The sequence below is a fragment of the Lissotriton helveticus genome, chromosome 9, assembly GCF_964261635.1.
Source record: "Lissotriton helveticus chromosome 9, aLisHel1.1, whole genome shotgun sequence".
Lineage (NCBI taxonomy): Eukaryota > Metazoa > Chordata > Amphibia > Caudata > Salamandridae > Lissotriton > Lissotriton helveticus.
Window position 1 is genome coordinate 600,850,751 of NC_136070.1, and position 288,358 is coordinate 601,139,108.

The 288,358-nt window shown below is 44.3% G+C and overlaps 2 protein-coding genes across 4 annotated transcripts; one reads left to right on the forward strand and one right to left on the reverse strand.

The window, feature by feature from the left end:
* Window positions 1-13,973: 13,973 nt before the first annotated feature.
* On the reverse strand, window positions 13,974-90,028 carry LOC144781659 (uncharacterized). 3 transcript variants are annotated; one of them, XM_078660626.1, is made up of 9 exons: window positions 89,813-90,001; window positions 61,011-61,095; window positions 59,833-59,936; window positions 58,433-58,714; window positions 55,370-55,786; window positions 54,993-55,049; window positions 48,931-49,026; window positions 14,913-15,311; window positions 13,974-14,811 (listed from the first exon to the last, which is right to left on the reverse strand). In XM_078660626.1, exons 4-9 carry the CDS (start codon window positions 58,698-58,700, stop codon window positions 14,219-14,221), a joined length of 1,830 nt encoding a protein of 609 aa, XP_078516752.1. In that variant the 5' UTR covers window positions 58,701-58,714; window positions 59,833-59,936; window positions 61,011-61,095; window positions 89,813-90,001; the 3' UTR covers window positions 13,974-14,218. The 3 variants fall into 3 exon arrangements, with proteins under 3 accessions (XP_078516752.1, XP_078516751.1, XP_078516753.1); XM_078660625.1 differs by lacking the exon at window positions 59,833-59,936 and having other exon boundaries at window positions 89,813-90,028; XM_078660627.1 differs by lacking the exons at window positions 59,833-59,936; window positions 61,011-61,095; window positions 89,813-90,001 and having other exon boundaries at window positions 55,370-55,882; window positions 58,433-58,564.
* Window positions 90,029-90,194: 166 nt separating this feature from the next.
* On the forward strand, window positions 90,195-224,345 carry LOC144781660 (uncharacterized). Its single transcript, XM_078660628.1, has 7 exons — window positions 90,195-90,351; window positions 92,206-92,332; window positions 111,744-111,848; window positions 173,438-173,554; window positions 217,916-218,023; window positions 218,246-218,344; window positions 222,106-224,345. The coding sequence occupies exons 1-7, from the start codon at window positions 90,328-90,330 to the stop codon at window positions 222,768-222,770; spliced, it is 1,245 nt and encodes a 414-aa protein (XP_078516754.1). The 5' UTR covers window positions 90,195-90,327; the 3' UTR covers window positions 222,771-224,345.
* Window positions 224,346-288,358: the final 64,013 nt, after the last annotated feature.

Consider the following 288,358-nt stretch of genomic DNA (forward strand, 5'->3'; position numbering starts at 1 on the left):
TATCTTCCTTTACTCCCATTCAACTAATCGTTTAATGTTGGAAATGTCCAGACACCGGAAGTAAACACTGATAGCCACTCCTTTTAAATTCAGGCAACTTATGTCCTATTGTACCACTGAAGCTGAGATGTGAAGCCAAGCACACCTGTTTTTGTAAAGGTATAAAAGTATATCTTTGTGATCAAGCCTGTTAAATGATATCTGTCCTTGACCTGTCCAGATTCTTGGTCTTCATTTTAAAAGACATAATTTAATCTCCCAAAACCATGTGATAATGTGTTATACTCAAATTATAAAATAGAAAAAGAGGAATGCTCTGCACTGCAGTTTGACCTGAAAATCACTGCAGAAAATGCATATCCACCCTTCATTGATACAAGAGAGAAAAATACAGTGCTGGTTACAGACTTGAAGTGCAGTCAAAGTAGTGTAAGAGTTCTACTCCATCCTGCAGCTACTTTGAGGAACTGTCTTCCTGAGCAAAGGTGGAATATGTTATCTTCCCGGACCTCCACAAGTAAGCCAAAATCATGGATAGTCTTGTCCAGTCTACACATCGGCCAAGTGAGGCACAGATGTCCTCAGATTCTTGTGACTCTATAAAGATAGCAGGAGAGTGGGATTAAAAATGGCCATGCTCACGTTTTGAATTCAACTTCAGTACAAAAGTCAGTGCTTATATTGCAACCCCACGGTGAGGATATAATGTGGTGTGTATAAGAAATATACATAGCAGGCTGTATGAGAGCAACCAAAGAAGGCCCACTGTTGACTGGTCAGATACTACAAAACCAAATATCTCCTTAAATGTACTTGTCTTGCCATTGGGTAGAGTAAGCCAAGTGCAAGTCTTACCCTAGGGAAATTTCAGAAGAAAAATACAGTGTAACTATCACACAAATATAAAGACACTGGGAGAAATCCTTACTAAAGAGGTCTATTAAAACCAATGATATCCTATGGGAAATGATGAAAACGTAAGAGCCATGTATAATAATTGCAATGGATCTTCCTACTGAAAGGGCCAAAACAAGGCAGACTCCTGGGTGCATGTGGTTGAGCAGATTATGCATTTCTCGCAGATAACAAAGTTACCTTTAAACGTAAATGTTCTTATGGACCTCACTCCTCCCTACTGGTGCTCTAGCACAACCAAAGAGTAACAAATCAATTTTGGGGAAGTGTCATGTAGTCTATCTATGTGTTGTAGCTACTCACTGCCTATGGTAACATCCTGCACACTTTCACATGAACCACTGGGTTCTCCTCTGGTATATGTGTATGCCAAAAATAATGATAATTCAAATTGTTTTCATTTGTATCAATATTCTTTGTTTATTCTTTCTTTTTCATTCGTTTGAATCCTTATGTTTTCAAAACAATCCTGTATCTCATCTCCCATTTACCCAATGCATTTCGGGTCTATGGTGACCCTTCTTCGGGGGTCTCTAATAAAGAAAATCAAGAAAAGGTCGCAATCAGCCCTTAAACTGAAATTACATTAATGCATAGTACACTGCGTTTATACAATGTGAACAAACATCTATAGTTCACCAAATAACCTGTATATACCATCACAGTCATTATAGGGTCACCATAGACCCGAAATGCATTGGGTAAATGGGAGATGAGATACAGGATTGTTTTGAAAACATAAGGATTCAAACGAATGAAAAAGAAAGAATAAACAAAGAATATTGATACAAATGAAAACAATTTGAATTATCATTATTTTTGGCATACACATATACCAGAGGAGAACCCAGTGGTTCATGTGAAAGTGTGCAGGATGTTACCATAGGCATCGGGACCCCCCGGTGTCTCACTTTTTGCAAGACATTGATAAAAGTGGTTGTAGACTTAACCACTACAGGTAGCAGTGCACAACAACGAAGGAGTTTGAAGTAAGAATAAGTCAAGTAAAAGAGTGCTGGACGGACCCTATCACGGTAGCTACTCACTGATCATCTCTCAATAATCAGTATAACTGCAGTTTATATTATGTACCGCTCCTGCCCATATGTACGGCATTTATGTTTGAAATATCAAAATGCAAAATAAATAAATAAACCAGTTAGTTCGTCCACACATGGGGGCTTATGGTAGAGAACTGCAGAAATTAAAAAGCTTACCCTGGGTTGGAGCATCTCAAAGGCCACTGATGTTGCGTCTTTTCCGCACAGTCGCTGGAGCTTTGTTCTAGTCCGCCAATGGATCTCTCAGTTTTCCTGAGCGACAACACTTCACTGCTGGCTATGTCTGGCTGACTACATACCATTCATAGCAATCCAGAAGGGGACTTTCAATCCAGCAAACCTTGATGGGCTTTTCTGAGTATATGCCAAGATGATTAACATTCAGATTTCCTTTTCATAATTATTGTCAGCCAAGAGGATATTGGTTGACCTGGCTGGTTTAGTGTCTTGAGGTAACACATTGTAGCCTTCGATAAAAGCATAATGTAGCAACTAAACCATTTTTAGATTAAGTTGTTTCATACAAAATGACAAATATTTGCATTTTGTTTTATTTCACCCTTGCCACTAGGTAATATAGCAATATACATGTAGAAGAATTCAGAGGTTACCGGACACACTGGCCTGGAAAGAGAAGAGAAAAAACAAACAAGTGTACTAGAGAGAAGGGGGAAGGGGAGATAGCTCGGTAGGTGTGCATGTGTCCATATACTTCCATACTTCCAAGGGTTAGCAAGATAGCACAAGGGGTAAATGGGAAAAAATTAACACGTCTGGACAAGCTACTTTAAAAGTAGACCCATGATTTGGAACTGTTCTAAAACATTGCCAAGGGTGAGATTAAAAAAAATATACACATCCTTTGGTACAGAAAACGGGACTTGGCTAATGTCAGGCCATTATTCTTATTACCAGTGTTGTTATTGTACTGGGTGAAACATTTTGTCAATTTAAACTGATGCACATCAGATCGGAGGCAAAAAACATATAGGCCACAGTCATGATGGCTGACAAGATGGCAGATGCAGCGGGACTGCAGTGAGCGCCACCAGTCAATACAGAATTCTGTACTAATACTGCATTCCACAGCACCATCAACATATATCCTGTGCCGTAAGATGATGCAGCATTCTTTCCTGTCCTTAGTGGCACTATATTTGCCCTGAAAACCACATCCTGAGAAGCCATAGCAATGGCAGCCATGGTGCCATCTTGCCTGGCCTGAGATGTAGACACTGGTGGCATCCAAGGCTGCTGTGTTACTGATGCTGAATCACAGGGGAGTCTTACAGGCTCCCTTAGTGTGGAGTCCAAGAAGCCAGGAGTGGAGCTTTTGCAGAGGCGGTGGAGTGAGAGGTGACATTTGGCCACTGTTGGGCTGGAGCTCCTACCTTGAGGCTGTTCGAGAACTAATGGAGCGCCTGGCTGGGGGGCCGTACACCAAAGCTGGACGCACGTAGTAGAGCCCTCTAGAGGGGGGGCACACAGGTTTCCCATACCATCACTGCCACCAGAGACTGCACCAAGACTTACAATGGATACAAAGCAGGGAAGAAAGGCCACGTTGTTGTCAAGAACAGTAAGGTGATTATATTTCCAGGCTATGCAATGGTTGTGTAAAATCTGCACCCACACTTTTTGGCAGTGAAACTCACACTGGAAATTGAATGCTTTCTATGCTGCTCTTTCTGGCAAGACTAAAGGCGTGCAGGCAGGTTGGAAAGCACTCCTTTTCACTGGCCCAAAAGTAGTCCAGGTCTCAATGAAGCAACAAAGAGATGGCTCGAGCAGCATGGGGATGGCCAATCTGGACCATGAAAGGAGCAGTCCCAAGAGTCACCGCCACAGGAATGAATATCTTTCCATAGCATCATAAATCACCTAGTGAACATCACACCGTAGTTAAGCATTTTGGATAGTGTCCTATCAATGTGAAACCAAAATTTGAGAAAGCATGGGCAATTAATAAACATGTCAACCGTCCACTGGTTCTACTGAACACCATGGGCATCTGGTGTGTGTTAAAAATTTACATTGAATAATTTATCCGCAGTATAATGCAATAAATCACTTTCAACTGTTGCAATTTTAAATTAACACATTTAAATGTTATATGTCCATTCTGAATGCCTTTAACATATCCTGTTCACTTACTGAATTATCCAAGTTCTCTGACTATTTTTAGGCAATCTTATTTAGCCCATCAAATAATTGACTGTAGGTACAATATAATCTCCTTATACCCATCATCTTATTGTGCTCCTGTAATATTTCCAATAAAGGTATTGCCTATATTAGAAATTCCAGTGTTATTAAATTAGTCCCTTATTTGCATTTACATATAGAAATGGTGCCTAATTAGTGAATACCCCTCATATAAATCAAGAAACTAGCAGAATATCCCTTTTTTAGGTCTTGCCTACGCAGCGCACGTGCGCTGATTAGGAGACCTTTAGCAGTCGTGCATCTATTTTTCAAAGCACATACTCGTGCTTGTGGCGGCATACGCCTTGCGGGAGTGCGCAGCGGCGCGCCACAAGCACTAGTATGTGCTTTGAAAAAGAGTACACTGCGCACGCACGCATACATGCACGCACTGCATTGCTTTTATATATCAGCCTTATATCCAAAGAGCACACTGCACGCGCACCCATACACGCAAGCACGCACCACATTGCTTTTAAATATCAGCCTTATATCCGCATTGTTTTTAAATATCAGCACCACTCCCGGGCAATAAATATCAGCATTATTGAATGTGCTTTTAAATATACGCATTTCTTACAATTATCATCCTTAGTTATTCACTTGTGCAAGGGCCATTAACTCTGTAGTTCGCGCACTCTGTACAATTTTTTTTTTGTTTGAATTCTCCCACAGGGAAAAGTAACATTAGCTGTGTACTTTGACATTTAAGCATTAGTTATTCACTCGTGCACTCATTTTCTTTTACTGGGACAAGCACACGTGTGGGGTGCACGGCTCTCTCTCTCTTTTTTTTAAATTAGCCATTCACGCACGCAACACTCCCGGACAAGAAATCTCAGCATTAGCGAATGTGCTTTAACATTTCCGCATTGCTTACAAATATTAGTCTTATATCGCACCTTTCCCATCCCACCGACCACCTCTCTGAGTTGCTGCTCCCCATTCCCCCACCCCTCCCAGCCATCCTTCATTGCACACACACCCTTGGTCCGTCTTTTCATTGTTTCTGACCTCATCATAGTTGTAGACTACTGTGCAACATCAGTCGTCTATTTTAATTTTATTAGGTTCAAGAGACTGCAAAATGCTTGGCATCTTGAAAGTGGACTAGCGTGGACACCAGTGCCTATTTGATGTGGCATGGGAGTTCTTCATATGTTTGTGCGCCTTATTCACACCTTCATTTTGCTGGATTTGTTTCAGCTCTATTAGACAATAGTTTGCTTTTCTTTCACTTAATTCGCATCTTGAAGCAGGATTCTGAAGTCACACATTATGCACTTCGATGTTTCATGGGTCCACTGGTTTAACTGGTATTTTCATTGTGCCTGTATTACTCCCTCACGTCCCCCATAATAAACACGCTCATGAGTCCTGCCTGCCTACGCTGTGGCCCTCACCTAATTAATACCTAGTCCCTACCCCTTACATACATTATTTCATAGACTCTCCCCCACACACAAAGTTAAAATATGTTCTTGTACTCAAGCCACGTGCTACATTTTGTTAGTTACCCATTTCACTGTATTGCATTGTTTATAATTTTATCTGGGTACAAGTGCCGTGTAAAATATTGCAAGTGAGCCAAACGTTTAGAGTGTGGTCGGAGGGGGCATCTTGAGGGCAACGTCCTAGAAACATGCTGTATGCTTCTATTTTTTTCTCGCTCTAAATCAAAATGTTAAATGGATTACCAAACATGCACGCACTGCATTGCTTTTAAATATTAGCCTTAGATATTCATTTGTGCACAAGTCTCTTTTTTTTTATTAGCCAATAGGTCTCGCCTTTGGGACCTTATAATTATTTAGTTATGCAGCACAATATCATTGGTACAACAGCATCAACTGTTGAATGGCTAAACACTTATAAGGTCCCAAAGGCGAGACCTATTGGCTATGCCAATGCTTGTTTATAAGTTGTACTGTACTAATTACATCTTACATTGCCGAGATACAGCAATCAGAATCATAAAAATTGTCAGGGAACGAAGAACACCCCCACAATGGAGTGTAGACGTTGATTCTGGGAATTTTAAAGGTATGGCATAAGGCTTTCCAGATCGCATATGCAAATCTAACTAATTTGAATTATAACCTTTTTGTAATAGCTAGCATCAAAATATTTGAGAAACGTACTGCCTACAGAAAGTTCTAAACCCATCTGGTACATTTTAAAGTCGATTAAATTTAACAATATTAAATAGTATATTTTTTGTAACACTGATGCTCAGAAATAGGACTTGAAAGCTGTCAGTGCCCCCCTTTTAACGTGTGGCATTGAAGAAATCTAATCACCTTTTATGGTGCCATATGTATGAAAATGTCACTTTGCGATTCTCAAATAGCGATTTTTTGCGAATCGCTATTTGAGAATCGCAAAACGCTATGCAAATTGCGATTCGCAATTAAGGGATACCTCCCCATTCATTTCTCTGGGCCAAGAGGCCCATAGGAATGAATGGGAAGACATTCTCAATTTGCGATTCCCAATTAGAGAATCGCAAATTGAGAATGAAATTTCAAGGGTGCCAGGGTGTCAAGAGGACACCCTGCTGCACCCCTAAAATGAGCATGGGTGCAGATGTGTCACACATACATGCCCTAAGGGCATGTATGTGAGTCACATGGCACTTTGAAAAACTCAAAACAGTGCATTTTTCAAAGAAATCGCAAATTACCACCAACTTGAAGTTGGTGGTAATTTGCGATTCCTTAAGTCCAAATTGCACTTTTTCTGTGCTTCTTACATTGCATTTAAGGAATCGCAATTTGAGATTCCTTAAATGCAATCGCAAAATAGGGAATCGCAAAATCTACGATTCCTTATTTTGCGAGGGGTATTTTGTGTCATACATTGGACACTGCTGATTTGCGATCGCAAAACTGCCTTCATACATATGGCCCATGATCTTTAATAAATCCATAACAACTGTCCAATAGCGGATTCAAGTTTCACCGAAACATCAAGAGATCATCTTGATAACAATGAACGGCTGTTATTCCATTCAATAATTTGTTAATCCGTCTCTGTAAAGAGATTGCCGGTATCTGCCTAATTAGCATTCTCTGGAAATTAAACGCTCAATGGGAGTGATGAAAGTGGTCAACTTTTGTGAAATAACATCCAAATCTATCTGATGTAAGGCTGAAGTTAAATGAAGCTTTGTAAAATACTTGGCCCCAACAGGTGTGCAGACTATTTTGTAAATGTTATGAGGAGGGTATCTATCTACAACCAACTCTCAATTCAAAGCTCTGAGATCTACACATAGACAAATGTCATAATTTGACACCTTGGTGACCACTATAGGCACAAACCTATCAGTGGCCTCTACGGGTTCTATTATCCACACAGTAGTCAGCCGCAGGAAATCACTGCTTAGAATCTCTTGCACGCTCACTGGAGCAGGCCTCACTTTAGCAAACAGGCACAGCATATTTTTACTTTATCTTGTGTTTGTAAAAAGTAAGTCGCCCAAACTCTGTTTCAAAATCAGTATTATGGTACTCAACTTCCTGAACCTGCACTTGAGGATTGGCATCTGGATTTAAATAGTTTCTGATGAGGCCATCCTATCAAATCATCACCTTTAGTATGGCACATGCACTTTACCAATCTTATATCTATCACCTAGCTTGAAACAGGCATTAAAATATCCCAACATCTTTAAAGGAATTCCGCCATACCTACCTGGTTAGACATCTGTCTTATATAATGTAACCTTCCCTTTGAAGTTCTTCTCAACCGTATAATTTGAAAGTATCGTTAGATGTTGCCTGGAATAAAACCTCATGAGAACTTCAACAGCTTCAGCCCTCACAGAATCACGTGAGCGGTCTCTAGCCACACCATCAATTTGAAACACTATTTCATGTAAAACTTCTTTCACATTGTAGTGTTGTTCCCTCTTGGATTTGTTTCTATGACATTCCTAAAAATGTGCATTTTTCCTGCATAAATTACAATATGCATGCAAAGCAGGACAATCTTTTGCATTGGGTTTATGGCCCTGCCTCCACAACGAGAACGCTCTCCTGTGAAACTACTTTTGTTTTCTCTAGCATAAGACCTCTTTTACATCTCACATACTGCGTATTCTACTATGTCTGATAGATGATTTGCTTACTATTATCACTATTCAACTCATTCTCACACTTAACCATTCATTCTACTTTTTTGGTTACTGCAATGACTTACTTTAGAGGTGGTTGATCTTTCATCCTTAGTTCCTCCCTTTTCTTGTCACTAACACACTTGTAGCACACATTGGTCCCTTATCCTTTTCTCAGTAGAGCCTCCAAATTTTCTTTAGCTAGTTATATATTCCTCGACAGATTTGTCTAATCCTAAAGTGATAACTTTTTTTATATTCCTAACTTGTGGAAGATAATATTTATCCACTTTGACTATGGAAGTCCCATAGTCATTTCAGGTTCCCTTTTCTTCTGGATTTCAAGTAGGTAATGTTTCTAAGACTATTGGCCCACTTAGACAATGCAGTAGTATTTAAGTTCTGCACTTAGGTTGGTTCCACAAACGCTAGTGTAAATGATAAATATGTTTTCCATTTGCTCCTTCTTATGAAGGGTTTCCCAGGGCTGGTTAAAAAATGGTGGAGGTGTCAAATTCTGCATCTTTCACAGTTATAATTTGTGTGAGAAAAGTGGATTATTAGTTGTGGTGGTTGTGAGACCTCACAAAGTAATAATGTCACTAATCAGTATCAGGTCCAATTAGATTTCATTAATTCAAACCTTAACTCAGCCTTGGGTAGCTGTGGCACAGAGCAGCCAGGCTTAACTCAAAGGACCAATGGTACAGCATTTATCAGTACCAAAACAGTCAATAAGTAAGAAACACAACACAATAAAAACCCCGATCCAATTTATGATAATGGAATAGATTTGAATCTTTAAATAGACAGCAACACCATAACAATCAGATGAAGGAAATCAGAGTTATGATTTTGTAGGCTTTTCATAAATCACTGCTTTTCACTCCAAAAAGTTTGGAAAAGTTTTAAGAAGCTGGCAAATCACATCGTTTCACTCATAGCAGTAGTCTATGAGTCTCGAATGCAAGCGTCTGGGGCAAAGTCAAAGTTTCAGACCAACTGCAGTCGTGTTTGGATGTGGGCGCCAGGTTGTTCCCGACCAAGATTTTACCTTCAAATGTTCTGGTACTTTCTGTTGCCTGCCTGTGCTAGCGGGATTCCTGCAACTGGAGTCTAGCCTTGGGTTCCACATCAATGGATTGGCGAAATCAAGGGATCCCGTGAAAGCCTGGTTTCACAATGGCGTTTGAGGCTACCCACACACCAGCATGTAGCAGTAAACTTGGAGTCTCAGACTGTGTGTTCAAAAAACGCTATCCTTGGCTTTGGCTTACAATTTGAAGTCCTGTGGTGAGTACACTCTAGCACTAGCCAAGGGTCCAGGACCTGAGATGATCTCTTGAGGGCTAGTACTCGATTTCTTAGATACACCAGCAGAGTAGGACAAAATGGTGACCTGGGAACTGTGCAGGTGCAGGGCCTCTTTAGCTCTTGTGTCTCTTAAGCTTAATAGGAGACTAGCGCTTGGAGTCCACTCACTGGTCTATGACAGGAGTGGGAGCAGGCCAGCCCTTGAGGTCTCTCTTCACAGGTTCAACAGCAGGAGCAGCCTTTCTCTTTCTGAAGACCTGTCTTGCTTCAGTAGGTGCAGTCTTCTTTGGTTCTGCTTTGTTTCTGGGGGTCTAAAGTTTCAGCAGGTGCAGTTCTTCTGTTCTTTCCAAATGGAGCAGAGTTCTGAGAATGGAGGCCAGGGGGGGGCACTTTTTTGCCAATTTCGAGTTTTGAAGACTCACAAGCCAATAAGGCTACACTTTGTACCGGAAAACTCTACCAAATTTTACATAATTTTTGGTCAGGTTAGCAATAAACAATCCCACAGTGCATCTCTCTAGCCCAAACCCAAGAATTGTGACCTTTATTCACTGGGACAGCCTGAGATGTGTCCAGTATAATGAGCCACCCTCCTGGTTTTCCCCATCTGCAGGAGATGTCAGCTGGACTACCTAAACAAAGGAACAGGCAGGCTAACGCGTGACTCACATTTGCCTTCAAGAGGCGTTAACCCCTTTGAAACTGGGCCATCTATGGCAACTGGCCTTGGGCGATTCTGGCAAAAGGAGGTCACACCTCCTCCCTCAAGCAGATCTTTTGTTCCCCTTCTTGGTAGTGCCTCACACCTCTTAATAGGAGGGCAGCAGGCTGTCTCGGATGACAGCTGCTTCAGTTAATCAGAAATGGCTACTAGAAGTTTGGGGCAAGAAATTGGTGACTTTCTAAAGTCACCTTTGTATTAAAAACTATCTTAAATCCGAACTCTGTACTAAGTTGGGCGTAATGTAACGATTCATTTGATACCTTGAAGTACCAAGTTTGGTGGTCCAAATGTTAGCATAGTGCGTGGGATAGTGAAACTCTATATTAGCCAATGGGGCCACAGATGTCACTGTCAGGACATGAAAAGTATGAAAGGAACATGTCCTCTTTAATATTTAGCACCCTGCCTCGTGGGATACTAAGACCTTCCCTAAGGGTGGCAGATAAATATTTAATAAAGAAGTTTCTACATTGGCCAAAGAGTTGATTTTGCCTTGCTGGGTTGGTGGTTTAAAAGCTGCCCGACTAGGCTGGAGTGGCAGATCTAGAACCACTTTTTCACTGCAGCAGTGGCACAATTAGGTGCTACATTCCACTAGTGATTTTTAACTTACTATCCAAAGGTACACTTTGAACCATATAAAAAAGGACTCACAGGTAAGTTAAATATGCTGGTCTAGTATTAGCCAATTGCCTGTATGCTTTGAGGAATCAGAGCAGACGCATTGGGGCCTGGTCAGCAGGGCCCACTGTATGTCAGATTGAAAAACCAGCAGCATCAACCCAAACATTTGTGGGTGATCAGAGAGCTTAACTAAAAAAGAAAATGTAATTCTCTAAAGTAAGCTGTGGAAGGATAGAAGCCAGCCAATCACAAGGCTGGTAAAGTACTTATTCATCAGGGGAGGGACAAACACAAGATAGACAAGCTGAGACACGGAAGGCATTGAATAAGAAGCAAGAAAATGAGCGAGAATAGCGCAGAGCAATTGCAAATTGTAAGGAGTTTACAGAACTGTACTTAGATAACAGATTGCCACACTTTCAAAATTTGTTTAAAAATACTGTAGTTGTATCATTAAAAAGCTGGAAAAGCAGTTATTGCTGCCATAGCACTTGTTCTAATCGTGAACAGGAATTAACAACATGCAGCAATGAGGCCGTTCTGTGACTAGAGTAAAAGGAGTCAACACATGAAGGCAGGATTCATTTGCATTGAAAAAAGAGGAAAGGAGTAGATTTACAGAAACTGAGTGTACCTATTACAGCAGAGGAAGACTTCTGGGGCTATAAATTTAGAACATAGGTCATCACAATCTAGACCGATTGCAGCACCACTACAGATATATGATCAGAAGGTGGTTGGTTCGGCTCTTAAGGGGGCCGAAATCTGGGGATTTGACAATATGGAGAGCCTGCTTCTTGCAGAGAATAAATTCTTAAGATCACTTTGCTCACTTCCCCAGAGTATACGCTTACTCCCCTACGACTAGATCTGGGCAGAACTACAATTATTGATAAAGCGAGACTTCAACCTCTTCTATTTTGGCTTCGCATTAAAAAAACACCTGAGCTGGTCCATTATGCGACTGCCACCGAGGAGATTCTTAAGCTGGATCGCTTTAACAAAATTGCTTGGTTCCGTAATGTCAAAACATTGCGGTTTGAAATAGGCTTGGGGAACCTTTGGGAAGAAAAAGATCTTAGCTTACTACCTAGTAGAGAGTGGGTTAAGTCTTATTATTGTAAATGGGTGGCAGAGAGAACAGTCACACAAGTGAAAGGAGGTCGATTTACGATAAAGTTCATGGAGTTTAAGATGTTTGGTGGGTACTAACCCTATATAGACTTTATCACTGTCCCGCAAGAGAGGAAGCTATTTATTCAATTTAGATTTGGATGTCTCGCCTTAAATTCTTTTACTGCATCATGGAATAGGGGCTGCCAAGTGAAAACTATTAGTTGCCCATGTTGTCTTGAAATAGAGAAGACAACTAAGCATATTGTCTTTGCATGCCCTCTATATAAAAACCCAGGATCTATATGGCTAGCCCCTGTCTGCAGACAACTAGGAACTCATAGTCACCTAGAGGCACTACGTATCCTCAGGACAGATACAAGGCTACTAATAGTATGTGCAATGGCCAAATTCCTGGGGAGGTTTTGGTTCATTAGGAGGCAGAAGCTAAAATGAATTGAGCATATCATCTGATTAAGTATTACTTTTCATAAAGTGTTTAGTTTGTACATGATGTCTTATGATCATGGTATTTTATGACTCATATACAATCTACAGAGAACTGAGCTACTCTGCACTTCCAACAATTATGCATCAGCACTTTTTGTATTTTCTATGTGTTTTTAGCTTGTATGGTTTTAATACCTTGGAAACCAGTTCTTTTAATTTGTTTATATTCCTTAATGGCTCTGGTTTTAATATGGTTGTTGTTGTATGAATAATATCATCTACTTTGGCTAACAATTTTATCATGTAAAATTTTGTTTTATTTACCATACTTTTGTACGCCTATGCACTTTGATGGTCTTAACGACCGAATAAAGTGATGAGTGAACCCATTCAACATGACCTCAGAACAAATTCTGGCTGCCTATCAACTGGAGGAGCAATGTATCCTTTTTTTATTTTTAAACAGATATTATGATCAATGTGTCCTTACCATGCTTGTTCGGACATGACGACATTGGAACGCTTAAGTAATCCTCATCTAGATAAATGATTATCTGCTACATTTGTGTGCTACAGATTCCTTCTAAGGGGTTTCCGCAAAGGCAACAGGTACACCCCAAAAAAGTTAGCCTTATTTTTGCAGGAAGTGACTGGAATGCCACACATTTTCTAATAATTAACAGAGCACTGAGTATGGTAACAACAGCGTTTTACGGAGTTGCATCTTCCCTAAAATTCGTTGGGGGCTAGAATAGCAATTATGTACTCATTGTGCCCCCCACAATCCCATGACCATATCTTCCACAACTAGAATTTCTTAAAAATACAGATGATCTGCATGTTGATTGCGCACTGTTAAGCCAAGTTCCCTGAGTCTGCTACATTAAGCAGAACAGTAATATCCTTTGCAAAAGGCAATATGAAATGAGCTAGATTTTCCGCGATACTAAGTTAACTGTCACTTATTTGCTGTGTACTAAAGTGCACAGTGCACAGATAAAGCTATTAAGTTCACCAACGTTACGTCAGCTGACATTGCTTGCCTAGTGAAACTGTGGTTGTTCACTCCAACCTGCATCCCTAAATTGGGTAGACACAAGATTCAGCAATGGTAATGTCGAGACAAAAAGAACATCAAGAGGGAATTCAGACTGCAGAACAGCAGATTTTAAGCCTTCAGGTATTAGAACCCATGATGTACACGTCAGGAAAAGGTTGTCATGCTATGGTCATGTATTATATGTTCCATACTGTGGCTATGATGTACAAACCACAAAAAGTTAGCCGTATCCTGGTCATGCATTGCATGTTCCGTAATGTGGCTATCCTATGAAATATACCAAAACCTCGAGTTATTGTACAAAATATAGGGATTGAGGGTGAAAATGACGACACAGGAAGTGCAAAAAGAGGTTTTGCTCAGTAATAAAAGAAGAGAAGTCCATTGTGATTTTGTGGAACAATTTGTTTATCTACATGTTGCTATGAATACAAATGTTCTTTGTTTCTTACCACTGCTACATCACTGTTTGAAGGATAGAAAACAATAAGATATCATTTTGTTGGCAAAGCAAGGTTTCAAAGATATACATATGTTACCTTTCTGCTTTTAAATGTGTGCATGCAATACATTATTAAAAAAAAAATAAAAAAAATTAAGAAGCCCTGTCAAATGACAGAATCCTGCCAACCACCTTAGGAATTACTAGAATATTTTTTTCTGTTTTCACTGAAAGCCTCATTGAGTTGTGGTTGTTGGCTATGGCCTTGGCGTGGCTGAGAAATGGAGAATGGAGGCACATTCAATGCAACTCCGCTAGAAGAAGGCACATAGTCAGCAACCTCTTCTAGTTCACACTGATTTTTGGACTTTATTATTTCAATGATTCCACCAATAGCTTGGGCATTACTTCTGCAGGCCTCAAGTAAAGTATTATGCAGGGTATCTGTTTTCACGGAGTGTTTTTCCACTGCAGCTGCCATGGCCCCTACAGCATTTGAAAGACGCCGGACTTCGAAACATAATGCAGCGTTACTTCTCCGTGTCATGGCGCTATGTCTACTGATTCTGTGGTTTAAAGACTCCATCAAATCACACTGTCTTTGAGTCATTGTGAGCAACTGTGCCTCGGTGTCTAAGGGAGGATAAAGTTCATTTCTTGGTGCAGTAGGGCACGCCAAAGGAACTTCATCAAAGACATTTGTGTCCGTCTCTGCCACGTTTGGCACTGCGCTTTGTTCCTCAGTATCGTCCTCTTCCAAAAAATCAGCATCCGATTGTTGTTCGTCTGAAAAATGAAGAAGTGTATGTATGTCAAAAAACATGCTTCCATTGTATGTCTATCATAGGCAACACTACAGAATGGGAAGACACATGTACATAACTCACCTCTGGCGTCAGCCGTGGTGTCTACTCCATCGGTGCCTTCATTAGCACCCACTTCCATTGTGGCCAAGACCTTTTCTTGGATAGAACTGAATTCCAGTCCTTGGGGTGAAATACCACATGCGCCTCTGCTATGGTCTGTGGCCTGTGTAATTTTGTCCTTTATTCTTCTTTTTAAATCATACCATTTCTTCTTGCAGTCTTCTTTATTCCTTCTCACTGCTGCAACCGAATTGACTTGTGCTAGTATTCTGCTCCATATTTTATTTTTCACAGATATCGGTGTTCGGTGTGACTGTATACCAAAGAGCTGGGACTCATTTGGTATGATTGCATCTACCAGCACTTCCAGCTCTCGTCCAGTGAACTTAGCCTTCCTCTTCCGATCGGCCATGTTGACCCCTGTATGGGAGATAGCACGATACAGCATTTGGAATACATTATGGATTTATAAATTCACATACTCCAAAATATGTTGCTTACGCATAAACACAATTGTCATACAGATCTCATTAGCAATACTCTAGATACAATTATGTAAAAGGGATTCAACAATCACTTTATTAACATTAATCTCAATTACCTATCATATATTTAAATGGCATATCATCTGACTCTGGAACCAGTGGTGCTGGCACAGTTTTTAGAGTGGGGGTTCTCAACAATAATGACACCTCACTGAAGGCTGTGGGATACTTGACCGAGCGTCTTTGAAGATACATCAAATTCAAACATTTGAAGGTCCTTTTATTGTTCATTGTTTTTCTACACTCTTGCAAGTTTTCTGGGGGTGCCGAGGCATTTCCCATACACCTACTTTCAGCACCACTGGCTGCAACAAGATTCCAGTGGGTAACATTCGAACTAACTGATGTAGGAAGCTGGCTCTCTATATAGTGCACTTAAAAGAAATACACGGTGCGAGGAGTCCAGTGAGACTCCAATTGGCTGACAGAGGCAAAAGTAGATAATACTAACGCTCTATTTGTGGTAGTGTGGGCGAGAACGTAGGCTTATCAGAGGGTAGTGCTAAGTATTTGTTGAACTCAGAGACAATAATGAGACACACACTCAAAGAATAAATACAAGACCAAATTAGAAAAATAACAATTTGTTTTATATATATTTTCGAACCAGGGTATACATTCAGATGTAAGTACTGTATTTCTTATGAATTCTCAAAATTAAGCAAACAGTTTACCGTTGTGCGCAAGTATACACCATACAGTTCTATGGCAAGAAAAAGCAGGTAGGTAAAGCGCACTGAACAGACAGTTGTAGGCATTCACATTCTGGGTTTAGGGTAGCAGGAAGCCAAGGTTCAATGTCCTACCAACAGGTCGAAGGGTGAGGCCTAAATTCTGCCAGGAGCAGAGCGCAGGTGGAGTTGGTAGCTGGTCGCAGAAGGCCGGCCCTCTAAAAACAGGCTCCACAAGGGGACTTGCAAGCAAGTCTGAGAGCTCCCAAATGGGGGCTATGGTCGCAACGAACTTAGAGACAAGGGAGCACAGCCGGTTTGTCTTGACCCAGGCTAGGCTGGCGGGGTGCAGAGCAGGTACGATGGCCAGCCCTGGTGCGTAAAGGAGCTCCTCGCGGTCAGCGGCACCAGCTGGTGGGGGCAAATTCAGGACTGCTGGGCTACTCTTGAAGCGGGTCTCAGGGGTTGTGATGACTCTCGCCTGCTGCTGGGCTCTGGTACAGTTGGAGTCCCTGGTTGCAGAGTGTCCGGTACCCTAGGGATTGGTACTGCACGGCTCTGGTCGGTCCTGGTGCCTCCACACTCAAGGGGGACACAGATCTGACCTTCCAGAACCTGAGTACCTCTTCCTGGTCGGTTGCTACGCCGGTCGGGCTGGGGAGCAGCAAGTCGGTGGACTGGACTTTGGGCTTTCAGTGCCTGCAGTCTGCAGGAAAGTAGCTCCTCTACTCCGTGGGAGATCCTGGGCAGTTTGCAAAGGCTGGCAGTCCTCTGGGGTTCTTAGAGGCCAAACAGCAGCAGGTCGAGACAGTTCACCTTGACTGTCGAGCCTTGTCGAGACATCAAGTGGCAGGCAGGGGTTTGCGCCAACCCTTTCCAGTAGGCACTTAGTTCTCAGGTTCATAAATCCAACACTGGCATCAGTGCAGGTTTATTAAGACGAGCTGTTTGGTACCAAACATCTTGGTGTACAGTGAAGGCATCTAGGAACTGAGAAACTCATAATGACGAGTGTCCAGTCCATGTACTCATTATGGCTTCCCTGTTTACTTGTCTAAGAATGGACGTAGTACATATAGGTCTACACATGGGATATAGTAGACCTACAAGTCAGATCTCGGTTACTCTGCATCAAACATCAGTTTGTAAGCAATACACCCAGGCTATGGAACTCCCTCTCCCCTGAACTCCGAGGGCAACCTTCATTCGCCTTGTTTCGCAAAGCATTGAAAACCTGGCTCTTTTCCGAAGTGTATTTGTAAAGAGTCCTCACTGGTGTGTATACATTATTTGATCTGCCTAGGCGCCTTGGGCTAAGTTGCGCGTTAAAAGACTCCCTTCATTCATTCATTCATACACGCATCTTTATGTGGCACACAAGAACATCATTCACTTAGTTCTCAGATTTTTCCCCTCTCGTGTGTACGTGCAGACTGTCAGAGCACTTGCAAGAAGAGACTTGTTCCACCATTTCCCACCATTTTCAAAAAGTTCAGAGTTGAAAAAAATGATGCAAATTTAAAGTCTTTATTCCCCGAAAAATATGAACTGCCAAAGATGCCCCTTCAACAGCTTTGCGCCTAACCCTCAATTAAGTAAACGCATACTATTTTTGCAGTTTGCATTCCAGCTAGAGGTACTGGAGTGGTGGAGGCTCCTCCTCCAACTACCAAAAAGAGGCCAGCCCAACCTAGACTTTGTTGCGTCAGGGTAGATTTGCCACTGAAAGGGTTTCTGCTGACTTAGGTGAAAATGCACAATTTCGACCAGTCTGTCCTACGGTAACCTGGCAGGCGGTCCCTTGCCCAATGCCACGCTGGTGGTTCCTCGCAGTTAGACAAAACTAGCAGAAGCGCCAACCTAAATAGGGCGGGTAATCTAGTCTCACAGTCTAAGTAGTACTGTGGTGGCTGGACTGCTGCAAATCTGAAAAGATCGCTGAGCTTCCTCCCAATTGAATGGCTAAAACCAAAAGTAGGTGACTGGTTGGTATGGGTGGGGCATGGGGAATATGCTGATCTATGTCAACTGCCCCAGTACTCCGCAACACCAAGCAAGGGGCATACACAAACTATCTCAGAAGAAACAAATTATGGTTTAGTCAAACATTACACTTAACTAAACCTAAATGAGAGCCTCAGAATCATAACCCGAACTTAAGAATAATGAAATATTTAAATGTCTACACCACTGAATATTTTCTGACACATCAAATTCACACCCAGTATTAAAGCATGCCCCCAAAGCGCTTTCTTGTCCTGTTTTACACAAAGTGGTCTAAGAAGGCATCTGTATGTCTACTCATGCTTAAATGGCTACTTTTCACCTCGAAAAACTTTAAATGTCCTAGATTCATTAAGTGCCTTGGAATTCCTAACTCTACTACCTTCATCCTAATGGCCAGCCCACTTTTTTCTGTTGTGTTTCATAGCCGAAGTTGAGGAAAACAAGTGTCTGTTCACTCCCCATATATTCTGCCTTTTAAGGCTTGTTGTCAATCATTTGGATTTTTCAGTGTCACTTTGACTGTACATCCATTTTGTTTACTCCCTCAGGACCCCACTTTGGTTTCTTAAGAAAATCTTGATGTCTGATGAAACAGAGCAAAGAGGAGAGGGAAGGGGCCCCACCCATCAGCAAAGAAGCACATTTTGTCTACGAGGTAGACTTCAGGTCTCCTTATTCAGGAGTAGTCATACCACAGACTACAGACATTTTCAAGATTCTCCACTGAGTATTCTTGGGTTTACAGCACATTCCAAAATTAGTTTGGATTGTTTCCTAGCTCTTCCTCTCTATCCAAATGAGATTTTCCACAGAAGTTTCCAAAGTGGTCTCTTTCATTGTAAACAGTCAGTGGTACGCCTTCAACCTACTCCTCTACTGGTGTGATTTAAATCATATCTTCCTTCATCTGGTGGATTTTATCAATTGTGTCAGAGACTTTTCCACATTGGTGAGTTTAATGAAGCCAATTTAGCTTTCCTTTTGGCATCCTACCATTGTGTGCACTGCAAAGTTGAGTGCTGGTTGAAAATATGTATAGATCTCCGTTTTGTGTGTGACGTTTGAGTCATTATGTCGCAGGAATTTGTAATTTTCTATGCACAGTGGCTCACTCACAACAGTCCACCGCCCCTCCATGTTGACCAGCTGCATACATTTTCAGCTCGTCTCGGACTGAAGAGTGTAGTTAATGGCTGCAAAGATTCCTGCCTCATTGCTGGACTGTGAGATCACCATTTCTTACTTATCACAGCAGAAGCAGAGAAGCAAAGAGACCTACCTCTGTGCTTAGAGCTCCTTACTTCCTGGCCCATAGTTAAATCAGTTCTGGCACTGATGAGCTCGATCACATTGTTTCCTGCCTCTTCCCATCATAGATAGATTGTAAACCCACCATTGTATTCCGATTGTGCTACTTTGGTGCAGAAGGGAAAGTGAAGAGAGGAAGTGAGCAGTTCTAGGGCTTCCAGCTCCCTACTCCCCAGTGCCTAGTTAATTGGCGCTGCTGCTAGACTGTTTAACTGTCAGCAATGGGCACTGCCAGATTCACACATATCTCCTAGACAAGAGTGTCTCTATCAAGCGGGTCTAAGAAAGCAGCTCCAGTAACTGCAGACATAACATTGCTGATTGAATCAGGCACAGCCCATAAACCACTGACTGCCCCACCTTGGAAAATTGTCAATAGTTACTTTTAATTCCTACAAAACCTGTTTCTGTTACTATTAATACCGATAGAGTTCAGACACCTGCATTGCAAAGGAGTCCGAATGCACCACATACACGGGGTTACTGATGAAGGCAAAGGAAAAGACTGATTCTATGACTACCAGATTTTATGACGCCTACCCTTTTTTGTCACAGGATTTAACATTATTCTCTACATTGATGTCCAGTGGCATGCACCGAAGTCCTTAATGGAGCTCGTAGATGTCAGATCGACCGCTTTTTCTTCCTTCTATATTTGACCTTGGCTCTGAAAGTAAAATCTTTGACTGCTGCTGGGTCTAGCACTGCATCACCGACTGGTAGAGGCTATAGCTGAACCTTTAAGGCAGTACTGCTGGTATTATTGTAACTGGGAAGGACTCAATGCAAGAATTGCAACCAAGTGGACTACAGACCTATGTTAATAATAAATAGGATGAAGCTACTATTATTGCCTATGCCTCATTGACACACAATGTCCACAAGGTTACTCTCTGGCGCCTCCCAATTTTTTAAATCATAACGATGTACTATTGCAGCAAGATGCAGGCATGACATCTCATAAGATCCATTCAGAGTTTATATTTAATAAGCTTGTATTAGAATCTCCAGATGCTCCGACTGATTTTATAATTGCCATAGCAAAATACAAGATGTTGAGTTCCTGGCTGCAAGTCCAATTATTTCCACCTAAGAATGTTGATTCTACAGTCATGCCAACCAAGGTGCAGTGTGAAGTTAAACAACAAATCCTTCTGTTAATGCAGCACATAGTAAACAGAGAAGTGTGCTGGAAAATCTGATCTTTTCTTTCACAACAAATTTCAAAACTAGATGAGCAGAGAACTAGGAAACTAGAACAGGAACTAAAATGATAAGAAAACAAATATAAATTATTTATTCTAGATGGATTTTAATATTGGATACTTTGAAGTTAAACAATTTGAAGAACGTCTGTCTTTTGGTTTTGAAAGGTGTGATACATACAAATTCAGATTTAGATTATATGGCACATAATCAGGATCTATGAGTGGTACATTTATTTTTACCAAGGCCTTAAGGTTTGACGTTTTGGTGGGAGGAATACGGTCTCTCTACAAATGGCTAATAAGGAAGAATTTAGAAGAACTGACAAATGTTATGAAAATATCTCTTATGTCAGGAGCGAATAGCTAAACTAAAGCTTCCTTAAAGATATGCAAAGTGTTGGCTTACAGGTTTGGAAAAAGTCTGCAGGGTTGCCTTATTGAAATGACCCTTGCAGCTGAAGGTTAGTATTAAAGTTCAGCCCCGCAGCAAAATATTTTTTAAGATATCTATCACACCTGTCACATTGGGTTACTGAACAAAATGTGCTACCAGTACCACACACATGCTTTAGAAAGCTTAATTTCACATCACACGATGTTAACCAGAGCAGCTATGGGGAAGAACTCACTACTGTACTATGTCTTCATGAATTAGACACCAGTTCTGAAGAGGGTGTCGGGCAGATATTGTGAAACAAACTGAAGAACTTCAATCTGATTTATAAGCTCCTATCCAAACAATGTACAAGAAAAATTGAGTGGCTGTCAAACTAAAAGAAAACGTCCTCTAAAATAGTTAGTTCTACTGGCTGTACTGGCACCATTGTTGTTTAACCTGTGCCTGGAATACATTGATGTCCAGTTATGCAAGGTAAATAGATATTCGCTTTGTATTGGAGCCGACTCTTTACCATACTTGTATAATTGTCACATATCCAGGTTGGCCTCCAGCACGGTTTAGATGTGCCTTCCAGTCTTTGTATTTCCAAAAGAATGATAACAACTGCTTGGACATAGTGTATTATATTTGCCCCGCCCCCTCTAAGCTCCTCCCCTCCCCCACCGGGAAATATTCAGCTTTCAAAGATTTTGGTCTTATGTTGGTCTTAAATGAAAGATCCATTGCAATGCCAGGAAAGCAATTTAGTTTCAAAAGACCGTAACCATTTCAACAAGCATTCAAGTGGGCTTTCATAGCAGCCCTTCAAACTGACCTATTAAGAAATATAACCCTTGTTTTGGACAAACAGAGATTTTGAGTGGTCTAGTGAAAGGAAGTCCCATTTGAACAAGCCAATAGGGAAAGTGACTCTATTGGTCGTATGTCTAAATCCAAGCTCCAAGGTAAGAACTGTGAAACAATCGCATGGCAAAATCTCTTTCAAACATGTATTGCTCACTTAATGTGATTCACAGGCTAGTTCGACCATATTATACCTGGACACCTTTTAACATGACACCTACATTTAGAGGCAGTGGAGCAGGCAGAAAGAGAGCAAGAACAGTGGCCATATCGTTTTTGGATGCAAAGAAAGTATTTGACTTGATGATCTCGAAGCATCTGATGGTGTATAAAACAAAACAGTTCCACAATACAGTTGGCCAGGCTACTTTAATAACTGTAGATTGGAAGCAGCCTGGAAAAGTATTTATTCAAATATTTCAAATGCATTCAAAGATGGCCGAGTTGGTTTCACATTTATCTATGGCAGCCATCTTTGAATGCATTTGTAATATTTTAAAAAATCCATTTAAATATGGCCGAGGAAAATGCACATGCATCTGTGGCAGCCATCTTTGAATGGATTTTGTTGAAATGATACAAACCCACTACTTGGTGCCCACCACAGAGGCATGCACATGTACACTCGCAGGTGGACATCCTAAAGAGAACTCCAAAAAGTTTTTAGGATGGACGCCTGCTGACAGTACAGCAGACACCAAAAAGATGTCAAGCATTGGCAAAGCCAATTGGTAGCACCTATGCAAGAGCGTTTGGCTTTGCCAATATGTGTTAGCCATGCTGTACAGCAGCTTGGCAGGTGTTCAGCATGTGTAAAAGTTAAAGCGTAAAGGAGCGTGGTTAGAGTGTCCTAGAGTAGAGTGTCATGGAGTAGAGTGGGGTGTTACTGAGTGGCATAGAGAGTCATGAAGTGATGTAGAGTACAGTTTTTCCCCCCCCAGAGTTTTATGTTGAGTAGTGTGGAGTGTCATGAGTGGAGTGGCATAGAGTGTTGTAGAGTGATTAGAGTATCACAGAGTGAACAAGTGTATAGTGAGAAGATTGTCGTAGAGTTGAATGGTGTAGACTGGAGTAGAGTGCCAGACTGGAGCACAGTGTTGCAGAGTGGAGTGGCACAGTGTTGTTGAGTGGTGTAGAGCAGAGAGGCCTGGAGGGTATTGCGTAGTGTGGAGTAGAGTGCTGTGGAGTAGAGTGCTGTAAAGTAGAGTGGCGTAGAGCGGAGTACATTGTCGTAGAGTGGAATGGCATAGAATGAAGTAGTGTAGTAGAGTGGAATGGCGCAGAGTGTCAGAGTGAAGTGGCGTGAAGTGTCGTACTGGAGTGTCGTACAGTGGAGTAGTGTATCATAGGATAGAATGGAGTAAAGTGGAATAGAGTTGCATGGAGTGCCATAGAGTGGACTAGGGATGTAGAGTTACATAGAGCGGAGTAGAGTGCTGTTGAGTGGTGGCATAGAGCGGAGTAGAGAGTGAGCCCAAGAGTGGAGTAGAATTTAATGGAATAGAGCGTCATAGAGTGCCTTGTTGTAGAGTGGAATAAAGTGACCTAAAGTGAAGTGAAGTAAAGTACAAAGGTATAGAGTACATTGGCATAGAGTGCAGTGGCGTAGCGTGCATTGGTTTTCGTTAAAGTGGTGTAGAGTGCATTGGAGTAGAGTGGCGTAGAGTGCAGTGGCATAGAGTAGATTGTTTCAGAGTAGAGTGAAGTGGTGCAGGGTAAAGTGGAGTGATGCCGGATAGAGTGCAGAGGTGTAGAGTAGAGAGGCGTAGAGTGCAATGGCATGGAGTGCAGTAGTGCAGAATAGATCAGAGTGGCGTAGAGGGCATTGATGAAGAGATGAGGGGTGCAGAGTATATTGCAGTGGCACTGAGTGCAGTGGTGCAGAGTAGCGGAGGGTTCAATAGCGGAGGGTTCAGTGGCGGAGAGTGCAGTCTTGCACAGTAGAGTGTCTTAGAGGGCAGTGGTGTAGAGAGCATTGGTGTAGACTGCTGTGGTGTAGAGTGCTGCAGAGCAGAGGGCTGTAGAGAGTAGTGGCATACAGTACGGTGGTGCAGAGTATAATAGAGTGGTGTAGAGTGCAGTGACGTTGAGCGCAATGATGTAGAGTGGTGCAGTGTGCAGTGGCATAGAATGCAGTGGCGTAGAGTGTTTCAGAGGAGAGTACAGTTGTGTAGAGTGCAGTGATGCAGAGTAGTTGGCATAGAGTGCATTGGTTTTGAGTAAAATGGTGTAGAGTATGTTGGGTAGATGGCAGTGGTTTTATAATAGAGTGGCGTAGAGCGCAGTGGCGTAGAGTAGATTGTTTCAAAGTAAAGTGATATTGCATAGAGTGGAGTGGTGCAGAGTAGAGTGGAGTGGAGTGGCTTAGAGTAGTGGCGTAGAGTTCACTGGCATAGAGTAGGGTGGCCTTGACTGGAATGGTGTAGAGTGCAGTGGCGAATAGTACAGTGGTGAATAAATTAAAGTGCTTTGGCATAGAGCAGACTGGTAGAGAACAGAAGTGTTAAGTGCAGTGGCATAGAGTATAGTGTTGTAGAGTAGAATAGAGAGGCTTAGAATTCAGTGACCTAGAGTGCAGTAATGTGTAGTACAGTGGCACAGTGTGCAATGCCATAGAATGCAGTCGTTTAGAGCGTTACATAGTAGAGTGGCGTACAGTACAATGGCGCAGAGTGAATTTTGAGTGCAGTTGTGCAGAAAGCCGAGTGCAGTGGCGTAGAGTAGATTGTTTCAGAGTAAAGTGAAGCAGTGTAGAGTGCAGCAGCATAGAATAGAGTGTCGTAGAGTGCATTGGTGCAGAGTAGATTAGAGTGGCTTAGAGTGGATAGGCACAGAGGGCAGTGGCGTGGAGTGGAGCGGTGCAGAGTAGAGTATAGGTGGCGTAAAGTAGATTGGTACAGAGTAAACTGCATGGCAAGGAGTCCAGTGGTACAGAGTAGAGTGATGTAGAGAGCAGTGGCATAGAGTAGAACAGAGGAGCCTAGAGTGCAGTGACGTAGAGTACAATCATATAGAACGTTATGGGGAAGAACATTGCAGAGTAGAGTATAGTAGCTCAGAGTGCAGTGGTGCAGAGAAGATTAGCATACAGTGCAGTGGTGTAGAGTGTATTGTTTTTGAGTAAAGTGGTGTAGAGTTCATTGGCACAGGGTGCAGTGGTTATAGTACAGAGCAGTGGCTTAGAGTAGAGTGGTACAGAGTAGAGCAAAGTGGAGTGGTGGAGCGTAGATTGCTATGGCATAGAGTGGAGTTGCACAGAGTAGATTGTGTCAGAGTAGAGTGAAGTGGCGCAGAGTGGAATGGTGCACGGTAGGGGGAGTGGTGCAGGGTAGAGTACCGATGCATAGAGTGCAATGGTGTAGAGTGCAGTGGTGAAGAGTAGATTAGAGTTGTGTAGAGTGGATGGCAGAGTGCACTGGCAGAGTTGAGTGGAACAGAGTGCGTTGGCATGTAGTGCAGTGGCATAAAGTGCAGGCTTGCAGAGTAGAGTGGCAGAGTGGTGTGGTATAGGATAGAGTGGGGTGGTGAAGAGTGCAGAGGTGCAGTAGATCAGTGAGGTAGAGTGCATTGGTGTAGTGATGCAGAGTAGAGAGGCATTAAGTGATGTGGCGTAGAGTTAATGGTGCAGAGTAGAATGCAGTGATGCAGTGTGGAGGCGTGTAGTGGAGTCAAGTAGAGTGCAGTGGTGGGGTGTGGACTGGTGCAGAGTACAGGGCAGTGGGGTAAAGTGGAGTATGCATGGTGTGGTAGCACCCAACCATTCCAGACAACACGTCTTCAATTGAAATGGCCATTACATTTGCACAGCAAACACAAGGAGACAATGACGGAGCGCTGAAACTTTTCAGACACTCACCCCATTCACTATTAGATCTGGGTTGACTCCATCATCATTCTTTAGCTCACTTCGCCGTCCCAGTTCAGACCCAGCCACAAGCAAATAGGGGCCAATTCATATTTACCGACTCTTAAATACCGAATTTTACCGATTCGGTATTTAAGAGTCGGTAAATATAAAGGGGGGAGATGTAGGTATTACAGAATCTGTAAATACCGAATCTTTAAGATTCGGTATTTACCGATTCTGTAAATACCGAATCGGTATTGCCCATTGATTCCTATGGGCTTCAATGGGCAATACCGATTCTGTAATTACAGAATCGGTAAATACCGATTTTAGCAAGGGTTCAGGGGGTGTCACTTTGACACCCTCTAGCACCCCAAAGACGGGCATGTTTGCCATGTGGCACACAGACATGCCCTAAGGGCATGTCTGTCTGTCACATGGCTAGGTGTGCATGCACACATGTGCATGCACACCTGGAATCGGTATTTTGCCACCCAATTGGATTGGGTGGTAAAATACCGATTCTGTAAGGCCTTAGGGACTCTGAAGAGTCCCACCTACATCTGGAAGGTACAGAATCGGTAAAAATACCGATTCGGTATTTTACAGATTCTGTAAATTTACCGATTCGGTAAATTTACAGAATCTGTCAAATCTGGCCCCCTCCATCTCAAGATGCCAAATACCGGTCGGAAACGGCTGAATTCGGCCGTTTCCGACCGGTATTTGCCACCTACATCGGGCCCCAAGTCTTGACCCTGTTCCTCATGGGAACTGTTCAGTCCGAATTGCCAAGCCAGCCGAAGCGAGTGATGCCAAAGGTCAGTTGGCTGACCTTCTGTTCACAGCACAGGGCCACAACAGTTGAAAAAGCCTGCTGGGGCAGGTTGGTAGCCCAGAATCTTCACACTGCTGCCAACCTCTACTGTGCAGCACCAGAGACCACGACCCAACACTCAAAGCTGCACCTGCGGCCGCTGGACTGGGAGAGTTGTCAAAGTGCAGCTTCATCGCCCAGAAGACGAGTTATCACCATAGAAAGCCTTGCTGTGACCGGTATACCGGGCGACTGGTAGCACAGTGGTGACTGGACTTCGAGGGAAGTCGACCCCGTGGTGAAGACTACCTCACTCCCTCCATTGACCGAGTGATAGCTGCAGGAAGACGCCATTGACTGCATCGCATCTACAGCACCCTTAAGGATCTTCAGCATCCTGTATCACTTGAATCAGGGCCATTTCCACAGGAACCTACAGGGAAAGGGATAAAGGTGTGCCTGGAACTTACTGAAGACTGCTTCTTACACCAAGGTAATTGTTTCCGAGGACCTGGCTGGTCCCCCTGCCAGAGCTGGCTTTCCAAATTAACTCTAACTGACTGCAATACAAATAGTTAAAGTTTTTGCTCAAAAAGTTTTTAAGAGTCAAAATTGTTACATTTGCCAATGCTTTTTCGCACTTGAGTAAATTGTGCGTATTTACTGTACTTTGTAAAATCTATTTCTCTGGAGGCCTTTGGTGGATATTTTTCGTTGTGGTGTAAAAAAAATACATAAAAATAGAGACCAACCCCAGATGCATCAAGCATCCATTTTGCGATTCCTTATTAGCAAAAAAATAAGGAATCGCTAATAAGGAATAGCAAAATGTTATGCAAGAAGAACTCGCTCAAAAAATAGTGATTTCTTAAAATTCCTTAATTGCGACTCGCAATTAAGGAATACCTCCCCATTCATTCCTATGGGCCTAGAGGCCCATAGGAATGAATGGGAAGACATTCTCAATTTGCGAATCGCAATCAGCGAATCGTAAATTGAGAATGCAATTTCAAGGGTGCAGCGGTGTCCAAAGGACATCCTGTTGCACCCCTGAAATTGATCTGTGCACATACGTTGCGCACACACATGCCACGCAATTAGTTGATGTACATTTGAATCCGGAACTATGGTGCTCTTACAAGATGATTCATCATATGTCGATGATCTATATAGCACACAAATGGAGACATACAGAAACATCTTTGAACGGTAGATTAAATAATCAACACTTATGCTAAGCAAGACATAACTTTCAAAAACTGAAAATAGCATATCTAAATGTCATCTTTTTGGGCTACAAATTATCCACAAAGGGGAAATGGTTGATGCCTGACCTGCTAGAAAAACGTGCAATGGTAAAACCTTCAAACACAGTTCGCAAACTTCAAGTCCTAATGGGATTTTTGAGTTTTGGGTGCATGTACATTGGTTATTAAGTGCAAAGAACCAGCTAATGCCCACCTTCTTAGATAGTAACAAAGGGGAGTTTGGTCCTGGGACAGAGGGTCAGCTGGACCTTATAATACTGAAAAACAGAAGCAATGCTGGCCCTCAAGGTGATTTTACCTCGTAATGTATGAGAATACAAACAAGGGAAAAACCTTTTGTTTGTATGGGTTATTTTATTTAAACCCTTTCTGTCAATTTTTAATCATTTTGAAAAACATTTCATGGGTAAGAAAAAACACTAGTGACAAACATTTACAATATTTACAACTATCATACATACGAAATATCATACAATAATCACAGAATAACATACATACAAATGAATCCACAATTATATACAAGCTTCTCTAACAAGAGAAAACAATAATTCGACCATCACAAATAATTAATCTTTGCGAAGATTCAAATCATTAGAATGGCCCACCAGGGTCAAAGAACAGAAACAGGCAACAGAAATTTAAATTGAAACTCTTCAATCAGTTAAGTTTGAGAAATAACTCAAAGCTTTACTACATCAAAAATTGCCTATTTGCCGTTTTGCCGACACGTTTCGAATCTGGATGCAATCTCAGATTCTCTTCAGGGCTCTGTCAATGTGGTATTCTACAAAAAGAAAGGAAGCTTGCTTTAACCACCATTCTTTAAAAAATTGAGTACCCCCTCAGGACAGAAAGTCACAGGGTTTTACCTTTTCGTGTGGATAACGCGGTCCCGCGGTCCAATTATTCAAATGAGATAGGGCTTTTGATTAGGCAGAAATTCTGTTGAAAGAATATGTGAATGGGAATCGGTTACCAGGCCATTCAGAGACACACCAATAGCATGGTTCCACTACTGTAAAGCACACGAGTCATACCTTTAAGCTGTAGAGCACGGGGACGCTACTATTTCATTTCGCACTGTAAATCCCCCTCTGACAAATCAGTGACGCTGCCGCCTGAAAAGCAACAGACAAAGGCTGTACTTAACACTAGTTTACCGAATATTTGCGGGATTAGAATTACTTTAAATCGCGCATACCTGAAAGCTCTAAGTATGGAGCAAAGGAAGGTTGATGAACCGGTCCCGAGGATCCTTGGCTGTCGTGCGGGGAACAGGCTGGGGAACAGGCTGGCGTTGCCTCCGCGGCGTGCCACAGGGCGTGCTTCAATCGCGCTAGTTTCTAAAAGAATTATCTAAAATTATTTTGCGCAAAAACGCCGTGTTTTCTTTGCCATAGTTTAAGGACATGCTTACACCCACCTTGCTTTCCAACTGATGGACCAGGAAATACGAACTCATTGGTGGAAAACCACGTGAGGTTCCTACATCATAGCAAGCCCGCCGCTCGGCATTGTGGTCTCTGTAGTTCCTCAGGCATGCAAAGGCTATTACAGGCGAGAAATCTCTGACAGAGAGTTGAGCCCCGTTTGGGTGCTATTGAATTTAAGTATCAAATATGCTTCTTTCTTTAGTAGCATTTGATCATTATTTGCACCCACAGTAGGTGAAGTCAGATTAAACAGCACAGTCCACTTGAACTCATTTTCCCCATGACTGTGATCAATGAAATGTTGAACAAGGGGCGCTGTGAGCACTTTTTCTTAATGCGTGACCTATGTTGCGTCATGCGTGTATTGGCTTGTTGATTTGTCTTGCCTATATAAATTTTAGGACAAGGACAGATGATGGCATAAACAACATTTTTGGTTCTGCAGTTAGTGAAATTCGAGTGCGTCCACATTGTGGTAGTGTGGCGGAAAATTTTCCCTTCAATGGTTGTATCACACGCGACACAATTCCCACATCTGTGGTGACCCTCAATTGGTTTGAGACCCCATTGAGATAATAGGTCGCTTCTCGGTTTTGATGTTCTGATGTCTGCGCGCACTAGTTGCTGGCCAATATTCTGGTTTTTTCTAAAAGCGAATATTGGACGAGGGAATGGTATTCCTATATCATCTAGCAAATGCCAGTGTTTAAGAACCATCTGTCTTATTTTATGGGTTTCTGCACAAAATGTAGTGACGCAAACCAAACTCTCAAGTTCACGTTTATTTTTTGTCTCAAAGAGACATTCTCTAGGTGTATAACGCGCCCTCTTAAAGGAATGTTTCAGTAATTTCTTGGGGTAACCCCGTTGCCCCAATTCATCACAGAAGGTTTGGCCATGTTGCCCAAACTGTTCAACTTCTGAGCAATTTCTCCGAATCTGGAGGAGTTGCCCATATGGCAGGTTCGCCCTCAAATTTCTCGGATGCGAACTGCCATAGTGAAGGATGGTATTTTTATCCGTTGTCTTCTTGAATAATGATGATTTCAGAGTACCTCCCACATTACTTATCTCTACATCCCAAAAAGTCATTTTGACATTACTTGAATCAAGTGAGAACTGTATGTCGTGATGTCTTGAATTTATCCATTGGTGAAAGTTACTCAAGTCGGTGTGGCTCCCCTGCCACAGGAGCCACACGTCGTCGATGTAACGGTACCAATGCAGTATGTTTCGTGAATAAGGGTTATTTGTCTCTATGAACTTTTTTTCATATTCAGCCATATAAAGTACGGCCATCTCCGGAGCATAAGGGCACCCCATCGCGGTGCCCTTAACCTGCATGAAAAAATCGTCATTGAAGCGGAAATAATTCTTTTTAAGAGTTATTTCAGCCAGTCTTAGTATGAAGGATGTGGGGACTTTATGAGGTCTCTCTCTGGAGTCAAGGTAAAGTTCGATCACCTCTAACGCTTCTTCCTGCGGAATTTGAGTATAGAGGGACGTCACATCCATTGTCACCATTAGTTGTGATGTGTCATCAAACAAAGTGCCCTCTACTTTTAGCAGAAAATCCGTGGTGTCCCGTAGATAAGCCTTAACTTTAGTCACAAACGGCTTCAAAAAGAAATCCACAAATTTGGACAAAGGCTCAAGGCACGAATCGCACCCCGAAACGATCGATCGTCCGGGGGGATCGGACAGGTTTTTATGTATTTTAGGCAAAAAATATGCCACCGGAGTTCTGGGGAATTTTTTAATTAAAAAATCAGTTTCTTTAGGGCCCAAGAAACCACTTTCTTTGCCATTTTGAACAACATCAGCGATCAGGGATTGAATTTGTTGTAAAGGGTCTTCCCTCAGTTTGCGGTACCATTCCTGATTATTAACATGTGAACCTCCTTCAGCTAAATATTTGTCCCTTGGCCAAATGACAACAGCACCGCCCTTGTCGGCCTGCTTTATTACCAATGAGGGATCTTCCTTGAGATTTTTTAAGGCTGTCCGTTGTCCCTTAGTGATATTAGGTTTAACAAATTTCTGCTGATGTTCTAACTTATTGATGGATGACAAAAGAATTTGTTCAAATGCAAGTACTTGCTTTGGTATGTTCTGAGTAGGTAAAAAAGTGGATTTATTCCTGAGGCCCGTGGTCTCCATGTTATTATATGGAGGCTGGTTGGCAAAAAAGACTTTGAGTCGGATCTTGCGACAGAATTCTAACGTTTTTAACTTTAATTTAGTAAAGTCTATACGTCTAGTAGGAACAAATTTTAGCCCCAAATTCAATACTGACTCCTCGTCTTTTGACAATGTCCGAGCAGATAAATTAACTACGGTAGACGGGCTTTCTACGACTTGTAGAAGTTCCTCCGGGTTCGCATTTCCCATTGTGGTTTGAATCTTACTTTTTGCTGCTGGCCTTTCTCTAAAAAAGGAGTTTGTTTTTTATTAATCCCACCTCTTGAGTCCGAGCCAGATGACTCAGAGGACGAGGTTTCTGAGAAGGTTTTATACCTGTTTCTTGATCTTCCTTGAAAGTTGGAAAGAGCTCCTCGAGATTCTGGTTGGGAGTAGAAATCGTCTTTAAGGAAGGGATAAGCCCTTTCTAATGTAAAGGATTTGGAGTCCCTTTCGTACTGTGCTGACTTACTAGTGATTGTATTGTCTTTGAAAGATTGTATCTCTTTATCAATTTTCTCTAAAAGAGCTTTAGAGTCTGTAACCACTTGGCTGTCTCTGATGGCCGTTGTGAGTTCTTCAATTTCTTCTAGTTCCTTAGCACATAGTCTCTGGGCAGTTTCTATGGTATGGACCATAAGGTCCCTGCTGCACTTAGTATTTATACAGCTAAAGCCCTTTTTGTAGTCTACATCATCAGTAAAAATGACCGGGACATTTTTCACCTGAAGACCCCAAGGGATGGTCCCACCCCTTAGGTGCTTCAGGAGAAAATGGCCGTGTAGTTCCGTACGAATCTGTTTTTTACGGAGTCTAGTTAATTTCTCAGTTTCGTTCTGCTGCTGGGCTGAAGAGCTCAGAGTGACTTCTGCAAAGGGGGATGTGGCTAACAAATTCTTAATGTGGTTTTCAGAGAAAGACAAAGGGTCCTTCTCGCCCATTACTTTGGAGAGACAGAGATGTCTTTCCAGGCCGCGAGCCAAGAATAACTCACAACACGGAAGATTCAATGCCCTTAAAACTCTCGCGAGTATGCACTCGCTCTAGAATTTGTAACAAAGGGGAGTTTGGTCCTGGGACAGAGGGTCAGCTGGACCTTATAATACTGAAAAACAGAAGCAATGCTGGCCCTCAAGGTGATTTTACCTCGTAATTTATGAGAATACAAACAAGGGAAAAACCTTTTGTTTGTATGGGTTATTTTATTTAAACCCTTTCTGTCAATTTTTAATCATTTTGAAAAACATTTCATGGGTAAGAAAAAACACTAGTGACAAACATTTACAATATTTACAACTATCATACATACGAAATATCATACAATAATCACAGAATAACATACATACAAATGAATCCACAATTATATACAAGCTTCTCTAACAAGAGAAAACAATAATTCGACCATCACAAATAATTAATCTTTGCGAAGATTCAAATCATTAGAATGCCCCACCAGGGTCAAAGAACAGAAACAGGCAACAGAAATTTAAATTGAAACTCTTCAATCAGTTAAGTTTGAGAAATAACTCAAAGCTTTACTACATCAAAAATTGCCTATTTGCCGTTTTGCCGACGCGTTTCGAATCTGGATGCAATCTCAGATTCTCTTCAGGGCTCTGTCAATGTGGTATTCTACAAAAAGAAAGGAAGCTTGCTTTAACCACCATTCTTTAAAAAATTGAGTACCCCCTCAGGACAGAAAGTCACAGGGTTTTACCTTTTCGTGTGGATAACGCGGTCCCGCGGTCCAATTATTCAAATGAGATAGGGCTTTTGATTAGGCAGAAATTCTGTTGAAAGAATATGTGAATGGGAATCGGTTACCAGGCCATTCAGAGACACACCAATAGCGTGGTTCCACTACTGTAAAGCACACGAGTCATACCTTTAAGCTGTAGAGCACGGGGACGCTACTATTTCATTTCGCACTGTAAATCCCCCTCTGACAAATCAGTGACGCTGCCGCCTGAAAAGCAACAGACAAAGGCTGTACTTAACACTAGTTTACCGAATATTTGCGGGATTAGAATTACTTTCAATCGCGCATACCTGAAAGCTCTAAGTATGGAGCAAAGGAAGGTTGATGAACCGGTCCCGAGGATCCTTGGCTGTCGTGCGGGGAACAGGCTGGGGAACAGGCTGGCGTTGCCTCCGCGGCGTGCCACAGGGCGTGCTTCAATCGCGCTAGTTTCTAAAAGAATTATCTAAAATTATTTTGCGCAAAAACGCCGTGTTTTCTTTGCCATAGTTTAAGGACATGCTTACACCCACCTTGCTTTCCAACTGATGGACCAGGAAATGCGAACTCATTGGTGGAAAACCACCATGTGAGGTTCCTACATCATAGCAAGCCCGCCGCTCGGCATTGTGGTCTCTGTAGTTCCTCAGGCATGCAAAGGCTATTACAGGCGAGAAATCTCTGACAGAGAGTTGAGCCCCGTTTGGGTGCTATTGAATTTAAGTATCAAATATGCTTCTTTCTTTAGTAGCATTCGATCATTATTTGCACCCACAGTAGGTGAAGTCAGATTAAACAGCACAGTCCACTTGAACTCATTTTCCCCATGACTGTGATCAATGAAATGTTGAACAAGGGGCGCTGTGAGCACTTTGTTCTTAATGCGTGACCTATGTTGCGTCATGCGTGTATTGGCTTGTTGATTTGTCTTGCCTATATAAATTTTAGGACAAGGACAGATGATGGCATAAACAACATTTTTGGTTCTGCAGTTAGTGAAATTCGAGTGCGTCCACATTGTGGTAGTGTGGCGGAAAATTTTCCCTTCAATGGTTGTATCACACGCGACACAATTCCCACATCTGTGGTGACCCTCAATTGGTTTGAGACCCCATTGAGATAATAGGTCGCTTCTCGGTTTTGATGTTCTGATGTCTGCGCGCACTAGTTGCTGGCCAATATTCTGGTTTTTTCTAAAAGCGAATATTGGACGAGGGAATGGTATTCCTATATCATCTAGCAAATGCCAGTGTTTAAGAACCATCTGTCTTATTTTATGGGTTTCTGCACAAAATGTAGTGACGCAAACCAAACTCTCAAGTTCACGTTTATTTTTTGTCTCAAAGAGACATTCTCTAGGTGTATAACGCGCCCTCTTAAAGGAATGTTTCAGTAATTTCTTGGGGTAACCCCGTTGCCCCAATTCATCACAGAAGTTTTGGCCATGTTGCTCAAACTGTTCAACTTCTGAGCAATTTCTCCGAATCCGGAGGAGTTGCCCATATGGCAGGTTCGCCCTCAAATTTCTCGGATGCGAACTGCCATAGTGAAGGATGGTATTTTTATCCGTTGTCTTCTTGAATAATGATGATTTCAGAGTACCTCCCACATTACTTATCTCTACATCCAAAAAAGTCATTTTGACATTACTTGAATCAAGTGAGAACTGTATGTCGTGATGTCTTGAATTTATCCATTGGTGAAAGTTACTCAAGTCGGTGTGGCTCCCCTGCCACAGGAGCCACACGTCGTCGATGTAACGGTACCAATGCAGTATGTTTCGTGAATAAGGGTTATTTGTCTCTATGAACTTTTTTTCATATTCAGCCATATAAAGTACGGCCATCTCCGGAGCATAAGGGCACCCCATCGCGGTGCCCTTAACCTGCATGAAAAAATCGTCATTGAAGCGGAAATAATTCTTTTTAAGAGTTATTTCAGCCAGTCTTAGTATGAAGGATGTGGGGACTTTATGAGGTCTCTCTCTGGAGTCAAGGTAAAGTTCGATCACCTCTAACGCTTCTTCCTGCGGAATTTGAGTATAGAGGGACGTCACATCCATTGTCACCATTAGTTGTGATGTGTCATCAAACAAAGTGCCCTCTACTTTTAGCAGAAAATCCATGGTGTCCCGTAGATAAGCCTTAACTTTAGTCACAAACGGCTTCAAAAAGAAATCCACAAATTTGGACAAAGGCTCAAGGCACGAATCGCACCCCGAAACGATCGATCGTCCGGGGGGATCGGACAGGTTTTTATGTATTTTAGGCAAAAAATATGCCACCGGAGTTCTGGGGAATTTTTTAATTAAAAAATCAGTTTCTTTAGGGCCCAAGAAACCACTTTCTTTGCCATTTTGAACAACATCAGCGATCAGGGATTGAATTTGTTGTAAAGGGTCTTCCCTCAGTTTGCGGTACCATTCCTGATTATTAACATGTGAACCTCCTTCAGCTAAATATGTCCCTTGGCCAAATGACAACAGCACCGCCCTTGTCGGCCTGCTTTATTACCAATGAGGGATCTTCCTTGAGATTTTTTAAGGCTGTCCGTTGTCCCTTAGTGATATTAGGTTTAACAAATTTCTGCTGATGTTCTAACTTATTGATGGATGACAAAAGAATTTGTTCAAATGCAAGTACTTGCTTTGGTATGTTCTGAGTAGGTAAAAAAGTGGATTTATTCCTGAGGCCCGTGGTCTCCATGTTATTATATGGAGGCTGGTTGGCAAAAAAGACTTTGAGTCGGATCTTGCGACAGAATTCTAACGTTTCTAACTTTAATTTAGTAAAGTCTATACGTCTAGTAGGAACAAATTTTAGCCCCAAATTCAATACTGACTCCTCGTCTTTTGACAATGTCCGAGCAGATAAATTAACTACGGTAGACGGGCTTTCTACGACTTGTAGAAGTTCCTCCGGGTTCGCATTTCCCATTGTGGTTTGAATCTTACTTTTTGCTGCTGGCCTTTCTCTAAAAAAGGAGTTTGTTTTTTATTAATCCCACCTCTTGAGTCCGAGCCAGATGACTCAGAGGACGAGGTTTCTGAGAAGGTTTTATACCTGTTTCTTGATCTTCCTTGAAAGTTGGAAAGAGCTCCTCGAGATTCTGGTTGGGAGTAGAAATCGTCTTTAAGGAAGGGATAAGCCCTTTCTAATGTAAAGGATTTGGAGTCCCTTTCGTACTGTGCTGACTTACTAGTGATTGTATTGTCTTTGAAAGATTGTATCTCTTTATCAATTTTCTCTAAAAGAGCTTTAGAGTCTGTAACCACTTGGCTGTCGCTGATGGCCGTAGTGAGTTCTTCAATTTCTTCTAGTTCCTTAGCACATAGTCTCTGGGCAGTTTCTATGGTATGGACCATAAGGTCCCTGCTGCACTTAGTATTTATACAGCTAAAGCCCTTTTTGTAGTCTACATCATCAGTAAAAATGACCGGGACATTTTTCACCTGAAGACCCCAAGGGATGGTCCCACCCCTTAGGTGCTTCAGGAGAAAATGGCCGTGTAGTTCCGTACGAATCTGTTTTTTACGGAGTCTAGTTAATTTCTCAGTTTCGTTCTGCTGCTGGGCTGAAGAGCTCAGAGTGACTTCTGCAAAGGGGGATGTGGCTAACAAATTCTTAATGTGGTTTTCAGAGAAAGACAAAGTGTCCTTCTCGCCCATTACTTTGGAGAGACAGAGATATCTTTCCAGGCCGCGAGCCAAGAATAACTCACAACACGGAAGATTCAATGCCCTTAAAACTCTCGCGAGTATGCACTCGCTCTAGAATTTGTAACAAAGGGGAGTTTGGTCCTGGGACAGAGGGTCAGCTGGACCTTATAATACTGAAAAACAGAAGCAATGCTGGCCCTCAAGGTGATTTTACCTCGTAATTTATGAGAATACAAACAAGGGAAAAACCTTTTGTTTGTATGGGTTATTTTATTTAAACCCTTTCTGTCAATTTTTAATCATTTTGAAAAACATTTCATGGGTAAGAAAAAACACTAGTGACAAACATTTACAATATTTACAACTATCATACATACGAAATATCATACAATAATCACAGAATAACATACATACAAATGAATCCACAATTATATACAAGCTTCTCTAACAAGAGAAAACAATAATTCGACCATCACAAATAATTAATCTTTGCGAAGATTCAAATCATTAGAATGCCCCACCAGGGTCAAAGAACAGAAACAGGCAACAGAAATTTAAATTGAAACTCTTCAATCAGTTAAGTTTGAGAAATAGCTCAAAGCTTTACTACATCAAAAATTGCCTATTTGCCGTTTTGCCGACGCGTTTCGAATCTGGATGCAATCTCAGATTCTCTTCAGGGCTCTGTCAATGTGGTATTCTACAAAAAGAAAGGAAGCTTGCTTTAACCACCATTCTTTAAAAAATTGAGTACCCCCTCAGGACAGAAAGTCACAGGGTTTTACCTTTTCGTGTGGATAACGCGGTCCCGCGGTCCAATTATTCAAATGAGATAGGGCTTTTGATTAGGCAGAAATTCTGTTGAAAGAATATGTGAATGGGAATCGGTTACCAGGCCATTCAGAGACACACCAATAGCGTGGTTCCACTACTGTAAAGCACACGAGTCATACCTTTAAGCTGTAGAGCACGGGGACGCTACTATTTCATTTCGCACTGTAAATCCCCCTCTGACAAATCAGTGACGCTGCCGCCTGAAAAGCAACAGACAAAGGCTGTACTTAACACTAGTTTACCGAATATTTGCGGGATTAGAATTACTTTCAATCGCGCATACCTGAAAGCTCTAAGTATGGAGCAAAGGAAGGTTGATGAACCGGTCCCGAGGATCCTTGGCTGTCGTGCGGGGAACAGGCTGGGGAACAGGCTGGCGTTGCCTCCGCGCACTGTAAATCCCCCTCTGACAAATCAGTGACGCTGCCGCCTGAAAAGCAACAGACAAAGGCTGTACTTAACACTAGTTTACCGAATATTTGCGGGATTAGAATTACATTCAATCGCGCATACCTGAAAGCTCTAAGTATGGAGCAAAGGAAGGTTGATGAACCGGTCCCGAGGATCCTTGGCTGTCGTGCGGGGAACAGGCTGGGGAACAGGCTGGCGTTGCCTCCGCGGAGGCAACGCCAGCCTGTTCCCCAGCCTGTTCCCCGCACGACAGCCAAGGATCCTCGGGACCGGTTCATCAACCTTCCTTTGCTCCATACTTAGAGCTTTCAGGTATGGGCGATTGAAAGTAATTCTAATCCCGCAAATATTCGGTAAACTAGTGTTAAGTACAGCCTTTGTCTGTTGCTTTTCAGGCGGCAGCGTCACTGATTTGTCAGAGGGGGATTTACAGTGCGAAATGAAATAGTAGCGTCCCCGTGCTCTACAGCTTAAAGGTATGACTCGTGTGCTTTACAGTAGTGGAACCACGCTATTGGTGTGTCTCTGAATGGCCTGGTAACCGATTCCCATTCACATATTCTTTCAACAGAATTTCTGCCTAATCAAAAGCCCTATCTCATTTGAATAATTGGACCGCGGGACCGCGTTATCCACACGAAAAGGTAAAACCCTGTGACTTTCTGTCCTGAGGGGGTACTCAATTTTTTAAAGAATGGTGGTTAAAGCAAGCTTCCTTTCTTTTTGTAGAATACCACATTGACAGAGCCCTGAAGAGAATCTGAGATTGCATCCAGATTCGAAACGCGTCGGCAAAACGGCAAATAGGCAATTTTTGATGTAGTAAAGCTTTGAGTTATTTCTCAAACTTAACTGATTGAAGAGTTTCAATTTAAATTTCTGTTGCCTGTTTCTGTTCTTTGACCCTGGTGGGGCATTCTAATGATTTGAATCTTCGCAAAGATTAATTATTTGTGATGGTCGAATTATTGTTTTCTCTTGTTAGAGAAGCTTGTATATAATTGTGGATTCATTTGTATGTATGTTATTCTGTGATTATTGTATGATATTTCGTATGTATGATAGTTGTAAATATTGTAAATGTTGTCACTAGTGTTTTTTCTTACCCATGAAATGTTTTTCAAAATGATAAAAAATTGACAGAAAGGGTTTAAATAAAATAACCCATACAAACAAAAGGTTTTTCCCTTGTTTGTATTCTCATAAATTACGAGGTAAAATCACCTTGAGGGCCAGCATTGCTTCTGTTTTTCAGTATTATAAGGTCCAGCTGACCCTCTGTCCCAGGACCAAACTCCCCTTTGTTACAAATTCTAGAGCGAGTGCATACTCGCGAGAGTTTTAAGGGCATTGAATCTTCCGTGTTGTGAGTTATTCTTGGCTCGCGGCCTGGAAAGACATCTCTGTCTCTCCAAAGTAATGGGCGAGAAGGACCCTTTGTCTTTCTCTGAAAACCACATTAAGAATTTGTTAGCCACATCCCCCTTTGCAGAAGTCACTCTGAGCTCTTCAGCCCAGCAGCAGAACGAAACTGAGAAATTAACTAGACTCCGTAAAAAACAGATTCGTACGGAACTACACGGCCATTTTCTCCTGAAGCACCTAAGGGGTGGGACCATCCCTTGGGGTCTTCAGGTGAAAAATGTCCCGGTCATTTTTACTGATGATGTAGACTACAAAAAGGGCTTTAGCTGTATAAATACTAAGTGCAGCAGGGACCTTATGGTCCATACCATAGAAACTGCCCAGAGACTATGTGCTAAGGAACTAGAAGAAATTGAAGAACTCACTACGGCCATCAGCGACAGCCAAGTGGTTACAGACTCTAAAGCTCTTTTAGAGAAAATTGATAAAGAGATACAATCTTTCAAAGACAATACAATCACTAGTAAGTCAGCACAGTACGAAAGGGACTCCAAATCCTTTACATTAGAAAGGGCTTATCCCTTCCTTAAAGACGATTTCTACTCCCAACCAGAATCTCGAGGAGCTCTTTCCAACTTTCAAGGAAGATCAAGAAACAGGTATAAAACCTTCTCAGAAACCTCGTCCTCTGAGTCATCTGGCTCGGACTCAAGAGGTGGGATTAATAAAAAACAGACTCCTTTTTTAGAGAAAGGCCAGCAGCAAAAAGTAAGATTCAAACCACAATGGGAAATGCGAACCCGGAGGAACTTCTACAAGTCGTAGAAAGCCCGTCTACCGTAGTTAATTTATCTGCTCGGACATTGTCAAAAGACGAGGAGTCAGTATTGAATTTGGGGCTAAAATTTGTTCCTACTAGACTATAGACTTTACTAAATTAAAGTTAGAAACGTTAGAATTCTGTCGCAAGATCCGACTCAAAGTCTTTTTTGCCCACCAGCCTCCATATAATAACATGGAGACCACGGGCCTCAGGAATAAATCCACTTTTTTACCTACTCAGAACATACCAAAGCAAGTACTTGCATTTGAACAAATTCTTTTGTCATCCATCAATAAGTTAGAACATCAGCAGAAATTTGTTAAACCTAATATCACTAAGGGACAACGGACAGCCTTAAAAAATCTCAAGGAAGATCCCTCATTGGTAATAAAGCAGGCCGACAAGGGCGGTGCTGTTGTCATTTGGCCAAGGGACATATTTAGCTGAAGGAGGTTCACATGTTAATAATCAGGAATGGTACCGCAAACTGAGGGAAGACCCTTTACAACAAATTCAATCCCTGATCGCTGATGTTGTTCAAAATGGCAAAGAAAGTGGTTTCTTGGGCCCTAAAGAAACTGATTTTTTAATTAAAAAATTCCCCAGAACTCCGGTGGCATATTTTTTGCCTAAAATACATAAAAACCTGTCCGATCCCCCCGGACGATCGATCGTTTCGGGGTGCGATTCGTGCCTTGAGCCTTTGTCCAAATTTGTGGATTTCTTTTTGAAGCCGTTTGTGACTAAAGTTAAGGCTTATCTACGGGACACCATGGATTTTCTGCTAAAAGTAGAGGGCACTTTGTTTGATGACACATCACAACTAATGGTGACAATGGATGTGACGTCCCTCTATACTCAAATTCCGCAGGAAGAAGCGTTAGAGGTGATCGAACTTTACCTTGACTCCAGAGAGAGACCTCATAAAGTCCCCACATCCTTCATACTAAGACTGGCTGAAATAACTCTTAAAAAGAATTATTTCCGCTTCAATGACGATTTTTTCATGCAGGTTAAGGGCACCGCGATGGGGTGCCCTTATGCTCCGGAGATGGCCGTACTTTATATGGCTGAATATGAAAAAAAGTTCATAGAGACAAATAACCCTTATTCACGAAACATACTGCATTGGTACCGTTACATCGACGACGTGTGGCTCCTGTGGCAGGGGAGCCACACCGACTTGAGTAACTTTTACCAATGGATAAATTCAAGACATCACGACATACAGTTCTCACTTGATTCAAGTAATGTCAAAATGACTTTTTTGGATGTAGAGATAAGTAATGTGGGAGGTACTCTGAAATCATCATTATTCAAGAAGACAACGGATAAAAATACCATCCTTCACTATGGCAGTTCGCATCCGAGAAATTTGAGGGCGAACCTGCCATATGGGCAACTCCTCCGGATTCGGAGAAATTGCTCAGAAGTTGAACAGTTTGAGCAACATGGCCAAAACTTCTGTGATGAATTGGGGCAACGGGGTTACCCCAAGAAATTACTGAAACATTCCTTTAAGAGGGCGCGTTATACACCTAGAGAATGTCTCTTTGAGACAAAAAATAAACGTGAACTTGAGAGTTTGGTTTGCGTCACTACATTTTGTGCAGAAACCCATAAAATAAGACAGATGGTTCTTAAACACTGGCATTTGCTAGATGATATAGGAATACCATTCCCTCGTCCAATATTCGCTTTTAGAAAAAACCAGAATATTGGCCAGCAACTAGTGCGCGCAGACATCAGAACATCAAAACCGAGAAGCGACCTATTATCTCAATGGGGTCTCAAACCAATTGAGGGTCACCACAGATGTGGGAATTGTGTCGCGTGTGATACAACCATTGAAGGGAAAATTTTCCGCCACACTACCACAATGTGGACGCACTCGAATTTCACTAACTGCAGAACCAAAAATGTTGTTTATGCCATCATCTGTCCTTGTCCTAAAATTTATATAGGCAAGACAAATCAACAAGCCAATACACGCATGACGCAACATAGGTCACGCATTAAGAACAAAGTGCTCACAGCGCCCCTTGTTCAACATTTCATTGATCACAGTCATGGGGAAAATGAGTTCAAGTGGACTGTGCTGTTTAATCTGACTTCACCTACTGTGGGTGCAAATAATGATCAAATGCTACTAAAGAAAGAAGCATATTTGATACTTAAATTCAATAGCACCCAAACGGGGCTCAACTCTCTGTCAGAGATTTCTCGCCTGTAATAGCCTTTGCATGCCTGAGGAACTACAGAGACCACAATGCCGAGCGGCGGGCTTGCTATGATGTAGGAACCTCACATGGTGGTTTTCCACCAATGAGTTCGCATTTCCTGGTCCATCAGTTGGAAAGCAAGGTGGGTGTAAGCATGTCCTTAAACTATGGCAAAGAAAACACGGCGTTTTTGCGCAAAATAATTTTAGATAATTCTTTTAGAAACTAGCGCGATTGAAGCACGCCCTGTGGCACGCCGCGGAGGCAACGCCAGCCTGTTCCCCAGCCTGTTCCCCGCACGACAGCCAAGGATCCTCGGGACCGGTTCATCAACCTTCCTTTGCTCCATACTTAGAGCTTTCAGGTATGCGCGATTGAAAGTAATTCTAATCCCGCAAATATTCGGTAAACTAGTGTTAAGTACAGCCTTTGTCTGTTGCTTTTCAGGCGGCAGCGTCACTGATTTGTCAGAGGGGGATTTACAGTGCGAAATGAAATAGTAGCGTCCCCGTGCTCTACAGCTTAAAGGTATGACTCGTGTGCTTTACAGTAGTGGAACCACGCTATTGGTGTGTCTCTGAATGGCCTGGTAACCGATTCCCATTCACATATTCTTTCAACAGAATTTCTGCCTAATCAAAAGCCCTATCTCATTTGAATAATTGGACCGCGGGACCGCGTTATCCACACGAAAAGGTAAAACCCTGTGACTTTCTGTCCTGAGGGGGTACTCAATTTTTTAAAGAATGGTGGTTAAAGCAAGCTTCCTTTCTTTTTGTAGAATACCACATTGACAGAGCCCTGAAGAGAATCTGAGATTGCATCCAGATTCGAAACGCGTCGGCAAAACGGCAAATAGGCAATTTTTGATGTAGTAAAGCTTTGAGTTATTTCTCAAACTTAACTGATTGAAGAGTTTCAATTTAAATTTCTGTTGCCTGTTTCTGTTCTTTGACCCTGGTGGGGCATTCTAATGATTTGAATCTTCGCAAAGATTAATTATTTGTGATGGTCGAATTATTGTTTTCTCTTGTTAGAGAAGCTTGTATATAATTGTGGATTCATTTGTATGTATGTTATTCTGTGATTATTGTATGATATTTCGTATGTATGATAGTTGTAAATATTGTAAATGTTTGTCACTAGTGTTTTTTCTTACCCATGAAATGTTTTTCAAAATGATTAAAAATTGACAGAAAGGGTTTAAATAAAATAACCCATACAAACAAAAGGTTTTTCCCTTGTTTGTATTCTCATAAATTACGAGGTAAAATCACCTTGAGGGCCAGCATTGCTTCTGTTTTTCAGTATTATAAGGTCCAGCTGACCCTCTGTCCCAGGACCAAACTCCCCTTTGTTACAAATTCTAGAGCGAGTGCATACTCGCGAGAGTTTTAAGGGCATTGAATCTTCCGTGTTGTGAGTTATTCTTGGCTCGCGGCCTGGAAAGACATCTCTGTCTCTCCAAAGTAATGGGCGAGAAGGACCCTTTGTCTTTCTCTGAAAACCACATTAAGAATTTGTTAGCCACATCCCCCTTTGCAGAAGTCACTCTGAGCTCTTCAGCCCAGCAGCAGAACGAAACTGAGAAATTAACTAGACTCCGTAAAAAACAGATTCGTACGGAACTACACGGCCATTTTCTCCTGAAGCACCTAAGGGGTGGGACCATCCCTTGGGGTCTTCAGGTGAAAAATGTCCCGGTCATTTTTACTGATGATGTAGACTACAAAAAGGGCTTTAGCTGTATAAATACTAAGTGCAGCAGGGACCTTATGGTCCATACCATAGAAACTGCCCAGAGACTATGTGCTAAGGAACTAGAAGAAATTGAAGAACTCACTACGGCCATCAGAGACAGCCAAGTGGTTACAGACTCTAAAGCTCTTTTAGAGAAAATTGATAAAGAGATACAATCTTTCAAAGACAATACAATCACTAGTAAGTCAGCACAGTACGAAAGGGACTCCAAATCCTTTACATTAGAAAGGGCTTATCCCTTCCTTAAAGACGATTTCTACTCCCAACCAGAATCTCGAGGAGCTCTTTCCAACTTTCAAGGAAGATCAAGAAACAGGTATAAAACCTTCTCAGAAACCTCGTCCTCTGAGTCATCTGGCTCGGACTCAAGAGGTGGGATTAATAAAAAACAAACTCCTTTTTTAGAGAAAGGCCAGCAGCAAAAAGTAAGATTCAAACCACAATGGGAAATGCGAACCCGGAGGAACTTCTACAAGTCGTAGAAAGCCCGTCTACCGTAGTTAATTTATCTGCTCGGACATTGTCAAAAGACGAGGAGTCAGTATTGAATTTGGGGCTAAAATTTGTTCCTACTAGACGTATAGACTTTACTAAATTAAAGTTAGAAACGTTAGAATTCTGTCGCAAGATCCGACTCAAAGTCTTTTTTGCCAACCAGCCTCCATATAATAACATGGAGACCACGGGCCTCAGGAATAAATCCACTTTTTTACCTACTCAGAACATACCAAAGCAAGTACTTGCATTTGAACAAATTCTTTTGTCATCCATCAATAAGTTAGAACATCAGCAGAAATTTGTTAAACCTAATATCACTAAGGGACAACGGACAGCCTTAAAAAATCTCAAGGAAGATCCCTCATTGGTAATAAAGCAGGCCGACAAGGGCGGTGCTGTTGTCATTTGGCCAAGGGACAAATATTTAGCTGAAGGAGGTTCACATGTTAATAATCAGGAATGGTACCGCAAACTGAGGGAAGACCCTTTACAACAAATTCAATCCCTGATCGCTGATGTTGTTCAAAATGGCAAAGAAAGTGGTTTCTTGGGCCCTAAAGAAACTGATTTTTTAATTAAAAAATTCCCCAGAACTCCGGTGGCATATTTTTTGCCTAAAATACATAAAAACCTGTCCGATCCCCCCGGACGATCGATCGTTTCGGGGTGCGATTCGTGCCTTGAGCCTTTGTCCAAATTTGTGGATTTCTTTTTGAAGCCGTTTGTGACTACAGTTAAGGCTTATCTACGGGACACCACGGATTTTCTGCTAAAAGTAGAGGGCACTTTGTTTGATGACACATCACAACTAATGGTGACAATGGGTGTGACGTCCCTCTATACTCAAATTCCGCAGGAAGAAGCGTTAGAGGTGATCGAACTTTACCTTGACTCCAGAGAGAGACCTCATAAAGTCCACACATCCTTCATACTAAGACTGGCTGAAATAACTCTTAAAAAGAATTATTTCCGCTTCAATGACGATTTTTTCATGCAGGTTAAGGGCACCGCGATGGGGTGCCCTTATGCTCCGGAGATGGCCGTACTTTATATGGCTGAATATGAAAAAAAGTTCATAGAAACAAATAACCCTTATTCACGAAACATACTGCATTGGTACCGTTACATCGACGACGTGTGGCTCCTGTGGCAGGGGAGCCACACCGACTTGAGTAACTTTCACCAATGGATAAATTCAAGACATCACGACATACAGTTCTCACTTGATTCAAGTAATGTCAAAATGACTTTTTTGGATGTAGAGATAAGTAATGTGGGAGGTACTCTGAAATCATCATTATTCAAGAAGACAACGGATAAAAATACCATCCTTCACTATGGCAGTTCGCATCCGAGAAATTTGAGGGCGAACCTGCCATATGGGCAACTCCTCCGGATTCGGAGAAATTGCTCAGAAGTTGAACAGTTTGAGCAACATGGCCAAACCTTCTGTGATGAATTGGGGCAACGGGGTTACCCCAAGAAATTACTGAAACATTCCTTTAAGAGGGCGCGTTATACACCTAGAGAATGTCTCTTTGAGACAAAAAATAAACGTGAACTTGAGAGTTTGGTTTGCGTCACTACATTTTGTGCAGAAACCCATAAAATAAGACAGATGGTTCTTAAACACTGGCATTTGCTAGATGATATAGGAATACCATTCCCTCGTCCAATATTCGCTTTTAGAAAAAACCAGAATATTGGCCAGCAACTAGTGCGCGCAGACATCAGAACATCAAAACCGAGAAGCGACCTATTATCTCAATGGGGTCTCAAACCAATTGAGGGTCACCACAGATGTGGGAATTGTGTCGCGTGTGATACAACCATTGAAGGGAAAATTTTCCGCCACACTACCACAATGTAGACGCACTCGAATTTCACTAACTGCAGAACCAAAAATGTTGTTTATGCCATCATCTGTCCTTGTCCTAAAATTTATATAGGCAAGACAAATCAACAAGCCAATACACGCATGACGCAACATAGGTCACGCATTAAGAACAAAGTGCTCACAGCGCCCCTTGTTCAACATTTCATTGATCACAGTCATGGGGAAAATGAGTTCAAGTGGACTGTGCTGTTTAATCTGACTTCACCTACTGTGGGTGCAAATAATGATCAAATGCTACTAAAGAAAGAAGCATATTTGATACTTAAATTCAATAGCACCCAAACGGGGCTCAACTCTCTGTCAGAGATTTCTCGCCTGTAATAGCCTTTGCATGCCTGAGGAACTACAGAGACCACAATGCCGAGCGGCGGGCTTGCTATGATGTAGGAACCTCACATGGTGGTTTTCCACCAATGAGTTCGCATTTCCTGGTCCATCAGTTGGAAAGCAAGGTGGGTGTAAGCATGTCCTTAAACTATGGCAAAGAACACAGCGTTTTTGCGCAAAATAATTTTAGATAATTCTTTTAGAAACTAGCGCGATTGAAGCACGCCCTGTGGCACGCCGCGGAGGCAACGCCAGCCTGTTCCCCAGCCTGTTCCCCGCACGACAGCCAAGGATCCTCGGGACCGGTTCATCAACCTTCCTTTGCTCCATACTTAGAGCTTTCAGGTATGCGCGATTGAAAGTAATTCTAATCCCGCAAATATTCGGTAAACTAGTGTTAAGTACAGCCTTTGTCTGTTGCTTTTCAGGCGGCAGCGTCACTGATTTGTCAGAGGGGGATTTACAGTGCGAAATGAAATAGTAGCGTCCCCGTGCTCTACAGCTTAAAGGTATGACTCGTGTGCTTTACAGTAGTGGAACCACGCTATTGGTGTGTCTCTGAATGGCCTGGTAACCGATTCCCATTCACATATTCTTTCAACAGAATTTCTGCCTAATCAAAAGCCCTATCTCATTTGAATAATTGGACCGCGGGACCGCGTTATCCACACGAAAAGGTAAAACCCTGTGACTTTCTGTCCTGAGGGGGTACTCAATTTTTTAAAGAATGGTGGTTAAAGCAAGCTTCCTTTCTTTTTGTAGAATACCACATTGACAGAGCCCTGAAGAGAATCTGAGATTGCATCCAGATTCGAAACGCGTCGGCAAAACGGCAAATAGGCAATTTTTGATGTAGTAAAGCTTTGAGTTATTTCTCAAACTTAACTGATTGAAGAGTTTCAATTTAAATTTCTGTTGCCTGTTTCTGTTCTTTGACCCTGGTGGGGCATTCTAATGATTTGAATCTTCGCAAAGATTAATTATTTGTGATGGTCGAATTATTGTTTTCTCTTGTTAGAGAAGCTTGTATATAATTGTGGATTCATTTGTATGTATGTTATTCTGTGATTATTGTATGATATTTCGTATGTATGATAGTTGTAAATATTGTAAATGTTTGTCACTAGTGTTTTTTCTTACCCATGAAATGTTTTTCAAAATGATTAAAAATTGACAGAAAGGGTTTAAATAAAATAACCCATACAAACAAAAGGTTTTTCCCTTGTTTGTATTCTCATAAATTACGAGGTAAAATCACCTTGAGGGCCAGCATTGCTTCTGTTTTTCACCTTCTTAGATAGGGCATGAACAGAGGAATGCACAACATTTTTAAAGGAATTGCAGGTTGACATGCTAGAAGCAAAATATTTGGCAAACTAAGAATAAATAACTCACTGTGGTTATACGGGTATTTACCTGTATATTTAGTCTCACACACATCCTTTAAAGTGAGGAACAGCAGCCATGTTTTCAGCTGCTCTTCTGCATCAGCAATAAGCAGTGGCAAAGCCAAAGGCCAGCTAACAATTTGCCAATGATGGTTTATTTTTTGTTTTCTTACCTTGCATGCCATTGTCATTTAACTTGTGGGTCTTTTGGCCTTATGCCATTGGCAAATGGTACAGTAAACTGATATGATATCTGGGCCTCATAATAAAGATGAGACAAAACACCAACAACCTCATTGTGGTCAAATAAAGCACCATAATCAATAAGCATATCCATCTGCAAACAACATGTCACTACATTACAAACACTTTCTTGGTGACACAAAGCTGGAAGAACAAACAAGAAATTCAGAAAATGATAAGATGTAAAAGATTTGCTTGGCCTCCTTCCTCCATTCTTCATTAATTGGTTTACTGTTCTTTACAGGAGATTGTAAATAATCAAGAGGCATGTTACAAGCAGAGTACAACCCAATGAATTAGCTTAAATACATTTAAACTTTATCTAAGGACAATGGCAATTACTAACCTGTGTGTCTCTTCTTGCGCCAAGGCTCAGCCAGGAAATTGGTATATTCTTCATGCCTACCATTTAGCGAAAACATAGATCTGATAACAGGATCACCTGATATAAAACAATAATGAGAATCCATAAACTGATTAAAATACACTACTAAAGAAATACAAAAATAAATGAATGTTCAAGTGAAATATGTTAGCTCAACTGACTACTTCTTACATTTGCAAACATGTTTAGTTCTCATGTTTGACATAAGATATTTCCATTTGTATTTAACTTTTGTCTGACCTTGTTGTTTGTTCATTTTTGTCATTTAAAGAAAGACCATGTGCAACCGCTCCATCAATAACTTAAATTAAGATGTAAAATGGTGACTGACCCAGTGTAGACATTTCTGTTTTTTGCGTTCTTTAAATATTTAGTTTTGCATCTACATAGAGTGTTTACGAGGTTCTGGATATGGTGCGTAAGTTAGAAGTCTGGACAGAGACAGGGTTCGAAATGTAACCCTAATTGTCTCATAGGGGAAAACGTATTCATCTGCTTCAGATTCTGATTAGCACTCACTATACCTCCAGAGCTACAATGGGAGGGACTTGGAATATATTACAAAATGTTACACATCCTGCAGAAAGTAAGTGGCAATACATTAAAATGTACTAGGGCCTAGGGGTATGAAGAACTGTTGATAACTGTAGGATATTCACCGGTCCATGCCCTGACATCTTGGACATGTATTATACGTATCAATCATCAGTTGGAACTCTAGTCTCTATGAATGAATAGATAACTATCGCCTATGTCAGAACACTTTAATACAAGGCGCAAATCATGGACAAGCACAGTTCAACACACCTGATTAACTGACCCCTGTCTGTAAGTGGTATGAGCCTGCAACTGCACTTTGAAATTGTTTGGAGTGGGGGATGACCTACTCAAAAACACTGCCATTCTTATTGGACATACCCATAAGTAAATGTCTGTCATTAAATTCTGAAAACCTTTTGGGGGTGGGTGCCTGGGATTGTGGGCATCATGTAATTGTTTTTCTCTGCCTGTTTTTTCTGCTGGCCTTCTCTGCCCTATTATAATGGTTTGGAAAAAGGCAATGGAGATTGTAGAAAACCCAAAACTGTGTAGTAGAGAATCACTATTGGAGGATGACACAGTGTTGTTTTTTAGAACGTAAGACTTTTGCAGAGCCTTACCAGGGATGGCACACTACAGGGCTTCTTTAATGAGGACACATGGTTCACTTGCCTACCATTGGATAGGGCAGTTCCATGTGAAGCTTGAGCCAGTGTCATGTGACAAAGATTTCGACTAGGTGAACAAGATTTTATTGGAGGTTAACACTACTCTCTGATTGTGGCACACACTGAAGGCCCTTACTGGGGACATCACATTGAAACCAGATGCTTGGTTTACTTGCTTACCTCTGGGCACGCAGCAAATCATGATCCCTGAACTATTATCACTTAACACAAAGTTTTGAGGTTCAGATTTTGGAAATTCTAAACCATAGCCCTGTTAGATGAATACAAATACAGTAATGCTAGCCTACTACAATGCAAATGCATGACATTTGAATAAGTCTTCCTCGCGTAATATTGGATGAGAGGAGAGCTGCATCTCTGATTACCACAGCTGCCCCTAGACACAGGTACAAAGTCACTTCCAAATTCCATCATCACCGCTCCCCCCAACCAATAGCCTTTAGGGACTATAAAGCTCATTAATCTCAATTGCTCTGTTAGAAGAAAGGTATTTTGAGAGGCATGGCCGCTACTGTTTTCTGGTCCTAATGTTTAAGCACCTGACCTAACCTGCCCAATCAACCACACATCTGCCTGGAGTGTCACTGGAAATTCCTACTTGGCAATTGGTAACCTTTTAAGGTCAGGGCACTATCCATTGCATACCATCCAGCATCCATGGCAAAAGCCTTAGGAGAAGATAGACATTTCACTACCACTGGAGCAATGTGATAGGTGTGAAAGTGACCTCGTCCCAAAACCACTTCCTAATGGCCTTTTCACAAGCAGATTTTTAGCAACTCAAAACCTACCACTAAGAGGATTGCTTACTATGAGGGAGAAGAGTGGATGTGTTCCGAGAACTGGCTGCGCTCGTCAGGACAGGCGAACTGTCATAGAAAGCTGTTGATGGCCATGTTGTGCCATCTTCAGCCTGGGAGAGCAAGGCATGTCACATATGGCACTGTGTGAGCAAAGTTGCGGTAGAGTCCAGAGCAGAAGGAATTGAAGATAGCAGAGAAGTGGAATTTGCAAGATAGTGGGACTGTCCCTGCCATGAATACTGTACCATACAGAGATCCAGTTCTAGTGATGATGAATGGGAGCTGGAAGGCCACGTGTACCAGATCGGAGAGATGAATAGCTTCTGTTTAAAAGATGGAGAGAAGCCCTTATGCAACATGGTTTCAGCATACATGTGGGTTTAGGGTGATTTAGACCTATGGAACAAAAATATATACCAAAGTACAGAAGAAAGCTCAGTGGGAAATAATACAGAGATAATGCTTTGAGTAATGGGAGATCTGCCGGGCCACAGATAATCTGAATATAAAGGAACAGTGTACATGCTGTTCGTTATTTGAGAGATGCCTGAACGTAGACACCCAGGAGTAGCGCATCATACTATACATCTGTACACAGTATTTAGTCGCAGTAACTAAAGAGAAGACAAGGAAATGTAAAGGCCTTCACTGGAATGACACAATCACTTATATTGTGCATGCCAGAAGAGTGGGGTGCTGTGGATATTTTCTGGAGCCTGCCAGGAGGCATTCTGATAAATCTGGATTGATCTACTGTGAAGGAAAAGTTTTTGAAAGAAGCCCTAAAGCATCAACTGTAGAGACTGCAACATTGAGCTGTCAATATCAGTGACTGCAATATTGAGCTGCATCAGAATCATCTATCTTAAAACACAATGAATAAGAAAAGAGTTCTACTGGAAACTAGAAACTAAGACAGGCAGAAGAAAAGGCAGATTAAATATAGATGGGCATTTCCTTTAGCACATATGTTCCACTTTGATCCTAACAACTACACTGTTATGACTCCCTGGAGAAGAGAAGGCAATATTAGGTTACTAATACAAGTTTGGAGGAGTAGATAGATGAAGAAATGTCATAAGTCAAGAACAGAAAAGGACGGGAGCAGGTTCAAAACAACAGGAGAATAGGCAATAAAATAGAACACAACTGATGAATCTTTAGTGGAGTGCTATTCTAGTTTACCTAATCAGGTGGTTGTGTCTCTCCTTTGAACTGAACATTGGTCTTCATTCTTTCCTGACAACTTGTTAATTGGACATATACACTGGGGGAGGGAGGGGAGATAGACATATAGGGTGTTTCTATTTCCCTCTCTGAAGGATGAGTTACTAAAGTTAGATATTATGGTTCTGCCATGTTTTGTTATTGAGTTTGTGATAGGGAAGAGTCTGACCCGGGGAAAGAACTTTCAAGCATACCAGAATGTTATGTCTACTGAGGTAAGACAAATAAGCTGGGTGAAAGGGAAAGCACTTGCTTACCCAACCACTGTTCCTACTACCAACGGTGTGTTTCTTAATTTGAAATATTAGGGGACTAAGGGCAATTAGTAACGAGCTTATTTGTGTATGCAAAAGGTGTGAATCGCTACATTTTGACGTTTGTAAATGCGAAAGTTTTTTATTCATGTATCAAAAAGGCATTCGCCCCACTATTTTAGGGTTTAGAAATTTAAGCGAAAATTGCTACTCCAAATTGGAAATCGTATCTTTCGATTTCCTATAATGGAATCACTATTGTTATGTATCAAACATTTGCAAATTGCGCAAAATGCCTGCTTTGCACATGCAATTTACTACCAACTCGAATCATCTCGCTCCCTACGTCATTGCGAGATGAGGATGAGGATGAGGTACTGGCAGGTTTGCAGAAAAGGAGGAAATGACAGGAGCGCATATTTAGAATTTGGATTACTATGTTTGATCAAAAAGAGGAGGAAATCTTTGAGAAGTACAGATTAAGTAGTGCCCTTATCTAATATTCAATTGCTGAAATGAATCCTCGGCTAGAGCGAAACACTTGCAAAACAAATTCCATCCCCACCCCTGTGCAGGTATTATCTTCACTGCACCCCATACCCCTCTTAGCCTCATGAAGCTACCAGGTTGTAGCTGGTCGGGTTTCCCCAAAGGGAGCTTTCATGTTTTTTCCAAGTATTTCTTGATGCATTGCTCATTAAGATTAATGATGACATTACATTTCCCAATACAGCACAGAAATGTTAATTTACAAAATTAACTTTTTATCACATAGGTCAATTCCCACGTCATAGGCTGTATTTATGGACACATGTTCCAAAATGTCCTTCATTAGAGATGGGGTACATATTTACAAATCATAAACATACTCATTCATTCAACATTCAAGTGGTGTGCAGTGCCTCTAATATGATTTCTGATATAGTGGCCAGATTCCCAGGAAGCACACATGATTCTTTCAATGTTCCCAATAGTGGACTTTACACATGCCTGCTTAGAGTAGAATTTGGTGAAGGATATTTACTTGGTAAATATTTTTCTATTTGTCTTAGTACATAGTGGAGATGTAGTTCTAATTTGTCACAACACTAATTGTGTAAAAACTTTATTGTAGGCGGCAGAACTTATGCTTTGCGCTCCTTTATTTTAAAACCTTATATGAACTCTGCTTCTGAAAGTGAGAGCCGCTACAATGCTATATATCAATCAACAAGAAATGTGATAGAGAGGACTTTTGGACTACTGAAATGCTTTAGAGATCTTCACATGGATGGTGGAGTACTCCAATACAGACCAGACGTCTGCTGCAAAATTGTAGCAACATGGCTATACGCCACAGCATTGCCACATCTCGGGGAATACCCCTATTCCTTCCGATCCAGAGTCGGATGAAAAGGAGCAAACAATCCAACCTCATCACCCTACAGATGACTCAAGGGCAGAAGATGGCAGAGAACAACGTTCAGAGACTACACAAATATTTTTTAAAGTTAGAAAATAATGAGTTAGGGCTGTAAATTATAATGATCTTCTTATTACCTTTACTACCGGTAAATTGTTTTAAATTGTCATCAAACATTCAGTGCCAAAGCGACGTTGCCATCGTTGACAATACAAATGTATTTATATTTTAGCAATATGAACTTTAAACACTAAACCATGGTCAAACTACTTCTTTCTTCCTCTCACTCCACTCAACCTTTCGGTGTGCTCAGCAGTTTGACTTTGGGAGCTCTCTCTATAAGTACTTTGTCTGTGATTACAACACAAATTCATAACTTCGGGGGCAGTAATGCTACTTAGGTTGGATAACTCCTCACTTCCCCCTCCACCGGATGCTGAGATGTGTCCTGTTTGTATGTTTTCAATAGCACTAGTGACTTGTACTAAACCACATGCTACATATCTACTGCAATGTGCCATCTCAACCTGCATGTTTACTGTGCAGCAAAAGAAGGTTGCTATAGCAATTGTCAGCCAAGGCACAGATCTTGTGAAACCATCCTATCTGCCTATGAGTTGATGATGGTGACGTTGGAGCGTTAGTTTATCATGTTGCACTTCTGTGTATAATACTTTACCAGCATTTATAATTTTCATATAATTTTTAGCAGCAGCTTTTTGCCCCCAAACACTAGTATTTAGCTGCTTTATGTCATCCTTAATTTCTGAAATGTTTTTTTCATCAACACTGTGTACTTACTGACTTAAACTTTTACATTACAGGCACTCCACCAATAAAACCAGACACTTTCAAACAAAGCAGTATTTTCTACTTCCTCAGAAGCCCTTATAACACCAACTTTATGCCTTCTGATGGCATTGTGTCAGCTTGGAAGAAAGGACGGATGCCATTGTTTAGATGCTGTGGCATAATGAGTTGTAGGCATGTCTGTTGTTACACACTCATTTTGGCCCTCTAAATCAGGGAGTGGAGACGCTGTTGCTCTGCTGCCTGGGTGGTGCAGTTGTTGTGGGTGTGGGAGTTGGGATGTTATCATCCTGCATACCTGGCTGATAGTCCTGAATTTCTTCCTGTTCACTTTCATCAGTAATTGTAGGTACATCTGTGAGATATATGATAATTATTTTAGTTCACTTAAATTTTGTTTAATACATTTATTTCAAGTATTTATTAAAAAAACTTTTTACATCTATTATCAAGTACTTTGATGACATTTTGTATCTCCTTTAGATAAGATTACCAAATGTTTCATTTGAATACTCTGTCTATATTGTTAAACCTCCAACTACAACTCCCATAATGCATCAGTAAGGTAATATTAATTTGTGAACTGACATGGTTTTAAGTTTCGAAGTAAATATACATTTCTAAGAGTAAAAAATATCTAAAACGTGATTATATATTAAAAAATTACAGCCTTACCTTTGGAGGTACTGGGTGTGGCAGAGGTATCAATGTCGGAGACCCAAACAATATTTTCTGGCTGAAACGTAGCCTCAATCATGTCTTCGAGAGGGGTAGATGGTGGCTGTGTGGATTTTTCTCCGTCTGTTACCCGTGGCTCTGCAAGTTTGCTAGCCACCTTTTCTTTGGTACGTGAGCGCAGATCGTACCAGCGCTTGCGAATTTCTTCGAAAGTGCGCTGTGTCACACCAACCGCACTGATCTTGGCCTGAATGTCCTTCCAAATTCTTCTCTTCTCATTTTCTGGAACTTGCAGCGAGCTCTTTCCAAAAAGCTCACTATGGTGTGCAACACACTCTTCGATGAGCACCTCAAGTTCTTTATCGCTGAATTTCAGCTTCCTCTTGCGCCCTTCTGCATCCTTAGCATTGCCATCTGTGGACATGTTGACCAGATTGTACAAAAACAGCCTCCAAACAAGGTCACAGTTGCTCTGTTGAGACAGCCTGCCTTCCTATGTGAACCTGGGTTCTGAAAACAGCAAAGGAAGACTCACTTCCTCATTGTAAGGTCATCATGCTGCTCCAGAAAAAAGCATTTGCAAATATGTGATTAATTATTTAGAGAATTGCTTTTTGGTAATCACAAACTTGCAAATGTGAATTCTAAGGAATTTCAACATCAAAGGCTAACTCTGATACATTAGGAACTGTAATTTTCAAATTGCTATTCAATACAAATCGCAATGTTTTGGAAATAGCAATTACTAATCTTGATCGACATGACCCTAAATTCACCAAATAAGCACCATAAAATATGGTGGGTACTTTTGTTGGATTCATGGACAGTGATATGACATAATCAGCTTATGGCCCACAGATTGTAGCAAACCCAGTTCTATGCATCTTCTAAACAAGAGGAATAATGGATATGATTTATCAAGACCCAGCTTTTCAAATAGAAGAAATAATAAAAAAATAAAGAGTCCAGGTATGTGATCCTAATAAGCCAACTAGAAGGCAGAGAATTAACCTAATGTTCTCAATTGCTTTGAATTCTATTCAAGAGAGTCCTATTCTCTCTTATAAAGATTATAAGACGGAAAGTAATGGGGAAGCAGCATGGATGGGGGATTTTAACACTGCGCAACCATTCATTTTGATAAGTACCCAACAGCTAAGTATCTATGTGGAGGACTGTCACATTCATTAGGCTAAGCATTCTCCCGGATGGGTCTTCTTAATTTTGGAGAAATACTCCCCATAATGACAAATAATATATTTTCTGTTCAAGTCTCTGTAAATCATACTCTAGATAAGATATTATTTGGAGCTTGAATGTTCTACTGAAGGTGTCAGATAGGGTAGATTCAGATATAATTGCGATTTCAAACCACGCTTCAGTTATACGAAACTGTGCCTTTATAGGTCTACCTAGAACAACACAAAGAAAATGCTTTGACCAAAATGTTCTCAAAGACAGAGTATAGGGGGAGAAAATGAAGAAACAAAATAGAGGAATATCTATTTAAGCTTGACAAAAAAAGGCTAGAGGCCAACTTAATTTGGCAGGGCAACACCATAAAGGACTCAGGCTCTTAAGTTAACAACACTGAGAGGGCAAATTGACTTATTACTTAAGGAAAGGTGAGAGAGTGTCATTTTTAACAATGCTTCGACAAAAAGGAGAACTCTTAGCTATTAGATTGAGGCTACCCAAGGACACAACACAGATATCCAATGTGGCAAACTCGAAGGGCTCACTAATTATTTAAAGGAAAGAAGTGGGAGTTCAATGCTTTTCAAGAGGATATACCAAGGGAGCAACCAACTACAATAATATATCATCCTTTCTGGTACAATACGAATGAGAAAGCCTTGAGCAGGCTATTATGGAAGAGGAAGTAGTGGATGTTATTAAAAAAAGTACCTACCCAATAAGGCCTCAGGCTTGCATGTGTCGAATTACACTTTATTAAAGACGCAGAACTCTTTTAAGGAGATGGGGTCAATTACACACTTTGTGTATGACACAAACATATTTTGCTTAGCTACTGATGTTACTCTTCTTTGCTAACACTCTCCTGTATAAAACAGTACTCCAAGGAGTAAAGGACTGGGGGTATGCTATCTTTACATATAACAAGTTTCTAAATTCCTAGTTTGTTTCCCCACAAAATACATCTGTTTGTGGATGATACTTTGACGCTAGGGAATCCGGAAAAATATATTTCTAAATTATTAGAGATTCTGAGTATGTTACTCTTTCGTGATTCAAATTTAATCTTGAGAAATCTGAGATGGTGAGTATCTGGCGTTAGCCAGGATCATGGAATATCCCCCTTTAAATGGGCAAGAGAGAAAACATCTGGGGATATTATATAATGCCAACATCACAGGGGTAATATAAAGCAAGTTCTCTATCACTACTAGCTGACAGCAAAGACGACCTCTAGATGTGCTGTATATTACTTAACTGTTAGTTTGGCAGACAACAGCAGTAACATTAACATCCTTCCCAGATAATATATGATTTCAAGCTCACTATTCCAAATCACATTTATAAATGGGATTTATTTATATGGGGTGGTAAGAAACCCAAAATCTCAAACAAACGTGTAGTAAAAGAGGAGAGGACGGACTCAGTCTACCCAGTACAGAAAGCTATAGTAGACCTGCCAAACTACATTCTGCATTTGAATGTTTATTAACAGCCTCACAAAAACATTAGTGCATTATGGAACAGACACCACTTAGCCACAGGATCAGGGATCTCTTGAATCTACTACAGAAGCAGTGGCTTATGTATCAGATATTCTAGTGGACATATGGTAAAGACTATCAAAACACCAGGGGATCACCTCCTTCCCGTCTCTTTTTATACCTATGCATAATAACAGGTAAAGTACAGATTTGTGGGAAAAGACCTTAAATAGCCTAACTCTAGAATGTGAGAGCAATAGAAAAAGAATAAAGGTCTGTTCTCCTAATAGAAAGCAGCAAAATAAAGGGAATACGAAATGTTTCACCAGAATTGCGATAAAAGTGCTGGGCTGTGCACATTCAAATCAACCCTACTTACCATTGTGGCTACTGATCCTTCTTCTTTTCTCCAAGTGTTGTTGGTCTGCAAAATGTGTTTTCTTTTCTTTTATGCTGTATGCAATACCTGTGGAGGGGCTGATGTTTTGAAAGTCTTCAGAGCCTTGATCGGTCTTGAAACAGGGTTCCTCCTCTTTTTTAATGCTGAGTGTAGTATCTGTGGGCCAGCTGTTGTCTTTTTTCACCATATCCAGATTGGCCATGAAATATTCCTCTTCTTCTTTTATTATAATTTGAATGTCTGTCATGAAATCCAGGTTTTCTGTTGTTGGAAAAATACAAAATATATACACATAAAATAAATGTTTGTATCGCTCATACAGAAACCTTTTCTGTAATGCACCAATGTTCGCCTTTGGCAACATTAGGCATGTGAACTTAAACCCTCCTGCACAAAATTTGTAACTTAGGGCCTCATTACGATGGCAGTGGGACTGGCACCGTCAGGCTGCCGGTGGCGGACCCACCGCTATCAGACCATGCAAGACTGCCCCCACATTAGGTTTCGGTTGGATGGTCTGGGCGGAGAGACCCCTGTTGGACGCTCCGTAATCCCTACAATGGTGGCAGTGCCTTGTCAGGCACCGTAGTAGGGATAACAATGCCAGTTTCCACCAGCCGTTTCATGGTGGTTACCCCGCCATGAAAAGGCTGACAGAAAGTGACTTGGGAGCCCCTCGTGGGGCCCCCCCTTTTACCCCTGGCCCTACGATATGGGCCCTGGGAGGGACCTATGGTGCCCCCTACATATCCCTGCATTAATAGTGCAGGTATATGTGCAATGTGTTTATTTTGTACTGCGGCAGCACACGCTGCAATACAAAATATACAGACAGCGACCGCCTTCAAGGCGGTCACATTCTAATCCCTATAGTGGGACTGCCGACAGCCAGTCGGGCGGTCGCATTTCCGACAGGATGGCGGTTGGACAAAATTCCGACAGCCATCATAATGAGGCCCTAAATTAAGTATAAAGTGACATCTAAAACCTAACCAAAGATGTCTGAAGCAAACTTTACTACAGCCTTAAATTAACTTTGATTAAGTGAATAAAGTGACTTAGGGAAAAAAGTTGAAGATTTGTTCAGAAAAGTGATCTTTAAGTCATTTTCCAATTGTTACTCGGGGGGGGGGGCACATTTTAACTCATTTAGGGACAGAAAATGTAATTGCCATTCCATAGATTTAAAAGGTAGATACACCACAAATGTAACTGCCTAAGCTCTATACAAAGAAAAGTTTTCTTAAAAAATAACTTAACACAATGCCGATTCAAAAGACTAAGTAGAGACCTAAGCGGTCTATAGGATGACAAACATTGTAAAACAGTAATGTATTTAAGAAAAAGCTTTGACAGACACAGACAAGAAAATCCCATACCTTCATCACTGTAGGATCAAATTCTTATTCTGTGAAATCCTTTTAGATGTTACCAAAGTATAGGAAAAAGGAGGCCCTTTTAAGTGTAGTTCTCTTACTGTTTCCTAAAAATAAATGATACTTTCAACTGAGGTGCCTGACTTAAAGTGGATGGAGAAAATACTATGAGTCTAGATTGCCCAAGGTGGTTGCCTAAGAAACACTATTATTTCAGATCTTTCTGGTAATGCAATTTTCAGCACGTTGCACAGTTTTAAGATCTTCAGTTTCCCCAAATCTAAGCTTTATTTTGTGTCACCTGTCTGACTTATTGTAATGAGTGGTTACTGGATAGCATGAATCAACTTTAGTAATTGCCCTGGAATATATACATGCAGGAAGGCATTCTTGTTTGTATTCTGTTTATTCAGAAACCGGTCCATTAAAAACAATAAAAAATACGAAGTGAATAAGAAACTGCAATATAATTTTTTTTATAATTAGCCAAAGTATCATACATACAACCCAAGGCACTTCATAAGTACACCAAATGTTATTAGAAAATCATTCTCAAGAATCTTTGCCTCCCCTCCATTAATCACCAAGTTTTAACTATCTACTCCTATGACTCCATGTCTTCCACATGTAATTCACTGCACAAAATTGAACTAATATAATGCTAGTCTCTAGATACGTAAAGTTTCTGAGAACAGTTATTTAGGCTAAGACTTCCTCAAACAAGATACTCAGCAGTTGATGAAACTTATAATCCTAAAGTGACTTAACCCTGCTATACATCTTTTCATTCATAGCATTTTCAGCACGTACAACACAAACAAAAACATACACCTGACTGGATAATTCGGTCTGATGTTCTGACTTCATGGTTAACACTGCATTACAATATTTATCCACTGCATTACAATATTTATCATGACAATATTCTTGGTAAAAGTCATATATTGGTGGGTTTTTGTAACTGTGGAACAAATAAATGTGAGATACTAGCATTATTTGAACATTTCTCCTTTGAGGGTTGAGAAGAACCTCTTTTTTTTTTACCTCATCACACACTCTTCTTCCTTCAGAATGTACCATTCAGAAGCTGATGGATGAGTGCTGTGTACATTCCATGTAAACATTAATTATCCATTTGACAAACCTGCATTTCTAACAATGTAGGTGCATTGCTAACTTACCCGAAGAGGGATCGATGCTAACTTCTCCGTTTGAAGGGCGATGATCCATTACATTTAAACTTGTGAACTGTCACAAAAACATATCCTACAGGAAAAAAAAACAAATTCCAATAGAGGTGTTAGAATTTGTATTCTTGGACTTTGAGAAATCAAACTTAAGCTTTTCCATGTTGTTGGAACTATTTGCAAAATAGCTATTTTTTCCACATTTTAATGATCAATATTGAAAGGTAAGAGTGCTCTGCCTGAGAACATTTCTGTCTCTACAACCACCTATGATTGTAAGCTGCTGTTACACTTATGGATACTATGAAAGCAAGAATTAGCAAAGCCATTAAGTCTGGGTTTAATGTGCTTAATCAGGCAGCATCAGCGCTTGAGGGCGAGAGGCAGGGTTTGATCTATCAGAAAGTATAGAGAGGCTTATGGTTGTAAACTAGTCCCCCATGCAGGTCAAAGCAAGCACTTTACTTGAGGCTGTAGCATACTTTCAAATATCCATTAGTATTAGGTAAGAGATGAATACTGCGAGTCAAGACATGATTGACCAATGCTAAAGCCAAGTGCTGAATAAGGTTGGTTGAAGAAGGCAATAGATGAAAGGGGCTGATCCAAAGCACACTCTATTGTTAGCAATAAGTCTCTTTGACAGCTATGCTACTAAAATTACGACCTAACCTAAAAATGTAGATGATACCAAAACATATAACTGTATAGTATAGGTATAGTGAAAAGTAATATTAATCTTGGAAAAAGTTTGAAAAATGATTTTTAAGTTCAATATTATTGTAAATGAATTTTATATATGTATTTTAAATGTAGAATGAAAGAAAAAATGCTATAGCAAGACTAACTTAATGTTTAAATAAATCTTCAATTAATGTAAATACAGTAAATACAAATTGTATTTCTCAAGGTTAAATTAAACACTAAAATCCCATCCAAAGTAAAATAAATATTATGCATTGATTATTGAAAGTGATTTAATTTGTAGAATTCATTCAAAGTAATTTGGTTGCATTTAATAAAATGTATTGTTATATTAATGTTTAAGTTCGAAAAAGGTTATTAAAATGGTTTACAATTAAATGATAAACATGCACTATTTTAAATCTTTTTTAACACTAACTTATACTTATTTATAATTTTTTACTATTTTAAATAAATGTGATTAAATAAAAATTATTTTCTATGGGGTTTTATTTTAAATGCTTACCTCAATAAATTTCCATGGGGCTAGGAGTGGGGGTGTTGCAGGAGCCGTAGTTGGCTATGCATGGTGCTGGACTTCCTACTATTTTTTTTTCAGTAGTAACTCACACTTGTAAGTTTGGCTCCACCCTTTTGACATTTTACACCTGAGTAACTTCACAGTAAAGTTATTCAAAAAGTGTAAAAGTAGAGTTAAACATGTAAAGTGCTCACAATCGTAAGTTAACATTATGTCTAGCCCGGTTCGTATTTATCAGGTAGAGTTCTTCTTTTGTCTCCAAGACAAAAACAGAAGGAGGCTTGGATCCTTTGAGTGAATGCTGTTTAGCTCATATTCGACTTTTGCAATTGTACATAACCCATCAGGTGTGGGGAAATGTATGTAGTGTGCTGTGCACTGCTTAATATTTATAATGCTATATGATGTTATAAAGTTCCATCTTTTCCAAATCTGCCAACAGAATTTTGCTGTTAGGTAGGCTTTTCCAGAGGCCCAAAAGTGGTCGTCGGGTTACACAATTATGTCTTCAACACTAGCAACACTATCAGAGTGTTTAAAAAAGTGCCCACATTTATATGATTTTGCATGTGTGGACATTCATTACCATCTTGCATCCCTTGGGCTGTCAATTGCCAGTTTCAACTTACAGAAGAATGGGTGAGCAATATGCTACTTAACGTTTTCCAGTGAATAAATTACATGCTGAAACCTTAGACAGAAAAGCACAGAAGACTAAACTGTAGACCATTCTCAGAAATATACCATGAGTGCAATGATTTAAGTGTGCACTGCATTGTCAAGTTATTACATCTGCACCATGGACCAGCCAGACCATCATCAGCAAGAACGCCTTCATAATTTCCACTAATCTGAAGTCAGCCAAGATTGGTGAGCCTAGCAGTTAAAATGGGTCAAGAATCAGATTGCACTTTTCTCCTGGACGGGCAAGGAAGTTGCCTACTTGCAGTAGACACCAGTTTTTTAGGTTTTGACTGGCCATGCGCTTTGCGCATGTGCCAAAAAAACCTCTTGAGTTGTGTGTGTGGGTCGGGATACGCCCCCTCCTCCGATTGGCTAGCTCCATAAACGGAGGCTAGCCATTGGACGAGGGGCCTGTCCGTCAATGCCGGATCAGATTCGGGGGCGTTCCCGAGATTCTTTGGCTTTTGCCGACGTCACGCGACGTCAGCCAAAAGCCGGGAACGCCCCCGAATCTGTCCCGGCATTGAGCCGGCACCCGCCTTCCGATGCAGCATTTTCATTGTTACTATAAGCTTGTTTATTTTATACGTTTTAGCGTTGTGGACATTAAAAAGGACTGAAATGATGTACATATATGTGAATATCCGTTTTAGAGTTAGGTCCTTTGCTGGATGTGTTTTATTTCATGGGAGTAAAGTATACCGAATTCACGCTGGTTTCTCTTTATTTTAATGAGGCGAAAACAGACTAATTTGTGCGGTGATAAATGTCCCAGCGGCGAGCATGCTACTTTTTTTTATTTAATGACAGCCTCATTAGATGAAGTTATTTATTTAGAGCTTCCCATGTGTTACCTATTATAGGGCACCGACCCCCACTGTGAAACCACTAACTTTCCACTTTCCGACCAGAAAAGTGCACCCGGGATCACAGCATCGCCTAATTGTGCACTTCCCGCGGCAGCGAAAGGCCACGAGGCAGCAATATTGTGCTACTGAACACTGCCTGACCCGCTGGGCATTGACAAACATTGCATGCGTATTAACACGAGGAATAAAAAGGTCTGCTTACTACAGAACAAAGGGAATATTTCAAGTAGATAAACTTCCAAATAAGGTAGGAATCGTAAGCTGATAGTTAAAAAAAATGTTTATGCTGTCGCACTTTGAAACTTCCTGCTCACCTTTTAATAAAATTTCGTAACGAACATCAGGCAAACAAAGGAACCGAGAGTGGATTTTAAGGCGTGCAGATTCAGAGTCAGAGTGCAGATTCAGAGTCAGAGTGCAGATTCAGAGTGCGAGTGCAGAGTGCGAGTGCAGAGTGCAGAGTGCAGAGTGCGAGTGCAGACTGATAGTGCAGACTGATAGTGCAGACTGATAGTGCAGACTGATAGTGCAGACTGATAGTGCAGACTGATAGTGCAGACTGATAGTGCAGACTGAGAGTGCAGATTGAGAGTGCAGATTGAGAGTGCAGATTCAGAGTGCAGATTCAGAGTGCAGATTCAGAGTGCAGAGTGGAGATTCAGAGTGCAGATTCAGAGTGCAGAGTGGAGATTCAGAGTGCAGATTCAGAGTGCAGAGTGGAGATTCAGAGTGCAGATTCAGAGTGCAGAGTGGAGATTCAGAGTGCAGATTCAGAGTGCAGAGTGCAGATTCAGAGTGCAGATTCAGAGTGCAGAGTGGAGATTCAGAGTGCAGATTCAGAGTGCAGAGTGCAGATTCAGAGTGCAGATTCAGAGTGCAGAGTGGAGATTCAGAGTGCAGATTCAGAGTGCAGAGTGGAGATTCAGAGTGCAGATTCAGAGTGCAGAGTGGAGATTCAGAGTGCAGATTCAGAGTGCAGAGTGGAGATTCAGAGTTCAGAGTGCAGAGTGCAGATTCAGAGTGCAGATTCAAGATTCAGAGTGCAGAGTGCAGATTCAGAGTGCAAAGTGCAGATTCAGAGTGCAGAGTGCAGATTCAGAGTGCAGATTCAAGATTCAGAGTGCAGATTCAAGATTCAGAGTGCAGATTCAAGATTCAAAGTGCAGATTCAGAGTGCAGAGTGCAGATTCAGAGTGCAGAGTGCAGATTCAGAGTGCAGAGTGCAGATTCAGAGTGCAGATTCAGAGTGCAGATTCAGCCCTGTGTGTGGTGAGGAGGGCCCCTCAGTGTTTCACATGCTTCTACGGAGGTTTAGGGACCTTGTTGCTTCACTGCTGATTGGGCTCTGAGACGACCATCCTGCCTAGTTACCTGTTGTGAATGGGTATAAACAATAAACGTCCGATTATGGTGCCGGTTGGACCTATCCCCCCCTCAAGAACACAAAGAACCTACTGACATTTTCTACCTGAAATAGACCATCTAATTTGGAAAGACCACCCTGTGTCCTTCCTGATTTTATTTTCACCCAGTCACTAATCTCAAACTTATACTCCTTTCTCTCCATGCTCACATTTGTCCCCTTGCCTCCTACACCATTTCAACCTTTCAGCCATGCATGGACCAATTTAGTACCAGGTAAGCATCACACATCTATTGAAATGGGGGTCGCAGTGTGTAGGGCTTGCAGTGTGTGGGGGGGTCGCAGTGTGTGGGGGGCTCTGTGTGGGTGTGTGTGGAGGGCTCCGTGTGGGTGTGTGTGTGGGGGGGCTTTGTGTGGCTGTGTGTGTGGGGGGCTCTGTGTGGGTGTGTGTGTGGGGGGCTCTGTGTGTTGTGTGGGGGGGCTCTGTGTGTGTGTGGGGGGCTCTCTGTGGGTGTTTGTGTGTGTCATTTGCGAGAGATAAAGCTAGTTGCATTGTAAATGACAATGCCATTTATTTATGTTTTAAAAAAACACATAAATAAAAATAATGTCAAGAGCAATGCCAATAGCTCTAACTTTAACAAAGGCAAAACCATTGCATTGTAAATGCTTGTTTGTAACCTCCACGCAGCTCTAGGATTAAAAGTTATGTGAGCAGAGCACATGACTAGTTTCTTAACACCAGTGTGCTGGTTGATCATAATAATGCTCTCCTTTTGGTGTTACTAACTTTTGAAGGTCCTAAAAATAAGGTGGCTTATCAATTAAACTAGCAAAGCTTGATATTTTCCTATAACTTTAACTGCTGTGGTCCATTTTGCTCAACCAATGATTTTTTTTTACATATTGTAGGCTTCTTCTGCAATCATACTTGTTTCTTCAAGAGGAACCACGTGAGGCTGACCTTAAATAACGTTCATGCTATGGGTTTTATCAATTGGTTCATGGCACAAACACTCATAAACCTAGTTTTACAGACAACAATCTTTATTTCATATATGTATATGTAGCTGTGAGGTTCTAGTATTGCATGTTTTTTGGTAATGAGATACCATGGTAATGCTTACTTTATTATTTGACAAATGTGTATTCTGCAGGGATAGCAATATAATGTACATCTTTACCTCTACATGTGCCTTCTAAAACTTTGGCTAAAACAAAACACTAAAAGAAGAGAAAGCCAGCTGTGTTGGGTTCACAAGTTCATTGTGCTTGCAGAGATCTCAATTGCAAGGCTCACTGATGGAGACGGACAGATGTTTTACATGGGCCTGGGATGTGAATGTCTCTTCCTGATCACTTCCCCCAGACCTGGTCTCTGAACTATACTTGTTCGCTAAGGTAGCAGAAGAAATTTGGACAGCTAGGTAGGGTAAATGGTATGTATATATTTTGTAAGCATGACTGTGCTATGATGAAGGTTTCTGTAGCTTGCAGTTTGTTTGGTAAACTTAGAAAGGTAACAACTAGTCTTTTGAGGCTAGGCATGGACATTGACAGTGGCAAATTAACTCTCCTTTCAATCGTGCTTACTCTGAGGACAAACACTATTGCTAGAAAACTTCACCAGCGACCTAGAAAGGAGTCTTGTAATTTTCTGGGCCTCTGCCCTGAAATTGCATTAGCTTCTGCTAGTTAACTCTTCTCCTGTCTTTTTGCGACATTATTTTAGTTATTTTCATGATGGGTGCTGCATGGAAACCTAGGGCCAGATGTAGGAAGGCCATTTACCCCAACTATTAGTTGGTGGTAAATAAGGAATACCTTAGACAATGCAAATCAATGCATTTTCAACTGTGCCATGTGGCAGACATACATGCCCTTAGGGCATGCATGTGTGCCACATGTGCACACAAGCACTAATCAGGGGTGCAACAGGGTGTCAAAGTGACACCCTGCCACCCTTGACTCTTTCCCTATTTTACCGAATCGGTATTTACCGATTCGGTAATTGCCATTCATTCCTATGGGCCTCCAGGCCCATAGGAATGAATGGCAATTAACGAATCGATTACCGAATCTTAACGATTTGGTAATTTTCACCGATTTTTTATCTACATAGCAATTACCGTTTCGAAAATACCGAATCTGTAAAATTCAGTATTTTGGAATCGGTAATTTACAATTACCTACATCTAGCCCCTAGTAGTTTTAGCTTAGATTTATAATTAATTTGCTAACAGCAGTACACTTAACCGTTGATCGTCTGTCCACTCTTCCAAGTCACTTTCTAATGACTGTAGCTGCATACTTTGTACTATTCCTTATTGTTTATTGCTAGTTGAGATAGTGTGAAGGTGCTCCCTTGACCCAATTGTTATATGTGTAATGTGCATAATGTAGACCAATAAGGAATATTAATAGTATAGAGAATGTATCTGTTTATTTAACAGGATCCTATTAGCTCAAAGTGATTCAATGATCACTGCAAGATGGTTGCTATGAGATGCCTTCCAACAGTCCTAAATAGAGAATATACTTCGGATTTACGTCTCTGTTCGAGTTTTTATTTGATGCCTCTGAATGTCGACACATCACAGCCATTTGCCCCACTTTTGCATACCTTGTTCCCACTGATGGAGAACATTGCAGGTGGGGTGCTTTTCCTCGTTTTTTTTTTGTTTGAATATTTTTTATTAACATTTCTTAAGCAATGGCAATTGTATACAGTACACAGAGTGATATAAAGCAGTTGAAAAACGTCAAGTAGGCATTAGTCTACAGTTATGATCACTTCGCACTGGCTTTATGAGTATGTCATCCAGCAATGAGTTGCCCATAACCTTCCGGAGAGTGAATGCATGTCATATGGGTGCCACAGATTGACGGATGGGGCCGCGTATGGCCTGTCTCCCACCACTGTTTGCATGCGGCGATATCTGTGGTCGGTACTAGCATTTCGAAGGGCATGATAAAGAACTGAAGAGTGGGTCTGTTTTTGTGCTTCGGTGTGATGTGCCTCCCGGGTATGTACCGCTGCCCATATACTGCCTGTTATACCTGTCCTATAGCAGTTGTGAGGGTACTGAGCGAGGAGGCGAGAGGGGGGGGGAAGAGGGAGGGGAGGGAGAGACAGCGCAGTCGGCGTCGCGCCCCTGGGAAGCATCCACGTCTGTGTGTGTTGGGTCCTTGATCAGGAGTCGCCGCATTCCCTTCCGTCACTGTCGCCAGTTAGGTGGGCATGTCACTCAGCGCCAATAGGCACAAGGTGAGAGGGAGGCGCCGGGCGCGAAGGGTGTCCGTTTGTTCCCATGGCTGCGGACTATTCCGGCAGTATGTCTAATTTAATTGATCCCTTGTGCTTGACTAGCCTGTTGGAAGGATTTCAGCGCGGCCTCCCAGAGGTGCGCAATCGGGAATTTTCTCAGTCCCATTGTTTCCTCTCGGCACAACACCGTTCCCTCCGCTACCGCCCAGTTAGTGAATGAGGTGTACCAGTGTCGGACATGCGGGGGTTCGTTGTGTTTCCAGCGCTTAGTGAGTAGATGTTTGACTGTGACAAGGCCCAGGTCCCAGAACCGTGCCGACACCTTGTTCAGTTTGGTCCTTTTGTAAAGTCCTAAAATACAAGCCTCCCAGGTGTGTGGTATTTCAACATCTGTGCACTGTGTCAGCAGTGATGTGATCATGTCCCAGTATGTCTGGATGTTGGGGCATAGCCAGAGCATATGTAACAGGTCTGCTCCAATTAGGGAACAACGCTGGCACGCAGCGTTGGTGACTGAGAAGTATCTGTTAATCCTGTCAGGTGTCAGGTACGCGCGGTGTAAGATATAGAACTGTATAATTTTGAAACGGGAGGTGCGTGGGACATTGACTGGGCCTAGCAGCACCATTGCCCATTCTTTATCCTTCCAGGCCCGCCCCCTGTCCGTCTCCCATTTGTCTCTTAGTTGTCGGGTTGAGTGTTGTGCGTGTTCCTGTAGGGCGCGTGCCAGCCAGTGTACCACGTGAGTGCCATTGCCCATGACATGGAGGTATTGCATGAATTGATGCATTGGCAGCTCCTCGGTAATATCGCCCCAGGCGTTCGTTAGCGTCCGTACCATGGCGGCGTGGGTCAGAAATTGACCAGCTGGTAAGCCTGTGTCCGTCGTGAGCGTGGCAAAGGTTAGCAAAGTGCCATCGGCATAGAGGTCCCCCAATGTCTCCACGTCAGCCTGTGTCCATCTCTCCAGCAAAGCCTCCGTCATTACTTCATCTCCTCTGGGGGTGCCCAGTAAGGGGAGCGCTGGGGCATAGGGTTTCACTGCTCGGGTCAGTTTCAAGCAGTGTAGGAAGCACTTGTGCGCTACCATTATGTGTAGCTGCGTGGGGCGTGGGACTTTTGCCAGTGGGTGGAACAACATACATATCTGTGTGTGGGTCCAGCGAGTGGAGTCTGTGGCTGTATCGTCCAGGTTCCTGCCACTGAGCCATCCCGTTACCCATTGTAGCTGTGTTGCCAGATAGTACAATTCCAGGTTGGGGACCGCCAGTCCCCCTGCCTCAGTTGTCATGCACAGCTTCGTCAATGCCACATGGGGCCTGCCCGTATTCCAGATGAGGTCGCGAAGCAGGGGTTCTAAGTCTCGGAACACCTTGGTCGGGACGTATTTCGGGATATTAGCGTAGTAATATAGCAATCGTGGTAGGACTATCATTTTCGTTAGCGCCACTCAGCTTGGCACATTCAGGGGAAGGGTCTTTCAGAAGGTTACCTGCGCGCGTAATGAGGATATTGCCCTAATCAAGTTCCCATCCAGTATATCCGTCGGATTCCTATATATGTGGATTCCTAGATACCGGAACGTTGTGGGATACCAATTGAATCTCTCGCCCCCTAGTCTGATGTCGCATTCAGGTGTCTCCGGACTGAATGAATATGCGCCCGACTTAGTCCAATTGATTCGTAAGCCCGACATGTCCTCAAAGGTCTGGAAGATTGTGGCCAGAGATCTCGGGATATCGGTCAGATCCTTAATGTATAGAAGCAGGTCGTCTGCATAAAGCGAGACTGCATGTATGCCGTCTGCCATCGGGATTCCCCACTCCTCCCCGCTCGTTCTCAAGATCTCAGCCAGAGGCTCCATAGCCATGGAGAATAACAATGGGGACAGGGGGCAACCCTGCCTGGTGCCCCTTCGCACCCGTATGGCATCCGAGAGGAGTCTGCCCGTGCGTACGCGGACAGTCGGTTTTTGGTACAACAATTTAACCATATCTGTGTATTCATCGCCCAGGTCGTACCTTTCCATGACTGCTGCAAGGTTGGGCCACTCTACCGAGTCAAAGGCCTTCTCGAGGTCCAGTACCAGGCACCCCGACCGCGGCCACTGACTGATAGCGTATTTCTGCACGCGAAACAGCCTGCGAATGTTATGTGAGGTGCTGCGCATGGGGACAAAACCGTTTTGGTCTTGGTGCACTAATGTTGGTACCAAGGGGGCCAGCCTCTGGGCTAAGGTGGAGGCGAGTATTTTGTAGTCCGTGTTTAAGAGGGCCAACGGGCGATAGGAGCCCATTTGTGTGGCGTCTTTGCCAGGCTTGAGGATAGAGATAAGGTTAGCTTTGTTTTGTGTGCGGGGGAGGGAGGAGTCTTCCGTGGCTGCTGCGTATACTTTCAGTACCGCAGGTATAACAACTTCTGCGCAGGCCTTATAATATTCGGCGGGTAGCCCGTCTGGGCCGGGTGCTTTGCCATTAGACAAATTGAAAATGGCCGTGTGCAGCTGCAGCTCCTCAGCCGTTAACGGAGCACCAAGGTCGTCCTGTTGTGTGGTAGTCAGTTGTGGGAGCTGTACGTCCGAGAGGTAGTTCACTATAGTTTCTCGGGAGACCCGCAGACGGGAGTTGTATAGCAATTCGTAGTGTCGTGTGAAGGCTTCGTGAATTGTCTTTGCGTGTATACCATCCCACCCTCGTCAGTGTTGATCGCTGACACCAGCTGCGCCCTATCCTCCCGCTTGATTAACCATGCGAGTAGTTTGCCTGGTTTATCGCCGAGGTGGTGCGTGCTGAGTGAGCTGCATAGTTAAGGGCGCGAAGCCGCTCCAGGAGTCGCGCATGTTCCTCGCGCGTCTGTTGCAATGTGTCATCTGCGCCACTAATTGCATCCTGCTCTCGCTGAACCAGCGCGGATTCCACTTGCGCCAAGTCACTTTCTATCTTTTTCTGCATGTGGCCTTGTGTGCCCAAACAATGCCCTCTAATCACGACTTTGAAGGCGTCCCACTATATCTGGGGGGAGGACACCGTGCCCGCGTTGTCCTCAAAATATTGCGCTGTTTGTGTAAGAAGAGAGTCTCGGAATGTGGCATCGTGCAGTAGGGTCGGTTGGAGCCTCCATGTGGGGATGGGGGGGATGTGGATGCTCCCATGTTATATCTAAAATGTGTGGGTTGTGGTCAGAGCGAGTGCGTCCCATATATATCTCGCGTCGACAACCAAGGGCAGCAGTTCCGTCGACACCATGTACCTGTCCAGCCGCATGTGTAGGTTATGCGCCCCCGAGTAGTATGAGTACACCTTAGCCGCAGGGTTGCGTGTGCGCCATGCGTCATGTAGGTCCCATTGCGTGGCCCAGGCAGTCAGCGCTTTTATGGCCCCGTGTGTAGGCGTGCCATGTTGGGGTGGGGAGGAGCGGTCCAGGTGTGCATCTAGGACGCAGTTGTAATCACCCCCCAAAATCCTTGGGATACCATGCCAGGGTGCTAGTGTTAGTGAGAGCCGTGTCAGGAAATCGCCTTGCTCAGTATTCGGAGAATATAAGGAGCCCAGCACCACTGGTTGGCCATCCAGTTTGCCCTGGATCACCACAAACCTGCCATCAGGGTCTATCTGTGTTTGTGTCATCGTCAGAGGGGTCCCAGGTCGAACCCACAGGAGAGCACCGCAGGCAAATGAGGAGTACTCCGTGGTTGGTTATCACCGTAACGGACGCTAGACGCCAGCAGTATTTACTCTCGTCCTTCACCAGTTTTTCTAAACTTGACTCGTGTAATCGACATCACGCTGTCCCTAAAACTAGCAAGTGCAGTAGAAAATAATCCCGCTCTACATCGACTGGGCGATCTACCTCGAACTATCGTTTTGGTAGTGAACATTGTTTCTTTGGAATTATAGGAGATTCCACTTTTTACATTTTATCGATATAAACGTTGTCATAATCATTGGCACTTCCCGTCTGTTTACACGCTCTTTTGACTCGAGCCGTGTTTCAACAAATAGGTGTCCTAATTTGTGACCACAGTCACTTATATGAAGGCGATTTCAACACTGATTAAGGACCGCATTTGTCTTCATGAAAATCCTGCTGTATGAGTCATAGGTCCCTTACATATCGAGTAAGAGATCCAGGACAGATGTACTTTTTTCCTTGTTTTAAAAATTTGTGTGGCTCCTTAAGAAGGCGTTGTCTTATACGCCGAAACGCGCATCGAACATATTTTCTTGCCACTTCTTCTTTTTTAATATTAATTTCCCCATTGATTATTGTTGTTTCGTGTCATTATCTTAGTTTATTTTTACTGTGTATTTGAAACTGTGATGAACAATTTTTATCTGATAAATATGTGTATAATGTATTGTTGTTTAATAAGTAGCATATGATTTTATTTGCATTTGCCTCTATGTCCTCCTCCTCCTCTTACTAGCTCCCTTGTTTTTATTATAATTGCCTAGGAATCGTTGCACATTTGTTTATTTCCCTGTCCTAAGAATTGTTATCTCTATTCAGGGGGTCCTTGTTTTTCACATATGAGTACTCCGTGGCGTACAGTTGCCCGCGCCACCTGTGGTGTAATGTACGTACTTCGGCTTTATTTAGGTGCGTCTCTTGTAAGAGTGCAATCTGTATTCGATGACGTTTTAGATAGGAATATATTTGATATCTACGGGATGGTGTGTACATGCCTCTAACGTTCCAGGTACAAATTGTTATCCCAGCCATGTGTGGTGTCTAAGCAAGTCCTGTCCCTCCCCCCTCCCCGCCCCCAAACCCAAGCAGTGTAGCACTAGCAGGCAGTCTTCATGAACGCATTTTGAAGATAAATACAATAACACAACTGACCAGAAAAGGCCTAAACAGTGAATAATACCAAAAGGTCGGTTGCAGAACATGCTGCCGTCCAAATTCTCAAAAGAGACAAGAAACCTTATAAGTCTTGGGGGTGTTAGGCATTAAGCGTAAGTCTTTGAGTAAAGGATATCATGCAATCAGAGGGGGGTTGTCTTCCCCGCCCCGGGCTGTAGTGGAGAGGTCACAGGTTGCAGGCAGTCTCTGTGGCATCATAGCCGAGGTTCATTTAAGTGTGTCTAATGAGCGTGGGACCTCAGAAGGAGGGGGTCGTGCCAGGGTAAATGTTTCCGGCAGAGCCAGCCCTCCGCCTGCCGAAAGTCCGTTGGGGTGGATGGGGGGAGGGTGGCAGGTGTATGAGGTATCGACAGTGTTCAATGTCTGAGGTTGTTACTCACTGCGTCATGACGTCACCGCCTCCCCATGCCAAGAGAGTCTTTGCGATCTCCATCGACCCATCTCACCCACGCTTATGCAAGTCTTGGAGTTGTAGGGTAGGCAGAGTCCGTCCCTCATCTGTGGGGGGGGGGGAGATTGTCATTTTCATCAGTTGAGTAGATCCGCTGTTTGCGGTGTGACATCTGGCGGGTCCGTGGACAGTTGGGAGTCCGATATTCCATATATAGCCTCATCGTCGCTCGGGAATGCTCGTGGGCTGGTGTTGAGAGCAAAGGACGGAGTCGGGGAGCTGCTGATTTCTGTGACTTTGCGAAGTGCATCTTGTTGCTCCTGTAGTACCATATCTGTGGGCGGGGAGTGAGTCATCACCTCCTGTGTGTGACGGGGCGTGGGCGATTTGTGCCTGCGGCGTCGCCTCGATCCGTGGGAGCGAGGTATGGTAACTGTCCCTTTTTTATTTTTTATTTTTTTTTATTTTTAAAAACCTTTATTTGTATCCTTAAAGAGTACACCGCTATTCAGCCAACAACCCGGAGGCAGGCAGCATAGGTTTCATCTGAACACAGCAAGTTATCGATTCGTGTACACTGTCGCAGATAATTGACTCATTACTCTTATTCAACAATTAACAATAACATACGTGAGAGATTATCACAAGTCAGCATACTCAGTTTCGCTTAATTGTCCCTAAGTCCTGTTGCCCGCAGTCTCTGGTACTATGCATGGAGCCTTTCCCTTCACCCCCCCATCTCTTCATCAATAGGTGCCCCAATTTCTACCCTCAGTCGCTCTCATCACCCCCTGAACGTGCTAGCCAGCCAGTGGAGAAGTGTGGCTCACTGGTTAGAGGAGGCAGACCTGGAAGCAGAGGTCAGCCCGGGACCAGGGTTCAATTCCCGGCTCGGCGGGGTCTTGAGTCCTAAAATGTCCATGGACTCGACAATTCTCGCTCCGGTGCCTACTCGATTCACGGGTTCACACTCTGCGACTCTGGGCAATAGCTTGCTTAATCTCCACAACGGCCCCTCGCGGTGGGATGCCTGGCTTTCACCTTGCGGATACCCTGCCGGGGTTATCTCACAGGGGAATACCAGGACGGGTTCCCTAAGCAAGCGCTTAGAAACCGCTCAGTGATTTGCGCTATATAAATTCCTGTACATTTACATTTACATTGGTTGCCAGATATCGGCGGGCCTAGAGCGGAGTGGCATCAATTCCCAATACGCCGACAGCTGGTCTTTGCAGTACATTGCAGATTTTATCCAACCAGATATCATAGGCGGGGACTTCTGTTTCCATTTAAGTGCTATCTGTCGTTTGGCAAGTAGGAGCAATAGTGCCACCAGCTTTCTGGACGTGCCCGGCACAGGCAGCACAAATCCCAGTAGCCCCACAAGTGGGTCGAGGCCCATGGGTATATCCACCATCTGACCTATATTACGAAAAACGTTCTCCCAGTATGTGCGTATTTGGCCACAGTCCCAAGACAAGTGGAAGAATGTAGCCTCACTCTCACCACATCTCCAGCAAGAGGCATCAGCCGTCAGTCCCATCCGAACCAGTTGTATGGGTGTGCGGTACGTTCTGTGCAAATAATTAAAGTGTATGAGCCTCAGCCTGTAGTTGGGCGATAGGTGTTCTAGTTGCGTGCAACAAAACGTCCATTGTTTGTCCGATATATTGATACCCGCCTCCCTCTCCCAGGCCATCCTCGAGTCAGTGTGAAGGACAGGTGTCGCGTTTTGCGTAGCCCTGTAGATCCTCGTTATCAATTTATGCGAGGAGGCATTCGATAGGACATCCTCCAATGCCGCTAGTGTCGGCGGGGCCTCCGGGAAGACCGGGTATCTACGCTTGCACGCAGCCCGCAGTTGGTAATATAGTAAGAGCTCCGAAGCCGTCGGGTTCGTGGATTCAGTCATGTCTTGTAGCGCTATAAAATTGTCATCCGGGTATAGATCGCCCGCCACCTTCAGGCCTCTCTCACTCGCCCTGCGGACTATTGCCGCGTCCGTGAGCGGTTCCAGTAGGGGGTTGCCGTCTAGTGGCATGCTCGGTGCATACAGCTCGCTCACGCCCGCACGTTTGGCAATACCCGCCCATGCCCAGCGCACCACTTCCACAGTGTCGACATCCTCATGGGATCGTTTATACTTTTTGTACACCGCCGTCCTGAGGGGGCAGGGGGTTGCCACGTCCGTCTCTATGGCCACGTGTGGCTGGTACGGGATCGGGTGGTGCCAGTATTATAGATACTGGGCCTGCGCACTATACGCATAAAGCTCAAAGTCTGGCGCAGCCAGACCCCCTTGGCGGAACGGGAGAGTAAGGAGGTTCCAGGCCACTCTAGGTTGCCTACCTGCCCAGACCAGTTCTATGATCGCAGACCGAAGCCTGCAAAAAAACTGCCATCGTTAGCGGCAGGGGTATATTTATGAATAGATATAGAAATTTGGGGACCACCACCATTTTTGCGATAGCAATGCGACCCGTCAGCGAAAGCGGGAGCGTCTTCCACTTTTTAACTTTGCCCTCTAGCCAGTCCATCGCCACGCCAAAATTTGATAGCCAGATGTCATGGATAGTGCGGCTCACTCTAATTCCCAAGTATTTGACGTCCTCCATGACCCAGTCAATCGAAAATTCAGTATGGCACTTGACCGTGCTGTCTGTTAGTGGTAACATGGTTGACTTCGACCAGTTAATATTGATCCCAGTGAGGCCGCTATATCTAAGCACCTCCCTCATCAGTGGGTCAAAATTCACCTCCGGATCCATCATATAAATTGTAACGTCGTCCGCGTACAGGGAGATAAGCAGACCGCGCGACGTGAAGCCGATGCTTCTCTGGGCATGGTGTTGCCGCATTCGTGCCGCAAGCGGTTCAGTAGCCATGGCAAATAGTAAGGGAGAGAGCGGACATCCCTGCCTCGTCCCTCTCGTAATCTGGATAGAGTCTGAAGTTTGACCGTTCACTCGCACCCTTGCAGTCGGGCTATTATATAGAATGCCTATGCGCCTAGCAAACAGTGGGCTAAATCCCATTCGGGTAAATAGGGCGTGCAGGAACTTCCATTCGAGGGAGTCGAATGCTTTAGTCGCATCGAGTAGCGCAGCAGCGGCCTTCACCTTGGGGTCCAGATAGTGGAGTAACCCGAACAGAACTCTCAGGTTATGCGATGTGGATCTCTCTAGGACGAAACCCGACTGGTCTGAAAGTGCTATTTGTGGCAGCATATACTTGAGCCGGTCCGCCAACAATTTCGCATAAATCTTGGCGTCTACGTTGATGAGCGAAAGGGGACGGTAGGAGTCTGGCTCGGTGGGGTCCTTTCCAGGCTTGAGTAGGGTAATGATCAATGCCTCACGCATTGATTGCGGAAGTATCTCCGTTTCAACCATCTCCTCGAAGACCTTGTATAGTCTAGGTACCAAGATATCGGCATACTCCTTGTAGAATTCTGACGTCAAACCGTCTGGTCCTGGTGCTTTACCAGGCGGCATACTTGCTATTATTGCCCGTATGTCCTCGTGTGAGAACGGTAGGTCCATGTACTGTCTGGCCCCATTGTTAAACCAAGCCAGAGCGTTGGGTCTAGATAGTCTGTAAGTGTTTGGTCGTCCGGCGTGATCTTGGACGTGTAGAGTGTGCGGTAGTAGTCAGTCATGACCTTGAGGATGGCCTGGGGTTCCCTCACCATGTCCCCTCCCTCATCTCTTAGTTCCAGTACATAGGTCGCTCCCTTTGGTGTTCTAAGCATGTTGGCCAGTGTCCTGCCTGCCCTGTCTCCCTTCCCGTATCTGCGGGCCTGACCATCTTTCGCTAGGAAGGCCACCTCCCTGTCTGCCTCTTCCTGGTATTGCGTGAGTTTCTCGCAAAACTCGGCCTTGACCCTGTCTGTAGGTGCCTCCTGGAGTATTGCCTCGAGCGCTGCCAATTCTGTTTCTAATGTTTGTAAGGTGCCCCTAATGGAACGGAGTACCCCTGTTTTTAGTGACATGCAGCATCCCCTCGTCACCACTTTACATGCCTCCCAGAGTGTGCCTGGGGAGTCCACCGAGCCCTCATTTAGTTCAAAGTATTCCTCCAGTTTTTCCCTCAATTCCTGCGTGAATACCTGGTCTCGAAGCGCCCGGGAGGGGAATCTCCAGCTGAAGGGCTGGATGTACTGCGCTGGGGTGGATAGTGTGAGACAGACTGGCGCATGGTCAGAGAGTGACCTTGGCAGGTGTGTCACATCAGTCGTGAGTGTGTGGACATCCCCGGATAGCAGCCAGTAGTCCAGTCTAGACCACGCGGCTCTATGCATTGTTAGACATGTGCCCTCTCGTGCCCCTGGGTGCAGTACCCTCCATGAGTCGACTAGCTTAGCTTCAGAAATTATGTCCCAGAGCGTTGCCGCCGCCTTGGGGTGATGTTCCCTGGTCGTTCCCTGTCTGTCTAATGTATCTGATAGTACCACATTGTAATCACCTCCCCACACAACCGCGGCGTGCCCTCGGGCCTGTATTTTGTACCAAAGGTCACTATAGAACTCAGGGTTGTCATCATTTGGTCCATACACATTCACCAATATCATCCGCATGCCACAGAAATTCCCCACCAGTAATATATACCTCCCCTCAGCATCCAGTACCACCTCAGATGTTGTCCAGTGGAGGCCTCTCCTAACCAGGATCGCCACCCCATGAGAGTAGTTAGAGTAGTGTGCATGTATAACCTCCCCCCACCTGCTATGTCGGAGCTGCGCATTAGCATTAGCAGTTAGGTGGGTCTCTTGCAGAAAACATATGTCTATAGCCTTCCGCAGCAAGAAGGCCTGGACCAGCCTGACCTTTCGTCTGTCATTCAATCCGCGCACATTCCAGGTTAACAGTTTAATGGGAGCCATATCTGCATTGACAAGTTGGTAATTTTACTCCATGCGGCTTTTTATACTTCAGGACAGAGTACAATCCAGTGCGATCAGTCACCTGACACCTCCGGTCAACAAGTGACCACCGGGGCCAAGTGTGTTCAACTGTGTTAGCATTCGCTGCATGTGTCTCCACGCTTTCAACAAAACAAAAAGCAACAGTGCAATTCAATCTCAAACCCCCCCAACGCCCTCCCGCTCCAACCCCCCAATCAGGTCGTGCAGTTCCATCCCCCCCCTCCCACCCAGACATCAAGCACCCTGTAGGGCATCTCAAAAGTACCAGTCCAGTGGGAATCATCCCTCGGGGAACGCGGGTCGTACGCTCACTAACCCTGTACTTTTGCCAGGGCGACCGAGCGCCAGCCTGACAGTGATCCCGCAAGGACCTCCCCCCGCTCCCCATAAGCAACTACATAGGTCCACTAATCTGTACAGGGAAGGTTAGCAGTGTCTCAATTCGGCAGCCGGCCCTTCCGGCTTCCACATCGTTGTTTGCACCGCAGATAAGTCGAAGTCCATATCTCTGTCATTCAATGTCACTCAGTCCGGTTTGCGCTTCCGATTCGCCGGGTGGGGACTGATTTTTCTGGTCCCGTGACAGTTGCTTCGCATATTTCAACGCTGCCTTAGCGTCCACAAAAAAGGAAGGTTTGCCCGGACCCTGCACCCTCAGTTTAGCAGGGTAGATTAGTGAATATTTGGTTCCAATTTGCTGGAATATCTTCTTGGACGGAACAAATTCTCTCCTTGCTGCCTGGACCTGCATGGTGAAGTCCGGGAAGATCGATATGTGATTGCCCTGATACTGAAGATCTTTCATATCCCTCGCCATGCGCAGAATGGTATCTCGGTCCCTATAATTCAGGATGCGCGCTATTATTGCTCTTGGCAGTGCGCCCGGCTTGGGCTGGGGGCCCAATGTCCTGTGCGCCCTTTCGACCAGGAACATGGGAGAGAGGCCCGTCCCGAAGAGTTCCGTCATCATGGTCTCAACATATACTTCCATTTTAACGATATTGGTCGATTCCGCCACACCCGTGATGCGGACGTTGTTGCGTCTCGAGCGGGCCTCCAAATCCTCGTTCTTTTGCTGGATCAGCGTCAGGACCTTATCCATGCCGCGTAATTTCCTTTCCATGGCGGTGTGACCCTCCTCCGTTTCGGTCACACGCGTTTCCAGCACATCCACTCTACCGTCCTGTTTGTCCATCCGCCTGGTCAGGCTGTCCATGCGGGCTGCCAAGTCGTCCATCTTGTGATCTATCCCTTGGAGACTCGTTTTCAGTTCCTGAAACATGGACTTTATTTCGTGATCTTCGGCTGCCTCGTGTCAGGTTTCCCCATCGTGTCTGCCAACCGCGCCAGGGGGAGCTTAAGTTTCACCGCAGGTCACTAGCAAGGGCAGACGCGGTTCACCAAGCCTCCCCTCGTCGTCCGGGGGAACAGTAGCCAGAGATTTAGCGCCAATCCAACCCTTCTCCAACGCCTCTGCAGGGTTACACAGTGGAAATGGTCGACGATTCAGCGGTGCAGGGTCGATTCAACCCCCGGCGGTCCCACTTGCAGATAGGCCGTGTCTGTGGGATAGCGCACTGGGGCTTCCGCAGCACAAAATGGCGTCCTGCGCCTCTACACTTTGTCCCGTCCCACTGTTTTCGATGGCCAGGACTGAGGCTCCGACACTGTCTGCTTCCCGCCTCCGCGGGCGAACTGTATCCCCAGGGGGCGGCGGGCGGGTTAGTAGTCTTTTTAGGGTCCCGGTTATGTGCAGTCTCCGCTGGCACTAAGTACGGCCGCCTGCCCTGCCACTATGTCGGGCTCTGCACCCAGACGATAATACTGGCACGATCAATCTGGGCCCGTCAGGTTTTATTCCCGCATCCAGCCTTCCCCGTTATAAACCTCACCGGGCCGGCCGCCGAGCGGACCGTCAGAGCTGCCTCCTGGCCGCTCGTCTACTTTTTGTGCCTCCGCCTCGGGACAGTCCCGCCCGGTATCTCCTCTCCGGATCTGTGAAGCGCGCAGTCCCGCACCACGATATCTCTCGCAGCCTGGTCCGCGATTGTGGCGCTCACGCTCCGACCCCTTGCGTCCGGCGCCCGATACCCTCTTCGCCTCGCCGCTCTCGTCTGGGCCCGGACTCACGCGAGGTCCCGGCTTCCGTTGTGTCACCAGGCCGCCACTCCGCTCGTAGGTAATCCGCCTGAAGAGGAGTCAGGCTCTCCGTCCACGCTGATTTTTCACCACCGGCAAGCCTCCCTGTAACATGCAGTACTTCTGAGGGGGAAAGGTCCGGGGCATCACATCAGGTTAATGAATAAATTGCGGATTTATGTGCTCGGTCGGCGGAGCTGCGGGATCAAGCAGCCATTCCGCCTCGCGTCCAAGCCACGCCCCCATGGTAACTGTCCCTTGTGTTCGCCTGGGTGCCTCACTCACCCCTCCATCCAGCCAGGCTTCGACTTCCTCTGGACGTGTGAAGAAGTGAGTCTTGTCTTGTGCTACCACTCTCAGTTTGGCGGGGAAGAGTAAGGAGTACTTGAGGTCCGCCTGCCGCAGCCGTCGTTTTACATCAAGGAAGGAGTGTCTTTGACGCTGCACCTGAACTGTATAGTCGGGGAAAAGCATTATTTTGGCGTTTTCAATTTGGATTTCTCCGAGCTTCCTCGTTTCCCATAATATTGCGTCTCTGTCTCTATAATTAAGGACGCGGAGGAGCAGTGGCCTGGGATTGGATCCTGTCGAGAGTGGTCTCGTAGGTATTCGGTGTGCTCGTTCCACCACAAAATGCGGCGACAGCGTGCTTTCCGGGAGAATAGTCCTCAGCCACTCTTCTACACTGTGCGTGGGGTCTGACCCTTCCCATTTTTCCGGCACACCCACGATTCTGACGTTGTTTCTTCGTGCCCGTCCCTCTGCGTCCTCAGCACGATCTTCTAGGAACTCTACTCTGTTCAGGAGATCTTGGATGTGCTTGTCCGCCTGCTGTACCCGGGGTCCCATGTCAGCCACCGTTCCCTCCAATGATTTGGTGCGGTCCGCTAGTTTTCTGTGGTCAGCTCTGAGGTGGTTGAGATCAATCGCCACACTGTCTATTTTAGTCTCTAGTGATGTACGAGTTTGTTGGAGGGATTCTTCCAGGCGTTCCATAACAGCTAGCACATTGTCCAGTTTTGACGTCACTTGGTCAGTATTCATTTTAGCAGTTGTTTTGTCCAATGTCCCCTTCGCTGGTGCACCTCCAGTGCCAGTGCGTGTCTTCACGCCCCCAGACATGGGCAAGGTGGCAGACAGCGGCGGTTGGCGCAGCCTAGCCGGTGCGGGCCGCCAGGGAACGTCTCAGCCAGTAGGCAGGATCCGTGATCTGTGAGCCACTGTAAGAACGGCCGGTGCCCCCGCCGCGGGCGGCGTCCGCTCACCTCACCCCCAATGTCACACGAGTTCGCTGACCAGGGATAGCTGGTAGGGGCGTGTAGTTGTTGCGAAGCCCCCACGGGGCAGTGCAGGTTTGTTTGGTGCGACTCTCCAGTTCCCTCTCACCCCCTCCGAGGGGGGGGGGGGGTGCAACGCTCTCCCAATCTCCTCGTCGCCCTTAATGCAGTATCTGCCACATCGGGGCTACCGCGGCCGTCCGTGCAAGGGGACCCCCCTCCTGAGCGGCGAAGGGTGTCTGGGACGGGTGGGTAGTGGTGCACCTTGTTCGCGGCGCTTCCAGTGCCTCTCTGCCGAGTGCGTCAGCTTTTCGCGCCTCAGCCCCGGGATCCCCAAGCAAATCAGCGTCCTCCTCACTGTGGGCTCCCACCGATGGCTCCGCCCGCGTTGTTCTCCCCCCGGCCGTGTCCAGGGAGGCCCCGCATCTGCTCACCGTGTCTGGTCATCAGCGCGGCCCGGTCACCCCTGTCCTCCGGCCAGGCGCGTCTCCTCAGCCCCGTCTAGTCTCGCCATCAGGTAGTCGGAGTTTCGCTGGCCTCCAGCCTCCGTTCGGGTCTTGCTCTGGGGTGGGCGTAGAGAGGAGTCGCAAGTCGCAGGGTCGCTGTGCCTCGGAGCTGCGAGGGTGTAGGGGCCTTCGGCCAGTTGCTGGCGCCGATCATCAGGCTGGCCCGTGGTGCGCAGTGTAGGCCGCGTGGTTAGGCCTAGTGGGCGAGTGCGGACCGCTGCCTCGCTTAAGTCCTCCTGCCAGGTTTGCAGCGTGCGACTCGGCTGCAGTTCGCCGATCCCTGCCGGAGCGGTCCTGAAGTCACGATCGGTCCCAAACTTGGTCAAATGGTGGAGGAGGGTATGCTGTCGCTCCGCCTGCTGTCTTGACCCGTGAAGGATAAGATGGACGGAGAACTGGCCCCGGGTAGGGGAGCTCGGATCGGAGCTCTACCCTTCTGCTTCCGATGCCATTGCGTGCCAAGCCACGCCCCCCCGTGGGGTGCTTTTCCTCATTGCACCACTCAGGCAGTTAATTGCCTGCTGGTTGCTCTATTACAACTGTCCAGTCCCTGCTCCCTAAAAACCTGTCTTGAATTAACCTGTCCACTCTAGTCACACCAACAGGCTGTCACACTATGGAAGTGTCCCATTCGTAACCAGAAGCTTTCCTCTAATTTGATGCATCAGGTGCGCTATAGTCAAATGCCATAAATGAAAGAGGGGTCCAAATGGAAAAGGGAACCTCATCACTCCATTCCTTGCAACCACACTGTATCAAAAAGTTTCATTGTTTTTGATCCCTCTCAATACCCCATCCATGATCACCCTGATAATCAAACTGTTTGTCAAATTCAATTTTCACATTGTTGTGAAGAGGTGTAAAGTGACAGAGTTTAGGAGTCAATGGGTTGTGAATGAAACTGCGGTTGCAAACTATTAAAGAGAAATACCATTCAAACCTGCCAGTGTTTAATGGTATAGAGTATTGTGATGTAGATGGTGACACACACATAACAACATGATGTCATAAAGAAAAGAATAAACAATATTAAAGGCATGTTTGAACACCCTTGTTTGTAATTGTTTTTTAATGGGGCTAAGTTATAATTAGGCAAGGGAATGACAGATTGTGTCTGGGGCCACAGAAATAGTTTTTGATACCAAGTGGACGTTCTAACATTGGGGAACTTGTCTCAGAAGGTGCTGTAGGAGGGCAAGCAACATGTGGGGGAGTATAAATGGAATTTATCAGCAAAAAAGAAGAGGGAACCTGGTTGAGTACAGTCCTGTATTTAATAGCTGGAAAAAAAATCACATTGAGGGATTTGGTAAGAATTTCTAAAGGGGACAGATTTGAGTTACGACCACTCACTCCCTCTGCATCTGCCCCTAGTTAATATGTCCTTATGTTGCTGGTTAATGAGTTAAGATATTATAATGGAGCGTAGTGGAATACCATCTTTGAGAGTGATGATTTAGACAAATTTGGAGAAGACAGTATTATAATTTGTTGCACATGTGAAAAATATATCACTATTGATAAGTGTATCAGACTTTGATGCACAGAGCAGCAGAAGGTTGGTGTAAGGCTTGCAGAACCAGTGTATGGCTAAAGTGTACACAAATAACAGACAGAGTTTACGTTTGCTGGTAAGGAGTGGTATTTATACACAATAAACCCGTATTTTATTTAGAATTAGGCTTTTAAATTCATAGTAAAGTTTCTGGTCAAAAACAGATTGCACATGTATTCTGGGCTTGTTTATTTTCACTTTTGTTATGCATAACTTGATTGAATCTAAACAACATCAATTGCCCTCTCACCTAAACATAACTAAAAGTCGTGCAAGATTTGCTATGAATAGGCAGAAGTAAATAAAAGAGCTCTGGAAAACTAAAATAGAACACTAGTCGTTATAGCTTGCTTAATAATTTGTGCATGTGGGGTTTCTAAGTGTGGGTTACAAAAACGATGCCCTTTTTATGCAGTTTTGTTTTAAATACACATGAGAATGAATTAAAGAATACTTCCCCAGGAGTTGCAAGAAGAGTACCAGATGAAACAAAGAGTGGATCAGAGGTAGCAGCTTGTACTTTTGGCAATCACTAAATTACCTCCATGTCTAAGAAGTGAGCCCGTTTCTATGCAGGCCAGTACCAACCAGACTCACACACAGAGAAGTGTTATTTGACGGGATATTGTAGAGAACCAGAGGAAAAATCGGGGCTACATCTGCAAGGAATGTCTTGCGGAAAGAACAGAACTTGCAGTATTGACGTTTACTGGTAAAGTGATGCAAGCACATGCACTTTCTCCTCTGAAATTTGTGGAGAACTGGAACTTGTGTGTAACAGGGATAATACTAATAGATATATCTAGGTCAGTGGAATTTGGGGGAGTGGTCCTGAAATATTCTGACCATGACAACAGCATATTCAATTAGAATACACGGTCTGTCAAGAGGAAATGGGTGAGATTGACTGGCAGAGTAGAGGCTTTGGTTTGTCATGACGGCTATATTTGGAAAAATACGTAAAATCTTGAAGTCCTTCATATGAATGCTATGATTGTATGTTGTATGGTAAGAGCTTAATAGCTGGTAAAAGTTGGCTACGTTGAGAACATGCTATGCAAATTTATCTATAGGAAAATATGTAGCCTGGAGGCAAAAGGTACCAAACTCAGTGTGATAGATCAGAAGTTTGAGTGGTTGTTGCAGTGATCTATGTGTAACAACTTTCAGGTCACAGGTTCCTAGTCCAGTAATATAACTGGCTGCCATGGTCCGGCGCCAATTGGAACATTCCAACCCAAACTGCCAAGCCTGGTTACCTCCAGATGGGAACAGAAGCTCCACGTGGGAACTTCTCAGACTGCTTCAAATCACGGCTCCGCCACTCCATGAGTGTGGGGTATATCTACTCGAACCATCAGACTCTCAGCTGCTCCACCAGGGAGTTTTGACCTTTCTGCCACTATCCTGGCCATATCCTTGGAAACCCTTCCTTTTTGGGAGCTATCACCCTTGCTCCATAGCTAGTAACACCCGCAGTGACCAGTCTTCTACTTTCTGGGTCCTCCATTTCCACGTACGGATGAAGCTTTATTTCCCGCCTGAAAATTGAATAGCTATAATCTGGGCTAACTACACCCACAAGAGATTTCCATTCACGAAAAGTGGAGTACCTTACATCAGATTATTTAAACAACGCCTACTTCTGTAGTTCCTGAACGAGGATTACAGCTGACCCAACTACGTCACTGTCCTTCCCTGTCGCCTACAAGCAGCACCTGGCATTCTGTTTTGTCCTCCCATAAATCATTAAAAATACAGACTAGATCTACCACCTCTGCAACGATAAAAACCTGTGGCAACGATAAAAACCTGTGGCACTCCTGATGAAGGCACCCTCAGTGCTGAAACGCGCGTCGAGAACCTATTCCACACAGCCACTTTGTACTAGTCCTTGTTTTTATAATTGTCTTTAGTATCATAAATTTTGTATTCGAGAATGTTCAGACCAAACTGTTTACTAAAATTATCATAATTGACCATGCATGTATGATATTGAGTATGCAACAGATTGTGTATCTGACAATTTTTCTAAATGCATACCTTTTTTAATAAAAATATGAATAAAATGAAATTCTATGTTTTAGCAAACTTAATCTTTTTTACACTGAGTTCATAATCATCAACTGTTTTTTGATGTACACTATGTTAATGTAATATGTATTGATTGAACTGCCTAGGAATCCTTTTTTGCAATTGTGGGAACAGAAGCTACCCCAGATAAGATTTGGCCTTATTGGTCCTTTTCTATCCAAGCGAGTCTCATTTCGTGTTATCGGTAGGCCAAGACATGGGTCCTGTGCTCACTGTACCAGAAAGATAAAATGTGCCACAAGGGTAAAATGTGCATCTCTTGATGAGGCTCAACAAAATCGAAACTGCTAGTAAGGACCTGGCAAGGCATAGAAGTTCAGGCTAGACTATTTCTATTGGTGAAGTATCAAGGTCAACATGCATATGACTGTTTTTATTTCCTGCATTTTATGTATATCGTTTTCATTTATTGTCAATAGCTTTAATTAACTTCGCAGATTTATTTTGCATTTATATACTGAGCAGAAACAGATTGAGCTGCGTGTCTCACAGTCTTTGTGAAGAACATTGATTCATACCTGCTTTGTACAGTTGACAACTGTAGCATGGCAAAAGGTGTTCCAAAAATGACCTCTGTGTAACACTGAGGACCATTTGCACAATGGTAAAAGCCCAATTTGCAGAATAGGGCCGTTTCAGTCTGCAAAAATGCTTTCTCATATGTACAAAACACAAATTGTGATTCTGAAACTTTTTACCGAATCACAATTTGTGTTTCATGATTTGGTATTTGGAAGGGGTGTGTTTAGGTGTCCCTTCCGTATACTGAATACCAGTGCCATATATGAATGTTTTGTGACCAAATTATGGTAGCAAACCATTCATTTTTTACTTACACCTCAAGGATGGTGGTAACCATTTGCGAATTGGAAAGGATCCCCACAGGACCCCTTGCCCTTTAAGAATGTTAAACAAATATTTTTAAAGAGCAGGCAGTGGTCCTCCTCCTAACAAAATTAAACTTCATTGTTTCATTTTATTTTTTGAAACACATCCCATTGCCCTTTAATGAAAACGCCCTGCATTAAGATAATATATACTTATTACTTTATTAAAAAGCAAACACAGACATGATCGCCTGTTGACCCCAGCAGGGCATCATCCCTGTAATGCCTGCAATTCCTATTGGTTTGCAAACTGTAACCTACCTCATTAATATTCATGCGGTAGTTCTATTTGAAACCTCATTAACGCCTTAACTGCGGTGTTTTTTCCACCGCGGTGCGGGCGTTTTAAAGGGTGGGCGGGACTGCGTCAGCCGTCGGCAGCACTGGGGAGGGAGCCAACGGTAGGGGTTAAGATTAGCTAAATGAAACACAATGTGTTCCATACATTAAAAATAGCAATTTCTTATTCGTGATTCGCAGAAAATCACAATAAGGTAATCGCTATTCCTAAAACGTGTACATATGGCTCTAAGACACTGAAAATATCGTCCAGTCCTTCTCTCTCAAATACTTCACTGTACACCCTCGTGAAAGGGTTGTCCTTGCTGCTGCATGTTGGCTTTCCAATGTAACTGAGCAGCCATTACCCCATATATCTGTTGTTGTTTCAGGTAACTGAAAAACACATCAGTGTTCACATCATCCAAACAGGGTGTAAGGGGGCAAAATGGCACAAGTGGGTATTTGCCTTGGGGTTGTAGTGTAAGAAGATCATATGCCATGTCTGGCTTTCATGAAAAAGTAACAACAAAGGTAGAGAACCGCTGCTCACCAAGGTAATTTAAAAGTTCAACGTAGGTAAAATAATAAATCCAGGTCCTGGGAATGCGAGATGTTCACCTCCTGTCCTTGAGGCGCTGAGTATTGAATGCCAATAGAATCACCTTACCCAGTGTAAAGTAAAACCTCGGATTCGCCAAATGCGATAGGCTCACAGTATTCGGAAGTATTCAAGATAATCAGTAAGTAAGTTTGTTAAACGATAAGTTTTATTTGTAGACAGGTATTCAATTCATATTAGCTTCACATGTTGAATAAGTAGGATATATTATCCAAGTGCAAACTTGTATCCATCATGGTAACAAATATCCATAGCAAGTAATGCAGTATTTCAAATGCACATGCGTCCCCAATGCATTTCGAGCAAGCTGCTTTTCGCATATTGACGACCATTTGGTCTCGTTTATTGCGATGCTCAGTCCTGTACAGCGTTTTGCATCTCAGATTTTGCTTTGTTTTCCTCTTAGAATATTCCCCTTAACGAACTTACCTACTGAATATCTTGAATACCTCCGAATAATGCGAGCCTATCGCATTTGGCGAATCCGAGGTTTTACTTTACACTGCGTAAGGTGATTCTATTGGCTTTCATGAAAAAGTGACAATTTGTCACACACTGAAATTTGGAGCATTGCAAAAGGAGACAAGCATCAGCAGACATGATGAAAATAAGAGTAACGTATCTGAAGGTTGCTGCATAATTATTTCATTAGGTACATTTACAACTACATTTAGACAACTATGGCGCGGTCTTCCAAATTAAATTAAAGTTTGCAATGGCTTTGGTATGCGCTGGAGTGTGAAACAGAAAGAGAGACAATGAGGTTGAAAGAAACTCGATTTGGCTTCGAGAGATGCGCACACAAATATGCAAGAGCAACGCCAAAGCGGCAGGGGCAGAAATCATGGGCTGTGAGGGACGTGAAGATTACGTCACGGGGCTGGAGAAAACCACGAAAGGTTAAAGATAATAGCGCAAGGGCAATACAGGGGTTGTTGTGTAGGAGAGAGAGATTACAATAAATGAAGAGCTATCTCATGGGATGAAGAAAAGACTGTCTACCCATGAAGGGATGGATAAGAAGGTATTGTAGGAAACTAGAAAGAGGAGGAAGATGGATTGGGTAACTGAAAGGGATGGAAGAGAGACAACATATGAATTCTGTGAGAGACTATGGTCTGGAATGCAAGCGGTGCAGTGTTAAACATTATGAAGCAGCAACCATCATGTCAAAACATTTTAATGAAACCTTAAAGAACAAAGCGTGTCACTCATCTCACAAAAAGTGTCACACATAGGGGCAGTGAAATGTCACACAGAGGTACTACAAACGGATGAATGCTGCAAATGCCCCTCAGCATCCAAATATTACCAGATCAGACAAACGTCTCCCCCAGCCATTGGTAAGTGGGAGGGAGAAAGAGGATCTAAAGGAGTGCGTAACATGCTCATTATCAGTTGCTCCCTTATCCCTCCAGCCCCCCACCCACCTTTGCTCTCTCTATCTCACTCAGTTCACGACTAACGAGAAAGAAAGTAAAACCTCTTCCTCCCAGGCGAGGACTTTCTCCAATTTTGCACAAGTCAAAGAAAGGAAAAAAAGTACATCAGCAGAGGCGTGAAAATTCAGCAGGAGACCACTCCTCACTCAAATACACATACTTCGGCAAAACAATGAAATACTTAAAAATGCATTGCACTCACAGCCATCAATGAGCCTTCAAGTACCTCGCGTTATTTCATGCATACATAAGAAAGAGATTATATTCTGCTAGACGAACTTCAAATTAGGATAAAGTTCTTCACAAATTCACCAAACGTTTTAGACAATAACAGTGGCGAGTAAGGACCATTGGGACAGCTGGTATCTTAGATTTTTTTTTAAACCTTAAATTTACCACAAGTACCTTTTGGTGCAAAATTGGACTGATCGAGCTCCGGTTGCGCGCGAGTCGCCGATTACCGGTGCATGCTCACGGAGCGAGCCTTAGCCAAGTCATAGCCATGCTTAGAACAGCGACACTGATCTCGTGCAGTAAAACGGGGTCTTTCTCTGAATCCCGGCTCCCCGGAAGTAAAAGACAAATCATTTTATTGTGCTGCTGACTTTGACTATCCCAGAGCAGGTGCTTCTTTCCGCCGGATCTTACGTTTTAAAGTGTCTCTACTGCTAAGCATGTCCCGATCAATGAGATACATGTCCTTTTTGCGTTGTCTCAATAGCGGGACTCTCGTACAGTGTGACTGGTGAGCAGTGTCTCCCCACTGCGCGTGCGCAGACAGACAGGTTAGAGATAACTTGAACAGATTTTACATTACTCTGGTCTACTGTAGGCCAGTAGTCACAAGATCTAAGCTGCCTCCTCTGTGTATAGTCAATTCAGTGTATAATCTTTGACCTGGAAAGGATAGTCAGCACAGCATGTTTCAGCAGGAGCCTGATACGGTGAGTACTTGGTTATTAACTTTTTATAGCGCTTTTTTCATACATATACTCGGAAATGGTGCCACTGCCTTTCGTGGTGGTCAAACTGCCGCTATAAATAAACGATACTATAGAACACGTACTATCACGATGTAGAGGTTTTCCATTAAAGTTTTCATGTGTGACATAACAACAGAGATTAGACCTCAAGTTCTCTTTGACTCACACGGACCCTAGGGGTGGAAAGGTTTAAGTGGACGGTGAAAAAGGACATATGATCTTTTTTTTGGGAGTATATAACCATCTTTCTTGGCTCAAAAAAATGCTCCCAGGTCCTCGCATCTCAGATGTGAGTAGCTTAGCTTTTACAATCTCTTATTTTGGTCTTTCATTTACAATGGGGAACTCAAACGTGCACTTACACATATAGAGAAGAAACCAATGCTCGGTTTATGGCATTAGTTGTGCAAGTGCAATATAAATGAATTAAAATCAAATTCAAATATCCTTCAACTTTCTCATTAGAGCCTTCCTTTTTTAATCAGATGGGAGATTTTTATAAAGTACAGCGGAGTTTTTAGACTGCTTAGTTTGTGTAAAGGGTGGTAGTTTATATGTCCTGTTTTTCTAGATCCCATATATCTATTTGTGGGTATAAGCGCTCATACAAGAAACCTGAGCAACAACCGAACATGGGTAGTACCTCAGGATTCGACAAAACCGTACTAAGGACTATTAATATTTTCTTCATGCAGGCAGTTTGGCAAAATATTGAGGCAAGGAGAAAACTACAGAGAAATCCATAAGACGAGTACTGCTACTGGAAAACTCCTAAAAAGATCAACTAAGAAGAAAGAAAAGAAACTTGTGTGTCTGGCAACATTCTGACTACTAACTTATGAGTTAAGGAGATCATTAGAAGGAATTGCCATAAGCGGAGTACAGTGGAATACGACCTCAAAAAACACTCTTTGCATTAATCTTAAAGAAGAAACAGTGACAGCACATCTACCAAAAACAATACTAGTGCCTTACTAACCTCTTCCACAAATTTGGAAACTTGCACCATTAAAAGGACCCCAGCAATTGTACATTTTGAGATCAAACACTGGCAGAAAAATGATTTGTGTTCCATTGCCAAACTTCAATAGTTGGAGCATAAAAACACTGCTAATGCAATTGTTTGCCATTGCATCCTTTTCTATAAAGGAAAGGCCTCTCAAGAAACCAGAGAGAGAATAATGGAACAAAAATCACAAATGTGATGTAACATGGTAAATGCGCTGTTGACGAAACATATCCAAGACCATCAACATATTGAAAGACTCAGGTGGATAATTCTATAAACAATAAAAGACATGTCTTGGTAGTTCGGGCTGGACTGTTCCCATGAGTCACAGGGTCGAGACTGATTTGCATATGGCTGGGTCTGAACTGGAGTAGCGAAGTGATGATGGATTAAACTCAGATCGGGGGTGAGTGTCTGAAAAGTTTCAGCACTCCGTCCATCATCTCCTTGTGTTTGCTATTAACAATAAAATACCATCGGAAGAGTTAGCAAAGACAAAAACGTAATTAAAAACAGATTCTTATCGACACTGCGATTTAAAGCAGCTGAGACAGCTTTATATGAACCACATGGTTGCAGAATTTTCAAGTTACTGTGCGTTCTTTTTATAGACTACTCCTGTCTGTCTTTTCCTCTCTATCTCTCTTTGTCCTGCTACACCTTTGCGAATAGAATATATGCACCAACAGCCACAACGTTAAAAGCAGCATTTTAAAGACAATTGAATTTAATGACCATTCCATGTTAAGCATTTTGTTTTGATGATCTAAGCTCTTGAGTATGTAATGTGTAACTTTGTATTCCAGGTTCCATTTACATTACATGATGTCTCCACCTATTTCTCTATGGAGGAGTGGAAGCTTTTACACGAATGGCAGAAAGAACTTTACAAGAGTGTCATGAGCGAAATTCACCAAGCCTTGATCTCACTTGGTAAGTTTACAATGTTTTTGTGGGTTTTGAATGTGTCAAAATGCATTTCTGACATCAATTCAAAGTTAAACTGTTTGTAAATTATTCATCTATTTTTGCACTCTTTTCTGTTTTTCATTACCATTTTGTGGTGTGCATACAATGTGACTGTAGGTGAGTTTTCGCATGCGAACCTTAAAAACACATTGAATGGATCAGTCACCAGGCTGTGACTTCAGGTTTTATATGGTGTTAGAACTGGGGGTCTCTAGTTGGCAGAGGTAGGTACCACTGTCCAAATAGGGACCCTTGCTTCTAGTCAGGGTAAGGAGGAAACACTCTTTAGATAACCTCTGCTCACCCCCTTGGTAGCTTGGCTCAAGCAGTCAGGCTTATCCAAAAGCAATGTGTAAAGTATTTGTACCAACACTCACAGTAACACAGTGAAAACACCACAAACTGACTCCACAACAGTTTAGAAAAATAAAGGTCTTTAATCTAAACTACACAAGACCAAAACAACAAAAATCTGACATACGCATTTCAAGAATATGGTTGCAAAAGAGTTCTTAAGGTTGCGATAAAATAATCCACAGTTGCGTGAAAAGTTCACAGTTGCGTCACGTTTAGCCAACAGTACCTTTTAAATGCGACAAAGTTCCAAAGCAGAAGCTGGTGCGGTGGAAAACAAGCGCTGCGTTGCTCCTAAGACCCTGGGGAGGCGATGCAACAACCCCGCTGCAGCAGCGGGCGTGTTGCGACAAATCCGGTCTGTATGGGGAGGAAGGCGGAATTGTATGGATTCCGGTGCGTAGGTTCCGTAGGAAGTTTTCTCTCGCAAAGGCACGATGCGATGATCTTTGGAGTTGCGACGATCTCCGGGGCGACGATGCGCGGACCAGCGGTGATCTCTCTCTCTCGCAGCTCCTCGATGCGATGGCTTCTGCGATGACACTCGCAGTGACGTGATGCAGTCTGCAAGCAAGCGGTGCGGCGATCTCACTCAGCGACGACAGGCTCTGCGACGACACTCGCAGCGATGGTAGTCTTCCCGCACCGGTCTGGTGCGTCCCGCAAACGAAGGATGCGACGGCTCTGGCAGCGGCAACAGGCGCTGCGACGATCTCGGCCTTCGTAGAGGCGGGAATTTCCTCGCACTGTCGGGGATGCGCTCCGCAAGCGAGCAATGCGACAAAACTTTCAGAAAGTCTTTAAAAGCTTGGTTTCCAGCTTTCCAACACAGGTACAACTTCTAGAGGCACACACATGGGCCACACACTCCAGGAAGGACAGAACTCTCTCAGTAGAGTTCAGGGAAGCTGGGGGTGAAGTCCTTTTGTTCCTGGGACTTCAGAATAGGGAGCCAGCTCTTCTCAGGCGCTTGGGGATTTCTTCAAGACAGGCGACACAGCACAAAGCAAAGTCCTTCCCCTCTCCTTGGCAGCAAAGCAAAAGCAGGTCAGTCCAGCAGAGCAACAGCAGGACAGTCTTCCTTCTTCAGTTTCAGCTTTCTCCTTGGCAGAGGTTCCTTCTTGATTCCAGGATGATCTAATTTGCTGTAGTCTGGGGTCCTGTACTTATACCCCTAAACGTCTTTGTTCCCTTTGTGCAGGAGGGCACTGAGCCCGGTCTGAACCAGGTCTAGGTGTTCCTTGAGCACTTTGTTTTCCTGGCTTCTCCTTTCCTTTCAGAGTGCAGAGCAGATAGGTGGAGCCAGCATTATGGGCGGAAAGCACCGCCCTGGAGCACTTTGTTGACATGCACCGCCCTGGAGCACTTTGTTGACATGATTCCTTCTCTCCTTTCACAGTGCAGGGCAGAGACATCAGACGCACCACAGGGGGTGGAGCCAGCACTGTGTGGGGGCCGGCACAGTCCTATTCAGGTCCCAGGTGCAACTCCTCCCTCCCATCTAGATGCAGATCTCTCTGTTCACCACTGGGCGGACTCATTCTGTTTCCTGGAATCCCCAAGCCCTGTCACTCACAAACAGACAGTCAATTCACAAACAGGCCAAGGCACACAGAAAGGTCAGACAAGAGAACAACCACTTTCTAAAAAGTGCTGTTCTCAAACACAGGATTTAAAAAACACCTTTCCTAAAAGATGTGCTATTAAATTCTGAGTTCAGGGATACCAGACTTTTATGTCCTATTTTGCTCCTATGGGAAGATATGCAGGTAACCACTGTACACAGCATTCCCCATGATAGCCTATGGGCAAGATAACCTTACAATAGTGAAAAACGAAAATGGCTGTAATTCACTACCAGAGCATGTCACCTGTACTAGTACCTGCTCTACCTTTCACATACACTCAAACATGCCCAGGGGGGTACCTTGGGCCTTCCATAGGGGTGTCCAATGTGTACAAAAAGGGACGGGTTAGGCCTGGTCAGTGGGGACAATGGCCAGGTTGATATGGCAGTTCACAGACTGCACACAGGCACTGCGGTGGCAGGCCTGAGACACCATTTTAGGGCTACTCATGTGGGTGGCACAATCAGTGCTGCAGGCCCACTAGTAGCATCTGAATCACAAGCCCTGGCACCCTCAAGGCACTTTACTAGGGACTTCCTGGTAAAACAAATATGCCAATCCTGGATAACCAACCACAATAACAATTTACACAGAGAGCATATCACTTTAGCACTGATCAGCAGTGGTAAAGTGCCAAGAGTCCTATTGCCAACAGCCACAGGTCAGAAAAAATAAGGGAGGAAGAAGCAAAAAGTTTGGGGATAACCCTGCAAAAAGGGCCATTTCCAGCATATGGCTACTGTATCTTTTATGATCCTGAAAGTGTTACATATTGTGCAACATGCTAAGAACAGATATCTTTAAATAGGTTTAAGAATCAGTCACTTATTTGTAGTGGGACAGATACAATGTTTTATACACCAGGGCCATATCATGATTAAGTAAGCAAGTGTATATACCGAAACAATTGTTCAAAGAGGACCCATTCTTGGATACATACTTTGTTATTTAGTAGGTAATTGGGCTTTTCCTAAAACTCATTAAATGTAAACAACATACCACTTGCCCTTCTTTATCCAGTGATGGTTTTAAGTCAATACAAATACATAATTTCATACGTTTTGGCAGCGATAGACATCTCATGTCATTATATCAATCAGTGTGAAGTACTCACTTGTGATCACCCGGTGCAAAGGTGAAGAAAGATTGATGCAGTGTGTATGTACAGCAACAAATGACCGAGACTCTTTAGTGAGTAGTCAGCAAAAAACTTTTCTATATTACAGTCACTTAGAGTTGATCTAATCTTTAGGCTGTCTCAGGTCTCTTCATCAGGGTGTCAAAGGTGTTGCAACCTTAAGCCTTGCATTATAAACTCCAGTTGTCCACTCAACTTGAGCTTGGCCATCTCCATTATATGCATCCTACATCTCTCTCTGTCCTCCAGCTCCTCTGGGGACAGACGTTTGGCAGAAACACTGCTACCTGCGGGGGAAGGTGCTCTCCTCCCTCCTGGACCCATGGCCCTTCCCGCTGCACATCTGCATTCTCATCCCCTTCCTCATTCTCAGGGGTATTCATTGCTTCTACCCAGGCCCTCAGCGCCTTGTAGAACTCCTCCTTCCCGGTGCACCCAATAATGGAAACATTGTACCTCTTGCAGAAGTGCTTCAGCTGCTTTACATTGTAGCATTCCAGTTTCTCCTCTTCCCAATCAAAATCAACAGAGGCTATGGATTCTGCTTTTTCCATGATGGTTAAAACTTGGCAGTTCTTTGCAAAAATAGAAAATTCTAGTAAAACAATCTACCAAAAAGTATGTGGTCGCGTTTTGGTCTGCACTCACTAGTAGTGTTAACCAATCACTGTATATGAGTCACAAATGCAAGTCCAAATCCTCACCGCTGACCACCAATGATAGATTTGGGGGTCTCTAGTTGGCATAGGAAGATACCTGCGACATATAGGGACCCTTGTGTCTAGTCAGGGTAAGGGGGTACACTCCTAAAATAACCCCTGCTCACCCCCTGGGTAGCTTGGCACGAGCAGACATGCTTATCTCATAGGCAGTGTGTAAAGCATTTGTGAACACATACAGTAACCCAGTGACAACACTACAGATGGACACCACACAATTGTGTATTAAAAATAAGTATTCTTTATATAGATTTAACACAAGACCAAAAAAAAAAAAAAACACTATACTGTACTTAAAATGGTACAATTAGCTTAGTTCTCTTTAGATCTTAAAATGCGACACTTTGAGTCAATGTACCTTTGGATGCGTAACGCTATACAGTGAAAGTGTTGCAGGGAAGTTGATGCCTCGGTTCCTGGCTCGCAGGAACGGTGATGCGTCGGTTTCTTACTACGCTTCTGTGTCGGTGTGGCTAGCAACGCCGTGATGCGATGAAGGTCCGGTGTGATGAAACAAAGATGGCATCTTCTTCTTGATGCGGCACGCTTCTCCAGTGTTGCACGTTGTCTCGACTCGATGCGACAGCTGCAGCAGCGACACCCTTGTTCAGCGATGCGGCGGCCTTAGCGGCGACACACTTCTCCCACAATGCGAGACACTTCCACTCGATGCGACAGCTGCAGCGGCGACACCCTTGTTCAGTGATGCGACGACAGTGACTGCGATGGCGGCACGCTTCTCCGTGGATGCAAGATGCTTCTACGGTGCAAGGCGACAGCTACAGCGGTGACACCCTTGTTCAGTGATGCAACGGCAGCGGCTACGACAGCGACACGCTTTTTCGATGTTGCGAGACGTTTCTTATGATGCGGTGCAATGCGACAGCTACAGCGGCGTAATCCTTGATGCGACAGCAGCGGGTTCAACGGCGACACGCTTCTTCTTTGTGAGTTGCGCTTCCAGCTCCTTGCGACACGCAATACCTCAGAAGGCCCAAAACAGCTGCAGGCACTTCCAGATAACTCTTGGGGAGCTGGTGGCTGAAGTCCGTTGTCCCTAAGACTTCAGCAGGAGGCACGCTCTTCTCTCAAGCCCTTGGAGATCCTTACAAGTTGATGAAAGTACACAAAGTCCCTTTCTCCTTTCTTTGGCAGTCAGGCAACCACTGCAGGCCAATCCCCCAAGCAGCACTTCAGCTTAGGGATAGTCTCTCCTCAGTTTCTTCTGGTTCCCCTCCTCAGCAAAGGTTTCTTCTTGTTGTCTAAACGTGATCTAATACTCTGGGGTGTGGGTCCCCTCTTTTATACACTGTTGATATAACTCCTTCTTTCCGTTCACAGTGCAGGGCAGAGACATCAGACGCACCACAGGAGGTGGAGCCAGCATTATGGAGGGAAGGCACAGCCCTATTCAGGTCCCAGGTGCAACTCCTCCCTCCCATCTAGATGCAGATCTCTCTATTCACCACTGGACTGACTCATCCTGTCTCCTGGAATCCCCCAGCCCCTGTCACTCAAACTCCAGACAAGGAATACACAACCTAGCAGAGGCAGACTTGGATAGTTAGACAAGAAAATACCTACTTTCTAAAAGTAGTCTTTTCAAACACAGAATGTTAAAATCAACTTCACTAAAAGATGTATTTTATCATTTTGAGTTCAGGCATACTAAACTCGAATTTCTACCATGTTCCCTGAGTCAGTTAGGATTATAAGATGTAATACTCAAACTGCCCATTCTGACCTATGGGGAATAGGTAGCGTTGCAATAGTGAAAAACTAAAATGGCTGTAATTCACTATTAGGACATGTCACGCACATCAGGGCTTGTCCTACCTTATACTTACAATGCACCCTGCCCTTGGGCCTACCATAGGGGTAACTGACATGAAGAAAAGGGAAGGTTTAGGGACTGGCAAGTGGGTACACTTGCCCAGTCAGCATGGCAGTGCCAGACTGCACACGGGCTCTGCAATGGCAGGCCTTAGACACACTTTTACAGGCTGCTTCTGTGGGTGGCACAAACAGTGCTGCAAGCCCACCTACAGCATTTGGTTTACAAGCCCTGGGCACACTCAGTGCACTGTACTAGGGTCTGACTGGTAAACCAAACCAGCCAATTATGGAATCACTAATTAATACATCAATTTACCATAGGGAAAGCATATGCACTTTAGCATTGATCACCAGTGGTAAAGTGCCCAGAGTCATAAAACCAACAAAACCAGGTCAGACAAAATAGAGGAGGAAGGCAAAATGTTCAGGGTTGACCCTGCAAAAAGGGCCAAGTCCAACAGGTGTTATTTATTGTACACAATAAATAATGTACCCCGTGGTATCATTCTTTATCTTATTCGATAAATAACACCTAACTCGTAATCTGGGTCTGGGTGTTTGCAGCACTAAATTTATAAGTAATCAAATGCTTTACATGTAGTGTGGTTTGGGAACAGAATAGTGGTGCTTTGTGTTTCTGAGCTGCGCTTTCTGCATTGCTACCATTTAGAATTTGTTGCACACATGGCTGCACAGCTCCCTACAGCATCTATGTACACTTCACTGCAGTCTTGGTACGGTCTGTTGTACACAGTCTTTTAATAATAAATCTAAGTCCAGATTTTATTGAACAGCTAATAAATACCACTGTTGAAAGTAAACTAAAGATGCCTACTAAAACTATACAGTTAAAATCTATAAGTATTGTATACATTGAATGCCAAAGGAAAACATAGCCTAAAAACAGAAGCAAAATTGAAATTAGTTAATTAATTGAGTCTTAATTCCTATAACTGAATAACTGACAGAATTTTAAAAGCAGTTAACATGTATCGCAATATGCAACAATTCTGCTTAGAAACTCCTGAAGACCTTCCTGTTCCCTTAACATCTAACTGCTGTACTGTGATGACTCTGCTCCTAGCGCTGGAAGGCCACAGGTAGCCATGCGCTCGATAAATGTAAATGCATTCATTCATTATAAATTCTTAAAAATAAAACTAACCCCTTCCAATTTCCTTATGAGCAACTTTAAAATTGTACTAAACCTTCTTTATACAGTAGCAGGTTTCAAAATTCTTACATGTCCCAAACCAGAGTTAAATGTTAATACTTCTGCAGGAAAGTAGGATCTGCTTCTTATGGTTACCCCCACTTCTTGCTTGATGTTGAACTGTTTTTGACTAGTCTGACTGGGATCCTGCTAATCAGGACCGCAGTCTATTTGCTCTCTCCCTAGAATGTATTGACATATGCTTAGGTACACTCCAGATTGGATACTGGGGTACCCTTATAAGTCCCTAGTATATATGTGTTAGAAGTAGGGTCTCTAGTTGGCAGGGCTTTGTACCCTAGCCCAAGTAGGGACCACCGGTTCTGTCAGGGCGGGTCTCAAAGTATCCTAGACCACCCTCCTGCTAGCTTGGCGTAGAGCAGGTAGGCTTAGCTCAAGAGGCAATGTGTAAAGTATTTGTGTAACACCTACCCACCATAACACAGTGAAACACCACAAAGAGACACTACACCAGTTAATTATAAAAGTAAAAATATCTTTATCTCAAGTTTCAGGCAAGATCAACAATCAGGTAAATCCAGTTTTAGGCAAGATCAAATCACAGGAAGTTCACATGTGCCAAGAGCTTTTTTCTGACAGTGTTCTTTGTGAGGGGAATTAATCTAGCAAACTCTGGCAGTTTCTTTTAGGCAAAACATTTGTTCAATTATCAGTTCAGCTTGGGCTTAAGACGAGGAAAGAAAAATATGTGCCTGGACAGTCAGAACTAGTGTTCTTGTAAAGGGGGTCCAGCCCCGAAGTCAGTAAAATGTCCCTGGTGCCACAGGGGTTAAACTCCTGGCGTTAATGCTCCTCCGCTATGCCCACAGTAAGAATGCAGTCGCAAAGGGGGCCACGCTGGCGGTACAATTAGCCCCGCTGTGCTTACAGTGAGAATGCGACCTATATTGATAGTAACATACCTTCGTTGTGCCCGCAGCACGAATGCGGCCGGAAAAGAAAGTCAGGCTCTTCTGGGCACACCCCTGCTCTCAGATACTGCCCTACACAGACTCCGGCAGTCCCGCTATCAGGTCAAGCCAGTCACCGCTGCCCGCTGCCACCTACTTCACCCACACAGCAGCTTAGCTCGCAATGCTTACCGTACCTAGGGCCGGCGCTGGCTCGGGGCTTCACTCGGCTTCGGTATTGCCCGGGGAGACTGAACGCCTCCTCACTTCCGCACGACTTCCTCAGTATCCGCGCAGCGAGCCCCCTGTTGCTAGGCAATGTCCCACGCTGGCTCCAATCCCAGCGCGGCGCTGCCTCTGACGTCACAGGGATAACCTCAAAACACAATGCGGTTGAGTGCCTGGGCCCGCCTCGGTGATCTTGGCTAAGCAGCATTTCAATTCACAGCACCTTCCTGCCACAGTGCTCCCCACCGCGATCAGGTCCCAGGCAGCGGCGGTGCTTCCTGCCACACAGCGCTTCACTCCTTCTCTCAGGGCTACACATCGCGCTCAGGTCCCGGGCGGCTGCGATGATTTCAGGGCCACAATGCTTTCCTTCCACAGCGTTTTGCAGTGCCTTAGGGTCCGTGGGCGGCGGCGGTGATGTTTTCAGGATTACATCGCTGCAGGGGCAGTTTATAAGAACAGATCGTTGCTGTCCTTGTTGTTCCTTTTCGCAGTAAGGCAGTTCCACCACGTTGCAGGTACAGTCCTTGGTTGCCATTCTCGTGATTCCCCAGTAACCAGGGGGAGGCAGTCAAAGAGGGAAAATAATAGTCGAGACACACTGGAGATGTTATTCCTGGTTCCCCTCTGGCAGCGCAAGATCAGCAGGCAGGCCGGGCAACTCGGTTAACTTGGGGCAGAAGTTCCTGGGAGCAGTCAGCCTCAGCTGTGTAGCAGTCCTCCTGGCGCAGCAGTCTTCACTCCAGCAGAGATTCTTCCTGGTCCAGTAGAGTAACAATGATGAGTGGCCAGGACCCTCCCTTTTATAACCTAAAGTCTAGTTACTAGAAGGGGGCAGAAGTTTATGGAATGGTCTAGGGGGTAGGAGTTTCTGGAAGGGTCTAGTGAGCTCCTGGATGTTCCCTGCCTTCCTTGACCTGGCTGTCTACAGTGACGAAAGGCAGGTCCGTTAAGGCTACGGTGGGGCAGCCAGTCATAGCCCATCAAGTGGAGAAGGTGTGAATCAACACTTCCTCCTCACAGCCCAAGCAGGCTATCAGTGTGCAGATGGGAGGGGGGAGTCTGCAGTGCCCAGACTAAGTGTAGGCAGAAAAATGTCCACTTTTCCTAAAAGTGGGATTTCTACAGTAGTAGTGCCCAAACCCTATATATCATTGGAAAGGGTTCCCTGCCACGATTCCAACTAGACCAAACATGACACACTTATTAGGTCCCAGAGGAGGGGTAAAAATTACTATTCCCTCTCCATTGAGTGCAACAGTAGGGAAAGTGCTGGATAGCATAGGGGTAAAAATGACTATACTCACTCCAATGAGTGCAACAGTAGGGAAAGCGCTGGATAGCGGAGGGGTAAATATTACTATTCCAACTCCAGTAAGTGCAACAGTAGGGAAAGCGTTGGATAGCGGAGGGGTACAAATTACTATTCCCACTCCAGTGAGTGCAACAGTAGGGAAAGAGTTGGATAGCGTAGGGGTAAAAAATACTATTCCCACTCCAGTGAGTGCAATAGTAGGGAAAGAGTTGGATAGCGGAGGGGTAAAAATTACTATTCCCACTTCAGTGAGTGCAACAGTAGGGAAAGCGTTGGGCATCGGAGGGGTAAAAATACTAATCCCACTCCAGTGAGTGCAACAGTAGGGAAAGCGCTGGATCCCAAAACAATAAAAAACAAAACCATCAACATTTTTATTAAATAAAATTTCCAATATTAGCATGATTAATATATAAATTTAAATATATTATTATTAACAAAGATAATAAAAAAAAATAATTACACATTATTTAACACTGTAAAATCCACAACACACACCTACAATTACCTACACAATTAATTTTAATAATTACTAATTAATTAATGAAAATAAATGTATTATTTTTTATTAATTAATCAATAAACAATTAATTACTTACCACCTTTCACACCATTTACACATATAAACACCAAAACGCACACCTAAAATTAATTACACAATTACAATTAATAATGACTAATTAATTAATGGTAATTAATTTAAAATTATCTAATAATTAATAAATAAATAATTACTTACCACCCTTCACACAATTTACACATGTAAACACCACAAAACACACTTAAAATCAATTAAACAATTAACCTAATTATTTATTAATTGACTAATTGAAAATAATTAACCACTAATTATTAAACTATTAATAATTATTCAATTAACATATTCATTATTCAATACATTTGATAAAATTAAATTATTTCCCACCCTATTCCCCTATAAACCCACAACCCGCTACGGAACTAAAAACGCAGAATTAAACTTAAAATAAATTAATAACTAGTAAAACTCTAAAGCATATAATAAAATGACAAACAATTCTCATTAAAAATACAAAATTCCATAAAATTAGTAATAAATTGATATTTTAGTAAACTATATTTTTGTAAACTATATTTTTGTAAACGATATTTATTACAAAGATATTTATGGAATCGATATTACTTACCTGTCAGTCGTTATTCTTGTCAACTATATGTTTGTTGTCGATATTTCTTCTCCACGATATTTTTGTGGCGATATTTCTGACTCACGATATTTTTGCGGCGATATTTCTACTCTGCACCATCATCAGTGATGTCATGTTTGAGGTCACTAATGTCATGTTTGAGGTTTGAGCCACTCCATGGCTTGTGTAGCATATCATAATTGGTGACCTTTTGTGGTTTTTAGGATTTGCTTTAGAATCATGATGGCACTGTTTTTTTCCAGTTTTATTTATAACATACATTGTGTTGTGAGTAAAGGAACCATAACTTACTTTCAGCAAAGGCATTTCAGTGTGAATGTTTGGGGTATACTTATGATACACTAAAGGATGTGAACTGATGCTGAAGTTCCACCACTGGGTTTACTTTACTAAAGAACTGCCACATTTCTTGCAGAATCGTTACACACTGTCAAAGTTATTAGTATATATAATGTTTGTTTTGCCCCCCTCCTCCTGCTGGATCTGCATGAAACTTGATTTAGCAAGAGTCAGCTAAGCATTCCATACCACATTCTACTGGGTATGCTACGCCCTGGCAATACTGTGCCCACTACTCACGGCCTTTGACACTACTGCATGTCTATTTGCAAGTACACAATTGTAGATGAAGGTTCATTGACACCGCCAGGAGTGAGCTTGGTGGAATGCCAGCACATATGAGAGGGCATTCCTTCCTGAAACGTGTTGCACTCCTACAAGTTCGCATGCAGTACTTTACATCTACTGAAAACAACTGTACAGGAACGTGCAAATCAATGTGCAATATTTTTTTTTTGCCTGGATGGCCTTGTTCCTACCATGCATAACAATAACAAAGCTTTTCGTAAGCATCCATGTGCTTTGTATTACTGATCTTTTGTTTAAATGAAAGAATCTGCATTCAAAGGTTGTCCCTTTAAAGTAGTCTATGAAATATGCTCTTTGCGCTCCAACGTGGTCACCCATAAAATATCAGACAGCACAGTACTGTTCATCCCACAATACACTTTTCCCATGATAAAATACAGGATGTGTGAGTGTACCCCCAGAGCACACCTGTGCTTCAAAAAGTTCGCCCTGCAGTTGTGTTATGGCCTGCGTGACTCGCTCTTAAAGTCCATGAGCTAGACGGTCTCATCCTCCAGTTTCAACAAGCATTGGCAAAGTCAATAGGTTTTGCCACTTCAAGGTCTATTGTCTTTGTCAATGTTTTTTTGTTCATTTAGCCATGTTGTACAGCAGCACAGCTGTCGTGCAGCATGGATGGAAGTAAAAAAAAAAAAGTGCTATGATGGGTTTAACACTGGTCACATCATAACATATTTTCTTTAACTTTCAACCATGCTGCCCAGCCAACAGCTGCGGTTCTGTACAACATGACAAAAAAAAATATTGACAACACCAAAAACCTAAACCTGTGAGAGAGGTATTTGGCTTTGTCAAATTTTTTTGGGTAGAGGGATGGGAGTGGCAGGCAAACCCGGAAGGGGCGGGATGGTTAGTGGGGGCAAGCAACAAAGCACCCGGGCGCCGCAGGTCAAATAAAATAAAAAAATTGAAAGTAAACTGAGGGAAAAAAGCATTGACGCAGCCAGCACTATGATGCAGCCAGCACTGGTCGTGGCATAGCATTTTCATCTTGTTAATGCAGGTTTGTTGGGCCAACACAAGTGACAGTGGGAGGAGGGCGGGGGAGGCTAAGAACACATTGGACAGCAGGGGAGGAGACACCAAGACGAGACAGCAGGAGCTAGGCGGGAGGGTCAATCAACATGAGAGACAGTGGGAAGAGGACAGGAGGAGGACTGCAACCCCACAGCCTTTGGGAGGGGACAAGTAACATCATGGAGAGCAGGAGAGATGGGAAAAGCATCATAATGTGGGAGGGGGTGGGAGGGACAATAGAAGCAACTCAACCCTTGAAGGGTTAAAGCAACACAACACAGGAGGTGGGTGGTAGGGATGCGGCAACAGCAACAATGCTGGAGGTGTGCGAGGCAAGCAACAATGACAGACAAGCAATGACAGTGGGACAAGCAAGGACGACAAACAAGCAAGTAAAAGTAAAGAAAGTACCTCCGAAATTGTGAGCAGTTGAAGGACTCGCAGTGGAATAAGGGAACAGTACTCATGCCAAGCTCCGGAGGAAGGACAAACACATGAAGAAGTGATGCCAGCACGCGTTGATCAAGGAGAAGCAAGAAAATGAAAGTGACAATAAAGCCAATCAATGCAAAGCAATTGGGGGGTCTCTACAGCGATTTTGGGGCATTTGGACACTTGCCTGCATACTTCCTGGTCACAGGGGGAGACGCTGGGCTGGTTCCCTGGGCTGCACGCCCGCCGCTCGACCACCACGCGGCAGGGGAACTACAGCCCCCAGCATCCTCGGCGGTGACACGCCCAACACCACGCACGGCGCTTAAAGAGCGGAGGTCCCTGCAAGGCGAGCGGGGGTCTCTACAGCGATTTTGGGGCATTTGGACACTTGCCTGCATACTGCCTGGTCACAGGGGGAGACGCTGGGCTGGTTCCCTGGGCTGCACGCCCGCCGCTCGACCACCACGCGGCAGGGGAACTACAGCCCCCAGCATCCTCGGCGGTGACACGCCCAACACCACGCACGGCGCTTAAAGAGCGGAGGTCCCTGCAAGGCGAGCGGGGGTCTCTACAGCGATTTTGGGGCATTTGGACACTTGCCTGCATACTGCCTGGTCACAGGGGGAGACGCTGGGCTGGTTCCCTGGGCTGCACGCCCGCCGCTCGACCACCACGCGGCAGGGGAACTACAGCCCCCAGCATCCTCGGCGGTGACACGCCCAACACCACGCACGGCGCTTAAAGAGCGGAAGTCCCTCCCGCCTCGCGGGACGCGCGCGGGCGACGCCGGGCGGAGCCCGGGCAGAGGGCGGGCCGTCTGTGGCCGTCTAGGGACGAAGAGGGACGGGACGGTCCCCCCCCTAAAGTCTCCAATTTTAAGATGGGTAAGCTCAAACTCCAAACGGCACTTACTGGTGGGGCTGGCAAATCGAAGGTCCCCCGTAAAGCGCTGGGCTCATCTAGCATTATGTCCTATCTCACATCTGCTGTGGGGAAATTGAACCAGGAGATTGCAGCAACAGAACGTGAACTGGGGCTAGACATACCTCTACTGGATAACCCGGTGCCCCCACTGTCTGGGAGACAAGCTATACCTTTAGAGCCTACTGTCCAGATCATCACCACCAAGGATCTGACATTACTACCCCAATGTTCTGCAATGGCCCCTGATGAACTTAACTCGCTGGGCACTGCTGATTTCCCAAGTTGTGCACAAGACCCTGTAACTACAGTTACTAAGCATAGCAAAAAGCGCCTAAAGAGACCAAATAGGTTCTTTACGCAGCCAGCTCCTAGATTACGCTATGCGCCTAGGAGACTTGAAAAAGGCATTAGAGACTTGATTGAAAAAGTGTTCGCAGACAAAATTGAAAGTACCCTTGTACAAATAGCTAATGACATTGTAGAGACATTGAAAGACTGTGTCTCGGAAATAGTGGGGAAATGTGATAGGTTAAGCACGCTAGTATGTCAAAAAGTACCTGATTGTGCAACATTGCCTCCTCCGGCCACGCTTGCCCCTATTGTCCAATGTGACCCTTCTATGGATGGGATTGAGTCAGCCACCCTGCCTGTTCCAATCTCCCCCCCAATTCCCCTTAAAGTAGTAAATCCAAAAACTACCACCAATTTGCCCGGGCACACTAATCCTTCACCGTCGATTATTGTGGGGGATAAGGTTAACACTGTAGTCGGGCAAACCAATGTATATTCAAGTGAACATTTACAGGGATTAAGGAGACCGCGGGGGAAGCCCCGTACTAATCTACCACCCGAGGCAACCCCCTTTGTTGCCGTCCTTGTAAATGTTCCACACTTGAACCCGGGGTAGGTGGAGTCTCAGCATACCCTATTAGCAAATATAAAAGCATGGTGTGATGAAAATTGCTCAGGGCCAAGGGATATATCCACCCATATCACCATGGGGAGACGAGTAGACTGGTTGGGGTACACGTTAAAAAATCTTCCTGGTGATTGCATTATTGTTAATTTTAACAGACCCCTTGAGGCTGCCCGCTTATTTTGGGATGCAACAGATATAAAGGTTGGAAGAATACGAGCTGTCCCGCTTGGTTATTTTTATCCACGCCCTATCGTCCCCAATTTACTATCAGGAAACGAGAAGCAACAAGGAGCTACTAGAGGGGACATTGGTCTGTCAGCTTGGGCTTTGCAAACACCAAATCTTACGTTTAATCATATTGTACCCACCAGACCCATAGATAGGCCTAGTCTGGAATTAACAAATAGATTTACTGCTTTGTCTCACTTAGAGGCAAATGATTGACTCCCTGGGGATGTTGTTGATTTAGAACAGACTCATTGTATCACCACCAGTGCTAGGGAAAATAGGGAGACTGTTAAAATGGCAAGCTGGAATATTGCAGGTCTCCGTTCGAAAAGAGACGATGCAATATGGTTGGAACAATTAAAGGGCTATGAGGTAGTAGCACTTCAAGAAACCTGGGATAGGGAATGTAATTTTTGGTTGGATGGATATTCCTCTTATTTTAAAGCTGCCCAGGGTTCCAGTTCGGGGAGAGATCAAGGCGGGCTCATGATTCTGATCTCTGTTAAACATAGGGGAGTCGCGCAACTTGTAAGCACAACATCCCATAACATTTTGGCCTGCGAAATAGCGTTACCTAACAAAGTTAAAATCCTCTATGTCAATTTCTATAATGCCCCTCATGGTACGCACTGTAATGCAAATATTTGCGACTTAGCAAAATTTTTAACCACTTATAAGGAGAGTCAAACTACTTTTTTTCATCTGATTTTGTTTGGTGATTTTAATATACATTTGTGTCAGCTAAACTGTCAATATGGGGTGTATGCAGATATGGACTACCTCCCTCACCCTCACTTTGAACATTCTATTAAGGGGGCTGCACTAGAAGAATTATTGGCAGATGTCGATCTATCTGAACCAGAGTTCATCGACATCAATGACCGGGTAGCCACATTTAGTGCAAGGGATGCAAATACCATCATAGACTATATATTCATATCAACAGGTTTGCTACAGAATGTAATTTTTTATAATGCTGTGCAAACAACTTTTAGTGACCACAACCTAGTGGTTTTGGAATTATGTGATAAAAACTTAGCAATACTATCCGTAAATACAAGGACTGCTCCGCGTATGGAGTTAGTTGCTAAAGATCAGGGGAGACGGGTCAAGTGGAGTAATATTATCCCTGAAGACTTTTTTTCTAAACTTACCGAGGAGGTGGGAGATGAAATTAACACCTGTATGGACCCGCTTAGGTTCGGGGGTGATATTATTACTTCCTTTGAAACTATCTGCCAGCGAGTATCGTCGAATTTAACATCTAAGACGAAACCCAAGGAACAAAAGCTGCATAGGTGGTTCAATAAAAAATGCTCTAAGGCTCACAAAGATCTACTGGCAGAATTAAAAAGGTCTCCCCGGGATAAACAAGTAGTGGCCAGATTACGGAAAGACTATAAAATCATAGTAGAATCCCGTAAGAAGGAGATCAAGGAAAATGCTTGGGTCTCGCTTTATGATAGGGCCACTCTGAGGGATAGCACCAAATTTTGGGAAATTGTTAATACACCACTGTTCAGCGATAAGGATAACTCCCCTCTGGAACTGAATATATCGGAAAAGGAATGGCTGAACCACTTTGAAAAGATTTATGGTAGTAACATCCAGATAGAACCGTTTGTACCAGCAGCAAGTGAGCCACTAGTGTTACCTTTGAGATTCACCATTAAAGAAGTCCAAAAGGCTATAGAGGACACAACTGCGCACAAAGCCCCGGGCCCTGATGGGGTACCAGCAGACATGTACAAATCCAACTCTACTACATGGTCAATTGTTCTCGCTAATATCTTTAATATAGCTAGTATCAACAAAAGTAGATTGCCTAAAACCTGGTCACGGTCTATAATAGTCCCAATTTTTAAGAAGGGCCAGAGAGGGGACGCAAGATGTTATAGACCGATATCATTGTTGGATTCGTCCTTTAAAATACTAGGGAAGGTGATCCTAGCTAAAATCTCTACATGGGCAGCCAACAATGACATCTTGTGCGATGCACAGTATGGTTTCTAGACCAGGCAGAGGCACTGAAGATCAGTGCCTCAATTTACATCTAATAATCAGCAAATATACCGTGGCCCAACAGGGATCAATCTACTTGGCATTTATGGACTTGTCCACAGCTTTTGACCTAGTCAATAGGTCAAAGCTGTGGACCATGCTGCTGGATATGGGGTTGGACCAGGCTTTGGTACACTTCCTGGCCGATCTGCATAGAGATTTGACTGCGGCCATACGCATGTCGCAGGACGGAAAGTGCACGGCCGATTTTAAGTCCGGTAGGGGAGTACGCCAGGGCTGTATTTTGGCCCCAATGTTATTTTCATTATATATTAATTCTTTGGGTGCTAATTTGACTGCAACAACTGCTGATGTACCGTGCAATGGGGGGTACCCCATTGCCAGTCCTACTGTATGCCGATGATACAGTATTACTGGCAAGGACACCCATAGGCTTACAACGTCTTTTAAACTCCTTTGGGAATTTTATGCGAAATCTAGACCTTGTGATTAACGTAGATAAATCGCATGTGATGTTCGTTGGGAAAGGCAGAAACAAGATTAAGACCCTCTCTTGTAATGACTCAGTAATATCAAAAGTAAAAATCTTTACATACCTTGGGGTAGTGTTTGATGACCTGGGTAGCTGGGTTCCCCAAGTTACCAATAAAAGAGTGGCAGTAAAAAGATCATCGGCCGCTATCCTAGGCTTTGCGAAAAGACTGGGGGGGAAACCCCCTGAGGCAATTTTGGCGTTATATAGAGCCAAAACAATAGCCATAGCCAGGTATGGGGCATCAATCTGGGGCTATAAAGATTTAACTGTGTTACAGAGAGAGGAAAATACATTTTTACGATCCCTCCTGGGCCTCCCCCAATCCACATCATCTTTTGCGGTTCATTCTGAGCTGGGAATGGGATATATCATGGACATCCTAAATATGGCACCGCTTTTATTATGGATTAGAACCTGGCTTAATGCCAAACTTACACTGAATCATAAGATTCTTATTGATTGTCTGGGGCGGGACAAAGTGGCTGATATCAAATGGCTGGCTTATATTAAAAAAATTTCAGCACTTTTAGGTCGACCCGAACTATACTCAGTCCCGGAAAATTTGAATAAAGAAGACATCAACTGGGTTAAACTGAACTTTATCAAGATCAGAGAAATGGAAAGAGAGTCGACTGAAATCGCAAAACCCACAGTAAGGTCACATTTCATGTTGATTACTTCAATATCAGTGCAACCATATCTGACTATTGTCACACGCCCATATCATCGCTGGTTGCTAACCAAATTTAGATTTAATCAGGCACATTTTTTGCTGGGTGTTTATGAGAAATGGTGCGCCCCAATGGATAATGTGCCATGTGAATGTGACAACTTCTCTGATCAGGACTTGATACATTTTACATTCTTTTGCCCCTTCTTTTCGGAAGGTAGGGCAAAATATATCAAGCCCCTCTTAAGAGAAAGGGGTTTTTTACAGTTAAAACCTGCGTTGTTGTTCCTTCAATTAATGGAAAATCATCAGGTCATGTTCTGTGTAGCGAATTTTTTAATTGCATCAATTCGCGCTAGGCGAAAGAGATTTCAGACGAGTATAGTTGATTGTTTACCTTGTGTCTGATATTATTATTAAATTTCCAGGTTCTGATTCATCTTATATAAGTCCTATAATGAATTGTGAAATATTGTTGAACTTTGGTGTAACTCCTGTGTGCTACATAACCCCTATGTATTGCTAATGAATTTTAACTGTACAGTTATTAACAGCTCTGTTTGATGTTTTTATGTATTTGCACGGTATACTTTTATGACTTTTATGACTTTTATGATTTTTATTTAATCGAATAAAGTATGTTTTGACTTGACTTGACAATCGGCTGGCTCTTAAGCCCCATGAAAGCTAACAAAATGTATTGCAAGTGACAGAGCGTGCGCTGTCTCAGGCAAGACCTAAAGAAACAAATTTGATAAACTGTGCTGCTCCGTGAACTACAACTCATGAGCAACCCTTTTCTTTATGTGATCGCTAGGTGATCTCTGTAACTTCTAAAATTTGGGAGACTGTTTTGATTTTTTTAGGTTTGCTTGGCTTTCATGCAGTAAGGCAGGTTCATATAAGCAAGTGAACAAAATACGTTTTTATTATTTTAAAATATTATAGGTCATTAGTTCGAAGTCCAAATATGATGCCAGCCAGATGTTACAAAATAAAGGTAATTTTACGAAGTTACACAAAGAATTCTGAGGCACAAGAATTTGTAATAATGATGTGGGTAGAGTACAAATTAAGAAATCATACTGTACATTGTCTCTGTACAATGCATGATGTTTAACCTCTATTAATAATTATTTTCTGTTGTGCATTTCTTTGTCCATTGGTTGCCATTATGGTATTACTTCATTGAGTACCTTTTCTGTGTTTATTGTGGTACTGCTGTGTACACTGCTTTCTTGCCGGCATTACTCTGCAAGGATCCCAAGTTGGAGATCAGTTGATTTGCTGTATGGCAATTTACTTTAATGCCCCTGTTGATTTCCATTTTTGTAATACAACTTGTTCCTCTGTCTCACATGGTGCTGCATTGTAACACTACTGTTGTCATAGGTCATTTCACAAGGCACTGACAATATGTTATTTTAATCTCTTTGCTCTGATAACAGGTCCTCTTATTGTTACCACTGTGTTTTCATTAAGAGCCAAAGAGAAGGCGTACTTGTGCCCTGTGACAGACCCAACGACATCAGACATTAGTAATCATTCTTCAGGTGAGTGAGAAATCGAAAAGCGTGCTATGGACATGTGACTGTGAATGTTGTATCAAATGTCTCTCCATACTGCTGCAGCCTGTCTCTTTCTCTAGCATTGTACCTTCTATGTACTCTAGTAATTTTAGAACACAGCACTCAAAAGTTCTTCGGCATGGCATAAGTGACAGGAGTGTGCATACTTTATATCACACTACACAGTAGGGTGGCCAAATTTCCTTAATCACTTCACAGGAGACTTTGCGTGTGCCGGGATACATTGCATGCTCGGACACATCAGAAGATTCTTTGGTGATCTGATAGAGGATGTGGAGTCACATAGTGTGTTTGTGGGGTTTAAATCTTTAACCCTCTCATCTTAAGCTTATCAAGTCTGATTACTGTGTTATACCATATTTGAGTTTCAGTCCCCTTAGTGCCTCTTGGAGTAAGCCTTCACTGCTCACTGTAAGGAAGCGGGCCATTAGTTGTGTGGCCTGTACAAGTAATGGGTCCACAATCTCCCTCACTGAGAACTCCCAGTGGTATCGCTTGACTCTCACAGGGTAGCAAAGCAGAGCAGTCCAAGGCCTACTCGGGGGAGTTGGTGTGGGCTAGTCATCACCATCCGCTGGCACAGATAACAACACTCAATAAATGACTGTCCATTGTATGTTTTTTTTTTAGAAAAGGAAAAGTACATGTATTGCACACACACTGCTTAATTCTACACTAATTCTACAAAATATATGCAAGGCTGGAGGAAATAACATTGGCAACATTACATTTTACCCCAAACATCACAGTACTCCCCCCTTCATGGACAATTCTGCACATAACCATACAGGGGGGTGTCACTTTACATCAGGTCAATGTTACCATACTAAAAAAACAGAATCACAAGTCATAATATCTTGTTCCATCACTGACATCAGTGATAATATTACATCTGCAATCATTATAAGCGATGAAGCATGCAATCATGTGCGCAGATTACAATTCTTAAGTCATTGCAGCCTTTCAAGAATAACCATTACTGTCATCAATAACAACACCCTTAAATAAAACATTGCCAATAACACTTTTAACTAAAGCAAAAATTAAGCATTGTACATACACTTTTAAATAAAGCCTGGTACAAATGTGAACCATGTGCCTCTGTGTTTGTGAGCAACCTTAGACCACATGAACTGCAGCCGCAGAACCAGGCTCAAGAAGCTGCTGCACTTCTAGGTGTTATAGAGAAAAAGCTTCAAACTTCAGAGTGCTTAAAAAGACTTGTAAAGCCTAGGGTGGGCAATACTTTTGACCTGGCGTACATAGGGTCAGTTTTTCAATGCAAACGTTTTTTTGGAGGAGCTGCTGCACTCTTGCAGCACCCCACGCTTTGTATAGCGCATGGCTACCCGGTGGCATCCCAGCGCTAGCAGAGGCAGCAGACAGATCACAGCAGCTTAGTAGGTGGGGTTTTGAAAGAACCGTGTTTTCAAAAGTTTACGGAGGGACAGGAGGTTTGACTCTGAACTTAGATGGAGGGGGAGAGCGTTCCACAGCTTGGTAGCAGTATAATGGAAGGACCGCCCACCACTTCTCATCCTTTTCATTTTAGAGACAGAGGCTAAATAGAGGTTGGTTGAATGTAGGTATCTGTTAGGACGATAGGGGGAGATGATGGAACAGATGATGGGAGGGCCTTTCTTCCAGAAGGACTTATGAGCAATGCATAAGGACTTGCATTTTCTTCTTTCCATAATTGGGAGCCAGCGCAAGGTCTTCAGGGCAGGTCTTGCAGAGTGGCTGTTGGGAATTTTAAGCAGCATACATGCTGCTCAGTTCTGAATAACTTGCAATTTGTTAGTGGTAGGCCCTGGGATTCTTAGATACAGAGCATTTCTGTAATAGAGGCGGGAGAGGATCAAGGCTTGGACCATGAGTCTCGTTGCTGAGAAGGGGAAGAGCGGGAGGACTTTGCAGAGCATTCGTAGAATGCCACAGCAGTAAGTGGCTAGTTTTGTTGCCTGCTGATCAAATGTGAGTGCCTGATCTAACCACATGCCCAGACTTTTATCTGTTTTTTGGATGTGGGCGGGGAGCCAAGACAGCATGGCCATGCTCATCCAATGTCAAAAATAGGTAAATTACCCAGCAGCATAATCTCCGTCTTGTCTCCATTCAATTTGAGAAAGGAGGATTCCATCCATTTAGCAACTCTTTCAAGGCAAGGGCCTAGGCAGGACGAGGTGCCTTCTGGGTGATTGAAGGCCACCACTAATTGGGTGTGATCGGCGTAGGTGACAATTTCAATCCAGAAAGGGAGTACAATCTGTGCCAGGGGGCTCATATAAACATTAAACAGAGTCGGGCTGAGGGACAAGCCCTGAGGGACGCAGCAGCTAAGTGAGGTACATTTTGAAATGTTGTTTCCTTCAAAGACTTGGAAGTTTCTATCCTCAAGGAAGGACTGGAGCCAGGTAATAACACCGCCCGATAATCCTATGTAGGTATCAAGGACCCCCTGGTAAGGATAGACTCCTGGGTCAGGGAAAACAATTTTTTGTGTAAAGGTATATGCCCAGGCAGACTTACAGTACAAGAAACTGGCTATTTAAAAGAACATATTATATAAACATCAAACAAGAAATTAGTGCAATGGACTGTAATGATATCAAAAAATAATTTTTAATTCCGATATTTAAAAAGGATAGATACATATAGATCTGTACACAAGATATACACAATAAAAACTAATGATTCTTTGTGTGACACATCATAAGAAATCATGGCAATTTGATAATAAAAGATTTTTTGGGGTATCTCTGTTTTTGAAGAGTTGGGCTGTGTATGTCAACGCGTTTCGACAATATCTTTTGTCTTCATCAGGACAAATGAATATTCAGCCACTTTTTCTAAACGAAATAAAACATTGTTTTAGATAATCCAACATTCCTTAGCCTGTGGATCAAGATTTCATAGTTGACTGTGTCGAAGGCGGCACTGAGGTCCAAAAGGATGATAGCTGTCGATCTACCTTGGTCAAACATCTTTTTGGACTTGTCTACCACTGCCAATAAAGCAGTTTCGGTCCCATGTTGGGGCTCCTGCCATCATGGGGCCACAACAGTGACTTAAAACTTGGGCATAGTCGAACCCTGCAAGGCATTATGACACTCTCCCTGTTGGGAGTGTGAATAGCTAATGAGTAGCTATGGCCGCATTCCATTGCTGTTGCAGCATGAGCTTGCGGCTTTCCTATAGCCATTTATTTTTTTATTCCGGCGGGGTGTCTGGTCCCACCTGGGCACCTCGCGTGGCTTACTTGGTTATAGGTAGCTGGCAGCCACCCCCAGCTGCCCTGGCTGGCTTACCACCCAATCTGCATCTCATTAGCTGCTGCAGGACCTGGCTGCTCTTCTCTCCTATGACCGCTTCATGGGGGCAGGGAGTTTTGCTAGGGGTGTCTGCCGGTTCCACCCAGACACGAGCACGGTGTGTGGGGCAGGCCCACCACAGCTGAGCGAACTGCACTCCCCTGGATCTTTGGGGGCCTGGAGATGTGGACCTGTGTTCTCCTCCCCGTCTCGGGTGAATGTGACGGTGCTACCCGTCCCCGTCTCCATTGGGGGCCCAGAGTTGGAGTCTCTGGCCTTTTTCTTGCTTCTTGGGGTAGGGCACAATGGCGCTCCCCCAGCTTCTGTTGGTGGTGAGGGACCAGAGAATGGGTTCCGGGTGCCCCAGGTGCAAAAACTTGCCTGGGGGTTGGGATCCCTGTGCCTCTTCAGCTCTGGAGCCGGTTGGCTCTTGCATGCCTTGTCTCACATTTATCAATTCAAAGCTCCTTGTGTCAACCCCCAGTTCTTGGCCCATACAAGGGTTTAGAAACCTCCACTCCTCGCTGACATCACTGACAGGACCTTTCCCACCATAACTTCAAAAAGGAGGCCCCTCCTGTGTTGGCTTCAGAGGTCTGGGCTCAGTCCTTTGTTCCGTGAGCCTGCCTGCCCCATCACTGGTTCAGTGTGACAGCTAATTTATGGATGCATATTTTCTTCTCCACCCCTTCCTCCTCAGGTGCTGAGTGAAGCACTGTTAATTGCTCCCTTTGTGTGGAGAGGCATTTCTTCCTGCTGCTGCAGAGCAATGTAATTAACTTGACCTTACAGGGTGACAAAAGGCCGGGCTCTGATCCTGAGCTGAGCCAGATAAATATGACAATTCTAGATGACCCAAAGGTATACAGATACCTTCTAGGAACTTGCAGATTTGATCTTGGTGCATATCTTTTTCCCTAATTCGATAGCTCGCTGGACTATGTAGGCCAAAAGGGAGTGAAACCGCACTCCAAGATTTCCCCCTATTTATATGATAAAGTGACACTGCAGACAAGACAGTAAACCACACTGACTTTCCCTGTGAGTGTCCACTAATATTATAATGCCTACCCAGGCTAATATTTAACAGTGCAGTCACTTCTGCACCAGGCTATCTGTGCGCAGTTACCAGACTGCGTGTGATGGTAGTCTCCCAAACGCAGCCCTCACTCATGTACAAAGGCAGGCACTGACGATAGACACGCGCAGTCCATTTACTTTGTGTTTACCATGGGTGAGTCACCAATTGTGAGGCTTACCCACTGTAAAAAGTCCAAAATGAAAATCCCAGCAAATGAAAGGGGCAGAACCTATTTTGTTACACTCGCTATTGGCATCTTTGGAGAGCCTACTGTGGTATCTTCCTCCCCGGGGGGAAGTCTTGCCACACCTTTTCACCCTCGCCCCTGCATTCACCTTGGAACGCACCGCCAGTGACATCATTTAGAATGTCACAGCTGTGAAGGTTCCAGGGTGAGCGCCGAGGCAGATAACAGCTTGAGGAGCGTTTGAGTCAGCTGTGGCTGGGGTCGTTTCGTTCCTACACAACCTATAAAAATAAACGCCAACTTTATTTCACTTTCCATCGATGTCCTTCAAGTTATTCCACATGCCACACTGGCGACGAGGACGGGATGCGGGCGAAAAAGGAATGAAAGGAGACCCCAACACGCAAAGAAGTAGCACACGAGGCTGAACCATCAGCAGTAAAAACTCAACAGCACCATGCACACCTAATTCTTCCTTTTTCTGATTATATAACAATAATTGAGTGGACTTAGAAATAGGCACAATACAGGTTGCTGCAAGTGTTATAAAGCCATCTTGACAGGGCCCCGAACATGAGGAGATATTTACTGGGGTCATCAGGTTCCATCTCTCGACATAGCATCTAATTCTGCCATTACCACTTTACCCAAAAAAACACTGAACAGTGGCATAACAAAAGCCCCCGCAGCCCCCACCCACGGTGCGGGACGGGGTGAGCTCCATGTACATTGCAGGGGAGCCCCCTCATGTTTCGTTACGCCGCTGACGCTGAACTATAAATTTGCTCAGGTCCCAGAGTACAGTGATATTTCACTAGACAGGTAGCCCCTTGGCTTTTCGCACAGAATCACTGCCACCATGGTTGTAGTTTATTGGGCTAGTACAAAACTTTACAGCAATGTTTGATCTTGGGCAAAACCATACTCTCAATGTGCATAAGTCCCCTGATAATATTTTTGCCGTTCAATGGCTGCATTGTGCTGGACCCATCCTGTGCTGCAGCTTTCCCCCCAGACATGCATCTCTTTCACAGTACCTAAATGGCTGAAATTGTGTTTTGTGTACACCCAACCAGGTGGCTTTAGTTGTCCAATCAGGCAGCTAGCAGTGAGCAGCAAAAAGTAGCACATTTGGCGCTACCCACTACTTTAGTGCAGGCAACAGGACAGGCCACCCAAATACAGGAGAAACCTGCAAAAACACGAACAACAGGATGGCTGGTCACCCTATAAACGCAGCAGAGGGGTATTATTTTACTTACATGAACTGTACTATTAAAGGTTGAGTTTGATGTAATGATACCATACAGCCTTTTCTTAATTGATGTCTGGAAGTCTTGGTGCTTCCTCCTAGCTGTGTTAATGGGAGATGCTCACAATGGCCCAGAAGCCAAGCCAGACAACGCCCTTCTTGTTTTAATGTTCACTTCAAAGGAGTGCACTGGCATGTTTCACATGAAGTAAATGGCCACATCACAATTCCAGTTACATAGCACTCTCCCATTCCATTTCTCTGCAGGAACAATAATGCTTGACTAAGCCATGTCATCACAAAACTTTATATTCCTCTGACACCTTCAATAGGGACAGTTGGAAACACCCCCACAACACCCTGGTCTTACTTGGCAAACAGCTGCTTCTGCCATCAGGACACTTACAGGAAAATCTCTGCAACTTCACAAAGCTTGCAACTTCACAAAGCTTACAATGCTCCTTGCAGGACTTTAAAAACACGCTTCGAGCTCACTCACCTCAACTTTTTTCCTTCCTTGCTCATAATAGTACTTACTTTCTTCCTTGAATCCTCTGAAACTACACTGAGTCCTATTCTTCAACCTTTCCTAGCACAGACCATTGAACTAGTCCCTTTCAAGCAAGTCAAACCCCAATTCATCAGGTGATATGGCCACTTTGTTGTTTTCGTCCTGACAGATCGTTTACTGGACTTTCTCTAGCAGTGGAGTCAATTTTGCATGGATTTTCAGACCCTCTTCTTTCACAATTTGATTGGGGAAGGACACAATTGTCAACTGTTCTTTTTGTGCCACTATTTTCCTTCTTATGCTTAAAGTGGAATCCAGTGCTGTTATAATAAGCTATGTGAATTCTGTTAGTGGCCGGAATCCAAACTCATTTATAAACACGGTCATGCTAAGATAATGTTCTCTGTAACGTATCAGGAGCTATGAGTCTTTTAACTTTTCTACATACCGTACGCATATAGAGGCTTTATGGATTTTGTGTCTTTTTACTTCAGTCTGTGCCCTCATTCATGAAACATTTGTTCACGATGAGGTAACACCGAAACAGGGAGGTATGCTTAACTCATTAAGTATGGCTAATGTATATGACGTTACAATGCATGTCTTTACAACATAGTTTTTACATCGCAACTACCATTACAACGCATGATTTTGCAACGCATGCCATTACAAAGCATTTTTAGAAACTACCATTACAATGCATACCATTACAACACATAATACTTTTGGGGCAACCGTGGGGTAAGTGTTGGATAGTGTAGGGGTAAAAATTACTATTCTCACTCCAGTGAGTGCAACAGTAGGGCAAGTGTTGGATAGTGTAGGGGTAAAACTTCCTATTCCCTCTCCAGTGAGTGCAACAGAAGGGTAAATGTTCTATTGTGTAGGGGTAAAAATACTATCCCCTTGTACCCCAAAACCCATACCCACCCTAAAACTAAAAAGTCCCCATTAATTACCTTATAATGCGTTGTGATGGCATGCGTTGTAATGGTATTAGTTGTAATGGCATATGTTGTAGTGACATGCGTTGTAATGGCATGCGATGTAAAGGCAGCTGCATTGTAGCAACTGAGTTGTAAAGGTAGTGCGTTGTAATGACTGCATTGTAATGTTTTTTTCCTGTTTTTGTGTAGCAAAAACCTAGCTATAAAGCAATAGATCATTGTATAAATTGAGGCAAACAGTCAAATAGGGACCTATTATTTATTAGCAGTAGGGTGTTGTGAGCTTTGCGATGGGAATAGACTCACAGAGACAGGTACTGTGGGTAACGCAGGCTTTATTTTCAAAATACGTCTGCGATGTATCAGTTTGCGATAGTAGGGAAGAGGTATTTCAGCGGCAGCCTCTGTGGCGGAACGCCGCTCTCTGCGTCTTTCCGGTCCGGTTCCTCTTCTTTCCCGAGGGCTTCTGGGACTGGTAGTCCGGTCCTCTGCTCTGGCGCCTTCCAGCTCGAAAAACAGAGATATGGGCAGTTTTAGTCCTCGTGTATAAATTTACAGTGAGTAGGGAGGGGAGTGATGGTCACACGTGCAGAAGCACACCACAAAATCCTAGGTGCCGGTACAGTGCAGATAGGGGTGGGGTTTAGTGCAAAGGATGCCGTGTGCGTTTTCAGGATGGTTTGTTCCACCTACGTCCAACCCAACCCGAAAAGCGAGATCGTACCTGTACAAGCCACACTTCCCTTGAAGTGTGGCTGGGCGAAGAGCCTTCCCGTTGGCCTCCTGGCGTGCAGCTGTAGTCGTCGTCTCTCGCTCCTGGCTCGCCTCCAGCCGCCTCCTCCTCCTCGATGGTCCGGGCTCCTCCGCCGTCCCTGGTCTCCGCTCCGGTTTCTCCTCTAGTTATCCTCAGCTCCTCAGCTCTCGTACTGCTCTCCGCTCCGTCACTCTTCTCCACGTCTCCTATACCGCCTACTCCTCCGGGTGATGAACACCCCTGTGTGTGGTCAAGGCTGGATTTTACCTCTGTCTCGTGGGCGTGCCCCGGTTCCAGTTCCGCCCAGTTAAAGAAACAGTGTTCTTCCCTTAGGTCAGTCTCGGGTCGGTGGGGGATGTGATCGTCTTCCTTCCAGTGTTCCGGTTGCTGTGTGAAAGCAACAGGGTTTCGTTCACATGTGGGTGGTTCATGTCTTGTTGTATCGGGTCTTCCGAGTCCCCCTCGTCACAGGTGTTTTTTATGTAGTGAACCTTTTGCTAAGCTAAATCAAACTAAAATATTGTTTTCCACTATATGGATCAGGCCATCCAGCCTACGCATGTGCAGCCAGGGGGAAGGAGTGCAATAGGGGTGTATTTGTAATTCACTTACAGAAGGCAGACTTTTGCTTGTTTGATTCTTAGGTGTAGTAGGCAAATTTCCGGTACATATAAGAAGGTCGTAGTATGTTTTAATTGTGAAGTTCTGGGAGTTTCTTTGTCTTTTTATAAGTTTTTATCAAACATTATGAAGACATGGCATGATGATTGGAATTGATCATATGCCAGGAACAGATGTACTATTCTGTGTCACCTTATTTGTGATCCTTGTGTAATGTATAAGTCCAACAGAGGTCTCTAGAATACACAAATATCACAATATATCATAGGACAACTATATAATATCACAACGTTTCAAACAGGATAAGCAGTCCAATATACCTTGTATTAGATAGTAAAGCAACAACAGTGCAGGAGTGATACCGTCCTTAATCAGGATTCAGCCTTAACACGTAAGAACGTAGTGGGTGCCAAATGCCTTGTGGTCGAGCAACCAGTAGTAATGTTGCAGCATATATACCTGAAAGTTTTGGGATTTATGCAATTACCTCAACCAATTGTTTGTTGGGCACTTTTCATATGGGAGGGCATATTTACAAGCCCTTTTGTGTCGCTCTTGCACCATGCAACGTGGTGCAATAATGACCCAACTTCAGGATGAGATTTATGAAGCCATGCAAGTCCACCTTGTGTGGTCCTGAGTGGCTTCATAAATCTTGAGTAAGGAATGCACTGCAAATCGCTGCATTTCAATACTGTGCACCCGGGTAGCGTTTCCATTGGTTTTCCATGGGTGTTCCCATGCAACCCATGTGGTGTTTGAGGCAGTCCTAGATTTACCAGAAATGGTAAACCTGGGAACGCGCCAAAAGGGTGCACTTCCCCAGGTGAGGCGTAATGAGGACTAATCTTTATTTCTCCTCATTTTTTCCTCTTTCTGTGTGTGCTGCAGAATGCAGCACACACAGAAAGAGGAAAAAGCCTCAGGGGATTGTTTTTGTACAAGAAGGTGCTCCTTCCTGCACAAAAAGCAATCCTCCTTACAATGCAGGCACCCTTGCACCATGGTGCAAGGGTGCCTGCATTGGCATTAGGCAACCAAAAGGGCGCCTGCGTAGAGGATAAGGCAGTAATGTATTATATTGATTTAAATACGGTGCATTCCTGCCCGTTCCCTGTCACGCAGTGCATTGCAGAAAGGTGAATTGCTGCACTGCACTGCATGACTTGGCTATAAGTATAGCTATGAGTGTAGTGACCATGATTTTGCCTTATTGAGGTTTGTTATAGCTCCAGTACAATGAGTATCACAATGAAAGTGTACTCTACTCAAACCTGTGAATCAATGCAATTATTATATCCTCTATTCATGCAAGTATCAATTTGGCAAGTAGGCATCTTGAAACTATTCCTGTTGTAAAGCTTTCAGTGTACATTCTTCACTCTATATTGTAGGTCACTAGAATTTATAGAATGTCTAACATTTCTTTTAATTCAGTTTACGTTGTCCTTGTTTGTCTTTAATTTAAAGCAGTGGTTGTAAACCTTTTGACATCTGAGGAACCCCACATAGTTCATTACAGGAACCCAGGGACCCCCTCTTAATCATTATTGAAATCCCGGGAGCCCCCTGAGTCATTAGTAGAAGCTGGGTACCCTGGCATAAGCATTTTTGATGATTTGAACCACAAAACAATGCATCAAAAATACAGAAATAAGCAATCATCAAAAATACACAAATGCTGAAATATTACATTTAATTCAGAAGCAAAATTTGAATAAAAACTCAAAATGGTATTCCTAATATTAAGGTTGGAGAGTTTCTAGATTCATTTGATGTCACTTATCGTCCATACTATATTCTGTTTGATGCACTTACACTGCTACAACTAATCAATTTGAGAATACTAACTTAATTTTTAGCCTCCAATTGCTTCACATTTACAAAATGCTGTAACATTTTCAAGTGCACGTTTTCCTTAAATTTTTATATACACTTTATCAATCTGTTAATATTATTTAACTGTATTAGATTTAAATTTGTTTTATTGGGGCCAAGGGTCAGGCATTACAGACACATTAAATCACATCATTATGCATTTATATCAGACCACTTGATCAATTTTTAAATGTAACTCCTCTACCCCCTTCCACTTGCTCTCCCCCTTCCGGGTACCTAAGCAGCAATCTGTTGACCAAATGAGAAAAAAAAGGAGAGGGTCTGGTGTAGTATTATATCACACTGTCCGCCCCCCATAGAGGTCACTCCATCTGCGCTTTAAGGCAGAGCAGCCACAAATACCTAGGACAAGTGAGTTCCGTGAATTCCTTGAGAGGAGTCGGAGGAACATCTTCCATAGTTCCTGATATGCGTCACTGCGTTGCTCCAGAGTCAAAGAAAATCTTTCCGTCCCCAAAATATGCCACAACCTATGCAAGCAATGTAATCGTGTCGGAGCTCTTTCAGTCCCCCATGGATCCAATATGGACTGATGTGCCGCACCCAGTGCCAGGGCTATGTGCCTGCCTCGTTGAGATTGCAGCAGGAACGTAAGCTGGTTAGGGAGACCCAGAACTATATCAGAGGGAAACCTAGGTAGTTGGGTATCAAAATGTGTGTCAATATCAAGCAGTACCTCCTCCCAAATTTGAATCAACTTGGTGCACTCCCAGAGAATGTGTTGCAACATTCTCCAGGAATCACATCCCCTCCAGCACCTATCACTTCTTTCTTGGTTCATCCGATGTAGTCTCTCAGGAGTCAGGTAACGGTATAAAAAGATTTTCAGTGCTGTCTCTATACTGCCAGTGTTTGATGCAGTGTGTCCTGCTCGGTAAAAAATATCAAGCCACTCTTTTGTGGATAACTGTCTACCCACCTCTTGCTCCCACCGGAGCTGTGAGGGTGACTTCAGATCAGCTTCCCCTTCCTGTAATATCCCATATTATTCTGTGATTAAGCTCCTGTCTATGTCCTTGCGTAGCAACCATCTCTCGAAATGGGTTAGAGGTCGTTGTGTCGCCTCTCGGACCACAAATTGCATTAGCCAGTGCCTAATCTGATTGTACCAAACTCTCTCCTCCAGGAATTGCTAATTCTACCTGCATATAATCAAAGGGTAGGGGCCGTCCTCATCGAAGAAGTGACCCGCTGACGAAACTCTGGGCTCTGCCGGACCTTGACCGAACCAGCATCCAGGCCTGGGGTAAAGTACCCATTTCCCACCACTGGAGTGAGGGGGGAAAGGAAAGATGTCACCCCTTTTCATCTCGCCACCACGTCCCAAGACTGCAGAGTGGGCGAAGCTACCAATGATAGATAAAGATTTGGTGGGCAACGGGAGTGCACCAAGAAGGGAACCTTCCACAGGTCTGTTCCTGCTAAGGCCCCGTCCATAAATAATCGCAGTTTTTCGGACTGTGGTCGCGACCACTCCACCAAGTACCAAAGCTGGGCGGCCTGATAATAATGGAGCAAACACGAGATCCCCAGGCCACCTCTCGAAGGCAAACACCAGCTCTTGTCTCGGCTCATCCTGGGGCGCATAGCAGCCCAAACGAATTGCAACAGATGAAGCATCTCCTTTGGGGGCTGCAGTGGGAGGGTCTGGAACAGATACAAGATTTGGGTAAAATCGTCATTGTTAAGGTGCTATCTGTCCCAGCCAGGACGGCGGGTACAACCTCCAGCGCTCTGAATCCGCTTTCACCCTTTGCAACAGGTCATGATAGTTCAACACCGACACCTCCTCTATTGTCTGGCCAATCTGCAGGCCCAAGTATGAGATGGGTTGCGAAGCTCACTTAATTGATTATTACATTTTTAGGTCTCGCGACCTATCGATGCGCGCATGCGCATCGAGCGGAGCGAGAATTCAAGCGGCGAAAACATCATGAAACCACCAGCTTTTTGCTGGCGTTTTCATGGCGTTTTCTTGCCGTTCATGTGAACCACGTGAGCAACATGCACGCGCATTCACGGCCAGGGCTTCTCCTCCCCTAATTATTCATGGCCGGCCGCAGGCCGGCCGTACTTTCACTTTCCCGCTTCTCCTCCCCTAATTATTCATTCCCTGCCGCTCACAGCACATCAAAGGGCTTCGCCCAGCCTGCGCTCTGCATTCTCTCCCCAGCCAGCTTCCCCCAGGCCGTGTTCCCTCATCCCTTGCAACTTGTCGTGTTTTTGAGATAATCACTTGGATGGAAGTGAACCACAGGCTTTTTCATTTACTTGTATTTTAATTCCATTCTTCTAGGCAGTTCTTAAGTTCTAAAAGTATACGTGCCAGGCCTAAGAAGTCTACCACCTGCTGCCGAGTGTCAGAGATTGCTAGTTAGTTACCATGTTAGTTTTTTATTCCACCTTGTGCGTCTGTCATCCCCTCCCTACTCTCTCTGACGCTTTATCTCACTCTTCCAGTTTGTTTTTCATCCCTCCTTATTCACTCTGCACTGCTGTCCGCCTCCTTCCATTCTCTCTTCTCCCTTTTCTGCCGCCTTCTCTCTTGCTCTGGGTCACAGTCCGATAAAATAACAAATAGTTACGTTCCAGCCCTCAGAAATGATCGCCGTAAGCCCCACCTATAACCTCCTGCTCAAATTGAACACTGATGTAGTGCTTACTACCCCTGACGAGGCAGCAAAGCACTTTATGCCAAGGTTAGTGTATGTGGGCTTTGTGTTCTCATTCTGTGGCATTTCGGAAAGGTACATCGTTTTAACTGGCGGTGTCATTTTGTTTGACGGCATTATCGCCTATGCGCCGAGGGATGTTTTCCAGCTGCCGCCAATTTTATGTGGTGAAATAGGGCATTTTGCGCAATTCACTTTTGCTAACTACAAATGATTTTACGAACGACTGCAATCCATGTCCTAACTAAACTTGATATTTAGTTAATCAGTGATGCGTTTCCGTGCCCGAGTCACCGCTTTGATCCGTTACTCCTTTGAGCGTGAAACCGGTCCGTTGTGTTCCACCTCCGGCCGCTCGGCTCTCGTGACGTGCACACAAGTGTTTTTGCACAGTTGCACATTCCTAAGTCATGAATGGTTCACACGCGTGTGCTTCCGGCTCACCGCCCCTCCAGTGACGAAACAGAAAATTCCCAAACACGGTGAGCTGGTAGGCGGGGGTGGGAGTGACTGACATTTATGACTCGCTTCTTCCAAGAAAACCGGCGCCCAGGTGTCATCGCAGCTTAGCTTTCATCTCAGTGTGTTACCTCTTTCAAAAGAAGAAGAAACAAGCATTGGCATTGCCAATAGGTCTCGCTTGTGGGACCTTATAAGTATTTAGTTTTGCAGCACAATATCCTTGTTGCATAATAGGATATTGTGCTGCAAAACTAAATACTTATAAGGTCCCCAAGCGAGACCTATTGGCAATGCCAATGCTTGTTTAAGCAGTTGCTGACCCACTGTGTAGGCTTTGTTGACCTCTAGGGTTCCCCAGACCACAGGTTAAGAACAACTACGTAAGAATTAATTGATTTGTTTCCAGTTTTTCTTGTTTATGCTAAATATATGTCTGCCTTGGTATGCTTGGCTTTACCAAATCATTTTGCACTGCCTATTAGGTTACTAATATAAAGAGAAAGAGAGTATCCCCTTTGATACCAAGGGAACAGGGTAAATATTATCAACAAACACAGAGGTTCCCTTGATTTTCTGTACTACTGGAATCTAACTTCACTATAAATATCCAAAGAGATTCAATAGATGTCTGATAAGGATTTTGATCATCCAGTTTCTCACTCACTCACACTTCCCCCATCTCAAGTGGAACCACAGGAACGTCCACAACGCGGAGTAATTGTTTGCCCATAATTGAAAAAGGAAAACCTTATACCCGATGTACAACTTTACATTTTAGAGATAATGAGAAAAGGCTGTCCTTAATCACCTTCACAGTAACAACTAGGGTGAATGGTGACTAAGATCAAGAATTGTTTTTAATTGTCCTGAGGAAGGTGGTGCGCACAGCAGGATCCACCGAAACGCGTCGACTTGGATTCATTTGAGTGTTTTAATAATGTGTTGTAAAAGTCTATATTGACTTGGATTTATTTGAGTGTTTTAATAACATGTTGCAAAAAAGTTTGGATTATAGTGTATAAATATACACTCCAAATCGGACGATGTAGGGTCATCTAATTGTGCACACTAAAGAACAATCCTATAATTCATCGAGAACTGGTTGCGCTCTACCAACTACAGAGGCATCGTCCTACCCCTAGACATGAAATACAAACTGAAAAAGGTCTGGGACGCTATATCTTGATCCAAAATATATGATTATAATTATCCAAATATTTTGTACAACAATCTTTATATGAACATCATGCATCAAAAAGACGATTCTTCAGAAGGATCTTGAGTTCTTGATTTTCTTTTTATTGTGCGTTCTTCTCGGTCATAACATAAACTACAGACTTCTATGTGAATTGATACTACAGCCAACAGCCGACGCGTTTCGTCGGGAAACAACCTTTACAACGCAACTTTTACAACGAACTACCATTACAACGAAATTTTTACAACGCAAAAACCATTACAACGCATGTATTTACAACGCATTTTTTTACAATGCAGGTACCTTTACAACGCATACCATTACAACGTAAGTATTGGTAAGTATATAATTATATTTTAAATTTTATATGTTTGGTTTTTTTTAGGGGTATTTTTAGGGTTCAGGGTCAGTTTTCAGTTTTTGGGTAAAGGGGTATTTTTAGGGTTCAGGGTCAGTTTTCAGTTTTTGGGTAAAGGGGTATTTTTAGGGTTCAGGGTCAGTTTTCAGTTTTTGGGTAAAGGGGTATTTTTAGAGTTCAGGGTCAGTTTTCAGTTTTTGGGTAAAGGGGTATTTTTAGGGTTCAGGGTCAGTTTTTAGTTTTTGGGTAAAGGGGTATTTTTAGGGTTCAGGGTCAGTTTTCAGTTTTTGGGTAAAGGGGTATTTTTAGGGTTCAGGGTCAGTTTTCAGTTTTTGGGTAAAGGGGTATTTTTAGGGTTCAGGGTCGGTTTTCAGTTTTTGGGTAAAGGGGTATTTTTAGGGTTCAGGGCCAGTTTTGGTTTTTTGGGTAAAGGGGTATTTTTAGGGTTCAGGGTCAGTTTTGGGTTTTTGGGTAAAGGGGTATTTTTAGGGTTCAGGGTGAGTTTTGGGTTTTTGGGCAAAGGGATATTTTTAGGGTTAAGGGTAAGTTTTGGGTTTTTGGGTAAAGGGGTATTTTTAGGGTTCAGGGTCAGTTTTGGGTTTTTGGGTAAAGGGGTATTTTTAGGGTTCAGGGTCAGTTTTGGGTTTTTGGGTAAAGGGGTATTTTTAGGGTTCAGGGTCAGTTTTGGGTTTTTGGGTAAAGGGGTATTTTTAGGGTTCAGGGTCAGTTTTGGGTTTTTGGGTAAAGGGGTATTTTTAGGGTTCAGAGTCAGTTTTGGGTTTTTGGGTAAAGGGGTATTTTTAGGGTTCAGAGTCAGTTTTGGGTTTTTGGGTAAAGGGGTATTTTTAGGGTTCAGGGTCAGTTTTGGGTTTTTGGGTAAAGGGGTATTTTTTTAATTATTATAATATTTATTTATTATTATTAATATTATTATTATTATTTATTAAATATAATATATTATTTATATACAGGGTAAAAATTAAATACAATTAAATTTAAATTACATTAAATTAAATTGATTACATTAAATAAAATTAATTAAATTAAATAAAATTAATTAAATTAAATTAAATTAAATTATATTAATTTTAATAAATTTACATAAAAAAAATATTATAAAATTACCAATATTTACGTTGTAATGGTATGCGTTGTAAAGGTATTTTCGTTGTAAATACATGCGTTGTAATGGTACTTCGTTGTAATGGATCCTGCGTTGTAAAAACTGCGTTGTAATGGTAGGCGTTGTAAAAGTATGCGTTGTAACGTCATACATCCGTTTCGTCCTAAGGCTAGGACGTCATCAGGGCTGCGAATACAGAAAAAATATATATACATGATCTGCTAATCATAAATATATGCTTTATCTGACACATTAGTCTAAATTCCCTATTAGCATTAAGAAACAACCTATGACCATAAGTAACTAAGTTTATTCCAACACCAACATGTCTTAATCACCAAAATTGACTATAGGTATATTACATTCCTCCAATCACCACCCCTAGGCACAGAAAGGAGGCTGTGAGACAACAATTATACATGTTCACAATTTATATGATACATTTTTTTACATGGTCCTAATTACATTCTGAGATCCTGGGTGAGGCAACTTGTTCATGGCTTTCACCTCCCATCCACTCTGACCAAGTCTATAGGTTAGTTCCCTGTTAGTTAGCTCACCTTGTAAACTAGATCGTAGTTTCCTTGTGTGTACTCAAACTTTCATATTCCTGAACTTGAACTTGAATCCTCAAAGACTTTAAAATGGTGAGTGACGTAGATGTCCAATCTAGAAACATAATGTCACTTGCTATTAATGGAATTCTCCTAATAATGCTCAGAACCTCTAGGGTCAACTAATCCCAGTTGATCATATTATTTACTACAAAGGAAAAGATGGGGACCACTATATAAACCTCCATCATTGTCTATACTTGCAATGGTAGACTATTGTTTTATCACTCCAAGATTATTTCTTCTACTTTCTGATCATATGTCTTCTCATTCCAATACACGTAATTCTGTAACTCTGAGGGCAAATGAGGAAGAGAAAGTCCCTCTTGAATTATGGTCTGCCGAGCAAGTAATCCTGACAGACTATCAAATGTGAAATCACGTAAGAAAGTGAAAAAATACCTTTGAAATTATATCATCCTCACTTTATTTCGCTATCGCTGTTCCCAAAACCATGTGAAAATTCTAATCTTTCTCCGTTATCTTCTCTGGTATTGCCTAATGAAAAAAGAGAATATCCCTTAGCATCTTTTCTAATTCCCCAAAGAAGCTGAGCATAGAAATTCAATAAACGATCCATTCCGCACTCACCGCTCAACAAATATCCAATTCGTCACCGCATTCGCCTCCCGGGTCCGATAAATCCCGAGTGCGATCTAAGTTTTAGGTACAGTCATATTTCAAGTGGTGGCTAACCAATCACCGCGGGTTCCTGTTCTCGGGTAAATAAACATGTAACACCTGCGTAGCCTCTCAGCTTTCTATCTGGTCCGCTATCTATATTGTTTCCGGTTTGAGACAGCTATTTACTATCATTCCTCGGGCCGCTATGCAGCCCCATTCTTTTTTTTTTTTTTTTTTTTTTTTGGCTACCAATCATCTTTTTTTTATTGAGGAATATACAAAATGTACACATTTATAATACAGTAGTCTTAAGAAAACATCATACAATAAAGAACAAAATCACACTAATAGAATATGATTCAGCAAGAGTAGCTTGTTTTGGAATGCTTATTAGAACATTGGACTGTTTTGTTTTTTTTTGTTTGTTTTTTTTTAAAACCTTTATTAGCGTCAAAAGGATATACAAGTCTAGGCCTACAACCAAGTCGGCCGGCCTGAATACGTAAAGCAAGCAAAGGTTCCAAGGCAAACATTACAGAGTCAATCAGCAAGAAGCATAGGCAATACAATCGTAAAAAGGGGAGAATATACCTAGGAACCAAAGGGCCAAGACACAGGAGCAAAAAAGGTTAATTTTATAATATGGGGATAAGGCGTACGACAGGCTCACTTTCAATGTAGAGACGTACGAGGTCCCAGAACCAGCCTCAGTGACAATAAGGGGGTTTGGGGCCGCAATACAGGAAAGGCAACACAATGCACACAAGAAGATCACAACAATGTCGTTCCAGCAGTGTTCTCTGTATGTCGTGAGGGATTGAGACGTCCATTGTGAAGCAATAGGACTAAAATCAGGATGCCCCTATTGATATCAGGACCAAAGTAATCCCTCCAAAAATGCTTCCAAGTATGGAGTGTCTGAAAGCTGGAATTACTCCGAAGATGATCTGAAATGTGGTTAAGAGACCTGATCCAAGTCGCTTAAATAAGTGTACGATCCTTCTCATATCAGATATGTTAAAGATACGATGAACCATTTCTCTGAAATGGGTTGGGAAGTTCATACGGACTTGGGCCTGTATCTCTGCTGAAGACATTGCAACCTGGAGATCAAATTCTCTTGGGCTGAAGTTAATGCCACATTTTGTTGAAACAACATGCCTTACAGTCTACTCAGCTAATCACACCTTATACTGGAAACATTTAGTGAAGGCCACAGTGGTGCCTCCCTAACTGTACGAGCCAGGTGAAACACTACTTGCTTACAGCAAGCAACCTTGAAGTTTACTGTAACTAGATATGCAATGCCTGGCGCCATCCTGTAACAGGCTAGATCATTCAGCATTAAATAACTCCCATTCAAGAGCTACTCAAAAACTGGATGAATAACTGCAGCTGGGGAGCCTTTCAAGTAGCAAGATAAGTTTGCTCTGAACTCATTATCCGCTCCTTTAAGCCAACCTAATTGCGCTTAAAGCCTTCTCACAGTCTGTACCACTTAAGAAAATAAGAAAACTTCAGTATCCTTATTTCTGCACCTAAAGCTAAACGTAACTCTCAGGTTTCCTGTATGTACCCTTCACCCAACGCTTTATACCTGCCTGCTTGGATGTATCTAAGGCAGTATTGGAACTGGAATATCGTGATTGGCAGTGTGATATAGCCATGAATTAACCATCCTGTAGACGGTGACTCTGCTTCTGTAAAAGGTAATTTCTCAAATTTTTCAATGAACAGCATGGTGTACATTGCATCTCAATTGTCTGTCAGTCAGATTATAAGCCGAGAACAAATTTGTGCCGTTAATGTACCGCCATGGCCTGTGGCCAGAACGCAGTGACTATGGTGTCCAGCTCAAAAGCAAAATGGAGCGCAATTGACATTGCCCATGTTTTAGAATAAACAACTCTTGTTCCATTGTGTCCATAGCTGAGGACACAATGTTTCCCAGTGAATAAATACGTGAAGAAAGTGAGGTCATACCATTGTCTACCACAGCCAACGCTTTTTCTAGGTTAATTCTATCAATCTCACGTAATCCCTCGACAGCATCCTGTTGGGAGACTTTCCACTGTTCATTGTAGATGGCATACAAGAAGTGTTTTTTATGCAGTTTCTTGGGGCCTAGCAAAAAAAAAAAAATTCCCTAAGATCCATGTTTTCTGATAGAAGGGACAAGTGTTGTTTCACCTGTAATAATATTGAGGTTTTTAGCCATTCTAGGCACAACTTCCCAACACTATGAGAAGTTACTACCCCAGGTTGTTTGTGTGTACATAGCGTGGGTCAGACCTATGGATACTAAACCTTCATGTGGTACCCTTGAATCTTGATTGACACCTATTTGTGTCGATAGGCCAAACCAACAATTCCTTTCAATTGGGAGCTGAGGAATTGTATGTTCCATTCTGTATCATTACACCTAGCATCTCCTCACTTATCAGTGTGTCATTTAATATACCTTCAATAGGTGTGGACAAGGGAATGCATGGTGTTTTCAGGTCTTTTATTTTTGTAAACCCGTAGCAGGTAGTCTGTTGTACTGTTCTGTTCAGGAATATTATCTGTAATGGTATGAGGCAAGCTCTAAATAACGCCTCTGTTCCCTGAATCTGCCAATGTTTCGTACCCCAGATGGATTTTGTGTCTGTCGTGTCCCTCCAATAGTTGAAACCTTGTATAGACACTTGGGAGATAAAAGGTGCTGAATATATGAGCTTGGTGTTTGTCAGCGTAATTTTCTTTGCAGTTGCATTCGTCTGTACTAGCTTATAGTAGTATGACATTGGGTTTGATTTATTGAGCCCTGAAAAGTATGCAAATTTCTGGGCGGATGTGGCAAAACTACCTTTTAGTGGTGTCGGGCAATGTTCCCATTGATTGTAAGTGTTAACAGTGCGTGGGATACTAGCTCTGTGCAAAAAGTGATGACCATAATGGTGGTAACAATACATACTGTCGAAGTTATGCGTATCTTTGTAATATTCCCTGTAGGAAAATGCAGCAGATTGTTATAAATCTGAGAGCACAGTATTTTCATTCTAAATGTCCCAATCATCAGAGAGTATACTCGAGGTAATAAAATCATTCAATGAAAATGTAAATACATGTGGAATTTTCAAATGTTCAGTAGGATCAAATACATCATATGAAACTCTATCCCATCCGGTACTGGAACTGCTGTAATGTTCACTATGGACAGGTCTCGCTGTTCACGGTGTGATGATGTATGAGATTTCAAGACCAAGTTCACAGGTTGTACTGCAGAGGGTTGTGAGAGGTAATGCCCATTTAGTAGTAGGAAAAAGACAGTTACTAAATCAATCCAAATTACCAGGAACAGGATCCTTAATGCAAACTAAAAGATGCAACCAATGGGACACAAAGTAAGTCTTTATCAGCCAGAGATAGAATTGTCGAACTTTCTCGTTTTTGAAACTGGGTGGCTGTTGCTCAGTTTCACTTGGATCTGAAAAAAAGTAATCAAAGTTGATGAAGTAGCCAGATGCAGTGCGATCTATCTTTGGTAGCTCAGCGGGGTTTGTAGAACTGACAGTTGCTTCTTGTGAAGGCACATTGATGTAGATGTCATTATTGGGCCAAATTGCAATTAGCGTTTACTTTATATTTGGCGTTTTTCATCTTCAACTGGTGTAATTTGTGCACCGTTGTGTCCTACTCCTGCATCTTGCGCAGTGGAGGCTTGGAAAGTTATTAGTCGTTTCCATCTGAACCTCCTGTATAGTAGCGAGAGGAGATCTGTGGCTACTCAGAAATCCACATGGACTGCTGTTGAGAATCGGCCACAAAGTGTGGTTTAATGAGATCAATGGAGACAAATCTTTTTTCTTTTTTGCCTGCAAGAGGCAGAAAAAGTACTGTTTTTGTTCTTTGAACTGCCAGAACAGGTACAGGTGTTTTGTAGGATGGCCCAAACTCCTTCTTGTCCATGATCTTTCCCCAACGTTTCGGAACCAGACAGGTCTTGCTGGAACTGGTTTCACTTCCCCAATGGCAGTGTGTTTTACTTGGACGTTGCTTTGTAATGCCCGGAATTCTTTGAGTTCCTGTAAAACAGCCAAATGATCATTAAATTCAAATGGGTTTACATCCGCCACTGTGCTGGCACTATCAAGGTCAGGTACCCACATTCTTGTCACAAACAGGATCTAATAGGGGTACGTCCTCCCAAGGAACTTCTTGGCATAATGTTTAGTGCCCTCTGGACCCCATATAGGTGATTGACCCAACTACCGCCTGCACCTAATACCCTTGCTGTTACGGATTGCTTTAGGTCCCGGTTTTTCCTCTCCACCACCATATTTCCGTCAGGAAGGTGGAGGGAGGAGTATCACAAGGCCATGTCCATACTTTCCTTGGCTTCCTTGTAAGTCTGTCAGCTAAACGCAGGGACACAGTCAGAATGTAACATGCTAATTGCGTATGTCCAGATGAAGACTTGCAAATCCTTTATAACAGTTCGAGTGTCAGCTGAGCGCTGAGGCCAAACCCATCGAAATCTAGAGCATGAATCCACTGCCACCAAGATGTACCTGTAAGCCCAGTCTGAATTTAAGGGATCGCATTAATCCAAATAGACACATGCGAGATGTCTGTCTGCAATGAGTAATGGTGTTTGTGGTGGCAGATGTTGCACTTTAGGATATAACCCATGGTTTGTTTAGACAAACCTGGCCACCCGAATCGCCACTTCAGTAATGAAATTGTAGCAGTGACTCCTGCGTGTGCTGAGCCCAGACCTTCGTTTGCTGCTAGTATTAAATCTAATCTGCGACCCATGTTTGGTATAACTCTATTCCCCACTCCTGAAATGTGAGCATACAGGGGGGATATTCTCAAGAACGTGTGATAACCATCGCAAAATTAACTTAACGCAACTCTTCATATCGCAGTCTATCACAGGAAAACAACGCTGTGTTAACTCAGTATTCACAACACGGAGGTACCATGCGATAGGCCCACGATAATGCGTCAAATGTCCGTGATAAAGTCAACGCTACGCCGCAAAAACGCGAAACACCAACGCAAAAAAAGTTGCGATGAGGCCACTCGCGAAACAAAAATCCATGAAAAGCACATACAGGCCTGCAACTCACACACGTCAGGCTGGAAAAATCACCATAAAAGAAGAAAAAAAACAGACAAACAAATGGCAAACAACAGTGAAGCACAATGGATGTTGCAGTAGGAAGTACAGAGGAAAACCAGAACCCCACAAGCCCCCCGGAGGACCAGCCTGGTACCTCGGGGTCAGGGAAGGGCAAGGAGAAGAAGAGTAGGAAGAAGCGCTTCAGTCCGCTGGAAAACAGGATCCTGATAATGGAGGTGGTAGAACACCATCAACAACTGTTCGTCACCTCCACTGTGTCATTGGCAACAAAAAATGGACTATGGCAGTCCATTGTGGACAAGGTGAATGCAGTCATGGTGCTGACAAGGACAATGGAAGAGGTCAAGAGGTGCTGAAATGATGTTAAGCACAAAACCAAGCTGACCCTCGCCAACATCCGGAAGGCAGCAATGCAGACTGGAAGTGGGAGTTCTGTGCCACAGGAGGAGCTGGACGAAATGGAGGAAATGTTGTTCACAGTCATCAGTGGGAAGACGGTGGCAGGAGTTGGGGGACCGGACACTGACCGGGGGAAGATGGGCACAATGGCACACATGCACAATCAAGTACAGGATATCTGCAGACAAACCATGCCCCAGACCACCAACTCCCACCCAGAGACCAATGTACCCAAGTATGCAACTTCTTAGCACCGTATAAGCAAAGAAGTCAAAGGCACACCGAATGTAAGGGAGAAGGGGCAGCAAAATCATAGCTGATGTGCCCCTGCCACACAGTGCTGGAGACAGAACACCACCACCCACACGTGAGGCACATGAAACTGCAGAGGACGAAGATGCGGATGAATCTGCCATCGTGGAAAGAAGGACGCAGTAGCTTGTCTCACCGCCATAGGGCCTGTTTTGCTTGGTTTTGGCCTCTGCATCATCACCTTACACTGTCCCCTGATACACTCTGCGACACTCAACTTGGACCTCGACATGGACTGCCATATTCTGTTTGGTCACCAATGACACAGCAATCAGACTGCGGACTGAACTCTTCCTCTTCCTTTGGACTTGTCATTCCCTGAAGGACTCTGGCTGGCCCTCCACGGGCCAACATTGTAAAGTGGGGGTTGCATGGCCCTGTACTGCTCCAGATGCAACACTCCAATGAATGTGCATAAAACATTCACAATCACACAGAAATGTCATGTGGGTCTTCCAAGTGTGGAAGTATGGATGAATTTAGGCTCAGTGATTTCCCCTTACGTCTATGTTGCTCATGTTGTGGGACTTGGGTCATGGGGTGACACATTGCCGAATGTGGTCTGGGTGGCGCCGACACAACAGCGGGGACAGGCGCATTAGTTACTTCCTTGTTCAGCCCAGTACGTAACCACACCCAGAGCCCTGGGTTCATTGTTTACACCGTTACGCTGAACTGGCACACGCCAGGCCAGCCCACTCTGCTTACGCTTACAGGGGGGAAACGACAACGGTACATGTGCCAGGTCTCCCCGGGAGTGATCTGCTGAGCACAGGTTAGTTGTCAGCATGCCACAGCCACTCCCTCATGGCTGGTTTACACCCACACCACACCCATCCAGCACACGCGTCACAGGACATGTGACCCTGCCAATAAAAAGGGCCGGGCGCACGTGGTGGATGCCATTCCCACTATCTATCTGGGTGCATCTGTGTGTTGTACATGTAGGCATGAGGGCCTAGTGCCCTGCAACGTCACATTACCAGGGCTGGAGGTGACATGCTGTCATCCGCACCACGATACACAATCATACAGGGTCCATGATGTTTGGAGCACAGACTTGGTGGCGCCGGATACACTGCTTCCGGCAGAGGCACACCGCCACGGGATGGTGACTTTCGGTGCACTGAGGTAGCGGCACCTGAAGTGCTGAGCGGGTGTGCAGCCTCCAATGATGCCCCGTCTTGGCGGTCCGGACTGGTGTCGATCGATGTGAGCCCTGCTAGACCGCAGTGTAGACCTGAGTCAGCGGGCAGTGCGTGCCCACTGCCATGACCTGGCGGGTCACAGAGTTAGTGGCACCTGAAGGGCTGAGCGGGTGCACAGCCTGCGATGATGCCCCATGCACTGGTATGTCCTCTGCCATAGCTAAATCAAGACCCAGAATCAAATGTGAGACCTGGTGGCCCGCAGAGCGGGGCTGCATGATGTGGAGGGTGCCATGTTTGCGGGCCCCGGGCTCGGGGCTTGCACGGGCACGTGGTGGACCTCATTGTGACACGCCGGTGGCGGAAGGTGAGCAGTGAGGCCTAGGTGCGCAGGGGTGGGCATGCACCGCTGGTCGGTTGGTGGGGCTGGGGTACAGTTGCCTGGGTGTGCAGGGGCGGGCATGCACCGCTGGGCGGGGGGAGGGGCTGGGGTGCAGCTGCCTGGGTGTGCAGTGGTGGGCATGCACCGCTGGGTGGCAGGAAGGGCTGGGGTGCAGCTGACTGTGTGCGCAGGGGCGTACAGGCGATGATGTTGTGTGCAATTGTATGTACTTTGCCATTCATATATCTGGACTCTGTTTTAGATGACGTATCTGTTTCAGATGTGGGACCTGGTATACTGCACTACATACCGGCATGTGGTTGGAGACACACCGGTGTCAGCAGGTGAGCAGTGAGGCCTGGGTGTGCAGTGTCAGCACTCTCTCTCCCTGTCTTTCTCTTCTTTTATGTGTGTCTCTCACCCCCTCTCTTTCTGTCTTTCTCTCTCTCCCCCACTCTTTCAGTCTTTCTCGCTCTCCCCATCTATTAACGTCTTTCTCTCTCTCCCCCTCGTTCTCTCTCTCTGTATCTCTCACTCTCCTTCGCTCTCTCTCTTTGCTTTGATGTGCGCAAGACACACCTTCTCATCATGATTTTTGTCTTGCAGGCTGTGATCTACAGATTGTCCCGAGGAGAGCCACCATGTGTCTTCATTTCTTTTCTGTGTTTATTTGAATACATTTTCATTTGTTAATTCGAAGATGAATATGTGATGCTCATTTTTGTGACAACACGTGCATGTCACCAAATGTGATTGTGCGTCATCAGGCGGAATTTTTGGTACATGATTCCGTGTAGTTGATGTGGCATGTATTTGACCGGGTTGGGGGTGGGGTGGGGTGGGGTGTCCTGGGGGTGGTGGTGGTGGGTGTTGTGGCCCTGTTGTGGCTCCCAGCTGCATGATCAGTAGCTCCATGGCATCTGTTGTACTTCTGGTGTGGCTGTGGACTGGGCTCCCTTTTCTGGTGCAGGCTGTCGTCCGACTTTACACTAGGTCAGAGCAGGTGTTACTTTCCTGCTGCTAACGCGCCTTATCGCATGTTTTGTGATCTTAGTGGTGTTGTCGCGGCTTTTAAACAGGAAGGCCTCCTCTGCATCTCATTAACGATAGTTACCGGGGTCATGTGTGGCGATATTTTTTGCGGCTGCTATCACAGGTAAACTGGTGATATGGGCTGTTAGCACCAGCTTTTGAATGGGGAGATAAATTTATCGCGACTTTGGCTGCAATAAAGTGCCGATAACTCGGCGATAGCTCCTTGAAAATATGCCCTAGGGTGTTTTGTGCATCAAATTTATAGGAGTATTTGGAAAGCCCTTTGGAACAGCGGAGCCATTTTTCGAGGCGTTGACAGCTATCAGTATGTCTCCGTCTATCCTTGTGCTAGAACCAGTGATTGCAGCAATGGCAGCAGTTCGCACTGTCCCCTTGGCAGCTTCATTAGCCAGTGAATTCCCTTCAAAGAGTATGCCAACACGCGGGTGACTCGAGGTGTGAATAACTTGAGCCCGTGGCAGGCATGCTTTCAGCTTTGCCACTTGTTCCCATAACAATATATGCTTAATTGTACAACCCTTGGAATCTCAAAATCCATTCTGGCCCCAGTCATGAAGATATTCATTGTAAAACTGCACACAGTAAAATGAATCGCGCACTATCAGTGTGGGGAATTTCCAATCTGTATACTGTAGTGCCAGTATCAGGACTTTTAGTTCTGCCAGCAGTGCGGTACAATCTCCTAGAGATTGTGTAGTCGTATTGCTGGGATGGAACTTACCGTCCCACATACGGCCCTTCACTATAGCACATGGTGCGCTATACTGCTGTTTACTTCCAATGGCAGGCTGAGCAGAACCATCAGTGTAAATGATGTATTCATATTTCCTAGAGACAAGTTTTCATTCAGGAGAGGGTATTCTTGTTCGTACTGAAGGAACGCTTGTGTTTTTAATATAGGATCATATTTGTAGATTACATCTGTTGCAGTGAGAGAATTAGCCCATTGTATCCATTGTGGATGCAGTGCTTACTCATTTGGAATGCTCCCTTTAGTATCAGCTTCTAAAGTTGGTACCGGGGTTACAACAATAATGCGTTTCCCCTGTGCTAGTGCTCTTTATCGCACTGCTGTCAGTTTTTTTCCTGTGGCTGCAAATCGCATTTCTGCATGTGTGTATAAATAAGATTTGTATGCAATTGGGACTGTCTAACCTTTGTTGAAAGTGATGTATGTATATTCTGATAAGCCCGGGACTACCCAGATCACCAAGTTGGTAGAATTCACACGTGTGAGTCATTGTTTGATGCTATCATGTCAGCCTGAACTCCACGTAGTGTATCTGTATGTTTCTGTGTCCAATGATGTGCTATGAAATCAGGTCTGATTAAGTCGAAGAAAGGTTTTACCTTTTCTGCGTAATCCAGAATGTATGTTCTGACAAAATTCAGAAATCCTAAAAAGGATTGCAAAGTTTTTAGATTCTTTGGAGGTTGGAGCAGTGCACACTTTTCTAAAACATTGGCTGCCAGGCTCTTGCCTTCACTTGACAACTCATATCCCAAAAACAGGACATTGAGGTGTGCAATTTTTGATTTCTTGAAATAAAATTTGTAGCCCAAATTGGCGAATCCCACTATTTTGTTGTTTACTCTGTACAAGTATTCAAGTAATTCATCCTCCGTCAGATAGATATCATCTACATAGGACACTGCCTCATCGTCACATGTTTGTAATATTTTTGGCACTCTTGCTGAGAATAGCCCCGGGCTGTTCTTATATCCTTGGGGCAAATGACGGAAGTGACGTTTAGTGCCAAGGGCAGAAAATGTTATAAAATATCTGCTTTCTGAAGCTATATTTAACAAATGCCTTTCGCCTGACCACGACGACGGCAAGTGCAAGGCCTGTGCACAGTTCCGCTCGAAGAAGACTCTCAAGCTTCGGCGCGCAGTGCGCATGGAAGCTAGACAAGCGGCCCCGGATCCGGAAAACATCTTCGGCGACCAAGATGAAGAGGACCAGGGTCATCATCTTCAGATCTCCCCACCCGAGACGGAGGTCGAGGCGGATCCGGTAGACGACGACGGAGTCGTGGGTCAAGGCCTTGAATACGTCGACGAGGTAGGGGACGACGAAGAGATTTATGGGGCCGCGGCAGATAGCTCAGGGGACGAGCTCTGCCCCGAAGGTTTCGAGGATACCGACCGGGTCACGGGATCGCCTGTAGGCCTTACCCACGACCCCATGCCGCAAGCCACAGCCCCGCCTTCTGGCCCGGCCACGGACTTACTTGCTGAGCAGCCTGTATCGAAACCGAAACCGAAAGCATCGGGATCGACTCCATCTAAAATGGCCGACCCGAAAACGAAACTGAAACTTAAGGACTCAAGCGTCCCTAAGATGGCTGCCGTGCCAGCGAAAACGACTGTACCCGCTAATCCATCGACTCCGTCGACCTCCGGTCCGCAAAAGTCGAAGAAGTCCGTCGATTCCGCTGCTGCTCATTCGAAATCGACGCCGGAGGAGGGGTCCTCTAAAAATGATGGTCGGCACGGATCAACATCGGCGCCGCCGTCCAAGCCCGCAAAGGCCGGCTCCACGGAGTCTACGCAGGCGCACGGATCGAAGACTGGCACGTCTGCGCACCGGTCCCAGGACTCGGGGTCGGTGACAGCGGGTTCCGCGTCGAAAGCCCACAAGGCCCACAAAGACGTCGGATCCGAAGGAAAGGTCAAAACATCCTCGTCGGCTCCAAAACCAACTGAGAGTGAGGCGTCCCTCGTCGCCGCATCACTACAGCGAATTAGGGAGAAGGCCTCTGCTCCGTCGGCTCCGATTTCGTCGCCGAAGGCACAAACGGACAATCCAGCGAAGCCTTCTGGCAAACTTCTCTTTGTTTTGCCGCCAAAGGAGGCGCCGAAAGCCTTTTCCACCAAATCTACACCGAAAAAGACGGTTTCTTCAACGGCTGGCCCACTTCCACGTCGGGTACTCGAATCAGAGGATGATTCAGAGCAGTTCATCGACGCAGACACCGGCAAATTGACCCTCTATAAGAGGAAAATAACTTCAGAGTCAGTGGACTCATATGTCATCCCACTGAAAAAGAAAAGGGTGCCCCTTGATGCTTCAGGCCTCACGGAACCAATCCTGCCTCCTCCAAGACGGAGCCCTACTCCCTCACCAGAACACTCTGCGGGTGAGGGGTATGATGAGGATGAGCAATACAATTTCCCTATCAATGAACCTGATGCACAACCGGATTCATATGATGACACTGGTGACCAGGGCACCCAAAATGTGGGGCAGGACCCGCAGCTTTTTAATGCACGTGCATCCCCAACTGAGGATTCAGCGGGTTTTCATGCGCTACTTGAGAGGGCAGCGGCCAATCATGATGTGGACATGCATGCTGACCCGATAGAAGAAGACTTCCTTTTCGACACATTCTCAGTCTCTGAAAGGACAGTAAAAACGCTGCCTATGCTTAAGGGAGTCCTCAAGCATGCGGGGGATATCTTTAAGGAGCCTACCAGGGCACGAGTGGTCAATCCACGCATTGAAAAAAAGTACAGACCTGCACCTGCGGACCCCGCATACATTCGGGGACAGTTGCCACTGGACTCTCTTGTGGTCGCCAATGCCAGGAAACGTGCCAACTCCCAGACAACGGGTGAAGCTCCTCCCCCGGATAAGGAGTCCAAAGTGCTAGAGGCAGGGGGCAAAAGAGTAGCTGCGCAGGCCGCAAACTTTTGGCGCATTGCCAATACACAGGCACTCTTAGCACGTTACGATTGGGCGCATTACGACACCCTAGAACAGGTTATACAACACCTGCCTCCAAAGTTCCAAGAAGGCACCAAACTGCTTATTGAGGAGGGGAAGCTAATCTCAAACGCAGCCATCAAGTGTGCACTTGACGCCGCAGACACAGCTGCTAGAGCTATCAACACTAGCGTTATGCTGAGACGACAGGCGTGGCTCCGCATCTCGGGGTTTAAACCAGATATTCAGACAACCATTCTTAATCAGCCAGTCAATCCTGATAGTCTGTTTGGTCCAGATGTTGACACCACCCTAGAAAAAATAAAAAAAGACACAGAAACTGCTAAGTCCATGGGGGCCCTCCAGTCGCAACAGTTTCGTGGCAACAATTTTCGTCGCTCAGGTGCACGTGGAGTCACCAGAGGACAAATGGGTCAACAATCTCAGTTCTCAAAAGGTGGAGCACAATCCTCGTTCCAAAAGCAGAACAAGGGAGGTTACAGAAATAACAGCAACAGAGGTCGCGGCAGAGGAAACAACAGCTCCCGCTCCTCTACCCCAAGCAAACAGTGACTCTCCGTCACTGCCCCCCGACCACTTAACACCTGTCGGGGGGAGACTGCAGCAGTTCCTGCCCGTCTGGAGAAACATCACCACAGACAGGTGGGTGCGACAACTAGTCCAGTATGGTTATTGCCTAGAGTTGAAATCCACTCCACCCAACATCCCGCCAAGGCAAAGGCCTATGTCCGCAGAGCACTTGCTCTTATTGCAGCAGGAAGTAGTGGTGATGCTGCAAAAAGGAGCAATCGAGCTCGTGCCGGTGAGAGAGGAAGGCACAGGGGTGTATTCCCTGTACTTCCTTATTCCAAAGAAGGACGGATCTCTCAGACCCATTCTAGATCTACGCCCCCTCAACCTGTACATACTGTCAGAACATTTCCACATGCTTACACTGCAGCAGATTCTTCCCTTGCTAAACCAAGGGGACTTCTTGGCAACCTTAGATCTCAAGGATGCTTATTTCCACATTCCACTACACCCGTCCCACAGGAAATACCTCAGGTTCACTATTCAAGGCAAGCATTACCAGTTCAAGGTCTTACCCTTTGGAGTCATCACAGCCCCAAGGGTGTTTACCAAGTGTCTGGCGACAGTAGCAGCGCACCTCAGGAGGCAGAACATCCATGTCTACCCCTACCTCGACGACTGGCTCGTGCAAGCCAAGTCGGAACGACAGTGCGCCGCGGACATGTCGACTACAATTCACCTTCTTCACAATCTGGGTTTCTCGCTGAACTACCCAAAGTCGCATCTACAACCAGCACATGTCCGGCAGTTCCTAGGTGCGACAATCAACACCCTGACGGCCATGGCTCAGCCAAACCAGGTCAGGATAGACAGCATGCAGTCTCTGATCCAAAAGTTCAGACCACACCACTCGCTTCCGGCGAGAGTATTCATGCAGTTGATAGGCATGATGGCCTCCTGCATCTTCATAGTCCCTCACGCACGGTTACATATGCGCCCGCTCCAGGAGTGCTTAGCGAATCAGTGGACACAGGCTCAGGGGCAATTGACAGACCTAGTGTTGGTTACCAGTCGGGCATACGACTCTCTGCATTGGTGGACTCCACACAACCTTTGCAAAGGCCGACTGTTCCAAGAGCCTGTGCCGCAGATTATCCTGACGACGGACGCATCTCTCCAGGGATGGGGAGCTCATCTGCTCACTTACACAGTGCAGGGACTATGGACGACGCAGCAGCAAAAGATGCACATCAACTATCTAGAACTGATGGCAATCTTCATGGCGATCAAGTCCTTCATTGTACATCTGTGCAACAAGGTAGTGTTAGTCCGGACGGACAACATAACTGCGATGTACTACATTCAAAAGCAGGGAGGCACCCACTCGCCACAGCTGTCTCATCTGGCTCAGAGCATGTGGAAGTGGGCCATTCAGAGGAACATTTTCCTCATGGCAGAACACCTCCCAGGGAAGGACAACCAGATGGCGGATCTGCTCAGCAGGTACAGCCATCAAATGCACGAGTGGGAGATACACCCATCTGTCCTCCACCCGTACTTCCAACAGTGGGGTCATCCGGAGATAGACCTGTTTGCCACAAAAGAAAACGCAAAATGCCAACACTTTGCCGCCAGGTTCCCTCACCCACAGTCGCAGGGGAATGCGATATGGATGAACTGGTCAGGCAAATTTGCGTACGCTTTTCCGCCAGCCCCTCTGATACCGCTGGTCGCAAGAAAGCTAAGGCAGCACGCGATGACTCTCATCCTAGTTGCTCCAACGTGGGCGCGCCAGGCTTGGTACACCACGTTCCTCGAACTCTCAGTGGTGCCGCATCAAAGACTGCGCCTCACGCCCAGTCTTTTGACGCAGAACCATGGAGAAATTCAGCATCCAGATCCGCAACAGCTCAACCTGGCGATCTGGCTCCTGAAGTCCTAGAGTTTGGATACCTTAACCTACCTCCAGAATGCATGAACATCATCAAGGAGGCAAGGAAGCCAACTACCAGAGCATGCTATGCTGCAAAATGGAAGCGTTTTGTCATTTACTGTACGGCCAATGACATCAACCCGCTAGATGCATCTATCCCCAACATCATTTGCTATCTGTTGCATCTTTACAAGTGCAATCTAGCGTACACTTCCATTCGGATACATCTATCCGCCATAGCGGCTTATCTTCAAAACAGGCAGCATCTCTCTGTCTTCAGAGTGCCCGCCATTAAAGCCTTCCTTGAAGGTCTGAAACGAGTCATTCCCCCAAGAACTCCGCCAGCTCCGGTGTGGAACCTCAATGTCGTTCTCACCAGACTGATGGGACCGCCATTTGAGCCACTGCACTCGTGTGAACTCCAGTTCCTTACGTGGAAAGTAGCTTTCCTGGTAGCTATTACGTCTCTGAGGCGTGTCAGTGAGCTGCAAGCGCTCACAATCCAAGAGCCATTCATTCAAATTCATCCAAATAGGGTAGTGCTACGCACTAACCCCAAATTCCTTCCGAAGGTGGTGTCACAGTTTCATCTCAACCAAACTATTGACTTGCCAGCATTCTTTCAAAACCCGCAGACGGTGGCAGAAAGAATGCTCCATACCTTAGATGTACGGAGGGCGTTGATGTACTACATAGACAGAACACAACCCTTTAGAAAGACAAAACAACTTTTTGTTGCCTTCGCACCACAACACAAAGGCAACCCTATTTCCAAAGCAGGGATAGCCAGATGGATTGTTAAGTGCATCCAGATATGTTATCAAAAGGCCAAGCGCACTTTAACAATACCCCCAAGGGCGCACTCCACACGCAAACTGGGGGCATCCATGGCTTTCCTAGGGAACATTCCTTTAGAGGATATTTGCAGAGCAGCCACGTGGGTTACACCACACACCTTTACAAAACACTACTGTGTTGATGTGCATTCCAAGCAGCAAGCTGCTGTAGGACAGGCTGTTCTCAAAACACTTTTTCAGGTTTCTGCAGCTGGCACGGGCAACCGCCGCTGATGGAGGGACTGCTATGTATTCTATGCTAAGATATAAATTTAGCAGCCCACATGCCTCGAACTGAATATGCTACTTACCAGTATGCATCTGTTCTTGGCATGTAGGGCTGCTAACATTCATATCGCCCGCCCTCCTCCCCGGTGCCTGTCGCAGCTGCAGATATACTATTGTATTTATTCATTAGCATGGACATCCTTTACACTTTTCACTCCATCTCCTGCCACAATGGCGAAAAACAATCTGGGGATGGAGCCGATGCCCATGCGTACTGTAGTCCAGGGGAGGAGCCACCTATCTCAGGATACTTCGAAGACTCTTCCAGGACAACAATGTGCGATCATCCGGACCCAACACTAGGCGGCGATCTAATGCTAAGATATGAATGTTAGCAGCCCTACATGCCAAGAACAGATGCATACTGGTAAGTAGCATATTCATTGTTTTGTATTTCTTCCGCACAGTGTTATTCATTAATGCAGCACTGTGTGCGTTTTGTACTGCAAATGTTCGTGTACATGTGTTTAAATGTCGGTAATCCAAAACTAGACAATATGAATTGTCAGGTTTCATTACGGGAAACAAAGGATTAATCATTGGGGCAGTGAAAGTCTCAATCACACCTTGGTATTCAAGTTGGTCTAAGATTTCTTTGACCTGTCTTTTGCATCATTTTTAATAGGGTATTATCTCTTTGGATTTGGAGTTAATTTTAATGGAATTTCGTGGTGTTTAGACTCCATGTCCCACCCTACATGGTTGTGGTATCATGCCAGAGCTAACGTCCACTCCTCTCCGTATGAATGTTTTAAAGATTGTGGAACGAGGTCAGAGAAAGTAGGCAAAATTATGCTTTCCCCTTTTAGGCAATCCATCACAAACTCAGGCAGCCAATCTTTTGCTGCTAACAGGATGTCCTATCCATATGTTAAGTTCTCCCAAAAGAGTCCTTAAACCTTTCTTGAGATGTCCCCCTCTATTTGTTGGGTAATTTCATATAGTCTATGTGTGACAGTAACTCTGGTATCAGGTGTTTCCACCGTGATAGGTTCATTCAATACTGCTGTCACCAGAAAATCCTTCAGGTTCTGGCGAACTATTGTTACTTCTGCCACGTTGTCTAGCATCGTGTTACTTCTGCCGTGTTGTCTAGCATCGTCATAGCCGTTCCCCTTTCAGAAGTTCTCAGTAACCTGGGCATGTCTAATTTTTAAGCCACTACTTTCTTCTTTTTGAATTGAGGTTTTGCTTTAGTTTGTTCTTCCTGTTTGATAATGTAATCTGAAGTACGATGTGTTTCCCTTTTTATCTTTGGTCGATCTTCAGTCTTTTGTTCTATTATCGCCCGACCCTCTCTGGGTATTTTGATAAACCCTAGAAGGAACGAAAGGAACGTGAATCAGTGTCCTGATACATATCAGTTTCCCTTATGTTATCACGATTCCTAAGGTTATACCTCTTTTCAGAGGACTCTCATTGGGGAGACCCACTCCTTGATCATGAATTCTTTTCTGTATTGTTATTTCTTGATTGTTTGTTCTCCCACTTATTTTTAGAAGAAGAGAGTGCTTGCTTTGAGTTGTCCTTATCGGGACTACACGCCATTTGTGGTATCCCTGCTTTGGCTCCCAAATAATTTCTACCTAATGCAGCATAGGTTTCTTCGATAATTTTTGGCAACTCTTGCTCCTTATTTATTGGTGCTATTTCCCTTTGGCGGCTGTGTATGGCCACTGCTGCTACCTCCCTCTTTATGTTGCTCAGCATGATTGCAGAGACTTGGGCAAAATTACTCATCAATTTCATCCCCAAGTAAAGGGCAGGTCCTGCCCTGTACTCATTCTGTATCTGTTTCAATACATCAGGATTAACTGCTATGGAAGGGGTACTGTGTACTCTGATGTATACAGCAGCAAAGATTGTTCTCCAAGTGGAACAATCCTCGATTGAGGGAACCATCCCCATTGGCAAGCAAATTGTTAGCAGTCTATGTTTTTCCTTCTGACCCATTAGGGAAATACTGCTTCCAGCTGTACAACTTTTTGTGCTCTTCTGAACAGAATTTGCTCCTGTTTGGAAGGTATTGTCCCTATTACTGATTTCAGTGTCTGTGGGCTAAATGTTGGTGTTGCTTAATGTGGACCAGCTGGAGCATTTCTCATAGGTTGGACTGTCAATGTTCACATGACAAACTCGACAATGTGTCTATATAGCCTGACTATATCGTTGTATATTGTACAGACTTCATCCACTGGTAGTGATCTATCTCAGGTTGTGGAGTGTATGTCACTAAGACCGGCCAGGTTGCCCCTTCGATGCTGAGTGGACCGAGTTTCACGATAGATGTTGTGTGTGGGAGGGCGCCTTTAAACCAGTTTCTGTGGTGCTGGTAAGTTAAGGGGACTTCAATGTTTTCGTATGGGATTATTCTTCCGGTGGTTCAACTACAACATATGTGTGAAACAATTTAGTCTGCTGATTTGCAGGTGGGAACTGAACCCTAGAATAGAATACCTCTGATCTGAACACCTCGTGTGCCTCAATCACAAAGGTAACACAGCCACCTGTTGCTGATACACTGTGTTCTAATAATTTCATAGTTACTGCATGCCTACAGTTTTCTGTAATGTTAAGAGCATTTGCAAATTCGTCTTTCCCGAACCTCCACCGCTACTCCTAGGGTCAGTCATTTTTAAAGGCAAAAGTTAAGAGCTAGGCTTTTTGCACAATGTGGGAATCTTAATCCTTACAAGCTTGCTTAAACCTTCAGCCAGCTGAGGCAGATCTCCCTTCCCACTTCAGATATCTCTGAAAAGTGTGAGCAGGGCTTTCTGAGTAAGCATGACTGAACTACTCAGATGTTCAGTGTTAATATAAGAACCAAACCAACATGGGTGGCGCCATGTCGTATAGTTCCTAGGAATCCCCAGGACCTGCACGATTTGGATGACCTAAAATGAGGGTTTGGTGTCCAACTCGCTTCCAGACACCCTCACAGGATATGTCAGCCGTTAGGCCAGCTAGCCCTACAGTGCCACTACCACCTCCCGTATCTTACAGTGGTGTAGGTAGTTTCTGGCAACCACTGAACTTGACAACCCTGATTCATTAGGGATCGTGGGAAACAGTACAGTACTTTTTGCTCGGTCACTCATGCTTGCTTATTCTCAGAAAGTACACAAGAGGGCAATCTGGACATTTCAATAAGTATTTACTGGTCCAGCATTAGTCTTGTGTAAAACATTTGCTGTGACAATCAGGAGACAGAAGCATACGAAAGAAATTGCAAGAACTAATATGGTAAATAGTATATACATTTCTACCATACTGCTAAAAAGATGAGCATATACTGTTCAGATAAAATAGTAGCATTTTCATAATCCTATAATGCGGGCCATAAGTAATTTGCCTAAGTGTACCTAACCTAGAAATGTAGGTGTAGCATGTATATATGTATAGATATATATATATGTATGCATCTTGCCAAGAATCCCCTAGGGAAGAGCCAGCCCCCTCACCTGATGGTTACCAATGAAGGACCCCGTCTCTGCTTCGAGGATGACACCCCGCAAGGGTGCCAATTTGTTGTAAGACAAATCTTACCATGTTTAAAGGAGAGAGCACAATCACTTTAGCTCTGGTTAGCAGTGGTAACGTGTGCAGAGTTCTAAAAGCCAACACAAATGGGTTTCAGAAAACAGGAGAGGCGAAGTCAAAAAGTTTATGGGTGACCCTGCAGAGAGGGTCAGGCCCAACAAGTATGATTAGAATATTATGTAATAAGTGATAAAGTATAGGAAGTTGTAGAGGGAAAGTAAATGTTGACGATATTAGTCTGTAGATGCCTTATTGGTTCAAATGTCTATGGAAAACAAACAGATGAAACTGTTAAGATTATGAAAGCTAGATCTTTACAGTAGAGATCATTTTAGCAGGAAAGAGGAAGCAGTGTCCCATTTCTCTCAACAGAATTTATAAAGTTTCAAAACATAGCTGTAATGGCATGCATGTATTTTATATTTATAAATCAACAGATATATAACCCATTATTACTAAGAAAGTTTTTATGAAGGATATTGTATTTTACAGTTGTGTCATGCAAATGTGTCTTGTATGAGGTATAGCTTATGTGCGATTTAAAAAAAACATTTTATTTTTATCTATAAGACATTATTAATTGGAAACATATTACATATAAATCTGAGCATCATGGCATACAGGTTGTTTTTTCCTTTCTTTCTTGTCCTCTTACCTTTGGAAAGGATTTAGAAAATCAAACATGGGGTCCCAGTTCGTTTTCGGATTTTGTCGTTTGTCTCCATACCCGACAAACCAATACATTGATACTACGATTCTTTCACATCAGGCTTATTACGTCCAGCTATAATCTTGCAATCTGTAATCTGGCGAGAACAACAGTGGCAATGAAAATACCCTTGAATCTTTCTGGAATTAGTTCAGAATACCCTAGCAATATTACTTCAGGCGACATCACAATTTCTATTTTTATCAGCTGGCCAAGCTACCGTTCCACCTGTTGCCAATAAATCTGTACAGCCTGGCATGTAATAAACATGTGGACTGTGTTAGCATTGTCAGGATGACATCTAACACTTTTTGAATCAGCTTTATATCCACATTTATGCAACCTATCCACCATATAGTAAATATCCTGAATAAATTAATAATGTTGAATTTTAAGCCTAGAAACATTTTAAAGTTTGTAACTTATTTGTTGTGGTGCATGATGGCGACCGTATTGACGGTCGTGTAAGCCCAAGCTTCCGGACGTATACCCCACTGTGTTTGGCGCCGCATGTTGTCAACAGAATGAATCCAATGTAGAAATTAAAGAAACGAAAAGCGGTACCTGTAGCTGCTTACAAAGCGACAAAACAACAAATCGAATCCTTCCGGTGGAACGGTATGCTCTGGTCTGCCTACCGTGCTGTAGCGGTCCAGCGGCTGCTAGAGTTGGTGCGGCGGTCTTCCGGATTCACGTTTGCCAGAAGACTGTGGAGTGTAGGCGGGTCGGCCGATTGACATCCTCAATTCTAATGCCTCCAAAGGCTGGGCGCTGCAAGACTCGGACCCCCACGGAAGCTGGAGGATCCGGACAGCAACCATAATGACCCGATTGCGGAGGGGGGAAAAGATACCATGCGGCTGGAGGCAAGCGGTAAGAGAACTATGCCTTCTTTATTTTTAAAAGGGAAAATGAAGAAGCAACTCCCCTTTGCGCATACAAGCCCTGGCAAAGGAATGGGACAGAACTGTAAAATGAGGGAAAGCTTTAATACTGACGCAGGGCTTAAAGAGGTTCATCTACAGAAAGACGATTTAACAGGGGCATACCTGGCAAGTTGAATGAGGCGGGAAAGGATCTAAACACATTTGCTAAAACAGAGACCGATATTAATCTTGAAAACATAGAGATGAAACAAAACATAGCAGAGGCTCCTGGTGAAGATCTCTTGGTTGTATGCGATACAATGAATGCGCAGGTGCATCAAGCCCCAAATCAGGATATTGTAAGAGTTAAAGAAAATTTAAGCAGTCAAAAGGAGATAAAAGAGATTGAATCTGGGACCAATCGTTTTTCTCTTTCCGACCCATCAGGCGGTTCCGAAGATGAGCTCGAATTAACCTCCCACTCAAGACGAAAGAGGGGTTCTCCTAATAGCAGCCATAGTGATCTCAGTAACTTCTTTCAGGATGATTGAGGGACAGATTTGCCAGGCACGCCGGATAGCAGTCCAAGAACAGTGCGGAAGAGAGGCGGGTCGGGTACAAGCCCTAAAATCACTGAAAACATAGAGGCTATGCAATGGGACTATTCCTTCTTAGCTGAGTCTGGAGCCGCAGGTGTGACCACTGGAATGTTGCACAGTGAAAAGGCCTTGGAGAAGGTCGGGGTAATTTCACTAGTGATCATATATCAAAGTATAGTGGCCCATAGAAAGAAGACGTGTGTGGAAAGTCAGTGTACTCAAGGGGCATGTCGAAAACTCCAGAATTTGGTTCGCAAGTTAGCCAAATTGTGCACTGAGTTTGCAGAAAGATTTAACGAGGCTGAAACGCGCATTTCTAATCTGGAGAATGAACTAGCGGCACAGAAGGCAAACACAGAAACAATGCGCACATCGAAGGATGAGACTCTCTGGAAGCTGACAGACCTTGAAAATCGGTTTCGCCGCAATAATCTACGGATCCTGAACATTCCTGAGGGTGCAGAACGATTAGATGCGAGAAAATTGATCAGCGAGCTATTTACTGAGGCTTTTCCAGGTCTACCGCAATGGGATTTGAACCGGAAGCTCCAGAGAGCGCAAAGATTCCCCTTCACCCAGCGTGTCAGACCTTGACAAAACACAGCCAGACCTAGGGCTATTTATCAATTAACAACTTTTTGGCCTGAGAGGCAGTTTATGATTTAGCACGCCCGATCAAAAGAAATCAGGGAGGGGGATGGAATTTTTTGTGGGCCCAGATTACTGCCCCCTGACTGTTGAGAAAAGATGCTAACTACGGCAACTCATCCCCCCATTCCAAGGCCAAGGGGCACATTCCTATCTGCTGAATCCAGCCAAGCTGAAGGTTATATTTAAGAAACAACCCCAATTTCTTACTGCAGAAATGCCAGCTAAAGAATATCTGCAATCCCTGTAAGAGGGGATCGGATTTGCAGGACTTGGTGAAATATGGTGAGGACAAAGTAGAAGGACTCTTTTCTTTCCTGTTCTTTTTATTTTTTTAACAGGGTGGGCCGTGGCTTCTTTGAGTTTTTTGTGCTTTTTTTCTTCTCTATTTATTCATATATGCATACCTCTTATGAGCCTGTTTGCCTCCTATACAGCACTAGGCTTATGATCGGGCTCTCGCACTAAAGGAGAAAAATAAATAGGGGGGAGAACAAAACAAAAAAAAAAGGGGGAATGAAGAATGATATATTGTTTTTTCAGGGGGTATAGCATCCGGGGGGGGCAGGAGCTTGATCTATCTCTGGGACCTTTAGACTCAAAGCCTCGTTTCAGGGTAAGGGAGGGGGAGGTGCAGGGATTCGGATGAAGCCCTGTGCGGGAAGGTTGGCTGGGTGGGTGGGGAGGATGGGAGACACCTGGAGGTGGGGGGGTAGAGATAAAACAATCCATGATAGTGTACAAATAGAAAGTGGAAAGCATAAACAAACCATGCACGTGGTCTTAGACAGGCTATAAACATTGACATTTGTTTGGGGATAGGAATAGGCTCCCAGGATTACGAATCTGCTGTTTTAATGTATGTGGGCTCAATAACCATGGGAATAGGCAACAGGTGGCTGCAGAGCTGCGGGTGCTCCAACCAGACCTAGTCTGTATACAAGAAACCCATATACCATGGGGTAAAAGAAAACTATTGGCTGAACTGGGACTGTCAACATTGATATGCACATAGCAAACTACAACAACTCGGGGGTTGCAGTATTGCCCAAAAAAATTATACAGGGGACAGGATGAGCACTGGGGGATAAACAGGGGCGATGAGTCATCGTGGAATGTACTATAGGGAATACTAGATGCTCTGTCTGCTCAGTATATGGTTCCAACGTTGATGAGGCAGAAGTGTTTGAATGTCGAATTAGCAACGTGGCCAACTCCTCTGATTTTGTGTGGGGACTTTAATATACATACCGAGCCTCAGGGATTGTTATTGGATATCAAAAGCTATAAAGGCAGGAAACCCAAAGTTTCAAGGCCCTTCAGCATTTTGTCTCGGATCACAGGTTGGTTGATGTCTGGGCTACCTTACGTAGCTCCGACCCAGGGTTCACATTTTACTCGTACCCTCAACAGAAGTTAGTAAGGCTAGATTATTTATTTTTATGAACAGCGTTACTGGCAGATGCGGATATATATGTATTTCCTAGGATTATGGCTGATCATGGACTTTTGGAATATCTATGCGCTCAATGCAAGTAACAAAGGCTAGATCTTTCTCATTTGATAGGAAGCTTTTGTTGGACGAAACATATGTTGCGCACATGGAAGAGTGGATTAGCCAATTCTTAGCTATCAATCACAGCTCTACAGCGGCTGGCTTTGTTTGGGATGCCCTAAATGCAGGATTTAGGGGAGAAACCCTCAGCTATGGGTTACACAAGCAGAAACAGCTGAAATTGGCAACTCAGGAGCTGTATGCGAGGCTTATAACAGCTGAAGAAAATCTTATGTTGGGGATATATGCACATGACAATATTGTTTCACTTCAAACAGAAGTTGCACGTTGTAAAGCCAAAATCAACCTCCATAGGAGTAAAGAAATAGCCATTAAGCATACTTTGAGTAAAAAACAGAGCTACGAGTATGGGGAAGCCGCAGGGCGCTGTTTGGCGCAAAGGCTTCAGGCAAGAGAAGCAGCTCCGACAATTGTGGCCTTGACTGATTCTCAAGGCAATCCGGTGGAAACCCCTACTGGGATCCTCAATATTTTCTTTGATTTTTTCAAGGGGCTGTACACTGGAGATAGCTATTATACGCTGAAAGGTGAGGCCCTACTGCAAAATATTAATAGCGGAACTTTGAACTCCCAAGACATAGAAGGGCTAGAGTCACCTATAACTATGGAAGTGTTGGAGATGGCCATTAATAACTTGGCTAGCGGCAAAGCGACGTGACTCAACAAACTGCCTCTAAAAGTATATAAAACCTTCTTTGAAGTGTTGAAAGTGGATCTGTTGTTCACTTTTCAACTGGCTCAGATAGGCGTCCTCCCCGCGTCATGGGATGAGGCAAATATAATTGTTGTTAAAAAAAAGATAAACCACCCGATCTTCCGGGTTCTTATCGACCCATATTACTATTATATTGCAGTGTCAAAATCTGTGCCAAAATCCTAGCGACCCGATTGGCGGAAGTGGTAACCCCTTTAGTATCAATTCGGCAACATGGGTTCATACCCGAATGGGGTACAGTTAATCATATTAATAGGGTAATAACCCTTTTAGATGTAGCCAACATCAAGGGCAGCAAATTTTGGCTGATTTTATTAGAGGCTGAAAATGCATTTGATCGGGTCGCATGGGATTTTTTATAGGCAGTTTTATTACGAATTGGATTTCGACAAGGTTTTATTAAAGCTATTCAGGTTCTATATCTCCAGCCGACGGTTAAACTCTGTATGATGGGCTTGGAATCAGACCTCGTACTCATCACCAGAGGTGCAAGACAGGGGTGCCCCTGCTCCCCATTATTGTTTTCATGATATATCAATCCCTTTTTAGACATGGTAGAGCAGAGACCCAGGATCGAATCAGTAATATGCATGCAAGAGCAATATCGTGTACTCGCGTATGCACACGACGTTTTGGTTGTCACACCAAATTCTCTCGCCGCCATGCTTGAGATAGAACAGTTGGCACTGGAATTTGGTACAGCCTCCGGTTACAAACTTAATGTGTCCAAAACATAAATTTTGTGCATGAATCAAGACTGCAATAACTACCCAAGGATTATGAATGAGGTATCATATTTAGGTGTTAAACTCAGGACATGTTTAAAAACATTAGTGGAGGTTAACTGGGGGTGAATTGTAAGGGCAGTGAGGCAACAATTACATCGTTGTGAATGCTTGCATCTCTCATTGGTGGGTCGCTGTAATGTTCTTAAAATGCTGGTTTTACATAGGGTTTTATATTTTTTTCGATCAGTTCTGCTAGAAATCACCTGTGCCCAACTACAGCTGCTTCAATCAATCTGTGTTAAGTTTTTATGGGCCCAAGGGAAGTCACCCAGAGCCATGCGTTTTATGACATTACCTCGTGAGAAGGGTAGCTGGGCAGTTCCTGATATTATGTTATATTATTACGCCTGTATTCTGCAAAATATGAGAGTTCTACTACTGGTGAAGAGGTGTTTAATATAGCAGAATCTCCATCTATCTACCAAATGCTTTCAGGTACGGATGCCAAGAGCTGTCTATTTGTGATGCTGGAGCTCAGCTAATACAAAAAAAACAGGTCCAAGGTGTTAAACACCGCTTATAAGGTCTGGAAGGCCGTTTGGAGATGATATCAATTTGAAAAGGTATCCTATTATACTCCAATGTCTGCGACTGGGTTATTACCCTCTATATTCTGGGATAGAACTATAGACAGATGGAGGAGTAAGGGAGTGGTTTAAATTGGAGACCTATATGTTAATAGGAACATGGCATCTTACACTATGCTATTTGACAAATATCAGTTACCTAGATCCAAATTCATTACGTTTTTACAAATCTGTGACTTTTTGTGTAAAATTCGACAATCCCATTGTTGAAGCTGTCAGGAAGAAGGCCCGCACAGGCACTCTATATTAATTACTACTAGATACTCAGACGGATTATCTGAATGTACAGAATCTTAAATGGGATAATAGGTTAGGGTGTCAGGGCACTCAAGTGGAATATTCTATTGACTTAGCAGGGAGGCTATTTATGTCTGCTAATTTACTATCTCAACATTATAAGACAGTGTTTAATCTCTATTATACCCCTGCCAAAATGCTAAAATGGGCAGGGGTATTAATGGGAAGTTTTTTCGTTGTGGTAGGGAGGATTCTGATATAGTTCACATATTTTATTCATGTGGACAATTGAGGAGTTTTTTTGAGCATCTAAAGAAATTTCTTTCCGAAATAACGGGGGATTGGTAAAAATATCTGCCTCTTATATGCTCCTGGGGATAGACGAAAATGTAAGGAGCGAGCAGCTGGCATATAAGTCTAGGTATTTAATCTTTTTAGCCACCGCCAAAGCTAGATTATGTATTGCCTCTATGTGGTTGCAGAAGGATGTTCTGACTTTTGAGATGTGGAGAGCCATATTTTTTGCTATTTTTAACTTAGAATGCAGTTTATATGCTCTAAAAGGGTCAAGAAAAAGAAAACTGGGTATGTAAATATGGGGTCCTGTGATTGATTATATGAAGGATTGAATATTTATTAACCCTCTATGAACTTTTTACTATAGTTAAGAACTACTTATGACTTCCGGGACGATTGATTCACACATTTTGGAATATTGGATTGCTTCTCCAAACATAGAGCTTAAACTTTACCGATAACACCCTAATGTCTAAAAGACTGCAGATATTCTAAAAAAGTAATGGATTTCTGATTAATCCCTTGGCCTCTAAAGTAATCTGTAAATACTTAAAATATTCAGAACCTGGGATTTGACAGATTGAAATAGAGAACTGTCTCCAAATAATTGGCCAACTGTCTGCAGTTTGTACACAACCATGTATGGACTAACCCATCTGGTGAAAAGCTGGGAAAGCATGACTTATGCCATAAAGTATATTTGTTAATTCTAGCAATCTGCAACTTATTAGATATGGCATTCCAGACTCAAACGTATTCCTGCAGGGTCTTAAATCTTGTTCTTTTGGAACAGAAAGGTTAAAAAAATCCTGGCACTGATGTTAAATCACAATATAGATCCCTTAAAGGCCAGGTGGTTGAAGAAAGGCCAAGAACCTGCGAGAGCCTCGTTCAAAAACGAGCTAAAAAATAAAACTTTAAGCATGGAGGTGCCTACCCCCCTTAGCTTTATGGTTATTGCAGCCGAGAGAGCGCTCTCCTTGGTTTGCTGTTTTGCCTTATGAATTAAGAACACATTCTGTCCGTTTTACTGAAAAATGAATTAGGGATCCAGATGGGTAAAACCCGAAACCCCCCACCAAACGTTCAGTAAAGGTAACATCTTAATGATGTTACGTCGACCTTCATACCAATAGGTACATTTTTCCATTTGATGAGTAGTTGTACAGTATTAGTCATCAATGGGATATAATTCAGGGTAAATACCTCATCAATATTAGGTGTAATCTGAACCCCAAGATATGTAGCTATTGTTACAAATCGAGAGTCTTGAGCAGGGTGCTTTTAATGAGCATTCTGATTCCACTAAGTTGACTCAAAACAGCATTTAAAGCCAAGTTACTACCTGATTCTAAGAATCTGCCCTAGCTCAATTTCCAACCTTTGGAGTTTATCCCTCAATTTAATTGATCATTGCTATTCCTCCTTATCTTTACTAATCGGTTAAGCTAGTGTAACCCCCCAATTATGGCTAAAGCATAATTTAAAACAATTCATGTTAGTGCACAGAGGTGCTGATTGGACTGTTGGAGGGTACGAACTCTGTGACTTAAATGTGACAAAGTGGAAAATTGCCTTTACATTGGGTTAGCTAAATTTAGTGACAGAATACATTTAGTTGCGATGTACAAAGCTTTTTTGTGGTGGCAAACCTTGCAATTCACAAAATCATAGTTTTTAGCTATAGGACCTGGGAAATACTTCTATTTATTTCTGTTTTTATTGTTTTAGCAAGGATATGGATACATATGGAGCAGATATATTTACTATTTACCCTGGAGTGCTCTGGTGGGTGTCTGTCTAAATGTTTGCTATGATATTAGAGTATAATTTTGCTAATCAGGATAGGACATTGTGGAGAATATCTGTAATATAGTCAAAATTGAGATGAATTTAAATTGTTTTTCACTGTTCCTAACAGTTTTGATAGGGTGTTTAGTGTGTAGGGGCTGACCTTACCCTGAGTGTGGTTGTGCCACTGTTCTCAGTAAATTGCTTAAGAATTAATTGCGGATGAAATTATTCTTGCTTGAGGAAATAACAAAGTCTCACAAACGTTTTTTAAAAGGCTATCATTTAAAATGACAATAAGGTAATTTGGAGGCTAATATGGTATCAATTAAAATGTATTTTAAGGTTTGTATTTGTCGATTGTAGATGAGTCTCCTGTATTGTGTGTATACTAAATTTTAATGAGGCATTCTAACAAGAATTGGAAATGAGAATTATAAGGGCAACATCATATAGAATCGTCTGTTGTTTCATATCTAGTTAATTTTATAGAATGGCTTGGCGTAAAATGTGGTTTGGGGGCTAGTCTCTCTTGGTTTCTGACGTCACTCGTCATCCATTTTATTTTACAGAGGATAAGTAGGGTCATAGGAATTGTGGCCGGGGTACATTGTCCTAAAGAAATGGCCACACCGGCTGTCTGTGTAAGGTGATCGATGCTCAGGGTTTCAGCTTTGGGTCTGATTGGTTCTTGTGTTCCAGTATTGAGGACACAGCTAACATTTGTGCAGTGCTGCTACTCCATTTGTAGGTGTTTGGGCATACATTAGTGTTTTTCTGGGCATTAAGTTTTGTTGTTAAACAGATTTATCAAGCCCTGCGGAAAATGACTGTGTGTTTATTCTTTTGCATGTATATTTATTTAATATTTATTGTATTTTGTTCAGAGACATATTAACATGGTTACAGTGTGGCAGTCAGAATGTATAGTGCCTAAGAATTTTTCAGTAAATGGGGTTGATCAAACAGTGGAGAGAGATTGTTGGGAAGATATGTGCACAACAGTAAAAAAGACTAGAGTCAAAAATAATATTCTACTCTGGTTCCCTGATAGCAATTTAACAAATCAGGTCCTTTGTTGAGGTGCACTGTTATGCTTTTTATGAAGATACAGTGAGAGGCTTCCAATTGGGTGTCAAAAGGTGTGTGTTCCAGCGTCAAGAAGCAATGAGCAAGATAGACTTCAAAATAGGGAGATTTAGGGCCAGGGAGTGTGTGTACATGTTGGAAACAGAGATGGTGACCAGCAGTGTACTTGCTAATTGTCTATGTGAGGTAAAAGTGAAAGGCTTTTTCTTGATTTGAAGGCAAGGTACCCAAATATGCTTTGGGGTCGGTGATAGGCAGAGAACCAGACGGCATGGTGTCAGTAGACTGGCTGGTTGATGGGGATGTTATGGGTGAAGTCAACAGCTTTTTTCAGCGACTTGACCAAGTTCTATAGGAGGATGTTGAATTGTCGAGCTTTTTGAAGGGCAATTTATCAATGGGGGTCAAGGCTGTAGTGGAAATGAGGGCTGATCTCCAGATATGAGTATTTAGTAATGTAGCAAAAGAGGTAATAAAGACAAGCGTTGAGTTTTCTGTCATATTTAACTTTTAACCCCTTCGATGCTCATGACGAGCTCAGCTCGTCATGAGGTATACCTCTAGGGTGCTCATGACGAGCTGAGCTCGTCATGACCACACCCATTTTCATTATGGCCCAGCACAGGAGAGGATGTTCTAAAGCACCCAAGGTGTTAAAATTGAGTGAAAAGGGAGGAGATGGAGCGAGGGTATGATGACTTGGAAGCATTATGAAGGAAAAGTAGACAATCTTAAGCATTATGCCAGGGTAAGGAACTATGGACTAAGGTGATACAATCTGAGACATAAGCATGGAATGAAAGTAAGGGGGATGATATGAAGATTTTTTCTATTTACTTATTGTACTGTATTTTTTTAATTGATGCAAAATAAAGGATCTTGACTGACTGACTGTATTCCTGTAGAGGCAATCGTCTAAATATTTCAGGAGGGAAGAGGCCCCTTACGTAGGTGGTAGTAAAAGTACATTTCTCGGTGATGGATAAAGAATTAATCGTGTGTTTTTGTGTGTGTGTTTTGTAAGACCTGGCATTTTTAGCCGGTTTACCACCGGACTTTTTGCTTTATGACCTCCAGTTTTTTAACCAATTTCTTTTGGGCTTTAGGATTCTAGGCACTTTACCACTGCTAATCAGTGCTAAAGTACGTATGCTCTCTGTGTAAATTGTGATTATGATTGATTATCCATAATTTACCTATTTGATTTACTGGTAAGTCCATAGTAACATGCTCTGAGTGTGCCGGCATGTGTAAATCACATGCTTCTAGTTGGCTTGCACCACTGGTTGTGCCACCCACATGATTAGCTCTCCAATGTATCTCAGACCTGCCACTGCAGTCCCTGCGCTTGCAGTTTTAAACTGCCATGTCAACCTGGCAAGTGCACCCGCTTCCCCGGCCATAACCTTCTCTTTTCTTACATTTAAGTCACCCCTCAGGTAGGCCCAAGGCACCCCCATGGGCAGGGTGCCGTGTATGTGAAAGATAGGACATATGCTGGTGTGTTTTACATGTCCTGATAGTGAAATACTGTGCATTCCATTTTTCACTATTGAAAGGCTGTCTGTCCTGTAGGTTAACATGGGTGCTGCTTTGTAACATCTTACAAGTGTAACTATCCATTGGGACAACATAGAGAAACTGAGTTTAGGCCCTCTGAACTCAGAATTTGATAACACATCTGTTATTAAAGGTGGTTTTTAAATTGTGTATTTGAAAATGCAACTTTTGGAAAGTGGGCATTTTCTTGCTTTACCATCCTGTGTGCCTCTGCCTGTTTGTATATTCACTGTCTGGTTTTGGGGTGACAGGAGCTGGGGATTTGCATTCACCGTAGACAGTCACAAGGGGGGTTGAGGTGTGGACTGCCTTTCCTGGGTGACTCACAGTCAGGCTGAATATACCTTGTCAGCATTTACAGTGGTGGGAAGAGTTTTACTAGCACCTGAATAGACTGTGCCTCCTTTGCACAATGCTGTTTCCACCTACTGTAGTGAATCTGGACCAGGGAGGACAGAGCTGTTTTTTACTGACCTCAGAGACACTCGCCACAAAGACTACAAAGAGGAAAGGGGGTATAAATATTAGATCTAAAACCCCCGAAGTTTAGATCTCTTCTGGAAATAATAGGACCCTGCCAAGAAGAAGAGCTGTGTGAGGAGTACTGCCCCTGATATGTGAGAGGTGGGTTGGTCTGCAGTTGGTGCTTCTATCTGTGGGCAGAGGAAAAGGACTGACTCTTATTGCCCTGCTGTGGTATCTTGTTTGAGAAGCTCTACAAGGGCTTGTTTGTGCTTGCCACCTGTTGGAGCTGCTCGAGGTAGGGGGGGCCAGTGAGGTCTTTCCATTGCTTTGGGGCATTCTGGGTGAAGCAGCAGCCCAGTGCGATTGCGGTCTGCTGTACCAGATACTCGTGGGACTCAGCTAGGTCTCCCCATTGATTCCTAGCTTGTGGGGCAGTGCTGGTTCTAGTGTAGCCATAGTGGGGTGAGCCCATGACAAGGCCCCCGCTTGGGAACAGCCCTCACTCAAGGAACCAAGAAGAGTTACCGTATTGACTGTGGTAGGCATCCAAGTATTCCTGGTTCCTACTGGTGTTAGCATTACCGCATCATGCATAATGGAGCGCAAGGGCGCTGCGGCCTGCAATTTCGTGGTGAAAGGCATTATGATTCCTTTGCACATGCCATAACCAAATTGCTGCTTTAGGTCTGATGCTAGCCTATCTATGTATTGTTTTGTGCCTGGTGTTGCCAGTGTCACGAGCACTGCTCTAGATATATGGATGGATGTCGTTTTTGATCCTTGTAAAAACAGGATAGCGAGTATCATTTTCAGGATCTGCCTGTTATATGCAGTGGTGTTGTTTTATAACATACCAATAAGTATTTACTTTAGTGCACTAACTGTGATGATTATGACAATTGCCTAGTTGGCAATGTGATTTACACTTTGTGATTGTGGTTTATCCGTTTATATACAATATATGTAGGCTATCCTTTTTTAGGTTTAAACCTAAAATAACTAATAAAACCCCACTGAAAGGGAAATAGCTCTCACCAGTGTAAACATATCAACACTGAAAGAACACTGAAAGAACCACACACTAAATGCCATTCAAAGAAAGGAAAAGGAGAGTGAAAGAGTCATTTTTTTATTTCTTCCTGAAAGGGCCAATACAATGTAGCTTTGGTGTACAAGGTAGCAGCAAGAAAGGCTGGGCTAATATTGTTCTGCTTGGGATTTGCTTTTTAGGGAAGCCACATTTGATTGTATCAGTTTTGTGGTCGTTGGTCTAAAATTGCAGGGTTTAGAAGCATTTGTTAAGTCATATTTGATTCTTTTATAACCTGTAGACAATAAGGAAATATTCAAATCATATCCGATATTTTGGCTACGTTTGATTCTTTCACTGATAAATAGCTGGTTTCATGAAAATATTCCCAATATGTACCATTGCATTTACCCACAGACAGAGAATGGGTGAAAACCTTTGATACATCAGGCCCCTTTTCTAGCGAATTAGTTTTGATAATAGGTGAATTACCAAACACCCCAGGCTTTAAACATTCAATGCCAAGCGCAGTGACAGTTATATATAAAAAGAGTGCTATCACCAAGCATCTGGGATAGTGGCGAAAACACGGCCGGCACCAGATGTTTGTAAAACATCGAACACAGTGTCACTTGGAATTCTGTGCAAAACGTTCTTACTAAATTCAACAAAAATTGGAGTGCTATTGTTTGTATTTGCAGTGATTCAGCTATATATATATGTATATATATATATATATATATATATATATATATATATATATATATTACCTACTGGCGGTCGCCAGTAGGTATATATAGTTAGGATTTTTTCTCTATGGGATTTTTGAAAATTCTATGTCTAATAACTTTGCCGTTTGTGGACGGAATTGGCTGAAATTTTCAGGAAAATGGCACATTTTGTTTCTGAGCAGCCTTTGAAAATTTGGGGGGGGTTCGTCAAGGGGGGGCCGAGAAAAAAGGGGGGTCCCAAAACGCGTTTTTCCCATGTTAATTTCCATAGGGCGGTTGGCCTCACTTTTAGCCCGAACGGCTGAATGGATTTGCACGAAACTTGGCAAAATTGTAGGGACTGGTAGCCCGATGTGCCTTTTGTAGGTCTCAATATATGTGCTCCAGTGGATTTTGAGAAATTAACGTTTAAAAAAAGATATATATCTGTAACAGCGGACCGGGCAGCGGCCTAGGACGCGTACTTTTCGCGCAACGGAGCTTTGTGAAGCGAAGCTGATTGGTTCTCCGGCGTCTGTCAACATTCCAAACAGTCCGTAGTGGCCGCCATCTTGTCTCTCGGTAGGATCGAGAGACAAGAGGAGGCCAAAGCGAAGGGGCAAATGACCATAAGGGGGAATAGTAGATCCTCGCTGACCCCCTAGGTTTGATGTGGAGGTTTTAAAAGGGCCCCGCGGGGCAAAAAAAAAAAATTATAATAATAATCTTACGGCTGAATGGATTTGCACGAAACTTGGCAAAATTGTAGGGACTGGTAGCCCGATGTGCCTTTGCTAGGTCTCAATATATGTGCTTCAGTGGATTTTGAGAAATTAACGTTCAAAAAAAGATATATATCTGTAACAGCGCACCGCTTCGCGTACTTTTCGCGTTACGGAGCTTTGCGAAGCGAAGCTGATTGGCTCTCCGGTGTCTGTAAACATTCCAAACAGTCCGTAGCGGCCGCCATCTTGTCTCTCGGTAGGATCGAGAGACAAGAGGAGGCCAAAGCGAAGGGGCAAATGACCATAAGGGGGCATAGTAGATCCTCGCTGATCCCCTAGGTTTGATGTGGAGGTTTTAAAAGGGCCCCGCGGGGCAAAAAAAATAAATAATAATAATAATCGAACGGCTGAATGGATTTGCACGAAACTTGGTAAAATATTAGGGACTGGTAGCCCGATGTGCCTTTGCTAGGTCTCAATATATGTGCTTCAGTGCATTTTGAGAAATTAACGTTCAAAAACAAGATATATATCTGTAACAGCGCTCCGCTTCGCGGAGATAAAATTATATCTGTATTACCTAGCTGTTGCTAACACCAGTTAGCGACGGCTAGTAGGAGATAGCGACCATCCTGGGCCCCACTTTGCATGTGAGTGATATTTATCACTAATGACATGCAAAGTGGGCATGCCAAGATGTTAGCGACTGGAAACAGTCGCTAACATCGCTATCTCCTATTATCAACTTTTGGAAATATTCGAGATAAGCGCGAATATCTCCAAAAAGTAACAGCTGCCCTGAGCAGTTCTTAGCCATGTTATCCTATGGGAGGTGGATAACATGGCTAAGAGGATTAGCTCGGTAATGCATGAATATCGCTGAGTTTTCAGCGATATTAATGCATTGCGGTCGGTTTTTATCGTATTTGCGATAAACTTTGATAATAGCAAGGTTTATCTGCGATAATTTCTGACGGTAAAAAAATCTTTGCAATGCATCGTTAGGGATAAATATCGCTTAACTTTGGTAATATGCCCCAACGTCTGTTAACGTTCGATTCGAAGGAAATCAGGAAGTGTTGAAAAACATTGTCTGCGCCATCTTGTCTTTTTTCAAATGCCACACTTTTGTCGTGCACGGCAGCCATTTTAGATGCCTTGACCAGACCCACTCTGTGCACGCTGTCGATCCTTAGCATGGCTCCCCACCCTCGCAAGCATCTCCCCCAGGCAGTGGTCACCCCCGCTCTCTGTCTTATGCATGGGTAATAAACCTCCCCCCATCTGCGCTGCTCTTTCCTGAGAATCACACCCTGTGCCCGCCCGACACCTCCCTTTCGCCCTATTCACTACTGCACCCTCTGACACTCCTTTTCCTCTGTGTCCGATTGTCCAGGCTGGTCCTAGGGTATCAGCTAGCCCTGCAGATGTAGTTTATGGCCACAGCTGTAAAGATTCACCCCTCTTCAAAGGAGTTATAGTAGATCAAGGCCCACACTCGATGAGATCCGTCACAGCAGAAGCGTTGCTATTATCTGAAAACCATCCTGTATTGTGATTGGGGAGGGGACCGAGCGTGAAGCGGAAGATTCCAGGGATGACTCTTTGTACATCAAAGTTTTTACAATTATGTGTCACATTAAAAATATATAGCACTCCGACAAAGTAGTAAGATTATAAAACTTTAATAATTTATAAATATATACAAGAAAACAAAAATAGTAATAACATATAAACATTTTTAGGGAAAAACAACGAAGTAGCGGTCGGCTGTGCGAATAGTCCCAACGCAGCACAACGTCCAGATTTCCGGCGTGGGGCGGGTCATCAGTAGCAAACTGTTGTGCGAATAGTTCCAAGGCAGCAGAACGCGCTGAAATCTAGATGACACGAAAGTGAGGTCTAGTAAGTTGCCACCCAGCAAATAACGGCGTGGGGCGTCGCGGGGGGTGGGTCTTCAGTAGCAAACTGTTGTGCGAATAGTTCCAAGGCAGCAGAACGATGGCACCAAGGTGATGTCCAGTAAGTTGCCGCACTGGTTTTGGTATCCTACAATGCTGCTCCGAATAACGGCGTGGGGCGCCCCGGGGGAGGCGGCGTGAACGGGCCTCTCCAGGTGGAGTGTCATCTGTTGTAGTGGGGCGCCCCTTTACCGTTTCAGTTGCCATTCCGTCCGTTTTTGGTCCACTGTGTCAAAAGCCGCAATTCAGCTGAGTTGCGCCCACTCTTGCGGTGCAGCGATAGGCGGCTGTCACAGGACTCTCAAAATGGCGGCAGGCTCTTTCCTTTTTGGGCCTGGTCCACTGAAATGGCCCTGGGACACCTTGGAAATCGGACGCTTGTCTGCTAGGTCTTGGACCCCATTCTCGAAAGCGTCCCCTCCGCCTTGAGAATTCATCAAAAGTTTTGGGGGCCCCGACTCCTGCAGGCTTCTGGTGGGGAGCGGCTGCCATGATTGCTCGCGGAATGACCACGACGGAGCTACGAGATGGTGGTGCTCTCATGCTGACGCCAGCTTCAGTCTGAAACATCCAGAAACAAGGTGGGGCTTTCATCGTTTGGAAAAAAAAAAAAGTTTTCATCCAATGAAAAGTGTTGTTTTTAGGTCATATGATCAAGCCTTCCATCATTAGGAAACCAAAAGTAAAATGAACCAATGAAAAGTTTTATAAACAAGTCACATGACCTGTTATGCGGCATAGGGTATAAAATGCGGAGAAAATACGTTGGCACGTGAGGCGGCGTCAGTAGCGGACCGATGTGCGAATAGGCCGAAGGCAACACAGCGCGCCAAGATCCGGATGGCACCGAGGTGGTGTCCAGCAAGTTGCAGCACTGGTGTGGCCATCCTACAATGTTGAAAGTCGGCGTGGGGCGCCCCGTTGGCCTGTGAGTTTGCGTCAGTAGCGGACCGATGTGCGAATAGGCCGAAGGCAGCACAACGCGCCAAGATCCGGATGGCACCGAGGTGGTGTCTAGTAAGTTGCCGCACTGGTGTGGCCATCCTACAATGCTGAAAGTCGGCGTGGGGCGCCCTGTTGGCCTGTGAGATGGTGTCAGTAGCGGACTGATGTGCGAATGGGGCCAAAGGCAGCGCAACAATATTTTCTGACTGACACCACAAGGCGCTGAGATGCCAAGATCCGGATGGCACCGAGGTGATGTCTAAGTTGCGGACTGATGTGCGAATGGGGCCAAAGGTAGCGTAACAATATTTTCTGTATGGAAGATACCACTAGGCGTTGAGATGCCAAGATTCGGATGGCACCGAGGTGATGTCTAGCAAGTTGCTGCACTGGTGTGGTCATCCTACAATGCTGAAACTCGGCGTGGGTCGCCCCATTAGCCTGTGAGATGGCGTCAGTAGCGGACCGATGTGCGAATAGGCCGAAGGCAGCACAACGCGCCAAGATCCGGATGTCACAGTGGTGGTTTCATAGTTGAGAGGCACTTCATCTGCAGTGGGGCGCCGAGATCCGGATGGCACCGAGGTGATGTCTAGCAAGTTGCTGTACTGGTGTGGTCATCCTACAATGCTGAAAGTCGGCGTGGGGCGCCCCATTAGCCTGTGAGATGGCGTCAGTAGCGGACTGATGTGCGAATGGGGCCAAAGGCAGCACAACGCGCCAAGATCCGGATGGCACCGAGGTGGTGTCCAGCAACTTGCCGCACTGGTGTGGCCATCCTACAATGCTGCGCCGAAAGTCGGCGTGGGGCGCCCCGTTGGCCTGTGAGTTCGCGTCAGTCAGTGGGGGCTGTTTGAGGATCTGACTGCATTGGAAAGCAATGTGATGCTGTGCGTCGCCCCCAAGATGGAGGTTCCTCGGCTGCAGTGTGGCGCCCCTTGGTGTTTCACTCGCTATGCAGCTGAGTTGCGTGCGCACTTGTGGCGAATAGGCCGAAGGCAGCACAACGCGCCGAGATCTGGATGGCACCGAGGTGGTGTCCAGCAATTTGCCGCACTGGTGTGGCCATCCTACAATGCTGCGCCGAAAGTCGGCGTGGGGTGCCCCGTTGGCCTGTGAGGTGGCGTCAGTAGCGGACCGATGTGTGAATAGGCCGGAACCAGCACAAGGCGCCAAGATCCGGATGGCACCGAGGTGGTGTCATAGTTGAGAGTTCTGAGCAGCGCTTGTAACACTGTCTGAAGCTTATTTGCACCTGCTGCAGCTTCACTATTGCCCTGGTGTGGCCTAAGATCGCCCATGACATAGGCGGCCACCTCCCGGGGTCCGGCGGAACTTTTTTCCTTTTCCTTTGTGCATCTTGTCCCACAATCCGTTTGACCTGAAGACACGACCAGGTCCCTGAATGTGTGCAGGGGGACGCTATTGATTGAATCAAAATGGCGGCTTCACACAAAGCTGACTCAAGCGTTGCTGCTGATGCTATACAGACAAAAACTGGTTTTCAGTTTGTACATTCTTCAGGATTTTTCCATCCAAGGCTGGTTGAGAGTTTGTATAACAATGGCTTCAGATTTTCAACATACTACTCTTCAACATTCTTCCTAAATGTAACAATATGAGACTCACTAGGAGAACGGTGTAGTGAGGGCCACAAACGGCTGTTTGTCTTTCCTTTCAAAATGCTGCCAACAATATTTTCGGAATGGAAGACAACACAAGGCGCTGAGATTCGGTTGGCACCGAGGTGGTGTCCAGCAAGTTGCCGCACTGGTGTGGCCATCCTACAATGCTGCGCCGAAAGTCGGCGTGGGGTGCCCGAAGGGGGGGGGGGAGGCGGCGCAAACGAGCCTCTCCCGCTTCTCCATGTGGAGGCAGTTCATCTGCAGTGGGGCGCCGAGATCCGGATGGCACCGAGGTGGTGTCTAGCAAGTTGCCGCACTGGTGTGGCCATCCTACAATGCTGCGCCGAAAGACGGCGTGGGGTGCCCGAAGGAAGTGTCCTTATCCAGGGCATTATCGCTGTATCATGTCCTCCACTAAAATGGCCCTGGGACACCTTAGAACTCGGACGCTCGATTTTTTTTTCCTTTCCTGTACATGCAAAAAAAGGTAAATGCCCGGTACGTTACACGCTTCATCTGCCACGATGAACTCTCCAGAGGAACCGAAAAAAAATATAGTTGTGGTAACTATACCATGCATCGTCATATGGAGAGGTGGCACCAATTAATTATAGTGCTGCATAAAAGAGAGATTTGGAGGAGAACCCCTGACCTGCTAGTACATTCATCAAAGAAGTGGCACTGAGAGCTTCAGAGGCAAGGGAAACGGTCCCAAATATTTAGAAGAACTTTGGAAAGATTAAAATGACATGTTTAGATTGTGGCAAATTAATTTCATGTGGACAGATGAGTGTTACTCTAATAAATACAGCATATGAACATCATCATAGTCGATGGTTGGTAGAGACATTTTGACTATATCCTGGACCTGCCCGTCCTCGCCCAAAATGGCGCCGGAATAAATGGGACTCGTAACTCCTTGTTGTGTACTGGTTGCAGAACCTTGAAATCACGAGATACGTATGCAGTTTTGAAGCACATGGCGGGCGGGGACGAGAATTGATTGAATATTTCGACATCCCTATTGATATTAAGTTCTGATGTGTTATTGATTACTGTACTGTTGAAAGTTCGAATTAACGTCACCCATGGTACTTGCCCGCAAATGTATATCTAGATAATTTTATTGTAACTGGCCCTGTCGTATTTTAATTATAAAATGTACGTCCACCGATTCCGTAACTGTTAGACACCTTAGTTCTTGCAACCTAATGGCCCGCCCGTTACGTTCCTCTACAGTGTAAATGTCTACTCATCACATACGATTACAGTTTGCTCCGTGGCCGGCCCACGTGGTTATAGGCTCGTATTTGTATAATGAAATTTTCACAATAAAGGTTTTTAAAAGAAAACATGGTAGTAGTATATACATTGGTAAAGTTTGTAATAATAGTCACTGTTTTAGAATCATTAAAAGGCAAGTGAAATAAAGCAGACCAATTACATGAAGGGTAAAAGGTATAATACGAAGGAACGCAGTAAAGATAAATGGTCAAGGGCTGTTGTGTTTTCTATTCCTGCAACATAAAGTGATCGATAAGAATCTCATATTCAGGCGTATCGGCGACTAAGACAGCAGGTCGACCCTCTTTTGCTCAACGGCTCCATCATGGGACGAAGAAACGCTCTTTTTCTCGAAAAAAGAATATATTTTACTTGCAGGACAGTTGTAAAATTTCCGGGAAAGTACATTAGCCTGGAACATTATAACATATATTTAAGAAAAAATAATGTTCGGAAGTAATGAAAAGCGTAATTTTTAGGTCATATGACCAAGCCTTTCATCATTACAATAAGAAAAGTAAAATGAACCAATGAAAAGTTTTATTAACAAGTCACATGACTTGTTATGCTTACGTTACGCGCTGCGCGCCCCGGATGACTTCCGGATGCGCTAACGCGGCGCGTCATATGACGCATTACGCGACAACGCAGGTCCAGAATATAGTCAAAATGTCTCCACCAACCAGCGGTCGGAACACAACCCCTTTCAGCAGGCTAAATAGTTCTGTTAAATGAGAACAGAAGGGACAGGCAACAAGAACCATCAGTCAAAGAGGGGAGGGCTAGTTCTTCTCTACCGGGTTACATTGGGGCGCTACCGGAACTGATCGAATTGGTAGTCTACAGTGTTTCTGGATGTTTCAGACTGAAGCTGGGGTTAGCATGAGAGCAGCATCATTTCGTAGCTCCGTCGTGGCCATTCCGGAACCAATCATGGCAGCCGCTCTTTATCGTTATTTTGGGCGGGGTGGGTGGCGGAGCCGAGCTGTTTTGCAGCCATCATTGTGTGGAGTTCAGTTCATCTCACTAGTTTTGTATTTGTCATGAGGGGTTGTTCCTAATGTTTCTATTTTAGCGAGGTCAAAAAGAGATCCCATTAGTGGCCTACTGATTTTGCTCGATTCCTTTTCTTTTTTTTTACACGATTTTTCGTTATCTGCAAAGACTAAACAGAGTATTGCGACTCTGTGTTTGTTTGTAAATAGAGAATGAACCAAAGAGAACTAATTCTAAAACAGTAAATACTTGGATAACAATCAATCAAATGGAGAGAGAAGCAGGCACGACGGATTACAACGGGGGCAAAGGCCTGCGTTAACTACCTTTCACTATCTGCAAAGAGAGAGTACTCCTAATAGAAATGAGGGGGGGGGCACCATTCAAAGCAGATCAGTGTGCATAAACACGAAAATGTTTTCACTTACCACGTACTTGACATTCGACAGCTTATGATATTTGCTATTAAAAAACCATTGAAATTCACTGAAAAAACTATAGGTTATAGACCATATATAGTTAGGAATTAGCATTTACAAAACCTTGAAAATTCACTGAAAAAACCATAGGTTATAGACCATATATAGTTAGGAATTAGCATTTAAAAAACCTTATTTTACTCACACAAAACCAATGAAATTCCATATATAGTTAGTTGCACTAACTATATATCGCGCACCCGCAATCCACTGCTGATGATGTCACATATTACATCATTCATGACATGGTCAGTGACATCACTGATGACATCACTGATGACATCTCAAATGACATCACTGATGACATCACTGACGACATCTCAAATGACATCACTGATAACATCTCAAATGACATCACTGATGACATCACTGATGACATCTCAAATGACATCACTGATGACATCACTGATGACATCATCCAGTGACTGTGTGTTTCTGTAAAGTTAAAATGTGTCTTACATATTGAAGAATGAGTGGAAGTATAAGTGTCTGGACAAAGGATTTAGTAGGTGCATGACTGAATGTATGAGTGAGTGATTAAATGTGTCTCACTGAGTGCATGGGTTAGTGACTAAACTATCTTAATTTGAGCATCATTATGTCTGTTGTTCTGTAAACTGCTGCATGTGTTGATCAGTAGCTATATGATTAACTATATGGGTTACTGATTGATTGTCCAAGTATTTGTATGGGAGACTGAGTGTGTGTGTGGCTGGCTGGCTGGGAGGTGTGTGACTCTGTGCAGATCAATGTGTACTTGTATCAATGATTCTATAAGAAGGTAAGTATGTGTTAGTATATGTTTGAAAATGTAAGGTGCTCTATGTTTAACTGTATAGACAAGAAAATGGAAGTGTCATTGATTCTTTAACAGGACTGACTACGTGTGTGAGTAACTCCATGGATGAGTGGCAGACTGTGAGTGTCTGTATAGGTGTATGAGTGCATATGATAGTGTTGTAAAGATGAGTGATTGTATGTATGAATGATTGTATGGGTGAATGAGTGAATGTGTGTGTAGACATAGGAATCAGTGAGTGCAGTGCGTATGTAGTAACTAGTATTGGTGTGTCAATGGTTTCAAAAATTATACTCTGTATTTAACACTGGGTGAAACAGAGGTTATATTAAAATGTGAGGAGATGCATTGTATTGTCACATGAATGATATCATCAGTGATGTGGTCATTGATGTCAAATCAGATGTCATCAGTGATGTCATCAGTGATGTCATTTGAGATGTCATCAGTGATGTCATCAGTGATGTCACTGACCATGTCATGAATGATGTAATATGTGACATCATCAGCAGTGGATTGCGGGTGCGCGATATATAGTTAGTGCAACTAACTATATATGGAATTTCATTGGTTTTGTGTGAGTAAAATAAGGTTTTTTAAATGCTAATTCCTAACTATATATGGTCTATAACCTATGGTTTTTTCAGTGAATATATATATATATAGGTTGTGTGATGACCTGTCAAAATCAATACCTGAGCTGAAATGCTTCCCTGTAAGAAATCCTTGCCAATTCACTTTGTAGTTGATTCTGGTGCACTGTTTTGTTATGCACAGGCACTTAAACGTAAATATTTCTCATGTTGTGCTTTGTGTCGCATCAAAGAAAGATTCATCCCAACTATGTCATTTAACCAAAGGTTCTCAGTCCTAGATGCTGTGAATGCTATTTTATCTATGTGGCGACCGTTTACAGAATTTATGTTTAGTGACCTGCCTAAGGCAAGAAATGTGAGGATCTTCAGTCGCGCATTGATAGTAATGTGGAAAAAACTTACATTTTTACATTTTTTATGGAAAACATGACTGCTGTGGTGGATATAATCAAAAACCTAGAGTTTGAAAACACCCTTGTCTACCAAGCGTTCAGCATAATTGGTGTAGATGTGAAACATCTCCTTGAGAGTAGGCTAGATGACACTTTCAGTGACTTTGGCACTACACCATGTTGCATGTTCGAATGCTTGCCACTTGGTAAGCAGAGAAATGTTAAGGAGCAGTTCAGGAAATTTTATTTTAAAATACATGAGAAACAGCTTGCAATGATGCATACAAATTTCCCTTCACCAACCATGGCATTTGAAGTCAATGAAGCCTCATTGTGGTACTCTGCACAAGTTCTAGATCTCTCCTGTAAAAGGGAATTTTCTCTGGATTTTGAAACGTACAGCTTCATTTTTGACCTCTTCAATAGCTCTGAGGGCATATGCGCCCAGTTCAATGCATATGTTGCAGAACCTGCCCCGGATAATCACAATCTTCAGGTGTACCAGTATTGGCATGAAAAGCTATGTAGGTGGCCAGAGTTAGCAAATTGCATACAGGCTGTTTTGACGTTAGCAAATTGCATACTGGCTGTTTTGACGTTGCCCATCTCAAGTGCCAATGTTGAGAGGGCCTTTTCACGGATAAAAGTTCACATGGGAAGGAAAGAGCGATTGCGCATGACCAAAGACTCACTGAAGAAGTATTGTATGGTCTAGAACAATGAGTTTGATTAGTAGAAATGCATTTGGACCTCATATACACTGTCTATATACCATGCACTACCAATAAAAGCAAAATGTTTCATAAACACCAGCAAAAACACTGTTTCTGTTATTTTTTTAAAGGTGTGGAAAGGTGTAACCACTGATAGCCACTGTTTTTTAAGTTATTGAAATCACTGAAATAAACCCACCATAATTGACCAAAAATAGAAACTGAAAACAGAGAAGCCTAAATATATGAGACATTTTTATATACTACTGTGTGGAGTCTCTTTTGTGGTGTATTTATTGTGTCACTGGTATGTGTGTGTGTTGTGCAAACGCTTTACACATTAGCTCTGGGATAGGCCTTTCTGCTTCTACCACGGGGGTGAGCAAGAGTTATTTTGGGTGGGTTCTGCATGGTTTAGGTGCATACCCTAGCCAACCTGAAACCCTATTTCTACCAGTGTGTGTTTGTAAACTTCATGCATTCTTTTCCCAGACTATTTTACTGCCAACCATCCTGACATTTTATCTCCACTTCAAGAAGAGGAACAACTTCGTTGCAGAGATTGGGCTACTTCCAAAGACCCAGAAATCAGTCAACATCCTACCAAAGGTATGTGACAAGGATGTGGAATTCCTATAGCCCGACGCCCAGGACATATTTTTTGGGGTCACGGGCAACAAGTTTTAATGTGTATTTTGTCCTTTGGACAAGTAGGCCCAACCCCCTGCACCACAAACCCTTTGGTTGCCAGTTTGCAGTAGCACATTAAGGGCCAGGGAGGGGCACTGTCTGAAGTTAAGTTATTATTTGTGTGCCTATGTTAATGCTGTTCAAACTTGTATTTATGGTTCATTAATTGAAAGCCTTTATTAGGGTAAGCGCTCTAAGTAAATGTAAGTTCTGACAGCACTACTGACAGTGGTTACAGTATAAAAATGTGTACTCACGGTTTCAAAGTTTAGCAATATGAGGCTATGCATAATGCCCCCAGAATGCTCTACGATTAGATGCAAATATTTGCAGAAGCTTGAGAGCAAGATTAATGACTCTGCTTTCAATATAAAATGTTCCTAAAAAAATGAAAGTAGGAAACAAAAACATTTTGCTAAACTACTGTGAAATTTCAGGTACCGTTTCTTTGAACCATCATTTAGTAAAATGTGTTGATGCATGCTAGTATTTCGCAAAAATATTCATATTGGAAAATCAGTGTAACCAGTTTCAGTAAGATTATGAGAAACATAACAATAAACAAGCATTGGCAAAGCCAGTAGGTCTGAAATTAGTGGTCAGCTTTTTAGTTTTGCCAATACGTGACTTGTTTTGGCATGGTTTTTGTAAAGCCTTCTTGATGTGAGAGCTGCTCGGCCCTCACTATTATAACAAACATTGGCAAAAGCAAAAAAATAATTGGTCTAAAAAAAGCACACACTGCCACATTAGTTACTGCCACTGAACAAAACTACTTTGTGTGCCAATATACTCCTCATGAAAGAGCTTAATGCCGTCACTCACAGTGAAGCCAGCCGATACAGAGAGAGGGAGAGAGAATTTTAACAAACACAAAAGGTTGTGGTTAACGCCAGACCAAATTAGGGACACTATTTTTAAAGAAAGTCTCAAAAGTGCACCCTTGGTATATGTCCTTGCATTAACTGCAGCTATATGTCTTTCATGAATTTACAAGAATTTATAGAAGTAAGGCAAGAAATGTACTCCTGGAAAATATTTGTGAACTGCAGTTTATCATGAGCAAATATGCATATGTAGATTTGCTCATGGGAAAACCCGAGTGTTTGCAACGTCATTTTCCCATCAACCACTTTTTTCCCAACTCTGGAAGAAGGTTTACGTCTGCCATTGTCAGGAGTAAAATTTCCAGCATTTCTCTGTATGGGAAAAGATTAGAGAAGAGTTGTTGACAACCCTTAAAACATGCAAGTTAGTAGATTTGCACAGACTTAAAGTGCATTCCAACCCTGGAATTATTGCTTACCACTACCTTCAGTCCCAGTATGTTGATCTGCAGAAACGTGGCAACATAAAGGGATTGCTAGTATTAAAAAACTACTATGGTATGAGCCCTGGCATAATCAGAGAGGCTATCTATATAAGAGCTCTTATATAATGAGATTGCTGCCATAATTTGTCGCCGAACCACATGGCACCAAAGGGACAAGTGGATTTTGTTACAGGACAAGTAGATTTATGAAGCAACTTGCCCCATGGACAAGTAGATATTTTAATAAATTCCACACCTCTGTGTGAGATAGTATACAGAACAGTGACATCCCTTCTGATCAAGCATCATTAGAAAATAAGAATGCTCACAGGTGTCAAGGCTCAAACACGTGCTGGTAGGTGAGGCCACAACATGAATGAATGCATTAGGTAAAGATTCAAAATTGGTGGAGAAATATTTCACCTTGTTTTGGTACCATAATCCTTTCAAAAACACTTCCTGTTAGAAGGAAGACTACACCAATGATGTATCCAAGATGCTGTCATTGCAGTAAATCGCCTTGAAACAACGCAAAGTTGATTTTCAGATCTGCCAGACAAAAATATTACTAATAAATGATGACTTCAGGGTTTTCAAGTTTTCAGAATCGATATATGCAAATAATTATCTCAGCTGTAGGTGTAGGCCCATGTTGCTAGGCAGAGCTAGGTTCAGTTCTACCTCCTTTATTAGTTTGTAGCCTGAAAGTGCTTCACTAGAAACTGAAGAGCCTCCTCAATGTTGGAACACCACTTATCAGTCACACTGAGCCCTTCCATCAAAGCAATTCTGCTTTCCTACCCATTCCGACTTACTAAATGGACAAACCCCAGCCTTCAAAAAATTGCTGTTGGGAACTGCCACACTGCCAAATAAATGCATGTGCAGCCCATCGAGCCCTGCAGAGATTGAAACATCCTTAGAGCCTTTGGCAGTCTCTCTGTCTCTCGCTCTATCTCTCTTTCCTCGCTCTCTCTGTGTTTTTCTCTCCCTTTCTTTCTTCCTCTCTCAAATTGCCAGCAGCATGCACTGACCAGCCACCATCTCTTTGGATCCACTGACCCCACACACTTCTCTGAAACAGAAATCGTAAAAGCCTGTCATTGCCAATAATGGCTGCATACTGATGTAAAACCATTAATTATCTCCCCCGCCTGTGCCCCCAAGTAGACCTACGGGAAAGAGTCAGTGTTTGTGTTTTCTGCTTTCATCAAGCCAGGTCCGTGACAAAAGCTGATTATTTCCTTTCCATTCACAATGTCACCAGAAAGAACTGCCAATGAAATAAGTTCTTGGATGCCAGACAACATCCTCCCAAAGAAAACCTTAATTAGCCATATACATGGGGAAAATCCATCAAACTTTGGGGGACATACTTTTGTGCCTTTGACTGAAAGTATCATTTGGTCAATGGGTAAAGCACTCACCCAACTCATGGTCGTTTAATGTGGGAGTCATTTTGTGTTGCTTGGATAAAGTCTCTGCTGCCGGCGGTTGATGTTTCATGACACATTCCCTTAGCACTGGCATGCAGTTCATGATATCTGTGTCTAAGGAATGCCCTGCTAATCTTGCATGATGCCTTTTCTTGCTGAGGTAATAACAAATATTTTCCCTTGTTGCAGTATGTCACACTCTTTACCTTCATATAGGTTGAATCAGCAAAACCACGTTTCTTTTATTATTAATTGCCTGTTTATAGGTAAATTAATTAACCTTCCAGAATAAGCATTATGCTCTATATTTGTTTAACTCAGTCCTTAACGTAGGAAACAGGGGGAGGCAGAAAAGTTTATATTTATAATGTGTTTTTTTAGATATTCTATGAGGCACAGGTACACACCTAACACTGTTCTGATTACTCTTAATGTACAATGGACTGAGGCGTTCCATGCTAAGTGCATCAGTAAGTGTGCAGGTTTACGTTTACTAGTTCTCACTGAGAAACCAATGTGTTCTGGTGAGGGGGTGATACCTGCATAGCGGGCAATCCATTGCTCTTTAGGAAACAAGAATCAGCAGAATTCTCAATCAAGTTGTTTTTTCTTCAAAAAGTTCAGGCCTGCCCCAGTCTCAGATCCCTCCAACAGAGAGATGAGATACAGTCACCTCAGTGCTTATTATTGAATAATAACTTCGGGTAAGGTAGCCTTCTAGGCAGAGGGAGAGCACAGTTATAACAATTACCTCTACTTGCCTATGGGCCACAATCCTTCAGTACCTATTAGGGCGGTAATCTAGACCAACATTCACAGGACAATCACATGTATGCTTAACACACTTTTAAAATCTGCCTCAGACCCAGTAAAGTTTTTTAAAAAAAAAGTATCCAGACAATTAATTAAGTGGCTGTCATTTTTAGGCCTGGCTCACTAGGTATAGGACTTTGGTCACTAGCAACAGCGTCTAGTTGCGTAAAGGCATTATTCAGCCAGATTTTTGGAAGGAAAACACCCTCTTACCTACAAAAGGAAATTTCAGTTCAATATGCATAAAGTCTATTGACAGAATACAATAGAAGTGGATGGGGCTGACCCAAAACAGAACTGCCCCAATGGGGCCTCATTTAGAGTTAGTTGCCAAACTCCTATTCCGGCTTAAAATGCAGCAGTTTCACCATTGTGGTAGATGTGTGCGAAATAGTCTGGATTTAACATTTTCTGTTCATTATTTGTGGATAACTACCCATGATATTTACTGGCAGTTTACAGAAAGTGAACCCCAGCATAGATTGTTCTACCATGGGCTGTCTGTATCATTGCATAGTATTGTAGTCACACCTAATTTATTTAAATTTGAAGGTTTATCACAGTTTCTTGCCATTCCGAAGGAGACACTTAATGTATGGATGAAGGAAACCAACCGAGAGACATTGCTTTGCATTTTTATCTTAAAAATATATAAATTAGGATCACAGATTGTTGCCTGTACCCTCAGGTAAGTAATTTTTCATGCCATAACATCTAAATGCAGCTATGAAGCTTCGCATTTGCATTGTGATAAACACTCTCGTTTGAAATGTTCATCTCTGTTGCCTGGTAATCTGGAATCAAAATGTGTTAAATAGTTGTCTTTCCGTAATCTATAATCTTGACCACTCAAATTCCAAGTAAAAAAATATTTTAGAAAGCTTTCAAAAATCGATTACAAAAGAAAAATGAAATAGCTCAGTTGGATAAATTCATTAGATGAGCCCTAATTCATCAGATGTAATCAGTCCCTTTCAAAATCTCACACTGCCTCTGTAATATTATAGTGATCCACATGATTTCAGGGTAAATTCAATATCTCCTGTAGATCTTTTCTGCCGGATATTGCATTTTCAAAGAAAATTCTCAACCTTTTAGGCAAAGTCTGTAACAAAGTTTTGAAATGGCACAAATAAAAGCACCAGAACATGGAAGGTTTATTGCACCACCAAAACCCCGATTAGACCAGGTTGTCATTCAAATCTGAATCACTAAGCTAGAAGGATACAAATCAGAGAGGTTACCAGAAAGCCAGTGTTACAGTTTAGTCTGCAATTGTGCCCTCAGGGCAGCAGAGTGTTTTGTGGATACCGGAATGCAAACCTATTATTTTAAATCCAGTCATAGAATATTTGGGGAAAATGCAACATTTTCCTGAAATACTCAAGGTGGAGTATATACTACTCCAACCATCGTACTGTGGAGCATGGTCATGGCAGCATCAAGTTACTGGGATGTTTCTTGTCTGTGGAGGATTGGGGCACATGTCAGGATTGAATTGACTATGAAAGGAGAAGGTTAGCTCTTTTATTTTTAGATACTAACGAAAATACAGAAAAGTAATTGAGGAGAAGCTGTTGCCATCTGCTAGAAGGCTGAAACCGTGGTTGAAGTTAATCTTTCAACACCACGTACCCAAAGTACATTGTCAAAGCTACTCTCTAGTAGGTAAGGAAAACAGCTTAGGGGCTGATTTAGATTTTGGCAGAGAGGATGCCCTATTGCAATAGCAAAACAGTATCCTCTCCGCATAGCTAAAGGTCCACCCGCTTGATTTACAGACGGTCTGACAGCTTTGACGGCCCGATGCAGGAAGGGCCATTGGAAGTTTGGCCGTTGGACCGCTTGCCCGATTTCGAGTGGGCAGTCGAATAGACAGTTTTCGTTGTCCATCACTGTTGTGTCGATTTAGATCCCCTATATAGATTTCCCGTTTCATGCCCTTATATAGGTACAATTCACATTGCCCTTATTTAGGCATAGAAATCCAGCCCTTATTTAGGCATTGCTCATGCTAACCAAATACAGGCATGGTCAACTACATCCGTTCATCTTCATCACAACGAGTTCTTGGAAAACCAGACTCTTAAGCCTTTGGGACTTCCCCTTGCCTGGATATTGATTTCTCCAAGAACTCATTTATTATGCATGAACATCTATTCCTTAGGAGTTCATTCATGACGTTCTTATGCCTGACTTGTACGTTAATACTGGCATTCCTAACCACTTTCAAGATATAAATATACCTTCACTAGCCATGGCAAACCACAGTGCAGTTCGGCTACCTACTTGCACGACGCGGCTCGCCACAGCAAGTTCGGAAGTCCCCAACTGACGCACTGGCCAGACGCTTTCATCCTCCTCACAAAGAATCCAGCTTCAGTGTTTCTGACTCCCCTTGCGGGGTGTTAGAGATCGATTCCTGGAAAAGAGATACCAACCTCTCTCATTCTAAGGTATGGAGCAGAGTAGAACCTAGAGAAACTTTTGGCAACTCTTAGCTACACTTAAACTAAACTAGACTATATCTAAACAGTACCTACTTCTTCCCTTGTACTACACTTCGGTTAGGTTCACTAGGGTAGGATTATTTTAGAAGCACCAGTTGAGTATTTTAGCCTGTGTTATTTATGTATGTATTTTTATATATGTCATAGCTACAGACCATGCTATTGCAGTATTATTTTATCTTACTGCTAACGCTGTACGTATTATACTTTGCATTCTGTCTTACGATTGTAGCAGTTCCTATCTCTTGCATGTCCCATAAACCCTTTATTGAAACACCCTTCTCTCTATTTCTGTGCAACTCTGTAGAAACAAAGCATGCACGATTGACTGGGTGAAACTGTTATCTATTGTTTCCACGATTCTGAGATTGTTCCGATTCTAAGGGAAACAAAGTTGTCATGTTTATGTGGTTGTCAGAAACGAATCCCTTCTTGTTCATTCGAGAAGTTTCTAGTGACCTCTGAGTTAGCTGGCAAACACAAGTAATTAAGTTTAATATACTCGATAGAGACATACTGACCTCAGTTCTATGTCAAAACTGTAGTGTATATTATTCCAATGCGCAGAGCCTATCAGGGATATAGGAACTACACTACATGGCGCCCAACGGTTTGGTAAGGCACTCATTTAAAGCTAGATACTGAAGTAACTCAGTCGTGCTTTTCTCAGAGACCCCTACTCATAATACTCCATCAGATGTCTGGAGTGGGTAGGGATAATATCCACCATAGCTGAGTAGGACGAAAATCCTACGTGTTAGCTGTTTGGTTTGTTCAACGTTGAAGGATACAGTGTTCCAAACTATTGTGCACCTTATCTTTGTTCCCTTGAAACTTGCTCTGCATTTTTCATTAAACAATGTCTAATAACGGCAATAACACTGAAACTGGTGGAGCTGCGGCTGACCAAGCCGAAACAGTTTTAAACTTTACAAGTTTTACTGAAACCGATGAAAATGCTATAATCATTCCTATTAATTTAAGTAGAGCCATCACTCTAAAACTTATAAAACTTGGCCTAACACTAAGAGGTGGTAGAGCACTTTTTGTAATGGAGGCACATGAATCTCACCAGACAGAGGTATTCTACTCATGGATAGTATTCCCTGAATGAAATCCAATAACACATTTGTTTCACTTCTACAAAGAAGATGATCCACCAGAGGAATATATTCCTTTCGAGGATGTTGAAATTCCACTCGCATACCAGGATCATAATCTCTGGTTTAAAGGCGTCCAAAAACATTTAATTCACATTACCAGGCTCGGTCCACTAGGTAGACCAGGAGCAACATGGCCGGTTTTAGCAGGTTACACACCTCATCCTGAAATCGAAGACATGACAGACGTAGAATTACTTGCTCAACTCAAAGAGTTAATCAAAATCTACAGACAATTGGTCCAATATGTGAGGCAGACTTTAACAGTCCAACCAACATTAGTTATTCCACAACAAACCTCTCACCAGGGGAATACAATAAAAATTACTCCACCGACTTTACATGCAGTAATGGGTAAATTGCCCGCAAAACGTGAACAAATTCCATTCTGGATAGTTCAGAAAATTACTCAAATCGAAGCGGTATTTCCTAATACCAGCCCTTATGAGAAACATAGAATTCTAACTGTAGGAGAGTAGGGTCTGCTTTACTTTGGTCACCCCAATTTTTGCTTTTTGCTTCACTGGTTTTTGACTTAATGTGGCTGTGGGCCTGCTAATCAGACCCACAGCCTGCTGTTCTCTCTCTAAATTCCCATACATGTACTATAGGTACATCACCAATTTGGTATTGGACACCTTATCAGCCCCTGTACAGAGTACTATAGGTACCCAGGGCATAGGTGAATCCAAGGCCTACCAGGGGCTGCAGCATATCTTTTGCCACCCCTGGCTGGCCCTCCAAACGGACACAACTGGCTGATCACTCAGCTGGGGCAAGGTCGTGTAATCACCCCTTGCTTAGATATAGTATACCTATATCTAAACCTATATCTGGACACATATATACCTTTAAGTCACTCATATGGCAGGCCTTAACAATCCTGGAGGCAGAGTGCTTGGTTTTATGTGAGATGGTGCTCTAGCATGAGCTGAGCCTGTCTGCAGCTTTCGGAACCATTTCCTTATAGCTGTTCCAGGGTATTGCCATACCATATACTCTTAAGTGCATTATAATCCTCACGGTTATTGCTAACTTTGGTTTGGCTTTATCAAAACATGTCGTGTAAGGTGTCATACACTTAGCAATACTACCCCCTCGCCAGTTCTGGCGACGGGGGTAGCATTCCACCCTTCTAGAGGAAGAAGACATGTAACTTTACTTAAATGTGGTTAAATCTAACCAGAGCCCCAGCATCACAAAATGGATGCTGCTGCCACCGACACCAGTCTGGCCTACTGCTGCTGACCGAAACTTGGCAGGGGAGGCTTGGACAAAAGGTATCCTGTCACAGGGAGGTGTTACACTACCCCAGACAGGAGATAGTGGATTGAGGCAGACAGGGCGAGTGAAACCAGACACTGCCTGGGGCGCACAAGGCTTCCCATGCATAGCCCAGTTCAAACCGGTCCTGGGGCTCTCCAGCTCCAGCTCTGGCACGAAACTGGACAAAGGGAAAGGGGTGTAACCACCCCCTTCCTGGGTCCCACCCATAGGAGGGACCTAGTAGGATATCCAGCCCCTTGATTTGGAATAAAGGTAGGAGCTGTGCCCATTGAAGGCAGATAATCCTGACTGAAACTTTGATACAGAACTCTGGACCCTTCGACATCCCACTCGACGTGGAAGACTGAAGAATCTCCCTTGTGGCAAGAAGTGACCACCCTGTGCAAACAGGCACCATCCATCGCCCAACGGTTTGCTTTGTTGCAGCTCCATCCGGAGCTCGAGCAACAGAGATCGACAAGAACCGGATTCCCAGACATCCAACAGCCTGATCCACAGCCACAGCAAAGCTGAGACCCGTGGAGGCGATGTGAGACGTGGGACCGGCCATCTTGAAAAGACTGCGAAGTGCTGACCGTGCAGCTCCCGAGACACCCTCGAACCTGTGTATTGGGGTTTGAGAAGCCCCAGCACCGAGCAGCTCGTGCACCGAAGATCACCCCTCCACACTCACCGAGTACTGCGTGGGGCCCTTTTGCATTTTCCTGCTCGACGCGTCTGTCCGGTCACTTGCCCGTTGGCTAGTGGTCACTACGACGATGATTCTTTGAAACTACTCTGCTAGTCTGGTTGCTCCAGACTGGCCCTCGCTCCCCTGAAAAGGAGCAACCTCTCTGACCTTGCTGATCCGAGTAAGAAGCGATCTTCAGATCCTGCGTGGGTTGCATTTGCCAAGGCCTGTTGACTCCGATCCAGAAGCCGACACCGCCGACAGCGAGAGCCTTCGCGGGACAGCTCGTGATCCGCTCCTGGACCTCCTCGGTGCCCCAGAGTCCACGTGGCAGCGGAGACAAGCTTCTCGACAACCACCTGATTGCGCCCGACATCGCCTGGTCCCTTCCTGGTTTCATCCTGGTCACTGGCTAGTGACCCAGACTCTGTCCCCTCTGCTTTCAGGTACTCTACATCTTCGATCCACCCTTGGATCCAACCGGACTCTTCTCTCCTGGCCGCCTGCAGCATCTTTATCTCCAGGCTCCATAGATCTCCACGACGAAACCCGTCACACTTTGGCACCTATGCACCCGCTTCCTGTGGGTGAGGTAACGATTGAACGCCGGTGCTCCTGTAGTGGTTTACACCTCTAGTGTCCTAGTTTTAAGTGGCTAAGTTCTAGTCCAGTCGGAAGACTTCTAAAACAGTAACTTTGTAACTTTTACGCACCATTGACTTTGCATTGGTGCATGCGTGTGCTGTTAGCGCTGCACCCGAATCCCGCGGGCTACTCCCGTCCTAACTACAGTTAGTCCAGTGTAATCCCAGCGATTCCCCAGGCCCTAGGCCTTACCATTGTTTTTTTTTTTTTTTTTTTTTTTTTTTTTTTTGGGTTATAAACTTTTATTCAGTGACAGTACATACACACAGCTCTATGCCTACAACCCTTAGGCCGGCAGCAATGTAAATGAACTTCAAGACCATCATGGTAGGACCGGCAGATCTTACAGAGCAGTAGCCCCCCAGGGAACAGTGGACGCCCCGCCTCTTCTCCACTGCTGAGCACACATTCCCTAGGTACCATGGCCTCCCCATCCTAACCTCGCCCCCCCCTGTTGGTGCCCACCCAGCGCCACTATGTGATTAGGTGTGTTGGTGTGGTATGTCTGTCTAACCCCTGAAACCCAGTTTAATAACCTCACTTACAACTACCCCTCCCGAACCTACCCCCTTCCCCCCCTTAACTACCCCCGTGCTTGCCTCTGCGTGACTCCCAAAACCATGTCACCTCCTACCCCGTTCTCCCAATCCGTAACCTACTCTCCACCCGCTCCAAACCTCAGTGACCCCTGTGTCCTGCGACGACCCGCCCTGTAAGCAGCACACTGGAAATGGCGTTCAAATGGCACGCTACCACTAGCTTCCCACCACCCTTGAAGACTCACCCAGTGACGCACCCAGGCCTCCACTAATCACTTAATCCGAGAGAATCGAGCCCCGAACCTCAGTGTCCTCCTCCCCGATCTGGTTCTCCTCTTCCTCCTGTCCCGAATCCGCGTCAGTCTTTTTGGTAGCATACGTCAGGTACTGGTCCCAGAAATTTTTCGGTCTGCTGAGAGGAGGTAGAAGCTCGCTATAGAGCTGCGACTGAGTGCACCCATATAGCATATCTCTGGACCACCCATCTTTGGTCGGGAGAGGTCCTCGCATCCAGCACCGCGCCACCAACCGTCGGGCCATTATTAGTCCCAGATCTGCAAGGCGACGCATCGCCGGCGGGAGAATTCTGGAGTGTCCCAGAAGTGCCAACGCCGGGTCAACCGGTAACTCGGTCTCCAGTATGTAGCCCAGCTCCTCAAAAATGTCCGCCCAGAATCTGTTGATGCCCGGGCATGTCCACGCAAGATGCATGAAATCCGCCACTGGAGAGTTGCAGCGATCGCACTCCGCTGATTGTCGGAGGCCATACCTATGTAGGCGTTCAGGGGTGTAATACACTCTTTGCAGGAATTTAAAGTGGATGAGTCTATGTCGAGCGTTAATGGAAACCCTTCTAGTATTGCGGCAGCAGTATTCCCACATAGAATCGCTTATTTCCGCCTGCAGATCCCGTTGCCATGCCGATCGAGCTTTGGAGACAGTCTGTTGGCCGCAACGCTGGCCTATCCGATACAACCGGGAGACAAGGTGGCTAGGGGACGGCGTTTTGATAACGTACGTCAGTTCCGGAGTTTCAGGAGGCTCCTGCATGGTCGCACCCAGCAAGTCCCGTAACGCCGCACGGACCCTGTGGAAATGGAAGCGCTGCATTAGTGTGGCAGACGGACTGGGATGTGCCAGCTGTGTCCAGGTGATCGCCGTACCCTCTTTGAATAGATCTCCCAGCTTGAGTATGCCCAATTGTCGAAGCGCACACAGGACCCCCTTCTCCCGCAGCGGCGAGAGCCACACTGCCCAGTCTATAGGGACAAGCGGGGAATACAGTAGGTCATGTCCATGTCTCCGAGCCAAAGAATGCCACGCATGATTAGTCGCCGTAATGGAGTCCAATGTACCAACCCGACTCGAAGCCGGTTCAAACACTGTGGCCGGCGGGGGGAGAGGGGCAGCGAAAAGGGTTTCAAGTATCACGTGGGGGATGTTGCGATCCCCGTGAGTCCAAGTATGCAAATGTGTTGCTTGCGCAACCCTGTAGTATCTCTCTAAGTCAGGCGCCCCTAAACCTCCTTGTTCATATGGGAGCGTTAGGATTTGCCACTGTATCCTCGGTTGCTTGCCCCCCCAGGCCAACCGTGTGAGTGCCTGGGTCAGCGTCTTGAAGAAAACCTTCGGTAGGGTCACCGGGATGGTATTGAACAAAAACAGGAACCGAGGCAGGACTATCATTTTTATCAGGGCTATGCGACCCGACAGGGATAACGGCAACCTGCACCATCTGTCAACGTCATCGGACAGTCTGGAATAGGCCACCCCATAATTTTCCCTCACCAGAACATCTGGGTCCGGGTGCAATTGTATGCCCAGATATCGAACCGGGTCATCCGACCACTGTAGTGGATAATCCATCTCAAACTTGCTCGTTGCCGGGGTCAGTGGGAATGCAACGGATTTACTCCAGTTTACTCTCAGTCCTGATAACGCTCCAAACTGCACTACTTCCCGCAGCACTGAGGAGAGATTGAGCTCTGGGTCTCTAACATAGAGAAGGGTATCGTCAGCATACGTGGATATGCAGATCTTGTACGTAGGGAAACTGATTCCCTCGAGACTATGGTATTCTCTCAGTGCGCACGCTAGAGGTTCTGCAACGAGTGCATATAGCAGCGGCGAGAGAGGGCAGCCCTGCCTGGTGCCCCTGCGTATTGCGAAGGCGTCCGACACTCTGTTGCCCAGGCGAATTCTAGCTGATGGTTCATAGTATAACGCTCCTATCATCTGCAGGAAGGGTTCTCCCAGGCCCAGCTTCCGTAGTACTCTAGACATGAAGGGCCATTCGACAGAGTCGAACGCCTTTTCCATGTCCAAAAATACAGCTAGCGCCTTACACTCCGGCTTAACATGTTGCATTGTCCCCAGCACCGTGCGTATGTTGTAGGTAAGGCTCCTGGTAGGGATGAAGCCGGCCTGCTCCGGAGCGACCAGTTCCGGGGTCAAGAGAGCCAGACGTGTCGCCAGAACTTTGGCGTAAAGTTTAGCATCGACGTTTATTAACGAGAGTGGCCGGTATGAGCTCCGTTCTGTCGGGGGTTTTCCCGGCTTAAGGAGAGTAATAATGAGTGCCTCTCGCATGGTCGGCGGCATACAACCTTCCTGACATATGCCGTCGAACAGAGTCGACAGGTAGGGTACCAACTGGTCCCCGAAGGCCTTGTAGAAGCCAACCGTCAGCCCGTCGGCCCCCGGAGCACTGCCCGCGCTCATGCTGTCCAGCGCATCCACTATCTCTTCCCTCTGAATAGGCATCATCAGGAACTCCCTCTGTGCGTTTGATAGCTGTGGCATTTTAATAAAGCCTAAATAATCATCTATTGCCCCCTCCATGCCGGTAGATTTGGCCTCATAAAGAGTGGAGTAGAATTGTCGAAACTCGTCTAGAATTCGCTCTTCGTCGGTCAGGAGCTCTCCCGTACTCGACACCAATTCGCCAACTACAAGCTGTCGTCTTTCGCTGCGAACCATGTTGGCCAGCAGGGATCCAGGCCTCCCACCTTCGCCATAAGTGCGTGCTGTAGCGTATTTGCCCATGTGTTGGACCTCCCTATCAGCTTCCGCATTGTATTCTGATACTAGCTGCTTAATAATATCTAGTGTGTCCCCGTCGGGGCCTGCCTGCAGCCTCTGCTCCAGTTCCGCCAGGCGCGTTTCCAGGTGTTGAAGCCGCTGCCTAATGGACTTAAGGACGCTGGAGTGTTTGGCCATAGCTACACCGCGTACATACACCTTGAATGACTCCCACAGCGTTTGGAAGTCATCCACGGAGCCCACGTTGATGTCAAAGAAGTTCTGGATCTCCTCTGCGAGTTCGCCCCTAAACACTTCGTCTAGTAAAGAATATGGGGGAAAGCGCCACGTGAACGGGGGGAGACGAGGCGTCGGCAGTTCGAGAAGCAGGAGGAGAGGAGAATGATCTGAAAGTGTGCGGGGCAGAATCAGACAGTCCCTCACTCTACTAGCCAGAGGCCGCGACGCAAGCCAGTAATCAATTCTTGTGTGTATTTCGTGGTAGGAGGAATAGTGCGTGTAGCCCCCTCTGGCATGGTGCCTGTTGCGCCAAACGTCAAGTAAATCCAGGCGCGCCATTGCAGTCTGTAGCACCGCTGCCGCTGCCGACGGACTCCTATGCGGTCCCGCCGACCTGTCCAGCATCGGGTCAAGAACCAGATTGAAATCCCCACCCCAGAGCATCCCTGAACATTCATACAGCTCGCATTTCTGAGCCAATGTCGTGTAGAACTCCGGGGAGTCAAAGTTTGGGCCATACACATTCACCACCATGCAATCAAGACCCCTGCCCTTACATCTGCAGAGTACATATCTGCCCTCAGTGTCGGCCTCCAGGAGCGTCAATTTTAGTTTGGAGCCAGGGTTAACCCAAATGAGAGTTCCCCTAGAGTGTGTTGTGAACCCAGAAGCTACACTACAATCCACCAGACCCTTGTGAAGAAGCATTTTGCTGGTCAAAGGTAAGTGTGTTTCCTGTAATAGTGCAAGATCTATGTGGTGTCTGCGCAAGTAACTGAGGACTTTGCGAAGCTTCCTGAAGTCATTTAATCCCCGTACATTCCAAGTCAAGACTCTTAAGTGTGTAGGTTCCGGCTCCCTCAGTGCCGTGAGCTCGGAAGTATCAGTCCCACCCGCCATGGCAGAATGTAATAAAGTTGTGGAATAGATTCACGTTTACTGCGGCAACACAGTCAAGCAGGAGAAACGGAAGGGGAGCAACAGCTGCATGCATATTGGGAGGTCCCCGCAAAGATTGGCAAAGCACATTTTCAATCAATAACAAAAAGAACAGTCCAAGTCCAAAAACAAACCCCAACATTCCACCCTCCTCCCACAGCTGACCCTCCCCAACTCGGCCACGCAGGTCCCTGTCCCACCCGCCCCTCCCCAGCCACCATTGTTCGTAAAGCGGTTCTTATACCACCTATTTAATATATGGTTTGAGTGGCCACTGGGCCTATCCATAATTGTGCAACTTTTGTATGTGTAACTGTGCTTTTGTTTAAACGCATGTACCTCTGCACTCATAAAGAGTACAGAGGATTATTCTAGTAATAAATACATATATTTTTTATAATATATAACTTGTGTGGTGTCCTTTCATTTGATATTACAGGATTGCATATGGTAAAACAGCTGGCTTCACATGCCCTCTTGAGTTAAGCCTAAGGCTGCTTAGGTCTATGCTACCCCTATGATAGCTAGTCTATAAGGTTGACTTACAACCACCACCATAAGGGTTGTTTGGACTGATACAAGGTGCTCACTAGAATAGTGAACATCATACATCAGGCCAACTTCTCACACTAACAATCTGTTTACAAATGTGGATCACACCACATCTGGTAGACTGCACCACTTGGGGCACAGTCTTTGCTTCTATCTACACTAAAACACATGGTGTTCCGTCCATGGCGGTAATACCTGACGTCCTGAAACAGATTCAAAATGAATACGGGGCAGAGCCTGCTCTGAATTTAGTTATGAAAATACTGAAAAATGTTAACCAGGTCTTAACAATAATATTATCTAATATTAAAGGAGAAGCAGCATCAGTGGCAATCCACCAGAAATTAAGGGAATTTGATGTAAAAGAACAACCACAAAAAGTAGCTAGAATAATTGAAAAATCCTATGAAGAATTAGGCAGAGACAGTTTGGGTGGGAAACCAGTTAAACCACAACTGGCTGAAAGTCCTGAAAAGGTCTTTACTAAAAACAATCCTACATCTTCTAAAAAGAAGTGGGAAAATAGCAAACAACATTCAAAAGAGAAAGATTCTCAATCCCGAGGTAGGTCTCCTCATAAGGAGCCCTCTGAAAGGAGGTATAACCTCAGGAATAGGGATAATTTGATAAAACCTGACAGGTATCAAGATATTGATACACGTTCCTCTCGTACCTTTCAGATATCGTCACAGACATCCGAAAGAAGAGGACGATCAGATAACAAGGAAGAACGCGTGAAGTCCAAAGACGATCAACACGTTCAGAAAAACAAACAAAAACCCCAATTCACCAAAAAGAAGGTAGCAGGTCTAAAGATCAGACATGCCGAGGATTCTGAGAACACAGCTCAAGAACGGAGAATGAGCTCAGACAATGTTGGACAGTGCGGCAGAAGTAACAATAGCTCGCCAGAACCTGAAGGGACTTCTGGAGAGAGTGGACTTGAATGAAGACATTGAAGTTGAAACTGCAGATACTAGGGTTAGCTCTCCACATAGGTTATATGACACTCCAAATGGTGGGAGACATACCATGAAAAGTGAAAGCACTCTGCTGGGAGCTACTTTCAAAGAGTTATGATATACTTCTAGCAGAACAAGACTGGCCACCAGAATTTGTCGGGGAGTGCCCACATGGTGAAGACATCTGTAGGAAGGTGGATACCTGTCTATGGTTACCCCAGATTTTTTGCCTTGTTTTTAGCTGGTTTTTGAGTTAGTTGGCCTGGGATCCTGCTAATCAGGGCCCCAGGCTATCTGCTCTCTCTATAAAATGGACTCCATGTACCTTAGGTACATAACTAATTGGATATTGGGTCACCTTATGAGCCCCTGTTTAGTGTACTATAGGTACCCTGGGCATAGGTGCATCCAAGGCCTACCAGGGGCTGCAGCATATCTTTTTTTTAAAACTGTTTTTATTGAAATAATAAGTACTGTGGCAATACATACTTAACAGATATTACAAATGCAATCTTACCTCAGTTCAGTTCAAACACATTACAGGGTTACAGTATATCCTTGTTGTGTACCTTCTGATCTCCTCATTGCACTGGTATTTAACCTAGAGTAACCTAGTGTATACCTTAACCCTCTTCTTCTTCCTCGTCTGTACTATCTACCTCTGCTTCAGGTAATGGGTCACATATGTCTCCCCGGAAGGTGTTCCATGCTGTCCATACTTTATTCCATTTTCGGGGGCTGCCTCTGGTGGCATACACTGTTCGTTCTGTGACTATCGTCAAGTCCATATTGCTGCACCATGTTGACAGCGTTGGGGTCTCCTCTGCCCCCCATTTCTGTGCAATGTCCCTTTTAGCAATGAGGAACCCCAGCATGGCCCAAATATGCATGTGACGGGAAAGGTTGTTTGGCTCCCAGACATTTAATAGACATCTACTCGGATCTGGTAAGAATGACACTTTCGTTGTTTGTGATATGGCGCGGAGTACCTGACGCCAGTAGCTTAACAAAACTGGGCAGTCCCATAGAGTGTGTAACAGTGTCCCCTCTTCCCCGCAGCCTCTGAGGCAGAAAGGGTGGGTCGCTCTCTGTATTTTGTGTAGGGTGGTCCTGGTAATATGTGCGGCGTAAGATTTTAAGCTGCACTAGTCGGAGCCTGCTAGATATTCCCACCTCTTTAGGTGATGCCAAGGCTTCCTGCCATTCCTGATCATCTAGTTCTCCCACATCCGTCGCCCATTTAGCCCTTAGTGTGGTTGTCGGGTCCGGTAAGTTATTAACTAACTTCCTATATGTGAGTGAGGTGGCCTTTGTTTCCATAAAGTCTGTGAGGAGCCGGTCCTCCAGTGGGGAAGCCTCCGGAATCTCCGAGTCAGGCGGGATAGCTTTTAGTAGGGCGTGCCGTATTTGTATATATCTGAATTTCTCGGTCATACCCAATTGGTACTGTTGCTGTAGTTGCTCAAAAGGCATCACCGTATCCCTATCCAGAGGATCTCCCACCGTGGAGATACCTATACTGTCCCACTGCATGAATCCCTTACTGCGTCGCAAGTGTCCTAGTACTTTGGTATCCCACAGTGGGGTCAACTTAGTTATCTCCCCTTTCAAGCCCAGCCTATTCTGCGCCTCGTGCCAAACCTGGGCTGTGTGTTTAGTAGGGCCTATCAGTTTCGAGACTGCGCCTTTGTTGTAAAGCACTGCCAGCATATTATATGTTCCTAGTTGTTCCCTATCTGCCTTATATGCCGGGTCGTCTTGAGGCATATGGATCCAGTGATTTATTTTTTTAAGCTGCGCCGCCCAGTAATATAACCGGAGGTCTGGGAGTGCGATCCCCCCGTCGTACCAACTTTTATATAGCTTTGTCTGGGCAATTCGAGCTGGTTTGCTACCCCAGAGAAGAATTGACACTTGTGCCGCTATTCGCCGGAAATAGCAGAGCGAAATCACTTCGGGCGTGTTTTCTAGTATGTACAGGAACCTAGGCAGTTCTTTCATTTTATAGAATGCTGCTCTGCCAAGCAGTGTAAGGGGCAGTGATGCCCAGTGTGTCACGTCACGTTTCAGCCTTTCTAATGGCGGTGCCAAGTTTTTGTCGTAGAAGTCGGCTGAGTTTCTAGTGATGTGTATACCCAGGTATTTGAAGGAATTTTCTGCTATTACTAATGGGCAGTCTGCGGGGAGTGCCGGCGTTGGCCCCTTGAGCACGAAGATAACCGATTTAGTCCAGTTTAGTGATTAGCCTGAGAGCCTCCCATTGGAATTACAGATATTAAGAAGTTCCGGTATACCATTCTCCGGCTCTGCAAGATAAACTAGCATATCATCTGCATATAGTGAGAGACGGTCTTCCCATCCCTCCCTCCAGCCGATTCCCTTAAGCAGTGGGGTCGTTCTGATGAGTGTTGCCAGGGGTTCCAGTACTAGTGCAAATAATAGCGGGGAGAGTGGACAACCTTGGCGTGTGCCCCGAGCCAATGGTATCTCCTCTGATAGGTGGCCGTTAGCCGTTACCCGAGCTACCGGTTTGGTATATAGGAGTCGTATCCATGCGCAGAATGTCGGGCCAAATCCCACACGTTTTAGTACACCGAATAGATATTTCCACTCTACCATATCGAACGCCATTTTAGCATCCAGTGAAAGTATTACCGCCGGGCTCGTTAGGTGTTGGGCTCTCGCTAGCGCTCCCTGCACGCGTCTCAGATTAAGTGCAGTGTTTCTATGGGGCAGGAAGCCGGATTGGTCCGGGTGTATTAATTGTGGTAAGTGTACCATCAACCTATTTGCCAAAAATTTCGCAAGAATTTTTGCTTCTGCATTTAGTAAGGATATAGCACGGTACGACGTACAGTCCTCCGGTGGCTTCCCTTGCTTGGGGATCACCACTATTGTGGCTGTGCGTTTGTCCAATGTAAGCTCGGCTTTTTCCAAACTTTCCTTATACATCTCCAGCAGAGGTGGGCCTACAGTGTCCGGCATTTGCTTGAACCATTCTATGGGTATCCCGTTGGGTCCCAGTGCCTTCCCTGATTTCACCGCATTGATGGCTATTTGCAGTTCCTCTAACGTAAGTTCCCCTTCCAGCTCTAACGCTATCTCTGGCGCCAGAGTCGGCATCTCTAGACGCTCCACGGCGTCTTGTATCTCTATCTCATCTAGTGTTGTGGTTGGAGTGTACACCTCCTTGAAGTGCTCAGCTAATAAGTGTACTATTTCTTCTGGGTTTGAGTATATAGTCCCCTCTCGTGATCGTAATTGTTGTATACCCTTCGTACCCTCTCCTTTTGTATCTAACCACGCCAACATTTTCCCAGCCTTATCCCCTATGTCGTAGATTCTATGTTTGGCCATCGCTATGTTGGACACGGCCTGTTTTTCTAAGTGAGCCTTGAATTGTCATTGGCGGAGTTTCAGGATATGTGCTGCCTCTGGAGTCGGGTGAAGTGTGAAAGCTTTGTCTGCCTCTGCGAGTGCCAGTTCTAATTCTGCCAGTTCTCTTTGTTGTATCTTCTTGTATCTGGTGATGGATGCTATGGCCTGCCCTCTGAATACCGTTTCATCATCGAGTAGGGTATTTCCTGGGTTCTCAGTATTTGTTTCACCTCTTGAAAACTTCTCCTGCGTTTAGACACTTCTGCAGTGTAGTCAGGGAAGAATGTTATGGTGGAGTTCTGTATTCGGATGGGTGGAGAGACTCTTGCCGCTTGCAGGATGGCGTCCCTATCTCTGAAATTGAACAGTTTTGCGAGCACCGGTCTGGTGGGGGCTCCTGGCCTTGGCTTGCCTCCAGGTACCCTGTGTGCTCTTTCTATTGAAAAGAAGTTGGATAGGCCCTTGGGTTGGAGTCTGGACTGCACTAGTTCTTCCACATAGAGGTCCATCGCTTGTTTCCCTTCCGTCTCTGGTAGGCCAATTATACGTATGTTGTTCCGCCTCGCGTGTCCTTCCTGATCATCAAGCTTCTCCAAAAACATTTTATTGTCCTTTTTTAGTTGGGAGACTGCGGATTGTAGCTCTGATACGTCTATTACCAGCGATTTCGTCACCACCTCCACTTCCTTCACTCTTTCCGTCATTTTATGCAGATCAGCTCGTAGTAGGGAAACGTCGGTCGAAATAGTGCCCACCGTCGTTTGCACTCCAGATAGGGCCTTCATGATATCTTCATGGGTTATTTCCCCCCCCACCTGCTCCGTCTCCCTCCGGGCTATTACCTCCAGTGGGCGTGCGGCCGTCTGAGTGGGTTGTGAAGTTCCTGTCTAATGCAAACTTGTCCAATTTAGCCTGTGTGGAGCTATTTTTGGGCCCTCGCCCCGCCATGACGTTCTCTACGTGGGGTGAGTAGTGCCCTGCGATATGTTAGTTCGCTGCCTGATTGGGTGTATCAGGTGGGGGCCTCGTCGAGGCCTGTGTGTCGCCCTTTTTGAATCCGCTGTGTCTTTGTATTTATTTGTATTTTCACCCCTTCCGGGCGAATGCTATCTAATTATGTAACTCGCTTCTTGCCCCGGTTTTCTTTGCGTCTTTGGTTCAGTGCGGCCTATTCATGCAGGAGTTTAGTGTACATCTATCAGCCACCGCCGTCTCACGTACCCATGGGGGGTTTATGCTGTATTGCGCAGGATTGAGGAGGACTGCGCTTATGGCCGCCACGAAAGTTCAGCGCGTCAGTCACTAGTTCGCTGCTGCCTCGCGTTTTTCTGCGTGTCTTTTTCTTTCGGGGTCCGCCTGTGCCCTTTTCAGGAGTCTGCAGAGGGCCGGTTAGATCACAGCCACCAGTAGCCTGCGGGGAGGAGGGGGTTCGCGGGGGGGGGGGGGGGGGGGGTGTTTCATTCACCGTCCGGATAACTTAGCGCCTGTAATCACCCTTCCCGTTGGATTAGCGCCTCCCGCGATAAAATGCCTTTCGCCTTTATGGGTTACCGGTACTGTCTCCCTCCGAGCACTCGGCCGGTGTCCCGGGGCTTGTACGCGCTGTTTCTTGCCGTACTTCGCTGTTCGCCATACCGTCTCCAGCGGGGACGCAGGTTCCTCTGTATATGTCCTTGACGCGCTGTCCTTTCCGCAGGCGTCCCTCCAGGTCCCGACGTGAGCGTCTCTTCTGATCAGCCGCCGCAGCACGGCCCTCCGCTCACCCACGTTCGAAGTCGGGTCTCCTCTTAACTTTAGCCCCCGGTTCGTCGCCTGGTGGTAGGCCGCTCCTGCGCACTTGGATCGATCACCTCCATCCGGTGTCCGAGCGATACCGGATTTCGCCAGGTCGTTGCCGCCCGATCTCAGGGCCCAGTCCAGCCCCCGGAGGTCACTGGGATGACAGGATTACTTGTCCGATGGGTTTTAGGGCCGAGGTTTCACCGGAGCTCTTCTGCTAGGCAGCCATCACGTTTGGCTGCTCCTGCAGCATATCTTTTGCCACCCCTGGCTGGCCATCCAAACTGACACAACTGGCTGATCACTCTACTGGGGCAAGGTCGTGTAATCACCCATTGCTTAGATATAGTATTCCTATGTCTAACCTAATATCTAGACACATATACACCTATAAGTCACTCCTATGGCAGGCCTTAACAATCCTGAAGGCAGAGTGCTTGGTTTTATGTGAGATGGTGCTCTAGCATGAACTGAGCCTGTCTTCAGCTTTCGGAACCATGTCCTTATAGCTGTTCTAGGATATTGCCATACCATATACTCTTAAGTGCATTATGAACTTCGCGGTTAAATGCTATCTTTGGTTTGGCTTTATCAAAACATGTCGTGTAAGGTGTCATACGCTTTGGAATACTACCCCCTCGCCAGTTCTGGCGACGGGGGTAGCATTCCACCCTTCTAGAGGGAGAAGACATGTTGCTTCCATTAATCCCGGTTAAAGTTAACCAGAGCCTCAGCATCACAAAATGGATGCTGCTGCTACAGACACAAGTCTGACCTCCTGCTGCTGGGAGTCCTTCCAGCGAGGGAGGCTTGGACAATAGGTTTCCTGTCACAGGGAGGTGCTAGCACCACCTCAGACAGGCTATAGTGAATTGGGGTAGGGAGGGCTGAATGAAAGGAGACACTGCCTGGGGCACACACGGTGTCCCATGCACAGTCCAGTTCAAACCGGTGCTGGGGCACTCCAGCCCCAGCTCTGGCGCAAAACTGCACAAAGGGAAAGGGGTGTAACCATCCTCTTCCTGGGTCCCACCCATAGGAGGGACCTAGCAGGTAATCCAGCCACTAGATTTGGTATATAGGTAGGAGCTGTGTCCTTAGACTTTAGATATATCCTCACTGAAACTCTGATACGAAACTCTGGACTTTCGACATCCTACTCGACGTAGAAGACTGAAGAATCTCCCTTGTGGTCAAGGAGTGACCACCCTGTGCAAGCAGGCACCTTCAAGCGCTCAACGGTTTGCTTTGTCGTTGCTCCCGCCGGAGCCTGAACACAGAGCCTGACAAGACCCGGACTTCCAGACATCCAACAACCCGATCCACAGCCACAGCAAAGCTGAGACCCGTGGAGGCGACGATAGACGTGGGACCGGCCATCTTGGAAAGCCAGCAAACTGCTTTCTGTGCAACCTCTGAGGCACCCTCGAAGTTGTGCATTGGGGATTGAGAAGCTCCAGCCCCGAGCACCAACTGCACCGAAGATCACCTCTCCACACTCACCGAGTGCTGCGTGGGGCCCTTTTGCCTTTTCCTGCTAGACGCGTCTGTCCGGTCACTTGCCCGTTGGCTAGTGGCCTCTGTGATGACGAAATCCGAAATCTACACCGCTGGTCTGGTTGCTCCAGACTGGCCCTTGCTTCCCTGCGAAGGAGAAGCCCCTCAGTCCTTGCTGGCCTGACTAAGAAGCCATGTTCGATTCCTGCGTGGGTTGCATTTGCCAAGGCCTGTTGACTCCGAATCGAGCACCGACACCGCTGACAGCGAGAGCCTTCGTGGCACAGTCCATATCCAGCTCCTGGTCGTCGTCGACACCTCCTGGTCCACGTGGCTGCAGAGACAAGCTTCACAACATCACCTGATTGCTTCCCGACATCGCCTGGTTCCTTCCTGGTTCCTTCCTGGTCACTGGCTAGTGACCCAGACGCTGTCCCCTCTGCTTTCAGGTACTCTTCATGCCTCGATCCACTCTTGGACCCAACCGGACTCTTCTCTCCTGGTGGCCTCCAGCATCTTTTCTCCAAGGCTCCGTAGAACTCCACGAAGAAACCCGACACACTTTGACACCTATGCACCCGCTTCCTGTGGGTGAGGTAATATGAGTACTGTGGTGCTCCTGTAAAGATTAACTCTCCTAGTGTCCTAGTTTCAAGTGGTTAGCTTCTAGTCCAGTCGGAAGACTCCTAATTCTTTAACTTTGTAACTTTACGCACCCATTGACTTCTATGTGTGCACGCGTGCGCAATTAGACACTGCACACGCATCCCGTGGGCCTCCTGCTCCCTAACAAATGTTAGTCCAGTGTAGCCCCAGCGATTCCCAAGGCCCTAGGCCTTACCATTGTTCGTGACGTGGTTCTTATACCACTATTTTAGTATATGGTTTAGCGGGCCACCAGGGCCTATCCATATTTGTGCAACTTTTGTATGTTATATTAAGTAACTTGTCATGCGCTTGTGCTTCTGTTCTCATAAAGAGTACAGAGGGTTGTTTTAGAAATAAATACATATATATTTTGATTATATAACCTATGTGGTGTCCTTTCATTTGGTATTAAAGGGATTGCATATGGTAAACAGCTGGCTTCACATGCCCTCTTGAGTTAAGCCTAAGACTGCTTTTGTCCATGCTACCACTAGGATAGCTGGTCTATAAGGTTGACTTTACAACCATCACATTAAGGGTTGTTTGGACTGGTGCAATGTGCTCACTAGAATAGTGAACATCATATACCAGGCCAACTTCTCACACCGACTTCTGTGGTTTAAGAGCTGTTTCCACCACTGTCTCGAGTGTGGTGATTGCATATGCGGCTGAGGTTGTGCCATCTGGTAACTTCAAACAGGACCCATCAACCCACAGCTCCCCATCTACATCTGGAAGGGGCGTATCTTGCAAATCGATGCAACCCTTTGTCTGTTCCTCAGTAAGGAATATAAAATCGTGAGGCTCCTTTGATTGAGACTGAGTCGCAGGATATGGCAACAAAGTGGCTGGGTTTAGTGTCGCACATCTCTTCAATGTAATATGAGGTGCTAACAATGTCAATTCGTATCCTGTCAGGCGAGCACTAGTTAAATGCTGTGTCTTGGTCCGATTCAAAAGGTCATCTACTGCATGGGGTACTAGCACCAACAGTTTGTGTGACAAAACTATCCCTTCGCTTTGACGTATAGACACAGCTGTCGCTGCAACTGAACGAAAACATCCAGGCAACGCACGAGCAACAGGATCAAGAACTGCAGAAAAATATGCACAGGGACGCTGCTTGTCACCATTGTGTCTGTACTAAAACTGACAATGCACATCCAACTTTCTCGTGTACATAGAGTGTAAAGGCCTTCGTGTAATCTGGGGTGCCTAACACTGGTGCAGAGCAAAGAGCTTGTCTTAACTGGCGAAAAGCATTTTGACATTCATCTGTCCAAGGAAGGGGAATCGGAGTGTTCTTAGTCAAAACTGCTAGCAAAGGTTTAACAATGTGTGAAAAACCCAATATCCATTGCCTACAAAACGAAGTCAAACCAATGAATGCACGGACATCTTTCTGGGTGGAAGGTACTGGGGTGTCTAAAATTGCTTGAATGCGATCTGGTGCAGGTGCACGACCCTCCTTAGACAGAAGGTGTCCTAAATAGGTCACCTTCGGTCTACAATATTGCAATTTCTTCCGTGATACTTTATGGTTGTGTGGAGCACCACTACTACCTGCACACCAAAAGAAAGGCGGAGCGCCTTTTATTCCTCTACCATTTTCCCATAATGGTTCATGTCAAGCTTGGTATGCCCTTTTGTTTGCTTTCGGAAAGCCCTCGGTAGGTGGAATCATTTTTCCGTTGAATAAAGAATGCTACCAAGATGAAGATGGTTATCCTCAAGCTAAAGGGACTAAATGGGAATGGGAAGAGTACCAACCGGACAATATTTCAACACTATATGTCTTCACAAATGTGAGAGCCATCAAAAATACTGGACCCTTTGTGATTTCTGTAACCAGAGCTAAAGCAGATTTATGTATTGGCAGTGCTGGGAGAATTCCCGTAGGACGAAGTGAATGTATTTCTACATTAAATATTGAAGGTGCTAATAACAGTAGTTTTACATCGTCGCACAACACATACTTCGTGTGTGGTAATAAAGGATAATATCAATTACCTGTTGGGTGGTCCGGGGTATGTTACATATCATTTTTGTTACCCCCTGTGTTTTTAGCACCTGCATCATATCATCTTGACCTGAAGTTGTACAATGATATATCTAAGAATAGATACAAACGAACAATAAGTACAGATGAGGTCGACCAGATACCACTTTGCAACAATATGTCGATTTCAATTTGGGTTTGTTCTTCTTTGTGGGTGCTGCATTTAATAGCAGAAAAATCAGACGATTGACTCATGTTGTAGAAGCAGTCACCAATCAGACAGCCATGACACTTGGGAACATTACAGAAGAACTGCAAATTGCAAGAATTGTAGCACTCCAAAATAGGATGGTATTAGACGAGATTTTGGCTGATCGAGGTAGTGCATGTTGCATCATCGGTAGCAGTTGCTGCGTCTTTATACCTGCTCACTCACCTTCAGTTTATGATGCAATCTCTAAACTACATAAGATTGCTGCAGACATTCACCCAGAGACTGGTACATGGACATTTTCAAACTGGATATGGATACTCTTTGTTACTTGGGGCTGAAAGCTACTGACTATTCTATGTATACTACTGGTGATACTATTTACATGCTGTACTTGTATACAATGCGGTCCTATGCTTTGTTCCATGTGCATCACTGCTTGTACACCTACCAAAAGAAATATTACAAAAGAACAACAAATGTTAAACTATGAAATTACTGAGATGATGAACATCAATGTACAGGATGCAGATCTAGATTACCCCAGATAGACGAATGTCTTCAGCTAATGCTGAAAGGGTTGTCTGTTGTAATTTAGCAATGATTAGGTTAAGCAATAGCAGAAGACATCCTGTATTTAGAGACTATCTTGTCCGTTTATGGACTCCATTTTGTATTTCTATCGGCCATTTTGTTTGCCATGTGCTCTCCATGTGCTCTGTCCTACCTTCATGTCAACTGCTCTTGAAATCTGCCTAGAGACAAGATATATTTAGTCTCCTCTGCTTCGCACATGCTCAGTTGAGCATACAGCTGTCCCCAACTTGTAACTGTCAAGATGTGTCCACCAGAATTAGCTAGCTGTCAGTCCCTCCCACTTGTTGCTAGCACACTCTCTGGATGACCTTATATGTATTTGAAACCAGCATTCTGTACCTTGTACCGCCTTCATTTGAGCCCCTGTGTGGGTATAAAAGGACCAAGCTCCTTCCAGTCAGTGTGCTACCTCATACTGTACCGAAGGGTGTTGTGTGAATGTAGTTCCACCTCATGAGGTTTAATAAACGTTGTCTTTTCTATTCCAGTTTCTGTGCCAACTTCTTGCTATTGGTCTAAGGACTCTGTGTAGAGAAGGGCGAATCCCTTGCACTGGTAGGCCTGGCTGAGGCTTGCTACTCCACATGGATTGAACTTTGGATTGTGTTGGGAATATTTTTCTTTCTACTTTGGTTAGCTCTGGTAATAACTCTGGAAATGCTGATAAATGGAAAATGTATTCAAATGGACACAGCAAGTAAAAAGTAAACTTACTTCCTCATACACACAAATCATCCGATCGTGAACAAAGATACTTGTCAGCAGTGAACATCGCAGCTGTTCCTATACAGGATGGTATAGTTTGGGGCAAAACAGAATATTACATTTTTGGCCCGTCAGAGCTTTTGAAGATTCTACACTTATTCAAGATTTCATTAAGTGACTTTATTACCTCTAGTACCTTTTCTGATGATTGGGACTTCAAGACTGTTAATGACATGATGTCTGGTCTAGAAATGTCTGCAGTATTCACAAATCATGAATATTTAGAAGGTTCATCAGACTATGAACAAATGTATTGTTATAACCATTATGGTCATCATTTCGTGCACAAATCTGCTATGCCTAGAAATGTATATATGTATAATCAATGGGAACATTGTCCTACACGTCCAAAGGATAGCTCAAAAACTTTTGTAATGAAGCTTCATATTTTTCAGGGTTCAATGTATCCAATCCAGAATCATTTTACTTCAAAAATATGAACAAAACAGGAACGAAAAATATGTTAACAAATACAAAACAGATTTATTCTGCTGCCTTTATTGCCCAACTGCCTAGACTTGGTTTTGACTTTTGGAAAGACAACATTGAGACAAAAACTGTGGTACAAAAGATTAGCAAGTGCAGGGGGTAAAAGCTCTGTTTAGAGCCTGTATCATCCCTGAGCAAATTATGTTTTTGAATGACACTGGCCAACAAACGTCTTGCCTTGGGTTAGCCAAGATCAAAGACATGAACACACCGACCATACCTATACCTGCAAGTAATAGCACTACACGGGGGGAGGTCGACGTACATAATATTTTGCATCACAACAGATCAGATCCAGATTGGAACAAATGGTTGCTCTGGCCTATAGACACTAACAACTGTCACGATCGATTCCTCAACAAAACTCAGGGTTTCACTATCAATAGGCCAGACCCAAGTTATGTTCAAAGACAGCATCCTGTGGTAATAACAGCATACAGTGTAGGAAAGTTGTGCCTTGATTGGCTGCAGAAAGCTGCACTGCAGGATGTAAAACAACACTTATCTTTACTTAAAGATGGCTCAGACCTTAGGGAATTCTTGCTAAGACCAAGACAACCGCATCAAAAACGTTTTATATATGACCGTATCTAGGCTGCATATAATGAAATATGGAAGATTACCCAAGCAGAGACTGCAGAATAAATATGAGACATTGATCGTATTAATTTAGAGAAATATCTCTCTATAGTAGACAATGGGTTAATGACTCTGTGGTCCAGGATATATTCACTGGACAGCATTGTGTCTTCTCCCATAGACATCATGGAACAAGACTTGGTCATGTTGCAACATGATCAGTCTCAATTACATTCTATCATGCTATTAGGCTAGATGCTACAAAACGTGCGTGCAGGCTATGTGACTTGGCGTTTAATCAATACTACGTCACTGTTTTCAGAATTCAATCTCACTGATAAAAAGATCAAACTGGCACAAAGGGGAGCAGACTATACGGTGCTGAGCGTTGAAAAATTGGAAATATTACCATTCACGGTAGCAGAGAAAGCAAACTACGGAGTGGATTATACATGGTAAAATCACTTTGCCTGCTACAATTTTCCATTTTCAGTACTGCCTAAAACACATACCAGCAGGCAAATATGAAAGGTTGGGTAAAGAATACATCAATACATCCTGGGATTTACCATACACACACAGATGTTGGAGTGGGGGGCGTGAAGTGTTTCTTAGCAGTACTAACTGTGAAAACGCACTAAGCGGTTCTCTCCTTTGTCAGGGTATTCATTTACACAGAGCCTGCGATGGTTCCACTACCAACTTATCCTGTCACCTGCAAGGCTCACCAGCTGCAGTGATTGATCCAATTTTTGGACAACTTTCAAATGGAAATTACCTCATGTTGAACGATCACATCTGCTGTGGCATGTTGCCAGGTATCCCATATCTAGTGACTGTTACATCCAGGGTCACTTGCTGTATGCAAGTATTTCTTTCCACAAACCAAGACAGCCAGAGAGTCGCCTTTATGGCCTTCACTGAACATCTATTCTATACGAATTGATACTCTAAGCAGAATGAAAGCCATTCTTTTGCAACACTCTGTGCCACTGGCCTCGGCCAAAGAAACCTATGTTCTACAAGTCGCAAGGACTTCTGCCGAGACACATGCCCTTTTGAATACAAACTGCCCTATACATTTCTCAGAAATGTTAGATCGTATCTTAAACATGTCTGATGCGAGCGGTATTATACATGTATTCAAGACCGTGTGTACAGGACTGTTAGCACCTTTTCAAGCAGTCCTCGGAATAATTCCAAACTTCGTGCACTCTGTGTTTGGCAGACTGCCACTACTTTTTGGACTTGTTGCAGGGATCCTATTTTTGCTCCTACTGCTACGATATGGCAAGCCAAATCACCAGTGACACCCAATTCACCGTTGAGAGAGATTTGCTGGAGATTAAGTGTCGTGAGCTCATTGTCCAAATTTTGGGTTTACCTCGTCTACGAGAATTAAATACCACATGGTTTCTGTCATTCAGACCAATCTAAGCGATACAAAAGGGGATGATGGTCGGAGCGTTTGAGCAAATCAAACACTCACCCCCAGTCAACTGATCTGGGTTTAATCCATCACCATTCTTTAGCTCACTCCGCCACCCCAGTTCAGACATGGCCATATGCAAATCAGTCTGACCCTGTGCCTCATGGGAACAGTCCAGCCCGAACTGCCAAAGCCATGTCTTCCCTGGTCCGGAAAGAAGCATCCTGGGACCGGTTTCTGACATTTCAGCCATCATCAACCAGGCTAGCTTGAATTCAGTCGCAAAGTGAGCAAGGGACTCACGTCTGAGCATACCCTGCCAACTTAGGGCGAACAAAGCGAAACAAAAGGGGATGATGGACGGAGCGTATGAGCAAATCAAACACTCACTCCCAGTCAACTGATCTGGGTTTAATCCATCACCATTCTTTAGCTCACTCCGCCACCCCAGTTCAGACATGGCCATATGCAAATCAGTCTGACACTGTGCCTCATGGGAACAGTCCAGCCCGAACTGCCAACGCCATGTCTTCCCTGGACTGGAAACAAGCATCCTGGGACCGGTTTCTGGCATTTCAGCCGTCATCAGCCAGGCTAGCTTGAATCCAGTGGCAAAGTGAGCAAGGGACTCACGTCTGAGCATGCCCTGCCAACTTAGGGCGAACAAAGCGATACAAAAGGGGATGATGGACGGAGCGTTTGAGCAAATCAAACACTCACCCCCAGTCAACTGATCTGGGTTTAACCCATCACCATTCTATAGCTCACTCCGCCACCCCAGTTCAGACATGGCCATATGCAAATCAGTCTGACCCTGTGCCTCATGGGAACAGTCCAGCCGAACTGCCAAAGCCATGTCTTCCCTTGACCGGAAACAAGCATCCTGGGACCGGTTTTTGTCATTTCAGCCGTCATCAACCAGGCTAGTTTGAATCCAGTGGCAAAGTGAGCAAGGGACTCACGTCTGAGCATACCCTGCCAACTTAGGGCGAACAAAGCGATACAAAAGGGGATGATGGACAGAGCGTTTGAGCAAATCAAACACTCACCCCCAGTCAACTGATCTGGGTTTAATCCATCACCATTATTTAGCTCACTCCGCCACCCCAGTGCAGACATGGCCATGTGCAAATCCGTCTGACCCTATGCCTCATGGGAACAGTCCAGCCCGAACTGCCGAAACCATGTCTTCCCTGGACCGGAAACAAGCATCCTGGGACCAGTTTCTGGCATTTCAGGCGTCATCAGCCAGGCTAGCTTGAATCCAGTCGCAAAATGAGCAAGGGACGGTGGGGTGGTGTGGAGTGCAAAAAAACGATGGATTTAGGCCCAGATCTCCGTTACGGGGATGAATGTATGACATTGTTCTGTTTTTTGTCCATCAACTGTTGTTTTTGCATTTGTCACCCCGAGTGGGATGGGTATGCTCAGACGTGAGTCCCATGCTCTCCACACCACTGGAGTCAAGCTATCCTGGCTGCTTACGGCTGATAGCCAGAAACTGGTCCTAGGATGCTTGATTCCGGTCCAGGAAAGACATGGCTTTGCAGTTCGGGCTGGACTGGTCCCATGAGGCACAGGGTCAAGGCTGATTTGCATATGGCCATGTCTGAACTGGGGTGGTGTGGAGTGCAAAAAAACAATGGATTTAGGCCCAGATCTCTGTACTGGGGTGAATGTATGACATTGTTCTGCATTTTGTCCATCAACTGTTGTTTTTGCATTTGTCACCCCGAGTGGGATGGGTATGCTCAGACGTGAGTCCCATGCTCTCCACACCACTGGAGTCAAGCTATCCTGGCTGCTTACGGCTGATAGCCAGAAACTGGTCCTAGGATGCTTGATTCCGGTCCAGGAAAGACATGGCTTGGCAGTTCGGGCTGGACTGTTCCCATGAGGCACAGGGTCAAGGCTGATTTGCATATCTGAACTGGGGTGGTGTGGAGTGCAAAAAAACAATGGATTAAGGCCCAGATCTCTGTACTGGGGTGAATGTATGACATTGTTCTGCATTCTGTCCATCAACTGTTGTTTTTGCATTTATCACCCCGAGTGGGATGGGTATGCTCAGACGTGAGTCCCATGCTCTCCACACCACTGGAGTCAAGCTATCCTGGCTGCTTACGGCTGATAGCCAGAAACTGGTCCTAGGATGCTTGATTCCGGTCCAGGAAAGACATGGCTTGGCAGTTCGGGCTGGACTATTCCCATGAGGCACAGGCTCAAGGCTGATTTGCATATGGCCATGTCTGAACTGGGGTGGTGTGGATTGCAAAAAAACTATGGATTTAGGCCCAGATCTCTGTACTGGGGTGAATGTATGACATCGTTCTGCATTCTGTCCATCAACTGTTTTATTTATTTATACAACTTGTTGAGCGCCCGAATACCCGGAGGTGTCTCGGCGCTGGACAGAGATCGTAGAATATCTGTATTTATTAGTAAGTAGCACTATCTATTGACTAAATTGCCACGTTTTTAATTGTTTTGCGAAAAAGTGTTAGGGTTGGGATGCTCTTAAGTTGATTAGGAAGGGTATTCCACAGTTTAGCGGTGGCAATCGAGAAAGATCTGTCGCCCCAGGTAGCCTTCTTTGTTTTCGCTATCTCGAAAAGGTTTGCCCTGGAGGATTGAAGAGTGCGAACTGGCCTATATGGACAAAGGGAGTGTGTTAAAGAGATTGGCCCTTTTTCATGTATGGTTTTGAAGGCTATGCACAGAGCCTTGAATTTAATTCTTTGTCTCACCGGTAACCAATGAAGTTTCCGAATGATATTTGAGATTGGTTTAAATTTAGGTGTTCTGGTGACAAGTCTGGCGGCTGCGTTCTGCACCAGCTGAAGTTTGTTTAATACCTGCTCCTGAGCATTGAGCAACAGGGCATTACAATAATCAACTCGGGACATTAGCAAAGTAGAAATGAGAGTTTTTATGGTGTTTATGGGAAGATAGGGTAGCAATTTTCTAATCATTTTTAATGTGAAAAAAGACACAGAGACTACGGAGTTTGCCTGATGAATATAGGAAAGTTTATTGTCAAAGATCACTCCCAAGTTCCTCACTCTGTTGACTGGAACAGGTGGAGGACTTAGGTCTTGAGGCCACCAAGTGGGGGACCAAATAGGAGTGAGTTTGCCAAATACCATGACCTCGGTTTTATCCGAGTTCAGCTTTAAACAGTTTTTACTCATCCAATTGCTGATGGCATGAATTCCCTGTTGGAAGTTATTGGCTACTTCCAGTCCATTGTTGTTGATAGCCAGGACAAGCTGAGTATCGTCAGCGTAAGATGTAACTGCTAGGCGATGAGCTTTAATGATCCTCCCAAGTCCGCCACGTAGATGTTGAAAAGTGTTGGACTTAGCGAGGATCCCTGGGGAACACCACAGGGAAGAGCAAAAGGGCAGTATGAGTAGCCGCCCATAGTCACAGATTGTTCCCTATTGGCCAAAAAGGATGACAGAAGGGATATGGCGCTCTTGGAAATTCCGGTTCCTGTGACACGGTCGATCAAGATGGTATGATTGACCGTGTCAAACGCCGCGGAAAGGTCGAGCATTATGAGCACCGCCGCCCCTCCTCCATCCAGAATCATTCTGATTTCGTCGGATGCTTTTATTAAAGCAGTTTCCGTGCCATGACCCTTTCTGAATCCGAACTGAGAGTCATCAAGACAGTTGTTATCGTCTATGAATTCAGAGATCTGGATGTTCATGATTTTTTCTATGATTTTCGCTGGAAATGGAAGATATGCTATTGGCCTGTAGCTGGTGACATTGGACGGATCTAGAGTGTTTTTTTTAAGAAGTGACTTGATTACTGTTTTTTTCCATATCGAAGGAAAAATACCTGAAGTGAACATAGCATTATACATTTTAGAGAGTGTATGGCAAATGATGTCAGGGGCCAATTTAAGTATTGTAGGAGGGCAAGGGTCATCTGGTGAGCCTTAATTGATGGCCATCATAAATTTATGAACTAGATCAGTGAGACATGATTAAAAGAGAAAGTAGGTGCGTTGTTCATAATAGGAACAGAGGTAATATTGAGATTTATGATGTCATTAGTGTGCTTATTACATTTTGAGTAGATGTCACAAACTTTATCTTGAAAATAAATGGAGAGGGCATCGCACATAGATTGGGACGCCTCTTTGGTGGTGATTTTGTCCTGTCCTGTAAGGTGGGCGACAACCTGGTAAAGTTGCTTAACCGAGTCTTGTGCTGACTCGATTTGATTATTGTAGTATATGCTTTTTTGCCTAATAATCATTTGTTTATATTTGCTTAATTTCTCTTTATAGCAGGTTTTTCATTCGGATCGTAATTTCTACGCCACTTGCGTTCTTGCCGACTACAGTTCTGCTTTTCCAGCCTAAGGCTCTCATTGAACCAAGGGGCTGAATTAGATGTTCTGTTAACAGATCTTTTTTTCGTGGGGACTGTAGCATCAAGTATACTCTGAAGGCAGGTGGTGTAGGTGGCAGCATCTAATACTGGATTGGAAGTGTTGATATCTTGTATCATGTGTAGTTTATAATTAAAGTCGTCAAGGTTAATACTTTTCCATGATTTAAATGTGTTGGTGTTGAAAGGTGTGGTAGGCGAAGGATTGGGAGGGCAGATATTGAAACCGACAGCTGCGTTATCAGTCCACGTAAGGGGAAGTATTTTCTCTATAAAAAGAGAGTTGAGATTGGAAAATATTCCATCTAGCGTATGATCCGCCGAATGCGTTGGAGAATGGACCAGTTGAGTTAGTCCTACTGCTTCCATTTCAGCAAGGAGGGTGATTGTATCTGGATCTTCACACATGTCCAGATGGAAATTAAAATCACCTATGATGGTGAAATTGTTTTCTCCTGCTATAGGCTCTAAGAGGTGGCTCAGAGATGATAAAAATGCTGAGCGAGGACCCGGGGATCGATAGAGCAAAACCCCTCTAAATGAACTAGAGTATGGAGTAAAGAACGTGAAGTTAATTGCTTCACATGTACTAGTAGTTAGGGGCTCCGTTCGTAAGATGTAGTTATCGCGATGTATTATCGCTATGCCTCCTCCTTTTTTCATGCGTCTGTCATGTCTAATGTTTGTAAATCCCTCCGGCGTGGCCGTGGTGAAGTCAGGGTTACAAGCCTGTTGTTTTTGCATTTGTCACCCGAGTGGGATGGGTATGCTCAGACGTCAGTCCCATGCTCTCCACACCACTGGAGTCAAGCTATCCTGGCTCATGACGGCTGATAGCCAGAAACTGGTCCTAGGATGCTCGAGTCCGGTCCAGGAAAGACATGGCTTGGCAGTTCGGGCTGGACTGTTCCCATGAGGCACAGGGTCAAGGCTGATTTGCATATGACCATGTCTGAACTGGGGTGGTGTGGAGTGCAAAAAAACGATGGATTAAGGCCCAGATCTCTGTACTGGGGTGAATGTATGACATTGTTCTGCATTCTGTCCATCAAGTGTTGTTTTTGCATTTGTCACCCTGAGTGGGATGGGTATGCTCGGACGTGAGTCCCATGCTCTCCACAACACTGGAGTCAAGCTATCCTGGCTGATGACGGCTGATAGCCAGAAACCGGTCCTAGGATGCTTGATTCCGGTCCAGGAAAGACATGGCTTGGCAGTTCGGGCTGGACTGTTCCCATGAGGCACAGGGTCAAGCCTGATTTGCACATGGCCATGTCTGAACTGGGGTGGTGTGGATTGCAAAAAAACGATGGATTTAGGCCCAGATCTCTGTACTGGGGTGAATGTATGACATTGTTCTGAATTCTGTCCATCAATTGTTGTTTTTGCATTTGTCACCCCGAGTGGGATGGGTATGCTCAGACGTGAGTCCCATGCTCTCCACACCACTGGAGTCAAGCTATCCTGGCTGATGACGGCTGATAGCCAGAAACTGGTCCTAGGATGCTTGAGTCCCGTCCAGGAAAGACATGGCTTGGCAGTTCGGGCTGGACTGTTCCCATGAGGCACAGGGTCAAGGCTGATTTGCATATGGCCATGTCTGAACTGGGGTGGTGTGGAGTGCAAAAAAAAGATGGATTTAGGCCCAGATGTCTGCACTGGGGTGAATGTATTTCATTGTTCTGCATTCTGTCCATCAACTGTTGTTTTTGCATTATTCAGACCAATCTGGCAAGATTGCATCTTACCTGTTCTACGCTGCCTGTTATGCGGTGAAGAATGCGTGCTAGACATCTGTCTAAGACTCCCATCAGTCATGGCTATGGATGTCGATACTCTGCCTGACCCTGTAACGGCCCATGCTCTGTGTTGTCCCCAGCGGCTACCAATCCTGATGACGTCATTCATTAAGATCTCGCAGAAGCAAATTGCTGCTGTTGAGGTACGAGAGGAAACAACAGGCGCGCAGGTAACATCCGATACGAACATTGCTGATGCGACCAATGCTGAAGGCGATAGTTCAGATCTATGTGCAGTTGATCTTCTAAACGAGGTATTCCAACTTTCACCTACAATGATAGATGACTTTTTGTCTACAGAAATAGAAGGTTTCATGTTTTCTGCAAGCCCTAAACACTGACTTTTGATTTTGGCACACATTGTACTGTGAGACTCTGAATTTGGCCTTCATTTTTTCAACAGAAGAAACTAACTTTGGAACTTTTTTCCGATAATTAATTTTTTTTCTCCAAATTTGTATTTTTCATTTTCGGCACAAGTAATCTTTTTGTAGTAGTACTATTCATAGAGAACATAATTCTTTGAATAATTCCAGAGACAATATGTAACCTTGTCAACAACAATTGATTTATGTAATCTGAATTGAAATGGTTTCGGCTTTTTCTTCTGTATTTACAAACTATTTCAGCATATGTATATATGTATGTTCATTCATTTAGCATTTCACTGTAAATATATGCTTGGAATGTTACATTGCTTTAATATGTACAGCACCATTTCATTTTATGCATAGCAATACTTTTAGATGCATTTTTCAGAAATATGTTTTTAGACATGTTTTAGCAAATCATGCGATACTCTATTTTAGATATGTTTAACATGTTTCGGATTTAATAATGTCGTTCATACGAAAGTGGAGTGGGTGTTGTGTGTCGATTTAGATACCGTATATAGATTTCCATTGCCCATATTCAGGCATAGAAATACAGCCCTTATTTAGGCATTGCTCATGTGAACCAAATACAGGCATGGTCAACTACATCCGTTCATCTTCGTCACAACGAGTTCTTGGAAAAGCAGACTCTTAAGCCTTTAGGACTTCTCCTTGCCTGGATATTGATTTCTCCAAGAACTTATTTATTATGCATGAACATGTATTCCTTAGGGGTTCATTCATGACGTTCTAAAGCCCGACTTGTACGTCAATACTGGCATTCCTAAACACCTTCAAGGTATAAATATACCTTCACTTGCCATGGCAAACCACGGTACAGTTTGGCTACATCCTTGCACAACGCCGCTCACCACAGCAAGTTCGGAAGGAAGTCAAGTCCCCAACTGACGCACTGACCAGACGCTGTCATCCTCCTCGCATTGAATCCAGCTCCAGTGTTTCTGACTCCCCTTGCGGGTGTTAGAGATCGAATCCCAGAAAAGAGATACCAACCTCTCTCATTCTAAGGTATGGAGCAGACTAAAACCTAGAGAAACTTTTGGCAACTCTTGGCTAAACTTAAACTAAACTAGACTATAGCTAAACAGCACCTACTTCTTTCCTTGCACTACACTTAGGTTAGGTACACTGGGGTAGGATTATTTTAGAAGCACCAGTTGAGTATTTTAACCTGTGTTATTTATGTATGTATTTTTATATATGTTGTAGCTACAGACCATGCTATTGCAGTATTATTTTATCTTACTGCTAACGCTGTATTTATTATACTTCGCATTCTGTCTTACGATTGTAGCAGTTCATATCTCTTGCTCGAGAAATAAAACTGTTCAGTAAACCCTTTTATTGAAACGCCCATCTCTCTATTTCTGTGCAACTCTGTAGAAACAAAGCATGCACGATTTACTGAGTGAAACTGTTATCTATTGTTTCCACGATTCTGATATTGTTCCGGTTCTAAGGGAAACAAAGTTGTCATGTTTATGCTTTGTCAGAAGCTAATCGCTTTTTGTTCATTCGAGAAGTTTCTATTGACCTCTGAGTTAGCTGGCACACACAAGTAATTAAGTTTAATATACTTGATAGAGGCATACTGACCTCAGTCCTATGTCAAAACTATAGTGTATATTATTCCAATGTGCAGAGCCTATCAGGGATATTGGAAACCCTCTACATCACTACCGGGTAAAACCTGGTGTTAAGGAGAAGTGAAAACTGTCAAGTTACCTCCATACCCTGTGAGACAACTTCCATGGAGTGATGGTCATTAGTTTTTGTATTTTCAAAAACAAAATCTCGCTTTGGGATTTTGTATTTGGAAATACAAAAACATGTTAAACGTTTGATGGGCACGTACCGTCATGTTGACAGAGCCGTCTGCCTAACCTTTTATACTTTGAGACGGACCAAGATGATAGTGGTCCCTGCCAATGTTATGAGATGCCCACTGGGCTGGCGGACATCTCTAAATTTGTCGGGTGAGGCCCTCAGTATGGCGGTAAAAGTACTTCACCATATCGACAGGTTAATCTCCGTCTGCCAAATTCAAAATCAGACCCTAAATGTTCTTGAGTAGCCTAGTTAGAAGCCCGACCTAAATCCAATGGAAAATTTTCTGCATAATTGAAGGATACTGTCTGTCGATGCTTGCAAGGAAGTGGACAGAGCTTGAGCAATTTTGCAACTAAGAATGGCCAAATATTGCCCAATCTAGTTATCCATATTTAGGGCCTGATTACAAGTTTGGTGGTCCTCCTTTGGCACCGTTGCATCCGCAGGAGGACCGCCAAATCTGTGGTGCGCCTGCTTGCCGGATTCAGAGTGGAATCCAGGTCGAGCTGGTGGTGCTGTGGTGGTCTTATGGCGGCAGCTGTGTTAGGCTCGTATAAGAGCCTTAACAGCAGACCCTGACGTGACAGCACATGCAGCACATTCCTGCACGATGTGGCATGCACCATGCTGTGCATGCCCCACCGTGCAGGAACGGGGCTACAATTCCAGGGAAGGACAAAATGTGTCTCCCCTGCATGCACCCCCAAGCCCAGGAGCGGCAGGGGACCCTGTTAGGGCCCCCATAATTGCCTCTGCGTGCATGGTGCGTTCACCGACAGGAAATGGGCTGTGGACATGCAACTCGTAATATGCTCAGCAGTGCTGCATCAGCACCGCCAGCATATTGCTGCCCCCGTCCGCTGCGCCACCTCCGTGGGATCCTGGATCCTGACGAAGACGGAGGTCTTGTGGTGGTCAGACAGTCACACTGAAGATACTGCAGGTGGACCCGCAGTGATGGCGGTGGTCAGACTGCAACTACGAGTACGGCAGTCTTGAGGACCACCGTACTCATAATAATGCCCTTAGTATAAATCTAGCCCAACTCATTAGTTATGATTGCTTTCAATGGTGCACTACCAACTATTAACTCAAGGGGCTAAAAATTGATCCAAGTAGGATAGATCAGTTTATATATATTTCTAATTATGATTATAGGTAGAAAACTTTAACATATGGTTTATTTTAGTAAATTGCAAACCAAGCGTTGTTATCAAAGGGAAATGTCTATACTTTACTTAACATTTAGCATCAGATATTTGACTTCCAGACCTGTAAACCTGCCCCCTCTTAACAATGATTTGGTCATTAACTTACCTCCAGAGACTACCCCTTATGTTGTGGTGCTTGGCAATGTTCCCCCGCTCACACCATATGCTTCAGAAAACTTTCTCCAATTGAAGAATAAAGTTACCCATTCGCTGGGGCTGCACTCTTCTTTGGGTGGTCAAGTTGGTGGCTGGATCACCCATTTGAGAAGGGTGTACTGGATCAGTAACAATCAGAAAATGTTTGCAGGAGACCAATACATTTTTTAAAAGCCTTTAGTCGGGGGAGAATCCTTGCATCCATTTGGTAGACACACAACACCAATATTTCTACTGCAATTGTGGTACTTCCCTTGGCCTGCTTTTATTGGCCAGAGGCACTGGAACTGGTCCGCCAGCATGTATCAAAGCCCCTTTCCCAGGATTGGTGTGGGGACTATTTAGTTATCTTACAGGTGAACATCTCCAATAGCTGTGCCCCTTTGAGCTCCCTTAATGTTTGCGAATGACTGACAGGGCAGGGTTATCTGAATAACACCATCCGGGTCCCATCCGCATCTTTTGCGATCAACCATTCTGACTCAAACTTCAAGATGCCCCAGTTAATCAGACTGAACATTGTTGAGCTCTCAGCCAAATTCCACGATGAAAACTGGTTAACTTTTATCGGTAGATTTGAAATTATTCGTCTACAGGAAACACGGGCTACCACTAATGTTTTTTTCCTGGATGGGCATAAGTCTTTTATCATTCTCGCTAGAGTCTCAAGCAGGTCCTACACTTCAGACATTATCATGTTCTTTTGTAGGGTCTGTGAAATTTGAGTTAGTGAATTTCTATAATGCTAAATCCATTAATGTTGATGTGTGCAACATTCATATTCTGGGTTTCTTTCTTCATGCGCTAAAAGGTACTAACAAGTCGGGGGCAAATTTTATGCTTGCCGGTGATTTTGACATTCATCTTTTATGGGAACCCTTGGCAGCGGCCAATAGTGTTCAATGTTGCATGCTTTCGGCTAGCCCTCATATTGAACACTCTTATCAAGGCCCGAATTTAAACAGGATTTTGAATGAGTTTAACCCAGTATTTTCCCCTGATAATATTCTAAGCCGAAGGTTTAAGTATGCATCCCACATTTACAGGGAGGGGGAGCGATACAATTATTGATTTTATTTTTGTTTCAGTCCCCAGTTTTCTTCATATTAGAGATAGCACATCTCCGCAGAGCCCCTTCAGCAACCACAAGCCTGTTTGCCTATCCTTATGTTGGCATAAGGCTGTGCGCAAGAACCTGCTAGTAGTTAGCACCGCCTGCCAAATAATTAGCTAGGGTAGAAGACTTAGGTGGTCAGAAGTAGTTCCCTAAAGTTTCCATGAATCCCTTTACTCAAGATGAGAATCCAAGCTCATGACCTGCCTGATGATTCATTCTGATCCCAGAGAGAGCATGGGGGCCTTTGATTCGGTCTCTCACACTGTCTCAACCCTCTTCGTTTTTCCTGTGCCCAAACAGCGTCTCATGGTACCAAAATGGTTTGAAAAATGGTGTTTCCAAGCGTTAAAGCATTTAAATTGTGCCATACATACTAAACCCAGGAATTCCACCCTCATTAAATTTGCCGTAAAATATATAAGGTGGAAACTATGAGTCGTAGGAATACATTAAGAGATACAGCACTGGGCAATTTACCCGAAGCAAGCATGTTGAGATGTAGTGCCAAATTCGGGAGCATTATTAAAAATCCCCTATGTGCTCCAAATGACATAGCAGCACTCGCCTCACACATCACAGAATATAGTTCGGGTTCCCATTTCGAAGGAATTTATAGCAGTGTTCTCCCCTCTAATGATGATAATGGAGGATTCCTGGTGGAAGGTACTCCCAAGTTGTTGTTTACACTTGATGAGGTCAAGAAGGATATGCAAGGTTTATCAAAGAACAAGTCCCCAGGGCCAGATGGTATACCACCAGACCTAACAATAATAATATAGAGGCTTGCGCTCCCGTCTTGATGCAAACTTTGAATGCAGCAGTTCTGAAGTTCCTCTATAGTCATGGGGTGCTTCTATCGTCGTTCCTGATTTTGAAAAGGGTGGACCGGGACAACCCACAATGCCAGAGGCCCATATCCCTGATAGACTCAGTAGTTAAGGTGGTAGGGTGTGTCCTTCTGGACAGGTTAGTATTGTGAGCTGAGAAATATAATATCCTCTCCGGTGTGCAGCATGGTTTTCTGCCAGGGAGATCGACATCAGACCAATGTTTAAATTTGTACTTTGTCTTAAGTAAACACACAGTTGCTTCATTTATCAGTCACCAAAAAGATGAAGAGCTCCTGTCTCAAATTAAATGGAGACACAACTAAGCTCATGTTCCTGGGCAATACTCCTAATTCTTCTATGATTTTAAGCTGTCTGAGTTGTCTTGGTCTCCCTCCTGCTCCAAATCAACCATAAAGGGCCTAGGAATGTGGATGGGTGAGTCCCTCAAGTTCGACTCCCAAGCCATGAAACTTGGTGCTACATGTTACGGCATGTTGAGTATGTTATGGCAAATTCTCGCCCTTCTCCCGGCCCACCTCAGATGGTAGTCCATGCCCTCACACTCTCTAGCCTGGATTACAGCCCACTTTACTTGGGAGCCCTCAAAGCCAGAATAAAGAAATTTCAGGTAGCACATAACTCTGCTGCTCAGTTACTGTACAATATCCTGAGCATTAATTTGCCCTACAGCCTTCACTAGCTCCCTGTGACCGAAAGGATCAAATTCAAATCACTCTGTATCTCCCACAGGGCACTGTGTGACAAAGCACCTTCGATCATTCGGCCACTGGTGTTTCCCTACATTCCCGAGAGATTGCTGCGCTTCTCTAATGCCCATTTGGTTAAGACCATTACTATAAAGAAAGCAAAATAAGGAGAGCAATCTGCCCGATAAAGTGCTTCTAAGTTGTGGAACAGTCTCCCTTTTTCTCTCCATTCAACTGGGAAGGAACTTGCCTTTCAAAAATCTTTGAAAACCTGACTCTTCTCCAACGGTTCGCAGCAAACTCCCCTTTCGCATCTGTGCTGCACTAACAGCGCTGGAATGACTATTGGTAGCCATGCGCTATACAAGTGCTCATAGAATAGAATAGAATTTAGCCTTTATGTCTCTCACCTCAGGATTTGACAGGGTTAATAGAGACAAGTTGTGCAGTTAATGTTATCCATAAGGGTGGATTGAGATATAGTGTATTTTCTAAGAGATCTCCGTGCTAACACTTTGGCCTTAGTGCACCATTCAAATAACGTGGAATACACCTGTTGTTTTATTTTTGGTAGAGGAATGAAACAGGAATGCATCTTGGCCGCTTTTTTATTCTCCCTATATGTAAACTAACTGGAGCAGGCCCTGATAGATTCCCATGTTGATTGTCCACAAGTTGGATCTCGACCCTTGCCCTTATTTCTCTATACAAATGATGCAGTTTTAATGGCCAACATGGCAAGGGGTTTACAGGGCCTGCTGGATTATTTTGCAGCTTTCATTGATAACTTGGATTTTTCGGTTAACATCAGCAAATCCTATGTGATGATTATGGGTCCTCCTCGTACAACTAAAACAAAATAATTTCCTCTTGGGACAGACACATTACCCATGATTAGGGCTTTCTTATACCTGGGAATACTATTTGACCCGTCCTTAAGCTAGAGCCCATGGTAGATGGGAAAATGCAGTTTTATAAGGGCAAAGTAAACACAGTAGTATGGTTAGAATACCCATTAGGGAACTGTTGCAGATTTATCAGGCCAAATTGATATCAAAGATCGTACATTGAGTGACATCTAGGTATATACCAAATTGAACTAGTTGCAGATAGTAAAAAATACTTTCTTAAGACGTCTACGGTGTCCCCCCCCAAAGTGTCTCAAATTTTGCAACACATGAGTTATTGGGAGTTGGTTATGTAACAGATATAATGATACTTCGTCCTTCTTCTCTTGATAAATATTTGGTCTAAGGAGGAAATCAAGCTGAATATGGGGATATTGAAAGAGTGCCTTGCCCCTGATCACTCCCTACATATCCCTTGGCTCAAGTATGTTAAGGAGGCCTTGCAAGGCCTAGGCAGGGTTGATCTACACCGCTGAGGTCACAGAGAAATCTGATCGTAATTGGACAAGATATAATGATATCATGCTTGGGATTGCTGTCAGAAAAAAGCTGCACTTCAGTTGGCCCCAGGTGCGTAGATATATTTTGCTGAAATCTGTTCTTACAATGGAGCCCTATCCTTCAGTTGTAAAGAGTATTTATGTTTGCTTTTTACTCACTAGATTCAGGCTGGATCTTTTGCACTATTTGATTACTTTCCCACAGAGCAGATAGGATGCACATACTCTTGATGCCTATACGTGCGAACAGTGTGTCTCCTTGGGACACCTTGCACTTTATCATGTTTTGTAATTTTTATTCTGTACCAATTAATGTTTTATTTAATTCCTTTGCTGAAAAGGGCTCAGTTCACCGAGGTGCATCCAGCCCACCTTTTAAAAAAAAATTATTGTTGACCATTGATATAATTTTTAATGTAGCTTATTTTTTAAAATCTGCTATGAAACTTAAAAATTTTAGTTATTTATGAACCCCTATGTCTAAATCTTAGTGTATCTTTTTAATGTATGTTCATTTCAAGCAGCTATGTATTTTTCTTGTGGTTTTTATGTATTATTTATTTTGTACTGCTTTTATTTACTTCGTTGTTCAAAAACCGAAAAAGCTTGATTGACTTTTAAGTCAACACAACACAGTTATCCATCAGAGGAAACTACATATGTGAACTGTATGTTATTTTTGTACTGTTGCAGTTTCTTCAAGAGTTCTTGTTTTTTTTATCTGCCAGCAGCACTTACAATATTCTCATTTTTGTGGCATCTGCAGTTTGTATAGGTGAACAATTTGTAAAGGGTCAGTATATGATAGGTGTGGTCCCAAAACGTGATACATATTTACGAAAGGATAATATCCATAATAAATTGCTGGAAACATTTGTTTGAAATGATTATTAAATGTCTAGATACACTATATGTGTAACTAATAATTACAGTGAAGTGGGTAATATATATATTTGTCTGCCAGGCTATATACGAAGTACTGACACATGTTTGAAGAAGGAGCATGAGTCAAAGACTTTTTTGATGGCACATCCTTATGATGAAGGTGAATGTACAATCCAGCCCAGTGCAGGTAAGAGCAGAGGGCCTCTAACCTTACACTCTCATGAAAGTAGATAAATAATGTTTTCCCTTTTTCATTTGTTGCTTTATAAGTAACTACTCTTATTCCTCTGTGTTAAGTGTTCATTCCATGTTATCTCTTATATTTACCTAGTTTGGTAGATGGCTCTAATTAAGTTGTAGAGGACTAGTAAGAATATTTCTAACATTTGGTTTATCTTTCTAACAACAGGACATGATGTTATTTCATGTATTATTAAAGAAGAGGAGGAGTCGTCTTTCTTGGAGAATCAAGAGATTAAAAACATAGGAAACATCAGTACTCCCAGAGGTGAGTAAACTCTACTGCATTTAATAGCATTTGACCATCTGAGCAGTCATATCCTGAAAGCTTGCCCCCAGTCTCTGTTACTGTATGGCAGACTGGTCACCCATTTCAATTTTCCTACAGTGTTGTTTGTTGTTTACTTCTGTATAGAACTGCATGCAGCCTTGCGGCTGCCTATGTGTGCTTGTCATGTGATTCTGACAGGAGTGACTAAGAGAGGGTTGACCTTTACATACCAAAGATGTGGTGGTATTTTGGGGTTGCAAATTGCTCTTGGCTTCTGAAAAACATCATCTGCTGCAATGGATTCCACTCCTTTTAAGTCAAGTCAACGAAACAACTGATCTTTCTGGTTGCAAAAAATCTGCTGTCTACTTACACTGGGCTTAAAGCCTGTCCATCTGCCATTGGTTACCGTCTATTGGGTTTATTGCCACTTCTTGTCATTTATGTGCTTTTAATTTGATGGCACTGTCCCTCTTATCTCAGTCCCCTACCCTTGATCCTATCCTCTTTACTTGTGTCTTTGAACTGCTCACCTTTCGGGAACTACTTTATTCATTTAGCTTTAGTGTTAGATGACAGTACATGTATGTTACTAAATGAAAGTGTTATGTGGTATTGTAGGGGTGCCTTACCATGTAATACTAGCACAATACACAAAGATTGACCCGACTACTATATAGTACACCTTCTCTAGATCCTGGTACAGGGGTTGTGAGCAGACAGGCTACTGCAACAACGTGTTTAGCATTTCACATTACCAACATGGATGATAAGTAATTGACACAATTCGAGAGAAATCTGACACCAATTTATAAAAGTAGCTTTGATTTTTATATTTTTTAGATATCAAAACTAAATCAATACATACATGATAACCAGAGTTATCGATTTCCAAGCATTAAATCACTCAATATTAAGCAGTGTAAAAACATTACTGTTGCGGGCAATGGGAAAAACATATATGCAATCGGTTACTTAGGGAATGAGTTTAATCGAACCCACTCAAGGTCTTGTGAGTCCCTAGACCAGTTCACAACAGCTAGCACAATTTCCCCTGGCTCAGGAGAACAGGATGCAGAGGTGCACTTTAGCTGTCAAACAGAGCTGTCATTCAAGCTTGCAGTCTTTAATGGCTACCTTAGCAAAAAGGTACTTGCAGGTTGTGTTGAGCAAAAATCTTTGGAACTCAAGCAAGAAGCTGGCCCTGGACCAGGAGTCTCAAGGCAAATTGACTCCACCGGCTCTGGGGACTCAGGTGCAGTGGTGCTCTTGGCTATCCGTGATGCTGACAGGTGTGCCAAGAGAGGGGGAAAACAAATGCAGGATTTTTACGGTGGAGCCACTGGGGTGGTTAGTCATTCGTGCAGTTGAATTTCTCCCCTTGGAGCCTCAAATTAAGCTCATAGTAACCCGACAGACCACCAGCTAGACTTGGTACCCAGAAGCTCTGCGGTTGAGAAAATCTTCTTCCAGAGGACCAAGGGAATAGTGTAGAAAGCTGAGCCTCGCTGAGGGTTGGGAGTATAGTTCCCAGATGCCACCTGCCCAGTGACTTTGAGCGGCCGTACCCGATGGCTCTGCAGACAGTACTTCAAGGTTGTAGATTTAGCAGTTTGTGCCTGCCGACTGCAGGGGTCTAGTTCCTTTTGCTTAAGTGATTTCTTGTGAAGTCTGGAGGTTGTAGAGGGGTTCGCCTTCCTTGTGGAACCAGTCTCTTTCCTTGTTCAAGTCGCAATCCAGCTGGTGCACTGTGGCTGCTCCAGATAAAGAGCTTAGCGTCTTTCTTTGTGGCGTCCTGGTATAGTAGGAATAGTAGCCAATTAACATCTAGTCCTGTAGCTATTCCACCCCTGTAGTGAGCATTTCCTGTGGGGTATGTTACTAAAATTAGCCAGACACTGATATTTAGTCTAAATTCAAGATAGCCAAAACCATCCTCAGTCGTGGTCCTCAGCTGCAACACCCTAGAGGGGTGGTAACCCTTGTGGAGGTGTATGCCTCTTGCCTGCGAAAAACAGTGCCCTGGGGCAGGAGGAGGCTTTGTCCTTGAGTGGGAAACAACTTCCTTTGTTCCATAGCACTGGTGAAGAATTTGAGGCTCACTGCCATGATAGTTCGTTCAGTTGCCGTCCCGTGTGGGCGGGGGTGTCACCTCCTGCACATTCAGGCCTTTGTCTCTGTCCTCTGGAAGCACCACACACTCCCCAGTATGAGGTCAGATCCCTGTCTTGGCAGCAGACACTCAAAAAAGGCCACCAAGTCGTGAGACCAGGTGGGCACTGTCTAAAGTGTTACCCGGTTACTTGCTGTCTTAACCTTGACACCACCATTATGTCAGGGATTAAAAAGCACAGTGTTTGATAACAAACATGAAGAAAAGCGACTATTCCATAATGTAGTGGACATCTGGGGTTGCCCAGTGTCCAGCCCATGTTATCCTATGGAGGGTGGGTCACTTGCTGCAGAATTACATTTAGAAAGCTACTACAGGGCAATATATGCTTGCACATTTATTTCTACACATGTAATATAATGCACACTGCCTCCAGGGCTATAAGATGCCTACCTTAGGGATGACTGACATATAGTAGATAGAGTTAGGTGACTCTGTCACACATGGTGTGTGCAGGGTCAAACTCGAGCAGGAAATCTACTCGTTTAGGGCTGACATGGCAGACCTGCGCATTTTGGTTTTACTCAAGTCACTCAGGGTGGCACAATCTGTGCAGCAACCCTAATGTCCTTTTTAAATTCCTGCTCCGGGCACCACTGGTACAATATACTAGGGCCTTACTGCGGTATAAAAGTACATTTACAGTTTAAGGGAAAGAGCACTGGTGCTGGTCCTGGTTAGCTGGACCCAGCACACTTTCAGGGGGAACATCTGGAACAACGAGGCAAGAGCCGCGAGTTCTGGAACCCTGCAAGCCTAACAACAGCTTGCCTGAAAAACAACTTTGCATTAACCACACATGTGTGTGGTAAAGGCAAAGTCGGTCTAATGTTCAGGATGGGCTTGAAAAAGAAAAGAAAGAAAGAGAAGAGGATAGAATGAGTAGGAGGGGTTTGGAGTAGTTTTATGGGGTGTGGTGGGGATTCAGGGTGGTTTTTAGGGGTGATCGGTGTAGTTTTTAGGGAGTGGGGAGTTTCAGGGTAGTTTGCTGGGGGTAAGAGGATTTGGGATCGTTTTTAGGGGTAGGGGTGTTCAGGGTAGTTTTTAGGGGGTGGGTGGATTGGGGGTAGTTTTTAGGGGGTGGGGGAGCTCTTCGGTGAAAGGTGCCAGACCGACAGATTGGGTACTGCCAGTCTGGAAGAAACAAAGGAATTGAAGAGTGGATCCTTGGATTAAAATGTTGCATGTTTGTTGAATGAAGTTGGGGTGGGAGACCGTGTCAAATGCTGCAGAGAGGTCCAGGAGGATGAGGGCCGTGTGTCTCCTCTGTCTAGGATCATGAGATGTCGTCTGTGGCAGCGATGAGATCAGTTTCTGTGCTGTATTTAGGAGGAGATGAATGTCAGCATGAATACATTTGAGCACTTTGATTGGAAAGACGTAGCACAAGAAAATCATGTCTGCGGTATCTGATGAAAAAGTGAATTAAATAGTTTAGTCACAATCTCAACTTCTAATCCTACATGAGAATGCAATGTTCTCATTGTACACAAAGCTGCTAAGATAATTTGTTTGGAAGAAATATCCTCTCTAGGGAACATGTTCAATAAGAAAATGTTAACAAATCTCTTTCATTCCAATACAGCAGGTGATTTGTGCATGAAGCGGAATAAAAGAGTGGGAGAACTCATAAAATGTAACAAAGAAAAAGCAACCTGTAAAGCTACAGCACAGAAGACCAAAGCCAATGTGCTACACAGCCCTCAAAAGTCAACAAACTCCGGAAACCAGTTGTGGTCAGAAAGTTACCAGGAGCAAGGTGGAGGAAAAACCACTCACACTGATAATAGCTCTAGCTATGCACAACATTTTAGTTTGCATCATGGAAGAACCAAAGAAGAAATATCTTCTGAATTTGAAAGCGATCATGGTAATTCACAGTTTCCGAGTGGTGTCCAAAACAAGCAGCAAAATCAGACAACATACTCATGTACTGAATGCAATAAGAGCTTCAGTATCAAGGACGAGCTTGTTAGACATATTGAGTCACATTCAAGAACAAGGCCATATTCATGCATAGACTGTGGGAAAAGCTTTCTTCAAAAGGGAAATCTTATCAAGCATTATAGAACACATACAGGTGAAAAGCCTTATCAGTGTATTTTCTGTCACAAAAGTTTCAGTCGGAAAGATTACCTCAATGGACATATGAGAATTCATACAGGAGAGAGACCATACAAATGTCCTGAATGTGAAAAATGCTTCACCCAAAAAGGTGAGTTTAACCAACATCGAAGAAAACACATTTGAGAAGATCTTCACACATACTAAACAAATAATAATATGGTAAACATGGTATAAAAGTTCAGAAGCTATTAAGCAGTCTTTTAGTACTAGATTTACATAAATACTAGTATAACTAAGAGTGGTGTGATTAATAATCATAGATTTAAGACAAAAGACTACAAACATAGGAGAAAATAACCAGAAAATACATATTTGAAAGGCAAGTAATTTCAACATTTACGGCTCCTTGCAAATTACAATGAAAAACCATGGATGGTCCAATACCTTAGCAAGCAACAAAACCCTAATTTGAAAAGGAATCTAATTACATCAGTCCTACCATGAGGAACGGAAGACAGATAAACAGAATCATAAGAATGGAACACCTCAGTTTCTGAGAGATAACTACACATAGGACATGGGCTCCAACAGAGCTATAAGAAAAATGTCCACAAGAATCCTTTGCCAATAAATAGAGGAGCAAAAATACTAAACTTTCCATTTGTTAATTGCACTGAATACCATGCAAGTTCAGTCCCTATTTCCAGATGACTTCCCTCCCATATAACTACCTCCTCTGCAGTACTTTGCAGTCCTTATATGCCTAGTTTCTCATAACCCTATACAGGGGGATGCCATCAAATTCATGAAGAGGTGAGCATTTGTAGCCTTCAGGCAGGAAGGTTTTCTATAAACTATAAAGGTTTACAGGGCGAAAACAAGTATTGGAGAAAGTTCTCCATAAATGGAGAAGCAGCAGCACATTGGAAATTAATTACATTGTTTTTATGGGTATTCTGTCAGATTCCGCTCTTGTAAGCAAAACTTGGGGTGAAAGCGTAATGAATGTCAATCCAGAAAACGTGTTCAATTCAAGTAATGCTCAGGCAGTCTGTAAGTTTCCATTGTATGAACCACAGAATGCTCATTCCAGCCAGGCTTCAAAGAATTTCCTTATCAAAGTGTCCACCTATGATTCTTGCCTGATGCCATGTTGTAATTGCCAGGATATCTGCAGACCAGTATATGCTCTTTACTTGCATTTAACTTGCACACCATTCCCTTATAATTGCATTTCATGCCCGGGATTGCCCTCTGCTGTCACTCGGGGATTTTTCCTGTCCTTTATGCATTTTTAAACTACTTGCATTCCTTCTTCTTAAGCTGCCTGTGCAGACATGCATTCCTCTTGTTGTTCCAGTTTGGAATAAGTTGACTTTATTTAATGTCTATTATGATAATTTATTTGATGTCCCTGTGTAGACCATATTATCCTTGATTCCCTCCTGATTCTTCTGTACAGCGCTATGTCACCCCTTGCGACCTTGTCCATACTTGAAGAACCTCATAAATAAATAAAAAATAACTTTTTAATGTATTTGTACCATTGATCACCCATTTTTCAAAGAATAGATGTAAGCCACACAGAGCTGACGAGTTTATAATAGCAAGAAAAAAAATATTTGCAATATTAAGAAAAGGGAACTACGAGTACGTTTTAAAATGGTTGTGTTTGCACGCATAGTCATAGAAAGCATTTACTATATACTAGTAAAGATGTTCAATTTGTTATAATTGCTATTAAATAAGTTGCATCACTACTGCGAGTGGAGTTCCTCCAACAGTGTTTTCCAGATGAAACAGAGGGGTCTAAAATCTGAGAACACTACTGTGCTATACTGGCATGAGGTACAATGGAACTGGTGCTCAAAGTCATGTTCAATGCACAGAATGATCCCAATAAGAATTATGCCTGGAAATGTAAATAATATTACTAGGTCCGTTGGTGCACTCTTAAGTTAACTTATTTAGTGTCTTTACTTCATCCGTTTTAATTTCTGTGCAACTCCTCCCGAAGTGTTTTGTCTAAGAACACTGTGTTGAAACGTTTTGCTAGGAAAGGTAGAGGATTCCACCTTTGATGGGTGTGTGCACAAATATACTTCGACCATGCGGTCTTCCACGAATTACTCAACATCTAATGAATTCACACGTTTTTCTTATTCTTTATAGATATCCTTTATTTTCTTATTTGATCATATTCGATTTTTCAAATATTTCATAAGTGTACTGCGATTTACTTCATCACTCCACATATACCCAATGCATTTCGGGTCATATGGGACCCTTCATCAGGGGTCTGTGTACAGAAAAAACAAGGAAATATTGAGCCAGCCTTATACATAAATCATGAAACAATAAATAAGCTGTCAGAGCCAAAATAACACTGTGTGAGTTTGGGTAAGTCAAACAACATATCACAGTCATGAATCAGAATCAAGGATACTGGCGATACTGGCACATAACATTATTGTCAAAGATGAACCTAAAATCTGTAATTGTCAATAGCCAAAATCAGGGAGGACTGCTGCGTGAAGAAACAATATATCCTACTTTAAAACCGTAAAAAATATAACATGTTATCTAACTAAATGAGAATCACTTCGTTTAAACTTACGGAAGTGTAACTGAAGTCGGTCACGAATCCTCAACCAATCAAATCGCGCTGTAAACCTACAGCAAAAGCTCATTTTTAACTGGTCTGGTGATTGGGCCAAGTTATGTCACGTGATCGCGACTAGACACGGAAGCCGAAAATGGCTGATTAAAGGAAAATAACGATCTTAAACATAATACGGTGTCCACATTCCTATATATTGAATCATGAAAGTAATGTGTGTGTTGAGGAAAAAAACGGAAAATATTGTAAATAACGTAAAAAATAGGAATTCATTAACCAAATATATAAGTACCTCGTGAATAGCATAAATAACAGAATGAGAGATTTCTAAGGTAGTTTACACTCACTGGCAGTCAATAACAGGAACAAGATAAACATTACATTAATGTTAGTGTCAGCCATCTTCGAGGTACTTATATATTTGGTTAATGAATTCCTATTTTTTATGTTATTTACAATATTTGCCTTTTTTTCCTCAACACACACATTACTTTCATGATTCAATATATAGGAATGTGGACACCGTATTATGTTTAAGATCGTTATTTTCCTTTAATCAGCCGTTTTCGGCTTCCGTGTCTAGTCGTGATCACGTGACATAACTTGGCCCAATCACCAGACCAGTTAAAAATGAGCATTTGCTGTAGGTTCACAGCGCGATTTGGATTGGTTGAGGATTTGTATCCGACTTCAGTTACACTTCCGTAAGTTTAAACAAAGTGATTCTCGTTTAGTTAGATAACATGTTATATTGTTTACGGTTTTTAAGTAGGATATATTGTTTCTTCACGCAGCAGTCCTCCCTGATTTTGGCTATTGATAATTACAGATTTTAGGTTCATTTTTGACAATAATGTTATGTGCCAGTATCGCCAGTATCCTTGATTCTGATTCATGACTGTGATATGTTGTTTGACTTACCCAAACTCACACAGTGTTATTTTGGCTCTGACAGCTTATTTATTGTTTCATGATTTATGTATAAGGCTGGCTCAATATTTCCTTGTTTTTTTCTGTACACAGACCCCTGATGAAGGGTCCCATATGACCCGAAATGCATTGGGTATATGTGGAGTGATGAAGTAAATCGCAGTACACTTATGAAATATTTGAAAAATCGAATATGATCCAATAAGAAAATAAAGGATATCTATAAAGAATAAGGAAAACTTGTGAATTCATTAGATGTTGAGTAATTCGTGGAAGACCGCATGGTCAAAGTATATTTGTGCACACACCCATCAAAGGTGGAATCCTCTACCTTTCCTAGCAAAACATGGAAACGTAAATAACACATGTAAAAGGACAGTTAGCATTATCAGGAAGGTAGAGGTCTGCTAAGGAAAAGGTCTCCTGTGGAGAAAGATTTTAAGGATCTTCGCAGAGATCGCGAATTTGTTGATAGGAAAGTAAGCAGAGATTACTTCCATGCTCTGAATGAACCACAATTACCACCTTACATGTTTTAGGGAGGGATGGATCGTAAGATCCTGTGGTTTCACCAGCTAAAAAACTTGAAGGGTATTACCCATTTATTTAAATCTCTGGTGACATAGTAGTCTGTGTACAGTCCTTATGTATTTCTTTACGGAAAGTAAAACAATGGTATGACATTGGTATAGAAATCTCATGTTCAGTGCTGCCAAATTTAGAGTATATGTGCTTGATAAATGGTGAAGAGCACAGTTAGCAAAACCCAAAACTGCCAGCATTGTTATATTGAGGCACATATCAACTGAGAGGCATCCCTGTCTTTTATTAGGGAATCCCTGCAAGCTATTTTGATTAAATTACTTGGCATATATGAATGTATAAAATCATGAAATCATAATTGGTAATTTCTGAATGTACTGAGGCGTACATATCTAAAACAAACGTTTCTGAGCTCAGTGAAATATGTGTTATAATAGATTTAGTATAACAGGCTCAACATATAAAGAAGTGGCTTCATTGGAACACACGTTTCTGAGCTCAGTGAAATATGGGTTATAATAGAACTAATATTACAGGCTTAACATATAAAGAACTGGCTTCATTAGCAATGGAGCCTATTGTTAGAATATATTAAAAATGGCTGGTGGCTGAGCGGAATAGTGTTTGATCCCAAAATGACCCAAATCTTACATTGAGATCTATATAATAATACTCTTCCTAGCCAGTGAGGTTAGTCAGCAATTATGAGTGAAACCCATTGAGGTAGGATTCCCCCATGAGGTCACTTCATTGGCATGCAGTTTTGGTTACTTAAGGTGAAACAATTTGTGCCAGGACAAAGGCATAAAGTTGAAACTGAATGCTGTTTTAAGCTTATTTTTAATTAGGTCTGTGGGCTCACTAGTGGATTTCAAATAGGTCCTTTTCTCTTCAAAGATTTGTTTTATTTCTGAGAGGGTTATTGCATTCTAGAAATATGCTGTTCTGAATAAAGCGGAAAGAAGAGAGAGACTCTTTTTTATGTATAACCCTCACACACTCTAATAGTGGCATGCTTCATCATTGGATTCACCCTGACTCCTAAAGGTCAGGGTGGGCTTGACCGTATTCCAGGGAGCACTTAGAAAACAGGTTGTCATACTGTTCTTAGGGGGATTTTTAGCATTAAGATACAACTCCCTAGTTCATCCCTTTATTGGTGGGGTGAACAGGGATAATAAAAAGAGAAAAGGAGAGGGCCAATCAGGATGTTGTGGTCCTATGACCTAAGCTCCAAGTGCCAACATGTTTCTGCCCTACTCCATTGGCCCGTGGGGGTCGGTGATATTCAGCAGGGCATTACTAGAGAAGCTATCCCCCAGTTGCGTCACCTTATGATATTTCCAAACATGAACATGCAAAGCCGCAGTGTTAGCTCCGGTGTGATAAATACCCTAAAATATAACGGGTCAGCTTTCACTGGACTCTCTGGTGGTACACCAGGCTCAGTGCAAGCATGCTAATTCACAGGGTGCACGTGATGCCCCTCTCCATACCAGGAGAGCAAGAAATTTGATATGGCTGGGAAGCTACATCGCCCGGTCAGCCACACATTGTTGAAACATTACCCGATCACGGTACGAGGAACCGGTTCCAGATGCACCCGTCTGCTGTTCCTAGACTTTCTAACTAGAATTTGTTCCTTATCTTCATCGTCATCTTTCAATACGGCTGTGTGAACAACAGTGATCTTATATTATACATCCCGGAATTGCCATACCTCTTTCTGGAGTGTCTTTGACACCTGTCCGATACCCTTTCTCCATCATCTTCGGATCCTGGAAGATTGAGAATTCCGGAATGACTTCCATTGCCTACCTTCAAGTCCTGGGCCCTGTCGGGTCGGAATTATCACCAACAGAGCGACTTACGCAACAACACTCTTTGTATTTCGAGCACTGAGGAGTCGCAGGAAACTATCCCCTGTGCGACGAAACACGTGTCGGCTGGTTTCTCTTGAACATTAAAGACACTACTGTTGGAACAACCTACTCCAAGGACAAGATCTGTTATTTTGTATTTTTGATTAATAGGCTTTGTGTCCTTTGCTTTCTATGTCCACCTCTACATAATCAATGTATATACGAGAGTGTTCATAGGTGATCTGTCTTGCATTGTTGAAATACCAGTTGAGTGGGCCTGCTCTCTTGGTACATCCGCTCCCACTGTGACAAAATGGAAGATCTGGTTTAGCATCCTTCTGAGCAATATAGAAAACATGGACCGTAGTTGTTTGAAACATTATTTTTAAAGCCAACATCTGATGTGCTTTAGATGCAGCAGACACAGCTGCCCATGCAGTCAATACTAGTGTCCTTCTCCGCAGACACATGTGGTTGCATGTGTTGGGATTTAAACAGGAGCTTCAACAACATCTCCTCAACTTGCCTATTGATAGAGCACACCTTTTTGGATGGCAAGTTGATGAGTTGATGAGGTGTTGGAGAACATCAAAAAGAACACAGAGACAGCCAAATTCATGGGTGTTTTACAGACACCAGCTCCCCTCTGCTCCTTCTTTTGACGCACACCATATTGTGGCAGGGCCAACGCCACCACTCCTGAGGGCTCTATTTCCTACCCAAAGCAGCAACAACAGCAACCACCAAACCAATGTTACTATAGGGGAGGATATAGAGGCAACAATAGTAGAGGCAGAGGAAAAGGCGCAGCCCCAAAGGGACTGCACCTGAAAAACAGTGACTCCCTCACCCTTCCTACTGACCATCCAACACCTTGCCCACCTGAAGATTACATTTAGGGGCAAAACAGAAACTTTCATGTCTGAAATCATGGTCCAAGAATTTCAGTCAAACTATCTTCTGGGTGTTAAGGGGGTTTATTACCTGGCTTGGTGGTAGATTTTGCTGAATATTGGTACTGTAGGTGGAGTGGCTATGGCTCTTCCCTGTTAGTCAGATTGTGGTCTTAGACAACAGGTTTCTGCACACATGGAGAGTTTACGTTTTTTGGGTGGTCTCTCTTTCCCCTGTTTCTTTTTTGTCTCTTTGATCTCTCCTTTTTTCAAGTCAAAAGTTGCTAGAATGGTGGGTGTGGACAGGGGTGGGGGCGGGGAATAAGGGTGTTGGGGGATAGGAAGGGGGTTAGGAACATAGGGACCTTGGGATAGGAATTGGCTGGTGGGATGAGTCACTTAAGGGTGTTACGGGGGGAGGGGAGAGCAACACATGTGGAGATTCTAATTTTCGAGGATGGTCTGGTCTTCTTTGCCCTTTAGGGGAAAGGCTGGAAAGGTGGGAGAGAGCGGTGCAGAAAGTGCAGATAACGGACATAACCTTTTTGGTTTCCAGGTCGATGATTTATTATGATGAACCAAATGCCTAAGTTGTGCATTGCCGCAATAAATATTTGTGGCTTTAACAATGTCGCTAAAAGATGAAGGTGGCAGTGTCACGTGGTCAGGATAGGCCCGGGAAGAAACACCACCATTTACATGTTCATGTTTCTTAAATTGCCTTCTCTTTATACACAATGACTTTCGACTTACATTTGCATGCCTGACAATGCTGGATAACATTATTTGAATTGGCATTGCTTACATTTCTACTTCATATGCACACTTGCACAACACCTTGAGCATTAAGTACAAGGGATATAGTTAGTTGTGCAAAGATCGTCGTTATTGACCGGTAGGCGACGACACTATTGCACTAGAATAAAGAATTGCAGCCAAACAGGGATTGTGACATAACCACATGGGTGCTGCTTATTATATAACAGAATCACATCTTTGTTTAGGGGGAGGAGCACTCAGCTGACACTGTGTGTTCACTACACGCTGTAATTCCAGCTCAGCTGATTCCTGCATACTAACATGAGGGATTTCTAGCTCTACACCAAGACTGATGACACTTACCCGTAGGTAATGGGGAGTAAGACCACCCGGGCAGGGATTTGGCAAATCACCCACACTAGGCAAGGCTAGGTTAGGGAGCAATATGTAAGACTACACTACCCAAAGTACTTATATGCCCACATATATTCACTGTCTTAGCACTATAATGGAAACGTTAATCTTTTTCACTATTCGTATAACACAAATTACGCTAATTTGTTTCATTCTACTGATTATCGCAGCACACATATTTTACTCAAGAATCACCATGCTTTAATAAATATTGAAACCATTTGCTTAGTATTTCTTGTGTATTTCTTTGGGTATTAATGAGAGTCCAAAGGAAAGGTTCTAGATCTGTTACCATGATTTCCTTGGGGGATCTGTATTGTTTTGTTCTGAGGTTGCACACACATTTATTACTCTGTAAGGTTAGTGGTCCAGATGGTGCACTGTGGGCGAGCAGGGATACAGGACAACATATCCTCAGGGTGTGCATGGAATCAGTCTGGCACACAATTTTGACGTTTATGTTGTGCAACAAAGCACAGATTTACAGAAGGGGCACAAGCTGTACGACATGGCGCAGCCAACATTTTAGCTTGGGCTCTTATTTAATATATCGCTTGAGTAGTTTCCTTTTATATACCCAAAGACCCCTACTAACCTATTAACAGGAGACGTCCTTGGTGAAAGGAAAAAATCCTCCTCAGTTGAGTAAGTTAACTCTATGTATTAGCTGTAGGTTGTTCAAGCTTGAACCTTTCAAAGAATTACCCCATATTGGTACACTCTCGGAATTCCATATACTCATATGGCACGTAACATACCTAAAAACTGCAGACATGCAGTTACTCAAAAACTGCTACAACATGATCTCACACTTGCTGGTGGGGATGTCACCTTTGTGGTTGAGGGTCACGAAGCATTTAGGACAGAGGTATTCTGTTCATGGGTGGCATTCCCAGAAACAGACAACCAGACAAAACTGTTACACAATTACACTGCAGTTGAGGTTCCAAACTACTTTACAGCTTACAAAGCACTAGAGATACCAGTGACATACCAGGAACACAGACATTGGTTTGAAGGCACCCTACCACATACTACAGAAGAAGTCAGACTAAGGCACCTTAGTAATGAGGGAGCTGCATGGCAAGTGTTAGCCGGTACCACATACAAATGTAGCCAATGTAACAGCACAGGTCTTGATGAAATGTGTAGATGTCTGACCCAGTTCGTCATGCGATTAACGACAGTCATTCCTGTTAGGACTGCTCAAGCTGCACAACCTCAATAGGCTACACCAGGCATTAGTCCACAGTCTAATAAATGCTCTTATGGGTAAAGTTCCCACCAGACAGGAGGAAATTCCGTTCTAAATTGCACAAAAACAAGCCAGCTTGAAGCAGTGTTCCCCATATGGTTACCCCAGGAAAGACACAGAATTCTTCCAATATGCTTGCCAATGGGGATGGCTCCCCCAATAGAAGACTGTACCACATTGGAAACAGGCTATGCTGCAGTATATACCAGGTCTCATGAGACCCCCTCATTAGCTGTTTTGCCTGAGATGCTTAAACAGATTCAAAATAAGTACGGATTTGGGGTTGAAACTAATGGGCAAGTTTGCCTTAGTGTTGGCCATTATGTTGACTAATATTTAGTGGGAATCAGCAGCATTGGCTATACACCTGCTACTACGGGATTTGGCTTTGGGATAGCAGGAGTGAAAATTACCTAAAATTATCAAAGAAACGTATGCAATGATGGATAGAGATAATTTTGAGGCCAAACCTAGTAAGCCACAAATTAAGGGCAATTCTGAAACGGCTACCTCTAAGCAAACGACCGAAACAAGAAGTAGGATAATAAGAAAAAGAAACAAAAGACTAATTCACAGGGCAGTTCTCCTTAACAGGAGACCACTGAAAAGTGCTATAATTCGAGTGTGTGTGAGAAGTTAGCCTGGCATATGATGTCCACTAGGTCTAGTAGGCACCTTGCACCAGTCTAATCGACCCTTATGGATGGTGGTTGTAAAGTCAACCTTATAGAAAGCTATCCTAGGGTTAGCAGTGACGAGCTGTCTTCAGGCTAAGACTTCAGAGAGCGAATTAAGCGAGTTGTTTTACCAATTATAATCCCTTGAGTACCAAATGAAAGCACACCACACAAGGTATATATCTTCAGTCAGTCAGTCAATATAGCTTTATTCGATTTTGATACAAAAATCATAAAAGCATACAGTTTAAAACAGTTGTAAATACAAACATACATACAATAATACATAATATCTACATGTTTAAAACTTTTGCCCAGCCCGTGGGAGTAAGTATCTTGATTATAACGTACTATACACAGGTCAGAATTTGATCAACCAACAATTAATAGGGGTTCCAGTGCTTAAAACTATAGAGCAATGATTCTTGACAGGTATGAGTAGGAAAACTTCTGCCCATTAACATGTTGCACCCTGCCTTTGGACTGGATGTGGGGGACCACGACATTCTGGGGTAAAAATCGTGCAAATCCCAGACGGAGATAGAGCTGTTTCCCACTTGGGGTGCGCAGGTACGGGACAATATGTCTCTGCCTAAATCTTACAAGCACTAAGTCACCAACGATATCTTTTTGGAGGGAACCCAGCCAGCCCACCCTTCTAACACTCATTATTGTACCCACAAGGTTGGGTGGCAAAGGTCTATTATTGGACAGCCAAAATTTGACCTTGTTCAGCAAGTCGTGTTGTCTCTCGATTTTTCCTGGAGGAAGTACTGGTACTCCCGCAAGGACACACACAAAGGGAGTTGGATGGAAGTAACTTTATTATAGTGTGCTCTAGGAGCAGCAAGTTGCGAGAGAGTAGGTGTAGGGGGGGTTCTGCGAAGTGTTGGGACTAGTACATTGGAGACCATTGGTTGGGTTAAGACCCTTTTGCCTTGCGTGGTTGGCTTTGGGTCTTTCGGGGTAGAAGATGGGTCCGAACATTTGGGTGCTACAGTACTTTTGTTAGCTGGCAAGGTGGACTTGGTGGACTTGATGGTTTATTCCAATCCCGTCAGCCTGTCCACTAGTGTGTTTATTTTATCTAACAGTGGTGTTATGATAGAGCTGACCAGTTGTTCGATAAGCGATAATAGATCCATCTGTATAGGAGATGGTAGAACAACTAGTTTCTCAGCAGTCTCAGGGATCATGGAGGGGTTGCTGGCAGGAGGTGTAGGGCTTAAGCACAACTTTTGAGGTTTAGCTTGGTTCCCCATGTTATTAGCCCCAATACATTTCCATGTAACGGATGAGGAATCAGAAATGGCGAGCCTTTGGGTGTTTTGCATGTTATCTTGATTTGATGATGGGAGGGGTTGCGAAGAGTTGACAGTATCGGGTGATGCACAGAAGCTTTCAACAGGGAGCGGTGAATCCACTAAAACGTGTGTGGTTTTGCATAGAAAGTTTAACTCATCTAACCACGAGGACGCTCGGTCTGCGTTTACTGTTTGTAAAGTCTCAGTGGGCATTGTTGTATTATCCCCCTTGTAAGTCATATTGTGGTTTAAGTCCTAGGACAGAGGCAAAGGCAGTGGATAATACGCCAAAGAGAAGCAAGGGTTCTTTACCTCATCCTAGCATGTAATCACGAAACCAAGGGGGATGGCCCCGTCCCGTCCTCCTCGGGTCTCAGAGGGCCTAAGAGGGCCCGCCCTTTGCCCGGGCTTAGCCCCGCGCTTTGTCCCACGCGCGTCCCGCGTGACAGAAACAAGGCCTGCATAAATAGGTCAAAAAGGCGGGGCCGGCTGGGGAAGAGTACCAGCTGTTGGTAATGTCAGGGAATGCTGGTACTCGCAGTCCCTGGCTGCCGCACCCGCCGATTCCCCACAACAAACAAAAGGCAGCAAAGAGTCTCCAGGTGGGCAATATAATCCTCCGGTCCACCCGCAGGTCCCAGACACGGCAAACCTCGAGTATATATCAAATATATATGTATTTATTCTAAACACAACCCCTCTGCACTCTTTATGAGGTCAGAGGTAAAGGTACAACACAAGTTATTTAATTGGCATACGATAAGTTGCACAGTATACGTTTTGCCCTAGGGGCCTCACAAACATATACTAAAATAGTAGTATAAGGACCACTTGAGAGTTAGAAAGCAGGCTTAGGGCCTGTGGAATCTCTGGGGCTACTCTAAACAACCAAAGGTTAGGATGTAGGAGGCCCACGGGAGACGCGTGCAGTGACTAAACACAGCCGCGGGTTACCATTGACTTTCTATGGGAAACAAACAAGTTACACATTTACAATTTAAGGACACTTCTAAATAAACTACGGTGGAACCCTTTTGGACTTAGACACTAGGAGGGCCAATACCTTCGAGACTACCAGAGTACTCGTGTTACCTCACCCACAGAAGCCAGGTGCATAGGTCTCATTTGGTGACGGGTTTCGTCGTCGATTTCAATGGAGATCTGCAAAGAAGTGCTGCAGGCAACCAGAGGAAAAGTGTCCGGGTGGATCCAAGGGTGGATCAAAGATCTGTTGAACCAGAAAGCAGAAGGGACAGAGTCTGGGTCACTTGCCAGTGACCAGGATGGCGATGGAAAGCTGCCAGCCAATGTCGGGTGATTTCAGGAGAAAAGGTGAAGTTTGTCTCTTCAGCCACGAGATCCAGGAGGCGGTGACGATGACCAGGAGCTGCATTTGAGCTGTCCCACGCAGGATCTAGTTGACTGCGGTATCGGTATCCGGATTGGACCCAACAAGCCTTTGTAAACGCAACCCACGAAGGAAGTCGAGATGGGCTTCGGTGCAGACCAGCAAGGTCTGAGGAACTTCTCCTTTGTAGGGAAGTTGGAGCAAGCCTGGCGCAACCAGGAAAGCAAGTTAGATTCAAAGGAAAGTCTTCGGGGGGCTCACTAGCCAACGCACTAGGAACCGCGAAGACGCGTTGAGCTGAAATGCAAAAGCGGGGCCCACAGGAGACTCGTGGAGTGGGGGCCTCTGAGCTTCGGTGCAAATGGTGCTTATGTCTGGGGCTTCAAGCACCTCAATGCACAACTTCGAGATACCTCATGAAGTAGGTGCAGCTTGCAAAATGCAGGATGTCCAGGAGTTCCGGTCCCACGTCTCTTGCCACGGGTCTCAGCTTTGCTGTGAGCGAAGGTCGGGGTCAGAGATGTCTGGAAGTCTGTGTCCGGTGTCACAGATTCTTCGGGATCTGGCGGGAGCCTCGAAAATGCAGACCGGCAAAGTTGCTGTTGGTGCCTGTTTGAACAGGGTGGTCACTCCTTGACCACAAGGGAGATGTCTTCCGTCTTCCAGTCGAAATGGAATGTCGAAGGTCCAGGATTTATGTTTCAGAGTTTCGTCCAGGGTATTCTAAAGTCCTAGGGACTGGGTTCCTATGGGTGGACCTGGGAAGGGGGTGGTTACACCCCTTTCCCTTTGTCCAGTTTCACGCCAGAGCTAGGGCAGAGTGCCCCATAAACCGGTTTGAACTGGGAAATGCATAGAGCACCTTGTGTGCCCCAGACAGTGCCTGGAAAGCATTCACTGAATGCAGCCCTCCCTGCCCCAATACACTAAAGTCTGTCTGGGGAGGTGCCATGGACAGGAAACCTAATGTCCAGGCCTCCACTGCTGGAGTTTCGTCCAGCAGCAGGAGGGCAGACTCGTGTCTTTGGCAACAGCATCCATTTTGTGATGCTGAGTGCTGAGGCGCTGTTTAACTTTAACCGGGTAAACCAGTAACTACATATCTTCTCCGTCCAAAAGGGTGGAATGCTACCCCGGCCGCCAGGACTGACCGGGGGGCGGGGGGGGTAGTATTCCAAAGTGTTTGACACCTTACACAACATGTTTTCATAAAGCCAAACCAAAGTTAGCATTAACCGCGAGGATTATAATGCACTTAAGAGTATATGGTATGGCCATATCATAGAACAGCTATAAGGAGATGGTTCCGAAAGCTGCAGAGGGGCTCAGCTGATGCTAGGGCACCCTCTCACATAAAACCAAGCACTCTACCTCCAGGATTGTCAAGGTCTGTCTTAGTAGTGGCTTATATGTGTCTATATAGGTATGTAGATATAGGTATACTATATCTAAGTAAGGGGTGATTACACCACCTTACCCAGTCTGAGTGAACACACCTGTGGTGTCAGTTTGGAAGGCAAACCATGGGTGGCACAATACATGCTGCAGCCCCTGGTAGGCCTAGGGTGCACCTATGCCCTGGATACCTAGGGTACACTATACAGGGGATCACAAGGGTGACTCAGTAACCAATCTGGTATGTACCTAAAGTGCATGGTATCAATTTAGAAAGAGAACAGCTAGGCTGTGGGCCTGATTAGCATGGCCACAGCCTGACTAAAGTCGAAAAACCAGAGAATCACAGCAAAAAGTGGGGGTATCCATAGGAAGCAGACCCTACTCTCCTACATTGAGTAACCATGATAATATTAGAACTCCTGACAGGTATCAGGTTACTGATATACGTACATCTTATTAGGTCTCGCCTGGAAATCGCATCCGAAGGATGCGTCCAGGCTGGAGACTTATAGCGAGCTGACACGGGGGAATGACGGACAAAAAACTGTCACGCGCTTCTCCCCGGCTGGATTCAGCTGCTTGCACGCGCACCAACATTCACGCATGCGCACATCACAGCCACACGCATACACAGCACTCACGCATGCGCACATACACAGGCACACCCCCCGTCGCCGCCGCCGCACCTACACGCATACACAGAGACCCCTCCACACACACCAGCCCCTCTCCTCCCGGCTCCACTCACCGGTGTCTGGCGGGCGCTCCCCGGGTCTCCAGGCTCCTTCCCTTCCTCCGCAGCTGCAGGCTCTCTCTCCACATGGGAGCCCCGCCTCCTCAGTGCGCCCGCTTCGCCCCGCGGGTCTTCACCCGGTCCCCCATCTCGGGACCGGGACTTTAAGGGAAACAGTATCCAGGGCTCCTTCCTGGTCACGGGAGCCCCGGGGCCGCAAAGCTCACGCCACTTCCTGCTGCCGGCTCCTCTTCCTGCACGTCAGGTCCCGGGCCAGCAGCCAATCAGAGCGCGGCCCGGGAATGACGTCACAGAGGTGTCCCGCAGTACCGCCCCCGGCCTGCCTGACTTCCTGGTCGCAGGACAATTCTACTGCTGAACTGGGTGACGAGCCCACAATCACACACCTCTCTGAGCGCTTCGCGCACAGCAGTCACGAACTGGAGCCTGGAGGTCCGATGATTAATGGGCCTGCCTCTGCGCAGGCCGCAGGCACATGATTACCCCGCCCACCCCTCGAGCTGAAGGCAGCCATGTCTGTACCGTCTCTGTGTGGCACGCATCCATCACTGATTGTGGCCTGCCAATGTGGGGGGACCAGGGGGGCTGCCCGTGATTCGCGTAGCATGCATCTCAGGAGCGGCAAGCAAAGAACTGGTCGGTGCCCGATCGTGCAGCCTGCTTCTGTTGCGGAGGTTCTTCAGGTGCCAGTGTATTCAGGTATGATTAATTTCATTTTGAAGTCCGCTTTTCCTCATCTGCCGTTGTCAGCTGCCCCGTCTCTTTCTGTCTCTCTCACAGAAAATACCACTTTGTTTAGGATCAGTGCGAGCTCGCCAATAACAGCGGCTTTCCAGTAAGAACTGGACGCCGTGGGAAGCTTCTTGAATCCACCACGGTGACGCAGGCACATAAGTGACTGTGGTCTCCTTTCGTGTGCTAGAAATTAAAAAGATTTACTAAGGGATACCACAAATTGCCCGGAGTTCCACTGGGAAGGGCGTGAGGACAGGGGTCATAGGCGCAAAAGGGGGTGGGGCCAAATAGAGTCAGCCTGTTGTTCGCTGTTAAATTGCAAGTATGTTGTTTTGGAAAAAAGTGTCCACAAATAATTTGAAACATGAAAAAATATGATTGTTAGGATGTTCTGGCCCGAGGCCCTCCTTCAGTTTTCAGACCCCCCCCCCCCCCCCCACCCCATCCGTTTGCAAATAGAATGTACATATAAAAATTATTTGGGCACATCATTAAAATGTTTAACTTTTCTACAAGAAATATTGTATATGTACTTTTTTATGCAAAGAAAATGTAAATACTGCATAAATGACTTTTCTACAACACATATTTTATATGTACCTTTTTATGCAAAGAAAATTAAAATAGCGCATAAATAAAAATAAAAACATTGCCATTTACAGTACTAGTAGCTCAAACTTAAATAATGCGAGACCTATTGCATTGCAAATGCTTGTTCCTTTTAGGAGTCATCCGAAAAACGATCAGAGAGGGGTGGACGGTCAGAACGCAGATCAGAGGAGTACGTGAAACCAAAGAAGGACTCACAATGCTCGTCTGACTACACAATAAACAAGCATTTACAATGCAATGGTTTCGCCTTTGGAAAAGTTTGAGCTATTGGCATTGTAAATGACAATTTTTTTATTTATGTGTTGGTTTTGAAAACCGATAAATAAATGGCATTGTCATTTACGATGCCAATAGCTTTATCTTTCGCAAATGCGCGACCTATTGCATTTGCACACACACAGAGAGCCACACACAGAGCCACCCACACTATTCCAGCCCCTCAAAACTAAAAGAAAGGCTTAGGGGGCAAAAATGAGTATTTTTTTATGTACATTGCATCAATAAATAACTGTTGCTGTGCTCATCTGTAAATTAGACAAAAGTCACCTCCTTGTGACAGACTGATTTAAGTGCAAGTGTTGACAATTAGGTGACGATGGTTAGCACCAGCAACCACTGGCTCAAAGTAAGCACTGCCTGGCTCTGAAGCACGTGATGGTGTAACACAGTAGGCAGTCAAGTATGGTGTACATAATCATACTGAAGATTGACTCCTATCGTGATCTGTTCCAGCGTAGCTACCTGAGGCAGTGACAGGGAGGGAGCTACTGTGGATTTGTATTTCAAGTAATACAATGATGTACTGTCCACTGCACTCACCCGGGCTTCCAAAGACAACGCCCTGCACAAATGAACACCAAATATTTGTAACTTTTATATTGTAGGACTCCTCCGTTGTTTTAAGGAGATGGCCAGAGAAATCAACTCAAAGAATGGTAGTGCTTGAGTCATGAAACATAAGATGTTTGCTATGTGATTTTCTTATGAACATAAAATATTAAGTGTGCTCCACAGATATTACATTTTGAGAAAATGATTACTTATTTATTTTTTGTTGTAATATGTATTGCAAGCTTGCCCTTAGGGAATTAGAACGCTTAAAGTTACAAACGTTTAAAGCAGCAGAGTATTAAATGATTTGCTCAGAATCACAGGAAGTTGAGCTGCGGGCGGGATTCGAACCTTGTTCCTAAGTCAGCAGCTTTCTTTGGCCGCTAGGCCACCTTTCCTCCCTTCGAATACAGTGACTGTGTGCATACTGTCACCTACCTTGTTATAATTGATTAAACAATGTTTCAATAAATTACAAATATCAATCACAGTGCAGAAAGGCAAAAGGTGGATAAAAGAATGACAACACGCATCGCCTGGGGTTAAATGTATAACGTTAGAGTCGCAGGCAGACTGACTTCCCATGTTGTACTATTAATCCACTGTCAGTTCCACAGAATGTCATTCTACCGCAAAAAAATGAGAAGTAGGTCAGCACATCTTAAAGTAACATGTTTGAAATAACCTGATCTTTCGTGCAGCATTTCTATGGCGGATTTCAAACAGTGACAGGGGTGGCGAGCTGCCAAAGTTCACAAATTAAAAAACAGGCCCCAAAACGGCAGCGTGATCTCTGACGCCTAAAACACTGCACGACTTTTCAGCATCCTTACAACTTTCAATTTCCAAGCGGCGCCATCAAATGGGTCCAATTAAATTATGATATCAATACCAGCCTTCTTTCCGAGGGGGATGAAAGAACCGCAAACCCCAGCAGGCGCCGCTATTCTGCAGCTAGGGATGATGTAATCTACAACAAATCGGGCGGGGGGGGGGGGACGGACAGTGTTTTCACATCAAACAGGCGGTGTCCCGCAGGTGCGGCCAGGGCTATGATGCACGGTGATACTGTGTGTAGTGTACACACCGGGGCAGCACAGGCCCAGGAGCAGCCCGTGCATCGGAGGCAGCGCCAGGACAGTGTACACACGGGGGAGGCCCAGGAAGCAGGCCGTGCGTCTGAGGGGGCAGTACAGGCAGCACAAAGGAAGTGTTTGCATACAACAGCGGGCACTAACGCCGGCGCACTCCACACATACCTCGCAGCAGCATCCCACCCCTGGGGGCCGAGACTCTGAGTTCAAGCAACGTAAGCATTTAAGTGGTGCGGGAACGGGCAACGGAGAGCGGGAGGGGGGGGGGCAGGGGCGGGAACGGGCACAGGGAGAGCGGGAGGGGGGGTCGGGAACATGATAAAAACATAATTATTAAATAAAAAATGCTGCTTACCTGATCAGCGGCCTCGCTGAAAATGAGGAAAACATGGTGAGACGGAAAAAAAAATAGCACACGCCCACCGCCGCAATGACGACATTGCAGAGGCGGAGAGCGGAAAAAATAGCGGGAACGCCCCCGAATCTGGTCCGGCCTTGACGGACAGATCCAGCTTCCAATGGCTAGCCTCCATTTATGGAGCTAGCCAATGAGAGCCGGGGGACGTTCCCGAAGTCCTTATTGTAAACAAAGGATTTCACCTGCGCCGAAAAGCTGCGCAGAGCGCAGCCTTCGGCAGGCGAAACCCAAAAAGGAAGATAAACCTAAACAGTCAATACTTCAATTAAAATAAAAAGATGGTAGCTGGACTCAAAGTCCAGCATGCTGCGTGTATTGAGGACACTGTTTCTGAGCAGGGAATTGGCTCTGACCATGCTGGACAGCGCAGCAGAAGTCACAATCGTTCACTGGAATCTGTTGGATTGTCTGGTGGCAGTAGCTTTGAGAGACTATATACAGGTGGAAACACCAGATACGAGGGTGAGCATCCCACATCGTTTTACAAGATGCAACTCCAATTAGATGGGGGATGTACCAAAGATACATTAATGTTCTCTTTTGGGAGAATTTGTCATTTGGCTATGATATTCTCCTAGCTGAAAAGGATTGGCCACCTAAATTTCTGATGGAGAAACAGTAATTTTACCTGCCTTTTCCAACCTCATCCCAGAGACAGTGAAACATTCATATGCCAAGGAGTGAGCTTTAGCGCTAGATCTTGTGTTATACTGTGACCATTTGGGGTGGGATCCCCATATCATGTAATACCCGTAAGGTCGACTCCACAACCTTTAAGACAATACCCTATTTAAAATGAGGCTAAGAAACACGTAAGAGATTCTCACACAACTTAAATACCAAGGTGTAATAGAAAGTTGCACCTCTTCTACGAAGAATCCTTTGTTTCCAGTAATGAAACCAGACCAGTCATATCATCTAGTATTAGATGAGACACCTGACACAGGTGGACATACATTCGCTGTACAAAGCGTGCAAAGCGCGGCACTAATGAATAACATAGTGCTTAAAAAATACAAAGCCACACTAGATATTGCAAATTGATTTTTCTGCTAAACATAGTGCCTGAAAAGAGGTAGTTGACCGCATTTGCATGCTGGGTTCTCAAAAACAGCTCTGTTGTTTGCACCAGGGACATTAGAACAGCCCTGCATTGTTTTCAGCCCAGGTCACAGACCTTCTGCAAAAGTTCGACAACCAGGCACTGTCCTATGTCGACATATATTTGACTGATGATCACTTTTCTACACAATTGACAAGAGTAGATTACATATTTCTGGGATTTGCTCACATGGGCTACAAATTTAAGTTAAAAAAAAAGCCCATCTCAATGTCCTAATTTTGGGACATGAGCTGTCAAGTGTAGGCAAAAGCTTGGTTTCACACTTCTTAGAGGAGTATGCAATTTTATAACCACCACACACATTGAAGAAACTTCAATCCGTATGTCGATTCCTAAATTTTGGTAGAATTTACATTGCAGATTACGCAGAATGGGTTAAAACTATTCTATAGCTTGATATGTCCAGACTTTTCAAGCACACATTGGACAACCGAACACACACAAATTTTATGTTCAGAACAAGCTTACATGCTAGCTTCAAAACATTTACACACGTGAACCAAACAAACCTGGTGTTTCTTTCGCATGACCTTTATGCCTGGGCGACCACCCTAATTCAAAAGATAATGCCAAAAGTCTGGGAGTACCGTTTGGTAAGAATCTCACCATGCCAGCACAGGCCAAGAATCTGGCAGGATCATGTTTTGGTCTCTTAAGAGCCCTCAGAAAAACAAATGGCTTTCCACTGATCTCCGTAGAACAGTGATTCATGGTCTGGTCAGACCATTTTCTTATCTCTTTCAGGATTGAGATATCTTACTCTAATAGGCCAGTTTTTTCCCCTAAGCTATCAGGTAGAAACTGGAGCCGTATCACCCAGGAATCACTTCAGGACTATTTAAAAAGTTCACAGCCTAATCCTGCCTCAGATTTGAATACTCGCATCGCCAATTTGGACGACTGGATTGGCCAGGCTATGGAATCTTTGGCTCCGCTGAAGCCCATTAAAACCTATAGGTCAGCACCATCAGCCCCGTGGTACTCAGACGATCTCCGACAGAAAAAAGCCTTGTGTAAAGTTCTCGAAAGAGCTTGGAGACAAAATTATTCCTTGGAAAGCAAAACCACCTATAGGATAGCCCTCAAGGAGTACCGCAGATTGATCGTGGTGCATAAAAGGACCTACTTGGCCACCAGAATCAATAAAGCCAGCAATGGCGCAAGAGAGATCTTCAGTATTGTTAGATCCTTCACAGACCCTCAAGCTATGATTCGGAGCCAGCCTGCCTCGCAGTCTCTTTGCAATAAACTCTCTGAATATTTTGAGGAAAAAATAGAGACTATATATGCTTCTTTTCCCACATCTGACAGCCTTGGACAGAGGGAGGAATCAACCACTCTGAACCTCTTGTCCCCCGTCCTCCTAGACTTTGCAGATATTTCAGAAGAGGACACTCTGGCAGAATTACTTAAATGTAAATCTGGATCACCTAATGACCCCTGGCCGGTGAAGCAATACAAGGCACTGGCAGTCCTTCTCAACCCTTTTCTTAATCCCATTTGGAATGACTCTCTGAAAACGGGGAGCTTTCCGGATAAATGGAAACATGCTTCCTTGGTCCCTATTCTGAAGAAATCCAATGTAGACCCGGATAATCCAAGTAATTACAGGCCGATTTCCCTCTTGCCCGCCCCGGCAAAAATCCTGGAAAAATTGGCACACTCTCAATTGGCCAACTATATAGAGTCCCATGAACTTTTACATGATTCCCAGCACGGCTTCCGCTCCGGCCACAGCACGGAGTCGGCCCTGATTGAAATGGCTGACTCTGTGAGATGGACATTGGTTCGTGGATCGAGGGCGGTGTTAGTGCTGCTGGATCTTTCGGCAGCATTTGACACCGTCTCTCATAAGATCCTAATGAAGAGACTGGGTGCTCTGGGCATTGGGGGTACCGTACTGAAGTGGATCGCCTCCTTCTTATCAGAGCACACTCAGCAGGTTTTTACCCCCCCCTACACATCTTCCCCCAGGCCACTCAAATGGGGTGTCCCTCAGGGCTCTTCTTTGAGCCTGCTTCTTTTTAATGTCTACTTCTCCCCGCTGGCCGCAATGATCGCACAGGCGGGTGTGAAAACTACCTCCTATGCGGACGACATTCAGCTTTTCTTTACCTTTGATGAGCCCACTGACAAAGCTTTTGATCTTATGAAATCCTGCGTCAGGAATATATCGAAATGGATGGACTCCAATTCCCTGAGACTTAACGCGGGGAAAACTGAGGTCCTGTTTTTTAATACACCGTCCCTTCTGGCATCAAGTGTATGGTGGCCGAACGACTTGAGTCAAGCCCCTCTACCCAAAAACTCAGTAAGGAATCTCGGGGTCCGGTGGGACAACCATCTTTCCTTCGATGCCCAGGTGCAAACAGTAGCAGCATCCTGCTTTGCAAAGATTAGAACAATTAAAAGGCTTATAAACTATCTGCCTACTGATTGCCGAAAGACAGTAGTTCACGCCCTGATCACCTCCCATCTCGACTATGCCAATGCCCTTTACATTGGCATCACGGCAGGGCTGTGCCACAAACTACAGACGGTCCAAAATGCGGCGGCTCGTCTGGTGGAGGGAATCCCTCCCAGACACCTCATCACTCCGCATCTCCGTAAATTACACTGGCTTCCCATCGCTAAGAGATGTGAGTTTAAAGCCATGACATTGGCATATAGAGCCACACAGGGTAAAGGCCCTGCTCATCTTAGAACCAGCCTACGTCCCTAGCGCAACTCCAAAACACTGCGTTCAAATTCTCAACTTCTTCTGGTTACCCCCAGATTCAAGAGAACTCGAAAGGGAGGGAAAACTTTCGAAGTCTGTGCATCCCAGCGATGGAATAAACTCCCCTTATCCCTTCGCGCATGCCAATCAGAACCTGCTTTCCGCAAGTCTCTTAAGACTTACCTCTTTGGCTTATAACCTGTATCCTGTGCCTTCTGTTTCTGGATCTATCAGCGCCGGGACGCCCCGTTGGGGCAGCTGTGCGCTTTATAAAACACACAAATAAATAAAAAAATAATAAATAATAATTATGGTATTACTCTATCTTGGTAGCCCCATGTATGTCACAAGAAATCGACTGGTCATACAAAATGCCGCAGCCAGAGTCTTGCTGAATATTCCCAAATCACATTCGGCACGACCGGCGCTGGCAAGCCTTCATTGGCTGCCTGTAAGGAAGAGAATTGAGTTTAAGTCTCTCTGCATAATTCACAAAGTAAAGCATGCTCAAAGACCACATATTTTGGAGCAATTAATCATTCCTCACCAAAATGACTGCACTTATGATGAAGCTATCAATCTCTCCTGGCAATACCAAGAATAAAAAAGCGGTAGGCACTCTTTGGCCTACCTGGCACCCAGGCTCCGGAACACACTTCCGCTAAGGCTAATAATAACCTGCTCAGCTTTAGGATACAACTGAAAACGTATTTGTTCTCTTGATTTAGTTTGTCATCCCTAAGGTCTCCCGTTAGCTCAGGAAGGCTCTGTATGGGAAGCCACGTGCTCTACCAGACCCCGAAATGAAATTATCCTAATAATTGCAGGGGTATCAGGGTATGCCTGTATTACATTCAGTGAAGATGACACTGCTCTGCACCCCATCGTGGTGATGGACAGGTCCAGAAAGAGGCCAAGAGGCAGGCAATCTTTATACCCCCTTGGACACCGCGGCAGAACAAGACGGAAGCAATGCAACACTCCTCTGACACGGCGCACTTCCTGCCGCCCCATCCCACCTCTCGCAAGGTGAGCTGACAGGAAACTGCCCCTGGCCGTAACCGCTCATGGCCAGCATGTCGCCAGATCGGAAGAGGGGGACTGGGCCACGGAAGCCCCATGTCCTAAGCGCCACCCCCCCGCCGGGTGGGGGGCACTTTTCCAATTGCATATGAATCACATGTATACACCAATGTTGAGATGCATTTTGCACCAACAGTAAAGAATCTTGCTTAAGGGAAATTAATAATTGTCATGACTCCAGTGCTGGCCTTAGGGGCTGCCACGAAAGCCAGTTTTCCAAATGCAAAGGCATTACAGCTATGTTGGATACATTGAGCCAACTCTCTTCACAGCAACATATGTAGACTACAGATTTGACTCTGCACTACAAATACAAGCATACCTGCAATACAAAAACAAGCATTTGCAATGCAATAGGTCTCGCATTAGGAAAGTTTGAACTATTGGTATTGTAAATTACACATTTTGTATTTATGTTTTGTTTTTGAAAATAGCAAAATTAATTGCTGTGTCATTTACAATGCCAATAGTTATAACTTTCGCAAATGTGACACCTATAGCATTTGTAATGCAATATGTGTTGTATTTACGTGGCTTACATGTATTGATATTACAAATGACAATGGCTTTTAATTTTTTTTTCCAATAATTAATACTTAAATAAAAGTTATTGTAATTCATATTGGCAATAGCTTAAAGTTTTGTAAATAACTTTTGTGAAGATTATGTTCAGTGTATTTAATTGTGACGAAAATCCAAGAACAGAAGTGAAATGTTAACATCTTTTTGTTACATTTGTAATAAATCTTGAAACATTGCGAAAACATATTTGAACCAGGTGTTGTTAAATGGTTGCACATATTGATGCTGTGGTGGCACTGAGTGATGTTGTGATGGCGAACGAGTGATGCTGTGGCGTTCAGTGATGCTGTGGTAGCGCATAGTGATGTTGTGGTGCCCCTGAGTGGTGCGGAGTGATGCTGTATGCTATGATATGTTTTGTTTTGCTATCCTATGTTTTTTTTTTATGCTATGCTATGTTTTGCTATCCTATGCTTTGAATTGTTATGCTATGCTATGCTGTGTTTTGTTATGCTATGCTATGTTTTGTTATGCTATGCTATGTTTTGCTATCCCATGCTTTGAATTGTTATGCTATGCTATGCTGTGTTTTGTTATGCTATGCTATGTTTTGTTATGCTATGCTATGTTTTGCTATGCTATGCTTTGTTATGCTATGCTATGTTTTGTTATGCTATGCTATGTTGTGTTGTCTTTTTTTATGATATGCTTTGTTTTGCTATGCTATGGTTTGTTGTGTTTGGTATGCTATGTTTTGCTATGCTATTATATGTTTTGTTGTTTTTTGTTAAGCTATGCTGTTTTGTTGTGTTTTGCTATGTTTTGTTATTCTATGTGTTGTTGTGTTTTGTTATGCTATGTTTTGTTATGTAATGCTATGTTTTGTTATGCTATGCTATGTTTTGTTTTGTTATCCTATGCTTTGTTTTGTTATGCTATGCTTAGGTTTGCTATCCTATGCTTTGTTTTGTTATGCTATGCTTTTTTGTGTTTTGTTATGCTATGTTTTGTTATGCTTTGCTAAGCTTTGTTTTGTTATGCTATGCTATGTTGTGTTATGCTATGCTATGTTTTGTTGTGTTTTGTTATGCAACGCTATGTTTTGCTATGCTTTGCAATGCTTTGCAATGCTATGTTTTGTTATGTATGCTACATTTCTTTGTGTTTTGTTATGCTATGCTATGTTTTGTTGTGTTTTGCTGTTTTGTTATGCAATGTTTTGTTATGCTATGCTATGTTTTCTTCTGCTATGTTTTGTTGTGTTTTGTTATGCTATGCTATGTTTTGTTATACTATGCTATATTTTGTTTTGCTATGCTTTTTTATGTTATGCTATGCTTTGTTTTGTTATGCTATGTTTTGTTGTGTTTTGTTATGCTATGCTATGCGTTGTTGTGTTTTGCTATGCTATGTTTTGTTTTGTTATGCTATGTTTTGTTTTGCAAGCCTATGCTTTGTTTTGTTATGCTATGCTATGTTTTGCTATCCTATGCTTTTCTTTTGTTATGCTATGCTATGCTGTGTTTTGTTATGCTATGCTATGTTTTGTTATGCTATGCTCGTGAGGGTGTGTGAGTGTGTGTGAGGGTGAGTGAGGGTGATGGGGTGTGAGGGTGAGGGGGTGTAAGGGTGAGGGTGTGTGAGGTTCACAGTGTGTGAGGGTGAGGGTGTGTGAGGGTGTGTGAGTGAGGGTGTGTGAGTGTGGGTGTGTGAGGGTGAGGGTGTGTGAGGGTGAGGGTGTGTAAGGGTGAGGGTGGGTGAGGGTGGTTGAGGGTGAGGGGGTGTGAGGGTGTGTGAGGATGAGGGGGTGATGGGGTGTGCGGGTGTGTGAGGGGGAGGGGGGAGGGTGTGTGAGAGTGAGGGGTGTGAGGGGTGTGAGGGTGAGTGAGGGTGTGTGAGGGTGAGAGGTTGCGGGGGGTGAGGGTGAGTGAGGGTGTGTGAGAGTGAGGGTGAGGGGGTGCGAGGGTGAGGATGATGTGGTATATAAATAAATAATACCGGATCTAGGTTTTACTGGACATAGCAATAACAGATAGCTCAATAAATAAGAGTCAAGATTCGAGGTAGTAGGAGTTTGCAGGTTTAATACAGCATAAAGGACAGGAACAGGACAACCTGCACAGGAATAGGATGACAGGGCCTGACAGGGGGGCCCCCGACAGCTGTCGGGCAGGATCTGGGATGAGCGCGCTAACTTTAATAACAATACACAAGCATATATACTAAAACAGTTGCAATTGCAATACATACAATAGGCGGAGCAGGGGGTGTGGTCAATAGCAGTCGCGAAAGATAAGGGTGAAAGTAGGTGTAACAGGAGGCGTATACATAGACATGTGATGTAAACGTAACAGAATATGTCATAAATGGGGCGGAAACATGGAGGGGGCTACCTAAGGAGCCGGGACCTCTAACCTAATGGTGCGCGCAAACTGACAATGACGTGTTACTAGGAGAAGCTGGGGGCTATGAACTCTGTGCTAGGAGCAGAGACTGAAGTCTGGAGAGTCAGGGCAACATGTACCTACCACTATCTAGTATCTGATGTTTAGAGAACATGTTGATATAAACTAAGAGTCAGGAGGGGAGAGGCTAACAGACTCTAAGACTGGTGCATGCATTATTCTACATGTAGTGCGTGATGAAGAATATTAAATGACCATAAATACAGTATTTCTCTTACATGGAGACGTAAAGGCTAGACGATGACTGAAACTATTGATGCGATTCAGTAGCTTAGGAATGCAGAGAAGGAGGGCTGGACTGATAACTAGAATCATAACATATTCTTGGCAGACTCGTAGGCAGAGCCAGGCTGAACCGGGCACTGTGGGGCAGGAAGTAAGTGAAGGGTCGAGGATACAGGTGGGGGCTGTATCGCTCCTCAGCAAGGATTCAGGAGACAGGAGCTGAATCTGGTGTTCAGGCCCTTTGTAGGCCTAGAAACGGGGACTTTACAATGAAATAACGTGCACACTGAGAAACGTGGCAACGTAACTTTACATAGGCCTAATACTCGTAGCTTTCACGAGAACTGGGAACTGGCATACTAGGGATGGACACAACTGTAATTGCGTCTTTAATCAAACATGGGGAATACATATGCATATTAATCATGCACACATAACATAAGATGGAGGACACGTAAGGACACAGAACATGGCAAAATTTACTTTTCCACATTCCCTCCTTGTCACTACGTTTCCATCAGGAAACATCAATATTCATGATACCATCTATTATTTCATACAGTATCATTTGCTCGTCTCGAATTTTCTTGGAACGGGATTTAGAACGGGACTTGGGACTAGGAATACAAGAGGTAGCACAAATGCCACAAATCGCAGGGCCACATTGTATACATAGGCAGCAACTGAATACGATCGCTACTACAATACCTAGAAAGGACAATACTTTCCATCCCCAGGCGGAAATTATATTCCAGAACCAACCGGACCATGTCCAGGTGCCTGGATCTTGATGTAACATATGGGCAATTTTATGGAGTCTGGTTATAGCTGAATAAACAGACGGCGCGTTATTTGGAATGAAAATGCAGCAACTAGATCCGATGACTCTACATGCCCCGCCCCTATCGGCCAGTATGACGTCAAGGACGAGACGATTCTGGAGCACGACAATTCTCATAAAGGATTGCTCTTCAGTTAAGTTACCTAGAGCAGAAGTAGTCTCAATCACTACTGCTTCAAGTGTTCTGGTTAATCTACGTATCAGTTTACTATTCACGACAGTACCTAAATAGGGGAAGACACCTTTATTGATATCTATGTATTGTTCTAGAGCAGTTTCAGTATAATCGACAATCGGGAGGTCTCTCTTGTGTCTAGTATGTACTAGGTGGGAATTCCTATGATAGTCAGGTGGGGCTAGGAAAACTGGTGGCAGTAGGAATGCAATGTAACAGGTTCCCTCCCAATCGAGGGGCAGACGAACATATGCGGTCTGACCACAAACAAAATAAGAATGACGTGAAGCTTTAAAAATAGATTTCCTACTGTCACTATACTTGACAATAGTAGTACAATCACTATGTCCTACATGTACGGAACCATTCTTTCGGACACATAATTCGCCTTTAACTGGTAGTACTGACATAGCAGGTAAGTCTGGAGTAGTATCAGACTGAACATTCAGGACCATGAAATTCGAAGAATAATTACCCAAATTATAAACTTCATTTTCTAGATCTAACCCTGTTCTGTGGGGAAGACCTTGCTTGTCTGGAAAACATGTACTGTTAAGAAAAGACATATCTGTTGAGGATGACGTTAACGTGGACCATGCTCCACATGAACCATTATGTGAGAACGGATAGGGAAAGAGTGGCAGAACTCCCTTCGGTGTCTGGAAAGGGGGGAGTCGACCACACACCCAACAATTAGTGGCATTGCTGGTCTGGTGTGAATAATGTAACATGCGGATAAAGGAATTATTACGCATAGCAATACGATAAGAGAGTTCATGAGGAGGCAGATCACTAAACGTGTGCTCTACTGTAGCAATAGAAGACTTATTTACATGAGAAACTGGAAAATACAAATAAAATGCATAACCTGTGCAGGTAGTCATAAGGCTGAAAAACAATATGAAACTTAGAAAAACGATACATCGGATTGAGTTTTGACTAACTCTCTCACTATGGGGGTCTATTTTATACATGTCAGAAACCGGTCTAACCGTTTCACCTAGGGGAGGACTTAGACAATCAAACTGGCTGACTTATTTTACTAGACCTTAGTTTTTGCTTATACTCCTGTTGCGGAGTTTTCTCTAACAGGGAGGGTTCAGTATCATTGTCTTTTGCGGGACAGTCCTTAAGAATAATACTTTGGCAGTCCTTTAAATTCTCGGAAATGTTCTTAGAAACAGGCTTCAATCCATAAAATTTCTTCACATGTGACAAATGGACCCAGCCCTTCCTGCCTTCCAGCTTGACGGCAGTACGGGTGGCCAGGAGGACCTGTCGGGGTTCCTTCCAGCGAGGCTCCAGCGGACTTGAACGATCAAAGTTCCGGACAAGAACCAGATTTCCGGGAACGATCTCATGCGGTGCCACCTCGGTATTGTCTGGAAATGCGGCAGCAACCTGTGAACGACAAGAGTGTAGGGCAGACATCAAGGAAGCTAGGTAATCTGTCAGCATATTACTTGAAACATCTGTAATACTTCGGGGTCTAGGTGTACCCCACATATTAGGGGGGCGGCCGAATACGACCTCATACGGGGACAGACCTGATCTGGAATGTGCGACCATGCGCATATAAAACAAAGCGACTGGCAGAGCTACTAGCCAGTCTACACCTTTCTCTTTACATATTTTGGCAATGCGGATTTTCAGAGTCTGGTTATGTCTCTCTACGAGACCGGCTGCTTCTGGATGGCGTACACAATGGAACTTCCACTGGTACCCTAACAACAGGGAAATGTGTTTCATGAGCTCAGATGAGAATGGCTGGCCGTTATCAGAATATACGACTCTAGGGAGTCCGTAGCGGGGGAAGAACTCACGAACCAACTGTTTGGCAGTGGTCGCGGCTGTGTAATCTGGAACTGGATATGCCTCTGTCCACCTGGACAAAGCGCATACCACTACAAGGACATACTTGAAACCTCGACATCGCTCCATCTGAATATAATCCATTTGGAGGACTTCAAAAGGGTGGTCAGGGGGCTGGAATCCACCTTGTTCCACCGGGACACTTTTACCTGGATTGAACTGGCAACATATCATACAGGTACGGACTTTCTGCTTGGCTGCAGCTCGTAAATGTTTATTGAACCAAATGTTCTGGATACTGTCTAACATAGCTTTTTCTCCTAAATGTGCTGGACTATGTGCGGTATTGATAATGACTTGAACCATAGAGTCGGGGAGAAACCATGTGGCTCTACCCTTCGTTACCCATCCCTGATCTGTCTGGACCCCTCCTTGTTCGGACCATTTCTTGATTTCATCGGGAGTAGCATGTAATTGGATATCTATGACATCTTGAGTAGGGTCCTTAACTGTCATACAGGTAGTCGGATCTGGAGTAGGTGTCTGTGTCGGATTAACTAGAATGTCTGGAGTCTGTGCTGTAAGCTTGGCTGTGCGATCTGCTAGATCATTACCTTGGGAAACAATGTCTGTAACTTTCGTATGTGCTTTGCACTTCATGATGGCAATAGATGTCGGTAAATGTATGGCATCTAACAGAGCCTGAATAAGGAGACCATGCTGAATCTTGGTTCCATGAGAAGTCATGAAACCTCTCTCCTGCCAGAGCACTCCGAAGTCGTGTACAACTCCAAATGCGTAGCGTGAATCTGTATAAACATTAACTTTCAGGTTCTTGGCGTGTATGCAGGCTTGTGTCAGAGCAACTAGCTCTGCTGCTTGAGCAGACAGGGTGTCAATACGGTGTGTTTCAATAACTTCAGTGTCAGTAGTCACTGCATACGCGGCTACTAGTTCTCCTGTACTTGTTCTCATACATGAACCATCCACATAAAGTGTCAGGTCGGGATCTGGTAATGGAATATCTGTCAGATCTTGTCTTGGCTTAGTCATAATGTTGACTACTTCCACACAGTCGTGTGTGGCAGGATTCGAATTAACTGACGGTAACAGTGTAGCAGGATTTAGAACGTTGCAGCGTCTGATTTCTATGTGTGGCTGGAACAGTGTCAGTTCATAACCTGTTAAACGTGCAATTGTCAAGTGCTGAGTCTGGGTTCGGTTTAGAAGAACTTCCACGGAGTGTGGAACTTGTACTGTCAGAGAGTGTCCTAATACTATGGAATCACTTTGTCTGATAGCTAGTGCTGTGGCTGCAACTGACTTGAGGCACGCAGGCAGAGCCTGGGCTACAGGATCTAATGTGCTCGAAAAATAAGCACAGGGCTTGTACTGTCCTGCTTGATCTTGTGTGAGAACAGATAATGCTGTACCTTCACGTTCTGTGACGAAAAGTGTAAAAGGCTTACTGTAGTTCGGTGTAGCTAGAACTGGAGCTTGGCATAAAGCTTTCTTTAACTCATTGAAACTAAGTGTATGTTCAGATGTCCAAGGGAGGACAGTCGATACGGCTGCCTCCTGTGTCGTTAACTGTATCAGTGGCTTAGCTAGAAATGCATACTGAGGAATCCATTGTCTACAATAAGAAGTAAGGCCGATAAAAGCACGTACCTCCTTCTGTGTCTTGGGTTGAGGAAGACTCGCTATTAACTGGATACGGTCGGGTGTCAACTGCCTACCCCACTTGGACAGTAAGTGGCCTAAGTAGATCACTTGCTGGACACAGAATTGAAGCTTCGAAGGGGACACCTTGTGCCCCATCTCGGCAAGGAAATACAAGACTGTAAGTGATGCTCGCTCGCAAGCACGTTCAGAACGGGCTGTGATCAGTAGATCATCGACATACTGGAGCAGCGCAGTGTCTGTTGGCATGTGAATGTTGTCTAGTTGTCTCTTAAGTGCTTGACTGTAAATACTAGGACTTTCTGTGAAACCTTGAGGAGCTCGTGTGAACATATAGCTCCTTCCATTTAAACAAAATCCGAAAAGAAACTGGCTGTCTGGATGAATGGGGACACTGAAAAACGCGTTCTTGAGGTCTATGACTGTGAAAAATGTTGCCTCAGAATCAATGGCTGTCAATAGGGAAGAAATATCTGGAACAACTGGGTACTGGGGAATAATACATTTATTGAGTTCTCGAAGATCAATCACTAATCGATATACTGGGGGTGCATTTGGATCAGTACGTTTCATGACTGGAATGATCGGAGAATTACATACATTGGAGTCAGTTTCTACAACTACTCCTTGAGCCATGAGTTCGTCAATAATTTTGGATAAGGCTGCTACAGCCTCAGGTGGCAATCTGTACTGTCTGATTCGTGGTAACACTACACCTGGCTTGAGAGTCACACAATGGGGTGTGATTTGCATATAACCAACATCAGTTGGACCTTGCGCCCATAAATGCTGTGGAACATTGGACAATCTCGGATCAAAATCTCGTAATACATAGTGACCCTTGAAGTCACGTAGAAACAATCGTATTCCCTCTGGGGAGCAGCAAATAACTGCACCTAATTCTTTCAGTGTCTTAATGCCTAACAAATTTTCTGGACATGACTTCGTAAGTAACAGATCAGTAGTACGGGACAATGGACCTACTTCTAGAGTAACTGGCTTAGATATCTCGTTTACAATAGGCTTTCCTGAAAATCCAAGGGAAACATTTCTAGAGCCTGAGAGTGGAGCCCCTGGAACTTCGGCGTGACTGATGGTGGTCCTACTTGCCCCTGTATCAATTAGAAACTTTCTGTCTTTCCCTAGTACCTGACTGTGAACATAGGGACCTTCTTGATCTACAGGAATCTCGATGAGAGGCAAGCCTACCTCCCTCTCTAGGCTGTTTCATGAGTACTGTTGGTACTCTGGATACTCTGACTGAGCATACTGATACATCTGCTGTGTAACATGCTGTGTTGCAGCAATAGGCTGCGGTGCTGGAACTGTCTGTTGTGCATTCTGTGGCTGAGAAGTCTGTGAAACTTGTTCTTGTCTAGGCGGACGTGGTCTTTCTTTAGTTTTACCAGTAGCTATATTATGTTTCAGAACTGCACACTCGTTTATGAAATGACCTGGCTGTTTACAATAATTGCATGTCCCTTTAACGGGAGCTGCAGGATGACTGGCTTGAGTCGGACCCCTCTTCTGACTGTCTTGTGGAACAGATTGTGCAACTAGTACTTTCATTTTCGTGTCTTTCATATGTTTTCTCTCATGATCTTGCTCTTCTCTGATTCTATTCTGGTGGTACTGGAGCATCTGTAACATCTGGGACGGAGTACTTGCTTGCCATGTACTTTCGACTTTCAAAACTCGATTCTTAACTTGTGGACTAGAATTCTCGACTAGTTTAGTAACAAAAAGATGAGGGTATGACTCACTACTTGTCTTGAGGCCACTGTTTATAATAAAAAAAAATTCAAATCTAGAATAAAAATCACTAGTGTCTTCGTCTTGTTTCTGTTTACAGGCTGAGATTGCATCCCAGTCTTCCTTTTTAGTGGCTAATAATCTGGGCAAAACTTGTATTAACAGTTCTGGTAATTCTTTACATTTCTCTCCAAGACCGGTACCTGGTACTCGTATCTTATCTTCAGCTTCTAGAACTGCCCAATCGATCTTTTTCTCTCCCACCTCCCAATCTTTTTCCTTGAGTTTCTCGTATACCCCTGCGGGCAACAGGACCTTTAACATTTTAATAATATCTGGATACGTGTATTCTCCCATACGGAGCATGTCTTTTAATTCTCGGTGGAACCCTGCTGGATCTTTGTCGTGACAGGGAATTAATTTCTTCATTTCTAAGAGTTCCATCTTTGTAATCGGAGTGTAAACAAATACTCTTTGCATTTCACCATCTGTTGTCCTGACTGGGTGTACTTCTCGTAACGGGTTCTGTCTGTCTATGTAAAACGGTTTACTTTCTGGAGGTGAGACATGAACAAAATGCGGGTTCAAAAACATACTATATTTGTGGCGCTGTTCTAGAATGACACTAATTAAATCGGTACCTAAACCTTTCCATCTATACTGGAGTAACTCGTTCAGGACATCATGTAACGGACCTGGATCGGAATGCTGACCCTCATACAATGTAATGAGGTGCTGGATCATATACATACCCACCAGTCGTTGCTCGGCTGGGGGCAGTTTCAGAAACATTTGTGCCACTATTTCGTCTGGAAAAGTGGTAGAATCAGTAATCCATCGGACTGCTGATCGGACTAGTTCTTGTTCATGCATAGTACTTAACTCACTATATCCGATTCGTGATTTCAGAATATGATCGGTAGCTTGAAATACTTGTTCTAGAGAACCTTGTTCTGGTGCTGGATGAGGAACAGTCTTCTTGTAGTCTAGACGTGAATGTCGGTCGGAAAGTCTAGTTCTACCTACATACGCTATTCTGGCGGGATTCTCGTCCTCTACCTCTTCAGTAGAAGAGTCATTCTCTTTCTCACTTACTTGTGCTTCTTTGCGTTTCTCGTGTAACCTTATTATTTCCTTACGAATTTTCTTGTACATACTCTCTATACTACTGATAGTTCTGTGCTTACCCTCGGCTATATTATCACTCCACCTTGTCAGGATTCTCATTTCGGCCGGATCTTTGGTCGGATAATCTTGTTCCCTTATTAAACAATTAATCAGAAACTTTAATAACATGAGCTGGATCTCAGCTTTCCTTTGAGACATGGCTTCGCTAATACTTTCTGGATCTTGTCCTGTACGGATAAAACGATATATTCTGTCTAGATCTTCTTTCATATCTGGTAGGGTGTCTAAATACCCGGTCACCCGTCTTACACGGATGGAATATATAACTGTACTATCATCACCTGCGACTGGATCATAGCGGCATTCAGTAAGAGCTCGTCGGATATCTGCAACGGACTTATATTTGGGCGTACGCTGTAACGCACATTCATGTAACTCGACTAACGTTAAACGTTGGTGTGGTGGCGGGGTACCAGGAGGACCTCCTCCTGCGGCCCCTAAACTGGAATCATCGACTGATACTCTTCGTGCTGGCAGAGTGGCGGGAAATTGTAATGTAGGCAGGACCGGGGGTACCGTAGCAGGTACTCCGGTGTCTGGAGGAGCAGGAATTGCCTGATTTACAGGGACTGGCAGAACAGGATTTGCATATTCTGGGACTGTGTCGTCCAGATAGGACGAGATGAAAATGTCAGCTGCGGTCGGTTTGTGACGTAGCTTGGTCGGAACTAATGGTGGCGGAAAATTACTGGATGCCTCCGGGGTCGCTTTTGGCAAGCCCTCGGCAAGAAGAGGATACATACCCTTATTGAGGGCATTCCTCTGTCTGACTGACTGTTCGGTTTTAACTCGTTCACCTATCTCGATTAGTTCCCTTTCTTGGGCTCGTTCTAAGGATTCTCTACTTAATTCTGACTTCCTAATTTCTTTTTCGGTTCTTTTATGAGATTCTTTGCGCCATAACTCGATGGCATCTTTCTGTGACTGTCTGGCTTTCTTTTTCCATAATGCTTTTTCTACTCGCATGATGCACTCGGCATCCCATGTACCCGATACGGGCCATCTATACTTCTCTTCTAACTGTTTGGTATACTCTACCCATAAATCTAGATACAATATGGCACTTATGCCATGCTTCTGATACATAAAATGACCTGGACTGTCCCTAGACGGGACAGGAACTGCTTCTTCTAGCAGACCTTTTCTGGTTTTTAACTGACGTAGTTTAGAAAATAAGGGCATGACTGAACTGTAATCTAGACACAATACAATACACAATGAACACGATAATTACTCCACATTCATACCACGACATTAAAATACATGAAGAACATTTAAAATAACAGTTCGGACAGAATACTACCTGAAATACGGAAAACAGAATACATGAATTTCTCGAGAACAGAACTGACTAGAACAGAAACTAGATGCACTGCTGAAACAGTACGAAACTTACCGGTCTCATAAAGAGACACGTCAGGACCCGCATCCACCGGAGTGGACACTTCGTTTTGGGATATGTGTACCACCACACCCCACGGACCAGAGACAATTAGATTGACCCTGTCTAGATACTACCCCAGCAACGGTACTCACCGGGCAGCAAGAACGGAAGGCCTCGGACTGGACTGGACTGCTTCGACGCCGGACGGACGAACTTCGGACTTCTGTTACGGGTGGGCCTCCGGATACCTCGGACCTTGGACTCTCGGCTTGGGCTCTGGTCGGGACTCGCCGCGTTCCTCCACCGCCTCGTCTGGATGCTGGACCGCAACCTCCGTCTCCTCCGTGGGCCTGAGGGATACTTGAAGCAGAAATATCTGCACGTGCACGGTATGGTTCCGTCACGGCTGCAGAGGGTCAGGGGGCCGGCGTGGCTTCACCGGCGCGTGGGGAAAGGGCAAGTCCCTATTCGGGCGCCATTATGTGGTATATAAATAAATAATACCGGATCTAGGTTTTACTGGACATAGCAATAACAGATAGCTCAATAAATAAGAGTCAAGATTCGAGGTAGTAGGAGTTTGCAGGTTTAATACAGCATAAAGGACAGGAACAGGACAACCTGCACAGGAATAGGATGACAGGGCCTGACAGGGGGGCCCCGACAGCTGTCGGGCAGGATCTGGGATGAGCGCGCTAACTTTAATAACAATACACAAGCATATATACTAAAACAGTTGCAATTGCAATACATACAATAGGCGGAGCAGGGGGTGTGGTCAATAGCAGTCGCGAAAGATAAGGGTGAAAGTAGGTGTAACAGGAGGCGTATACATAGACATGTGATGTAAACGTAACAGAATATGTCATAAATGGGGCGGAAACATGAAGGGGGCTACCTAAGGAGCCGGGACCTCTAACCTAATGGTGCGCGCAAACTGACAATGACGTGTTACTAGGAGAAGCTGGGGGCTATGAACTCTGTGCTAGGAGCAGAGACTGAAGTCTGGAGAGTCAGGGCAACATGTACCTACCACTATCTAGTATCTGATGTTTAGAGAACATGTTGATATAAACTAAGAGTCAGGAGGGGAGAGGCTAACAGACTCTAAGACTGGTGCATGCATTATTCTACATGTAGTGCGTGATGAAGAATATTAAATGACCATAAATACAGTATTTCTCTTACATGGAGACGTAAAGGCTAGACGATGACTGAAACTATTGATGCGATTCAGTAGCTTAGGAATGCAGAGAAGGAGGGCTGGACTGATAACTAGAATCATAACATATTCTTGGCAGACTCGTAGGCAGAGCCAGGCTGAACCGGGCACTGTGGGGCAGGAAGTAAGTGAAGGGTCGAGGATACAGGTGGGGGCTGTATCGCTCCTCAGCAAGGATTCAGGAGACAGGAGCTGAATCTGGTGTTCAGGCCCTTTTGAGGCCTAGAAACGGGGACTTTACAATGAAATAACGTGCACACTGAGAAACGTGGCAACGTAACTTTACATAGGCCTAATACTCGTAGCTTTCACGAGAACTGGGAACTGGCATACTAGGGATGGACACAACTGTAATTGCGTCTTTAAACAAACATGGGGAATACATATGCATATTAATCATGCACACATAACATAAGATGGAGGACACGTAGGGACACAGAACATGGCAAAATTTACTTTTCCACAATGAGGGGGTGTGAGGGTGAGTGAGAATGAGGGGGTGTGAGGGTGAGGAGGTGTATGAGGGTGAGGGTGGGTGAGGGTGTGTGGGGGTGTGAGGGGGTGAGGGTGAGTGAGGGTGAGAGGGTGAGTGATGGTGAGAGGGTGTTGAGGGTGAGGGGGTGAGGGTATGGGGATGAGGGTGTGAGGGTGAGGAGGTGTGTAAGGATGAGGGTGAGAGGGTGTGAGGGTGAGGGTGAAGGGGTCTGAGGGTGAGGGTGTGTGGGGGTGTAAGGGGGTGAGGGTGAGTGAGGGTGAGAGGATGAGTGAGGTTGAGAAGGTTGTGAGGGGGTGAGGGTGTGAGGGTGAGTGAGGGTGGGTGAAGGTGGGTGAGGGTGTGAGGGTGAGGGTGTGTGAGGGTGAGGATGTGTAAGGGTGAGGGTGTGTGAGGGTGAGGGTGTGTGAGAGTGAGGGTGTGTGAGGGTGAGGGTGTGTGAGTGAGGGGGTGTGAGTGAGGGTGTGTGAGGGTGTGTGAGGGTGTGTGAGGGTGAGGGTGAGGGGGTGTGAGGGGGTGTGAGGGGGAGGGGTGTGAGGGTGTGTGAGAGTGAGGGGTGTGAGGGTGAGAGGGTGCAGGGTGTGTGAGAGTGAGGGTGAGGGGGTGTGAGGGGGTGTGAAGGTGCAGGGGTGTGAGGGTGAGGATGAGGGGGTGTGAGGGTGAGTGAGAGTGAGGGGGTGTGAGGGTGAGGAGGTGTGTGAGGGTTAGGGGGGTGAGGGTGAGGGAGGGTGAGGGTGTGTGGGGGTGTGAGGGGGTGAGGGTGAGTGAGGGTGAGAGGGTGAGTGATGGTGAGAGGGTGTTGAGGGGGAGGGGGTGAGGGTATGAGGATGAGGGTGTGAGGGTGAGTAAGGGGGTGTGAGGGTGAGCAGGTGTGTGAGGATGAGGGTGAGATGGTGTGAGGGAGAGGGTGAAGGGGTGTGAGGGTGAGGGTGTGTGGGGGTGTAAGGGGGTGAGGGTGAGTGAGGGTGAGAGGATGAGTGAGGGTGAGAGGGTTGTGAGGGTGAGGCGGGTGAGGGTGGGTGACGGTGGGTGAGGGTGTGAGGGTGAGTGAGGGTGAGTGAGGGTGTGAGGGTATGTGTGAGGGTGAGGGTGAGGGGGTGTGAGGGTGTGTGGGGGTGTGAGGGGGTGAGGGTGAGAGGGTGAGATGGTTGTGAGGGTGAGGGGGTGAGGGTGAGTGAGGGGGTGAGGGTGAGTGAGGGGGGTGAGGGTGAGTGAGGGGGTGGGAGGGTGGGTGAGGGTGTGAGCGGCGTGAGTGAGGGTGTGTGAGGTGTGTGACGGTGAGAGGGTGTGAGGGTGAGGGTCCGAAGTACATGGTGGCAGGGCAGACATCATAAGACAGAGAGAAGAGACTGCGTGGTGACTGCGTTGGTAAGATACTGATGTGTAGTGGTATTCTCCAGACATGGCTTTATTTTTCCAGCAGTCTTTCAATGGCATGAAACCACCTTTGGGGTGATGCAGTCTCCCAACTAGAGACACCTGGTGATATTCTTCCTAAAATGTGTGATGGGTAAACTGGCTTGCAACTTAGCCCAAGGTCACACATGGTGTCAGCGTGAGCTACTCAGTTCACTTCTACAGCCCCAGGCACTACCCCCTCTCGAGGTGACTACAGGAAAACAAACGAGAAAAAATGAATTACTCATCTCGGCCACTACCAGCAGAACACACTGATATCTATGCCCAGCAATATTTGGAGAGCGGGTGTGGCGTAAGACCATGAGCAGCTGACTTTGGAACTAGGGAACCCAGTTCGAGACTTGATGTCAGCCCTCCCCATGCCTACAAAAAAAAACAAGTTAAAGTAGCTGTTTCGTCAAGAAGCAGGTAGACATCAAGTTACCATAAACTAAGAACCAACAAAAATCTTTTTTTTCGAGCACACCAAGACTATCTGCCCCAAATGTTTACAAGCTTCCCTTTGCCTGGGCGAGTGGCACATACAGCAAGGCTCTTCCTGTGCATTCTGGTAATGGTAGTCTCCTCCATTAATAATGGGAACAGCAATAAAACGAGTATCAGAACGCAACGAAAATGCTTGGGTGGATAAATTCCCTGAGAAGGATAGGCTAATGGAAGGAAAAGCACTACCAGTAAGCAGGCCTTGGGAGAAGAGAGGAAGTCTGCCAGGTAGACTGAAAGATTACAGCATGGAGACGGAAAAGTGAGACAATGCGAGGCTAACTGCAGGGAGCATGCTGTTGTTGACCCTTGAACAGTTAAGGGGGTTGCATATGTTACTGCAGGGGAAACAAGCAAAAGCTTTAACGAAACATGCTACAAGTAAACACCAAGCTCTTTATAAAACTAATTAAATAAAATAACCCAGTGCAACTATATACTGCTTTGGGCAAAATGCATTTTCAAATATAATTAGAAGTAGAAATAATTCTGTCTGTGTGGGAGGTGGAACGATTCTAGAACAATGGCAGCACTGAAAATAACAAGCAGAGATGGACAGGAGGGGGGCAGGACCGCACGGGGAGATTAAGTGCAATGCAGAACCAGCCCATAAGTTAAACAAGTGGGAGGGTTTTGTTGCATGGAATTGGTGACCTCGGAACACGTCTGACATCTAATCTCAGTCTTTAACTGCTCCACAAATGTGTTGAGATAAGAGCCCAAGACGATCAGGAAACAAAGAAATGCTGGGAGTGTTTTTACACTTAAGCCATCAGCTGTGCGCCAGCTGATGCAAACGAAAAAAAATAGTGCCACAGATGGCTAAAAGATATGCCGCAGAGGATCGGCAAGAGCCGAAAAAGGGAGATAAAGGGGCTACACCAGCAAGTTCAAACACACAACAGCTGATGTTTAAATGTAAATAAACGAGGGGCGAAACGAAGATGAAAGGGAGAGATTCAGAATGTGAAACAACGGCAGCGGAGAGTGGGAGGCAGGCACAGAGAGGGAGGTGGCGTGGGAGAAAGAGGGAGTGAGAAGGTTAACCAGGAGACCAAAAGGCGGCCGGGCTGTACAATGCTGTCACGTTTTGAAGGCATGAGTTTGGCCTGGGCTGGAAGCAATGAGCATGGCGAGCAGGGAGGGGCTGGAGAGGTGAGGGCACAGAGAAAAACAAGACGGAGGGCATTGCTGTGGGGAGGGGGGAGGGGAAATGCGACACGGGGCAGAGCGGCGAGTGTGAAGCAGCAGGAGCCTTTGAAGTGAAGCTAAGCTTCACTTCAAAGGAGTGGGGGGAGTGCTGCTGGGGAACAGATGGCGATTTGATGATGTGCACGCGCATTTCAGGTCAATGCGCTTGCGCATTGACCTAAAAGCGCACGGGCACAGCATCAAATCGCCAGTGTAGTTAAACCTTGTTTAAGCCCCTATAGTCTCGCTCAATGCGCATGCGCATTGAGAGGCGAGACCTAATGAATACCCTCTGCCTAGTTAAGATATGCCTCTTGATCAGTATGATTGCATCATCTATGTTTATGATTCTGCCCAACCTGCTGTAGGGACAAAGCACCAATACTCATCAGCATGTGCCGTCGTAAAGGGTCACATGGAGGATGGAGAATTCCACCCTGAGAAAACCTTCACTCAGTTACTTGGTGACTGCACAGCGCAGCTGGCTGAATTTGGAGCTCTAATTCTGGCACTTGAGAATACGGATCCCAGATTTTCCACACGAATAGTGTATGATTCGTAGTATTATGCCCAGTCTTCCAAGGAGTACTTACATTATTGGAGTCAGAATGGATTCAAGGATTCCAAAGGGTACAATATACAGCACAGAGCACTTTAGGGACAAGTGGCTAATCTGAAAGAGTGCTTGCCACAGACTCATGTGATTCACTTCTTAAGTCTTCAATGTGTAGAAATACATGTTGTTGGGACTCCTATTCCTGATGAAGCCGCAAAAGCAACAGTGCAAACTGCTGCTGTTGCTGCGATTACAAATTCCAGTACAGGGGATAGATAGAGACATCATGGAGGCTGTCAACGCTGCTCGCGACTATACCCACCAACCAAAAGGATTTCCAGCAAGGTTCTCGTACCAGTTAAGTGGGCAAACATACCGTTAGCTCGTATTCCTGGAGTTGGAGCTAGAGTAGTACCAACCTCATACCGCAGGTTAGGTTTAATCCTAGCAGCACCTAAGGGTCTAGCATCGGCACATGCAGGGGTGGCAGCTTCAATTTCACTATAGCAACAATGCTATTGAGGGCCTGGATTTTTATAAACAGACTAGTGACTAAGACCTTAAATGTGACATCCACCAGCAGATGAAGGGTTCCACCATGGTGCGTCCACCACAGACACATCTATTAATATCAAACAAGCCTCTTGCTTGGGTTTACTTGGACCACTGCATGTCCTTAACATCAGTGAGGGCTTACAATTACATCTTTGTTGCAGTGGATTCCTGCTCTCAATTCCTATGAGAAGTGTGGCTCAGGGGTTAGAGGCGGCAGACCCGGAATCTGAGATCGGTCCTGGACCAGGGTTCAATTCCCCGCCCCGGCGGGTCTTGGGCTAAAAATTCCACGGACTCGATAATTCTCGCCCCGGTGCCTCCTCGACTCACGGGTTCACACTCTGCGACTCTGGGCAACAGCTTGCTTAATCTCCACAACGGCCCCTCGCGGCGGGATGCCTGACTTTCACCTTGTGGATACCCTGCTATCTCACAGGGGAATATCAGGAAGGGTTCCCTAAGCAAGCGCCGGGAAACCCACTGCGGGTAGCTGTGCGCTATATAAGCTCAACTACATTTACATTTACACATCCTGAAGGAAATTTGGTAGTGGAAAGGAAAATTCAGGACTTAAAGCAGTCTTTATTGGCTCAGATCGCAGTTTGGTCCATCACCTATATGGAGTCCAAAGAGCCCTCAACATTCTGTCTCGAAAATCCCTTTTGTAGTTGAACTCCCTAGGAGTTCCTGTTTTGGGTTAAGATGTAGGTACTTGACTTCAACAGTTACAGCACAGGGATGGCTGAAACACCCTTTGACATCAATGACCATTTGGAACTGAACGTCTTCTGGGAAGTACAAAGCAGTGTTCAAGTAAAATACACCGTCACTGGTGAAGTGAAGGCAGCACCGGCAACTCCTGGTTGGATCCCCAAGATCTCTGAACTGATCTGTGAGAAAATAGTGCACATGAAAGAATGCTGGCCATCTTTTTTCTGCTTCTAAATGGACCTTATCTCCCAGAACACTCTATTGTACACTTGGTGAGCTTGGTTTAACACCTCATTCTTCATCACACATAAGGTGTGAAGAGACCTTTTGCAGGTGAACATTGCTGCTGTTCCAGTTCCTGATGGAATTGTTTGCAATAGGTTATTGTATGATATAGTTGGTCCAATAAATGTCTGCAAATACTATATATACTTTGTTTTTCTTTAAATGAGAGTATCACCTCTAGAACTGTCTCCGATGATTGGGACAGTGCATGAGATGCTAGAAGATCTAGAGAATTCTACTGTTTTGAACTCTGAGGAAATATATGATGGTACAACTAATTATGATGAGATGTTCTGTTTTCAACATTGTCACCTCCTTTTCCATAAAGCTAGTACATGCAATGCGAACACTGCCCTGCACCACCTCAGGCTATTCTTACATGTTTGCACGAACATTTACATATTTTTCAGGTCACAATCTGGCTGTCCCAGTGTCTTATTATTATAGGCTCATACCATCACCAGCAAAGAAGGATATGCTCATTGATATCAAGCTGATACATTCAGAATCTTTTCTTTCCAGTTATCCTCACAAAGGGGTTGACTTTTGGCGGGATAAGGTTGATTTAAATTGAATTTAGGGTACTAAAGTTCGTCAGGAGAACGAGGCATTATTTAGAGCAGATACCACATTAACTGATCCTCCTGAACAAAACTGTGCAGCAAATGTCATGTCTTGGCCTAGCTGAGACAAAAGATTTATATACACCTAACATTTTTACATTTGCTCATTTTGCCAAGTGGCAGTGCTTCACAAATTACACATAGGAAATATTAGACTCCATGCTTTGCAATGGTTCATGCAGTTCTTCAGGGACCAATGAGGGGGAATGCTTAGTGTGACCATTAGAAATGAGTGGATGTCATGCACATTTTCTGGGTGACACAGCAAGGTTTAAGATCAATTGGCCTGACCCACGATAGTCAGGATTGGTAACCACTTACAGTGTTGGGAAGTTGTCCCTTGATTGGCTAAAAACCTTAACATTGTCCTAGCTGAAAGAACATTTGCCCATTCATTCTGATGACATTGGATTACAGGGCTTTTTACTAGGTCCTTGAAAACCATGTCAAAAGCTCTTCTTGAATGCAATATAAAATGAAGTGTTGAAAGTTTCCCAGCAGGAAGCTGCTGAGAGACTGCGCAAAATTGACAGGGCTAATTTAGAAAGTGCTCTAGCAGTAGTTGATAATGGTTTGAGTAACATTGTGTTGTCAATCACAGCTTAGATCGATAATGTTCCTAAGCTGGACTCTTCAAACACTTCATACCGGTCGCGTACCATGGCGTGACTATAATGCAACTAGCTTGTTTTTTGCATACAATCTCACAAAACAGCAAACCATCATAGAAATAAAAGAGGTACCATTTGCTTTTGCAGAAATACTTGCAGTAGATGGCGCCCTAACATTAGGAATAGTTTAGTTTGCTACTCCAACACCTTCCCTACTGTTGCGTAGGCTGGAGTTGGAATAGTAAATTATATATTTCTAATGTCAGCACTCCATTTACTGGAAGTCGATGTAATGACTTGCGTAGTAATGGCATTGCGTGGTAACAACGTGGTCGTTGTAATGACCGCGTTGTAATGCATTGCAATGTTTTGACTCGCGTAGTAACGAGTCATATTCGGGTATGTAATTGGCTCATACACCGGACACTCAATATGCTCTGAATATGGGAGCAGTCATCACAGGCTGGATGTGTCTATCCGGTTCTGGAACCGCCAGGCTCTTTCGGTCATAGGGCAAATGGCTTTGGCAAGGATGGTTATGCTCCCCCAATGCCTCTATACCCCCAATGCCTCTATGCCCTCCAAAACTCCTTTTGCTATATCCTCAAATCTGCTTTCGACACCTTGAATAGTCTCCTTATATCCTTGGTGTGGGCCGGGAAGCGCAGCAGGGGGAAACTGGAGGCGCTTAAATTGGATATGCCTGGTGGTGCCTCAGGTTGAATAACCACTTTTTGAAGCCTCACAGCGACCAAGATTGCAATTTTTACAGACTTATCCTCCTACTCACAAGCTTTAATTTTAACTGATTTCAGGCAAGAAAATGACTCTAAACACACCTATATTAGTTCCAAAAGTGATAATTCACTTACAATAGTTATTGACAGTCAAAAGATTAAACATAAAAAAATCACCATTACTGACCATCTGGAGAAAGTTCGACAGGTCCGGGGTCATCATTTTTCATCAGAACATTTTTTTTTGGGACTGTACAAAAATTATATCAATTGATTGCTGCCTCCTATTGAATAACTGCTTTTTACAGCATCACAGTGACCAAAATTGCCATTTTTTACAGACCTTTCCTCCTAGTTAGTAGCTTCAATTTTGACTGATTTCGGGCAGGAAAATGACTAACACACTTACTTTAGTTCCAAAAGTGATATTTCACATGCAATAGTTATTTACAGTTAAAAGATTAAACATAAAAAAATCACCATTCCTGACCATCTGGAGAAGGTTCAACAGGTCCGGGGTCATCGTTTGTCATCAGAAAATTGATTTTTTTGGACTGTACAAAAAATATTCAGAATTTCAATTGGATCATGCCTCATGTTGAATAACTACTTTCTTTTTAAGGCTGCATAGTGATCAGAATTGCCATTTTTACAGACTTTTCCTCCTACTCAGAAGCTTTATTTTAACTGATTTCGGTAAGGAAAATGACTCTGAACACACTTATTTTAATTCCAAAAGTGATAATTCACATGCAATAGTTATTTATAGTCAAAAGATTAAACATTAAAAAATGACCATTCCTGACCATCTGGAGATGGTTCGATAGGTCCGGAGTCATCGTTTGTCATCAGAAAATAGATTTTTTGGACTGTGCAAAAAAATAATTCAAATTGTCAATTGGCTTTTACCTCATGTTGAAAAACCACTTTTTAAACCCTCACAGTGAACAAAATTTGAATTTTTACATACTTTTCCTCCTACTCCAAAGCATCTATTTTGACCGATTTCAGACCGGAAAATGACTCTAAACACACTTATTTTAGTTCCAAAAGTGATAATTCACGTGCAATAGTTATTGATGGTCAAAAGATTAAACAGTAAAAAATCACAGTGACTGACCATATGGAGAAAGTTAGACATGTCCAGGGTCATCTTTTTGCATTCGAAAATTGATTTTTTCCACTGTATAAAAAATGATTGAAAACGTCAATTGGATCGTGTGTCATATTGAATAACCAATTTTTAAGGCCTCACAGTGATCAAAATTGCCATTTTTACAGACTTTTCCTCCTACTCACAAGCTTTTATTTTAACTGATTACGGGCAGGAAAATGTCTCTAAGCACACCTATTTTAGTTCCAAAAGTGATAATTCAAATGCAATAGTTATTTACAGTCAAAAGATAAAACATTAAAAAATCACCATTCCTGACCATCTGGATAAGTTTCAACAGGTCCGGGGTCATTTTTCATCAGAAGAATGATTTTTTGGGACTGTACAAAAAATTCGAAATGTCAATTGGATTGTGCCTCATATTGAATAACCACTTTTTAAGCCTCACAGTGACCAAAATTGCAATTTATATATACTTTTCCTCCTACTCCGAAGCTTCTATTTTGACCAATTTCGGGTAGGATATTGACTCTATTTTAGTTCCAAAAGTGATAATTCATATGCAATATTTATTTATAGTCAAAAGATTAAAAAATCACCATTACTGAGCATCTGGAGAAGGTTCGACAGGTCCATGGTCATCGTTTTTCATGGGAAATTTGATTTTTTGGACTGTGCAAAAAAAGATTCAGAATGTCAATTGGATTGTGTCTCGTGTTGAATAACCACTTTTTAAAGCCTCACAGTGACCAAAATTGCCATTTTTACACATTTTTCCTTCTAGTTACAAGCTTTTATTTCGACCGATTTCGGGCAGTGTAATGCCTCTTAACACACGTATTTTAGTTCCAAAAGTGATCTTTCACATGCAATCGTATTTTACAGTCAAAAGTTTAAACATTAATAAATCACCAATCCTGACCATCCGGGGAAGGATCGACAGGTCCACGGTCATTGTTTTTAATCAGAATTTTATTTTTGGAACTGTAAAAAAATGATTCAAAATATCAATTGGATCATACCTCATATTGAATAACCACTTTTTAAAGCCTCAAATTGCCCAAAATTGCCATTTTTACGGACCTTTCATCCCCATCGGAAGCTTCTATTATGACCGATTTCTGGTAGGAAAATGACTCTAAGCAATATTATTTTAGTCCCAAAAGTGATAATTCACATGCAATAGTTATTGAAAGTCAAAAGATTAAATATTAAAAAATCACCGTTACTGACCATATGGAGAAAGTTCAACACGTCCGAGGTCATCGTTTTGCATTAGAAAATTGATTTTTTTACTGTAAAAAAAATTATTCGAAATGTCAATTGGAAAGGAGCCTTATGTTGAATAACCACTTTTTAAAGCCTCTCAGTGACCAAAATTGCCATTTTTACAGACTTTTCCTCCTACTCACAAGCTGATTATGGGCAGGAAAATGTCTCTAAACAAACCTATTTTAGTTCCGAAAGTGATAATTCACATGCAATAGTTATTTACAGTCAAAAGATAAAACATTAAAAAATCCCCATTCCTGACCATCTGGATAAGGGTTGACAGGTCCGGGGGTCAATGTTTTACATCAGAAAAATTATTTTTTGGGACGGCACCAAAAATGATTCAAAATGTCAATTGGATTGTGCCTCATGTTGAATAACGACTTTTTAAAGCTTCACAGTGACCAAATCTGCCATTTTTACTGACTTTTCCTCCTACTAAGAAGCATCTATTTTGAGCAGTTTCAGGCAGGAAAATTACTTTAAACATACTTATTTTAGTGGAAAAAGTAATAATACACAGCCAACAAGCATTTACAGTCAAAAGGTTAAACATGAAAAAATCATCATTACTGACCATTTGGGGAAATTTAGACAGGGGTAATTGTTTTTCATCAGAAAGTTGATTTTTTGGACTGTACCAAAAATTATTCAAAATGTCAATTGGATTGTGCCTCATGTTGAAAAAACACTTTTTAAAGCTTCACAGTGACCAAATTTGCAATTTTTACTGACTTTTCCTACTACTCAGAAGCATCTATTTTGACTAGTTTCAGGCAGGAAAATAATACTAAACACATTTATTTTAGTTGAAAAAGTAATAATTCACAACCAACAGTCATTTACTGTCAAAAGATTAAAGGTTAAAAAATCATCCTTACTGACCATTTTGGGAAAGTTCAACAGGTCCAGGGTCATCGGTTTTCATCAGTAATTTGATTTTTTTAACTGTACCAAAAATGATTCAAATTGTCAATTGGATCGTGCCTCATGTTGAATAACCACTTTTTAAAGCTTCACAGTGATACAATTTACAATTTTTACTGACTTTTCCTCCTACTCAGAAGCATCTATTTTGACTAGTTTCAGGCTGGAAAATAATACTAAACAAATTTATTTTAGTTGAAAAAGAAATAATATCAACCAACAGTCATATGCAGTCAAAAGATTAAAGATTAAAAAAATCATCTTTACTGACCATTTTGGGGAAGTTCAACTGGTCCGGGGTCATTGTTTTTCATCAGTAATTTGATTTTGTGAACTGTACCAAAAATGATTCAAAATGTCAATTGGATCGTGCCTCATGTTGAATAACCAGTTTTTAAAGCCTGACAGTGACCACATTTTCAATTTTTACTGACTTTTCTCCTACTCAGCAGCCTTTATTTTGACCAATTTCAAGCAGGAAAATGACTCTAAACACACTTATTTTAGTTGAAAAAGTAATAATTCACAACCAATAATCATTTACTGTCAAAAGATTAAAGGTTAAAAAATCATCTTTACTGACCATTTTGGGAAAGTTCAGCAGGGATAATCGTTTTTCATCAGAAAATTGATTTTTTGGACTGTACCAAAAATTATTCAAAATGTCAATTAGATTGTGTCTCATGTTGAAAAATCACTTTTTAAAGCTTCACAGTGACCAAATTAAGCCTCTATTTAGTTTCAGGCAGGAAAATAATCCTAAACACATTTATTTTAGTTGAAAAAGTAATAATTCACAACCAGCAGTCATTTACTGTCAAAAGATTAAAGGTTAAAAAAATCATCTTTACTGATCATTTTGGGGAAGTTCAGCCTCCGCGGCTGTGGGAGCCAATCGAGACTCACCGCCTTGCGGAATGACGTCCGCACCGCTCCACAAATTAGGATGGCTCAAACAGGCAGACACACCGCAGCGGAGACACCGCATAACCAGAGACGGCGGAAAGTCGATAGCGGAGCACGATCGCCTAGACCTGGCCATGAACGCCATGGACCCAGCCCTCCACATGCATCCGGTCATGTACCTGCTCCTGCACTACCATCAACAGGGCCGCCGCGGACGACGCCGCAGGTAAGCAAATACACTAATACAACACACAACACACGGCCCGACAGGGTCCAAGTCCACCACAGACACCCTGCTGGGGGTCACAACACATCCACAAGGGCACCCCTATATTACCCACCTGCCAACAAGTCACCCCTCTGCATCCGGGACACACATCGACCGCGAACTGGCAGCAACGCCCGCTCCCGGTCACGTCACCGCCGCGGTCAACATATGCGCACAATGCAGAAGGCAGGGCCAGTCCAAGGCATGGGCAGGGCACTGACACCACAGGGACACACCACCCCCAACTACTCATCAACACATACCATCAAGTCACATGCCATGTGCCCATCCTGTACACCCCCATGCACATTAAAAAGCACAGGTACAAGCAAGCACAATACACACCATGTACCACACAACAGACAACCAGGGAGACAGCCACTGCAGGAGTAGCTGACAAGGAACACACTACACCAGTGCCACACACACTCAAGGCTGACAATACTTCCCAGCACATACACACAACCTGGGTGTAACCACAAACAGAACACACACACAGGGTAACAATAACAGATGCCTGCACAAAACTATACACAAAACACCACAGGACATCAGGGGATGCACATCAGGCAATGCCAAGCACACAGACACACAACACTATGCACAACAGGCAGTGTGTGCACAACAAGCACAACAGATACACACAGACATGACTGGCACAAACACAACCCACACCACAAAGCAGCACAGCACAAAAATAACAGCACACCCAGGAAGTGAAGCTACACCACAGACACCCAACACAACAACAACAGGATGCACCACTCTGGGATACAACCTAACAACCAGCAATACCTGAGCCCTGGGCAGCACACACAGCTCAAGTGCACAAGGGCAAGCAACACTGAGGAATACCACAAGAACATCACACATAAAACAATGGAGCAATGTCCAGAGTGGAACAGCACACTTGGGCCAAAAATTTCACCACAAGGCACAGTCTCACAAATGAAGGGATGTGGAGGCACATACACATTGAAACAAAGGGGACAGCTGACGTCAAAATCTACTGATTTGCATGTCAGTATTAGACATGTGAGGTGTGTCCAATACACATAAAGAGTGAATGCAGACCCACAATGTCTACACACAAGTGGCACACATGGGGGATGGCATCACAACACACACCATGCCTTACAGGAGGAGAAAAGGCACCATATGCCTGCAGTGCTAGAGAAAGTCACACACAATGCCAGTGAGGACCAGCAGGGTCACACAGGTCACACAAACACACACAACGCACATGTATGATCAAACAAACACAACACTGATGTGCAAGTCACGCACTTTGCACACACATAAGTGACAAATACAACAAGGAGGAGTCACACAGAACTGCATGGACACACCAACACACTACACAGTGCACAACAGACAACTCACACAAAAGTATCAAATCATTTACACAGGGCAGGACAATCAAAACACCAGGCACACAACTCCTGGCTGACACATGTGTGTCTATCACAATCCAGGGCCACACACACATACACAACAAATACAAAATCATACCCTTCACACTGCACACCTCCTCACCACCCAAGAGTATGCCAGGGGACCAGGACTACGGGCCAACACAGGATGTCCATACACATTCCCAGCTGGACATATATACCTGTGCTGGCAGTGTACCCCAAACTGACTTGGCAACTACGTAGCCAACAACAGAAAACCAGTCAAAACATAACAACATGCCAGCTTAAAGAGCCAACACAGGTAACACAAGTATCAGTGTCAGAATGGACTGAAGCCCCTGTCACCCCTGTCAATGAATGTGATGCGGACAAAGAGCTTCGCAATGTCGAAGTGAGACATGGAGCATGGGGCCTAGTCAACTAAATGCACACATAAAAAGAACTTTAATCAGCAAGGACACCGACAAAAGACACAGCAGGAGTAACTGTATTTATTCACATATTGCACAGATGTGAACGTATAACAACTGTACACAACAGCAAGGCACAAAAAGCAGATCAAAAGCAAGATATCCCGCACAGGCAAAGTACAAACAGGAAGGCCAGTTTCCATGGCACAGGTGAGACTCCAACACAGCAGAGCAACAGGGTCAGTGTTCATGGCACAGGTGAGACTCCAACACAGCAGAGCAACAGGGTCAGTGTCCAGGGCAGGTGGGCCAGCAAGTACATGAAAGGGTGCACAGGGGAGACTCCAACACAGCAGAGCAACAGGGTCAGTGTCCAGGGCAGGTGGGCCAGCAAGTACATGAGAGGCTGCACAGGGGAGACTCCAACACAGCAGAGCAACAGGGTCAGTCTCCAGGGCAGGTGGGCCAGCAAGTACATGAGAGGCTGCACATGGGAGTCTCCAACACGGCATAGCAACAGGGTCAGTGTTCTGGGCAGGTGGGCCAGCAAGTACATGAGAGGCTGCACAGGGGAGACTCCAACACAGCTGAGCAACAGGGTCAGTGTCCATGGCATAGGTGAGACTCCAACACAGCAGAGCGACAGGGTCAGTGTCCAGGGCACAGGTGAGACTTCAACACAGCAGAACAACAGGGTCAGTGTCCAGGGCAGGTGGGCCAGCAAGTACATGAGAGGCTGCACAGGGGAGACTCCAACACAGCAGAGCAACAGGGTCAGTGTCCATGGCACAGGTGAGACTCCAACACAGCAGAGCAACAGGGTCAGTGTCCAGGGCACAGGTGAGACTCCAACACATCAGAGCAACAGGGTCAGTGTCCAGGGCACAGGTGAGACTCCAACACAGCAGAGGAACAGGGTCAGTGTCCAGGCAGGTGGGCCAGCAAGTACATGAGAGGCTTCACAGGGGAGACTCAAACACAGCAGAGCAACAGGGTCAGTGTCCATGGCACAGGGGAGACTCCAACACAGCAGAGCAACAGGGTCAGTGTCCAGGGCAGGTGGGCCAGCAAGTACATGAGAGGCTGCACAGGCAAAGCCAGAACAGCAGTGAACGACAAGGCCAGTGGGCAGGGACAAGTGCAGAGTCAGGGCATGAGAAGCTGCACAGTGAGTGTGTATGACTGTACCCTTCCATGGCCAGCAACACAACCAGGGGCAAACGATGGTCAGGATTAGCACATCCCTATGAGAGACAGGTGTATGAGGGGGACTGCCACTCACATCTGGCTGTCAGGTTGACTTGGACCTGGCTGTATTTTGGGCTAAGCAGGAACACCTGACTGGGGAGACAGAGAAACAGGCGATGTAGGGCTATCAGTCGTCTGGCAAGCTGGAGGGCTGTTTGGACCAGGTGGCATAGTGGCACGTGGAGGTGAAGTCCTACAGACCTGGGACTCAGAAGCATCTATTTTGACTAGTTTCAGGCTGGAAAATAATACTAAACACATTTATTTTAGTTGAAAAAGAAATAATATCAACCAACAGTCATATGCAGTCAAAAGATTAAAGATTAAAAAAATCATCTTTACTGACCATTTTGGGGAAGTTCAACTGGTCCGGGGTCATTGTTTTTCATCAGTAATTTGATTTTGTGAACTGTACCAAAAATGATTCAAAATGTCAATTAGATCGTGCCTCATGTTGAATAACCAGTTTTTAAAGCCTGACAGTGACCACATTTTCAATTTTTACTGACTTTTCTCCTACTCAGCAGCCTTTATTTTGACCAATTTCAAGCAGGAAAATGACTCTAAACACACTTATTTTAGTTGAAAAAGGAATAATTCACAACCAATAATCATTTACTGTCAAAAGATTAAAGGTTAAAAAATCATCTTTACTGACCATTTTGGGAAAGTTCAGCAGGGATAATCGTTTTTCATCAGAAAATTGATTTTTTGGACTGTACCAAAAATTATTCAAAATGTCAATTAGATTGTGTCTCATGTTGAAAAATCACTTTTTAAAGCTTCACAGTGACCAAATTAAGCCTCTATTTAGTTTCAGGCAGGAAAATAATCCTAAACACATTTATTTTAGTTGAAAAAGTAATAATTCACAACCAGCAGTCATTTACTGTCAAAATATTAAAGGTTAAAAAAATCATCTTTACTGATCATTTTGGGGAAGTTCAGCCTCCGCGGCTGTGGGAGCCAATCGAGACTCACCGCCTTGCGGAATGATGTCCGCACCGCTCCACAAATTAGGATGGCTCAAACAGGCAGACACACCGCAGCGGAGACACCGCATAACCAGAGACGGCGGAAAGTCGATAGCGGAGCACGATCGCCTAGACCTGGCCATGAACGCCATGGACCCAGCCCTCCACATGCATCCGGTCATGTACCTGCTCCTGCACTACCATCAACAGGGCCGCCGCGGACGACGCCGCAGGTAAGCAAATACACTAATACAACACACAACACACGGCCCGACAGGGTCCAAGTCCACCACAGACACCCTGCTGGGGGTCACAACACATCCACAAGGGCACCCCTATATTACCCACCTGCCAACAAGTCACCCCTCTGCATCCTGGACACACATCGACCGCGAACTGGCAGCAACGCCCGCTCCCGGTCACGTCACCGCCGCGGTCAACATATGCGCACAATGCAGAAGGCAGGGCCAGTCCAAGGCATGGGCAGGGCACTGACACCACAGGGACACACCACCCCCAACTACTCATCAACACATACCATCAAGTCACATGCCATGTGCCCATCCTGTACACCCCCATGCACATTAAAAAGCACAGGTACAAGCAAGCACAATACACACCATGCACCACACAACAGACAACCAGGGAGACAGCCACTGCAGGAGTAGCTGACAAGGAACACACTACACCAGTGCCACAAACACTCAAGGCTGACAATACTTCCCAGCACATACACACAACCTGGGTGTAACCACAAACAGAACACACACACAGGGTAACAATAACAGATGCCTGCACAAAACTATACACAAAACACCACAGGACATCAGGGGATGCACATCAGGCAATGCCAAGCACACAGACACACAACACTATGCACAACAGGCAGTGTGTGCACAACAAGCACAACAGATACACACAGACATGACTGGCACAAACACAACCCACACCACAAAGCAGCACAGCACAAAAATAACAGCACACCCAGGAAGTGAAGCTACACCACAGACACCCAACACAACAACAACAGGATGCACCACTCTGGGATACAACCTAACAACCAGCAATACCTGAGCCCTGGGCAGCACACACAGCTCAAGTGCACAAGGGCAAGCAACACTGAGGAATACCACAAGAACATCACACATAAAACAATGGAGCAATGTCCAGAGTGGAACAGCACACTTGGGCCAAACATTTCACCATAAGGCACAGTCTCACAAATGAAGGGATGTGGAGGCACATACACATTGAAACAAAGGGGACAGCTGACATCAAAATCTACTGATTTGCATGTCAGTATTAGACATGTGAGGTGTGTCCAATACACATAAAGAGTGAATGCAGACCCACAATGTCTACGCACAAGTGGCACACATAGGGGATGGCATCACAACACACACCATGCCTTACAGGAGGAGAAAAGGCACCATATCCCTGCAGTGCTAGAGAAAGTCACACACAATGCCAGTGAGGACCAGCAGGGTCACACAGGTCACACAAACACACACAACGCACATGTATGATCAAACAAACACAACACTGATGTGCAAGTCACGCACTTTGCACACACATAAGTGACAAATACAACAAGGAGGAGTCACACAGAACTGCATGGACACACCAACACACTACACAGTGCACAACAGACAACTCACACAAAAGTATCAAATCATTTACACAGGGCAGGACAATCAAAACACCAGGCACACAACTCCTGGCTGACACATGTGTGTCTATCACAATCCAGGGCCACACACACATACACAACAAATACAAAATCATACCCTTCACACTGCACACCTCCTCACCACCCAAGAGTATGCCAGGGGACCAGGACTACGGGCCAACACAGGATGTCCATACACATTCCCAGCTGGACATATATACCTGTGCTGGCAGTGTACCCCAAACTGACTTGGCAACTACGTAGCCAACAACAGAAAACCAGTCAAAACATAACAACATGCCAGCTTAAAGAGCCAACACAGGTAACACAAGTATCAGTGTCAGAATGGACTGAAGCCCCTGTCACCCCTGTCAATGAATGTGATGCGGACAAAGAGCTTCGCAATGTCGAAGTGAGACATAGAGCATGGGGCCTAGTCAACTAAATGCACACATAAAAAGAACTTTAATCAGCAAGGACACCGACAAAAGACACAGCAGGAGTAACTGTATTTATTCACATATTGCACAGATGTGAACGTATAACAACTGTACACAACAGCAAGGCACAAAAAGCAGATCAAAAGCAAGATATCCCGCACAGGCAAAGTACAAACAGGAAGGCCAGTTTCCATGGCACAGGTGAGACTCCAACACAGCAGAGCAACAGGGTCAGTGTTCATGGCACAGGTGAGACTCCAACACAGCAGAGCAACAGGGTCAGTGTCCAGGGCAGGTGGGCCAGCAAGTACATGAAAGGGTGCACAGGGGAGACTCCAACACAGCAGAGCAACAGGGTCAGTGTCCAGGGCAGGTGGGCCAGCAAGTACATGAGAGGCTGCACAGGGGAGACTCCAACACAGCAGAGCAACAGGGTCAGTCTCCAGGGCAGGTGGGCCAGCAAGTACATGAGAGGCTGCACATGGGAGTCTCCAACACGGCATAGCAACAGGGTCAGTGTTCTGGGCAGGTGGGCCAGCAAGTACATGAGAGGCTGCACAGGGGAGACTCCAACACAGCTGAGCAACAGGGTCAGTGTCCATGGCATAGGTGAGACTCCAACACAGCAGAGCGACAGGGTCAGTGTCCAGGGCACAGGTGAGACTTCAACACAGCAGAACAACAGGGTCAGTGTCCAGGGCAGGTGGGCCAGCAAGTACATGAGAGGCTGCACAGGGGAGACTCCAACACAGCAGAGCAACAGGGTCAGTGTCCATGGCACAGGTGAGACTCCAACACAGCAGAGCAACAGGGTCAGTGTCCAGGGCACAGGTGAGACTCCAACACATCAGAGCAACAGGGTCAGTGTCCAGGGCACAGGTGAGACTCCAACACAGCAGAGGAACAGGGTCAGTGTCCAGGCAGGTGGGCCAGCAAGTACATGAGAGGCTTCACAGGGGAGACTCAAACACAGCAGAGCAACAGGGTCAGTGTCCATGGCACAGGGGAGACTCCAACACAGCAGAGCAACAGGGTCAGTGTCCAGGGCAGGTGGGCCAGCAAGTACATGAGAGGCTGCACAGGCAAAGCCAGAACAGCAGTGAACGACAAGGCCAGTGGGCAGGGACAAGTGCAGAGTCAGGGCATGAGAAGCTGCACAGTGAGTGTGTATGACTGTACCCTTCCATGGCCAGCAACACAACCAGGGGCAAACGATGGTCAGGATTAGCACATCCCTATGAGAGACAGGTGTATGAGGGGGACTGCCACTCACATCTGGCTGTCAGGTTGACTTGGACCTGGCTGTATTTTGGGCTAAGCAGGAACACCTGACTGGGGAGACAGAGAAACAGGCGATGTAGGGCTATCAGTCGTCTGGCAAGCTGGAGGGCTGTTTGGACCAGGTGGCATAGTGGCACGTGGAGGTGAAGTCCTACAGACCTGGGACTCAGAAGCATCTATTTTGACTAGTTTCAGGCTGGAAAATAATACTAAACACATTTATTTTAGTTGAAAAAGAAATAATATCAACCAACAGTCATATGCAGTCAAAAGATTAAAGATTAAAAAAATCATCTTTACTGACCATTTTGGGGAAGTTCAACTGGTCCGGGGTCATTGTTTTTCATCAGTAATTTGATTTTGTGAACTGTACCAAAAATGATTCAAAATGTCAATTAGATCGTGCCTCATGTTGAATAACCAGTTTTTAAAGCCTGACAGTGACCACATTTTCAATTTTTACTGACTTTTCTCCTACTCAGCAGCCTTTATTTTGACCAATTTCAAGCAGGAAAATGACTCTAAACACACTTATTTTAGTTGAAAAAGGAATAATTCACAACCAATAATCATTTACTGTCAAAAGATTAAAGGTTAAAAAATCATCTTTACTGACCATTTTGGGAAAGTTCAGCAGGGATAATCGTTTTTCATCAGAAAATTGATTTTTTGGACTGTACCAAAAATTATTCAAAATGTCAATTAGATTGTGTCTCATGTTGAAAAATCACTTTTTAAAGCTTCACAGTGACCAAATTAAGCCTCTATTTAGTTTCAGGCAGGAAAATAATCCTAAACACATTTATTTTAGTTGAAAAAGTAATAATTCACAACCAGCAGTCATTTACTGTCAAAATATTAAAGGTTAAAAAAATCATCTTTACTGATCATTTTGGGGAAGTTCAGCCTCCGCGGCTGTGGGAGCCAATCGAGACTCACCGCCTTGCGGAATGATGTCCGCACCGCTCCACAAATTAGGATGGCTCAAACAGGCAGACACACCGCAGCGGAGACACCGCATAACCAGAGACGGCGGAAAGTCGATAGCGGAGCACGATCGCCTAGACCTGGCCATGAACGCCATGGACCCAGCCCTCCACATGCATCCGGTCATGTACCTGCTCCTGCACTACCATCAACAGGGCCGCCGCGGACGACGCCGCAGGTAAGCAAATACACTAATACAACACACAACACACGGCCCGACAGGGTCCAAGTCCACCACAGACACCCTGCTGGGGGTCACAACACATCCACAAGGGCACCCCTATATTACCCACCTGCCAACAAGTCACCCCTCTGCATCCTGGACACACATCGACCGCGAACTGGCAGCAACGCCCGCTCCCGGTCACGTCACCGCCGCGGTCAACATATGCGCACAATGCAGAAGGCAGGGCCAGTCCAAGGCATGGGCAGGGCACTGACACCACAGGGACACACCACCCCCAACTACTCATCAACACATACCATCAAGTCACATGCCATGTGCCCATCCTGTACACCCCCATGCACATTAAAAAGCACAGGTACAAGCAAGCACAATACACACCATGCACCACACAACAGACAACCAGGGAGACAGCCACTGCAGGAGTAGCTGACAAGGAACACACTACACCAGTGCCACAAACACTCAAGGCTGACAATACTTCCCAGCACATACACACAACCTGGGTGTAACCACAAACAGAACACACACACAGGGTAACAATAACAGATGCCTGCACAAAACTATACACAAAACACCACAGGACATCAGGGGATGCACATCAGGCAATGCCAAGCACACAGACACACAACACTATGCACAACAGGCAGTGTGTGCACAACAAGCACAACAGATACACACAGACATGACTGGCACAAACACAACCCACACCACAAAGCAGCACAGCACAAAAATAACAGCACACCCAGGAAGTGAAGCTACACCACAGACACCCAACACAACAACAACAGGATGCACCACTCTGGGATACAACCTAACAACCAGCAATACCTGAGCCCTGGGCAGCACACACAGCTCAAGTGCACAAGGGCAAGCAACACTGAGGAATACCACAAGAACATCACACATAAAACAATGGAGCAATGTCCAGAGTGGAACAGCACACTTGGGCCAAACATTTCACCATAAGGCACAGTCTCACAAATGAAGGGATGTGGAGGCACATACACATTGAAACAAAGGGGACAGCTGACATCAAAATCTACTGATTTGCATGTCAGTATTAGACATGTGAGGTGTGTCCAATACACATAAAGAGTGAATGCAGACCCACAATGTCTACGCACAAGTGGCACACATAGGGGATGGCATCACAACACACACCATGCCTTACAGGAGGAGAAAAGGCACCATATCCCTGCAGTGCTAGAGAAAGTCACACACAATGCCAGTGAGGACCAGCAGGGTCACACAGGTCACACAAACACACACAACGCACATGTATGATCAAACAAACACAACACTGATGTGCAAGTCACGCACTTTGCACACACATAAGTGACAAATACAACAAGGAGGAGTCACACAGAACTGCATGGACACACCAACACACTACACAGTGCACAACAGACAACTCACACAAAAGCATCAAATCATTTACACAGGGCAGGACAATCAAAACACCAGGCACACAACTCCTGGCTGACACATGTGTGTCTATCACAATCCAGGGCCACACACACATACACAACAAATACAAAATCATACCCTTCACACTGCACACCTCCTCACCACCCAAGAGTATGCCAGGGGACCAGGACTACGGGCCAACACAGGATGTCCATACACATTCCCAGCTGGACATATATACCTGTGCTGGCAGTGTACCCCAAACTGACTTGGCAACTACGTAGCCAACAACAGAAAACCAGTCAAAACATAACAACATGCCAGCTTAAAGAGCCAACACAGGTAACACAAGTATCAGTGTCAGAATGGACTGAAGCCCCTGTCACCCCTGTCAATGAATGTGATGCGGACAAAGAGCTTCGCAATGTCGAAGTGAGACATAGAGCATGGGGCCTAGTCAACTAAATGCACACATAAAAAGAACTTTAATCAGCAAGGACACCGACAAAAGACACAGCAGGAGTAACTGTATTTATTCACATATTGCACAGATGTGAACGTATAACAACTGTACACAACAGCAAGGCACAAAAAGCAGATCAAAAGCAAGATATCCCGCACAGGCAAAGTACAAACAGGAAGGCCAGTTTCCATGGCACAGGTGAGACTCCAACACAGCAGAGCAACAGGGTCAGTGTTCATGGCACAGGTGAGACTCCAACACAGCAGAGCAACAGGGTCAGTGTCCAGGGCAGGTGGGCCAGCAAGTACATGAAAGGGTGCACAGGGGAGACTCCAACACAGCAGAGCAACAGGGTCAGTGTCCAGGGCAGGTGGGCCAGCAAGTACATGAGAGGCTGCACAGGGGAGACTCCAACACAGCAGAGCAACAGGGTCAGTGTCCAGGGCAGGTGGGCCAGCAAGTACATGAGAGGCTGCACATGGGAGACTCCAACACAGCATAGCAACAGGGTCAGTGTTCTGGGCAGGTGGGCCAGCAAGTACATGAGAGGCTGCACAGGGGAGACTCCAACACAGCCGAGCAACAGGGTCAGTGTCCATGGCATAGGTGAGACTCCAACACAGCAGAGCGACAGGGTCAGTGTCCAGGGCACAGGTGAGACTCCAACACAGCAGAACAACAGGGTCAGTGTCCAGGGCAGGTGGGCCAGCAAGTACATGAGAGGCTGCACAGGGGAGACTCCAACACAGTTGAGCAACAGGGTCAGTGTCCATGGCACAGGTGAGACTCCAACACAGCAGAGCAACAGGGTCAGTGTCCAGGGCACAGGTGAGACTCCAACACAGCAGAGCAACAGGGTCAGTGTCCAGGGCACAGGTGAGACTCCAACACAGCAGAGGAACAGGGTCAGTGTCCAGGCAGGTGGGCCAGCAAGTACATGAGAGGCTTCACAGGGGAGACTCAAACACAGCAGAGCAACAGGGTCAGTGTCCATGGCACAGGGGAGACTCCAACACAGCAGAGCAACAGGGTCAGTGTCCAGGGCAGGTGGGCCAGCAAGTACATGAGAGGCTACACAGGCAAAGCCAGAACAGCAGTGAACGACAAGGCCAGTGGGCAGGGACAAGTGCAGAGTCAGGGCATGAGAAGCTGCACAGTGAGTGTGTATGACTGTACCCTTCCATGGCCAGCAACACAACCAGGTGGCAAACGATGGTCAGGATTAGCACATCCCTATGAGAGACAGGTGTATGAGGGGGACTGCCACTCACATCTGGCTGTCAGGTTGACTTGGACCTGGCTGTATTTTGGGCTAAGCAGGAACACCTGACTGGGGAGACAGAGAAACAGGCGATGTAGGGCTATCAGTCGTCTGGCAAGCTGGAGGGCTGTTTGGACCAGGTGGCATAGTGGCACGTGGAGGTGAAGTCCTACAGACCTGGGACTCAGAAGCATCTATTTTGACTAGTTTCAGGCTGGAAAATAATACTAAACACATTTATTTTAGTTGAAAAAGAAATTATATCAACCAACAGTCATATGCAGTCAAAAGATTAAAGATTAAAAAAATCATCTTTACTGACCATTTTGGGGAAGTTCAACTGGTCCGGGGTCATTGTTTTTCATCAGTAATTTGATTTTGTGAACTGTACCAAAAATGATTCAAAATGTCAATTAGATCGTGCCTCATGTTGAATAACCAGTTTTTAAAGCCTGACAGTGACCACATTTTCAATTTTTACTGACTTTTCTCCTACTCAGCAGCCTTTATTTTGACCAATTTCAAGCAGGAAAATGACTCTAAACACACTTATTTTAGTTGAAAAAGTAATAATTCACAACCAATAATCATTTACTGTCAAAAGATTAAAGGTTAAAAAATCATCTTTACTGACCATTTTGGGAAAGTTCAGCAGGGATAATCGTTTTTCATCAGAAAATTGATTTTTTGGACTGTACCAAAAATTATTCAAAATGTCAATTAGATTGTGTCTCATGTTGAAAAATCACTTTTTAAAGCTTCACAGTGACCAAATTAAGCCTCTATTTAGTTTCAGGCAGGAAAATAATCCTAAACACATTTATTTTAGTTGAAAAAGTAATAATTCACAACCAGCAGTCATTTACTGTCAAAAGATTAAAGGTTAAAAAAATCATCTTTACTGATCATTTTGGGGAAGTTCAGCCTCCGCGGCTGTGGGAGCCAATCGAGACTCACCGCCTTGTGGAATGACGTCCGCACCGCTCCACAAATTAGGATGGCTCAAACAGGCAGACACACCGCAGCGGAGACACCGCATAACCAGAGACGGCGGAAAGTCGATAGCGGAGCACGATCGCCTAGACCTGGCCATGAACGCCATGGACCCAGCCCTCCACATGCATCCGGTCATGTACCTGCTCCTGCACTACCATCAACAGGGCCGCCGCGGACGACGCCGCAGGTAAGCAAATACACTAATACAACACACAACACACGGCCCGACAGGGTCCAAGTCCACCACAGACACCCTGCTGGGGGTCACAACACATCCACAAGGGCACCCCTATATTACCCACCTGCCAACAAGTCACCCCTCTGCATCCGGGACACACATCGACCGCGAACTGGCAGCAACGCCCGCTCCCGGTCACGTCACCGCCGCGGTCAACATATGCGCACAATGCAGAAGGCAGGGCCAGTCCAAGGCATGGGCAGGGCACTGACACCACAGGGACACACCACCCCCAACTACTCATCAACACATACCATCAAGTCACATGCCATGTGCCCATCCTGTACACCCCCATGCACATTAAAAAGCACAGGTACAAGCAAGCACAATACACACCATGTACCACACAACAGACAACCAGGGAGACAGCCACTGCAGGAGTAGCTGACAAGGAACACACTACACCAGTGCCACACACACTCAAGGCTGACAATACTTCCCAGCACATACACACAACCTGGGTGTAACCACAAACAGAACACACACACAGGGTAACAATAACAGATGCCTGCACAAAACTATACACAAAACACCACAGGACATCAGGGGATGCACATCAGGCAATGCCAAGCACACAGACACACAACACTATGCACAACAGGCAGTGTGTGCACAACAAGCACAACAGATACACACAGACATGACTGGCACAAACACAACCCACACCACAAAGCAGCACAGCACAAAAATAACAGCACACCCAGGCAGTGAAGCTACACCACAGACACCCAACACAACAACAACAGGATGCACCACTCTGGGATACAACCTAACAACCAGCAATACCTGAGCCCTGGGCAGCACACACAGCTCAAGTGCACAAGGGCAAGCAACACTGAGGAATACCACAAGAACATCACACATAAAACAATGGAGCAATGTCCAGAGTGGAACAGCACACTTGGGCCAAACATTTCACCATAAGGCACAGTCTCACAAATGAAGGGATGTGGAGGCACATACACATTGAAACAAAGGGGACAGCTGACATCAAAATCTACTGATTTGCATGTCAGTATTAGACATGTGAGGTGTGTCCAATACACATAAAGAGTGAATGCAGACCCACAATGTCTACGCACAAGTGGCACACATAGGGGATGGCATCACAACACACACCATGCCTTACAGGAGGAGAAAAGGCACCATATGCCTGCAGTGCTAGAGAAAGTCACATACAATGCCAGTGAGGACCAGCAGGGTCACACAGGTCACACAAACACACACAACGCACATGTATGATCAAACAAACACAACACTGATGTGCAAGTCACGCACTTTGCACACACATAAGTGACAAATACAACAAGGAGGAGTCACACAGAACTGCATGGACACACCAACACACTACACAGTGCACAACAGACAACTCACACAAAAGCATCAAATCATTTACACAGGGCAGGACAATCAAAACACCAGGCACACAACTCCTGGCTGACACATGTGTGTCTATCACAATCCAGGGCCACACACACATACACAACAAATACAAAATCATACCCTTCACACTGCACACCTCCTCACCACCCAAGAGTATGCCAGGGGACCAGGACTACGGGCCAACACAGGATGTCCATACACATTCCCAGCTGGACATATATACCTGTGCTGGCAGTGTACCCCAAACTGACTTGGCAACTACGTAGCCAACAACAGAAAACCAGTCAAAACATAACAACATGCCAGCTTAAAGAGCCAACACAGGTAACACAAGTATCAGTGTCAGAATGGACTGAAGCCCCTGTCACCCCTGTCAATGAATGTGATGCGGACAAAGAGCTTCGCAATGTCGAAGTGAGACATAGAGCATGGGGCCTAGTCAACTAAATGCACACATAAAAAGAACTTTAATCAGCAAGGACACCGACAAAAGACACAGCAGGAGTAACTGTATTTATTCACATATTGCACAGATGTGAACGTATAACAACTGTACACAACAGCAAGGCACAAAAAGCAGATCAAAAGCAAGATATCCCGCACAGGCAAAGTACAAACAGGAAGGCCAGTTTCCATGGCACAGGTGAGACTCCAACACAGCAGAGCAACAGGGTCAGTGTTCATGGCACAGGTGAGACTCCAACACAGCAGAGCAACAGGGTCAGTGTTCATGGCACAGGTGAGACTCCAACACAGCAGAGCAACAGGGTCAGTGTCCAGGGCAGGTGGGCCAGCAAGTACATGAAAGGGTGCACAGGGGAGACTCCAACACAGCAGAGCAACAGGGTCAGTGTCCAGGGCAGGTGGGCCAGCAAGTACATGAAAGGGTGCACAGGGGAGACTCCAACACAGCAGAGCAACAGGGTCAGTGTGTGGAAAAGTAAATTTTGCCATGTTCTGTGTCCCTACGCCTCATCCATCATTTGTTATGTGTGCATGATTAAATATGCATATGCATTCCCCATGTTCGATTAATGACGCAATTACAGTTGTGTCCACCTCTAGTATGCCAGTTTCCAGTTCTCGTGAACACTACGAATATCAGGCCTATGTAAAGCTACGTTGCCACGTTTCTCAGTGTGCACGTTATTCTATTGTAAAGTCCCCGTTTCTAGGCCTCAAAAGGGCCTGGACACCAGATTCAGCTCCTGTTTCCTGAAGCCTCGCTGAGGAGCGACACGGCCCCCACCTGTATCCTCGACCCTTCACTTACTTCCTGCCTCGCAGTGCCCGGCCCAGCATGGCTCAGTCTCTGAATCTGCCAAGAATATGTTATGAGTCCAGTTATCAGTTCAGTCCTCCTTCCCTGCATTCCTAAAGCTACTGAACTACATCAATAGTTTCCGTCATTGTCTAGCCTTCACGTCTCCACGTTAGAGAAATACTGCATTTAATGGTCATTTAATATTCTTCATCACGCACTACATGTAGAATAATGTATGGTCCAGTCTCAGAATCACGTTAGCCTTTCCCCTCCTAACTTCTAGTTTATATCAACATGTTCCCTAAACATCAGATACTAGATAGGGTTTAGGTACATGTCGCTCCGACCCTCCAGACTTTAGTCTCTGCTCCTAGCACAGAGTTCATAGCCCCCAGCTTCTCCTAGTAATACGTCATTGCTAATTTGCGCGCACCATCAGGTTAGAGGTCCCGGCTCCTTAGGTAGCCCCCTCCATGGTTTCCGCCCCATTCATGACATATCCTGTTACGTCTGCACCACATGTCTATGTATACGCCCCGTTACACCTACTTTCGCCCTTATCTTTCGCGACTGCTACGCGTCACGCCTTCTGCTCCACCCACTGCTACGCCTACTGCAATGTAATGCTATGTGTTCACGTTATGTATATATGCTCATGTATTGTTATTAAAAGCCAGCGCGCTCATCCCAGATCCAGCCCCAGCAGCTGCTGGGCCCTGTCACCCTGTCATCCTATTCCTATGCAGGTTGTCCTGTTCCTGTCCTTATGCTGTATTAAACCTGCGAAACTCCTACTACCTCGAATCTTGACTCTTATTTATTGAGCTATCTGTTATTCATTCATGCACTCAAAAATAGGGTATTATTTATTTATTTACCACATAATGGCGCCCGAATAGGGACTTGCCTTTTCCCCACGCGTCGGTGAAGCCACGCCGACCCCCTGACCCTCTGCAGTCGTGACGGAACTCTTCTGCGCAGTGGCAGATATTTCTGCTCAAGTATCCCTCAGGCCCACGGAGGAGACGGAGGAGGCGGTCCAGCATCCAGACGAGACGGTGGAGGAACGCGGCGAGTCCCGACCAGAGCCCAAGCCAAGAGTCCAAGGTCCGAGGTATCCGGAGGTCCACCCGTAACTGAAGTCCGAAGTCCGAAGTTCGTCGTCCGTCGTCGTAGCAGTCCAGTCCAGTCCGAGGCCTTCCGTTCTTGCTGCCCGGTGAGTACCGTTACTGGGGTGGTATCTAGACAGGGTCAATTTCATTGACTCTGGTCTGTGGGTTGGTGGTACACAGTCCCACAAACGAAGTGTCCACTTCGGTGGATGCGGGTCCTGACGTATCTCTTTATGAGACCGGT

Excerpts from the sequence above, each read along its gene's own strand:
- LOC144781659 (XM_078660625.1), bottom strand. The coding sequence starts at position 61,059 with ATGGATCATCGCCCTTCAAACGGAGAAGTTAGCATCGATCCCTCTTCG. Across the intron at positions 58,715-61,010 it reads TAGCATCGATCCCTCTTCGG|AAAACCTGGATTTCATGACA; the intron begins GTAAGTTAGCAA and ends TTCCAACAACAG. Across the intron at positions 55,050-55,369 it reads CACACCCAGTACCTCCAAAG|ATGTACCTACAATTACTGAT; the intron begins GTAAGGCTGTAA and ends TATATCTCACAG.
- LOC144781660 (XM_078660628.1), top strand. The coding sequence starts at position 90,328 with ATGTTTCAGCAGGAGCCTGATACG. Across the intron at positions 218,024-218,245 it reads TACAATCCAGCCCAGTGCAG|GACATGATGTTATTTCATGT; the intron begins GTAAGAGCAGAG and ends TTCTAACAACAG. Across the intron at positions 218,345-222,105 it reads AAACATCAGTACTCCCAGAG|CAGGTGATTTGTGCATGAAG; the intron begins GTGAGTAAACTC and ends ATTCCAATACAG.